The sequence below is a fragment of the Saimiri boliviensis genome, chromosome 12 (genome assembly GCF_048565385.1).
Source record: "Saimiri boliviensis isolate mSaiBol1 chromosome 12, mSaiBol1.pri, whole genome shotgun sequence".
NCBI classification, from domain to species: domain Eukaryota; kingdom Metazoa; phylum Chordata; class Mammalia; order Primates; family Cebidae; genus Saimiri; species Saimiri boliviensis.
The window spans coordinates 2,831,371-3,116,840 of NC_133460.1; the positions used below are offsets into that span (position 1 = coordinate 2,831,371).

At 48.4% G+C, this 285,470-nt stretch overlaps 5 protein-coding genes and 1 non-coding gene across 13 annotated transcripts; 3 read left to right on the forward strand and 3 right to left on the reverse strand.

The window, feature by feature from the left end:
- Window positions 1–33,460: 33,460 nt before the first annotated feature.
- CARHSP1 (calcium regulated heat stable protein 1) lies at window positions 33,461–49,633 on the forward strand. Of its 2 annotated transcripts, none has more exons than XM_039478122.2 (4): window positions 33,461–33,550; window positions 44,539–44,703; window positions 45,298–45,420; window positions 47,160–49,633. In XM_039478122.2, exons 2-4 carry the CDS (start codon window positions 44,546–44,548, stop codon window positions 47,320–47,322), a joined length of 444 nt encoding a protein of 147 aa, XP_039334056.1. In that variant the 5' UTR covers window positions 33,461–33,550; window positions 44,539–44,545; the 3' UTR covers window positions 47,323–49,633. The 2 variants fall into 2 exon arrangements, with proteins under 2 accessions (XP_039334056.1, XP_039334055.1); XM_039478121.2 differs by lacking the exon at window positions 33,461–33,550 and adding an exon at window positions 34,093–34,311.
- Window positions 49,634–53,939: 4,306 nt separating this feature from the next.
- PMM2 (phosphomannomutase 2) lies at window positions 53,940–87,799 on the reverse strand. 2 transcript variants are annotated; one of them, XM_003928508.4, is made up of 8 exons: window positions 87,633–87,799; window positions 82,819–82,930; window positions 79,322–79,398; window positions 77,797–77,888; window positions 72,849–72,948; window positions 72,316–72,391; window positions 70,304–70,419; window positions 53,940–55,848 (listed from the first exon to the last, which is right to left on the reverse strand). In XM_003928508.4, exons 1-8 carry the CDS (start codon window positions 87,696–87,698, stop codon window positions 55,750–55,752), a joined length of 738 nt encoding a protein of 245 aa, XP_003928557.3. In that variant the 5' UTR covers window positions 87,699–87,799; the 3' UTR covers window positions 53,940–55,749. The 2 variants fall into 2 exon arrangements, with proteins under 2 accessions (XP_003928557.3, XP_074237730.1); XM_074381629.1 differs by lacking the exons at window positions 70,304–70,419; window positions 72,316–72,391.
- Window positions 87,800–87,828: 29 nt separating this feature from the next.
- TMEM186 (transmembrane protein 186) lies at window positions 87,829–94,367 on the forward strand. 3 transcript variants are annotated; one of them, XR_012512678.1, is made up of 3 exons: window positions 87,829–87,965; window positions 89,013–89,797; window positions 94,322–94,367. XR_012512678.1 is itself a non-coding variant. In XM_003928507.3 (3 exons), exons 1-3 carry the CDS (start codon window positions 87,963–87,965, stop codon window positions 90,485–90,487), a joined length of 678 nt encoding a protein of 225 aa, XP_003928556.2. In that variant the 5' UTR covers window positions 87,829–87,962; the 3' UTR covers window positions 90,488–90,771. The 3 variants fall into 3 exon arrangements, 1 of the variants encoding a protein (XP_003928556.2); XR_012512677.1 differs by lacking the exon at window positions 94,322–94,367 and adding an exon at window positions 90,451–90,771; XM_003928507.3 differs by lacking the exon at window positions 94,322–94,367 and adding an exon at window positions 90,451–90,771 and having other exon boundaries at window positions 89,013–89,650.
- A 2,560-nt stretch (window positions 94,368–96,927) lies between these two features.
- ABAT (4-aminobutyrate aminotransferase) lies at window positions 96,928–212,816 on the reverse strand. Of its 4 annotated transcripts, XM_074381627.1 has the most exons (17): window positions 211,831–211,916; window positions 185,292–185,398; window positions 148,486–148,596; window positions 140,301–140,398; window positions 138,015–138,044; window positions 136,235–136,352; window positions 128,568–128,617; window positions 119,179–119,259; window positions 118,500–118,592; window positions 116,466–116,528; window positions 111,464–111,527; window positions 110,765–110,913; window positions 108,864–109,001; window positions 106,723–106,890; window positions 105,298–105,444; window positions 102,171–102,282; window positions 96,928–100,130 (listed from the first exon to the last, which is right to left on the reverse strand). In XM_074381627.1, exons 3-17 carry the CDS (start codon window positions 148,553–148,555, stop codon window positions 100,009–100,011), a joined length of 1,503 nt encoding a protein of 500 aa, XP_074237728.1. In that variant the 5' UTR covers window positions 148,556–148,596; window positions 185,292–185,398; window positions 211,831–211,916; the 3' UTR covers window positions 96,928–100,008. The 4 variants fall into 4 exon arrangements, with proteins under 4 accessions (XP_074237728.1, XP_074237729.1, XP_003928553.1 ...); XM_074381628.1 differs by lacking the exons at window positions 185,292–185,398; window positions 211,831–211,916 and adding an exon at window positions 212,794–212,816; XM_003928504.4 differs by lacking the exon at window positions 185,292–185,398 and having other exon boundaries at window positions 211,831–211,964.
- LOC120367450 (U7 small nuclear RNA) lies at window positions 180,764–180,825 on the forward strand. The gene has a single exon (XR_005581834.1). It is a non-coding gene; the product is annotated as a U7 small nuclear RNA (small nuclear RNA).
- A 27,654-nt stretch (window positions 212,817–240,470) lies between the features above and the next one.
- On the reverse strand, window positions 240,471–265,052 carry METTL22 (methyltransferase 22, Kin17 lysine). Its single transcript, XM_003928503.3, has 11 exons — window positions 264,963–265,052; window positions 260,699–261,005; window positions 257,712–258,092; window positions 251,889–251,929; window positions 251,656–251,800; window positions 247,593–247,664; window positions 245,639–245,692; window positions 244,622–244,702; window positions 244,262–244,364; window positions 242,001–242,169; window positions 240,471–240,581 (listed from the first exon to the last, which is right to left on the reverse strand). The coding sequence occupies exons 2-11, from the start codon at window positions 260,829–260,831 to the stop codon at window positions 240,546–240,548; spliced, it is 1,215 nt and encodes a 404-aa protein (XP_003928552.1). The 5' UTR covers window positions 260,832–261,005; window positions 264,963–265,052; the 3' UTR covers window positions 240,471–240,545.
- Window positions 265,053–285,470: the final 20,418 nt, after the last annotated feature.

Consider the following 285,470-nt stretch of genomic DNA (forward strand, 5'->3'; position numbering starts at 1 on the left):
CTGCCTTGTTACCGCTGTGATAGAAAGCAGGGAGGAAGGGCCCCTGGGGACCTGGCCCTTCCCTCCTTCCTCCCCAAGAAAGAGGAGTTAGAGCAGGGGTGGGGGTGGGAGCCCTTCGCTGTGGGTTTGTCTTTGAATGAACATTAAGGTGTCTTGTTTTGTTTTTGTTCTGGGCTGGGGGTTGACTGTAGTCTTAGGTAACTGAAAGTTCCTACTCTCCCTTAAGATATTAAATGACTCTTTTTTCCAAAGAACATGTTGTAATGTTTCCGCTGTGTGCGCGTTCCCTTTTCCACTCACAGTTAGAGTGTCAGGAGTTTGAGTTCGTTAAACTGGATTGGGGGAGACAAATTGAAATTTTAAAGAAAAATGAACTCTACTTCCCTGGTCTCACTGTTGTGTCCTCTACCTCTACGGGGTGTGGATGCCATCTGCTGACAGCTTTTGGAGTCCTCCCAGTGGGGAGTGGGGGAAGCCTTGAAAACCACTGCAGTGACAGTGGCCCTCCGCAAGCCCTCTAACACAGGACAGCAAGCTTTGAAACAGTCTCATTTGAAAATGAAAAGAGCACCCAGGCACGCTGGCTTACATCTGTAATCCCAGCACTTGGGGAGGCTGAGGCGGGAGGGTCTGGAGTTCAAGACCAGCCCTGCCGTCATGGAGGAAACCTGTCTCTGCTAAAAATACAAAAATTAGCTGGGTGTGGTGGTGCATGCCTCTAGTCCCAGCTACTCAGGCTGAGGCAGGAGAACCCAGGATGCGGAGGTGGCAGGGAGCTGAGGTTGCACCTCTGCGCTCCAGCCTGGCAACAGGGCGAGACTGTCTCAAGTGAGAAGAGCATGTGAAGGTATGGGGTTCAGCATTTTCATCTTTAACAGCATTTTTCTGTGTGCAGGCTGTTACCTTTGCAGCATTAAGGCATCCTGACCTCCCAGCGTCACTGCTGTCTTGTCTCTAGAACCAGCTTCTCTGAGAGCTTTGAGCTGACCGTCTTGGGGACCAGCGCATCCAGCAGGAAGAGCTGGCACTGTGTGAAAATAAAAGTGTGATTATGTTCAACGTGTCTGTGTGCTTTGTACTGGAGGAGCAAAGCCCAAAGGTGACACGATGGGATCCTACAGAGTCCATCCTCTGCAATGTGGGTTTCCGTGACAGTGGCAAGAAGCGTATAGACACCATCACTGCCTAATGCAGGCCCTAACCCAGCTTCTCTCTCACGAGGTGGCAAGGACATTTGGAGTCATACATAACGTTACCTATTTGCTGGGTGCCAGGGATGGAAATTGTGAGTAGCTTATACTAAAGCCTCAAGTCTGAAACCACCTTTACAGTTAATGCAAATGCAGTCAAAGCTGTAGCACCTGAGCTGGGCGTGGTGGCTCTCACGCCTGTAATCCCAGCACTTTGGGAGGCTGAGATGGGTGGATCACTTGAGATCAGGAGTTCAAGACCAGCCTGGCCAACTGGTGGCTAATGCCTGTAATCCCAGCACTTTGGGAGGCTGATAAGGATGGAGACTTGAGGTCAGGAGTTCAAGACCAGCCTGGCCAACATGGTGAAACCCCATCTCTACTAAAAACAAAAATTAGCCAATTGTGGTGGTGCATGCCTGTAGTACCAGCTATTCAGGAGGCTGAGGCTGGAGAATCGCTGAAACCCCGGAGGCACAGGTTGCGTTGAGCCGAGATCGTGCTACTGCACTCCAGTCTGGGCAACAGAGTTAGCGACACTCCATCTCAAAAAAAGCCATAGCAGCTGAAGTTTCCTTGAATTACTAAGGTGAGGTGTTTAAGACCAACATCTCTCCTGTGGTTTGAGCTTAAGATGTTGGTGTAAGGGTTGGTAAACTTTGAGACAGGGTTTCTCTGTCACTGAGATTCAACCTCCGCCTCCTAGATTCAAGCAATTCTCCTTTAGCCTCCTGAGTAGCTGGGATTACAGGCGCACAGTACCACACCCAGCCAATTTTTGTGTTTTGGTAGAGATGGGGTTTTGCATGTTGTCCAGGCTGGTCTTGAACTCCTGACCTCAGGTGATCCACCCACCTCGGCCTCTCTAAAGTGCTGGGATTACAGGCGTGAGCCACCACGCTCATCTGGCTGAGGGTTGATAAACTTTCTATAAAAGGCCAGAGAGTAGATATTGCATGATGGTGTCTGTTGGGACCCTCGGCTCTGCCAATGTGGCACAGATGCAGCCACAGAGAACACTTCAGTGGTGAGGCTGTTCCCACAAAGCTTAGGTTTTTTTTTTTGTTTATTTTTGAGGCTGAGTTTTGCTGGTTTCCCCAGACTGGAGTTCATTGACACGATCTCGGCTAATAGCAACCTCTGCCTCCCGGGTCCAAAGAATCATCCTGCTTCAGCCTCCCAAGTAGCTGGGATTATAGGTGGCTGCCACCACACCCTACTAATTTTGTATTTTTAGTAGAGATGGGGTTTCTCCATGTTGGCCGGGCTGGTCCCACACTCCTGACCTCAGGTGATCCACTCATCTCCCAAAGTGGTGGAATTAAGGGCGTGAGCCACCACGCCCCCACCAGCTTCATTTTTAAAAACAGGTCTTTGTAGGTTTGCTAACTGAGTTGCAGGGAAATGAACCTGTCTTCATGGCTTGATACAAGGGCCTCTTGGGCCAAGAGAGCTTCAGATGAGGTAGCTAAGTCACTACCTCCTGGTGGTGTAGGTAGGTGCCCCAGGGGAGGAGGGGAGTCAAGATGACAGAACCAGGACTTGCCCCTTACTAAAGAATGTTTACACACAGGTGTTCCCAACACCATTGGACTACATCCTGAGGCTTTTGTGTGAATAATGGGTAGTGTTTCTGGCCAGCCTTCTTACCACCCTGTTCTCACCCAGTCATGTTCAGCAGAACTCTGTCCTGGCGAAGCTACTGGCCACCCGTGGCTATAAAGCACTTGAAATGTGGCTTAAGTGGCAGAGTGGTTGATTTTTAATTTTATTCTGGTTTGCACATGTGGCTGATGCCTGCCATAGTGGGTATGCCGTTGTAACAAAACATTCTCCACCTTGTGAGTTACAGTGACTAATCTGAGGGCTGTTGAGTGTGATATAAAGTGGGACATGCATTGGAGTGGTCGTTCTTTATGGCCTCCTCCCTAAAGGAAGCTTTTGGGGAGATTGGTTTTCTGGGCGAGAACAGTTGAAAGGACAGTCCCCCATTCCTGCGTCTGGCCGTTGGGGGAGATGGGTGCCTGTGCGTCTTCTGCTGACTTGCCTTTCACAGCCTTTAACTGGTGAGGCCTGGGAGCTGGAGGCCCTGGAGGCCTTGAATGGTCTGAGCAAAACTGTGGAGGTTCCAAAGGGCCAAGGTTCACAGCAGGATGCCTGCAGAGCCTGTAGACCACTTGGGAGAGGGAATAAATTAGAGATTCAGACCACCCATGAAGTCCAGTTCCTGTAGTAAGATTGGCACTGCAGGCAGGGCATGGTGGCTCATGCTTGTGATTCCAGCACTTTGGGAGGCCAAAGTGAGTGGATCATGAGGTCAGGAGTTCGAGACCAGCCTGACCAACATGGAGAAATGCCGTCTACTAAAAATACAAAAATGAGCTGGGCATGGTGGTGCACACCTATAATCCCAGCTCCGTGAGAGGCTGAGGCAGAATTGCCTCGGGAGGCAGAGGTTGCAGTAAGCTGAGATCATGCCACTGCACTCCACCCTGGGCAACAAGAACAAAACTCCCGTCTCTAAAAATAAAGATGACACTGCCTGTCCTTCCCCCATAAGTAGTCAGTGCCACTCAGCCCTTTCAAACTTACTACTGCAAAGCTGGTTTTGCAAGGAATCAGGGAAAGGTGGTTAAGGCCAGCCCGTCTCTGGTGGAGAGGGTTAGTCCAGGAGCTGCTCAAGCTTCTCAGCTTGGTCTTGATGAGTAGTACCTTTTACCCCAAAGGGCATGGTTCGAGGTGAGGTTCACTGGGCACATCTTTGTTCTCTGGCTGAACCGAGAGCTCCAGTTGGGAAGTGGTATGGATGGCCTTGTGAGGAAGGGCGCCAGCAAGTTCTGCCCACAAGCCGGCTCTAGTGCCATGCCTGCCCCTGGGACTCTTGTGAGAAGGTAGGAAGGGGCTGTTCTGACTTGACTCTGGCTAATTAGGAGAGACAGTAGCAAGAAACTCCTTGGTGATAACCATTGTGCACGGTGAGCCAGCCCTGAGGGGTCAGCAGTGAGGTGTCTGGCAGCCCAAAGTAGGCCAGAACCCTGAGTTCACTGGGCCTTGCCCAGTGTGGAGTGGGCGTTCAGATCCCCACTGGCTGCCCACCTCACCTCCCTAGCTCAGCTGTCCATGTGGGGCAGGGTGGGGGCTGTCCCGGTTTCAAATGAGAGCTCAGCAACTTGTCAAGCTCATCTGCCAGTGATGGGCTGCCCTTCTGACAGGCCCCGAAGCTGGGCATGAAGGACCAGGTCAGCAGTCAGGGAAAGGGGAGCAGGAGAACAAAGCCCTGACCCTGTCCCTGCCTGACCCTGCGCCAAGTCTTGGCATAGTAGGTCCTGTTTTCTAAGGCAGTGACTACAGAGACCTTGAGGCTTGGGTCTGGGGGTATTCCAGGGAGGTGGGCCAGGGGACAGATGACGTCCAGCCTCTCAAGACCCCAGGTCCTCTGCACCTACACCTTCAGACAACAGAACCTCAGAAGCCTGGACTTGGAAAAACAATTACAGTTTTGTTTTAGTTTTTTAGAGACAGGGTCTCCCTCCATCGCCCAGGGTGGAGTGCAGTTGTGCAATCATGACTCATTACAACTTTGACCTCCTGGTCTCACGCAATCTTCCTGCTTCAGCATCCCAAATCTGGGACCACAGGTGTCACTGCTATGCCCGGCTGATTTTTTAATTTTTTGTAGAGACAGGGTGTCCCTATGTTGCCCAGGCTGGCCTCAAACTCCTGGGTTCAAGTGATCATCCCGCCTTGACTGTGCAGAATGCTGAGATGATGGGTGTGAGCCACATCGCCAAGCCGAAAATCCTGGATTTTTGATGTGAATTCTACTTCTAAGAGTTGACAAGTGATGTCATTCTAACACAGGCCAGTCTGCATTCAGAAGGCCTGGGAACTCATCCATAGAGTCACGGCAGAAGCTTGCAGCCATGCCAAGGATCTGGCCACCTCTGAAGGCACAGTGGTGACCGACTGAGGCCGGTGAAAGATCTCCTGTGACTGAGGAGGACCTGACCCCAATTAGTCCACACTGAGTGAGCAGAGCCCGGTCATGGTCAGACACTTCCTGGACTGCAGGCTCCAGTCTGTGGAGCCATCTGGCAATCCAAGTCAAAGCAAGCAGGCTGTGTGGAATCAGAACAAGGGGCTCCAGCTGAACTCTGCAGATGGAGGGTTCAGGCTGCAAGGGGCCCCCTGATTGTGGCCTGCCACAGCCTGGATGCTCTGTAGAGCCAGAAAGTTTCTCCCTCTGGATAGTGGAGGCCAGGTGGTTGGGCCCTCGTCCTGGGTGAGACTCTAGCGTCTCGTCTTGAGGTATAGCCTGGATCAATGACCACCCAGCTCGTCCACCAGGGCCTTTTCTGTCTCCATGTGTTGACCTGTGCCCATGTGTCATCATTTATTACAAATGAGAGGTTACTTCCTTTGTCTTCAGGGTCTTACTGGGGTTCCCAAGTACTAGGTGCCCAATTTGTGTCAGAAACTTCACCATCCAACACTGAAAATCTTGCTGAGTGTCTAGATGCGGAAATGGAGGCTCGGGGGCCTGCAGCTGGTATGGACAGGGAAGCTCTTCTCCTGATTTAGCCAGGCCTCTGGGTGGTGGCAGAGGCACAGGCATCGGGCACTTTACTCCAGGGAAACCTGTCCCGGAACTTGACCTTCCCCAGAGCTGATATGACCTGAGGACCTGCCAGCCCTGTCACGCTGGGCTTTGACCAACGTGGGTGTTGACTGACCTCCGGCTTCCAGAACCTCTACCTGCTGAAGAGCACATGATGGAAGACAGGTAATGCTCCCTTTTATTCCTCCAGGGCTTTGGCCACAGACAGGCACACACAAATACACACAAACACGCAGATGCACCCTTTCAGACCTTCAGCCACATACACACACACACCCCTACTCCAGACCTTCAGCCACATGCACGCACGTACACACACACACACACACACACACACACACACACTCTTCCAGGCATTCAGCCACACATACATACACATGCTCCTCCAGGCCTTCAGCCACACATGCATGCACACACACACACACCCTTCCAGACCTTCAGCCACACACACACCCTCCCTCTAGGCCTTCAGCCACACATACATGCATACATACATGCACACACACACACACACACACACCCTTCCAGGCCTTCAGCCACACACACACATGCACCCTCACCTCTGCACCTTCCTCCCTGATGCTGGAGCCTGAGGTGGACAGACTACATGTCCAGCGCTGATCTAGTTACTCACCTCAGCCGCGGCTTCCGCATCTGTAGGGTGGGGCAATAATGGGTCAATATCCCATCGGCGTTAGCCTTACAGTGCCTCGCAGCTGCATTTCAGTGAAGGCTGCTCCACGTGCCCCCAGCTCCCGATCACCCCTCTTCTTCCCCCTAATTCTTCCATCACTTCTTTTCTCCCCTCTGTGAAATTCATCTTATTTGAAAACATGACAAGTAGAACAGTATTTCTACTTAACAAAATTTATTCACTTTTTGAGACCCTGTCACCCAGGCTGGGGTGCAGTGGCATGATTAGGGCTCAGTGCAACCTTGACCTCCCAGGCCGAAGCAATCCTCCCACCTCACCCACCTGGGTACCTGGGACTAAAGGCACATGTCACTATGCCCTGCTAATTTTTTTCTTCCCCCACATTTTAGTAGAAACGAGGTCTTGCTATGTTGCCCAGGCTGGTCTAGAACTCCTGGTCTCAAGCAATCCTTCCACCTCAGCCTCCCAAAGTGCTGGAATTATAGGCATGAGCCACCATGCCAGACTATTTTCCTTCAGTGGTGATACTGGATTTTCCTATGCCCCACCATCCCCCTCCTGACCTTATTTGCAGGCAGACCCTGAAAGGGGTTCGTCAGCTTATTTGGGGCCTGTTAACATCTACCTTCCTCCGCAGCAGCTCTGCCATGCCGTAAGACTGCAGCTGTAAAGGGGTCTTGAGGGTTAGATCTCTTGGTGGGAAGCCAGAAAGATCTGGGTAGACTTGCCCCATGCCAGCTTCTATAACCCGCCTGTCCGCCCAGGCCCTGACCAAGAACCTCCTGGGGAAAGTGACAGAACAGAGAACCAGTGACCAGACTGTGACAGGGCAGGGGCTGACTGGAAGGCGGGGCCCTGCTGGGAGCAGCCTGGGGAGGCCGGGCGGCTGGGGACAGAGTAGCACTCAGACCTGTCTGGCTGGGGTGGGCAGGGGATCAGGAGCCAGCTCACAGATGGCCTCGAGGGGCACCAGGGGGAAGCATGTAGGCTCGGGCTGAGAGAGGCACATCATCGGCAGGTGTCTGGGATAGTCCGAGCCAGACTCGCGGATCCTTGCCCACAAGAATCACCCGATGGGTGCCGGACACCGGCTGCTGGAGAGCAGCGGGAGCAGGTGAGACTCCAGGGAGACTCGGAGCTGCTGCCTCCTTCAATGACGGATAAAGGGGAGGGAAGGAATCACTGCAGGGCAAGAAGGACAGGTCGGAAGGGCTGTCCTGGTGGGGGGGGACCGCCACCCGCTCTTGTCCCAGCCACCAGGCAGGCCCAGGAGAAGAGGGAAGAGGGAGTCACCGTGAGACCTGTTGGTTCTGCAGGGGCCCAGCTAGGGAGAAGGTTGTGGGTGGGATGCTGGAGCTGAGGAACGAGACGTCCGGTGTGACAGGCGAAGCCAAGGCCAGGCCTGAGGAGCACCGGCCAGGAGGGGCTGGAGAACCACTGCCGCCCAGGAGATGGGGTACGTGGGGGAAGGGAGGGTGAGTGCCAAGGGCTGCAGAGAACCCAGGCAGGTAAGCATCGAGGGAGCAAGCGCCTGTTGGATGTTGCACTTAGCAGCAGAGCCACTGGTCAGCCAAGCAGGGGCAGGGCCCAGAGTGAGCCCGGATGTGGGTGGGGGGCGTGCGGTGGGTGAGGATGTGGATAATAGAACAGGTCTCCCTTTCCTCCCAGCTGGGGTTGCAGGGAGATGGTTTTCCCAAAGAGGCAGAGGCTTGGGCTGAGGGGAGGAAGCCCAGAAAGGTGGGCTGAGCTGTGGGCTGCGGCTCTAAGGGGTCAGAAGAGGATGAAGGTGGACAGGACAGTGTGGCTCCTGGAGCAGCGGCAGCTACCCAACCTCCCGGGCTGAGAGGAGGGCAGGAGGTGAGGACATAGATGCAGGCATGCCCAGGTGGTGCCCCTGGCATTTATTTTTCAGGGGCTCACAGACGGCTGTAGTGGTAGAGCTCACGCTGGCACACGGGACACGAGTGCTGCACGTCCATTACAGTCCTTACGCAGAACGGGAGGAGGCAGCAGCCTAGCACACACCTGCAGCCCGGAGTGGAGGCTGGGCATGAGCTGGGGCCACCCCTCTTGCATGCTGGATGACCGTGGGGCCCAGGCAGAGTCTGGGAGGGGCCCGGGCCTGTGTATATGTGTGTGTGTGTGTGTGTGTGTGTGTGTGTGTGTGTGTGTGTATGTCTGGGTTTTCTGTTGTTTGTTTTTGAGACAGTCTTACTCTGTTGCCCAGGCTAGAGTGCAGTGGCACAATCTTGGCTCACCACAACCTCCGCCTCTGGGTTCAAGTGATTCTCCTACCTCAGCCTCCCAGGTAGCTTGGATTACAGGTGTGTGCCACCACCCGGCTAATTTTTGTATTTTTAATAGAGATGGGGTTTCACCACATTGGCCAGGCTAGTCTCGAACTCCTGACCTCTAGTGACCCACCTGCCTCGGCCTCCCAAAGTGCTGTATGTTTTAAAACTCCTCAGCTGAGAGGTGAGAATCATCCTAAACCCACGTGTTCTCACCTGTCAGTGACAGCAGCAGCTGCCATGGGTGCCCTGAGCCAGCTGCTCTTCAGGCATCACTCACCCCTGTGCTCCCCGCTGTTCTCATGGGGGGTTCCTGGGTCACAGGGCTGCAGCCTCCTCTCAAGGAGGTAATGACCACCCAACTGGCCTCCCCTATGCTTGGTCCTGCTCTATTTTCCCTGAAAGCTCCCCATACCTTGCAGGGACCCACCCAGACCAACCCATACCAATGCTCAGGCCTCTGCAGCAGCCGAGGGGCAGCCACTCACCCGAACACGAAGAGGGTGGTACACAGCAGCCAGGAGAGGGTGCCCGGGACAAAGGAGGTCACCGTGATGATGAGGTTCCCACAATAGGGACACACGGCCTGCACTGGCACGGACGTCCCCAACACAGGCATGCCAGCAGACAGTTCTGGGAGTGGGGAGTGGGAAGCAGGTGGGACTCCCTGGGCCAGGCCCCCTGTGGCTTCTCACCTCCCACAGGCTGTTGGTGCTCAACTGAGATGAGGAGAGGCTGAGATCTGGAGAGTGGGGCCCTGATATGCGGGGTGTCGTGTGGATCCCTCAGCCTGGTTTGAGGGAAGCTAGGGAAAGAAGTGTTTATAGCTGGAAGTGGGGTTCCCAGTGGGCCCTAAGGGCATTTTTCTGTTCTTTTTTCTTGAGATGGAGAGGCTGGAGTGCAGTGCTGGGATCTTGGCTTACTGCAACCTCTATCTCCAGGTTCAAGAGATTCTCCTGCCTCAGCTTCTGAGTAGCTGGGATTACAGGCATGCGCCACCATGCCCAGCTAATTTTTTGTATTTTTAGTAGAGATGGGGTTTCACCATGTTGACCGAGATGGTCTCGATCTCTTGACCTCGTGATCCACCCGCCTCAGCCTCCCAAAGTGCTGGGATTACAGGCTTGAGCCACCGCGCCCAGCTTTAATTTTTGTATTTTTAGTAAAGATGGGGTTTCACCATGTTGGCAAGGCTGGTCTTGAACTCTTGACCTCACCAGTCTCAACCTCCCAAAGTACTAGGATTACAGGTGTGAGCCACTGTGCCCGGCTTGAAGGGCGCTTTTCAATGGTAAAGTCATCTTCCCTGTGCCCTCCAGGAATTTATCCAACCCAGCGGTTCTGAATCTGGAGACTGCCTGAGAATTCCTTGGGAAATTAGCTTAAAATCCTGAAGCCTAGGCCCCACCTGGGGACTCCGCCTTTCCCTCCTCTGTGGCCTGGCGGGTGGTGTGTTTGCAGAGTATAGAATGGGAGTCTACTCTATAAACATTTCCTGAGCACCTATTGTATACCACCCCTGTCCACCAGGGAGTTTCCACTGGAGAGAGATGCTTTGGTGGTCTTTGGCAACGCAGCCAGGATGGGAGCAGTGGCAGAGGCAGCTGGCCAGCTGTTCAGGCAGAGTCTTGATCAGTGGTCCAGAAAGGGAATGTTCTGGGCAGCTCCAAGCATGAGACAGCGAGGAGAGAAGGTTGGCAGGGGTACTCACCTGTGTGAACAATTCGGGGCCCTTCAAAGTAAGTCCGGGGAGGAGGACCATAGGTGATTGGAGGGCCAGCAGGATGAGGACCTTTAGGAGAGAGGAAGAAAAACATCCTCAGATTGATGGGCTCACTATATGACAGGAACTTAGCTTAAAACTCAGACTGGACGCAGTGGCTCACACCTGCAATCTCAGCACTTTGGGAGGTCAAGGCAGACAGATCACCTGAGATCAGGAGTTCGAGACCAGCCTGGCCAACATGGTGAAACCCCGTCTTTACTAAAAATACAAAAAATAGCTGGGCATGGTGGCACACGCCTCTCCTCCCAGCTACTCAGGAGGCTGATGCAGAAGAAACACTTGAATCCAGGAGGCAGAGGGGGCAGTGAGCCAAAATGACACCACTGCACTCCAGCCTAGGCAACACAGCCAGACTCCATCTCAAAAAAAAACCTCAGCCAGCTTGAGGTAGGCACCCATACTACAAAATAGAAAACTGAGGCCATTAGCTGGGCATGGTGGTGCATGCCTTTGGTCCCAGCTATGGCTTGAGTCCAGGAGTTTGAGGCTGCAGTGAGCTGTGATTGCACCGCCACACTCCAGCCTGGGTGACAGAATGAGACCCTATCTCTAACAAAAAAGGAAGCAAGCAAACTGAGGCCTACAGAAATGTATAAAATTGCCTATGGTTGTATGGTTAGAGGTGGAAGAACTTGGGATTTGAACCCAGATATGTATGTATGTATGTATGTATGTATGTATGTATGTATTTGAGAGAGTCTCCCTCTGTCGCAGGATGGAGTGCAGCAGTGCAATCTGTGCTCACTGCAGCCTCCCAACTCCTGGGTTCAACCAATTCTCTTGCCTCAGCCTGAGTAGCTGGGACTATAGGCATGTGCCATCACACCCGGGTAATTTTTTTACTTTTAGTAGAGACAGGGTTTCACCATGTTAGCCAGGCTGGTCTCGAACTCCTGACATCGTGATCCACCCACCACAGCCTCCTAAAGTGTTGGGATTACAGGCGTGAGCCACCGTGCCCGGCCAAACCCAGGCATTTCTGACTCCAGTTGTGCCCTCATGTCTTAAGATGTAAGATCCTCACAGAGGTAGCACTAGAAAGTTCAGGATGTGGAGATGGCACGGGGCCTTTTGATCAATATTAAAAAATATATTGAGCTGGGCGCGGTGGCTCAAGCCTGTAATCCCAGCACTTTGGGAGGCCGAGGCGGGTGGATCACAAGGTCAAGAGATCGAGACCATCCTGGTCAACATTGTGAAACCCCGTCTCTACGAAAAATACAAAAAATTAGCTGGGCGTGGTGGCGTGTGCCTGTAATCCCGGCTACTCAGGAGGCTGAGACAGGAGAATTGCCTGAACCCAGGAGGCGGAGGTTGTGGTGAGCCGAGATCGCGCCATTGCACTCCAGCCTGGGTAACAAGAGCGAAACTCCGTCTCAAAAAAAAAACAACAACAACAACAACAAAAACATATATATATATATATATATATAGAACGTTTATTACGTGCTGCACCCTGTACTAAGCACTACACACGTCACTGCATTTACTCTTGCTGAAACATCATTGAGGTGAGTATGTGATATTATTAGAGTTTTGCAGGTGTGGAGACTAGGCTCAGACAGGGTAAGTAACTTGCCCGAGGTCACCCAGGCAATATGCATCAGAGCCAAGGATGGAACTTAAATGTTCCTGACTCCAGAGGCTGCCCTGCAAACTCTGTGCCCTTGCCTCTGGTCAGGAGGACTCCAAACGGGGCTGTGTTCCCTCTCTCCTTCAAAGGAGGACTTTTTGGGTCCCAGTGAACCACAAAGAACCTCTCAACGTGTGGACACCCCAGCTGCATCCCGTCGCTTCCCAACAGCCACTGCTTGGCCGGTCCTGGGGCCCCCAGAAGAGTCCCTGCAGACCTGGAAGCAGGCTTGTGGCTGTTTGGACAAGGACTTCTGAGATCTTGGCTATCCAGAGTGTGTGGTCCTGCAGTGAGGAGGATGGGAGGCTGATCAATTAATGCTGTGTGGGTGATGAATTTCTACTGAGAACCATGTGGCTGCTTTGCTTGAGGACCTGAGCTTTGTCTGGGGACCTAATTCCTGCTGCTCCCTCCTAGGACCTGGGCGCGCTCAAAGAGCAGGAACCAAGCCTCCCCCGCCCCCACTCCGCCCACTGCCACTGCACAACACACAGTCTGGGCCCTGGGGACAGAAGTGGTTTCCTGCCTATCCCGTGCCCCAGCAGCCCTACCCAGGGCTGTTCTGCACGCCCAATCTACAGATGAAGAAACTGAAGGTCAGTGGGGGGGGGTGGCTCACGCCTGTAATCCCACCACTTTAGGAGGCTGTGGTGGGTGGATCACGATGTCAGGAGTTTGAGACCAGCCTGGCCAACATTGTGAGACCCCTGTCTGTATTAAAAATACCAAAATTAGCCAGATGTGGTGGCATGCGCCTGTAATCCCTTCTACTCTGGAGGTTGAAGCAGGAGAATTGCTTGAATCCACGAGGCTGAGGTTGCAGTGAGCTGAGATCATGCCAGTGCACTCCAGCCTGGGCTACACAGCAAGGCTCTGTCTCAAAAGAAACAACAACAACAACAACAAGAAACTGAAAGTCAGAAATGAAGGACTTGGCCCAGGGCTGCCAGCTGGAAAGTCATTTTGATCTCAGGCCTAGTCAGCAACGGCCTTGCTGCCCAGCCCGACATCAACCCTCTTTTTTTTTTTTTGAGACAGGGTCTTGCTCTGTCACCTAGGCTGAAATGCAGTAGCATCATCATGGCTCACTGCAGCCTCAACCTCGGCTCAAGCCATCCTCTGCCTTGGCCTCCTGAGTAGCTGGGACTACAGGAGTGTGCCACCACCCCTGGCTAATAGTTTAAAATGTTTTGTAGAGATGGGTTTTCCCTCTGCAGCCCTTGCTGGTCTGGAATTCCTGGGCTCAAGCCATCCTCCCGCTCAGACTCCCAAAGTGCTAGGATTATAGCTGTCAGCTACCATGCCCGGCCAGCCTTTTTAATCCTCTCGACCACTGCACACGGTCTACACTGTTTTCCAGGTGAGTAAGAAAACAGGTTCCGAAAGATTCGGTAACTTTCCCAAGGCCACGACAACATGGTCAGGGAGCCCCAGGGCCAGGACCACCTCTGCCTCCCACTGCCTTCACGCTCAGCCTGGGTTGTCTCTGGCCACGGGCGGGAGTGTCATACCTGATGTGGGTGAGTCATTAGTCTTATTTGGTGGCTTCCTTGCAACACTTTAAGAGAGAGTACAGGACGTTGAAGGCCCCACTGCCCGATGGTCTCTATTGGGTTCTGTGGTCCCGGGATTCGGTGGGGGCAGTAGGATTGGGGTGAGGGTGGTGAGGAATGAGGGCAGCCCCCAGCTCAGCACAGGGACCCTTGTCTCCTCTCTGCTTCCTGCAGGCTCCAGAGTCGACTTCTCCCCAGTCCCTGCCAGCCCTGGCGCCTGAATGAGGGGAGCCCTCACCCTGGGGACTGTTCCATCCTGGTGCTCTGGTGGGCCTCTGTCCCAGCAATGGTGTCCGGGCAGCACCACGTTCCAAGCTCTGAATGCTTATGCGCTTATTTGGAGGGGTTCTCATGATGAGGCCCGGTTGCCGGGAGGTGCGAGGAGTTGGGGCCACACCCGGCCACATCTTGCTGGGCCTGGCTCCAGTGGAACAGCCATTGTGATGTGTGCCTTCACTGTGGCCTCATCCTTACTTCCTGCAGGAGGAGGTGGGGGAATGGGCATCCTGTGGGCGTGGCTTGAACAGCTTTGGAGATGGCCCCCCTCCACATTTCTGTGGCTGCCACAATTTCCAGGAGATTTCTGATGGCTGGGTGGGGAAACTGATCAAGGGTCTGAAAAATAGGGTCCTGTTAGAGCCCAGGTATTCTGTTTGGAGGAATTTATCCCGAGGGAGCTAACCCTATGTTTTTGAAAATCTGATGCATGTTCATGTCCTCTTAGAAACGTGGCTGGGCCGGCCGGGAACGGTGGCTCACCCCTGTAATCCCAGCACTTTGGAAGGCCAAGGTGGGTGGATCACTTGAGGTCAGGAGTTCGAGACCAATCTGGCTGACATAGTGGAATCCTGTCTCTACTAAAAATACAAAACTTAGCTGGGTGTGGTGTTACGTGCCTGTAATCCCACCTAGTTGGGAGGCTGAGACAGGAGAATCACTTGAACCTGGAGGCAGAGATCACGTCACTGCCCTCCAGCCTGGGCAAGAAGCGTGAAACTCTGTCTCAAAAAAGAAAGAAAGAAATGTACGTATGTATAGGTTCATATGCCCACACATATTCACGTGTGTTGTTTACCTGCTCAAAAGTCCTGTCTGCCTCCTGCTTCTTCAGCTTTATGCGCTTAGGCACGGTCCCACTTTTCTTTTTTTCTTTTTCCCTTGAGACAGGGTCTTGCTCTGTGGCCCAGGCTGGAGTGCAGTGGCATAATCATAGGTCATTGTACCCTCAAACTCCTGGGCTCAAGCAATCCTCCCCATCTCAGCCTCTGGAGTAGCTGGGACTATAGGTGCTTACCACCGTGACTGGCTAATTTTTTCTTATTTTCAGTAGAGATGGGGTCTCACTATATCGCCCAGGTTGGTCTTGAACTCCTGGCTTCATGTGATCCTCCTGTCTCGGCCTCCCAAAGTGCTGGAATCATAGGTGTAAACCACCAGGCCCGCCCCTCACCTATCTTTAAACCTCCAACCTCTCCCTTCCTCATCTATAAAATGGGGATAACAGCAACTCATAGGATTGTTGTGAAATCAAATGACATAATTCAGGTGAAATCATTGCTAGTCCAGATGTTGTGAAATCAGTGATAATCCAGGTGAGGGATCTGCTCTTGATGTGGTCAATGAAGCCAGCATTCTTTTTCTTTTTTTTCTTTTTTCCTTCATAATGAAGCCAGCATTATTACCGTAAAATGCAAATAGCCTGAACGGCTCAGAAGAGGAACTCCCAGTTATAGACCTCATCCTCTGTGCCAAGGGCAGGCTAAGGGCTTTACACAAGGACACAGCCAGGAAGGGCAAAGTTGAATTAGATGCCACAAATTAGATGCAGCCATGGGGCACCAATCTGATGCTATCCTAGATCTTAGCCGTGATTCTGGATGGTGTCGCATCATGCCAGAGTGTATCAGGAACATCCGAAGACAGCACTGCTTGTCTATCAGATTGGCAGAAGCTAAAAGTTATGGCCAGCTGGGGAAACAGGCAGTTCTCATCCTACTACAATCAGGGAGCTGCAATATTTGGGGGATATTGCAACCCAGGAATACCATTTTTTTAATGCCCTGAAAGAAGAGGCTTTGTTGGGGGTGGGAGGAGTGGGGCAGCTGAGGCGGTAACCCCAGCCCTCTTAACAGTCAAGACAGAGGGTAGTTCAGTTTGCAGTTAGGCAGAAAAAGGCTGGACAGTTTTCCAATGGATGACTCTATGTTTTATAGAGAGGGCTGGTCAATTTCACAAAGTCAGAGTTCAAGGATGGCTGGTGGATTTCATCTTCCCCAATCCAGAGGGCCAACCCTTCTCTAGGCCTTCTGCTAGATGCCCTCCGCCCTGGTCCTGTGACGCATATGTTACTTCTGGCTGGGGTTCCAACCTACTCAAACCTCCTGCTGCAGGCAGTTTTCCGAGGCCTTTCTGCCAGGGGGCGGAGTGGTGGCCCAGAGCACCACCAATTTACCATGGCCCCTACTCGCTGTGGGGGAAAGGGCGCTCGGCTCACCAGCTGGAGGCAGCCCGGATGAAAGAGGCCGGCTGCACCCTGGTGAGACTTAGCATAGGCTCCTTGAACTCTGAGGTGCCATAGACGCTGTGCCACCGCACTTGGCCAGCTTTACCCTTTTTTCTGACAAGAGTTGCTGGTTTTCCATTTATGGTAGAGATAGAAATGTTTTGTCTTTAAAGAATATGTTTAGGCCGGGTGTGGTGGCTCAGGCCTGTAATCCCAGCACTTTGGGAGGCCGAGGCGGGTGGATCACGAGGTCAAGAGATCGAGACCATCCTGGTCAACATGGTGAAACCCCGTCTCTACTAAAAATACAAAAAATTAGCTGGGCATGGTGGCGCGTGCCTGTAATCCCAGCTACTCAGGAGGCTGAGGCAGGAGAATTGCCTGAACCCAGGAGGCAGAGGTTGTGGTGAGCTGAGATCGCGCCATTGCACTCCAACCTGGGTAACCAGAGAAAAACTCAGTCTCAAAAAAAAAAAAAAAAAAAAAGAATGTGTTTAATTTTTAAAGAGAGGCTGGGCACGGTGGCTCACATCTGTAATCCCAGCACTTTGGGAGGCTGAGGCAGGCAGGTCACTGGAGGTCAGGAGTTCAAGACCATCCTGGCCAAGCAACATGATGAAACTCCATGTCTACTGAACATACAAAAATTAGCTGGGCGTGGTGGGATGCACCTGTCATCCCAGCTACTCAGGAGGCTGAGGCAGGAGAATTGCCTGAACCCAGGAGGCAGAGGTTGTGGTGAGCCGAGATCGCGCCATTGCACTCCAACCTGGGTAACGAGAGAAAAACTCCGTCTCAAAAAAAAAAAAAAAAAAAAAGAATGTGTTTAATTTTTAAAGAGAGGCTGGGCACGGTGGCTCACATCTGTAATCCCAGCACTTTGGGAGGCTGAGGCAGGCAGGTCACTGGAGGTCAGGAGTTCAAGACCATCCTGGCCAAGCAACATGATGAAACCCCATGTCTACTGAACATACAAAAATTAGCTGGGCGTGGTGGGATGCACCTGTCATCCCAGCTACTCAGGAGGCTGAGGCAGGAGAGTCACTTGAGCCCTGGGAGGTGGAGGCTGCATTGGGCCAAGAGCACAGCATGGCACTCAAGCCTGGGCAATAGAGCGAGACTCTGTCTTAAAAAAAAAAAAAAGAAAAGAAAACCTTTGAAGGGGAACAGCTTTTCAAAAAGGTATCCAGTGAATCAATAATTCAGTCAGTTACCATGTCTGGCAAAATTCTGCACATGGGCCTAGGGTGGAGAAAGGCTGAGAAACAAGGCCTCCCGTGGTCAGCTGGCTCCTGTCTGAAACCTCGTCTCCACCTGCCGCCTTCTCCAACCCTTTCCTCATTCCATGGACTTCATAGACACCCTGCCTTCTGGTGTGGAGGCAGTCTTTACCAGCATCTTGAGTGAATTGGTTGCTCCATCCCCAGGGCCCTTTCACCCTGCCCTGCCACCCTTGGCCACATCCAGCCACCAGTCTTGAAATCTCAGCTTGGCATCCCTGCCTGGGAGACCCACCTCCTTTGCCCCTTACACATCTTCTGGCTCTGTCCTTGGTGCTCCGTTGGCACTGACCTTGGCCGCTCAGCATACAACCATTTCATCTCCCTCACTGTGTGTGCCAGTATCTGAGCTCGGATGATTGTGTCCCTGTGCAGCCCTAGGGACCAGGACCTCACCTACGTGGCTTCCTGCTACATCCCCCACGTCGAATGTGTGACTGAACAAATGAATGAATGAATGAATGAGATGCATGTGCCACTCATCATGGCCCACCCACTGGGCCTGAAATCCCTGGATGTCACAGCCCAGGGCCTGGGCTTTTTTTTTTCTTTTATTTTTTTGAGACAGAGTTTTGCACTACTGCCCAGGCTGGAGTATGGTGGCACAGTCATAGCTCACTGCAGCCTCAACCTCCATGAGTTCAAGCAATTCTTGTGCCTCAGCCACCCAAGTAGCTGGGACTATATGCGTGCACCACCACACCCAGCTAATTTTTGTAGTTTGTAGAAAAGTGGTTTCACCTTGTTGGCCAGGCTGGCCTTGAACTCCTGACCTCATGTGATCTACGTTCCTTGGCCTCCCAAAGTGCTGGAATTACATGCGTAAGGCACTGCTCCAGGCTTAGGCTTCTTGGATAGACTTGAGATTACACATTTTTTGGAATGGCTGGAGACCACCTCCTTCCCTGGGGATTTTTTTCCTTTTTTTTTTTTTTTTTTTTTTTAAGACGGAGTCTCACTGTGTTGCCAGGCTGGCGTGCAATGGTGTGATCTCAGCTCACTGCAACGTCTGCCTCCCAGGTTCAAGCGATTCTCCTATGTTAGCCTTCCAAGTAGCTGGGACTACAGGCGCGCATCACCACGCCCGGCTAATTTTTGTATTTTTAGTGGAGACGGAGTTTCACCGTGTTGGCCAGGATGGTCTTGATTTCTTCATCTCGTGATCTGCCCGCCTCGGCCTCCCAAAGTGCTGGGATTACAGGCGTGAGCCACTGTGCCTGGCCCCCCTGTGGATTTTGAAGTGATGGTCCCCCTAACACAGGTTTGGACCCCAGATGTGGTGTCTGAACTGGGGAAGCCTTGAGGGTGAATGGGTGAGGAAGCTGAGGGGGGAATGCTCTCCAGCTCTGCCCATCCCGGCCATCGCCACAAGGGGGCAGCACCAAACTGCTGTGAGTCCACCTCAATTTCTCCCTCTGCAGGTTCTATACCCCAAACCCTGCCATGGGATGAGGAGTCCTCTCTCCCCCATGCCCAGCCCACTGTGGATGTTAAAGTGATGGTGCCCTCTGACACAGGTTGGTACCCCAGGAGTGGTGGCTGAACTGGGGAAGCCTTGAGAGTGAATGGGTGAGGAAGCGGATGGGGGGATGTGCTCCGGCTCTGCCCATCCCAGCTATTGCCACAAGGGGGCAGCACTGGGCTGCTGTGAATCCTCAAATTTTCCCTCTGAAGGTTCTATGCCCCAAACCCCGCCATGGGGTAAGGAGTCCTCTCCGCACTGCGCCCGGCCCTCTTGTGGAATTTGAAGTGATGGTCCCCCTAACACAGGTTGGGACCCCAGGAGTAAGGTCAGAACTGAGGGGTCTTGAAGGTGAATGGGTGAGGAGTGGATGAGGGGATGCGCTGCAGATCTGCCCATTTCGGCCATTACCACAAGGGGGCAGCACTGGGCTGTTGTGCGTTCGTCTCCGTTTCTTCCTCTGCAGGTTCTTTTATTTTTTATTTTATTTATTTATTTATTTTTGAGACGGAGTTTCGCTCTTGTTACCCAGGCTGGAGTGCAATGGCGCGATCTCGGCTCACCGCAACCTCCGCCTCCTGGGTTCAGGCAATTCTCCTGCCTCAGCCTCCTGAGTAGCTGGGATTACAGGCACGCGCCTCCATGCCCAGCTAATTTTTAGTATTTTTAGTAGAGACGGGGTTTCACCATGTTGACGAGGATGGTCTCCATCTCAACCTTGTGATCCACCCGCCTCGGCCTCCCAAAGTGCTGGGATTACAGGCTTGAGCCACCGCGCCCTGCCCTATTTTTATTTTTAATAAGAAGCAGAGTTTCGCCATGTTGGCCAGTCTGGTCTCAAACTCCTGACCTCAGGTGATCCGCCCTCCTCGGCCTCCCAAAGTGCTGGGATTACAGGTGTGAGCCACGGTGCCCCACCCCCTCTGCAGGTTCTGTGCCCCAAACCCTGCCTTGGGGTGAGGGGTCCTTTCCACCGTGCCCGCCCCCTACTCCCCTGTGGATTTTGAAGGGATTGTTCCTTCTAACACAGGCTGGGTCCCAGGCGTGGTATCTGAACCGAGGACGCCTTGAGGCTGAATGGGTGAGGAAGCTGATGGGGGGGATGCGTTCCGGCTCTGCCCATCCCGGTGATCGCCACAAGGGGGTAGCACTGCGCTTCTGTGAGTCTGCCTCAATTTGTCCCTCTGAAGGTTATATGACCCGAACCCTGCCATGGGGTGAGGAGTCCTCTCTCCACCGCGCCCAGCCCCGCTGTGGAATTTGAAGTGATGGTTCCCCCTAACACTGATTGGGACCCCAGGCGTGGTGTCAGAGCTGGGGAAGCCTTGAGGGTAAATGGGTGAGGAAGCTGATGGAAGGTTGCGCTCCGGCTCTGCCCATCCCGGCCATCGCCACAAGGGGGCAGCACTGAGCTGCTGTGAATCCGCCTCAATTTCTTCACCTGCAGGTTCTATTCTCCAAACCCTGCCTTGGGGTGAGGAGTCCTCATCACCCACAGGCCTCGCTGAAGACATTGCAATGCCAGCCCAGGTCACAGAGCATGGCTGCGGGAGAGCTGAATTAGACCCCAGACCCTCAGCACCCAGGAAGTCGCATGTGCCAACACGCTCGGCTAATTTTTGTATTTTTAGTAGAGACGGGGTTTCTCCATGTTGGTTAGACTAGTCTCAAACTCCCAACCTCACGTGATCCGCCTGCCTCGGCCTCCCAAAATGCTGGGATTACAGGTGTGAGCCACACGCCCGACAATTTTTTGTTTTTTAAAAACCTCTTCATCCCCTAAATAAATCCTGGCACCGAGGAGGATGAAGTTGGTCAGATTGTGGACTCCCACTCCAAGCTGCGTGACTTTGGACAGGTGTCTTCTCCTCTCTGAGCCTCAGTTTCCACCCCTGCAAAATAATACCTTCTGCTGAGAGTGTTATGAGCTGGGCGTGGTGGTTCACAACTGTAATCCCCACACTTTGGGAGGCCGAGGTGGGCGGGTCGCTTGAGCCCAGGCGTTCTAGACCATCCTGGACAACATGGTGAAACCCTGTCTCTAACAAAAACAACAAAAAATTAACTGTGTATTGTGGTGCACAAATATAGTCCCACCTACTTGAGAGGCTGAGGCGAGAGGACTGCTTGAGCCCAGGAGGTCAAGGGTGCAATGAGCCGTGACTGTACCACTGCCTTCCAGCCTGGGCAACAGAGTAAGACCTTGTCTCAAAAAAAAAAAAAAAAAAAAATTAAGAGTGTTGTGAAAATTCAGTGAGACAGACCTTCCCTTCCGCTTTCCCTTCCCTTCCGTTCCACCTTCCCTTCCCTTCCCTTCCGCCTTCCCTTCCGTTCCACCTTCCCTTCCCTTCCACCTTCCCTTCTCTTCCGTTCCACTTTCTCTTCCCTTCCCTTCTGCCTTCCCTTCCTTTCCACCTTCCCTTCCCTTCCGTTCCACCTTCCCTTCCCTTCCTTTCCGCCTTCCCTTCCGTTCCACCTTCCCTTCCCTTCCGCCTTCCCTTCTCTTCCGTTCCACTTTCTCTTCCCTTCCCTTCTGCCTTCCCTTCCGTTCCACCTTCCCTTCCCTTCCGTTCCGCCTTCCCTTCCGTTCCCTTCCGCCTTCCCTTCCCTTCTGTTCCACCTTCCCTTCCGTTCCTCCTTCCCTTCTGTTCCCCCTTCCCTTCCCTTCCGCCTTCCCTTCCCTTCCGTTCCACCTTTCGTTCCCTTCCCTTCCGCCTTCCCTTCCTTTCCCTTCCACCTTCCCTTCCCTTCCGTTCCACCTTCCCTTCCGTTCCTCCTTCCCTTCCCTTCCCTTCCGTTCCACCTTCCCTTCCCTTCCGCCTTCCCTTCCCTTCCGTTCCTCATTCCCTTCCCTTCCATTCCACCTTCCCTTCCCTTCCGCCTTCCCTTCCCTTCCGTTCCACCTTCCCTTCCGTTCCACCTTCCCTTCCGTTCCTCCTTCCCTTCCGTTCCTCCTTCCCTTCCCTTCCGTTCCCCCTTCCCTTCCCTTCCCTTCCGTTCCACCTTCCCTTCCGTTCCTCCTTCCCTTCCGTTCCTCCTTCCCTTCCCTTCCGCCTTCCCTTCCCTTCCGTTCCACCTTCCCTTCCGTTCCTCCTTCCCTTCCGTTCCTCCTTCCCTTCCCTTCCTTTCCGCCTTCCCTTCCCTTCCGTTCCTCCTTCCCTTCCCTTCCGTTCCACCTTCCCTTCCCTTCCCTTCCGTTCCTCCTTCCCTTCCCTTCCGCCTTCCCTTCCCTTGCGTTCCACCTTCCCTTCCCTTCCGCCTTCCCTTCCCTTCCCTTCCTTTCTCCCTTCCCTTCCCCCATTCCTACGGAGTTCACTCTTGTTGCCAAGGTTGGAGTGCAGTTGGGTGATCTCGGCTCGCCGAAACCTTCGCCTCCTAGGTTCAAGCGATTCTCCTGTCTCAGCCTCCCAGGTAGCTGGGATTACAGGCATGCGCCACCACACCTGGCTAATTTTGCATTTTTAATAGAGGCTGGGTTTCTCCATGTTGGTCGGGCTGGTCTTGAACTCCTGACCTCAGGTGATCTCCCAGCTTCGGCCTCCCAAAGTGCTAGGATTACAGGCGTGAGCCACCACACCCGGTCTCTCTCTCTCTCTCTCTCTCTCTCTTCCTTTCTTCTTTCCTTTCCTTTCTTCCTTCCTTCCTCTCCTTCCTTCCTTTTCTTTCTTTCCCTCCCTTCCTCTCTTCCTTCCTCCCTCCTTCACTTTTTCCTTTCTTCCCTTCCTTCCTTCCTTTTTTTTGAGACAGGGTGACCAGGCTGGAGTACAGTGATGCGATCATACGTCACTGCAGCTTCAAGCTCCCAGGCTCAAGCGATCCTCCAGCCTCAGCCTCCTGAGTAGCTGAGACTACAGGCTCGTGACACTAGCCCTGGCTAATTTTTCCTATTTTTTTTTGTAGAGATGAGTGTCTCACCGTGTTGCCCAGGCTGGTCTCAAACTCCTGGGCACAAGTGATCCACTCACCTTGGCCTCCCGAAGCTCTGGGATTACAGGCGAGAGCCACCATGCTCAGCTCATAACACTCTCAGCAGTAAGTATTATTATTTTGCAGGCGAGGAAGCCAAAGCAGCCTCTCAAAATGCTGGGATTACAGGCGAGGGCCACTGTGCCTGGCTTCATTGTCACTTTCTCGTGCAGGGCTGCTGTGGCCCCTTGGATGAAAGAAGCCGACCCTGTATCACCTCTACAACATCACCTGGTTCGGTGCTGACAGCAGTTACCTTCTCAAAGTAGGTAGTTGCTCATGTTTCGTTTAGTTGATTTTTCTTTATTGTCCCTAAAATGTCAGCTTTGTGAGGGTAGGGATGTCAATTTTGTTCATAGCTGTCTTCCCAGTTCCTAGCACACTGCCTGCCCTGTAATAGATGCTCAATAAAGATTATTGAGGCCAGGCGTGGTGGCTCACGCCTGTAATCCTAGCACTTTGGGAGGCTGAGGCAGGTGGATCACCTGAGGTCAGGAGTTCAAGACCAGCCTGGCCAACATGGGGAATCCCTGTATCTATAAAAATTAAAAAATTAGCTGGATGTGGTGGTGCGTGCCTGTAATCCCAGCTACTCAGGAGGCTGAGGTAGGGAGAATTGCTTGAACCTGGGAGGCGGAGGTTGGAGTGATCTGAATCACAGCACTGCACTCCTGCCTGGGTGACAGAGCAAGACTCCGTCTCAAAAAAGAAAAATTGTTCAAATGACTGAAGAATGAAAGAAATCCATGGGTTGGGCACCATGGCTCATGCTTATAATCCTAACACTTTAGGAGGGTTAGGCAGGAGGATCACTTGAGGTCAGGAGTTTGAGACCAGTCTGACCAACATGGTGAAACCCCATTTCTACTAAAAATACAAAAATTAACCAGACGTGGTGGCATGCACTTGTAATCCCAGCTACTTGGGAGGCTGAGGCGGGAGAATCGTTTAAGCCTGTGTGGTGGAGGCTGCAGTGAGCCAAGATCACACCAATGCACTCCTGGGTGACAGAGCAAGACTCTCAAAAAAGAAAAAAAAAAAAAAAAAAAAAAAAGAAAGAAATACAAAACCCAGATAGCCACATGAAGCGGTTAGCTCCATACTTGGCACATGGAAAGCTTGCGGTAAGTTGGCAATTAACATACCAACAAGAACCATGACATAATAAATTCAATTAGCAGCGTCACAAAGGCCAGGGTAGTGGGTAGGCCACCCAGGAATGCAATGAGCTTGGACTTTTGGCAGCCTGGGGACCTGAGGTGGCCCGTGTGGTGCCTTTCCTGCTGTGTGATTCAGGGCCCCGGACTCGCCTTCTCTGGGCTACGCTTTCTTTGCGTGCAATCAGGAATACTCTGTGGCCAGGGTTGTTTATGGGAAAAGGAGATGGGACACTTTTTTCCTTTCTACTTATCCTCCCTTCCCGGAGGGCCCCGCTTGAGCAGAGGTGATGAGATAATGAGGAAGGAGTCGGAGGAATGAGTTGTGCCTGTAATGACTGCACAATCAGTGTGGGGGGCTGGGCGACAGAGGGGCCTGGAGATGGAGCAGGGGCTTGTACCTGCCTGGAGCCCTGCCTTCCTCACTCTGGCTCAGCAGTGGGGTCCCATACACCTCTTGTTTGTGTGGACCCTGGAGCCCCAGGGCGGGGACTTGCTGGGTCCGGGGCCTCCCTTCACCACGCTGGGTTGAATTTCCAGCTCTGCTTATCACCCTGACTGCCTTATCTTCCAGCTTGCGGTGAGGAGTGGATGGGTCGGGGTGGGGGTGAATGAGGTCTAGGGATGCTGCAGGTGCCACCGTCGCCACTCCAGCCACGTTGCTGACTCAGGGAGACAAAAGGAGGAGGTGGAGTTCTCCTTCCCAGGTACTGATGGAGGCCTCCCGATCTGAAGGGATGCGAGTGTCAGGGCCAGTTCTTCCCCAGCAGCTGCCATCTGTCCATCCATCCATCCTTCCGTCCTCTTCCCTCAGATCCTGGAGGCCTGCCTGGTGGAGGAGGAAGGGCCAGCTCGAGACGGAGAAAGCCTACGACGGGTGTGGACGTGAAGGGAGAGTGTGGTTGTGTGTGCTTCCACCTGTGTGTTTGTGTGGGAGATCTGGGTATGTAGAGTGTCTGTGTGTCAAGCAGCTTTTTTTTTTTTTTTTAGAGAGAGTCTTGCTCTTGTCACCCAAGTTGGAGTGCAGTGGGACAGTCTCAGCTCACTACAGCCTCCACCTCGCAGGTTCAAGTGATTTTCCTGCCTCAGCCTCCCAAGTAGCTAGAACTACAGGCATCTGCCACTACACCTGGGTAAATTTGTCTTTTTTTTTTGAGACGGAGTCTCGCTCTGTTGCCCAGGCTAGAGTACAATGGTGCTACCTCGACTCACTGCAACCTCCGCCTCCTGGGTTCAAGCAATTCTCCTGCCGCAGCCTCCCGAGGAGCTGGGACTACAGGTGTGTGCAACCACGTCCAGCTAATTTTTGTATTTTTAATAGAGGTTGGGTTTCACCATGTTGGCCAGGATGATCTCGATCTCTTGACCTCATGATCCACCCATCTTGGCCTCCCCAAGTGCTGGGATTACAGGCGTGAGCCACTGAGCCTTGTGTAAACTTGTATTTTTTTGGTGGAGATGGGGTTTCACTATTTGGCCAGTCTGGTCTCGAACTCCTGACCTCAAGTGATCCTCCTGCCTTGGCCATCCAATGTGCTGTGATTACAGGTGTCAGCCACCATGCCTGGCCTGCACTTGTTTCCTCAACATGCATTTATTGAGCACCTAATACATGCCAGGCACACAAAATTGAGCAAGGCAGATGAGGTGCTTACCCCAAGGAGCCCACATTTTGGTGGAGGAAACAGGTGCCAGACCCCAGATACGTTCCTTTTTTTTTTTTTTTGAGATGGAGTCTCACTCTGTCGCCAGGCTGGAATGCAGTGGTGAGGCGATTCTCCTGCCTCAGTCTCCGGAGTAGCTTGGATTACAGGCGTGTGCCAGCCACCATGCCCAGCTAATTTTGTATTTTTAGTAGAGACCGGGTTTCTGTATGTTGGTCAGACGGGTCTCGAACTTCTGACCTCGTGATCTGTCCACCTCAGCCTCCCAAAGTGCTGGGATTACATGTGTGAGCCACCATGCCAGGCAGAGCCAAAAATTAAAACAATTTAAGTCATGGAGAAAGAAAGTAGATGGTGACCAAAGGCTAAGAAGGGTAGCCGAGAGGGGGGATAAAGTAGAGATGGTTAATGGGAGAAAGTGCAGTCAGAATTAATAAGATCTAGTGTTTGATAGCACAACCAGGTGACCACAGTCAACAATAATTTATTGCACATTTTAGTTTATTTATTGACTCTTGAGACAGGGTCTCCCTCTGTTGCTCAGGCTGGAGTGCAGCGATGCAATCTCAGCTCTGCAAACTCCACCTCCCAGGCTCAAGTGATCCTCCCACTTGAGCCTCCCAAGTAGCTGGGATTACAGATGCAAGCTACCATGCCCAGCTAAAGTTTTGTAGTTTTTGTAGAGATGGGGGGGGGGTTTCACCTAGTTGCCCAGGCTGGTCTCGAACTCTTGGACTGAAGTGATCCACCCACACCTCACCCTCCCAAAGTGCTGGGATTACAGGTGTGAGCCACCAAAGCCCAGCTGTGTATTTAAAAATAACTACAAGAGTGAAATTGGGGCCAGGTGCAGTGGCTCGGTGCCTATAATCCCAGCACTTTGGGACATCAAGGCAAGTGGATCACCTGAGGTCAGGAGCTTGAGAACAGCCTGGCCAACATGGTGAAACCCCGTCTTTACCAACAATATAAAAATGAGCCGGGTGTGGTGGCATGTGCCTGTAGTCCTAGCTACTTGGGAGGCTGAGGAGGAAAGCTGGAGGTTGAGGCTACAGTGAACGGTGATCACTCCACTGCACTCCAGCCTGGGCAGCGAAGCAAGATCTCATCTCAAAAAAAAAAAAGAAGAAACAGGAAATGCTGCAGAATATATGTCTGACCTTATCAGCAGGGTGAGTTGAAAACCCCAGAAGCCACAGAGGGAAAGCAGGTCAGATTTGACCACATGGAAGCAGAGACAGGCAGTGCCCCAGCCCCAGCCCCAGCCCCATCCCACCGCTGCCTATGCCTGCTCCTACCCTCTGCAGCAGGAAGAGCTCCAGCGGAGCCTGGGCCTCTTGGGTGTTTTCTGGCATAAGCCCTGAGCTGTACTTCTCATCCTAGCAGCCACCAGATCCCCGCTCTCAGAGACATTTGCAATGGGCCCTTTGCCATCCCGGGATGAAATCCATAGAAATATGTTTCTTAACACATATGTTAAGAAAAAGTTGAGGCTGGATGCAGCAGTTCACCCCTGTAATCCCAGCACTTTGGGAGGCTGAGGGAGGATCACTTGAGGTGATTACAGGAATTTGAGAGCAGCGTGGCCAGCGTGGTGAAATCCCATCTCTACTAAAAATAAAAAAATTGGCTGAGAATTGTGGCATGTGCCTGTAATCCCAGTTACTTGGGAGGCTGAGGCAGGAGAATCACTTGAACCCAGGAGACAGAGTTTGCAGTGAGCTGAGACGGCATGGCTGTACTCCAGCCTGGGCAACAGAGTGAGACTCTGTCTCCAAAAAAAAAAAGTTCAATGCAATGCCCTAATGGTAACATACAAGAAAAATTAAAAAGCAATTTACAGTAAAATCTTTACACACCACACATGAATATATATTTCACAACTTCGTATGGATTCATGGATTCTTTTGCCTCTAGATGTGATAAATGCCACTCCAATCTTAGTGTTGGCCCAAGATAAATGAAAACATGTCCCTACAAAGACTTGTACACGAGGCCAGGCGTGGGGGCTCAGGCCTGTAATCCCAGCACTTTTGGGAGGCGGAGGCAGGTGGATTGCTTGAAATCAGGAGTTTGACACCAGCTTGGGCAACATAGTGAAACCTGGTTTCTACTAAAAATTAAAAAAAAAAAAATTAGCTGGGTGTAATATCCCACAACTGTGGTCCCAGCTACTGGGCAGGCTGAGGTGGGAGGATGTCTTAAGCCTAGGAGACAGAGGTTGCAGTAAGCCGAGATTGCACCACTGGACTCCAGCCTGGACGACAGAGACTCCGTCACAACAACAACCACAACAGCAAAGACTGTACACTTCAAATGTGTGCATTTTATGGGATGATAGTTGTATCTCATTAAAGCGGTTAAAAAATAGGATTTTTCAGCCAGGTGCGGTGGCTCACACCTGTAATCCCAGCACTTTGGGAGGCCAAGGCGGGTGGATCACAAGGTCAGGAGTTCAAGGCCAGCCTGGCCAACATGGTGAAACCCTGTCTCTTCTAAAAATACAAAAAAATTAGCTGGACACGGTGGTGCACACCTGTAATCCCAGCTACTCGGGAGGCTGAGGCAGGAGAATCACTTGAACCCAGGAGGCGGAGGTTGCAGTGAGCTGAGATCTTGCCATTGCACTCAAGCCCGGGCAGCAGAGTGAGACTCCATCTCCAAAAACAAACAAACAAACAAACAAAAGAAAAACAGGATTTTTCAGGCAGTGAAACCACTCTGTATGAAACTGTAATGGGAGATCCATATTATTACACATTTATTCAAAGAAACAGAATGTACAGCACCAGGAGTGACCCGAATTTAAACCATGGATTCTGGGCAATGACCTGTCAATGTAAGTTGACCCACTGTAACAAATGCACCACTCGGGTGTGCGATGCTGATGGCGGGGGAGGCTGTGCATGTGTGCTGGTCAGGACTGTCTGGGAAATGTGTGTATTTTCTGCTCAGTTTTTGTTTTGAGTCAGGATCTCTCTATTGCCAGATTGGAATGCAGTTGTGCAATCATGGCTCATTGCAGCCTCGACCTACTGGGTTCAATCTGTCCTTCTGCCTCAGCCTCCCAAGTAGTTGGGACCACAGGTGTGTGCTACCACATCCAGCTAATTTTTTCTTTAAGATGGAGTCTCACTCTGCCGCCCAGGCTAGAATGCAGTGGCGTGATCTCGGCTCATTGCAACTTCTGTCTGCTGGATTCAAGCAGTTCTCCAGCCTCAGCTTGCTCCATAGCTGGGATTACAGGTGTCACCACCATGCCCAGCTAATTTGCTTATTTTTAGTAGAGACAGGGTTTCACCAGTTTGGCCAGGCTGGTCTCAAACTCCTGACCTCGGGTGATCCTCTAGCCTCAGCCTCCCAAAGTGCTGAGATTATAGGTGTTAGTCACTAGGCCCAGCCCTTTCTACTCAATTTGGCAGTGAACCTAAACTGCCTTAAAAAAGGAAGTCTGTGTTTGTCTTTTTTACAGACAGGGTCTCGCTCTGTTGCCCAGGAGTGCAGTGTGTGATCAGAGCTCGCTGTAACCTCTGACACCTGTGCTCAAGTGATGTGCCTGCCTCAGCCTCCCCAAGCGTTGGGATTACAGGCACGACCCACCTTGCCCAGCCCTCTTTCTTTCTTTTCTTTTTCTTTCTCTCTCTCGCTCTTCCCTCCCTCCCTTCCTCTTTTCCTCCCTCCCTCCCTCCCTCCCTCCCTCTCTTTCTCTGTTTTTTGATTTTAGAGACAGGATCTTGCTATGCGGCCTAGGCTTGTCTAGAACTCCTGGCTTCTAGCCATGCTCCTGTCTTGGCCTCCCAAGTAGCTGGGATTACAGACGTGAGCCAACGTGCTTGGCCATGGATGAATTTTCATAAAGTGAACCCACCCACGTACCCAGACTCAGGAACAGAAGTTTACCAGATCCTAGAATCCCACCTTGTGCCCCTCCTGGTCATGGCCTTCCCCCTGCCCATCCCAGGGGCCCCACTTGTTTGACTATTTATTTATTTATTGAGATGGAGTCTGGCTCTGTCGTCCAGGCTGCACTGCCGTGGCGCGATCTTGGCTCACTGCAGCCTCCACCTTTCAGGTTCAAGCGATTGTGCTTCGGCCTCCTGAGTAGCTGGGATTACGGGTGTTTAACATCACGCCGAGCTGAGTTTTGTATTTTTAGTAGAGACAGGGTTTCACCATGGCCAGGCTGGTTGTGAACTCCTGACCTCAAGTAACCCGCCCGCCCTAGCCTCCCAAAGTGCTGGGATTACAGACATGAGCCACTGTACCCGGCCTTGACTTTTTAATAAACAGCTTAACTGAGTGAGTCATAATTCAAACACCATAGGGCTCCCCCATTGAAAGCACACAATGCAATGATTTTTAGTATATTTACAGACTTGTGCAACTATGACCACCGTCAATTTCAGCACATTTTCGTCATCTCAAAAAGAAACCAATATTAACTGTCTATCCCTCACCCCCACCCCTGGCAACCCCTAACCTACTTCCTGTGTCTGGGGACTTGCTTATTCAGGACATTTTATACAGATGGCATCACACAACATGTGGCTTTTGCGTCTGGCTTCCTTCTCTTAGCATGTTTTTTTTTTTTTTTTTTTTTTTTTTTTTTTTTTTTTTGAGACGGAGTTTCGCTCTTGTTGCCCAGGCTGGAGTGCAATGGCGCGATCTTGGCTCACCGCAACCTCCGCCTCCTGTATTCAGGCAATTCTCCTGCCTCAGCCTCCTGAGTAGCTGGGATTACAGGCACACGCCACCATGCCCAGCTAATTTTTGGTATTTTTAGTAGAGACAGGGTTTCACCATGTTGACCAGGATGGTCTCGATCTCTTGACCTCGTGATCCACCTGCCTCAGCCTCCCAAAGTGCTGGGATTACAGGCTTGAGCCACCGTGCCCGGCCAGCATGTTTTCAAGGTTCCTCTGTGTTGTGGCAGGCATCAAGATTTCATTCCTGTTGACAACTGAACAGTTGTCAACTGTATAGATACACAACATTTTGTTTATCTTCTCATCACTTGATGGACATCTGAGCTGTTTCTACCTTTTGGTTATTAGGAGTAATACTGCAATAAACCTTACTTTGTCACCCAAGCTGGAGTGCAGTGGCACAATCACGGATCACTGCAGCCTCGATCTCCTGGGCTCAAGGGATCCTCCCACCTCAGCCTCCCCAGGAGCTGGGACTACAGGTGGGTGCTACTACTCCTGGCTAATTAAAAAAAAAATTTTTTTTTTTTTTTGTAGAGAAGAGGTCCTACTCTATTGTCCATGCTGGTCTTGAACTCCTGAACTTAAGAGATCCTCCTACCTCCTGCCAGGTGTGAGCCACCATGCCCAGCCCAACAATTAAATTTTTTTAAAATTAATTTTTAATTTTTTTTTTTTTTTTTTTTTTTGAGACAGGGACTCACTATCATCCAGGTGGGAGTGCAGTGGCATGATCTTGGCTCACCGCAACTTCCACCTCCTGAGTTCAAGCAATTCTCCTGCCTCAGCCTCCCAACTAGCTGGGACTACAGGCATCATGCTCTGCTAATTTTTGTATTTTTAGTAGAGATGGGGTTTCACTATGTTGGCCAAGCTGGTCTTGTAATCCTGACCTCATTATCTGCCTGACTCCGGCTTCCAAAGTGCTGGGATTACAGGCATGAGCCGCCACGCCCTGCCTAGCCTTGACTTTTTAATAAATGGCTTAACTGAGTCATAATTCACACAACATACAATTCGCCCATTGAAATCACACAATTCAATGCTTTTTCGTATATTCACAGACTTGTTAAACTATCACCACCATCAATTGTAGCACATTTCATCATTTCAAGAAAAACCCCTGTACCCTTTAAGTATCAACCGTCGGCCGGGCGCGGTGGCTCAAGCCTGTAATCCCAGCACTTTGGGAGGCCGAGGCGGGTGGATCACGAGGTCGAGAGATCGAGACCATCCTGGTCAACATGGTGAAACCCCGTCTCTACTAAAAATACAAAAAATTAGCTGGGCATGGTGGCACATGCCTGTAATCCCAGCTACTCAGGAGGCTGAGGCAGGAGAATTGCTTGAACCCAGGAGGCGGAGGTTGCGGTGAGCCGAGATCGCGCCATTGCACTCCAGCCTGGGTAACAAGAGCGAAACTCCGTCTCAAAAAAAAAAAAAAAAAAAAGTATCAACCGTCTACCCCCACCCTCTAGAGGCACCCCCAGCCTCTAGCAACCCCTAACCTACTTCCTATCTCTAGGGATTTGCCTATTCAAGACATTTTTTTTTTCTTTGAGACAGAGTTTCCCTCTTGTTGCCTAAGCTGGAGTGCATTGGAGCAATCTTGGCTCACCGCAACCTCTGCCTCTTGGGTTCAAGCGATTCTCCTGCCTCTACCTTCCAGGTAGCTGGGATTGTAGGTACACACCACCATGCCCGGCTAATTTTCTGTATTTTTAGTAGAACGGGAATTTCACCATGTAAGCCAAACTGGTCTCGAATTCCTGGCCTTAGGTGATCCACCCGCCTCGGCCTCCCAAAGTACTGGGATTACAGGTGTGAGCCACCGTGCCAGGCCCTATTCGTGACATTTTATACAGATGGAATCCACAACGTGAGGCCTTTTGTTTCTGATTTCTTAGCATGTTTTTAAGGTTCCTCTGTGTTGTGGTATGCATCAAGATTTCACTCCTGTTGACCACCGAGTATTTGTCTACTGTGTAGATAGATACACAACATTTTGTTTACTCTTTCATCACTTGATGGACTTTTGAGTTGTTTCTACCTTTTGGCTATTATGAGCAATACTGCTATAAAGTTTACTCTGTTGCCCAGGCTGGAGTGCAGTGGCACAATCACAGATCACTGCAGCCTCGATCTCAAGGGCTCAAGGGATCCTCCCACCTCAGCCTCCCCAGGAGCTGGGACTACAAGTGGGTGCTACTACTCCTGGCTAATTTAAAAAATGTATTTTTGTAGAGAAGGGGTCCTACTCTGTTGTCCAGGCTGGTGTTGAACTCCTAGGCTTAAGAGATCCTCCTGCCTGGGCTTCCCAAAGTGTTGGGATTCCAGGTGTGAGCCGCCACGCCCAGCCCAAGTGAATCACGTATTAATTATTATTTATTTTTTTGATACGGAAACTGGCTGTCTCCTCTCTGTGCCTCAGTTTCCTCTCCTGTAAAACAGAAGTAACATCATTTACCGCCAAAAACAGAGGACTCAAGGAAGGCTGGAAATGAAACAAGAAAAGAGAAAAAACCCAACATCCCAACGGGAAAAAACTCGTTTTCCTGGTGTGTGTGTGTGTGTGTGTGTGTGCGCGTGCGCGTGCGCGCATGTTTTCTTTCCTTTTTCTTCCTGTTTTCTGCTTGTTTTCTTCTTTCTTTTCATTCCTTCATCTCCTTTATGCTAAAAGTGACGCACCCCGGGCTTATCCGGCTTCCGAAGCCAGAGGCAGGTGGAGGTTGCACCTGGCTCGCGTAGTGACGGGAAGGAAGTGCACGGGCGGAGGGACCCAATTCCACCAGCTTTCAGGGGCGTTTTCCGCCGGTGGGTGCAGCCCAAACCCGCCCCGCCCGAGACCTGCGCCCTGCGCTCCCGCCAGTCGCCGGCGCGGACACAAAGGTCCCGTCCGCTCCACTCCCGCCCGCCCCGCCCCGCCCCGCCCCTGCTTTCCTGGGTTCCCTCCTGCAGCTCCATTGGCCGGGAGCTCCTGGGGGCGGGGCCTCGGCGCCCCGCCCGGGCCCGCGGGCCCCGCCCCCTTCGCTGCCCCGCGCTCCCAGTCCGAGCGAAGCGGCCGGCGGAGCAGAGCGGTTCTCGAGGTAGGGAGCTCTTCTCGGGGACTCCGGGAGGGGCGTGGTGGGCGCCCCCGGCTCGAGGAGCCGCAGGGCTGGAGTCTCGGCCTCCTCTGTCGTCCCGCAGCCTGCAGGGTCTTCTAGCACGGCAGCGGCGGGCGGCTCCGGGCTGGGTTTCTCTGGGCTTGTTTGGGGAACGCGGCTTGCTCCTCCTCAGGGCGAGGGGTGGGTGTGGCAGCCCCTGGAGGGATTCGCGGCGGACGGCGGGTAGCGCTTCCCGCCGGGCCACCTGTTCTCTGCGCGCTGGGGGGGCTCTCCCCGCCCTCCCCGCCGCTTTTGCCCGCGGGCAGGAGCCGTGGACGGGGGACTCGCGGGGCGGTGGGCGAGGCGTAGGGGCGGGGCGCGGGGGGCGCGGCACGCGGGAAGCGGAGCCAATCCCGCCGGGCCTGGCCGCGCCGCAGCTGTGGCTCGAGGTTGGGACGGCGGCCAGGCCCGGCGGGGGAGGTGGGGAGCCGTCCTGGCGCCGCGCGATTAGCCGCTTCCGCGGGAGGAGGAGCCGCCGGGCGCGCTCGCTCCGGGTGTTTGCGCGCGGGTGGGGGGGGCCTCGGCGCTGGAGAGAAACTTCACCCGCGCCCACATGCCCCCTTTCCGCCCGCGGCCCAGGTTTGCAGGCCGGAAATGTCACGTTCTTTTTTTGATTTTTGAAAAGGAAGCCTCCGGCCCTACGGTTTTTTGGGGTTGGAGTGGATGTGTGTGCTGGGGAGGCGGAGACGTCCCGCTCCGGGCAGGTAGGGAAATCGCACTGCAAAACAGAAGGCGTCTTGGAGCCTCAGTGTCCCAGTCGGCATCCTGGGGCTCTGACTTTTCCTGACGTAAGCGGGTGTGTGAGAATAAAAGGAGGCGGCTAGACAAGGTTTTTTTTTTTTTTTTTTTGAGACGGAGCCTCGCTCTGTCGCCAGGCTGGAGTGCAGTATCTCAGCTCCCTGCAGCCTCCGCCTCCCGGGTTCAAGCGATTCTCTTGCCTCAGCCTCCCGAGTAGCTGGGACTACAGGGGCGCGCAGCCACGCCTGGCTAATTTTTGTGTTTTTTGTAGAGACGGGGTTTCACCCTGTTGGCCAGGATGGTCTCGATTTCTTGACCTCGTGATCCGCCCGCCTCGGCCTGCCAAAATGTTGTGTTGGAATTACAGGCGTGAGCCCTCGCGCCCGGCGCCACTATGTTTTTTTAACTTGCTGTTTTGATATTTCTCAGTCTCTCTGTGTGCCCAGTCTTGTCTGCTTCCCATGCTGAAGCCAGAGGGAACTTGTAAAACCAATCCGCTCAGATCAACCCCCCACCTCCCCCGCCGCCGCTGAAAATTGTCCACTGAAATGCCATTGTCGTCTAAGTCCCGACGTCTCAGCAGGGTTTCCTGTTATCTTCGGCCATTACCTTGTCCAGCCGCTCTCTGCCTCTGTCCTCCCTCTCTCCGGGCCTTTGGCGCTCCTCTGGACTTGCGGTCCTACCGCCCTCCGCACTCCCTGGGTGGCCTCGTTGATGACCGTGGGTTCTCCTTACTGGTCCCTCCAGGGCAAGAAAGAGTCGCAGATCCCGGCTCAGAGTAGATGCTTTGGAATTCGAATGAGCTGAGCTAGGCCGTGCGTGGGGCCCTGGGGTGGGGTTGAGGGTGGTTGACGGCGGGTCCCCTAGGTGGGGGAGCGGTCTTTGTTCCTCGGAGTGGCAAAGTCAGCGCATTTGGTTTCCGTTCCATCAGCAGGGGCAGGATTGGGAGGGAAGGGGATTTCAGATGGTCCAGGTCTGACAGTCCCACCGTCAGCCGCACAACTATTGTTGACTGAGCCCACCGTGGGCCTGGCATTGTCGTGGCACCATCTGCACAACTTCTGCGACGCAGCACCGTTCCTGTCCCCTTTAACAGATGAGGAAACTCAGACGTGGGCCGGTCCAGTTGCTTGGCAGGGGTCGCAGAGGGAGTGGGGAGCAGTTAGGGCTGAATCTCAGGTGTGAGCCCAAGCCCCCCGAGAATGGAGGGAAGGATGGAAAGATTGAATGGGGGAAGAGTGTAGAGTGGGGTTCTTGGTGAGAAGGAGGGCTTGGGCTTCTTCCCTCGGGAGGGGCAGTCCAGGCTGAGAGCTGGGGCAGGAGCAGGGTCCCAGGTGGCTGGTGGCGGTGGGGTGACTGTCTCCCTGCTGGGCGGGGTCGTCCGACCGGTGGAGGCCTTCCAGGGGTGTTAATGAGAGCAGAGGCAGCTGCAGTCTGGGACGTTCCTTTGGGTTCCCGGTATACTCGGCGGGTTTCCGGCCTCTTCCCAGCACTCGGAAGCTCCTGAGGACGGAAGAGCTATTCCCAGCTGGCCTGGGCCTGGGAGGGGGCGCCGGGCTGCACCCTCCCCGCCGGCCTGTTTGCACTTCCCTGTGGCTGGTGCTGCTGGCCTTGGGTCCTTGGCCTGCGGAGGGCTGGCACGGGCCTCGCGGCCCCCTCCCCTTTGCCTCCCGTCCCTCCCCCTGAACTCTCCAACCTCCACCCCTTCCTGTCCCTCCCCCACCTCTCTCTCTGCTCCTCGCTTGCCAGACCCCGGCTCTCCCAGGAACAATAGAGGGGAATGTGGCTAGGCCAGCTCGACGCTGCTGCGTCAATCTCTGGCTCGTTCTTGGTCTCTGTCGCTACTAGGGACCCTTGTATTTGGGCTCAGCTGACACGCTCCGCCTCTCGACCCACGTGCCCGCAGTTCTGCCAGGCAAGGGCTCAGCTGCGCTGGGGACAGGGATGGGTAAAAACTCAGTGTCTGTGCCTGTTTACAGAGGAGGAACCCAGGTGCACTAAGGTAACTTTGTTACTCTTGTAGTGCTTCATCCCGGCTCCTGTCCAATTTCCCTTCCACTTCTTGCACTCATAAGCCTTGGGCTGTGAGATGGGCTAGTACAGCCGGCCTACGGCTGTGTTCCCTGGGCTGGGGACAGCTGCCTTGCTGGGAGCTCCTTAGAAGTGTAGAATCTTGAGCCAGTGATCCCAGTACTTTTAGAGGCTGAAGTGGGAGGATTGCTTGAGCCTGAGAGGTTGAGACCAGCCTGGACAACATAGTGAGACCTTGTCTCTACAAAACATAAAAAAAATTGGGCCGGGCACGCTGGCTCAAGCCTGTAATCCCAGCACTTTGGGAGGCCGAGGCGGGTGGATCACGAGGTCAAGAGATCGAGACCATCCTGGTCAACATGGTGAAACCCCGTCTCTACTAAAAATACAAAAAATTAGCTGGGCATGGTGGCGCATGCCTGTAATCCCAGCTACCCAGGAGGCTGAGGCAGAATTGCCTGAACCCAGGAGGCGGAGGTTGCGGTGAGCCGAGATTGCGCCATTGTACTCCAGCCTGGGTAACAAGAGCGACACTCCGTCTCAAAAAAAAAAAAAAAAAAAAAAAAAAAAATTAACTGGGTATGGCAGTACACTCCTGTAGTCCCAGCTACTTAACTTGGGAGGCCGTTGAGAGGATCCCTTGAGCCAGGAGATTGAGGTATAGTGAGCCATGATTGCACCACCACTGAACTCTAGCCTGGGTGACAAAGCAAGACCCTGTCCCCGCCACCGAAAAAAGAAAAAACGGCCACCGAAAAAAGAAAAAAGGGCCACCGAAAAAAGAAAAAAGGGCCAGGTGTGGTGGCTCACGCCTATAATCCCAGCACTTTGGGAGGCCAAGGTGGGTGGATCACGTGGTCAGGATATTGAGACCATCCTAGCTCACACCGGGAAACCCCATCTCTACTAAAAATACAAAAAATTAGCTGGGCGTATTGGCATATGCCTGTAGTCCCAGCTACTGGGGAGGCTGAGGCAGGGGAATCACTTGGACCTTTGAGGCAGAGGTTGCAGTGAGCTGAGATGACACCACTGCACTCCAGCCTGGTTGACAGAGTGAGACTCCATGTCAAAAAAAAAAAAAGGAGGAATCTTAGGCCCCACCCCACACCTACTGAATTGCAATATGCCTTTGAACAGGATCCCCAGAGATTCCTGACCGCACTAAAGAAGTAGAAGCACTGGCTTAGACTTCTGTGCCTTAGTTTCCTCATCTGGAAAATGGGGATGCTAAAAGTGCCTCCCCTGTTGGGTTGATGTTTAGATGCATGTAGCTGATGTTTGTAAACCCCCAACAGGGTGTGTTGCTGAATCTGCGCACAGTGGCTGTAGGGTGTATGAAAGCACAGCTTGCCTCGTCCCCATATCCACCCCCATATCCAGTATCCACCCCCGACGCCTGCCAGCAGTGGTCTTGTCCTGGGCTGGAAGCTGTCTCAACATGATGCCTGGCCCTGACACTCCCCAGTCAGCATCCCATGGAAGGCTCAAGACACCCTCCTTTTGCAGAGCAGGCTTGGAGAGGTTCTTGCTTTGCCAAGAATGAGGTGTCTGACTTGAACTGAACTCTTACCCCCTGCCTTCTATCGTCCTGTCTTCAATAAAGGGCTGAAGCTGTCAAGAATGGAGTCTCTGGCTGGGTGTGATGGTTCATGCCTGTAATCCCAGCACTTTGGGAGGCTGAAACTGGTGGATTATCTGAGGTCAGGAGTTCCAGACCAGCTTGGCCAACATGGTGAAACCCCGCCTCTACTAAAAATACAAAAATTAGTTGGGTGTGCCTGTAGTCCCAGCTACTGGGAGGCTAAGGCAGGAGAATCGCTTGAACCTGGCGGGGGGTGGGGGTGCATTGAGCCAAGATCGTGCCACTGCACTCCATCCTGGGCAACAGAGTGAGACTGTCTCACAGAAAAATGAATGGAGTCTCCTTCAGTGAGCTCCCTCTCACTAGAGTGTAAGTGGCTGATAGTGCTGTTCCTTGGGGCTCCTTCTCACCAGAGTACAAATGGCTGATGGCACTGCTAAAGCCCTCCTTGCAGTAAGCTCCTGGCTGCTTAATCCCTGTTGATGTGGGTGGTGGGCTTTCAGGCCAGGAGGGCAGGACACTGGGAAGTGGGCAACAGGGGTGCTGCATGATTGAGTCCTAAGTCTCCAGATATGGGGGTAGGCTGAGCATGAGCTGGGAAAGCCAGAGTCTTGGTGCCCAGCTGAGCTCCAGAACCTTCCAGGAGGAGCTGCAGAGCCTATGGAAAATTCCCAGGCTATTTTGGGCCGAGGCCCCCTTCTCCCTGCTGACACACCCGTCCCTGGGGCAGTCAGGGTGGGAGTGGCTTCCTCCTTTGGCTGGGCACTCATCGGAGCCTGGGGGCTGACTGGGGAAGGGGGTGCATGGCCAGCTGGGCACCTCACCCTTCCCCTGCTGGCTTTTTCTCTGTAGCATTTCCGCTGTCTGACATACTGTGTATTTCACCAGTTTTCATTCGCTGGGCGACCCTGGGCAAGTTACTTGACTCTGTGTCTCTGTCTTGTCCTCCCATTAGTGAAATGGGGATGGAATGAGCTGAGCTGTGTGAAGTGTTTTAAGTAGTAAGCAGGCTGGCCCCAGGACACTGGGGTGGTGGTAGTAATGGTCTGTTCCACTCCCCCATCTGTTGGTTGACTAGGATGTGGCAGTGTTCAGGGTCCTCTATGGCAGCACAGTGCCCAGTGTGTGAGGTGAGGGAGGTTCCCCTGGTCCATGGGCCTGTGCGTACAGACAGCAACAAGTTTGTGATGCAGACACGTGTGTGTGCGCTCAGACGCAGGGACAGCCAGGTGTGGGAACATACACATGTAGCTCACATATACACACATGTGCATACACACAGCTATGTACATGTGCACACACAAGCACACATGTACACACAGCTTGGCAGTCATGATGTGCCTTGGACGTGACATTTGGTCCAAGTTAGTTGCAGGCCCGAGTCTCATCCCTGGTCTGGCCCTGAGCTTCCAGCTGGCTTGAGAGGCAGGTCTGTTTGCAGCTTCTTTCCTTCCCCAGCTGTGGGGAGCTGAAGGCTAGTCACAGAGGGTGGGCCCTGCCTTCTCCTGCAGACACTACAAGGCCATGCCTGGTGTTGCTGGGAGAGCAGTCGCTGGCTGGAAGCTGGGATGTGCTGGTGGGCGGGGCTGGGGCTGCTGTGTGTCCCCATCTTCATCTATGTGTGTATTGTGGAGGGGACACAGCAGCGGCCGGCCAGGGCCTCAGAGCTGGCTTCTGGGTGCTTGGCTACCCACCCCCAGCTATTTTTTTTCCAGCTGGACTTTGCCCGGCCCTCCCCTGCACTGAGGCCATTCACTCCTCTTTGCTGGGCCTTCTGGGTAGTTAGGTGGCCCTTGGCCAGGCCTGCTCTGGCCACCCCAGCTGCTCTCCAACCCAGATGGGCCATGAGAGGCTGGATAAAGCTCCTGGGTCTCCCAGGAGGCCCCGCCCCAGTCACATCTGCTCCCTGTGCCTCAGTTTCTTCTACTGTCAGGTGAGGAGGAATATAGCTACCAACTGCTGGGTTGGGCACGGTGCTGAGCACACACCAATGCAGTTGTGGCCAGCTGGGGCTTTGCATCCTAACGTTGGCTAAGAATGAGCGTTGGAGGCTGGGTGTCGTGGTTCACGTCTGTAATTCCAGCTCTTTGGGAGGCTGAGGTAGGCCGATCACTTGAGCCCAGGAGCTCTCGACCAGCCCAGGTAACATGACGAAACCCTGTCTCTGCGAAAAAATACAAAAACAGAGCTGGGTGTGGTGGCACCTGCCTGTAGTCCCACTACCCGGGAGGCTGGGGTGGGCAGATCACCTGAGCCCAGTAGGTTGAGAGGCTTCAGTGAGCCATGATTTCGTCACTGCACTCCAGCCTGGGTGACAGTGAGATCCAGCCTTTTTTTTTCTTTTTTTTTTTTTTTCTGAGACGTAGTCTCTGTTGCCCAGGCTGGAGTGCAGTGGCGTGATCTTGGTTCACTGCAACCTCTGCCTCCTGGGTTCAAAGGATTGTCCTGCCCCAGACTCCCAAGTAGCTGGTACTACAGTTGTGTGCCACCATGCCTGGCTAATTTTTTGTATTTTTAAGAGAGATGGGGTTTCACTGCATTAGCCAGGATGGTCTCCATCACCTGATCTTGTGATCACCCACCTCTGCCTCCCAAAGTGCTGGGCCACCATGCCCAGCCTTTGGGTCATTCCTGGACTGTATCGAGACTGTGCGCTGTGCCAGCGTCTGTGCTGGGCCCTTGGGACTTAGACCCTGCGCTGCCCTCAGACTCCTAATCCCTTCAGGCCATGGGCTTCCATTGGCATCTCTGAAGCATGGGGTGCACCTGGGGTGTTGAGGGTCTGGGGTGGAGAAAGAAGGGTGCCCCCATTTTGGGTCGGTGCCATTCACACAGGGGAAGATGAGCATGATTAGGGGTGTGCAGACAGGCAAATGGGGGTGACAAATGGAAGACAGTAGGAGGATGACGACGGTGACAATGATGATGATGATGCACCATGATTCCTGAGTCGGCCCTGCCTTTTCCACCACCTCTCCTGCCTCCTGTCTCCTGTTCCTAGTCCCCCTCCCACCACGTGGTTTCTCTGCTGGCCTCAATCCCACCCAGGCCCTTGGCAACCTCAGGGCCTTTGCACAGGCTGTTCCCCCATACCTGTGACAGCATCCCTCCATTTTTCAAATGGCTGCGCCTTTCTTGTTCAAAGTCCCGCCGGCACCCTGATTAGCGTGTGTACTCCCACCCTTTTCCCTTGTCCCCTTTTGTTTCTTTACGGCCCTTTTGGGATCTGTAATGATCTGGTTTATGTTTATTTATCTGTTTGTTCTCTGGCTTCAAGTTCAGCTCTTTGTCTCTAGGGCCTTGAACAGGGTGTGGTATTGGGCAAGTGTCTGTTGAGTGACTTTATGATGACAGTGATAACAACAGTCATGGCTGACAATTACTGCTCACTGGACCTGGGCGGATGGTGTGCCCAGTGCTTTTATTATTTTGCTTTCACTTCAGCTTGATGGCATGAAGTGTGGGGACTATTATAACTGCCATTTTACAGATGTGGCAACTGAGGCCCAGAGAGATTAACTAACTTTGCCCAAGACCACACAGCAGGCAAGAGGTAGGATTAGAAGTTAGCTATGCTTTCTTAGCAGGGCATGGTGGCAGTTGCCTGTAACCCTAGCTGCTTGGGAGGCTGAGGCAGGAGAACTGCCTGAACCCAGAAGGCGGAAGCTGCAGTGAGCCAAGATTGTACCATTGCACTCCAGCCTGGGTGACAGAGTGAGACTCCACCTCAAAAACAAAACAAAACAAAAAAAACAACTCAGCTTTGCTTGACTGCAGGAGAGAGGGTGACTTTGGATAGAACAAGGCAGGGCAGTGCCTCTCACCATAAGAGTCACCAGGGCACTGTCCCGTCTGCTGTCCTGGGAGGCCTGGACAGGGCCCTCCCCTCTTCCCGGAACTCTGGGCAGTGAACATTCTAGGACACTATGACCTCTGTTGGTGGGTCATGTGGGGGCCCTGACTCCCAGGTCAGCAGCTGGGGCCTTTTTGCGGTGGGGGCTCCCTGGACTCAGGGTCCTCCCTGGCCACGGCTGCAGCTGAGAGAAGGGACAGGAGGTAGGATGCCACTTCCTCCAGGAGGCCAGCCAGCCATCCCCTTCCCAGCCCTATAGAACTGAGTCTCCACAGGGGAAGGTGGAGAAATGTAGGGGGAGAGCCTTTTATTCTTTCAGGGAGAGGGCAGCCCTTTACCTCTAAGTACTCGGGCCTGGTTCTTGGGTGGCTATGGTTGAAGGTGGCAGTGGGGCATTTCTGGGTGATGTAGCTCGAATACTCCTATAAATGAGGGCACCTGGGTGCCAAATTGAGGTTGAAGGTTACCAGAGCTTCACTTCTTTCCATGAGTAGCTGGAAACCTGGCTTTTGAGGAAAAGTGCTGGGAGGTTTAAAAGATAGTTCAGGCTGGGCATGCCGGTTCATGCCTGTAATCCTAGCAATTGGGGAGGAAGAGGTGGTAGGATCCCTTGAGCCCAGGAGTTTGAGATCAGCCTGGGCAACATAGCTATGCTGTCTCTGTAAATTAAAAAAAAAAAAAAAAAAAAAAAAGGATGGAGGTGGAGGCTACAGTGAATTGTGGTGATGTCACTACACTCCAGCCAGGGTTTGTTTGTTTTTTTTTTTTGAGATGGAGTTTCTGTCACCTCGGCTGGAGTGCAGGGGCATGATCTCAGCTTACTGCAACCCTCGCTCCCAGGTTCTAAGTGATTCTTCAGCTTTAGCCTTTGGAGTAGCTGGGATTACGGGAGTGCACCACCAGGCCTGGGTTATTTTTTTTATTTTTAATAGAGCTGAGTTTTTGCCATGTTGGCCAGGCTGGTTTCAAACTTCTGACCTCAGCCTCCCCAAGTGCTGGGATTACTGAGCCACTGCTCCTGCCCCATACTTCAAATCCAAATTTGAAAACCCTGTGGGACCTGAGTCAAACCCCTCCTGGGCTGCTGTTGTCCCTCCTGGCTTTTGGCTCTGTGGTATTGGGTGGTGTCCTGAGTTAGGCTCCTCCCTAATATATCTTGTGCCCCCATCACCGGCCCTGTGTTGGTGCCCACCCAGCTGCCCCACTTTCTAGATGTGGAGACTGAGTCCAGAAAGGGGAAAGGACTTACCCAAGGGCCTCCAACTGCCGAGCAGTTGCTTTTCTCTGAACCTCAAGCTGAGCCGGAGTTAGAGCCGATACTTTTGTATTCAGTGTTAATGTGTACAGTGAGTGCTCTGCTTTTGAAAAATTGTCAAAAGCACAGCAGCAGCTAAGGAATGCCCTTCCTCTAGTCGGGTCTTACCCCGTGTTTGGGTGCATACTAGGAGTCACAGAGGGATTTGATTTCATTAACAGCGGCGGCGACCTGGGCTGCGTGGAAATTTACTGGGCCTGATGGAGAAGGATGCAGCTTTGGAAATTCTCCCTTTCCCTTTGGGTCGTTTGGGCCCCTCCACCAGGTTCCCCTGTCCTGGGTGCAGGCTTGTGACAGCTCTTCAGGGATTCAGATGTGGCATCTGAGCTCTCTGTGATGTTTTGCCATTTCCTGGAGGTGGATGCTGCCCCTTTGGGTCGTTTGGGCTCCCCTGCCAGGTTCCCCTGTCCTGGGTGCAGGCTTGTGACAGCTCTTCAGGGATCCAAATGTGGCATCTGAGCTCTCTGTGATGTGTTTTGCAGTTTCCTAGAGATGGATGCTGCCTGAGGGTCATGTTTTCGGCCCTGCTTCCCTGTGGTGTCTGGCGCATAGCATCAGGGTGCGTCTGTGAAGTGGCTGAGTTTGGCTCTAGGTGGTTGGCATTAAAGTGTCATGTGCCTGTAATCCCAGCTACTCCGGAGGATGAGGCAAGAGAATCGCTGGAACCGGGAAGTGGAGGTTGCAGTGAGCCGAGATCGCACCACTGCATTCCAACCTGGCAACAGTGGGAGACTCCGTTTAAAAAAAAAAAATCTCCCTGGCTTTTGGTTTTTTCTTTTTGAGACAGAGTCTTGCTCTATTGCCCCGGCTGGAGTGCAGTGGTGCGATCTCAGCTCACTGCAGCCTCTGCCTCCTGAGTGCAAGTGATTCTCATGTCTCAGTCTCCAAGTAGCTGGGATTATAGGTGCCCGCCACCATGCCCAGCTAATTTTTCTATTTGTATTAGACATGAGGTTTCACCATGTTGGCCAGGCTGGTCTCCAACTCCAAGTGATCCTCCCCACTCAGCCCCCCAAAGTGCTGGGATTGCAGCCACTGTGCCTGGCTCCTGGCTTTGGGTTTTCTGCTCATCGTCCTGGCCTGCCTCCGTCCTTCCCACGAATATTCACTATGTGCCCCAAGTGTGCCAGGCTCCATGCCTTGTCCTGGGGACAGATGCCATCCTGGTCATGGGGGAGGATGTGGCATTTTCATGAAGAGCTATGATCGAGGGGGGCTCATGGCTGCTTCAGGAGCCCAGAGGAGGCACCTGACCCCCCCAGGCTTCCTTCCAGACAAGGTGACAGTGGTGCTGAGGTGGCTGAGAGGAACGGGCCTCAGATACTGGACTCTCAGACCTGGACACGGGGGTAAGCACTGGGCCCCTACCTTGCAAGGCAGGAGTCGCTGAGAGCTTCATCTCTTTCCAGGTCAGCCATGTCATCTGAGCCTCCCCCCCCACCACAGCCCCCTACCCATCAGGCTTCAGTTGGGCTGCTGGACACCCCTCGGACCCGCGAGCGCTCACCATCCCCTCTGCGAGGCAACGTGGTCCCGAGCCCACTGCCCACTCGCCGGACAAGGACCTTCTCAGCGTGAGTCTAGAGCTGGCTGGGGATGCTTTCTCAGATGGGTTTCTGGCCATTTTTGGAACTCGGTGTCCCGGGCTGTTAAATAGGCAGACCTGGGGCTGGACTGGTGAGAAACTGGGACGGTGCCTTCCAAATTCAGGGTACTGCCCAGCCCACAAGAACCTGCCACGAGTTGGGAGTGACAATGGGTGGGCAGCTGCTGGGGTCAGAATCACTGGTCTTTAACCATACATGACAGTCTCTTTCCCTGTGAGACTGAATTATGCAGCTGCAAAATGAGCACAGTGCCAGGGCTGCAAAGGACCCACATGATGCCTGGCAGATGCTGGTCTTCGGCCCTTTGAGTGGAGGAGGTTCCTGTTATAAGTAATTAATCATTAGCTTTTGGAGGGATGCTCAGTTATCTTTTAGTTCAACTCCCTCTTTCCAGGTGGGTAACAGGTCTGAGATTGCACAACTCTCAGCCTGTGTGACTGGACAGGGCTTCCTGGGGAACAGCTGCTGGCAGGGGCTGGAATGAGTATCGTGTGTCCAGGGGAGCTGGTGGCTGTCGTGGAGTGCTTTTGGGACCCCTCACCCTACCCTCTTCTCTGTCAGGACCGTGCGGGCTTCACAAGGCCCCGTCTACAAAGGAGTCTGCAAATGTTTCTGCAGATCCAAGGGCCATGGCTTCATTACCCCAGCTGACGGCGGCCCTGACATCTTCCTGCACATCTCTGAGTGAGTTGGCGGTGGGTCTGGGTGGCCTGGCTGGGCGGGGGGGCGCGGCGCTTCCTTGGCTTTGTGGCGGTGGTATGTGACCATGCTGGGTGTGAGGACAGATGGCAGGCCTGTGGGAGACAGGGTGGTGACAGGTGTGCATGAGGCTGTGGGTGACAGAGTACTTGCGATTGTGCCTGGGCGTGTAAGGTTTTGTGTGTGTTCCGTCATGGATCTGGGGGTGCCCAGCCATGCTTGTGGGAGACAGGGTGGTAGCAGCTGTGCATGGTGTGTGTATGCAAGCAGCAAGGACTACTGGGGTGAGTTCGAGTGCCCAGGGTATCTGGCCAATGGGGAACCCTTTTTGGCCTGGGGAGCAGGCCAGCTACCTGCCCTCACTTGGGGAAGTGGACAGGGAAGGAAGTCCGGGGTGGGCCCCTTTTCTCCTGCGGCCCGCTCAGTGATGTCCTTTGTCTTTCCTTCCTATCTGGAAGCCCCTGGAGAGCCTGGGGTGGGACGCGCACATCCTAGGGCTGGGTTGGAAGTCACCCAGCGTCCCCAAGGCTTTTACTTCAGGCAGGGGCAGACAGAGTACTCTGCACAGCAGAGCTGCAAATTGCCCAGTACATATCACATGGGCGGGCAGGCAGGAGAAAAGTGCCAGGCGATGCATTTCACATATGAATGCATGCATTGATGTGTAAATGTATTTCCATACTGCTGCTTCCCAGAAAGGATTTTGAATCAGTAAGGAAAACATAGAGGTCGGGGCAAATAAGAGGGCTGGAAATGCTGTGATGTCTGGGTTCTGCTGCTAAAAGTGCGTTGCTGATTTATTTCTGAGCTCCCTGGTGACTAAATCAGAGGGAAACTCTGTTTACCATATGATTCTTGAATCAAAACAAACCAGTTACTGGGGGAGCTGGCTGGCCCTGGCATTTTCAGTCTGAAGGGGATTTTCCTTCCACACTCCCATTCTTAATCAAGGGGACATCAAGATGCCAGTCTCATGTGAGATGGTGACTCATGTCCCCTAGAAAGTAAGAGAACCTTCCTGGGGGTGGTCAAAGGGAGAGAGGCCCCTTCAGGAACTAGCTTCAAGCACCCAGGGGACCTTCTTGAAGGCTCACTGGGAGGCCGGGTGTCGTGGCTCACGCTTGCAATTGCAGCACTTTAGGAAGCCGCAGTGGGCAGATCACTTGAGGTCAGGAGTTTGAGACCAGCCTGGCCAACATGGTGAAACCCCGTCTCTAGTAAAAATACAAAAATTAGCCAGGCCTGGTGGTGAGCTTCTGTAATCCCAGCTACTCGGGAGACTGAAGCAGGAGAATCCCTTGAACCTGAGAGGTGTAGGTTGCAGTGAGCTGACATCATGCCACTGCACTCCAGCCTGGGCCACAGAGCAAGACTGTCTCAAAAAAAAAAAAAAAAAAAGCCTCACCACCATGGCCTCATTTCTCTCTGGCTTGGACCGGCTGTGTCTACTCTCCATTCACAAGGCCAGGCTCCCTCCCACAGGTGACTGAGCTCTTTCAGTGCCAGTATCCAAAGTCCCAGGGCCTCCTTGGCTAGGACAGAGGCTGGGGACAGTCTGGCAGCTCCCTGTGGTGGAGGGGCAGTTCTTAGGAAAGGGTTTTCCAGTGGTCAGATGATGCCCGCTTTGGTGGCCCTATGACCAGAAGGGTGCTAGTGTCTTGGGTGTGTAGTCCATGAGCCTTTTCCTAGTGTGAGCACTGACTGCTTTTGTTGTGCTATGGTAGTGTGGAAGGGGAGTATGTCCCAGTGGAAGGCGACGAGGTCACCTATAAGATGTGCTCCATCCCACCCAAGAATGAGAAGCTGCAGGCTGTGGAGGTCGTCATCACCCACCTGGCACCGGGCACCAAGCATGAGACTTGGTCCGGACACGTCGTCAGCTCCTAGAAGACGCTGGAAGCACCCCTTCTGTGCCTGTGGGAGACTTTGTGGGGAGGAGGCAGCAGACCCTGGAGATGACATTCTTCCACACGACATGGGGCTTTGCGGGGGCATGGGCCCTTTCAAGTATCTCCTGGAGGAAGGGGTGTGTGGGGCAGGCATGAGGTGCTCCCGGCCACCAGCACAGCCTCTGACCATCGCAACAACCTCTCACCACCTGAAGAGAATTAAAAGCATTTAAAAAGTAGAGGTGCCCCCACTGGTGGCTGCATGGAGGTTCCAACCCCAGCCCAGGGAGTAGTAGGGTGTTTCTCCAGCTGCTCAGACACGTGGGCTCAACCCACAGCATCCCTCTTACTCCTGGAGCTGCAGGCTCCAAATCCCCATATTTGGCCCACTAGGAGCTGACATGGACCCCATGTGACTTCCCCAAGGTGAATTTCCACACAAGTTCCCCTTGCACCAGGCAAAGCAGTCTAATTCTTGGCTTGGTTGGTACTAGGGGAGCTGTCTTTAAGCAGGTGGGAAAATAGGGGGGGCTCTGGATTGGACAGATTTTGCCTTTAGGTGCCTTTGCAGTAGGAGTTGGCGTACATAGCTGGCTGTCTGGGGAAGACAGTTTCCCCCAGCACTCCCACCCCTGGGCACAGCAGGCTGGTACAGGAAAGGTGAACCCGTAACAGTGCCTGACCTTTTCATCTGCCTTCTGGTGACGTGACCATCACTTAACAGCCATTTCACAACCCCTGTCATTACTGTGGCGGGGTGGGGGTGGTGGGAAGGGCTTTTGGAGAGGGCAGGCTCTTTAAAAACTTTCTCCCGATACATGCAGAAAAGACTAGGTAGCTTACCTCCTGACAGAATGGCGAAGCTGAGAAGTTGGTGGGGGCGGGGGGAGAGGGGGGCGGTTCTCTAAAACTGGTGTTAAGAAATGCTTAGGGATTTATTTTGTATTTTTTCATAACTAAAGCTTTTACCCAGAGCCTGCTCTGTTTGCACCTTGCTGCCGACATTGCTAACTTTTTGTGTGTGGGGACAGAGTCCCACTCTGTCGCCCAGGCTGGAGTGCAGTGGTGCGATCTCGGCTCACTATAACCTCTGCCTCCTGGGTTCCAGTGATTCTTCTGCCTCAGCCTCCCGAGTAGCTGGGATTACAGGTGTGTGTGCCACCAAGCCCAGTTAATGTTTCTGTTCTTACCAGAGATGGGGTTTCCCCATGTTGGCCAGGCTGGTCTCCAACTCCTGCTGAGGTGATCTGCCCGTCTCAGCCTCCCAAAGTGCTGGGATTATAGACGGGAGCCACGCACCTGGCCTGCAAACTTCTTTGTAGGTATTTCTGGTAAACAAATCCTTAGATTTTCTCTGCTGTGGTTTTGGTTTGGCTTTAGTCATGATCTGAAAGTAGAAATAGCTAGGCATTACATTTTGAAATACATGGCCTGTATGTCATCAAGAATCCACTTGTCAACACATGGAAGCAAACCTGTTTTAAAGAATGGCTTTTGGGCAGACAGTAACTGTCAGAAAAGAGGGAGGATGGTTTGATGCTGGAAGCAGGAACGGCTTGAGGCACTTAGCAGCTCTGCTGCGGTTTGTCCTTGCAGCCTAGGAACTGCTGCCTTTGAAAGGGGTGGAAAGTTGTTTTAAAACAGGCAAATCTGCATGTTGGTTGTGAGAGTGTGATAAACAGCCAGCTCCCATCGCAGTGAGGTCCTGGGCAGTGTTTTCTTCGCCCGTGGTACCCCTTCTAGGTTCTCACTCTCCTCTCCTGTCTCTGCCTTCTGCTGGGTCAAAGGTGGCCTTTTTCTCTCCAGCCGTGAATTGTTCCCTGGTGGCTTCCTGAGGGCCCATCTGCTGGTACAGCCACACTTCTAAAACCAAGACCCGCAAGGGCTCCTTTACTGCCCCAGGCCTCTCTCCCGCTGCATCCTCACCTTGGCACAGTGGTGGGCGGCACTGTTACCCTGTATGCTGGCGCTCTGGCAGGCTCTGGCCAGCAGTGAGCTGGGGGATTGCGTTCTGCTATTCAGGGGTGACCTTTGGATTCTCTCTTGGCAGAATCCTTTGCCAGCGGCTCTTGCTCTGTTCTTCCTGTATGGCCACAGCTCTTTAAATACTAGGTATTCTAGAACTGCTGGATGTCAGAACTGGAGGGGACGCGACACCAGATTACAGAAGGTGAAGATCCTGGAGGCTCTGGGAGGGATGGAGGGTGTTTCTGCCCGACCAAGAACTAGAATCGAGGATTCCTGAATCCTCATCTTTCCTCCCACTGGCCATCTTTCTCCCAATAAAGTGCAAAGTTGTTTTGTGCAAAGTTGTGCATGTTTCTGTGTGGAGGGTGGCTCACTAAGGAGCTTTTCCTTTAAGTTGTCAGGTAAGGATGTCTCCCTCAGGCAAGGCTGACACACTTGGCAGTCTTTTTTTAGGGGGTGGTGAATAAGAAGATGGGATCATCGGTTTTTCTTTAATCACCATTCTCTAGCATAAGAAAGTTTAACAGGAAGGAGAATGCAGCTTCCTGGCAACAGAAAATGCCACTGATCTGGTCAGCAGCTGTCCAGTGCCCTGTTGAAGCTTTTAGGATGTTGTGTGACTTACACCTCATTCCCACTGCACACCTGTGAGAAATGGGGACCGGTCTTGGGGTGCAGACTGTCCACAGTATCTGGCTCACTCCTGCTATACAGGTGCTTTTTTTTTTTTTTTTTTTTTTTTGAGACAAGGTCTCGATTTGTCACCCTGTAGCCTTTACCTCATGGGCTCCAGTGGTCCTCCTTCAGCCTCTTGAGTAGCTGGGACTACAGGTATATGCCACCATGTCTGGGTAATAGTTAAATTTTTTGCATATAGCATCTTGATACATTCTCCAAGCTGGTCTTGAACTGGACTCGGCCCATCCTTTTGCCTCTGCCTTCCACAATGCTGGGAGTACAGGTGTGAGCCACTGTGCTTGGCCGCTGTTACAGACATTTGATGGATGTTTGCTAGGTTGGGCACAGTGGTTTACGCCTGTAATCCCAGCATTTTGAGAGGCTGAGGCGGTGGATGGCCTGAGCTCAGGAGTTTGAGACCAGCCGGGCATCATGGCAAAACCGGGTCTCTATCAAAAATACACAGTTACCTGGGAATGATGGCTTAGCCTGTGGTCCCAGCTACTTGAGAAAATCACTTGAACCCGAGGCAGCGGGTTGCAGTGAGCTGAGATGGCACCACTCTACTCCAGCCTGGGTGACATCGAGACTACATCTCAAAGGAAAAATGTCCATCTCTACACCACCCAAAATCACCCTTGGGACACACTGGCCAGAACGAAACCTTCCCAGCAGAGCACAATGCCCCCCATAGTGTGGCCCAGGCCAATCTGCTCTGGAAACCAAGAATGGGGGTTCTCACACCTCCCCACCTTCTGACGCTCATTTCCACTGCACCAACCACAAACCATTCTTCCCTGCTATGGACTTGGAAACAAGAGGCTTGAGGTCCCAGGGACAGTCCAAGGCTGGACATTTTTTTTTTTGAGACAGAGTTTCGCTCTTGTTACCCAGGCTGGAGTGCAATGGCGCGATCTCGGCTCACCACAACCTCCGCCTCCTGGGTTCAGGCAATTCCCCTGCCTCAGCCTCCTGAGTAGCTGGGATTACAGGCACGCGCCACCATGCCCAGCTAATTGTTTTTGTATTTTTAGTAGAGACGGAGTTTCACCATGTTGACCAGGATGGTCTCGATCTCTTGACCTTGTGATCCACCCGCCTCGGCCTCCCAAAGTGCTGGGATTACAGGCTTGAGCCACCGCGCCCGGCCCTTGGACATCTTTTCAATCCACTTTGTGCCCGAATCTCCCTTTCTTCTCCTTCCCCTGCCCCTCCCCCTCCCCTTCCGCCTTCCCTTCTGCTTTCCCTCCCCATTCCTTTTGCCTTCACGTCACTTCTCTATCTTCCCTTCTTGCCTTTCCTTCCTTTTCCTTCCAACTTCCCTTCCCTTCCCTTCCGCCTTCCCTCCCCCCCCCACCTCCCTTCCCTTCCGCCTTCCCCCTTCCCTTCCCCCATCCAGTCCTGTCCCATCCCATCTGCAGCATCGATCCTCCTGCCTCAGCCTCCCAAGTAGTTGAAACTATAGGCACCCACCACCATGCCTGGCTAATTTTGTGTAGTTTTAGTAGAAACGGGGTTTCACCATGTAACCAAGATGGTCTTGATCGAATGATCTGCCCACCTCGGCCTCCCAAAGTGCTGGGATCACCCACATGAGCCACCGCAATGAGTAAGATGGACATTTTTCTTGCCAGTATTATACAATGATTTCCAAGGCGCACTGGGAAAAAGTATAAAATTATAACCAGCCCATCAAACCTGTTTAGGGAGAGGCTAAAGTAGGCACTTAGCTCAAAACAGAAACTTGCCAACTTACTATATGGTGTACTACATGGGTGGCACAAGGAAGGGTTTGGCAAAAGCTGAAGGTGGGGGATGGGCACAGTGGCTCTGGCCTGTAATCCCAGCACTTTGTGAGGCCAAGGTGGGTGAATCACTTGAGGTCAGGAGTTCAAGACCAGCCTGGCCAACATGGTAAAACTCCATTTCTACTAAACATACAAAAATTAGCTGGGTGTGGTGGCTGGCATGGGTCTGTATTCCCAGCTACGTGGGAGGCTGAGGCAGGAGAATCACTTTAACCTGGGAAGCAGAGGTTGCAGTGAGCCGAGATCGTACCACACTGCACTGCAGCCTGGGTTACAGAGCAAGACTGTCTCAATCAATCAATCAATAAATAAATAAAAATAAAGGCTGGGCATGGTGGCTCAGCACTTTGGGAGGCCTAGGCAGGTGGATCACCGGAGGTCAGGACTTTGATAGCAGCCTGGCCAATGTGGTGAGACCCCATTTCTACAAAAGACACAAAAATTGGTGGTGGCAGGTGCACATAATCTGAGCTACTCGGGAGGCTGAGGCAGGAGAATTGCTGGAACCCAGAAAGGGAAGGTTGCAGTGGGCCAAGATTGCATCACTGCACTCCAGCCCAGGCGACAACAACGAAACTTCTTTGTCTCTAAAACCAAACAAAACCCCCAAAAACTCAAGGTGGGACTGGGAAGACATTTGAGAAACCAGCCTTGGGTGAAGGTGGTGGTGAACAAAGAGCTCTGATCTTGAATTTCGGGTGTTGTGGAGAGCAGCGTGGAGGTTGCAGGGGAATCTGAAGGCCCAACTGTCTCTGGTTAGGGTTGGAGGAGCCTGTCTGGGCTGAGGTGGCCTGCTGGGGCCCAGACCCAGAACACTTGGGAGGGGTAGAGAGGAAGTGATTCAAAACCACGTATGCCTGGATATGTCCTGATTACGGCAACATCAGCCCAATTGCCCAACCAGTTCCTCTCCTGGCCCCTATGGGCACTCCCCTTCAAGTGGGTGGAGAGACCTTCCAGGATGACAGGTGGACACATCAAGAGCATGCTCTGGGCTCCTCCCTCAGGATCAGGTTCAAGCTCAGCTTCCTGGCTAGCCTCTCCCTCCAGGGAGCCAGAGGCCTGCTCTGCACTCACCCGGCTGCTCAAGTTCAACCCAGGCCTTTCCCCTGAGGCTTCTTCAGCCCTGGGTGACCTTGAGCTCAGGGTCAGCTTCTTCAGTGCTGGGGATGGTAAGTTTCAACAGCGGTAGGCTGGCCTGGGTGCAACCTCTGTGCTTTGCTCTGTCTCAAAACTTGCCTACTGTGTTTAAATTGCTTGTGACAGTGTCTTTATCCTGCCAACCCCTTATAAGGTTCTGGGTTGGAAGGGAGGTACTGAATTAGTAATGGCTCACATTACTATTCGAAGTGCTTCAAATGCCATACGTGATAAGGATTGTCCCATTTGACAGATGAACAAACTTAAGAGAAGATGAACTTACCGTAAGTCATGCAGCAGTGAGTAGCAGCAGATCTAGGCTTGGAGCCTTGGCAGGTGTGCTCTTACTTGCCAGGTGTGGAACCTGCTGCTCTGGAGACACGTGGAAGGCACCAGGAAGCGCTGCACATGCGCCAGTTAGCTGTTATTTAGCAAGCAGACGCCCCTGGAGTAACCCCCAGGAAGCCGGCCTGGGGTGCAACGTGATGACAAGAAAGTGGAAGGAAGGGGTTAGTTCAAAGTCCTTTTGAGGGGGGAGGGGAGTGTCAATTCTGACTGCAGAGGGAGGGGCAGGCAGGGCAGGGGGGGCTTGAGGGGCCTGGGGAGGGTCTGAAGCAGCCACTGTGGGAACAGGGGCAAGACGGTGGCCCACGCCTCTGCCGGGCATCAGCACCCAGCCTGGCAGACTCGGGGTACTCACCTGAGGGCAGCACTGCACAGGCAGGGACACAGCAGCAACCTTCCATGTCCGGTTAAAACAAGTTTGAGTAAGACTCAGCTGTCTTGCTTTGACGCAATACTTGAAGAAAATCTGTAAGGAACGACAGACCCTCACCCAATGGGCAGAAAAGCAGCAGAGGAGTCGTCTCTGTGTCAGTAACAGGAACCTGCAACTCTGCAGACGGAGGGGCCCCCACCGTGACAGAAAACCAGAGCAAAAAGTGGCTCTCAGATCTGGAGGGGCAGCGGTTCCCTTCCAGAATCGGCAAACATCGGAGGAAAACATCATCAGAATGAGAAATAGGAAACAATAAAATCACTTTAATGTGCTGCTATTCATTTTGAAAGGTCATTACAGTATCATTTGCAAAGTTCAACAAGGCAATGCCACTGGATGGCGGTGTCCTGGGCGTTGCCAAGATGAGGAGCTAGCTGCTTTCACCCCACCAAATCTGGGGTGCAGACAGCTACAGGCCCGAGTGGCTGGAAGGTATGGAGGGAACCAGGTTTAGCTGTGATGAAAGTAACTGGCTGTGGGCTGGGGGCGGGCGTGCTCGGCAGCTGTGGAAGCCCTGGCCCCAGACTCACGTTGGCAAGTGCCCAGTGGAGGCCACACAGCCCCAGCACCAAGCAATGGAGTCCCAGGGGTTCCACATCCTGAAAGGTGACACGTGAGCCGATTCCTAGGAAAGTTCTCTTCCGTGTTCTGGATGAGGCCTGGGATCCTTCCAGTTTCACGAAGAAGGTGCAGAAGGTAGAAACAGTGAGGGACGCGGGCATGGCTGCAGCTGCACTCACCCCCTCGGTCATCAAGTCCGGGTGAGGGCCTGGGTGGGCGCAGACAGAAGAGCAGCTCCTCTTCCGGTTCCCTGGCTGGGCTCTCGCTCGATCCCTGGGAAACTAAAGACGAAGGCCTCTAGGAAGCCAGCCAGAGCCAACCAGAAGGTCCTTTTGGTGAAGTCTGACATACCATGTTAGTTTCTCTGGACGTGGGTGAGAACTGGCCCCCTGGGGAAGGACTGTTTTGCCAGTGCCAGTTCTCCAGCGGGGCTGCTGGTTCCCACTGCCTCCCATCTCAGAGACAGAGAAGCAACCTGGCTATTCCAAGTGCAATGAGTACAGAGCCAGCCCAAATCCGGGCCAGCTGAGGTGCAAACTCCCTGGGGTCTGCTGCCACTTGGCCAGCTATCTGACAAGCAGGCCTCAGCCTCAAACATGGGACAAGAAAGTGCACCTAGTCCTTGGGCGTCACCCTGCCCTGCTCACTGCCCCCACCAAGGCAACGCACAGGCGGCAGGTGTTTATAAACTTCATCCTGGGGTGGGTCACTGCAGCTGGCCTGTCCTTGTTTCTCAGTTCCAAATCTCCATTTCCCATGCTGACGCAGGGGTCCATTAAAACCACTTCAGGGCCAGGCACAGTGGCTCACACCTGCAATCCCAGCACTTTGGGAGGCCGAGGTGGGCAGATCATGAGGTCAAGCGATCAAGACCATCCTGGCCAACATGGTAAAACCCTGTCTCTACCAAAAATACAAGAAAATTAGCTGCACGTGGTGGCACACCTGTAATCCCAGCCACTCGGGAGGCTGAGACAGAATCACTTGAACCTGGGAGGCAGAGGCTGCAGTGAGTCAAGATTGTACCACTGCACTCCAGCCTAGGCGACAGAGCGAGACTCTGTCTCAAAAAAACCCAAAAAACCGTTTATGTTTTCAAAAGAACCAAGAGAGGGAGGGTCCAGGCACATTTTTTCTTCCTGTATCGTCCTAGGATGATGGGGAAATTTCCCCAAAACTATGTGATTGCATGTATTAGGTGGGTGTTAGACTAGGGGACTGGGGGTCAGTGGGGAAGACCTTCTGTGGGAGGTATTCTTCTGAGCCATTCTTGACAAATCTTTTCTCCTTCCTTCTGGAAGCTTCTGGCACTGGAGGTGGAGGCATGGCGGGTCAGGGGTGGAGGTCCAGACTGCATGTTCCTGGCACAGGGCACACAGCCTGGCTGGGCTGGCTGTGGGTAGGTGAGAACATGTGGGTGGGCCCTCGGCTCTGGCCACCGAATGCCCCACGCTGCCTTGTCAGCCAGGAACCCCCCACTCCTGCTCCGGCATCAGAAGAGCTGTTCGCAGATCCTGCGTGTGTCCTCAGGCGCTGTCACGGAGTGGCCCGTGGTCCTAGGGTCTGTGAAGATCTCATGGTCATTGCCACCCTGGAAAGACACCAAGTGCAGATGAAGTCTCCCTCTTGTTTGTCCCGGGCCATTGCTGATGTGACCCAGGAGCCCAAAACTACCAGAAAAACAAGACTTAAGTGGGCAGAGAGAATTCCTTCAGCTACCTTCCCCTTAGCTGCTAGGAGAAGAACATGAGTACAGTTGTTATTGAGAAGAGATTTATAACCTTCCCTTGAACTGCAATTTGGCTTGGAACATGTAATTATGCCTATGAAAGACATCACGACGTTCTTGCGAATATCTTTCTAAGGCTTTCTTTTCTATAAAGAAGGCATCAGTGAGTGACAGTATTCTCACCGCCATCAGTTTTTTTAAGCTGTGCCCATACTTTTCTAACAGGTCACCAGGGGGTATCAGGAAGGCAGACAGCTGGGAGCAGGGCTGCCAGGGATCTTCCTGTGATGAGGGACATGGCGACATCAGTGGTGATAGCAGCCTCCGGTCATGTGTGACTTTGCACACTTGAAATACGGCCAATTCGACAGAGGAACTCAGCTGATTTGATTTTAATTTAAATGCCCCACGTGGACTGGGCATGGGGGCTCCTGCCTGTAATCCCAGCACTTTGGGACGCCAAAAAGGGTGGGTCACTTGAGGTCAGGAGTTCGAGACCAGCCTGGGCAACATGGCAAAACTCCAGTTCTACTTAAAATACAAAAATTAGCTGGGTGTGGTGGCCCACGTCAGTAATCCCAGCTGCTCAGGAGGCTGAGGCAGGAGAATTGCTTGAACTCAGGAGGTGGAGGTTGCAGTGAGCTGAGATGGTGCCACTGCACTCCAGCCTAGGCTACAAAGTGAGACTCCATCTTAAAATTAAATAAACAGCCCCACATGACTGGGATCCGAGCTGCTGGCTAAGAGCAGGGTCTCTGGAGCAAGTGGTTTGGGTCGGATGCTGGTTCTCCCACTGACCAGCGGTGTGGCTGTGGCAACTCCCCGTCTCCAGCCTGGGGTCATGGTGGAACTTGGCCAGAGCTTTGTGGTTAGAAGTTCAGGAGATGATGGTGGGGGTCACACCTTGGTAAGATGAGGAAACCGAGGCCTGAGAGTCTGCAAGGGCCCATGTCTAGGAGGACCTGGGCATGCCCTGCCTGAGTCGAGTGCTCCAATCTGTGTCCCCATCGCCCCCACCAATCCTGCTGGGCTCAGGTTAATCAGTCAGGCTACCTGCCGCTCCCACAACCCTAAGCCCTGCAGGTAAGCACCTGCTTTTCTCATCATGGAATTCCTGTATTTTCCTCATCGGAAAATTGGATAAACCCTCTAACTCAAACCTTAAAATAATCTATGACTGGTTTATATATGATCAACACAACCGCAGAGAAAGGGATTTTTTCTCATAAAGCACTGAGCACAAAGCCAACATGGAAACCATGATTTCTGTACAGAAAATCTCACATCCTTTTCAAGAACAACTCTGCAAATTTCATTTGTAAGAATCTATCCCCAGGCAGATGGCTTCCCCAGGTGAAGGTGAAGTTTCAGGCTTCAGGAGGGAATGTCACTGGGCCCAGGGAGCGCTGGGTGGAGTCAGGTTAGGAGGCCATCCACTTGCCATCTCTTCCAGTCCAGCCACTCGGAAGCCTGCCAGGGCCTTGCACTGGCCTCACACACTTTTGTACCATGAAGAGCCTGAGGCCTTCAGACAGCCCTGCATTTCATGGCCACCATCTGTGACCTATGTGAATACATGTGAAATCAGTTCTGCCAATTCGGATTTTGCCTTTTTTTCCTTTGGACATAGGGTCTTGCTATGTTGCCCAGTCTGGGCTCGAGCAGACCTCCTGCTTTGGCCTCTTGAGGAGCTGAGACAAAGACTGTGTGCCACAGTGCCGAGCTAGTTCTAGCCACACCGCCCCCCCCGCTTTTTTTTTGTGAGACAGAGTCTTGCTGGAGTGCAATGGCGCGATCTTGGCTCACGGCAACCTCTGCTTTCCAGGTTCAAGCGATTCTCCTGTCTCAGCACCCCCGTAGCTGGGATTACCGGCACGCGCCACCATGCCCGGCTAATTTTTGTATTTTTAGTAGAGGCGCAGTTTCACCGTGTTGGTCAGACTGGTCTTGAACTCCTGACCTCAGGTGATCTGCTGCCTTGGCCTCCCAAAGTGCTGGGATTACAGGCATGAACCACCATGCCTGGCCGTAATTCTTACAATTAAAAAAATATTTATTTCAAGAACGGCATGATGGATAAAAGTCATGGAAAACCTAACAAAGGCACAACCTAGCTGGGTGTGGTGGCGGGCGCCTGTAGTCCCAGCTACTCAGGAGGCTTAGGCAGGAGAATCACTTGAACCCTGAGGGGCTGAGGTTGCAGTGAGCTGAAAATGCACGGCTGTACTCTGTCTCAAAAGAAAAAAACAAAAAACCAAAGGCACAAGCAACTCTTGCATGCCTCAGAAGAGCCAAACATCCTCCCCCTCACTCAGGGACTTAGGAGGGGGAGTCGGTATTCACATATCAACACGACACACCTTTCTAGAACACCTACTACCTGCCAGGCATTGCTTTAGCAGCTGGAGATACAGTGCAAGCCAAACCCACTCAGCTGTCTTGGGAGCCTGTGGTCTGGTCGGGGAGATCAGCCATGAAAAGACAGCTCTTGGCACCTTCTTGGGCAAAGGCAGGAAAGGGCTGCCAGGACTGGAGGGGGAGGGAACCCTGGCACCTGAGGGAAGTGAGGGGACAGGCCTTGTGGCCATCAGAGAAGAGGCTGAAGAGGGAGGATGGGCAGGGGCTGGGCCAGGCCACAGAGCATCTCCTAGATTGTGACAAGTACCTGGGATTTCACGGAAAGCCACCTGAAGGCTGCAAGCCCAGGCCGTGATAAGATCACTTTACAAGAGGACCTCTCTCGAGAACGGGTGGGGGCTGAGGACGCAACTGAGGGGAGCCGTTAGGAGGCTCCTGCAGCCAGCCAGGGTGGAAAGAAGAGGCCACTACCTGCGAAGACCCCGGAAGCACAGAGGGTTCATGCTAGTCCCCCGACAGCTGCTAGGCCTGCCCTTCCCTGCAGATGTCACATGCAAGGGACATGAGTCTCCTGTGGTCCTGCTAGGGGTTGCCGAGGAGCTGTCTGTGGACTCTGAGTGAGCTGTGTGCATGTAACTTGCTCACACTTAATAAAGCTAGGTCTGGAGAATCAAAGCACGTCCAGGAAGGTGAAATCCTCCCGACTCTAGCTGTGGGAGCCTTGCTGGGTCACCCCCTTTCAGAGAGCGGCAAGGCTGGCAGGAGAATCCGTAGACACAACCTGCCTCAGGCCTTCCTTTTTCTCCTTCCAAGGGTCTGCTTCCTCCTTCATTACTCTCGAGAGTGTGGTGGGCTCCTTCCTTGGGTGCAGCCTTCTAGGGGCTGTGTGGAGCCTGCATACAAGAGTAGGCGCAAGGCAAGTGGAGCGGACCCTAAACAAAATGGAATGAAAGCTGGCTGCCCTCTAGAATAATAAGGCTTCAGAGAACCGGAAATTTCAAATGCTGGATTTGCATATGCAGTAAAGGTCACTTGATTCTGGTTGGGGAACGCAGCCACCCGCCAGCTCCGTGAACAAAAACCCTGCTCCCTGGAGAGGGAGGGAAGGGGGGAGGCCTGAAAGAACGATCCAGTTTCTCATTACACTCTACCTGACTGGCACCAAAGGGAGGCCATGGCTCAGTGAAATCAGCACATTAATATTTAAATTCCTAAAAGGCCCAAAGTCTGCAGATAAAACAGAAGATGTAGTGTTTGCCAGGTTCAGATGCTGGGGAGCTCAAGAGTCTCCCCGCCCCAGCCTATTTCTGTACATACTGTGGATGACCTGTACAGCATGGTAGTGAGCCCCAGTCGTCCAGAAGAAAAATGTCATGGATCACAGCCTGCGTGAACTGCTTAGCTGGCTAGATTGCGGTGGGTGCGTGCTGTGTGTGGATGCCTCCTAGAGCACAGATGGACTCTCTGTAGCTCGTGGTCGGGACTCTTATTTAAATTTATTTTTGAGACAGGTTCCCATTCTTGCTCAGGCTGGAGTGCAGTGGCGGGATCATGTCTTGCTGCAGCCTCCACCTCCTGGCTCAAGCGATCCTCCCACCTCAGCCTCCTGAGTATTGGGACGACTGGTGTGCACCACCATTCCTGACTAATAGTGACTCTTGCTGTGGATGTTTGACTGTTTAACAAGTATTTACTGAATTTGTAGGTATTACAGATGCAGGGGCTGAAACCACATGTGCAAGAATTGTAACTGGGAAAACAATGAAGGTGAAAGAGGTCTGACCGGACTGCATATCGCTTCTAACCTCCAAGCTGTCCTTGTTCATTCCTGGGCATAGGCTGAACTAACCTTGGGAGGAATTTATAGTTCAACTTTGTTTTTTTGTTTTTGGAGACAGAGTCTCTGTTGCCCAGGCTGGAGTACAGTGGCGTGATCTCGGCTCACGGGAATCTCCGCCTCCCAGGTTCAAGCAATTCACCTGCCTCAGCCTCCAAAGTAGCTGGGACTATAGGCGCGCACCACCACACCTGGTTAATTTTTGTATTTTTAGTAGACATGGGGTTTCACCATGTTGGCCAGGCTGGTCTCAAACTCCTGGTCTCAAGTGATCTATCTGCCTGCCTCGGCCTCCCAAAGTATTGGCATTACAGGGGTGAGCCACCACGCCTGGCCTATAGTTCAACTTTGAAACAAAGACTAACAGCTCTTTTCCTCCGAAATAAACCCCCTTCTTGCCTGGGGACCAGTCTGCCTTTGTAGGACTAACACATTTGCTACAAGATTAAAAATTATGGCTTAGGAGCCATACGGTTTGAGGCTACGAGCCTGAACCTCCCCAGACTGCTCCTGGAAATAGTATCACTGTCGTGAAACCAACCTAAGACTGTGCCTGAGATATTCTGCAGACCCTGCATTCTGATGCAGTAGTTGACAACACACAGACAGTTCAATCACTTCTTTGATCAACCACTTCTTTGATCCCACCTAGGAATAGAGATAGCAAGAAAAACTCACTTCCACCCATGATTTCACTTCTGTGCTGACCAATCAGCAATCCCCACCTCCAGAGCCCCTAATCACCAAGTTATCCTTAAAAACTCCGATCCTCAAATTCTTTTTTTTTTTCCCCCAACAGCGTCTCACCCTGTTGCCCAGGCTGGAGTGCAATGGCACGATTTTGGCTCACTGTAACCTCCCCTTCCCGGGTTCAAGCAATTCTCCTGCCTCATTTCCCGGAATAGCTGGAATTGCAGGCATCTGCCACCAGGCCTGGCTTATTTTTTGTATCTATAGTAGAGACAGGGTTTCACCATGTTGGCCAGGCTGGTCTTGAACTCCTGACCTAGTAATCCACTTGGCTTGGCCTCCCAAAGTGCTGGATTTCCAGGTATCCATCGTGCCTGGCCCTGATCCTCTAGTCTCCCGTACAGCCAGTTCTGCATGAATTACTCTTCCTCTATTGCAATTATCCTGTTTTGATAAATTGGCTCTGACTAGGCTGCGGCCAAGGAGAACCTGTCGGTGGGGCGGCAGGTGGTGGTTACAGATTTGTGGGCTCATCTGGGATATCCCTTATGGCTACCTGCCAGCAATTCAGTAGCCTCCCCACCCATCACTGGCGACGGATCCAGAGGCCAGCCCAGGCAGCCACCTAGTTCTCTTGGACTGGGGGCTGACACTGGCACTGTCTCTGCTGGCGGGGTGCTGCCAACCCATGCTGTATGGATTTAACTGCAATAGACAAACAGTCCTGGGGAAACTTCCTGTAACCGTAGCCCCATCACAGGGTGTCTGCAGCCTCATCATGGGATGTCTGCCTGTAGTCCCATGACAGGGCATCTGTAGCCCTATTACGTGATACCTGTTTATAGCCCCAGCATGGGGTATCTACCCTAACTGTATGGAGAATAGGGGACTTGTTTGGAGGAATACTCTTGGTTTGTGATTTGGTCTGGAATCTGTCTGGAAGGCATTTTGCTCGTCTGTTTTGTTGTACGTGTTGGTCTATGTTGCAGAGATGTCCAAAGGAAACGCTGATGGAATCCATCAGGCTCTCTTGGGTTTGTCTGGTTAGTCACATTCGCTGAACCCTGAAGGACTTGTCAGCGGAAGCTCTACAGGCCTGTCTCGAGGGTGATCATCGCTCTTCCATCTAGCTCAGAGATCATCCTCTAAATTCTGGCTGGAAGGCGTCCCTTTCCACCTTGAGTGCAGTGGATCAAAGATGACAGGGACCCAAGGGAGCAAGTTTGAGCCTTGCCAGGCTCACGATGGGCACTGAGCATAGTGACTAGTTTTCTCATGTGTATTCTGCTCTGGCCAGGATGAAAAATGTTAATTCAGTTTCCCATGTAGCTTGTTGGGCAGCATCTTGAACAACAGAGGCTGCCAGGCGTGGTGGCTCACGCCTGTAATCCCAGCACTTCGGGAGGCCTAGGTGGCTGGATTACCTGAGTTCAGAAGTTCGAGACCAGCATGGCCAACATGGTAAAACCCCGGCTGCACTAAAAATACCAAAATTAGCTGGGCGTGGTGGTGCACACCTGTAGTCCCAGCTACTTGGGAGGCTGAGGCAGGAGAACTGCTGGAACCCAGGAGGTGGAGGTTGCGGTGAGCTGAGATTGTACCACTACCCTCTAGTTTATGCAACAAGAGTGAAACTTCATCTCTAAATAAATAAAATGGAGAGGCTTTTGCCTGTGGTTCCATGACACAGAAATGGATGATTTTCTTTTGCAAGGTGGCTTGGCCCCTACAGCGAGGGCGCAGTGAGCAGGGTTATCAAGAGCTGCTCTGTTTTTCTGGAAGTAACAGAGAAAGGGAACCCAGAAACCTGTTATCTGGCAAAAAGGGTAAAGCGTTCTTGCAAGCCAGGCTTCTGGCCCCTCTCACTGTGTGTGAAGGGAACACAACACTGTTTGTCTCCTCTGCCAGGGTTTGATTAATACAAAAAACCTTGTGAGTCTAGTCTTAGGCACTAGTGAATCTGTTGCACTTTGTACTGTGAATATAAATTCCTAGCTACTCGGGAGGCTGAGGCAGGAAAATCACTTGATCCTGGGAGGTGGGGCTGCAGTGAGCTGAGATCACGCCACTGCACTCCAGCTTGGGTGACAGAGTGAGACTCTGTCTCAAAAGAAAACAAAAAAACAAAGGCACAGCCAACTCTCACACGCCTCAGATGAACCAGAGATCTCCCCTCCTCACTCAGTGACTTAGGTGGGGCAGTCAGTATTCACACATTAACACGACACACCTTTCTAGAACACCTACTACTTGCCAGGCATTGCTTTAGCAGCTGGAGACACAGTGCAAAGCAAACCCACTCACAGCGGCTTCCTCTGTCATGGAGAGCAGTACCACAGAACAGAATGTGGACATAGGAGCCCTCTAAGCCCGCTGTCCAAGCCAGCCTGGCAAACCGGCCACTTCCAAACTTTGCTGCAACCCAAACCAGATAAGGTTTCCCTCTTCTCTAGTTTTATGTCCTGAAAAACTTGACTTTGGGACCATGTTGGGGTACCCTCTCTTAGTATCCAGCATCCAGAGGGCATGAATTTTTGGGTTCATGTCAGGTGGCTGGTCTGAGAGGACATGTGACAGTGTCATATCTAGCCTTAAGAATTCTAAGGCCGGGCGCGGTGGCTCAAGCCTGTAATCCCAGCACTTTGGGAGGCCGAGGCGGGTGGATCACAAGGTCGAGAGATCGAGACCAACCTGGTCAACATGGTGAAACCCCGTCTCTACTACAAATACAAAAAATTAGCTGGGCATGGTGGCACATGCCTGTAATCCCAGCTACTCAGGAGGCTGAGGCAGGAGAATTGCCTGAACCCAGGAGGCGGAGGTTGCGGTGAGCCGAGATCGCGCCATTGCACTCCAGCCTGGGTAACAAGAGCGAAACTCTGTCTTAAAAAAAAAAAAAAAAAAAAAAAAAAGGAATTCTCTTGAGTGAAGTCCTTTGCAAGCTTGAAAACGACTGTCCTGGATTTCTGGGAGGAGCAGTGGTAGCAGCCCTCGGCTTCAGCTCCGCAGCTGAAGTTCTGCTACTTCACAGTGGTAGCCTGGGTTTCGTTCTCAGATTAGGGAATGGGTCTTCTCTGGTTTGTCATTTGTGTAACTTTTTTTTTTTTTCCATTTATCAATTCTTTCCCCACCATGGACAGCTTCTAATTTCTTGCACTCAATTTTCCTTTCCCTAAACTACCTTTGGGGAGATTTTAAATCTTGTTAAAAAAGGGAAACCCACAAAAAACTGCTTACTATCTCTTTGAGACATCTTATGCTTCCGTAGTTAAGTCATAATCTTAGATAAGATTATTAAGTTTGCTGGGAAGTTACGTGTGGTCAAGTTCAAAAGCCAGAAATATTGGCTATTATGGCTAGAGGCTGGTAGTACGAAATTCAAAAAGATTTTGTGAAAAAGAGCTCTACAGTTAAAATCAGCTTAACTAAAATGGACATTTAAGTTAAATACATATACATATCACTACATTTAAAAGGCCTTTGTAGGCCAGGTGTAGTGGCTCACGCCTGTAATCCCAGCACTTTGGGAGGCCGAGGCAGGTGAATCACCTGAAGTCGGGAGTTCAAGACCAGCCTGACCAAGATGGAGAAACCCCGTCTCAACTAAAAATGCAAAAATTAGTCACGCGTGGTAGTGTGCACCTGTAATCCCAGCTACTTGGGAGACTGAGGCAGGAGAATCACTTGAGCCTGGGAGGCGGAGGTTGTGGTGAGCCAAGATTGTGCCACTGCACTCCAGTCTGGGTGACAGAGTGAGACCCTGTCTCCAAAAAAAAAAAAAAAAAAAAGAGCAACTGTGTCCTTACTGGGCTGGCAAGTGGTGGGGCCAGATCTAGGTCTACTTGGTCCACACTGATACAAAGTTTTTAAGCTAATTTTATTTTTTATTTGAGACAGAATCTTGCTCTATCGCCCAGGCTACAGTGCAGTGGCACAATCTTGGCTCACTGTAATCTTGAACTCCTGGTCTCAAGTGATCCTCCCGCCTCAGCCTCCCTAGCAGCCAAGGTTACAGGGATTACCCAGCTCCTTTTCTCAATTTGATTTAAAAATTTTATTTTTCAAGGCCGGGCGCGGTGGCTCAAGCCTGTAATCCCAGCACTTTGGGAGGCCGAGGCGGGTGGATCACGAGGTCAAGAGATCGAGACCATCCTGGTCAACATGGTGAAACCCCGTCTCTACTAAAAAATACAAAAAATTAGCTGGGCGTGGTGGCGTGTGCCTGTAATCCCAGCTACTCAGGAGGCTGAGGCAGGAGAATTGCCTTAACCCAGGAGGCGGAGGTTGCGGTGAGCCAAGATTGCGCCATTGCACTCCAGCCTGGGTAACAAGAGCGAAACTCCGTCTCAAAAAAAAAAAAAAAAAAAAAAAAATTTTTTCAATAGGTAGCACATTCATACAGTTCAAACATATTAAGAAAGAATAAGATCTAGGTGGCAATTATCTTTCCGGTCCTTGTCCCCATCCCTATAGTAACCCCTATAATTTTCATCCTTTCAGATTCCTTTTATGCATTTATAAGCTAAGATAAATTCTTTTCCCCTCTTCAGACAAAAATGTAGCACATTACTAATATTGTCCGGCACTTTGCTTTGTTTGCCTAACAAAAAGCCCTACAGATGGGTTCACATGGACTGTTTTTACAGCTACGTGGCATCCCACGGCTGAGACAGACCACTGTTCTGGGGCCAGCCTCCTGAGGAGCAGCGGGGGCTGTCCCCAAACCCAAAACCTCTGCTTGAATCTTTCACACTTACTTGAGTGCACTGATAGCCAAATTACCCAAAATGGAAACGCTCAGTCAAAAACGAACCCAGCTGCTAATGTTTATGAAGTGTTTCAAAGTATTCATGCTGCAACTGTCTTAAAGGCAAGATGACTTTCACGGAAAGCATGGATAAGTAGAGGCTCTCTTGCCTGCGAATTCAGGGTGACTGAAGGGTGATCCAACCGGTGTGATTCCTGCAGAAAGCCATGTGGAACCATGTGTGGTGCTGTCCTCTCTGCCTTTGCCATCTCTCTCTACAGCAAACCAAGGTACTCCATGCCAGGCCCAGGGCCTCCATGTTCAACTCAGAGCCAGGTTTTAAGAAATGCTGGCTTTTGTGGCTCATGGGAAGAATGACAGGGTTTCTGAAGATGGTATTTTGAAAAGCAATGGCCAACACCTCTTTTCTTCACTCTGCTCTCCTGAGTTGCTCCAAGCAGAGGGCATCCTTTATGTAACACCAGACCCTGCCTCCTCGAGCCTGTGCTGCCGGAAGGGGCTGCTGGCAGGCTGCTAAGCCTCAGGGCCTGGCTAAGAAATGGCTTGTTTTACTGACAGCTCTCAGCTCAGGGCCATTTCCCTGCAAGCCAACAAAAGCAGTAAGCTTCATTAGGAAAGGAAAAAGCCCAGCTTTCTATCACTGAAAATGAAAAGTCTAAGGCTAGTATTTGGATTGCTCTGTGCCTAGCATTTCAAGAACTGATATGTTTGAAGGTTTAGATGGTTGGACTGCTAATTTCCATTTCTAGAAAACCGCTGACGAAAAGGATCAGAGAAGGGGGCAAAGAATTGTGCGAGAATGTTCACCACAGCATTAGTTTTAAAAGCAAAAACTCTTAAACCACCCAGTGTGTCTCTATAAGGGGCGTGGATAAACTATGCCTAATGATAGAATCTTATACAGCCATTAAAAATCTTCTCTGCAAAGAATAGTCACTAACATGAGAAAAATAAAATATGCTAAGAGAAAGAAAACTAAAACAAAAATAACAGGTAAGGATCCCACTTTTGGGATCACACAGCTAGAGAGGCTGGGATGTTGTTGGATTATTACAGGTGACCTTCCTTTTCTTCTTCACAGATTTTCTATAAAGAATGCACAATTTAATTTACAATCGGGAAAAAGCCTTCCATTAAATATTCATTTTTTAAAAGTAGGTAAGATTTTAAAAATAGAATCTAAGCATGGTAATGCAATGGTTAAACAGAATAGAAAACTCTCCCTTTCCCAAATGAATTCCCAAAAGAAGTCATTTTCTGATTATCCAAGAACTGCGTTCCATTCTGCAAAGTCCCTACTGAGGCCTCTAGATGGCTATTTACATGAAGCAACAATGTCATCATTACAGAACAATCTGCTGTAGTGTGTCTCAACAGCTCTCCTCTCTGTCTGTAAGAAATGGTACCAAACTAGAGAAGGACTGAGGAAGCTTCTGGGCATTCCTTAGATATGGGGTGTCATTTCATTAGCTTAATTTTTTTAAAGACATGAAGTCAGATAGTGATCTTTTTCAAAGCCTGCATTGAAAGCATTTCTGCATCAAAAGCCATTCAACAAAAGGATGTCGTTATAAAACCATTTCTAACTGTCTGCAAGAAAATACTTGAATACTACACATATTCAAAGTACCCAGTTCATTGGGATTTACAAGATCTTCCTGCCCCACTGAGAGAGAGCTTATTATAGTGGAAGGCACACTCATTTAAACAGCAGGTATCACTGGTTGTGGTAGTGCATGCCTGTAATCACAGCTACTTGGGAGGCTGATGCCGGACGACTGCTTGAATTCAGGAGTTCGAGCACAGCCTGGGCAACACAGCAAGACCCTGTCTTTATTTTTTTTCAAGAGCAGGTATCTCTTTGAGAACCTAGTTTCAGTTATTTTGGATATCTCTCTGCAAGTGGGACCGCCGATCACATGGCAGTGCTATTTTTAATTTGAGGAATGACTACATAGTTTTCCACCATGGCTATGACATTTAACATTTCCCACAATACTGCACAAGAGTTCTAATTTCTCTAGACCCTTGCCAACATTTTTTAAAAAATAGCCATCCTGGGCTGGGCGCAGTGGCTCATGCCTGTAATCCTAGCACTTTGGGAGGTTGAGGTAGGTTGATCACCTGAGGTTGGGAGTTCAAGACCAACCTGACCCACATATAGAAACCCCATCTCTACTAAAAATATAAAAATACACACACACATTAGCTGGGTGTGGTGGCATGTGCCTGTAATCCCAGCTACTTGGGAGGCTGCGGCAGGAGAATTGCTTGAACCCAGGAGGCAGAGGATGCAGTGAGCCGAGATCACGCCATTGCACTCCAGCCTGGGCAACAAGAGTGAAATCCATCTCAAATAAATAAATAAAATTAAAAAATAGTCATCCTGGCTGAGTGTGGTAGCTCATGCCTATGATCCTAGCACTTTGGGAGGTCGAGGTGGGCAGATCACTTGAGGTCATGAGTTTGAGGACAGGCTGGCCAGGCATGGCCCAGTCTCTATTAACAATAAAAAATTAGCTGGGTGCGGTGGTGGGCACCTGTCAGCTACTCAGAAGGCTCATGTAGAAGAATAGCTTGAACCAAGGAGGCAGAAGTTGCAGTGAGCCAAGATCGCACCACTGCACTCCCACCTGGGTGACACAGTGAGACTCCCTCAAGAAAAAAAAAAAAAAAAAAAAGAGAAAATGTAGTATATTCTACAATGCAACATTATTCAGCCTTAAAAAAGAAGGCAATCTTGCCATTTGCGATAGCATGGGTAAACCGAGAAGACATATTGAGTGAAATAAGCCACTCACGGAAGGATGAATACTGCATGATTCCACTTGTATCAGATACCTAAAAGTGCTAAAGTCATAGAAGCAGAGCAAACGATGGTGGTTGCCAGGGACCGGGTGGTGGAAGAGGGAGATGGAGAGCAGTTGTTGAATGGGCGTAAAGTTTCAGTTATGTAAGATGTGTAAGTTCGACAGCTCTGCTGGACAAACAGAAGTGCCTATAGTTCACAATACCGTATTGTGCACTTAGAAAATTGCTAAGAGGGAATATCTCATGTTAAGTGTTCTTATAACAATAGCAACAAAAAAAATCTCAAACCACCCCCAAAACCAAAGGGGCACAATGATTAAACTCATGAAACTGAATGTCAAAAATGTGCAGCTTTTATCAATTTCACTTCAATAAAGCCATTTAACACATACAAAGAACAGGTCGACTTTTGGTGCCACCGGCTCTGTCATTAGCTATGTGACCTTGTGCAAATCCCCTGCCCTTTATGAGTTCCAGTTTTATCATTCTGAAAGCAAGAAACAAGCTTCTACTATCCTCAAGGACCCCTCATGCTGGAAGACTGTGGCATGGGGACCCTGCCGAAAGGCACACTTTGCATGGGCAGATCTTAGCAGAGCAGCAGGGATTTTGGAGTGGACCAGAGATCAGAGGGATGAAAAACTCTGAATACGCAGCATTTAAGATGCACCTGCTGGGTGCAGGACGGCAAGAGAGCCTGAAAGGGGCCTGCTGATGGCAAGGTAATGCACACTCCCAGGCTGCCTGTGGGAGGGAAGCAGAGAGGCCCAGACAATGAGAGGAACTGAAAAGGTGATGGGGCCTGGCGCGGTTGCTCATGCCTGTCACCCTAGAACATCGAGAGGCTGAAACAGGTAGATGGCTTGAGCCCAGGAGTTTGAGATCAGTCTGGCCAACATGGTAAAACGCCATCTCCACCAAAACCACAAAAGTTAGCCAGGTGTGGTGGCGCATGCCTGTAATAATCTACTCAGGAGGCTGAGGCACAAGAATTGCTTAAACCTGGGAGGCAGAGGTTGCAGTGAGCCAAGATTACAACACTGCACACTCCAGCCTGGGTGACAGAGTGAGACACCGTCTCAAAAAAAAAAAAAAAAAAAAAAAAAAGGAGCTGGCCCTAAGCTGGGTGGGTGGTGAGCAACTGCTGCTGGGCCCTTGATGGCAGCAATGCCTCTCTGACCTGCTGGGGATCCACCTTGTCCCAGGGAGAGGACGCCTGGGGACATTTCTTCTATGTATTTCTCCTGCTGGCCCCGGCCTTTAACACTGGGCTCTGCTCTCCCATTTCCAGTTTAGATTTGGTCCTGGACTTGGGATTTCTGACATCCCTTGGGGGCAGCTCCAAGTACCCACTGTGTGTGACGTCTGGGACTCACTCAGCCTTTTCACTGTCGCTAATGCCCTCTCCTGAGTTTCAGGCTCCTGAGATCATTCCCTGTCCTCCCATAGTTCATGGCCCTCCATGTTCAACTTCAAATGAATGCTTCAGGGGCACAAATACAGTAGAAAACTAAGACGGAAGCAGCGAGAGCTTTGAAACGCAGAGGGCTTGACGGCGGCACTGGGGACTTGTGATCTAGAAGGCACATCGGGTGGCCAACGTTTAACTCCAAAGCCAAACTGAAAAGGATCAACTAACACACAGTGTGACCGTCGCCTCCATGGAGGTGTCGCAGGTCTGAGCTCAGAGGGAAAGGAGGCTCAATGCCCCCCAACTCCAGGACGGAAGCCACTGCTCACTTTGAGCAGGGCCAGTGGGTCAAGTGTGGGTGTGGGAAAAACAGCCCATTTGTCAATTTTCCCCGTCAAGCCCAAATAGAACAACGAAGCTGCACAAACAGTTCCCTACGTACTGGCATGGTTTTGTCTCCAAAGAAATGAATGGTCCTATAACCGTCATTTTCCACATGTCGCAGGCAGTATCTCTTGTCCCATCCATCAGGAAAGACATCAAAGCTGATCTGGCCTCCTGCCGGGTGGGGATGAGGGACACAAAAGCAGAAGGTGAAAGAGAGGCTAATGATACGGCACTGAAAGAAACAGTTTACTCTTTGTCAGTCAGTGGATTGCCAAGGCGATTTTGAGTACCCTAGTTTGCCACTTGGACTACTTCATGGACAGGCTCTAGAAATTCATTCTACATTATGTTTTTTTCCAGCATTATTTCACCTCGGTCTAAAATTGAGACACAGGGTGCCAACTCCAAGGGAGAAATGCATTTGCATTTAAGCGCCCTGTCAAGCATGTGGTTTAAATGAAGCATGCTTATGAAAAATCTGATAGCAGCCTCACTCTGCTGTGCTTATCTCAAGCTCTAACACACGCTCAGTGGTAAATGCCTGGAAGCAGGCTGCATGTGGCCTATTTTGCAGGAAAAATGAAAATCTTCACTGAAGGTGATTTATAGGCAGCTGTCATGGGAAACAAAAACCCTTTCAAAGCTTTGTCAGAAAGATGTCCATCTCCCAGTTCACGAGAACAGCCCACCCACTCATCTGTTAAATATAATCCCTTTGCCATTCCAGTGTTCCTACAACCTCTACCTTTATGAAAGCTAGTAAAAGGAGGAGGCTTTGAGCAATGACTCATTTGCACTGACAAGAGACACTGGTGTGTGAAGCATTTGACAGGCATATTCTTTTTTTTTTTTTTTTTTTTTTTTTTTTTTTTTGAGACGGAGTTTCGCTCTCGTTACCCAGGCTGGAGTGCAATGGCGCGATCTCGGCTCACCGCAACCTCCGCCTCCTGGGCTCAGGCAATTCTCCTGCCTCAGCCTCCTAAGTAGCTGGGATTACAGGCACGCACCACCATGCCCAGCTAACTTTTTGTATTTTTAGTAGAGACGGGGTTTCACCTTGTTGACCAGGATGGTCTCGATCTCTCGACCTCGTGATCCACCCGCCTCGGCCTCCCAAAGTGCTGGGATTACAGGCTTGAGCCACCGCGCCCGGCTTGACAGGCATATTCTAACAGAAGACAAGCCCGAGACATCCATGTTACAGGAAGAACTCTGCATTAGACACCAGAAATGTTCACACATGGGCTGTGTAAACAACAGTTTTGTGAACTTGGACAAGTCTCTTCTCCTTTCTGGGCCTCAGTTTCTTGATCTATAAAAGGAACCCAAGTGGCTCCTACGGTTCCTTGCTGTTCAAACATCCTTGCTGTTGAAACGTTACATGATTCCAAAACATCAGTCTAGTTTACCTAAGGGGTTCAATTCCATGTCTCTCTTACAGAGTTCACTACTGTGCTTTTCTTCTGCCCAAAGGTGTGGGAAGTTTCTTTTTTTTTTTGAGACGGAGTCTCGCTCTGTCGCCAGGCTGGAGTGCAGCGGCCCGATCTCAGTTCACTGCAACCTCTGCCTCCCAGGTTCAAACAATTCTCCTGCCTCAGCCTCCTTATTAGCTAAGCTGGGACTGCAGGTGCACACCACCATGCTAATTTTTTTATTTTTAGTGGAGATGAGGTTTCACCAGGGTGGCCTCAAACTCCTGACCTCAGGTGATCCACCCACCTCAGCCTGCCAAAGTGCTGGGATTACAGGTGTGAACCACTGCATCTGACTGAAATTCCTACTCTAGTAATCAAAGTGCTCCTCTTTTGACCAGAGAAGTGCAGGTAGGAAGAATCCTGTTGGGTAAGAATTTAGACCAAAGCCAACAGTCTGGAAGCTGTTTCCTGACTAGGCAAGTCCTATTATGGCAGAAGAGAGTGGCTGGTTTTTGTCTACAGGTTGGACTGCTCATGTAATCTTCCCACCCACCTAAAACTGTGCATACTCCATTATCAATAGCTTACTGGCCCACAACACATTCTGGGAAATGGGTATCCAAGTCTAGAACACAGACAATATATACAATACCTATGGAAAATGTGAGGCCTTTTCCCGCGAACTCTTTCTGTAGATCTGCTACAAACTTTTGTCTTATATTTTCTTTCTGGGAAAAACAAAACGATACCATCTCTTGTATTGCAGTTTAGAAAGCATACTTTAAACTACCGGCCACAAGGTGACTATCTTATTTACTTACTCATTTAGTTTAGTTTTTGAGATGGGGTCTCACTCTGTCACCCAGTCTGGAGTGCAGGGGCATGATCACAGCTCACAGCACCTTCAACCTCCCAGGCTCAAGTGATCCTCTCACCTCAGCCAAATAGCTGGGACCACAGATGCAAGCCACCAGGCTCAGCTATTTTATTATTATTATTATTATTTGTAGAGATGAGGTCTCACTATGTTGCCGAGGCTGGTCTTGAACTCCTGGGCTCAAGTGATCCTCCTGCTTTGGACTCCCAAAGTCTTGGGATTACAGGCATGAACCACCACATCGGGCCATGTCTTGTCTTATTTTCATAAACCCAGCCATTCACCAAAGATATTTCAGAAAGACTTACTTTATCAAGTTCGTAGAACTCAATGCGTTCTTCTTGGCTGCAGCTTCTTCCAATAGGGGACACATTTAACATCCCATTTCGGAATTCAATGAAAGTACCCCTGGGAATGAAAAGGTGACAGAGGTTCCCCAAAACACATTATTCCAGGCAACATCATAAATAGCCTAAAATCTCGGGAAATTCTAAAAAGCAGAGGCTGGTGGGGTCAATGTTTCTCAGCTCTGTGCTGTGCGATACGGTAGCCATGAACCACTGCGACTATTTAGACCTAAAACGTGGCTAATCTGAAATTGAGATTAGATTTGAAAGACTTACTATGAAAAATGAATGCAATCACGTCAGTCATGTTGTATATTGACTTTGTGTTAAAATGGTTACGTTTTGAGGCTGGACAACATGGTGAAACGTTGTCTCTACAAAAAATACAAAATTAGCTGGGCATGGTGATGCGTGCCTACAGTCCCGGCTACTCGGGGGGCTGACACAGGACTGCATTAGCCTTCGAGGCAAAAGTTGCAGTGAGCTGAGATCAAGTCACTGCACTCCAGAGTGAATGACAGAGTGAGAACCTGTCTCAAAAAAGAAAAGAGGTTATGTTTTAGATTTATTGGGCTAAACAAAATATATTATTAAAATTCATTTCACCCCTTTTTGTTCACAATGTGGCTACAGAAAATTGAAAATCATATACAGCTCACTTTCTATTTCTGTTGGACTGTGCTGCTACCGGGCAGATAATTTTATGGTTAATAAAGAGCTATGAAAATGAATTCCAGCACTGGCAACAGCAGTCAGCTCCCTGAGGAGTTTGAAAATACATGTACCAGATACTTATTTTGCTACTGACCTTCTGAATAGACTGACAGTACTAAGCATAGCTACACAGAAAAAAGTTCTAAGAATTGTCCAACGAGCCTCAGTAATAACTAAGGAAATTCAATTTGCCCAGTGGCAGACAGCTCCTAAACGTTTGACTTCATCACAGAAAATGAGACCCTTAGTTTAGACACTTCAAATGAAGATGTCTAAAGATGTTCTTTTGGCTGCATGCGGTGGCTCACACCTGCGACCTCAGCAGTTTGGGGAGGCCAAGGCAGGTGGATGCTTTGAGCTCAAGAGTTTGAGATCAGCCTGGGCAACATGGTGAAACTCCGTTTCTACAAAAAATACAAAAATTAGCTGGGCACAGTGGCGCATGCCTGTAATTCCAGCTACTTGGGAGACTGAGGCAGGAGTATCGTTTCAGCCTGGGCGATGGAGGTTGCAGTGGGCCAAGATCGCATCACGGCACTACAGCCTGGCCAACAGAGGGAGACTCCTGTCTCAAAAAACAAAGTTTTTTTCCTCACTGTTTCCAATTTGAGTCTGGCTCAAGCCTGTAATCCTAGCACTTTGGGAGGCTGAGGTGGGCAGATTCCTTGAGGAACCAGCGTGGCCAACATGATGAAACCCTGTCTCAACCAAAAATACAAAAAATAGCCAGACATGGTGGTGCATGCCTGTAGTCCCAGCTACTTGAGAGGCTGAGGCAGGAGGATTGCTTGAACCTGGGAGTCGGAGGTTGCAGTGAGCTTAAACTGCACCACTGCACTCCAGCCTGGGCGACAGAGACTCTGTCTCAAAAACAAACACCCCACAACCAAAACAAACAAACAAAACCCCACCACCCAGTTTCTTAAAAGTTCATATAACTTGTAAGCTAGGTATCATTCTGACAGATGAAATTTAAGCATTCTCTGACAAACTATGCAGTGAAAAATGTCTTCTAATTCTAAACGCTGATGCCTGGGAACCCTAGGAAATATTTCCCCTGATTTTTTTCTACTATTTTAATCTCACAGACTTGATCTCCAGGCACTGGCCATCTGAAAGGCCACATGCCACAGGCAGGGCTGAGGACCTGATTCCATGTCAGTGTGGCCTCTTAGGAGGCTGTGTGGCTCTGGGCACCTCTCCAAGCTGTCCCTTACTCACTTACAGAAAGGCTGACGGCACTCGCTCTGGTTACCTCCAAAAGGCCTTGTGAAAATCACATGTGCCAGTTATGTAAAAGTACTTTGTAAATTGGGAAGCAATGAATACATATCAAAGCAAAAACAGCAGAATCTCAATCAGCGGGATCCTCTCCCCAGCTGTGCTCAAACTGCAGCGAAAGAGGCAAATGATGTAACAAAAATTGCAAGTCTAAAAATCTCTCTCAATCCCATGTCCAGGTCGTCCTAGAGATGGCAGAGGCCCAGCCTGTCCTCTACCACTTCCGCATGTGCACTAAGGAACTAGAGGACTGGTGACCACGCCCTGGGTGACCCTAGGGCTATGGGCCCTAATGATCAGAAAAAGAGCTCAATTCATTTCCCCCCACTCAAGGACATATTCTTCTCATTTCCAAGGCACAGAGAGATGATACAGTTTAGAAAGCCTTCCCTGGCTGCGCGTGGGAGCTCACACCTGTAATCCCAGCACTTTGGGAGGTCAAGGTAGGGCTATTACTTGAGGCCAGGAGTTTGAGACCAACCTGGCCAAGGTGGAGAGACCCTAACTCTACTAAAAATACAAAAATTAGCCAGGCATCATGGCCAGTGCCTGCAATTCCAGCTAATAGGGAGGCTGAAGCAGGAGAATCGTTTGAACCTCAGGGGTGGAAGTTGCAGTGAACAGAGCTCGTGCCACTGCACTCCAGCATGGGCGAGTGAGTGAGAGTCCATCTCAAAAAAAAAAAAAAAAAAAAAAAGAAAGAAAGAAGGATGAAGGTGGTTTACCAAGCATTCAGTTCCACCCAGAAGACCTGGGGGCTCTCTGAGTCTTAATGCATCTGCCTGGCCAACATGGGCCTTGTGGTTAGTGTTGTCAGGAAAATGTGTAAAGATGTGGGTCAAGGGGGGTCTCAGTTGTGCCTCCTGGATTCACCAGGTCTTTTCTATTCTGGAATTACGGCTCTCCACATTCCTCTTTCTCACTAGATGATACACTCTTTGAAGACAGGATTATACCTTTTTTTTTTTTTTGAATCCTCCCTTAGTGCTCGGCCCAAAGTAAAAATGGAACTGAACCGGGGTATTTGCATATTTTATCTTTTTGCCATGGAAAATTTCTAACACACACAAAAGTAAACAGCATAGGACGAGTCCTCATGTACCCACCACCCAGCTGCAACAATCACCAAGTACAGGTCCAGCCCGTCTCATGCAGGCCTCCTCTTGGGCTAAGGGACGTTCCTGCACTCTGGCTGGAGGTGCTGAGCAGGAGGCACTCGGGTTATGAATATGAATCCTAATAGTGTAAAGCAGCCTCTGAAGTACAGACTGCCCTGAAATTGAATTGCCACTTAAAACATGTTTCCGACCCTGATGATTAAGGTGTTACGTAATCAGCGTTGAAAACTAGGGGGAAAAATGAGAAGTATTTCAAAGAAATCATCTGTAACCTCACCATCAAGAAACAGCCACTGTTAGCATTTGGGTCTATTTCCTGCCAGTCTTTTTACTGCGGGCATTATGTTCATTATTATTATTACTATTATTTTAAAAATGGAATTGAGGTAATAATAGCACCCACGGCAGAAGATAGGTCCCCAAATCAAACACTGATGGAAGCCAGGGGCAGTGGCTAATGACTGTAATCCCAACATTTGGGAGACTGAGGTGGGAGGATGGCTTGAGGCCAGGAGTTTGAGGCAAGTCTGGGCAACATGGCAAGACCCTGTCTCTATAAAGTTAGCCAGGTGTGGTGGCATGAGCCTGTAGTCTCACCTACTCAGTAGGCTGAGGTGGGAGGATCAGCTGAGCCAAGGAGGTTGAGGCTGCAGTAAGCTATGATCATGCCACTGCACTCCAGCCTGAGCAACAGGGCAAGATCCTGTCTCTCTCTCTCCTCGCCCCCCTCAAAAAAGAAAGCAAGCCTATGGAGTCAGAAAATTAGGGAAGCCGTCTGTGAAAGACTGGACCCATGTCCATGGGTCAGGTGGCAGCTGTTCAGGTGACAGCTGCCAGGGGGTAATGGGGACCCAGAGTAGCCAGGTCTTAAATTTGCCAACAGAAGCCAGAAACCCAGATGTCTAAAACATAAAATAGGGCCGGGCACAGTGGCTCACACCTGTAATCCCTGCACTTTGGGAAGCTGAGATGGGTGGATCACTTGAAGTCAGGAGTTTGAGACTAGCCTGGCCAACATGATGAAACCCTGTCTCTACTAAAAATACAAAACAAACTTCGCTGGGCACAGTGGTATGCATCTGTAATCCCAGCTACTCAGGAGGCTGAGGCAGAAGGATTGCTTAAACCTGGTGGAGACTGCAGTGAGCCAGAATCCTGCCATTGCACTCCAGCCTGGGTCATAAAGTGAGATTCTGTCTCAAAAATAAATAATAAAACAAATGTAAAATTCAACTTTTACATGATGGCAATTCATCCAGATTTTCTTTAACATTACAGGCCAACCAGATTTGTGTTTTACATGGATCTGGCCCAAAGGCTTCCTGTCTGAGACATCCAGATCTAGTTTCTGTTGCTTTTTGTACACATGCTGTTTTCACTGCTGTTTCCTCTTGCTGACAGCCTTTGAAAGCATACGGTCTTCAATGGCTGTATAAATTTCCGTCATGTGGACAAGCCATCATTTATGCAATCATTCTTATACTGTTGGCTTTGTGGACTGTTTCCAATTATTCCTTACTAACTGCTGGGCTTTGGATTTAAATTAGCTGGCCCATGGTGGCCACTAAACCCTGCTGTGAACCAGTAGCACCGGAGCAGCCAGAGAAAACGTGGATTTCCAAGCTCGGCTCTCAGGCTTTCTGAATCAGAATTGCCAAGGGGTGGGCTAAATATCAGATTTTGTTTTTAAAACTCTAGGTGATTCTTAGAATCCTATTTGGAGAACGTCCACATTAACCCACCATATGACACTACGCTATATTCCAGCGATACCTCTTGGTTAAAAGCAAACCCACCTCTTCTTTGGGAGTTTAATTTTTGCAATGTAGCTCAGACAGTAGTTGATTAAATCTTGGATTAGGGCCTCACCCAGGTGACTTTGAATATTCTAGACAAAGAAAATACTTGAGTTATTTCATTCAGCAGGAGCATTTTCAAAACAGCTTTATAACAAACCCAGGCTCTTCAGTCACTATTGTTGAAAATCACTAGGCTGATGTAGCAGTGATGGTGACATGCCCCACTGCCTATTTAATTCCTTCTCTTATTTCTCTGGTCAAAAACATTAGGCAAGCCAGATAGGCTTTAGTCAAAAGCATTTTCCGCTTCATTACCCAAGATTTTTTATTCATTATTGTTCAAATGCTTCCTGTAAGGCCCAAAGAGCTTACTGCTGCCACTTTCATTCAATTAAAATATCTCCGGATATTGTTAGGAAATGTATTTGTTCCACTTAGGCATTCTCTTATGTCTGAACAGAATGATCTTACTACTACTAAGAGCTACACACCATCTCTTAAAAATGCTTATAGTGGCCAAGCGTGGCAGCTCACAACTGTAATCCCAGCGCTTTGGGAGGCTAAGGCGGGTGGATCACTTGAGTTAGGACTTCGAGACCAATCTGGCCAAATGGTGAAACCCCGTCTCTATTAAAGATACAAAAATGAGCTGGGCGTGCCAGTGGATGCCTGTAATCCCAGCCACTAGGGAGGCTGAGGCAGAAGAATCGTTTGAACCCAGGAGGCAGAGGTTACAGAGAGCCAAGATTGAGCCACTGCACTCCAGCCTAGGCAACAGAGTGACACTGTCACAAAAAAGAAAAAAAAAAAAAATTCTTAGAGGCAGCCTGCTCTAGTTTTATCATCATAGAAATGTTATTAATAGATTTAAAGCCAGGCAAGGTGGCACGTGCCTTTAGTCCCTGCTACTTGGGAGACTGAGGCAGGAAGATCACCTACGCCCAGGAGTTCTAGCCTACTAGGATTGTACCACTGTACTCCAGCTTGGGTAACACAGCAAGACCCCATCCTTTAAAAAGAAAGAAAAGGCTGGGCACGGTGGCTCATGCCTGTAATCCTAGCACTTTGGAAGCTCGAGGTGAATGGATTACTTGAGGTCAGGAATTAGAGATCAGCCTGGCCAACATGGTAAAACCCAGACACTACTAAAAATACAAAAATTAGTTGGGCATAGTGGCATGTGCCTGTAATCCCAGCTTCTGGGGAGGCCGAGGCACAAGAACTGCTTGAACCAGGGAGGCAGGGGATGCAGTGAGATAAAATTGTGCCACTGCACTCCAGCTCCAGCCTGGGCAACAGAGCGAGACTCCGTCTCAAAAACAAAACAAAAAAAGAAAGACATATTAGATTTTAAAAGTATAAAAATTTACTTATCAATTTAGAATATGTAATAGTCACATAGTTCAACATTCTGAACAAAACAGAATACAGAGTGAGCCCATTCCTCATCTCCCCAGAGGCATTCAATGTGAAATGCCCTTTTAGAATACACTTAATATAACATAGTAACTCAAGTACCTACCTGTTTACACAAGAGTTTCCCATCTTTGTATGCTACCAAGCCATTTTCTGGAAACACATAATCGTATTTTTCAAGCACTACAACCAAAACAACAAAAACACTTAGAATGCAATGAATCAAAACCTGTGTTTCGACTCCTTGATTAACAATGACTACCAACAAAACTGCTCAACTCTAATAAGGACTGTGAAAGACTATCTCATCAAAACAAACAGAGAAGAGTATGGAAAAACGTTCCTTATTATTTTTTAAATGGCTTTTTGGTACACAATTCAATTATAACTGGACAGGAGATAAGAGACTTGGTGACAGATTGTCATGTGTCCCTGACTTCAGCCTGCTCATCTGTAGAGGAAGATGCTGGTCCATGATGCTGACATCAAGCCTCATGGGTCATGAAGCCCTAAGAATCATGTTGAACATGACCCTGTTCAACAGCAGCAACCAGGGCAGTGAGTGAAAATGCAATTTCCAAGCTCTGCTCTCCGGCTCCCTGAATCAGAATCACCAAGGGACAGGCTACATATATTTTTAAAAAGCTATTTGGGCTGGGTGCAGTGGCTCATGCTTGTAATCTCAGTACTTTCGGAGGCTGAGGTGGGCAGATCATGAGGTCAGGAGTTTGAGACCAGCATGGCCAACATAGTGAAATCCTGTCTCTACTAAAAATACAAAAATTAGCTGGGTGTGGTGGTGGGCGCCTCTAATACCAGCTACTCTGGAGGCTGAGGTGGGAGAATCACTGGAAACCGGGCAGCAGAGATTGCAGTGAGTCGAGGTCACAGCATTGCACTCCAGCCCAGGCGATAGTCCATGACTCTGTCACAAACAAAAAACGCTTTGGTGGCCAGGTGCAGTGACTCACGCCCATTATACCAGCACTTTGGGAGGCCGAGGTCAGGAGTTTGACATCAGCCTGCCCAACATGGTGAAACCCCACGTCTACTAAAAATACAAAGATTAGCCAGGCGTGGTGGCAGGCGCCTGCAGTCCCAACTACTTGGGAGGCTGAAGCACAAGAATCACTCGAACCCAGGAGGCAGAGGTTACAGTGAGCCCAGATCACACCACTGCACTCCAGCCTGGGCCAGAGAGCAAGACTCTGTCTTAAAAAAATCTCTTTGGTGATTCTTATAATCAGTCTGGATTGGAAACTATCCATGCTGTCAACCTGAATGAAGGGATTCTCAAACTTTAGGTACCTGTTAAAATGCAGATCCCCCATGTGTTGGGTGGGGTCCCCACACTCGTATTTCAATAAGTTTCCCAGGTGATTCTGATAAAGGTGGGCCTTCAACCATCTCTTAGTTTGTGAATGTTTTGATTCTGTTGTTGCATGTCTCTGAAAGGTGCAGACACTATGTTACGCTGACAAAACTTCCCTGAACAAGTAGTTAAATAGAAAACTAGAAGTAGAAGGAGTGATCCTGAGCAGGGGACAGGATTCTTAGGGCTTCATGATCCCCAGTACATGGTTTACAGCATTTCTAAGTAGGAGACCTACAGGGGAAATGAAGTAGAAGTGTAACAGAGTTTCAAAGGGATTGCAGAGCTAAGTCTTCTAGTAATGGTGATCCAGTAAATACAGTCTACACAGATTTGGACTCTAAGAGATCATATTTACAGGCCAGGCGCAGTGGCTCCCACCTGTAATCTCAGCACTTTGGAAGGCTGAGGTGGGTGGATCATCTGAGGTCAGGAGTTTGAGACCAGCCTGACCAACATGGAGAAACCCCGTCTGTATTAAAAATACAAAATTAGCTGGGCATGTGGCATATGCCTGTAATCCATTACTCGGGAGGCTGAAACAGGAGAATTGCTTGAACCTGGGAGGCAGAGGTTGCAGTGAGCTGAGACTGTGCCATTGAACTCCAGCCTCGGCAACAAGAACAAAACTCTGTCTCCAAAAAAAAAAAGGGTGTATTTACAATAGCAGTTCTCAAATGGGGGTGATTTTACCAGGAGGTCATTTGGCAATGTCTGGAGACATTTTTGGTTGTCATAGCTGTATGTGTGCATGTGTGTATGCTGCGCGGGCATGTAGTGGGTAAAGGCCCGGGATGTTGCTACATACCCTACAAAGCACAGGACAGCCCTAACTGGTCCAAAATATCAATAGTGCGGAGGTTGAGAAATCTTGCTCTAGAGGAGCTGGTTCCAAGATGTGAGAACTCTGGGGACAATGTGGGATAAAAGAACAATCAATTCATCCATCTCTGCACTTACTTTTTTTTGTTCTTTTTAGAGATGGAATCTCGCTTCGTCACCCAGGCTGGAGTGCAGTGGTGGTGCAATCTTGACTCACTGCAACCTCCGCCTCCTGGGTTCACGCGATTCTCCAGCCTCAGCCTCCTGAGTAGCTGGGATTACAGGCTCATGCCACAACACTTGGCTAATTTTTTGTATTTTTAGTAGAGACGGAGTTTCACCATGTTAGTAAAGATGATCTCAATCTCCTGACCTCGTGATCCGCCCGCCTTGGCCTCCCAAAGCGTTGGGATTACAGGCATGAGCCACCATGCCTGACCCACTTACAATTTCTTATAGGCCAAGAGGTCCTGGGGCTATGGAGATAAATAATCCATACTCCTGCTCTTCATAACATATCATCAGATAGTTTGCAATCATTACAGAATGCTACATTAGCAGGGTTGTGCACTAGAATCTCTCAGAGGTACTTGCTAAGATAGGATTCCCAGGCCCCATTGACTTATCAAGTCAGAATCTCCAGTAAAGGGGTCAATTAGCTTCTCCAGTTTTCTAGGGTCCTGTGCTGAAAATTCTGTTCCAGTGGTGGGGAGGTAAGAGAGGCTGTCAGAGGGACAATATGAAGACCGGCCGGACGAGGGCTAGAAGGGCAGTGAATGGGTACAAGTAAGAATTATTCCAGGCCGGGCATGGTGGCTCAAGCCTGTAATCCCAGCACTTCGGGAGGCCGAGGCGGGGTGGATCACGAGGTCAAGTGATCGAGACCATCCTCGTCAACATGGTGAAACCCCGTCTCTACTAAAAATACAAAAAATTAGCAGGGCATGGTGGCGAGTGCCTGTAATCCCAGTTACTCAGGAGGCTGAGGCAGGAGGATTGCCTGAACCCAGGAGAAGGAGGATGCGGTGAGCCGAGATCGCGCCATTGCACTCCAGCCTGGGTACCAAGAGCGAAACTCCGTCTCAAAAAAAAAAAAAAAAGAATTATTCCAGGCAGAGAGATTACCATGTGCAAAGACACAGCAGCTGACCTTCCTAGGTGAATCTACTCACACATCCGAGTACCCAGTTCTCCATCAATAACTCTTGAAATTTACTGGATTAAAAGCTGAGGAAAATGTTTCCAAAAATAAAAAAAATAAAAATAAAAAATGAAAATGTTTCCCAAACAAGGAAGCAGAAAGTCTGTCATATGGGAACAAGAATTCAGGGCAGCCTATGATATTCAGCCACAATATCCTCATAAGAAGTTAATGTTTTAGCAGAGACAATCATCAACCTATCACTTACCATCATTTCCTAGTTGCTCCTGTACTTTCTCAAAGTCCGACCCGCCTACCACTCCGATTTTGATCTTCTGCCTCAATTTTTGCAAGAAGTCATCCATTTCTTTGGTAATTTTCTAAATTTTGAGAAGGAAAATATAACAGTCATTAGCCACAAAATCAGGTGACTAAAACTCTAAGGGTAACACAATTACACAAGTTGCATTTTTTTATTTAAAAATTACAGAAATTTTTTTTTGGTATACGGTCTCACTTGCCACCCAAGCCGGCGTGCAGTGGTAAGGTCATAGCTCACTGCAGCCTCGACCTCCCTGGGCTCCGGTGATCCTCCTACCTCAGTCTCCTGAGTAGCTGGGACCACAGGTATGTGCCACCATACCTGGCTACTTTTTAAATTTTTTGTAGAGATGAAGTTTTGCCATGTTGCCCAGGCCGGTCTGGAACTCCTGGGTTCAGGAGATCTGCCAACCTTGGCCTCCCAAAGTGCTGGGATTACAAGCATGAGCCAGGCCTACAAGCCTTATTTTCATACATGCCAATTCAGTTAGCAGCAATGTACACAGTTCAAATACTTCAGTTGTAATTTGGAGGCATTTTTACCAGAATAAACTTGTGTTATTTTTCACAAAATAAGGTAATAGATTAGGAGCTGTTCTGCAATGTCCCAGTTATTTTTCTATGCATTTATAATACCCATCTATGGGCACGTATAGAACTAGGTCTTATTTTTGAAACATAAATGGAATCATTCTGTGTACTGTGCAGTGACTTGCTTTCTTAGCACTCTGTTGTGGTGATCTTTTCTGCCAACAGATCTACCTCATCCTTCCTTGTAAATGCTACACTATACACCATTTACGAATTTCAATTTTTTTTTTTTTTTTTTTTTTTTTTTTTTTTTTTTTGAGACGGAGTCTTGCTCTGTTACCAGGCTTGAGTACAGTGCCATGATCTCAGCTCAAGGTAACCCCCGCCTCCCAGGTTCAAGCAATTCCTCTGCCTCAGCCTCCAGGGTTGCTGGGACTACACGCATGTGCCGCCACGCCTGGCTAATTTCTTTTGCATTTTAATAGAGACAGGGTTTCACCATGTTGGCCAGGATGGTCTCTATTTCCTGACCTCCTGATCTGTCTGCCTCGGCCTCCCAAAGTGCTGGGATTACAGACATGAGCCACAGTGCCTGGCCCAAGGTGTTGATTTTAAAACAAATAACATAATGAGATTAAAGCGGAAACTCAGAAGTGATTTATTGCCCAAAACAAAAAATGTAAAAGAGTAAGATGACTAGAATTTTTAGTTTCTTCTAAAAGCAAAGCTCCTATCTAGAAAGAGTGATGTTAATGCTATAATCTTACAGTAAATTCCAGACTGTGTGGTAATTTTTTAAAAGTTGTAAACTAAGATGAAAAAATAGCCCTACATTAAGACACTTCACAATTTTTTTTTTTAAACCGTACTTTAGGTTCTGGGGTACATGTGCAGATCATGCAGCACTGTCGCTTAGGTACGTACACGGCGACGCGGTTTGCCGCCTCCATTCCCCCCACCACCTCTATCTGGCATTTCTCCCCGTGTTATCCGTCCACTTCCCCACACCTCGCTGACCCTCCCCTGGATATTTTTTCAAGTCTTATAACTCAGTACTTGAGCAATCTTAGTGGTACATTTACACTCAATGTCTTTTTTTTCTATCACCCAGGCTAGAATGCAGTGGGTGGTCTCAGCTCACTACAACCTCCACCTCCCCAGTTCAAGCAATTCTCCTGCCTCAGCCTCCCAAGTAGGGGGCATTACAGGTGCCCAACACCACACTTGGCTAATTTTTTTGTATTTTTAGTGGAGACCGGGGTTCACCATGTGGCCAGGCTAGTCTCAAACTCCTGACCTCGGCCTCCCAAAATATTACAGGCATCAGCTATGGCACCCGGCTATCTCTTTTAAAAAGTTACTAGAAATTTAGAAAATACAAAAGACCATTTAATTCAATCTCAGTATAAAAACACTTGGAGTCCAATGAGTTTAATTTTTTTTTAAGAGTAATACATGAATTTGATTAAAATAAAATTGTACAGACAGGTTTGTAATAGAGTGCAATCTTTTCTACCTCTCACAGTGGAATCTGGACCTACTGGACAAAATCTAGGAGGAGTCTTTAAGACTCAGAACGCAGTGGCTCATGTCTGTAATCTCAGCACTTTGGGAGGCCAAGGTGGACAGATCGGCTGGGCTTAGGAAACAGAGACCAGCCTGGCCAACATGGTGAAACCTGTCTCCACTAAAAATACAAAAATTAGATGGGCATGGCGGCCCTCACCTGTAGTCCCAGCTACTTGGGAGGCTGAGGCCGGAGGATCACTGGAACCCGGGAGGCAGAGGTTGCAGTGAGCCAAGATTGTGCCACTGCACTCTAGCCTGGGCAACAGACTAGACTACCTTTCAAAAAAAAAGTTAGAACTGTGAAAAATCCGAAAGTCAGAAGCACTTTCCTGAATGGCATACCCACTGACTAGAACAGCTTCCACACCTTAGCACAGACCCAAAATGGCAAACTTGACAAGAACCAATGTCCTGAGGCCCAGGGACTTGTACAAGGTCGGCTGTGTAAAACCAAGGAGGTTAGGTCTTCACTGGGTCTGTTTCCTTATGTTTACAATAGTAATAACAACTATCCCACCTGGGAAGAAAGATGGAGGAAGGCTGAGAGGGTCCAGTGATACCATGAAAAAGAGTTGGCAATGTAAATCCTAGACCAGGAAGGCCCACAGACCCAATTGGGCAGCTGTTGGTTTTTGTAATAAATAAATAAAATTTTATTGCTCCCGCCTCAGCCTCTGAAGTAGCTGGGATTACAGGCACCTGCCGCCACGCCCGGCTAATTTCTGTTTCGCCATGTTGGCCAGATTGGTTTTTATAGGGTTTATGGCTGGTTGTGCACTAAAGCTGAGTGGTTACTATAGATCATATGGTCCGCAAAGACAAAAGGATACGCTATATGACCCTTTACAAAAAATGAATTAGGGCTGCAGTTTTAGACCATTATAGGTTTTTTTTTTTTTTTTTTTTGAGACGGAGTCTCCCTCAGTTTCCCAGCCTGGAGTACAGAGGCATGATCTCGGTTCACTGCAACCTCCACCTCCTAGGTTCAAGCAATTCTCTTGCCTCATCCTCCCAAGTAGCTGGGACTACAGGCACACGCAGCCACACCTAATTTTTTGTAATTTTTTTTTTTTTTTTTTTTAGTAGAAACCGGGTTTCACCTTGTTGCCTAGGGTGGTTATGAACTCCTGAGCTCGGGCAATCTACCCACCTCAGCCATCCAAAGTGCTGAGACTACAGGAGTGAGCCACCATGCCCGACCGGCACTATGTGATTTTAACAACCCACACGTGTGTGACTGCTGAATCTCAGAGTCAGTAAAAGCCTTTGAGAAACTTGGGAGTTGAGCGTCAGCACTAGGTGGATCAAACCTGTGGCTGAGAAGTGCAATTGGTAGGTCTAAGGTCACAGGCATTTGACGTGGACTTCTGGGGCACACCACTGTTACCACAAGCGAAAAACTACAACGGATGAGGGTAGAAGGTGAGGACAGTGGGGCCACGGGGGTCCAGTCTCAAGTTCAAATGGCTGGTGTGCAGTGACCAATTTCTCAAAGGGGACAAAGAGCCTCATCTCAAGGCTGATTGTAACTGAAACTTATCTATGCCTGTAGCAGCAATATCTGGAAGTGGAAAGCAAATTTCCAAGGCCCTAAAGAGGGTCTCAGCAGGCAGCCTTTAATAACCTAGGGGTCCTCCATCTCCCGAGTCCACTGCAGGGGCTGGAGATGGGCGTGGTGGAGGTGGCTGTTTATTGAGGCCTAGTGTGTTATGTGCATAATTTCAAGAATTTATGCAATCTCATCTGAACCTCACAGACGCCATATGGCACAGGGGGAAATATCCCCATTCAAAGCTGAAGATGAGGTCAGGCATGGTGGCTCATGCCTGTAATCCCAGCCCTTTGGGAGGCTGAGGCGAGTGGATCACCTGAGGTCAGGAATTTGAGATCAGTGTGGCCAACATGGCGAAACCGTGTCTCTACTAAAAACATAAAAATTAGCATGGTGTGGTGGCAGGTGCCTGTAATCCCAGCTACTTGGGAGGCTGAGGCAAGACCCGTGCTTGGTGGCAGGTGCGTGTAATCCCAGCTACTTCGGAGGTTGAGGCAGGAGAATTGCTTGAACCTGGCGGGCGGAGGGTGCAGTGAGCCAAGATCGCTCCATTGCACTCCAGCCTGGGGGACAATAACGAAACTGTCTCAAAAAAAAAAAAAAAAAAAAAAAAAAGCTGTAGATGCTGAGGTTAAGAGAAGTTAATGACTTGCTCAAGGTCACACAGCTGTCAAGTGGTGATGACATCTACACTAGGTCTGTTTGACCTGGAAACCTTCTAAAAATATTATTCACGGCACAACTCATTGGTTACTGGACTGAGAATGTCACATAGCTGATAAGGGGGCTTGATCTCGGGTACAAATCCTGGTCCACCAGTCCCGAGAACCAGCGTTGAGTCCAAATTGCATTTTCCAACCCAGCACAAGTTTCTTGCTCTTAAGAGTTCTTCAGCCCCGTCTCATCTCTCCAAGCACCAAGGGCTCTTGAAGAGCTGGTCAGGGCTTCAATCTCATTTCTCCAAGACACCCAGAATACTGATCAGCACCCGTGAACACTTCTGCGGTCCTCAGCTACCCCTTGGCGCCCACCCTGGGTGGTAAATAACTTCAACTGGGAACAGTACGGGCTCCGGGTCGGCTGCTACCAGCCCGCCGGGCGCCACTCACCTGCCGCGGAGCGGTGAGGGTCCCATCCACGTCAAAGAGGCAGAGCGCTGGGCCGGGCGCTGCCATGTCCCCAGTTTCCAGCCGCACCTTACGAGACTCGTTGGCATCAGGAGCTCGACCCGGAACTTCCGGGTTCGGCTCCCGAGCTGCAGGGAACGTCGGGAAGAGGAGACTCTGTTCCCACAATGCCTGGGACTAGCGCCAGCCACGATTCCTGGACTGCAACTCCCAGAGTGCAATGCGGCCACGCCCGCCTTGTACATTCGAGCATGCCCTCTTAGAGGTTCCGGGGGCCGGTGGCATTTACTTCCGGCTGCAGGTGGTAGGACAATGGTAAGGAGGCGGGTGACGAGCCTTGTGGGGGTGATGTTTTTAGGGGATCAGGGTCAGGGCTGGGGCAGGCAGGCAAGACGCCCGACTTTCGGACTCGGAGAATTCCTAGTAGGAGGCTCCAGTGTGGGTTACAGTTCGCCATGCCCCGGCTTTCTCTGACCTCCTTGCGTCACGTGAGCAGCAGTAGTACTCGCCAAAACTGGCCAAGGTCTCACAGTGCATCAGGTACTAAGTTGAGGGCTCCAAAACCATCTTCTCGGTCACTGTGTTCTGAGTCCCCAATTTGAAAGGTGAAGAAACGGAAGCTCAGGGGTGTGAAGGAAGTAATTTGCTCAAAAATCCACAGGTAGTGACTGTTGGAGCCAGAACCGGAACCAGAACTTTTACTGCCTCCCTATTCAGCTAATAATATCCTTGTGCTATGTGTTGGGGCCTCCCTGCCTCACTCCTCCTCCTCCTCTGCTATTTCCGCTTCCCCAGACTAGGCTAAGAAAGCAGCTGTTTCCTCTAACACCCAAGATAACGTATAAATCAAATAGAATTGGAAAGTTATTGGGATAAATATCTCACAGATTTGTTTCTCGAGTTCCCCACTAAGACATTGGTTATTTAGTTTCCTGCTTCGGGAAATGTTCACAACCCTTTGTGGATCCATTGTCCAGCCCAGAGTTGGTCCTGCCTAGATATGTTTTGAATTAATGAAGGCTGTACCTCCTTTCCTGTATTTATTTGGAATTGCCTGGTGAAAGGAGGCCCGGTTTGAGAGTCGGACTCTGCTGCACTCACTGACTGTGTGTTTTGGGTAAATATCTTACCCTCTCTGGGCTTAGTTTCTCTAGTGGTAAAGTGGAAACAGGGATACTATCTTAGGTAACTGTTGTGTTGCTCACATGAGATACCATCTGGCTTTACCCTTCCCTTCTCTGGCAATAATGGTGACCTTGCAGGATTGGCGAAAGCCTTGGAGTGAGATGCTTTGTAGATGTTCACCGTGTGATTAACGTGGTTGAGTTCCATGAGAGAAATGGTCTACTATCTCCCTTTCAGGCTGCGCTTCTCCGAGCTGTGCCTAGGTTTCCCGGAAAAACTGCATGGGGACGGCCTCTCCATGGGCTGTGGTGGTGCTGCAGTGGGCAGGAGGATCCTAAGAGGTGGCTAGGGAGCACGTCACCCATCTCAAAGGAGAAACCACCAGACGCAGAGACGGAGAAATTCCAAATGTTTTACCGTTTTGATGCCATCAGAGCCTTCGGGTACCTGTCTCGACTGAAGTTGGCACAGACTGCCCTGACAGTGATAGCTTTGCCACCAGGCTATTACTGGTACTCCCAGGGCCTCCTGACTCTCAAGTCCCTTTGCATCATGAATGGGATATCATGCTTTGCTCTGGCCATGCTCTGCTGGATGAGCTATTTCCTTCGGAGACTGGTTGGCATCCTGTATCTGAACGAGTCTGGCACCATACTGCGGGTGGCCCACCTGAACTTCTGGGGCTGGCGGCAGGACACATACTGTCCCATGGAAGATGTGATACCCCTGACGGAAACCAAGGACAGGCCTGAGGAGCTGTTCATTCGTATCCAGCAGTACAGTGGGAAACAGACCTTCTACCTCACCCTGCGCTACGGACGCATCCTGGACAAAGAGTGTTTCACACAGGTGTTTGGGGCGCTGCAGACATTCAAGTGAGCTGGACCTCTGGGTAACCCTGGGTTGCCTAGACTGACAGGAAGGCCGAGGGTGTGCGCAAGGTTGAAGAAAGGGGATTGAGTACTTGGAGACTTTGCCTGGACCCCTGGGAACATGTGTTTTATGATGTAGAAATTTACAAGGTGAGATTTGGTGTCCAGGTTTAGGAAAAAGGCTCTAAATGCAAGTTCTTTTTTTTTTTTTTTTTTTCTTTTCATTTTTTGAGATGGAGTTTGCTCTTTCCCCCAGGCTGGAGTGCAGTGGTGTGATCTTGGCTTGCTGCAGTCTCCGCCTTCCAGGTTCAAGCGCTTCTCCCAACTCAGCCTCCCGAGTAGCTGGGACTACAGGTGTTCGCCACCACACCTGGCTATTTTTAGTAGAGATGGGGTTTCATCATGTTGGCCAGGCTGGTCTCAAACTCCTGACCTCGTGATCCGCCTGCCTTGGCCTCCCAAAGTGCTGGGATTACAGGTGTAAGCCACTGCACCCAGCTAAGTGCAAGTTTTCATAGCACTTGTGTGTGACATTCAGTCAGATAATGGCCACAAGTTTCTGTTAGGAGCCAGTTATTAAAGGAACATATGCCAAGCTCACCCAGACAGTCCATTGCTGTGAAATGGGAAGGCAGAGAGGTGTGGTGGGGGAGTGTAGGATTTGGAGCCAGAAGTCTCAGTTCTGTTACTTGTCCTGGGGCAGGTTATTGAGCCTCTTTGAGTCTCCATCTATAAAATGGAAAGTCCTGCTTGTTTCATGGGATGGGTGTGGGAATAAACAATAACTATCAAAATTGTTGCAGACTCAACAGCCCAGAGCAGATACTGAGCTTTGTATAGAAGTTTCAGCATGGAGAAAGGCTTTGAGCAGTCAGTAGGGACTTCCAGAACTCTGTGCTGTGCCCCCTCCCATGTCCAGCGGCAGAAAGGACTGCCAGAAGGGACTGTTAACTACACATCAGCAAGCAGAGATGTCATCCAGGTGAGCACGAGACCCCAACCAGAGTTCTAGAGACTCTTGCTTTGGATGGCCCTGCAGTGTAATAAAGCCAGATGGACCGTCTGCTGGTACACTATTTTATAAACTAAAGCCAATTATATACACTGCTCTGCATAATTAATAACGTGTTCGTTACACAATTTGTAACAGTAAAGTGGAAGGAATGCGTGACCCTTAGGATTTTGCCACTCAAAAGTCAGTAACAATATTTTATGGTGTAGCCTTTCATTTTTCTTAACCATAGCAAGATATACCTAACAAATAGATCTTTTTTGTTATTTTGAAAAGGAGTTTTGTTGTTGTTGCCCAGGCTGGAGTGCAATGGCACAATCTTGGCTTACCGCAACCTCTGCCTCCAGGGTTCAAGCAATTCTCCTGCCTCAGCCTCCCAAGTAGCTGGGATTACAGGCATGCGCCACCACGCCTGGCTAGTTTTGTATTTTGAGTAGAGACAGGATTTCTCCATGTTGGTCAGGTTGGTCTCAAACTTCCCGACCTCAGGTGATCCGCCTGCCTTGACCTCTCAAAGTGCTGGGGTTACAGGTATCAGCCACTGCACCCGGCCTTTCACTTCGATGCTTCTATCCTGGGCTTGCATCCTTGCCTTACTCTAGTCTGTTTTTACAGCAGTCAAAGTGATTCTTAAAAATACAGTCACCTCATTCTGCTGTGAAGGTTGATGGCCTAATCCAACCTCCCCTTTCCTCCCTCATCCCCAACTCTGTGGAGATCATTTTCCCGGGTCACGCTGCCCTTGCTGTTCTCTAGTAATCAAGGATGATCCAGCCTCGAAGTCTTTGCATTGACAGTTCGTTTGCCTGGAAAGCTTTCTCCCTGGATACCTGCAGAGAGAACTAACTGCCTTCCCTTGAGTGTCTTCCCTGTATAACAGGTTGTACTATTTATGGTCAAGTACAGTGAATTATATGGAAGAGACGCGTACACAGCAGTTACACATGGCTCTTCATTCCTTCTCGACTTCACCTTCACCTGCCTGTCAGTTCCTTCAGTGACTGAATCCTTTCCCCAGGAAGACATACAGCCTGTGGCTAAAAAATGTCTTAAGAATTCAGTGACTTCACCTTAACCTTATTGAAAACAGATATTCTCTTTTTGTTGGGCTAGTTGTGAGAAATGACCTGAGTGAGTCCCACCCTGGGATATTCTGATTATGTCTGCGGTAGGTCCCCAGGATTTGTCTTTTTGACCCACTTGAAGCCAATTCTGAGATTTAGGCAGGCTGGGAATTTCTGAAATAAACAACTAGAACAGAAGACACCAGAGTGATACGTGCTTCTGTGGACTTTGTGTTCCTGGGCCAATTTTCTGCCTAAAAAATAGGTTCTTAACACTGGTTTATTTGTAGAATCTCCTGGAGAGTGTTTTTAAAACCCCATTGTCAAAGCTCATGACTAGGCGTCTCCATTTTCACGGTTCCCTGGGTGATTCGAATATGCAGCCAGGATTGACCGTGGCTGCCCCTGAAGTCTCACCATGCTGTTAAGTCGACAAGGGCTTGCCTTGGGAGGTGAGATGCCAGATTCTCACCTGTGCAGGCATTCAATGTGTGGTCTGCTCACGCAGTACCAGCAGAGGGCACACAGAGCAAATGCATTGTTCCAACCGCTTATCCCTGAGCTAAAATCATACATCTCCACCAGAGGACAAGAAATGTGTTAGGGCTTCTGTCACATACCAGTTAGGGTAGTACCTGAGAGCTGCCCCCAAACATCTAAAGTCAACAACATAAGCAGTAAAAATCCAGGCACAATGGCTCACGCCTGTAATCCTAACACAGGCCAAGGCGGGCAGATCGCTTGAGACTAGAAGTTTGAGATCGGCCTGGGCAACATGGTGAAACCCCATCTCTACTAAAAGTGCAAAAAATTAGCTAAGTGTAGGGCACATGCCTGTAGTCCCACCTACTCTGGAGGCTGAGGTGAGAGGATCACTTGAGCCCGAGGGGCAGAGATTGCAGTGAGCTGAAATTGCACCGCGGGTGACAGATCGGGATCCTGTCTGAAAAAACAAAAAGACAAGTGCCCAATCCTTGTTGAATCTGGTAGAAACTGGGTGTCTGTTTAGGCTTCCCAGGTAATTCTAAGGCACCCCAAGTTTTGAGAATCACCCAAAGCCATGGAATAGATGGCAAAGCCGCTTCTTAGAAAATGGGACTTGCATTTAGATTTGGGTGGTGAATATATTGGCAGTTCCGCCTTTAACAACAATTCTAAACATAATTGTCTTAGTTCATTCAGGCTGCCGTAGCCACAGGCTGGATGGCTCAAGCCCCATTTATTTTTCATAGTTCTGGAGGCTGGGAAGTCCAAGATCAATGCGCCAGTGAGTTCATAGTCTAGAAGGGCCTGTTTTCTGGTTCATAGACAGGCTTATTCTTGCTGTGGTCTCACATGGCAAAGGAGGTGAGGGTGCTCTCTGAAATCCCTTTTATAGGGCACTAACCCCATTCATGAGGGATCCACCCTTGCGACCTAATCATTTCCCAAAGTTCCCACCTTCAGATATCATCACATTGGAAATTAGGTTTCAACATAGGACTTTTGGGGTGACACATTCAGAATATAGCAATAATCTAACAGAAATACTAAAGTGTACATATAAGGATGTTCACTGAAATATTGCTAGCATCACAAAAACTAGGCCGGGCATGATAGCTCATACCTGTAAATCCCAGCATTTTGGGAAGCCGAGGTGGAAGGATTGCTTGAGGCCAGCAGTTCGTAACCAGCCTGGTCAACATAGTAAGACCGCATATCTAAAAAGGAAAAATTAAAAAGTTAGCTGGGTACAGTGGCGCAAGCCTGTAGTCCTAGCTACTTGAGAGGCTGAGGCAGGAGGATTGTTTCAGCCCAGAAGTTCAAGGCTGCAGAGCCATTATTGTGCCACTGCTCTCTAGCCTGGGTGATAGAGTGAGAACCTATCTTAAAAAAATAAAAGAAGAAAAGTAAAAACTGGGAATAATCTAAGTTTCTATTACTGGGCCACATGGTTAAGTAAATGTTGGTAGATCCATATTGCGGTATACATGGAACCTTTAAAAAGAATGAGATTGAACTACATCTATGGAAAAGACCATGAGGTAGGTAGGAAAAAAAAAAAAAAAGCAAGTCACAGAATAGTGTAGTTCTGTGTGATCTTATTTGTGTTTTTAAAAAAATACATGTTGGCCAGGTGCATTGGCTCACTCCTGTAATCCCAGCACTTTGGAAGGCTGAGGTAGGTGGATCACTTGAGGTCAGGAGTCGAGACCAGCCTGGTCAACATAGTGAAACCCCATCTCTACTAAAAATACAAAAAGGAGCTGGGCATGGTGGTAGGCACCTGTAATCCCACGTACTTGGGAGGCTAAGGCAGGATAATTGTTTGAACCCAGGAGGCAGAGGTTGCAGTAAGCAGAGATCACGACGTTGCACTCCAGCCTGGGCAACAGAGTAAGACTCCATCTCGTAAATAAATAAAACATGCATTGTAAATCGCGAGCAGTGCTGGGAGAGCACTGGGCTGAGAGGGGCAGATGGGACAGTAAGTACTCCACTTTCAAAATGGCAACCTAATGTTGTTTGAAAAGTTCATAATAAGCACGTCATTCATTCTAACAAATAAAAATGCAATAATAAATAGTCTCTTCTTTTGTTCCCTCCCCCTCCCACCAGCTTTTTAGGCAAAGAAAAGCTTCTCAACCATGACTTCCAATTCTGGACTCAGAAGCTGAGTAGATAGAAGGAAGCATGAAGTTGTTGAAAACTCGGTTAAAGCAACTGGTGATTTAACCATGTTTGTCTCTTGTTGAGTGGCTTTTCTTCCTGTCTGGATTTTGCCCCCCTCTCCCTGCCATGCCTGGAGTTCAAAGAGACTAATTATGTAAATAATTTAGATGCTTGGGTGGTCTGTAGCATGTCAGTTTTCTTTCTTTTTTCCATAATGGAGTCTTGCTCTGTCATCCAGGCTGCAGTGCAATGGTGCAATCTCAGCTCACTGCAACCTCCGCCTCCCAGGTTCAAGCCATTCTCTTGCCTCAGCTTCCTTAGTAGCTGGGATTACAGGTGCCTGCCACCACATCCGTCTAATTTTTGTAGTTTTAGTAGAGACACGGTTTCATCACGTTGGCCATGCTGGTCTCAAACTCCTGACCTCTTAATCTGCCCTCCTTAGCCTCCCAAAGTACTGCGATTACAGGCGTGAGCCACTGTACCCAGGCTGTTTTTTTTTTTGTTTTTTTTTTTTTTTTAGACAGAGCCTTGTTCTGTCGTCCAAGCTGGAGTGCAGTGGTGCAATCTGGGCTCACCGCAACCTCTGCCTCCTGGGTTCAAGTGATTCCCTGCCTTAGCCTCCTGAATAGCTGGGATTACAGATGCCCGCCACCACACTCAGCTAATTTTTGTATTTTTTAGTAGGGACAGGGTTTCACCATGTTGGCCAGGCTGGTCTTGAACTCCTGGCCTCAAGTGATCCTCTCCCCTTCACCCCGGCCTCCCAAAATGCTGGGATTACAGGTGTGAGCCACTGCACCTGGCCACATGTCAGTTTTCATACGGCAACCATCTACACATGAGGTCTGCACAATCTGGGACCTGGGGATGATGATCCCATTGTGCACGTGGAAGCACACAACCCAGTGGTAGCTATTGTCCTCCTTCCTATGCCGGTTACTAAAAATGAGACTTACCTTGTCGTAAGGCCAGATGTCTACGGCATCCCCCACCTCATCATTACATAACCATGTTCAATACACTCCCCAAAACAGATCTGCTGGGCTGAGCAGCTTACAGAGGACAGCCTGGATGAATTGCCCAAATAACTTGAGTTGGGAGCTTGCTTCATATTACTGCTTTATGACTTAAAGACTTAAATGGAAAGCAACAGGGTCCCTCTGAACTCCAGGCAGAGTCCAACTCTTAATGGCCTTGTTTTGATCCTGCACCATTCAGCTGTAAAAGGTTGGCTGGTTGGAGTCCATCAGGCAAGGCCGATACCATCTAGCCATGTTTATACCAACTCTAGGGACAAAAACATTCCTTTTACTGATTAACAGTTGAAATATACACCTAGATTAAGTTGGGCTTGTACCTGTGCTGGGAAGTAGATTTAATATTTACCAGTGGGAAGTTAACTCTACACAAATATAATATTGCCATTCAGAACTATTTATGAGACACATTCAGTTATTCATGGAGAAGAAGCAGTAAGAGACACTAGCATGTATTAAACACCTACTGTGTGCCAGGAAATTCTTACATAATTTCGTTTAATCTGCCAGCAGCAGTTTGAGTTGGAGAACCCCAGAGAGGTGGTGGAGTGTTTGGGTGAAGCACGCAGCTTCTGAAGCAAAACTTCTTGCTTGCTTGAATTCAGCCCTGCCAGTTCCCAGCTGTGTACCCTCTTTCTCTGCCTCAGTTTCTTCATCTGTGAAGTGAAGATAATAACACCACCTACCCAGGATTGCTGGGAGGATTAAATGACTTACTACATGAAAAGCACTTGAAATAGTGCTCAGTCCAGGCAAGCACTCAATAAATGTTAGATAGCAATCCTATATTCATCCTTATTTTGCAGAATAAGGCTCAGAGAACTGGAGAGACTTACCCCCATCACCCATCTAGAAAGCAGCAGAGATGGTCCTTCCACTGCCTCCCCAGAGGAAGGACAGAATATAGAAAACAGGCTGGGCCCTGTGGCTCACGCCTGTAATCCCAGCACTTTGGGAGGCCGAGGCGGGTGAATCATCTGAGCTCAGGAGCTCCAGACCAGCCTGGCCAACATGGCGAAACCCCGTCTCTACTAACAATACAAAAAGTTAGCCAGCGTGGTGGCCAGGTGCCTGTAATCCGATCACTTTGGGAGGCTGAGGCAGGTGCATCCCCTGAGCTCAGGAGGCTGAGGCAAGAGAATTGCTTGAACCTGGGAGGTGGAGGTTGCAGTGAGCTTCGGTTGTGCCATTATACTCCAACCTGGGCAACAAGAGTGAAACTCTGTCCCCGGCCTCAAAAAAAAAAAAAAAAAAAAAAAAAGAAGAAGAGGCTGCAAGCTGCAAGTAGGGACCACACCTTGTCCACCCCATGTCCTTGTCACATAGCATGTCCTTAATTTACTTAATGACATGAATGGCCTCACAGTACTTCCCAATCCCAAGGCAGAGTTATGCACGTAGAGTGTTCCCCAAGACATCCCTAAGAGGTAGGTATATAACAGGCGTTTGATAAGTACTTGTCACATAAATATTTAATGAAACCATTTCCACTAAAAAAGTCCACATTCACTCTGATGTTTCAATTATAAATTTTATTTAAGAATACTGATTAACACAGGAAACATTTAATTTATGGAATTGTGAATATGGTCATCAGTTACATCATGACATGTTAATTTCTTTTTTTCTCATTTATTGGCACTGTCACCAGATTACTTGTAAACAGGATCACTTTGTATGCATAAGTCTGCAATGCTCCTTAGCTATGGTTTTCTACCATGAGCTGATATATAGATATAGACAGGTATAGGAATATAGATACATTAATGCTATGCACAATTTTGCATGGTTACTGAGCATCAGTAAAAATTATTTAAAAAACACCCATTTATAATAGAAGTGAGGATGTGCTAAGACTTGCTATTAGTGGACCTTGTTTTCTGTAAAAGTGACGACACTTGCTGGACAGTTACTAAACTCTACGGCACTAATGTATGATGGATTCACTTCCAGACCACTGGCCACAGAAGTACTTCTTCCTGGCCTCTGCCCTAGACGGCAGAGAGGGAGCCTGCCCTCCAGGCTCCCCATGTTTTTTACCAGCCTCTACTGAGTTTCTATAATCTTGAGCTTTGCTGAGAATTCTTTTCCTTGAAATTCTTTTCCTGGAAATAAACCCGCCACCCCAAAGGAGGATGTCTCAGGAACTCATTATGCCCTGAATCAACAAGAACTTGTTAATAAATGGCTTAAAATTTTTTACAAGAAGTAACTTCCCTTGGTAAGGAGTGAATACTAAATCTGGAAATGACTTTCCAGATAAAACGATTCCCTTTCTCTGTCAATGCCCCATGGGGAGAGAATGAAATACTGGAGCCCCTCTCTCTACCGAAGAGAGCCAATTTTTTGGTTGTGCCCTGCTTAAAACCCTCTGGACTCCGAGAGCCATACTGAATATTTGCACCCCATGCTAAAGTTTTCAGGAGAAAGCCAACTGAAGCCAACAGAGGAATAATGGTTTGGTTTGCATTCTGCTTGCTTGTTAAATAAGGCCTTATTGAACCTTGGGATGCTGCCTGGGGAATCTGGCTCCCCAGTGAAAGATGTGATGTCATGAACTGATACGCCTTTGCATATGCTTTTCCCTCTCTTCAACACCCTTCCTTGCCTTGTCTGCTTGGTGAACTCTTGCTCATTCTGCAAAACACTGCTCCAATGCCACTTTTTCCTTGAAACCTCCTCTGACCCTTAGGTGAATTGTGGTACCCGCTCCGATTTCCTGAGGCTCTTACACCTCTGTCATAGCACATGCCACCTGTTTCCAGTGGGATGTGAGCCCCTGGGGGCAGGGACAATGTCTTATCTTATCTTTGTATTCCTGATGCTCAGCACAGGGCCTGAGATGCTGCAGGTATTTAATGAAAGTTAGATGAATGAACGAATGAATGATAAATAAATGAATATAAAAATGAGTAAAACTCTGTAGAGAGTGGGAGCACAGGTGACCTTAAACATGGCCGAACTCCTGATGAAGAGCGACGGATTAGCCCTGACTGTGGGAATGCGGAATGAACTAGAACTCACGAATTTATATATATTAAACTTGTCATTGCCTTTCGTTCCTCAACAAAAATAGGTCGATGACCAAGTCTGTGTAAGAGCGGAAGCTAAAAAAAACCCCCCTACTTTGAGATCTTTGGACGATTTGTTATTAAAAGAGCAAAGTGCTGAATCAGGAATCTTGATATGCCTGGCTTCTAAAATAGTCAACCAAGGCACCAGGAAATGAAGAGGCTTCATTTTGGACAGATAAAACAACCCAGGCTTCCTCAGTCTCCCCACCAAATAATACTTCATTGCTGTCAAGCTATCAACTCCTCTTTTAGGAGCGTTTGAGGTCAAATCAGTTCTCCGAGTGTCTCACCTCCAGCAGAGATACTACACCCTCAGCGATAGCCCTGTTAAGCATTTCGGGATAATCCGCCTGGTAATCTCCATACTCAGTCATCTCAGGAAAAGCTCTAATTTCAGGAGGATCAAGTACAAGGAAACCACGTTGAACCAACCCGCCACTTTTCCATACGTGGAGCTCTGGCACCTCTGATTCATGGTGCTTCCCTCAAGAAGAAATCCAGTCCAGCAATGATTCACCCTAGTGGAACAGCCTAGCTGTTCCTGGGGATTTACTCAGAAGTGGAGTGAAGGTGGATGAGCAAAAGAGAGAGGAAGCACCTCTCAGGGCGGGGGGCCAAAAGTCGGACCCCAAAGTGCCCTGGGCAACACGATGAAGTGGTTCTGCTGCCACAGACCCTGGGCTTCCCCTCCCGGGGTGACGGGCTTGTGCTTCTAACGCTGGGGCTCACGTGTGTCCCTGTGGACACTCAGGCTAAAGTTTCCTCCCACCAGGTCCAGGTCTAGGTTGACATTTAACAGGGAGGAGAGCGTTTGGGCGATGGAAGATGCCAAGTAAGAACCATGGGTGATGCCACCTGGGGATCCTCCAGGGGCAAAGCCCTGTCCAGGGCAAAATTCACAGTTTAGGGGAATCCCCAGGTGCACTGAGGAGTGATTCTCGTCCTTAGGGGGCGCGAGAACCCCTCCCCTATCTCTGAGCTGAGTCCTGTCCCTGCTTTACAGCCTTCCTCAGATCCGCCCAGTCCCTCCCTGCACCATGTGTGGGGTGTGCTCAGAGCTCTGGGGGCTGGGAGAGGAGGTGGGGGCATGTTTGCTAGCATCCGTCATCACAGAATATGGCACTTGAAATGGACTGGCACCCAGGAGGCCCAGCCGCCAGTCCAGGGAGCAAATGCAACACCCTTGACTGGCTTTCAGAAAAATTGCTGGGGTTGGTCAAGGTTGGGCGGAACTATATCCAGGACCTCCCACGGCCCTTCCCAAGACGAGTCCAGGGCTCAAGCAGGATTTCTGGGCTTAAACCAACATGCACCCTTGGCTCTGCAGGGAGGAAAATCAATACCAGCCCTTCCCTTCCCTCCCCTCCCCCTAGATCACCAAAAATGTTCCCTCCCCACAAATCACCCTTTGCGGTCCATTCACCTCTGATACTTTTAAGTGAAAACATGAATTAGGCAAACTAATCAATTTGACAACTGTTGGGATCGGGGCTTTCTCACTGTAGTGGAAATGGCTTCTTTACTTGAAGTCTGCCAAGATGTCACTGAAAATATTGAGGAATAGGTGAGCGTGGTGATCCCTGAAGACCAACGTGGGACGGAAACGAATGGATTTGTCGCCGCAGCCCCCCAACATCACACCTACAAGAAGAGGCAGGAGGCAGGTTAGGAGCGTGGTTTCTCAAAGTCTCGTGCTGGGAGAGCTGGAAGGAAAGGGATACCCATTGGTGATGCCCATCCATCCATCTATCATCATCCATCACGGAAGCCCAGGCTTCCATCTGTCCTTCCTACCACCCCCCCATCCGGCCTTCATTTCCTTTCTCTCTCCTTTCATATATCTCATCCAGCATTCTCTTCTTCCTCTCCTGCCCTCCGCCCTCCCTTTTCCCGTTCCTCTCTCCCTCTCTCCTTGGAGTGCCTGCTTTGCTGCCCCTCAGCTAGGTCTGGTGATAGAGAAATCCTGAGATAAAAAGTCCTTGCCTTCCAGAAAGTCATGGAGAGGTAGAGAAAGAAAATAGGTAAGCAGATAAGTTACAAAACCACAGGCTGAGCCGGAAGCACGTGCGAGCTGCTGAGCTATCACTGAGGAAGGACAGGCCCTGCTTATTTTAAAGGGTGACTTCACCAGCGACAGCTGGTGTCCTTTCCTTGTCAAGGTTGTTTATGCCTTTTTTTTTTTTTTTTTTTTTTTTTTTTAAGATGGAGTCTCACTCTGTCTCCCAGGCTGGAGTGCAGTGGTGCAATCTTGGCTCACTGCAACCTCTGCCTCCCGGGTTCAAGCCATTCTCCTGCCTCAGCCTCCTCAGTAGCTGGGATTACAGGCACCCACCACCATGCCTAGCTAATTTTTATATTTTTAGTAGAAACAGGGTTTTGCCATGTTGGCCAGGCTGGTCTCGAACTCCTGACTTCAGGTGATCTGCCCACCTAGGCAGGTGATCCGCCCACCTGTTGGAATTACAGTGTGAGCCACTGCACTTGGCCTGTTTATGCCTTTGAGACCATGTTTCTCATTTTAAAAATGGAGGCTGATTATCCCTGGCCTTCTGAGGCTGCTGCAAGGATTCTATGAGATGGCACAAGAGGAAGACCTGGCACTATGCTTGACATAGAGCAGGCGCTCTGATCTCACCACAGCATCTCTCCTTACCCCTGCCACACACATCCTCAGTGGCTTCCCACAGCTCCTAGGAGGAAGTCTGGAGTACTTTTTTTTGAGACGGAGTCTTGCTCTGTCACCAGGCTGGAGTGCAATGGTGTGATCTCGGCTCACTGCAACCTCCGCCTCCTGGGTTCACACGATTCTTCTGCCTTAGCCTCCCCAGTAGCTGGGATTACAGGTGCTCACAACCACACCTGGCTAATTTTTTTGTAATTTTAGTAGAGGTGGGTTTCACTATGTTGGCCAGACTGGTCTTGAGCTCCTGACCTCGTGATGTGTCCACCCTGACCGCCCAAAATGCTGGGATTACAGGTGTGAGCCACCGTGCCCAGCCTGAAGTCCGGAGTACTAAACTTGATCTGCAGGCCCATGTGACCTGGGCCTGGCCGTTCCTCCCCCAGCTTTGTCCCCTCCCATCCGTTCACCATTATGCTCCCTTCTTTCTCTTTTACCACCTCCGTAAGCTGCATCCTTCCTCAGGCCATCGCATGCATCCTTCCCTCTGCCCAGAATGCTCCTCTTTACCTTCTTCACTCAGCCAATTCCTGTTCATGGAGACTAAGGGTAAAATACTACTTCCTCAAGGAAGCCTTCCCTGATTTCCTAGCCTCACCAGTTGCTGCAGCTATTTGCTCTCTTAGCCCCATTTCCTCCTTCCCAGGACTTAAAATTGCAATGGATTGTTTGTGAAATGCCATGCGTAATGTCACGCCTTCCTGCTAGACTGCAAGCTTCCTGAAGGAAGGGGCTCTAACGGTCTTCATCATCACTGTAACTGTCTCCAGTGTCCGCTTACAACTCGCCTTCTTAGTGAACATTTGTTGAGTAAATAAATGGGTAAAGAAATCCCATGCGTCATGTGCTCTTCTTTGGCAAAAGAGCATTCAGGCTATTTTTAGACCTGTGCCCCACCTACCCCTACCCAAAATATTGCTGAGTACCTAGCAACGTTTTTGCAGCTACAGCAGGAAATACTGGACGCAGATGAAACTCAGCATCAGCTCCTGGCCCCTTACCTTTGTTTCTGGCAATTAAAATGAGCTTATTCCGTATGGATTCATCAGGAGTATCGAAGGAGCAAAAGGTGCCTCGTCCTCTCACCCTGCTGATGAATTGGGGGTACCGGGCCTGCAGCAGGGGAGACAAAGCCAGCATCAAAGCCCATCACTGTGTACCAGCTGGGCTTCATCAAAGGCCTCCCATGGTCCAGCCGTGGCCTCTGCATGGACTGGCAGGGCCTCCAGGGGGTTAAGAGCTCTGGTGACATCTGGGCCGGGGTTCAAAGCCCAGCTGTGCACATCTGTCTTGTCTGGAGGGAAAAAGAACACCACTAGCACCACCAGCAAAGTCCAGCTGTCTCTTTCTCACTACATAACCTCGGGTGACTCACTTAAGTGCCGCTATTTACCCTGCTATAAACTGAAGGATATAAATGTTGCTGACCCCAGTGGGCGGTGGTGAGACTTTAGCAAGATAAGCTTCACACGTTGAGGCCTAAGCCCAGGGCTGGGCCCTTGGTGGGTGCTCCAAAGATGTTAGCCATCTCCATTGTCAGCGCTTCTAGAAAGGTGGTGGTTCTTCTAGAAGAAATGCCTGTCCTCCCTCAGGGCTTTGAGACTGGGAGCTATACTGGATTGATTGTATTTGTGGATTTTTTTCCTCCACAAAGAGAAACAAAAAAAACTGTGCATGTAAGTACACAAAAAATCCACAATACTGCCTCCTAAATTCATGTTTACCTGGAACCTATGAATAGGACCTAATCTGGAAATAGAGTCTTTACAGAAATAATTAGGTTAAAATGAGATCTTCCTGCATTAGAGTGGCCCCTAATCCAATGACTGGTATTTTTTCAATTTTTATTTTTTTGAGATGGAGTCTCGCTCTGTCACCCAGGCGGAAGTGAGTGCAGTGGCACAATCTCGGCTCACTGCAACCTCCACCTCCCGGGCTCAAAGACATTCTTGTGCCTCATCCTCCTGAGTAACTGGGATTACAGGCACCCGCCAGCATGCCTGGCTAATTTTTTTGTATTTTTAGTAGAGACGGGGTTTGATGATGTTGGCTAGGCTGGTCTTGAACTCGTGACCTCAAGTGATCCACCTGCCTCAGCCTCCCCAAGCGCTGGGATTACAGGTGTGAGCCACTGTGCCCGGCTCAATGACTGGTATCTTTATAAGAAGAAGACAATTTGGACAGAGAGACACAGACATAGTGGAGAGAATGACAAGTGATGCTGGAAGCAGAGGGAAGCATCCATAGGTCAAGGAACGTGAGGGATTCCCGGCAGCCAGCAGAAGGCGGAGAGAGGCGTGGAACACACTCTCCCGCAGAGCCTCCAGAAGGAGCTAACCCTGCTGAAACCTTGATTATAGACCTTGGCCTTCAAACTGTGAGAGAATAAATTCTTGTTTTAAGCCATGCAGTTTGTAGTGATTTTTTTATAGCAGCCAAGGAGACAAATGCAGGCGTCTGGTCTGGAGGACCTTGATTTCACCTTACTCTCTGCTGTCCATGTGAAGCACTTGGAAAACCTCAGATAATTTTAGGGTACTGGGGGCTGAGTTGGGAGAGCAAGTCTTATTTCACAGCAGCTTCTTGGTAGAAACTAGAGACACGATCCTCTTCTGGTGGTGACAGAACCAGGAACTGTGCTAGACACTTACATGCACAATTTCTTTCTTTTTGTGGAGGATGGGATCTCACTATGCTGCCCAGGCTGGTCTCAAACTCAGTCAGGCTGAAGCAATCCTCCTGCTTCTGCCTCCCTAACTCCTGGGATTATAGGCATAAGCCCTTGTGCCAGGCAGTGGGCACACTCCTCAATCCCCTGTCAGTGAAGAAGGGCCCACTTTAGTCTACACAGTTGAGGAAACTGAGGCTCAGAAGTCCTTCTAGCACTCAGTCTAGCACATTCCTTGCACTTGTCGATTACTGGAGAGCTGGCAGTTTGAACACACCCCTCCCTCTTCCACCACAGTGTGGCCCTGGGGAGGTTCAGAATAAAGTCTCTTCCATTTAAACACCCCTTCAGATCTGTGAGCTACACACACACACACACACACACACATTCACACACCTCCTCCTTATGGTTAGGAGTGACCATGTGACCAGCTGTTAGTCCAGTGTTATGTGAGATTTCTGGGAAGGCTGCTTAACGACAAGAAGGGGGCCACTCTGTCCCTCCCTTCTTTTTCCTTCCTATTGCCTGGAATTGAGGTGCAATGGCTGGAGCTTCAGGAGCCATTTTGGCCCATGATGAAACCTTGAGGACAGAAAGTAATCCAGTCCTAGCAGTGGACAGCAGTGCTGCGGAGTGGTAAGTATGTAACGGGTGGCACAGAGGAGGGAATAATGAACACACCAGAGAGGGTGAGAGAGGAAGTGCTTGCGGGCCTCTTAAAGGAGGCATGTCTGAATTTGGTGTCAAAAGATGACCTGGGCCAGGCGCGGTGGCCCATGCTTGTAATCCCAGCACTTTGGGAGGCTGAGACAAGTGGATCACCTGAGTTCAGGAGTTCGAGACCAGCCTGGCCAACATGGTAAAACCCTGTCTCTACTCAACATACAAAATGAGCAGGGTGTGACGGCACATGCCTGTAGTCCCAGCTACTCAGGAGGCTGAGGCTGGAGAATCCCTTGAACCCAGGAGGCAGCGGTTGCAATGAGCTGAGATTTCACCACTGCACTCCAGCCTAGATGACAAAGCAAGACTTGGTCTCAAATAAATAAACAAATAGATAGATAGGTCTCAGATAGACAGAGAGCTAGCTAGCTAGCTAGATAAGCTACCCACGGCCAGCAGGTGCTGCCCAGTACTTTGGGAGGCTGAGGTGGGAGGATCGCTTGAGGCCCGGAGTTTAAGACCAGCCTGGCTAACATAGCTAGACCGTGTCTCAATATTAAAAAAATCAAAACCAAGAGTTCAGGAACAGGGGTTGGAATGGGATGGAGGGATGGGGAGGCATTCCCTGCAGAGGACACAGCATGTGCAAAGCCCCGGAGGCTAGAAACAGCACGGCTCGTTCCAAATTGCTGGACCAGCAGGTGCAACACCGTGCTGACGAGCTCCAGTGCTGTCCTGGAGGCTGTGGGGAGCCGTAGGGGGTGCGGCTGGGGCAGGGCAGGGCAAGGCAGTGGTACCTGGAGGTCCAGCAGCCCTGTGAGCAGGGCCTTCCCAGCATGGGCTGCGTTATTTAGCAGGTCCTCCCGCTTGATGACGTTGATGACCTCGGCCAGCAGCAGGTTCTTGGACGGGTCCCCCAGCCAGGTGTTGAAGATCCGGTAAGGCTGGAATGAGGAAGCGGTGTCGGTGTCGGAAGGGCTCACACATGCGCACACCCTGTAGGGGTCACGTCCCCCAGACACACCTCCTCCTCTCTTGAAGAGGAGAGAAACTAACCTAGTAAGCAGCTACCAGAGGCTAGGAGAACGCATCCAATCGCACTGAATTCTTCGAACAGCAGCCCTGCAGGAAGGAACTGCTATGGGGAGACCAAATCGTCCCATGCCCTGGGACACCCCTCAGTCCCAGGAAACCAAGGCAGCTGGTTCCTTAACTCCTATAATAACCCTCATTTTGTAGAGGAGGAAGCTGAGGTTCTGGGAGGCTAAGCAATTTGTCTAAGGCCAACGTGGCTTACAGGTAGAGTTGGGACTGGATTGCCGGCAGTGACCCTCAAAGGTCACCCACTTTACCCCTCCATGAACAATTCAGGGTAGCCATGCAGCCAACGAAAACACCCTTCCCAGCCTCCCTTATGGCCAGAAGTGGCCATGTGACTGGGTCTTGGTCGAGTACTGGAAATAGATGTGTTATGTGAGACTTCTAGGAAGGATGCGGAAGACAAGAAGGGTCCACTCTGTCCTTCCCTTCTTTTTCTTTCCCACTGCCTAGAATTGAGATGTGATGGCTGGAGCACCAGAAGCCACTTTGGACCATGAGGCACTGTGAGGGTATAAACTACATGTAGGAATGGTGAAAGGACGTTGGCCCCTGATGGCTGTATGTCTGTGAGTGTGTGTGTGTGTGTGTATGTGTGTGTGTGTGAATCGGTGTATACACATGGCATTACACAGGGTAGTGGATTAGAGCATGGGCTCTGGGTTGGAATCCTGGCTTTTGTCACTTAACAGGCTGTGTGACCTTGGACAAGTTACTTAACCTCTCAGTGCCTCATTAGTAAAATTTTATCCTCATTAGTAAAATCAGGATAAAAATAACACCTACTTGGTTAGATTGTTTGGAGGATTAAAAGTAGGAGAAATACTTAGAACTAGGCACACAGCAAATGCTCAGTCTGCAGCAGCAGCTGTTAATGATATTCTTGTGTGTGCATGCAGAGAGAAATCACGAGAAGGCTGACAGTGGACCGTTCCAGAGTCGGCCTTGCGGAGAGAGCTGGGAGGGCACACCACAGCTAACTGCATTGATAGGAACTGGGTCTTAGAAAACCCGCGACCCAGGAGGTGCCCACCCAGTCCCTTGATGGTTAGAAAGGAACAGACAGGAGATGGGGACCCTCCCCTCTTTGCCCTGGATACAGAGGAAGGCTGGCTGCGACTCACAGCATTGGGCCTGAACTCCTCCTTGTGGAAGAAGCCCCCGGTCATCATCTTCTTGCTGAAGGTCATCACGTCTGCTGGGTCATCCAAGCCCCAGTGCTCATGGGCCCAGAACTTGCCCGTGCAGCCTCCTCCAGTCTGGACCTCGTCCACCAAGAAGGCACAGCCATGCTGGCCAGAGGAGAGAGAGGAGGGAGAAATCAGTACCAGTGGGAGGCCAGAAACTCATAACCCCCCGCAGCCAACCAACTGCCAAACCCCAGGTCCACACACATCATGCTTGTTTTCTGAACAGCGAACCAGCCCCACGTGTTTGAGCTGTGTACAACGAAACTAATCAAAACACTTCAGCTGAGCGGTTCCTACCAGAGCTGTATCTGAATGTTTCCTAAAACTGCTGAGCTGGAACAAAAAAAAAACCCAGAACATCAAATACTCCCTGCACCAACACAGAAAAGTATGTCATCTGGCTTCAGTCTCAGGTCTCAACCCCGTCAGAAGGAGCTGTGTCCAACAGCGAGGCCTTGAATGTGCTTCCCAGACTTCAGCTGCTGTGTTCTGCTTATCACCAGGGCTATTTCTAACTCAGCGTCTGTGTTAAGTCAACTCACGTCTTACAACTTTTATATATGAACTTATCGGTTTGATTGCCAGTTATATAGGCACAACACATGAAAACAAACACACAATGTAAAGAAAGGAAATCAGTATGTCAAAGAGATACCTGGACTTCCGTGTTTATTGCAATACTGTTCACAATAGCCAAGATACAGAATCAATCTAACTGCCCGTGAATGGATAAAGTAAATATGGTAAAGATACACTATTGGCCAGGCACAGTCGCTCATGCTTTTATTCCAGCATTTTGGGAGGCTGAGGCGGGCAGATCACCTGAGGGCGGGAGTGTGAGACCAGCCTGGCCAACAAGGCGAAACCCCATCTCTATTAAAAATACAAAAATTAGCTGAGTGTCGTGGTATGCACCTGTAATCAGCTACTCAAGAGGCTGAGGCAGGAGAATCGGTTGGACCCAGGAGGCAGAGGTTGCCGTGAGCCAAGATTGCGCCACTGCACTCCAGCCTGGGCAACAGAGTGAAACTGTCTCAAAAAAAAGAAAAAAAAAAAAAGAAAAAAAGAAAAAGAGAATGTGGTACATATTCACAAGGGAATACTGCTCAGCCTAAAAAGATTGAAATTATGTCATTAGCAATGCTGTGGATGGAACTACAGGTCATTATGTTAAATGACATAAGCCAGACATTGAAAGACAAATGTTGCACGTTCTCACTGGTGTGGGAACTAAAAACATTGCCCTTATAAAGAAAGAGTAGAATGAATGGTATCAGAGCCTGTAAGGCTAATGGGGAGGTGGAGATAAATAGGGCTTGGTTAACGGATACAAAAGTACAGTTAGATAGAAGAACTAAGATCTACTGTCTAGTAGCACAATAGGGTGATTATAGTTAATCATCCATTGTATATTTCAAAATAACTAGGAGTGGATTTAGAATGTTCCCAATACAAAGAGATGATAAATGTTTGAGGTGATGGATATCCAATTACCCAGATTTGATCATGATGCATTGCATGCTTTTATCAAAATATCTCATGACCCCATAAACATGTACAACTATTACATATTAATAAAGATTTTAAAAAAATATTTTAAGGCCGGGTGTGTTACTCATGCCTGTAATCCCAGCATTTTGGGAGGCTGAGGTGGGCGGATCACCTGATGTCAGGAGTTCTAAAATAGCCCAGCCAACATGGTGGAACTCCGTCACTGCTAGAAATACACAAATTAGCTGGGTGTGGTGGCACCTCTGTAGTCCCAGCTACTCGGGAGGCTGAGGCAGGAGAATCGCTTGAACCTGGGAGGTGGAGGTTGCAGTGAGCCGAGATTGTGCCACTGCACGCCAGTCTGGGCAACAGAGTGAGACTCTGTCTCAAATAAAAAATATGTTTTAGGGAAGACTCTCCCATCCTTCCCTAACCCCAACTTCTCCACCCACGATGCTGAGAGAGCCTCTGCAAGTCTGGAGGTTGACAGGGACTCCAAAGCAGAGATGCTGCTAGCCCTTTACTCTGGGAACTCAACCCAGAAAGCCCCGCGGCTCCATCCGACCTCGACTCCGTCCACTGACCTTCCTGGCGATGTCTCTTAGCTTCCGAAAGAAGTCATCAGACGCGTGGTTGTCTCCACCCTCGGACTGGATGGGCTCCACAATGATCCCGGCCACTGTCTTCTTCTTTTTCCGATATTTCACAATCAGATCCTCCACCTGGATCCCAAAGGAGAAAGTGACCACCGCTGGCAGAGGCTCGTAACCAGTATCGTGGGTGAGAATCTAGGGTTCCGTGAGCCCCATGCAATGTTATTGGAAATGTGTTTGTATATATCTCCTAAGACCAGTGAGGCCTCTGTTGGAAGCCTCATGTGTGCATGGGAATGTATCCTACTTGAGATTGGTGCTAGCACCTCGATGGATACACACTAATAACCTGGGGCAAGTTATTTTGCCTTCAGAAGCCTCACTTTCCTGATGTGTCCTATGGGCATACTGACAGACTGCACCTTCCAGGGTCACGGAGAGGACTGAATGAGAAAATGCAGCACAATGAGTTGGTTGCTGGGCTAGATGTTTCAGCCACGGTTCTGCCTGTTTTACACAGAACATGCACCTGTCACTTAACCTTGTTGTGTGGGAAATAGGTATAACACGGGTATATTGAGAGAAATAAAGGTGAGAACATTCACACACACACACTCACACACACAAAGAGAAAATATAGAACAGTGTCTGTCACACAGAAAGTGGTGGCTGCTATTAAGATCAGCAAGACTGGGCCGGGCGCGGTGGCTCAAGCCTGTAATCCCAGCACTTTGGGAGGCCGAGGCGGATGGATCACAAGGTCAAGAGATCGAGATCATCCTGGTCAACATGGTGAAACCCTGTCTCTACTAAAAAATCCAAAAATTGCCGGGCGCGGTGGCTCAAGCCTGTAATCCTAGCACTTTGGGAGGCCGAGGCGGGTGGATCACGAGGTCGAGAGATCGAGACCATCCTGGTCAACATGGTGAAACCCCGTCTCTACTAAACATACAAAAAATCAGCTGGGCATGGTGGCGTGTGCCTGTAATCCCAGCTACTCAGGAGGCTGAGGCAGGAGAATTGCCTGAACCCAGGAGGCGGAGGTTGCGGTGAGCCGAGATCGCGCCATTGCACTCCAGCCTGGGTAACAAGAGCGAAACTCCATCTCAAAAAAAAAAAAAAAAAAAAAAAAAAATCCAAAAATTTAGCTGGGCATGGTGGTGCGTGCCTGTAATCCCAGCTACTCAGGAGGCTGAGGCAGGAGAATTGCCTGAACCCGGGAGGCGGAGGTTGCGGTGAGCCGAGATCACATTGCACTCCAGCCTGGGTAACAAGAGCGAAACTCCGTCTCAAAAAAAAAAAAAAAAAAAAAAAAAAGATCAGCAAGACTGTATTATTGTTTGTATATATACATACATATTTTTGAAATAGAATCTCACTCTGTTGCCCAGGCTGGAGTGCAGTAGCTTAATAGGTCAGCTCATTGCAACCTTCGCCTCCTGGGTTCATGTGATTCTTGTGCCTCAGCCAACAGAGTAGCTGGGATGACAGGTGTGCGTTACCATGCCAAACTAATTTTTGTATTTTTAGTAGAGATGGGTTTCACCATGTTGACCAGGCTGGACTCAAACTCCTGACCCCATATTCTTTCAACAAATCTATTTTCTCTTATTTTAGAGTCACTGATGCTTGTTTCCCGAGAAACTTAAGTGATACAGAAATTGGTATCAGAGTTGAGTGATGGGTGCTGTGACAAACACACGGTCTCACGACCTCTCCCAATACGGAAGATTTGGGATGCAAGGCCTCTGTTTCCCTACGTCTCTCTGGGGGAGCACTACACGGATCCCCAGATAAACTCTTCATCTCTTTCTCTTTTCCTGGACCACATCTTAGGGCGGCGAGAGCAATGGGACTCATGTTTAAGGAGGACTCGAGGGTAGAAGCATTACCTCTTCCAGACAGCGGGCCTCCTCCTGTTGATTCTCTTTCTCAAACTCCTCCAGAGGGTATCTCAGCCGTGGGAACGGTGCGATGGGCCAGTCAAAGGAAGGGATGTCGATCTTGTGAATGGCTTTGGAGTGTGTGGTTGCTAAGCAACCTGAGTTCAGCAAAACAGAAAAGCAGACGCTTGGCTTGGGGAACGCTTCTTATCTTTGCAAAGGAGATGATGGGCATTTCAGCTTGAGGCTGTCAACGGGCAGGGAGGCCTGTTGCCTGGTTCTTTTTATCACTTAATTTTTCATTTTTCTGAGTGTACAGTAGGTGTAAATACTTGGGGTGTACATGAGATGTTTTGATACTGAACCCCAGTTCTCATCCTGAAGCTGAAGGGGAACGTGCGCACCCTTAATTGGCATGCGTGCATGGGTACGTGTCTGCATTGCGATTAATCACAGATGCAGCCCAGACTTTGAAGATGGAGTCAAGAGTTCAAATCCCAGCTCTGTCACTGAATAGTCTTGGAAATTCTTCCTCTTCTTGAACCCTGACCTGCACATCTGCAAAGCAGGAATAATAATCCCCACTCTGCAGGGGACTGTGTGGAATTGGTGGGACAATATGTGTAAACTGCCAAAGTCAGCCCCTGCAATAGCTGCCGTTATTATTACGCTAAATGCCACCTTGGGAACACACTGGTCCCTCCTTACCCATGGTCCTCCCGTGGAACGCGCCCATGAAGGAGAGGATGCTGTAGTCGGGGCAGCCGGGGGCCTAGAACCAAGACATATCAGTCATTAGTCACGGTGAGGATGGGGGAACTGTATCGTTGCCCCTGCAAGCCCAGAGGGACACAGAAATCTATCAGGAGAACGAGGAATCCTTCTCAGGCAGAAGTTACACATGGGACCATTGGGTCTATATCAAAGACACACGTTTTGTTTTGCATACATACTTTTTTTTTTTTTTTTTTAAAGTTGCAAAATTTAGGCCGGGCATGTTGGCTTACGCCTGTAATCCCAGCACTTTGAGAGGCTGTGGCGGGCAGATCACCTGAGGTCAGGCGTCTGAGATCAGCCTGGCCAACATGGTGAAACCCCACCTCTACTAAAAATATAAAAATTAGCCAGGCATGGTGGCACATGCCTGTAATCCCAGTTACTCGGGAGGCTGAGGCAGAATCGCTTGAAACCGGGAAGCGGAGATTGCAGTGAGCCGAGTTTGTGCCACTGCACTCAGCCTGACTCTGTCTCAAAAAAAAGTTACAAAAGTTAAAATGAAGAAATTTCAGGCTGGATCACAAGGACAAGAGATCAAGACCAGCCTGGCCAACATGGTGAAACCCTGTCTCTACTAAAAACACAAAAATTAGCTGGATGTGGTGGCACATGCCTGTAATTCCAGCTACTTGGGAGGCTGAGGCAGGAGAATTGCTTGAACCCAGGAGGCCGAGGTTGCGGTGAGCCGAGTTACCGCACCTCTGCCTGGTCAACAAGAGTGAGACTGTCTCAAAAACAAGTCACAAAATTTAAAATCAAGAAATTTCATATAAATACCTGAACTTTTGACTTCTCACCAAGACTGCACCGTTTGGACCCATTTTCCTTCTGTGGCATCCATAGGTGGCCAAGCAGCACCCACTGCCCAGCTTCCTCCAGCTGCTGGGGACTCCTGGGTTTTCAGGCCCTGTTCTACAGGCCTTCCACTTCCTCCCCACCTCCTGGCTTCCTACTACTCAGGCCTCTGCAGGTCTCAGCCCGTCAGGTGTTGATGGGTGCACATCTGCTTCCCAGGGTAACCTGAGGCAAGGGGCTGAGCTGGGCACCCTGCAGGAAATGCTCCAGGCCTTTGGAAGAGGTCTGCGGTGCTAGAAAGCAGGCAAGGGGAGGGGCCCACTGGGCGCGTGCCCATGGCAGCTGCACCTCCGATTCAGGAGGGGTACACGGATGCCCTGTCCCTTCCCAGTCCCAAGCAAATGGCCCAGCTGCCACTCCGCACATTGTTTTCTGACTCTTTGCTCAGCAAGGAAATCCAAACATGTTTCCAGCTGACTCAGGCAGAACTGCTGGAGGTGCCTCAGAGGCAACTGCGGGGAACCCCGAGTCTCTGGGAGGTTGGCATTTTATCAGGCTGGCTGAGCACCAGTTCCCTGAGACCTCTGGGTACAACCCTAAGACCTCCTCCTACAAATTCCAGAAACCATCTTATCATTTTCTTTTTTTTTTTTTTGAGGTGACTGGAGCACAGTGGTACGATCTTGGCCCACTGCAACCTCTCCTATCCTTGATTCAAGTGATTCTCCTACCTCAGCCTCCTGAGTAGCGGGGATTACAGGTGCCCACCACCACGCCTGGCTAATTTTTAAATTTTTTTTTTTTTTTTTTTTTTGAGACGGAGTTTCGCTCTTGTTACCCAGGCTGGAGTGCAATGGCGCAATCTCGGCTCACCGCAACCTCCACCTCCTGGGTTCAGGCAATTCTCCTGCCTCAGCCTCTGGAGTAGCTGGGATTACAGGCACGCGCCACCATGCCCAGCTAATTTTTTGCACCTTTAGTAGAGACGGGGTTTCACCATGTTGACCAGGATGGTCTCGATCTCTTGACCTCGTGATCCACCCGCCTCGGCCTCCCAAAGTGCTGGGATTACAGGCTTGAGCCACTGCACCTGGCCTAATTTTAAAATTTTTAGTAGAGACAGGGTTTCGCCATGTTGGTCAGGCTGCTCTTGAACTCCTGACCTCAGGTGATCCACCCACCTTGGCCTCCCAAAGTGCTGGGATCACAGGCATGAGCCACAGCACCTGGCTTCTTCTCATTTTTTGGTTTGTCTGCTGATTGTATATGTAATTAATATATACACATCATTTTGCATATTTGGATTCAGCCACAAATGATAAAGAATGAGATCCAAAAATGTCAATGGTCTACGATGCCCACAGATAGCAAGTAAGCAAAACAGAGTTAGAGAAAGCGGTAGGAGGCTGGGCATGGTGGCTCACACCTCTAATCTCAACACGCTGGGAAGCTGAGGCAGGAGGCTCACTTGAGCTCAAAAGTTCGAAACCAGCCTGGCCAACATAGCTAGACTCTGCCTCTACAAAAAAAAAAAAAAAAAAAATTAGCCGGGTGTGGTGGCATGTGCCTGTAGCCTCAGGTATGCAGGAGGCTGAGGCAGGAGGATCGCTTGAACCTTGGAGGTTGAAGCTTCATTAAGCCATGACTGCACCACAGTACTCCAGCCTGGGGAACAGAGTGAGACCCTGTCTCAGGAAAAAGAGAGAGAGAGAGAGAGAGAGAGAGAGACAGAAAGAGAGAGAGAGAAAGAGACAGAGAGAAAAAGAGAGATAGGATAAGGTCCATAAAAAAGGGCAAGGAAAAAAAAAGAACTTTTTTAAATATAAGTTTATTTGAATATGGAGAAAGGTAGAGCTACATTTTCTAGCAAGAGGTATAGTTAGGAAAAAATATATATTAAGAAAGCATTTACGGCTGGGCGTGGTGGCTCACACCTGTAATCCCAGCACTTTGGGAGGCCAAGGTGGGTGGATCACGAGGTCAAGAGATTGAGACCATCCTGGGCAACGTGGTGAAACCCCGTCTCTACTAAAAAAAAAATACAAAAATTAGCTGGGCATGGTGGAGCATGCCTGTAGTCCCAGCTACTTGGGAGGTTGAGGCAGGAGAACTGCTTGAACCCGGGAGGCGGAGGCTGCAGTGAGTCGAGATCACGATGCTGTACTCCAGCCTGGTGCCTGGCGACAGAGCAAGACTCTGTCTCAAAAAAAAAAAAAAAAAAAAAAAAAAAAAAAGAAAGCATTTAAAAACTACAACAACCCTGTCTCACCACCCAGAGGCAAGCCATTATAAACATTTTGGCAGGATTCCATCTAGTATTTTCCTATATATTTATTTACCTGTTTGAAAGCACGGTGACCATATGATTTACATTCTACTTTTCCAAAATATAGCAAACACGTCCAGACCAAGAGAAACCCTACATAACTATTTTTGCTGCAGAATATTGGAATGTTAGCAGAGGGTAATTAAGTTCAGTGGCTCCTATTTTTTTTTTAAATTAAAAAAACCTTTTTGAGTCAGGGTCTCACTTTGCTGCCCAGGCTGGTCTCGAACTCCTGGGCTCGAGCAATCCTCCTGCCTCGGCCTTCCAAAGTGCTGGGACTACAGGCATAAGCCACTATGCCCGGCCTTGTTTTTTGTTTGTAGATGATCATAAAACAGTATATATATATATATTTAAAGCAGCAGACGCTTCTGTCTAAATCTTAATGGGATCTCATACATAATACAGAGGAGGCCAGGTCTGTTCTGCTTGAAGCTGGGTAGGGAGCTTGGAATCCCACCTGCCTGGTTTTCCCTGCGGCCCCTAGCCACCTCTGATAGCCAGCAGTGGCCTCTGTGGTTCCACTTTGAATCCCTACATCTAATTAATCTTTCCCCTAGTACGGGTGATTTCTAGTCTTTTCTGGTTGTTATTACTATAAACACCAGTGGGGTGAATATTCATGAGTATACATTCCTGCTGACAATTTGGATTATTCTAGAGACTACGTTAATGGCCTTTGGACACCTGTCAAATTCAGGAAGTTGTCCTAAGAAACTGGTGAAGCCTGGTCAGGGAGATCTTCACTTGGCCTTTTTTTTTTTTTTAAACAGGGTCTCATTCTGTCATCCAAGCTGGAGTACAGCGGCTCAATCTCTGCTCACTGTAACCTCTGGCTCCTGGGTTCAAGTGATTCTCCTGCCTCAGCCTCCCAAGTAGCTAGGACCACAGGGCTGGGCCATCACGCCCGGCTAATTTTTATATTTTTAGTAGAGACTGGGTTTCACCACATTGGCCTGGCTGATCTCAAACTCCTGACCTCAAGTGGTCCACCTACTGTGGCCCCCCAAAGTGCTGGGATTACAGGTGTGAGCCACCGTGCCTGGCCTCCATCAGCCTTGATACCCAGGGAACACACTGGAAACTGGGAACGCCTGGGGAGCCCCTCCTTTCTGTTGTTGTTGTTTTGAGATGGAGTCTCGCTCTTTCGCCCAGGCTGGAGTGTAATGGTGTGATTTGGCTCACTGCAACTTTTGCCTCCCGGGTTCATGCGATTCTCTTGCCTCAGCCTCCCGAGTGGCTGGGATTACAGGCCCTTGTCACCACACCTGGATAATTTTTGTATTTTTAGTAGAGATGGGGTTTCACCATGTTGGCCAAGCTGGTCTGGAACTCCTGACCTCATGATCCTTCCACCGTGGCCTCCTAAAGTGCTGGGATTACAGGCATGGGACACAGCAGCTGGCTTTTTGTTTTCATTTGTTTTGAGAAGACTCTCACTTTGTTGCCCAGATTTGAGTGTAGTGGTGTGATCTCGGCTCACTGCAACCTCCACCTCCCGGTTTCAAGCGATTCTCCTACCTCAGCCTCCAGAGTAGCTGGGATTACATGTGTGCACCAGCAATCCGGGCTAATTTTTGTCTTTTTGGTAGAGATGGGGTGTCACCATGTTGGCCAGGCTGGTCTCAAACTCCTGACCTCAGGTGATCCACCCTCCTTGGCCTCCCAAAGTGCTGGGATTACAGGCATGAACCACTGTGCCCAGCCTGGCCCTTCCTCATTGAGAAGGACAGTGCCAGCCAGCCGGCAACAGCCCGAGGGGTGCTGTGCAGCAACCCCAGATACACGCGGTGCAAACCCAGCTGCACTCACCTGGTTAATCATGCATGTCTCCAGTTCCTCCTGGGAGAAGCCTGTCTGCCCTCTTTCCTTGCTCTAAAAAAAATAGAACAGAACATAATTTCAGAGAAGCTCTAGCGTAGTTGGGGCTTCAACTTTCCAACCAAACCGATATTCAGTCCAGACAAGTAGAAAGTGCTTTTTCAGGAGATGATCTCAGGTATTAATTGTTACAGGTCTGTACTGAAACACGAGGCTATTAACCGTGCTTGCAACAAAAGAAACAAACACACAGAATGCATTAAGCACCATCAGCAATGATGAAAATCTGTTGGATTAAGATCTGCTGAGACCGTATATGTTTTGCCAGGAAGAACGGAGGCCAGGTGTGCTGGCTCAAATCTGTAATCCTAGTACTTTGGGTGGCGAAGACAGGGGGATTGCTGGAGACCCAGAGCTTGAGACCAGGCTGGGTGACAAAGTGGGACTCTGACTCTGCAATTTAAAATATTTAAATAAAATTAAATTTAAATATTTAAATAAAATAAAATAGAGTAGTCACACTGCATAGTTGTTTCTTTTTTTAAATTGTACTTTAGGCTCTGGGGTACATGTAGATCATGCAGGATTGTTACATGGGTACACACATGGCAATGTGGTTTGCTGCCTCCACCCCGCCGTCACCTACATCTGGCATTTCTCTTCATGTTATCCCTTTCCACCTCCCTACCCACCTGGCTGTCCTTCCCTTGGCACCCCCCCAACAGACCCATGTGTGATGCTCCCCTCCCTGTGTCCATGTGTTCTCATTGTTCAACACCCACCTATGAGTGAGAACATGAGGTGTTTGATTTTCTGTTCTTGTGTCAGTTTGCTGAGAATGATGGTTTCCAGGTTCATCCATGTCCCTGCAAAGGACTCAAACTCACCATTTTTGATGGCTGCATAGTATTCCACGGTGTATATGTGCCACATTTTCCTTGTCCAGTCTATCGTCGATGGGTATTTGGGTTGGTTCCAGGTCTTTGTTATTGTAAACAGTGCCGCAGTGAACATATGTGTGTGTGTGTCTTTATAATAGAATGATTTATAATCCTTTGGCTATATACCCAGTAATGGGATTGCTGGGTCAAATGGGATTTCTCTTTCTAGATCCTTGAGGAATCGCCACACTGTCTTCCACAACGACTGAACTAATTTACACTCCCACCAACAGTGTAAAAGTGTTCCTATTTCTCCGCATCCTCTCCAGCATCTGTTGTCTCTAGATTTTTTAATGATCGCCATTCTAACTGGCGTGAGGTGGCATCTCAGTGTGGTTTTAATTTGCATTACTCTAATGACCAGTGATGATGAGCATTTTTTCATATGTTTGTTGGCCTCATATATGTCTTCTTTTGAAAAGTGTCTGTTCATATCCTTTGCCCATTTTTGGATGGGTTTGTTTGTTTTTTTCTTGTAAATCTGTTTTAATTCTTTGTAGATTCAGGGTATTAGACTTTTCCTGCCTCAGCCTCCCAAGTAGATGGGACTACAGGCGCATGCCACCATGCCTGGCTAATTTTTTATATTCTTAGTAGAGACGGTGTTTCACTATGTTAGCCAGGATGGTCTCGATCTCCTGACCTTGTGATCCGCCTGCCTCAGCCTTCCAAAGTGCTGGGATTACAGGCATGAGCCACCACACCTGGCCTAATTTATGAACTTTTTAAAGTAGAGATGGGGTTTCATCATGTTGCTCAGGCTGGTCTCAAGCTTTTGGGCTCAAGTGATCCGTCTGCCTTTGCCTCTCAAAGTGCTGGGATTACAGATGTGAGCCATTGCGCTCAGCCCCACTGCATAATTTTGATGCTGAAGCCTCAGCCCTTTGCACCATGCTCCACTGGGCTGTCTGGAAAGTGCCATCCAGCAGTGGCCCTCCCTGGATTTTAACCCTGGTACAGACATCTAATACTCCAGTGCACTGGAATGAACAGTCAGACAAGGGGTGAGCGTGTGGCTGGGTGCTGGGGAGGCTGTGTGTGTGTGTGTGTCTGTGTGTCTGTGGCTGTGTACCCCAAAGCTCACCCGGTACCACATGAAGATGGTCTTGAAGGCGTTTTCATTGGAGCAGGAGCCGCAGGCCATGGTGATGAGCTGGGACATCCCTTTGGGAGCCACCTGCAGGGAGGGAAACAGCCGTGAGCCCAGGCTCATCGTGACTTCTGCACTGCTGCTTCCCCTGGCCGGGGCTGAATCTTCACAGGGCCATGCTGGGGACGGAGGGAACCAGGGCTGTCCTGGAAGCCGCTGGACTGGGAGGATGGACTCAGGCCTTTCCAGGAGTGGAGGAGAAGCCCAGGGAGGCCTTGAGGCTGGTGGAGAGAAAAGAAGGGTGGCAAAGCTCACTGTGTCCCTCCTGACGCACCTGACGCCGCCTAAGACACCTACGTGTTCCAGACGGGATGCTGAGGTTCCCAATGACTTTAATTGTTGGTAACAACTAAAACTGAGCAGCAGGGGCAGGGCCGAAGGACATATGCAAAACTCCTATCTGCGGTACATATTCGTTTCCCAGCTCCCTTTGTCCTGCACAAAGAATCCCTCTGTTCTTTAAAAGAGAAATTGAAAATACTCTGCAGGGAAGAATGGGTGCAGAGAAGGATTTCCGTACAACGCCTTATTCTTCATGGTTTGCATCTCCATTCTTCCCTTTCTCTGCCACTACCGCGTCTGAAGACCGTGGGACTGCCACTCCAGAACTCACTGAGAGCAAGGACTCCCGGAGCTTCTCCACAAAGTTCTCCGGAGGCAGGATTCCTAGTGCGGGTCTGTTGACGAATGTGCTCTGCAAATGGCCAAGAGACAAACAGTGACTTCTGGGGGCCTGACCCAGCTCCCTGCCCACAAGCAGCACTTCCTAGCCCCTGTGTTCAAAAAGCCTCCCAGGGGGGTTGCAGACAGTGATGTTCTGTCAGTGTGGGGCATGGCAGGTTTCCTTAACCTTTTAGAGAAATCCACAAGGATTGCTGTGGATGTTTTATAAAAGGGTCAATTTCCTGGTTGCAATATTGCACTGTTGTTATATAGGATGCTACTGCCGCTGGGGAAAACTGAGCTAAGGGTACTTGGGACTCTTTGTACTGGTTTCTGCAACTTCCTGTGAAACTCTTTCTTTATATATTTAACCATCAGAATGACTGGAAAACAGGCCAGGCGCAGTGCCTCACACCTGTAATCCCAGTATTTTGGGAGGCCGAGGTGGGTGGATTGCTTGAGGCCAGGAGTTTGAGACCAGCCTGGCCAACAAGGTGAAACCTTATCTCTACTAAGAATACAAAAATTAGCTGGGCCTGGTAGTGGGTGCCTGTAATCCCAGCTACTCAGGAGGCTGAGGCAGGAGAATCGCTTGAACCCGGGAGGCGGAGGTTGCGGTGAGCCGAGACTGCACCATTACACTCCAGCCTGGGCAGCAAGAGAGAAACTCAGCCTCAAAAAAAAAAAAAAAAAAAAAAAAAAGGCTAAAACCCAAAAATGGACAATAACAAGTACTATCATGGATGTAGAGCAACTAGAATCCTTGTTCCCAGCTGGTGAGAAGGTAAAATGGTACAGCCGCTTTGAAAAGAAGTTCGGCAGTTCCTTCCTCCCTCCCTCCCTCCCTCCCCAACTCCCTACACCCCCCCCACTTTTTATTGAGATAGGGTCTCGTTCTGTCACCCGGGCTGGAGGGCAGTGGCATATTCTCAGTTCACTGCAACCTCTGCTTCCTGGATTCAAGTGACTCTCGTGCCTCAGCCTCCCGAGTAGCTGGGACTACAGGCGCAGGCCACCATGCCCAGCTAATTTTTGTATTTGTATTAGAGACAGAGTTTCACCATGTTGGCCAGGCTGGTCTTGAACTCCTGACTTCAAGTGATCCACCTGCCTTGGTCTCCTACAGTGCTGGGATTACAGGCGTGAGCCACTGTGCCTGGCCAGAATTTCCTTCCTTTTTAAGGCTGAATACTATTCCACTGTATTAACAGACCACACTGTGTTCATTCATCCGTTGATGGACACTGAGGTTGCTTCTAACTGTTGGCCACTGTGAATCATGTGGCTGTGGACAGGGGTGTGTAAATGTGTCTGGATTTTGATGGTGACTAATGCCTATGCATTTGTCCAAACCTGCAGAACTGTGTACTAAGAAGGCGGGATTTTACTGCATACAAATGGTGCCCTAATTTTTAAAAAATAAAGAAGAAAAAAAGCATTATGAGGCAATGGCAGCTCTAAAATTTCTAAGCAGTAGGGGGGTCGCTCAGGAAATGAGTGTGGTGACTGAGATGAAGTGTTTGTGTAAGAGGCAGGCCAGCCTTGCCCTGTGGCTGCAGAGCAAAAATGCAGCCAGAGGGAGCTCATGCCACCAAATTCCAGTATATATATATACATATTTGGTTAGAGATGGACTCTTGTCATCATGCCCAGGCTGGTCTTGAACTCCTGGACTCAAGCAATCCTCCTCCCAAAGCGCTGGCATTACAGGCGCACGCCACCATGTCATCTTGCCACTGTGACTGACTGACAAGTGCAGATTGTAGTGTGCACTAACCTTAAAACCTTGGCCAAAAATATCTTAAAACTACCCCTGACCAAGGGACAGGACACACTCCTGCAGATGCGTTCTTGAAGAAAACCCTTCACCTCCTGGATCTGAAACAAAGGCATGGTTCTAGGTGCCTCAGCCTCCTGAGTAGCTGAGATTACAGGCGTGCACCACCTTGCCCAGATTTTTTTTTTTTTTTTTTTTTTTTTTTTTGTAGAAATGAGGTCTCACCATGTTGCCCAGGCTGGTCTTAAACTCCTGAGCTTAAGTGATCCTCCCATCTTGGCCCCGCAAGGTGCTGGGATTACAGGCACAAGCTACCTCGCCCTGTCTACTTATCCTTAAAATAACCTTGTCACCCTTTACTGATCAGAACAAGCTATCAATGTGGAGGATACAGCTGTGTTAGATTTAGTGGCAAATGTGTTAAAGCCAGTGAATGCAGAATAGTTCAGCTCTTCAAGAAACAGAGGTGGAGGTTGCAGGGGGGTTGCCCTCAGGCCACAGCGGAGACTGCAAAGACTCGGAGGAGTCTACACTAGGGATAAACAGTGGATTAACAAGGAAGTGGATTTGGGTTATAAAAAGGGATTGTGGTCAGGCGTGGTGGCTCACGCCTCAAAGCCCAACACTTTGGTAGGCTAAGGTGGGCAGAGAACTTGAGGTCAGGAGTTCGAAACCAGCCTTACCAATATGGTGAAACCCCATCTCTACTAAAAATACAAAACAAAAACAAACAAACAAAAAACAGCCAGGTGTGGTGGCACGTGCCTGTAACCTCAGCTACTCAGGAGGCTGAGGTAGGAGAATTGCTTGAACTTGGGAGATGGAGGTTTCACTGAGCTGAAATCGTACCACTGCACTCCAGTGTGGGTGACAGAGCAAGACTCTGTCTGAAAAAAAAAAAAAGGGATTGTACTAAATGCAATGTGGCATCCTGGATTGGATCCTAGAACAACAGAAAAAAGGACGTAAGTGGAAAAACTGAAGAAATACAAATAAAGTCTGTGATGTGTCAGGTATCGATGCTAATTTGTACAAATTGTTTTGACAAATGTACCTGGTGAGGTAAGATGTTAACGTTCAAGGGAGCTAGGCAAAGCTGGATGTGAACTGTCTTTCCAGCTTGTCAGTACATCTAAAATTATTCTAAAATAAAATATTCCAGTTATAAAAATGGCTGCGCGCAGCAGCTCATGCCTGTAATCTCAGCATTTTGGGAGATCGAGGTGGAAGGATCTGGAGCTTTTAAACTCAGTTGCCAAAAAATGGAAACAAACCAAACCTTTCTCCACTGGGAAAAGGATAAGGCAGTCTGGGAAACCAGGTGAGGCCCCATCTCTACAAGAAATACAAAAACTTTAGCCAGGTGCGGTGGCACGGGTCTATAGTCTCAGCTACTAGGGAGGCTGAGCTGGGAGGATAGCTTGAGCCCCGGGAGGTCGAGGCTGCATGAGCCGTGATTGTGCCAATGCACCCTAGCCTGAGTAACACAGTGAAGTGAGGCGGTCTCAAAAATAATAATAATAAAGAAAATAAAAATGGGAGGATTATACTGGGATTTGGGGACTCTTGGGCAATATCAGTGTAATACACCAGTGCAAATCCAAATAGCAGCATCACTGTAGAGGATGGGAAGCAAGTGTAGAGGGGTCCCCAGGGGTGATTCTCCCAGTGGCTTTCGGACTTGGCTTGAGCTGCTAGAAACTGGCAGATTCTTGCATCTTGCATTCTCTGCTTTGCAATCACTCAGTGGGGTCTAGGATAAATAGTGAGGGAAGTTAACCCTCCTCATTATAGAGTTGGGGAGACTGAGGACCAGAGAGTTCTAGCAACTTGCCCCAAGTCACACAGCCAAGAAGATGCAGAACTACAACTTAAATCTAGGTTTGCTGACTTCAGATGCCATGCTCTGTCAGACACTCTAGGCAGCCTCCACCTAAAGATGCTCACACTTGGCACAGCCCAGAGACCTTGGCTTGCCTTGAAGGGGCTTTTTTTTTTTTTTTTTTTTTTTTTTATGAAACAGAGTCTTACTCTGTCTCCCAGGTTGTTGGCGTGCAATAGCGTGATATCAGCTCACTGCAGCCTTGACCTCCCAGGTTAAAGCAATCCTCCCACCTCTGCCTCCCAAATAACTGGGACTACAGGCATGCCCACCATATCCAGCTAATTTTTTTGTATTTTTTATAGAGATGGGGTTTCACCATTGTTTCCCAGGCTGGTCTCAAATTCTTGGACTCAAGTGATCTGCCTGCTTCAGCCTCCCAAGGTGCTGGGATTACAAGGGTGAGCCACTGTGCCCAATCTTGGAGGGGACTTTGAGGAGCATTTCCTTCTCGCTCTGACCTGTCAGTGGGGCTCCTAAAAAAATCACATCCTGAGATTAGGGTAGAAGCAGGCTGGTCCTCACTGGCAGCAGGGAAGTGGCTCCCAGAAGGGGACAGCGGGGCTGGCTGGCAGCTTGACAGCCTATCTGGGTCTAGTAACAATGTGGGGGTGATGTTCTCGTTCAAGAGAGCGTGACAGTAAGAACAGAAGTTATCTAGGACATCGGGTATCAGGATCAGATGAGGATAGGTTTCTAAATCCTTGCAGTCAGCTCGGCAGTCTTAGGGTACAGCAAGAAGAGACTCAACTTTGGCTTTAGTGGCTGTGCAACCTTGGGCAACTCACTTAACCTCTCTGAGCTATGGGTTTCTCATCTGCCAAACTGGAGACTGTTCACTAGGTGCTTGTAAGGAACCAGTGAGACGATATGGCATACAGAGGATGCAGGAGTTCAGTCTCAAAGGAAGAGTCATGCAGAGAGAAAGGCCCAGAGGGCACAGGATGGCAGGTGTCTTACTTGGTCAGGCCTGCTGTGCTATGTGCATTTGCTGCAATGTGACTGTGCACATGCGATCTTCATGATTATTTTATAACTTGTGCGCAATGGAACGAGATGGTCCTGGTGACATAAGAAACAGTAACCGGAGGTTGGGCACTGTGGCTCACGCCTCCAATCCTCTTCACTTAGGAGGCTGAGGTGAAAGGATCTTATGAGTCTAGGCGTTTGAGGCTGCAGTGAGCCCGGATCAAGCCGCTCCACTCCAGCTTGGGTGACAGAGAGACCCTGCTAGAAGAAAGAAGAAGGAGGAGGAGGAGAAGAAGAAGAAGGAAGAAGAAGGAACAAGGAGGAGGAAGGAGAAAGAAAATGGAGGAAAGAAGAAAAGAGCAGCGGCTCACACGTGCAGTCCTAGCGCTCTGGGAGGCTGAGGTGGGCAGATCACGAGGTCAGGACTTTGAGACCAGCCTGGTGACCAACACGGTGAAACCCCGTCTCTACTAAAAGTACAAAAATTAGCCGGGTGTGGTGGTGCACACCTGTAATCTCAGCTACTCAAGAAGCTGAAGCAGGGGAATCACTTGAATCCAGGAGGCGGAGGTTGTGATAAGCCAAGATTGCGCCATTGCACTCCAGCCTGGGCAACAAGAGTGAAACTCTGTCTTCAAAAAAATATATCATAATTGGAACCCAGACATTAGATCCAGGGGACATGGTTTCATTTTTAGGAAGTCACATGAAATAACTATATGGCAGAGTTTGAGGTTTTGGTTTAGGGTGCAAAAGGGTTGATAAACCCCTTCTCAAGACTTTGGTGAGCTGGCAGGAACCTGCCCTGTACAGGTGGAATACCATTGCTGTCACCTGAGTTATCTTCAGCCAAAAACCTGGAAGACCCAAGATGTCAGCCAAAGGCGCCCAGCCTGCTGCCCTGGGCGTGTCCCGCTGAAAACCCTTTAGCCCCTGGACGTCAGCTACCACCTCTCTAAGACTGCAGCAGGGTGCTCATTTCATTAAGCCTCAAACTCAGTTCCTCTGCAGAACAACTCGGCCCAGACTGGGATGGAGACCGCGGATTCACCATCAAATCCCAGCACCGAAAACAGTGCGTGTCACACTGAAGCGTTCAGTCAATAACCAATGAATGAGCAAATGTCAAGCAATAAGGCTAAAGAAGAAAGGGGGAGGCAGCTCTCCAAGGGCTTGGTATTTGAGGTAGAGGAGATTGGGACACATCCCTAAGGCCGTGAGTACCGGGGAAGGGTTCCATGCATGGTGCAGTTTGGAGGATGGTTTGGAGGAGGTGAGAAGGGAAGTGGGAGGGATCGATGGGAAGAGGTCGTTGACAGAAATCCATGTGGGAGATGTGACGGTTAGGACTAGTCCCCAACCAGGTGAGGGGTGAGAGAGAGAGGTGAGGCGGGGTAGGGAAAGTTGGGGAAATTCCTGGCAGGGACAGGGTAGCACTGTTCCCTGAAATCAGAATCCCTGGGCCTTTGTTTTTTGAAATATGTTTTTGTTTTGTTTTGTTTTAGAGGCAAGGTCTCAGTCTGTTGCCCAGGCTAGAGTGCAGCGGTGAGATTACGGTTCACTACAGCTTTACCTTCCTGGGCTAAAGTGATCCTCCCACCTCAGCCTCCTGAGTAGCTGCAGGTATGCACCGTCACGCCTGGCTAATTTTTTTTTTAAAAACAGTTTTCCTACAGACAGGGTCTCGCTATGTTGCCCAGGCTGGTCTCCAACTCCTGGCCTCAAGGATCCTTCTGCCTCAGCCTCCCAGAGTGCTAAGATTACAGGCATGAGCCACTACACCCAGCCAGAATCTCTGGGTAATGACGTCACAGGTTGTTGGGGACGATTCTGCCTCCGGAGGCGGTTCTGACATGTTTGTTGACACATTCTTTTTAAAGCACCAACTGCCAAGGCATCTGGGATCTGTACAACATTTCAAAACAAAGCCAGGCTCTGGATGTAAACACATCCGGGAGCCTACGGCCGCAGTGGGCCTCGTCAGACACCTTCAGGAGGACACCTGTCCCCTCTACTGCAGGCCCCAAACCTGTCAACGAATTAAAGGCAAGAGTGTCCCTGGCCCCTCCCAGGCAGGGTACACCCATTCAGAAAGAAGGAAATGTGGTTCTTTCCTATTAGCTCAAACTCTGTTCATTTAAAGGGAGGAAAGTTTCAGGGCTAGGGATCGTGCTTCTGACCATGATTGGGCCTTTGCTCCTCCTGCCTTTCTTAGATTTCTTTTTGGGATCAAGTTCCTTGTTGTGTGTGGATAAGTACGTCACTCTCTGAGTCAAAGAAAAACCCTCCAGTGATGACTGGAACTCTCTGCGGCTGTGGGAGTGGAGTTGGTACGATCGGCGTGGAGGCTGTCTGGCCAGCGGTTCCACTCCGAGCTTCACATCTAACATAAATACACACACGTGTACAGCAAAAGACACACTCCACCACCCACAGCAGCGGTCTTCATAAGAGCCCTGAACTGAAGCTCTGTGCAAATACCCATGGACAGACAGTAAGATTGCAGGATATCCACAGAGGGGAACACTCTAAAGCTGTGAGGATAGATGGTCTGCGATTACATGCGTCAGGAGCTATCACCCCAGACATAATTTTGAATGAAATAAGCCAGAGAAGATAAAGATACACACTGCAAAGCTCCACTGACGTGGTGATAAAGAACTGGAGAAATACAACTGGGTGTGGTGGCTCATGCCTGTAATCCCAGGACTTTGAAAGACGGAGGCAGGAGGATCACTTGAGCCCAGGAGTTGGAGACCAGTCTGGGCAACATGGTGAAACCCCATCTCCTACCAAAAAAACAAAACAAAACAAAACAAAACAAAAAACCCCACAAAAATTAGCCAGACATGGTGGTGGGCATCTGTAGTCCCAGCTACTTAGGAGGCTGAGGTGGGAGGATTGCTTGAGCCCAGGAGGTTGAGGTTGCAGTGAGCCATGATTATACCACTGCACTCCAGCCTGGGCAGCAGAGCAAGATTCTGTCTCAAGAAAAACAAATAAACAAAACTGGAGAAATGCAGCAGTCTGTTAAAAGTAAGGGGAGTGGTCTACTTAATTTAGCTGGAAGGAATAATAACTGGGTGGGGACATGTTCTGATTTCCCATTACAATTCGTGCATTCTCAAAAGGAGTGAAAAAAAATCCTACTCTGTTCCATATAAAGCACAGACATAAATATAACACACAGATACACTCCATATGTACTGCATTTATGTATTACAATTTCAGGATAGGGAACAATTAGGAAAATACTGTCGAAAAATGCTCCTTAAGGGGATGTTCCAATAACAAAAAAAAGTTGTGAAATGCTGAGTGACACAGGAATATTCATTGAGTGGTGCATTTAGGCTCTATGCATGTCTGCATGGGTTACACTTTTTTTGTTTTGTTTGTTTTGAGATGGAGTCTCCCTCTGTTGCCCAGGCTGGAGGCCAGTGGCACCATCTCAGCTCACTGCAACCTCCTCCTCTTGGGTTCAAGCGATTCTCCTGCCTCAGCCTCCCAAGTGGCTGGGATTCACAGGCTTGCACCACCATACCTGGCTAATTTTGTATTTTTAATACAGACGGTGTTTCACCATGCTGGCCAGGTTGGTCTCGAACTCCTGACCTCAAGTGTTCTGCCTGCCTCAACCGCCCAAAGTGCTGGGATTACAGGCTTGAGCCACCACACCCTGCCATATACTTTAGTATAAATGTGCAATGGCTTTCAACCTCTCTCAGGAGAGAGATGGAAGTCTTCTACTGCAGGGGTTCTCACCTGGGGTGACTGTGTCCACCAGGGGACATCTGGGTATGTCTGCAGACATTTCTGGTTGTGACAACCTCAGGAGAGAGGTGCTCCTGGCATTTAGTGGGTAGAGTCCAGGAATGCCGCTCAGTGTCTCAATATACAGGACGGCCCCCACAAAACACAGAATTCTCTGGCTATGGATGTCCATGGTGCGAGCGTTCAGAACCCCTGGTCTAGGCAGCATCTGAAAACGCTGTGCCCCTGCTGCTACTCCAGTCCTCCTGGGGTCCCTACTCACTCTCTCTGCTCCAGCCATGCTGCTGCCTTCCCAGGTGCCCTCTTCTCCCTGCTGGGACCAGGATTGGGTTTTCATTCATCCCTGCTAGGCCTCTTCCTGACTCAGGACTCATGACCTGCCAGACCTTCCTCTGATCTCAGCTGAAATATCATTTCCCTGGGAAGCCTCCCCGACACCCACCCGCTCCATCCCCAAATAGCTCAGCTTCTGTGGGTTTATTCTCAGTGCCTCCACTAGCTGTGTGACCTTGGGCAAATACTTAACCACTCTGTGCTTCAGTTTCTGCATCTGTAAAATGGGGATAACAAGAGTACCTGCTTCACAGACTTTTCAACACTATAGCTGTAAAGTGCTGATTATAGCATTTGGTACAAATTATGCTCTCCATAAACATTAACTATTAGTGTCATTCTTTTACGCCCACAAAGCACTGCCGACCTTACTCTGTAGCACTTAGTATGGCTGCAATTCTCTATTCATGTGTGTGGTTAATTGACTGCCTGCGTTTTTGTTTACCAAGGTATTCTATATATCTGGCACATAGTATGGGCTCAGTAAATATTTTTGAAATGAATAAATGAATGAATGAATGAGTGGACTATTGCCAAAGTCTGCCCAGTAAGTCTGTGAATGGCCATGAACACATTGTGCCTTTTTCTGTGTAACCCCAAGACCTACCGCATTTTGAGGCTGTTGGATGAGTTTCAGCAGGGCAGGGTGGCTGTAACCTGAGGGCAGGAGAGTACTGTTAGAGATGTCACTGCAGCTTCCCTGTGCCCCTCCCGACTCTCCCTCCTCCCTTCCTTTCCAACCCCCACAACTCTCTTTTTTTTTTTTTTTTTTTTTTTTTTTGAGACGGAGTTTCGTTCTTGTTACCCAGGCTGGAGTGCAATGGCGCGATCTCGGCTCACCGCAACCTCTGCCTCCTGGGTTCAAGCAATTCTCCTGCCTCAGTCTCCCTAGTAGCTGGGACTACAGGCATGTGCCACCAAGCCCAGCTAATTTTTGTATTTTTAGTAGAGACGGGGTTTCACCATGTTGGCCTGGATGGTCTCGATCTCTTGACCTCGTGATCCACCTGCCTCGGCCTCCCAAAGAGTTGGGATTACAGGCGTGAGCCACCGCGCCCGGCCCCCACAACTCTCTTTAAACATGTCTTTTATCCTTTGTTGACAAAAAGAGATTCCTGGGGCCCCACCTAGCACTCTTGACTCAGAAGCTCTCAGGGGGCAGCCCAGAAATCCAACAAATTCTCTAGGAGATTCTGATCCTTGTTCAGGTTTGAGACCTACTGGACTACATAAACATAAGGGGAGAAAAGTGTGTTGAACACTGTGGCTCACGCCTGTAATCCCAGCACTTGGGGAGGCTGAGTCGGGCAGATCACTTGAGGTCAGGAGTTCAAGACCAGCTTGGCCAACATGGTGAAACCCTGTCTCTACTAAAAATGTAAAAATTAGCCAGGGGTGGTAGCACGTGCCTGTAATCCCAGCTATTTAGAGACAGAGGCAGGAGAATTGCTTGAACCCGGGAGGCAGAGGTTGCAGTGAGCTGAGATCGCATCACTGCACTCCAGCCTGGGAGACAGCGAGACTCCGTTTCAAAAAAAAGAGAAAAAAGGGTGGTTGATAAATGCAAGGTCAAAGAAAATTTCAAGCCTGGGGCCGGGTAGTGTGGTTCAATAGGCCTGTGCGCTGAATTGCAGATATGATCCTCACCTTCCTTCCCAGAGCCGGTTGGCTGAGTCAGATTCGACAAATGTTTGCTCAAGGACTTAGTGAGTAGTGATGCCACCTGCAATCTGTGACCCTCATGCCTCGTCCTGCCTTTATACATCCGCTTATTCCCAGAGTCCCATGGCATTTACCATCCAGGCTGGGCCTGACATTGCACGACAAAGCTTAGCACACTCAGATTCAGCTGTTGCTCTTCTATGAATTTATCCTACAAGTGTGTATAAAGATCTATGAACATGGATCTTAATTGTGACACTCTCATATCTCAAGACTTGAAAGCAACCCAACATCCATCAATAGTGGGTCAGGGAAATAAGCCTTCTAATGTAACAAATCAGCTGTAGAAAAGGATGAGAGAGATTGATTTGTGCTGTTAGAATAATCTCTGAGATATCTGCTAAGTGAAGAAGGAGAGACGCAGGATACGTGTGTGCTTACGCAGGCACTGAGTATCTCTCTAGAAGAAGCCGATAATAACTTTGCTTTTGGGAGAGGAATTGTAAAGAGGCTCAGGCTTAGGAAAGACACTGGTCCCCACTCTATTAAAATTAAAATAATGAGACAATAGATGCAGCAAACCACCATGGCACACGTACACCGATGTAACAAACCTGCACATTCTGTACGTGTCGCCTATGTTTTTGTTTTTTTTTTTGTTTTTTTTTTGAAATATAAGAACCTTCAATTTTTTTTTTAATTGCATTTTAGGTTTTGGGGTACATGTGAAGAACATGCAAGATTGTTGCATAGATACACTCGTGGCAGTGCATGTCTCCTATTTTTTAAAGAAGGAATAAAAAAAGAAAAAAATTAAAATAAAAATGTTTGAAGTTAATTAATAATGATTACTCTGTAGTCATGTCAGACTCAAGCAAGATTGTTGTAATCTTCCAGGGCTTCTTCAAAGACATTCTCAATGATTCTATCGCAGGTTGGCTTCCCCTAGGAAATCAAGCCCTTCCCTTCTCCCTCCCTCCCTCCCTCCCTTCCTCCCTCTTCCTCCTCTCCCCGCTCTCTTCTTTCCTTCCCCTTCCCTTCCCTTCCTTTCCCCTCCCTGCTCCCTCTCTTCCATCCTCCTCCCCATTTTTTCTTTCTTTTTCTTTTCTTTTTGACAGAGTCTTGCCTTGTTGCCCAAGCTGGAGTGCAGTGGCACAATCTTGGCTCACTGCAACCGCCGCCTCTTGTGTACAAGCGATTCTCATGCCTCAGCCTCCGGAGTAGCTGAGATTACAGGTGTGCACCACCATGCCTGGCTAATTTTTTGTATTTTTAATAGAGATGGGTTTTTGCCATGTTTCCAGGCTGGTCTTGAACTCCTGTCCTCAGGTGATCCACCTGCCTCGGTCTTCCAAAGTGCTAGGATTATAGGTGTGAGCCGCCAAACCCGGCCTGAAGTCAAGCCATTTCCTGTCTCCTGGTAACGCACCTGCCTGCAGGTCATCTCTTACTCAGTACTGGGAGACAATCACACATAAGGTCGGAGAACAAGAGGGTGGCAGGGTCTCTCTCAGAAAAGAACTCAGCATCTGACCTCATTTGTTTGACTTGAGTTTCCAAAAATCGCAGCTCTCACCCTGATGAATGCATCCTCACTTTTGTTTTTGAGACATAGTCTCATTCGGTCACGCAGGCTGGAGTGCAGTGGTGCAATCTCTGCTCACTGTAACCTCTGCCTCCCCAGTTTAAGCAATTCTCTGCCTCAGCCTCCTGAGTAGCTCAGTTTATAGGCACCCGTCACCATGCTGGCTAATTTTTTGTATTTTTAGTAGAGATGAGGTTTCACCATCTTGGCCAGGCTGGTCTTGAACTCTTGACCTCGTGATCCACCTTCCTCAGCCTCCCAGCTGCTGGGATTACAGGCATGAACCACCGTGCCCAGCTGCCTCATCACTTTCATGTGTCTGGAAGCCCTGGAAAGTGGCCATGCGATGGTGGATGAAGCCCATTCCCACTTCTGCTGCATACACAGAGTCCCCTGTCCATGGCGATGCTGCTCCACAGGTCCAGGACACTTTGTGGTGGCGCCTGGCCCTCCCTGGCCAGAGGACCAGAGGGAGGGAGTCTTAGGAGACCTGCCTCGGGATTAGCATACCCATGGTGGCCACCAACCAGGACTTGACACCATGCCTCAAAGAGTTAAAGAAACCGGTGACTACATTCTTGGGCTTACAGGACAGCAGAGAGAAGAAAGGAAACAACTTACCAAAAAGCTGAAGCTGTGCCCCAGCCAGTAAGGAACAGAAATTCTTAAGTTTGCAGGAGAACAGGTAAGAAAGGAATCTCACCTTAGCCTTGGAAGGCTAAGGTGGGGGGATCACTTGAGGTCAGGAGTTTAATAACAGCCTGGCCAACACGGTGAAACCCCATCTCCGCTAAAAACAGAAAAAAATTAGCCCAGTGTGGTGGTGTGTGCCTGTAATCTCAGCGACTTGGAAGGCTGAGGCAGGAGAATTGCTTGAACCAGGGAGGTGGAGATTGCAGTGAGCTGAGATGGCACCACTGCCCTCCAGCCTGGGTGACAGAGTGAGAATCCGTCTCAAAGAAAAGAAAGAAAGAAAGAAAAAGGAATCAACTTGCTGAAAATGCAGAAACTCTCTCTGCTTATGAGATCAAGGAGAAACAGGCTGAAATCTATTGGGACCAAGATGGTCAACTGGAGTTTGTGCAAAACGAGTGTGCTGACGTCACAGCCCGAATTTCTAGCCCAAGGTTCATGCTGACTCCTACAGAATTTGAACATGCAATCCCTGCAGCAGCGTGGAGACAACTGTCCATGCCCGAGGACTCCAGACTTCCCCTTTCCCTTCACCAGTCAGTCACCTGCTAATCTCAGAATTCATCCCTTCAACCTTTTGTGTTTTGCTGAGACCAGGTCTCACTCTGTTGCCCAGGCTGAAGTGCAGTGGCGTGATCACGGCTCACTGCAGCCTCAACCTCTCCAGCTTAAGCAATCCTCCCTTTTCAGCCTCCTGAATAGCCAGGCTTCCAGGTGTGCAGCACCATGCCCGGCTAATTTTGGTAGTTTTTATAGAGGCAGGGTTTCGCCATGTTGGCCAGGCTGGTCCCACATTCCTGAGCTCAAGTTACCTTCCTGTCTTGGCCTCCCAAAGTGTTGGGATTAAGGCGTGAGCCACTGTGCCCAGCCAAATACATTTACTTTGAAAGGAGAGTTTATATCAATGTGGCCAGAGGCTGAAATCAGTAGGAGCAATCTGTTGCCTGCCCAAGCCTCTGAGCCCGGGGCACGCACTCCTCCACAGTTAGAGATCAGGTGTTAAAGACCTGGCATCACCCAGGGGAGACTTTCTCTTCAATAGAACAAAACAGTGAAAGTGATCTGAAACGCCTTGGGGGTCCACTCTGCTTTGTCAAGAAGATGGATGGGAGAGGCAAGGAGGGGCCCCGGTAGGGAAGACTGTTAACATTCATCCCTGCCACTCCCCGATCCTACTCCAACGCACACCGGGCCTAAGGCTGCAAAGTGAGCCTTACTCAAGAAAGGAACACTCCGGGTTTCTCCAACTATTTTTGGGCCAAATGTCTCTAAGCTCTGGGTCCTTATCAACATTGCCTGTGTCGGGACTTTTCTGCCTCTGGAGATAAACCTGTTCCAGGTAAACCTCATTAAGCCTTAGAGGGGGTGTGCCTTATGGGCTTCTGAAGAAGAGATGAAAGCAGAGCTGGTCCCTCTGATCAGGGAAATTCTGCCTTGGGCTTTTGATACTGTGGGACTCCCACATTTCAGGGCAGGGCAGGGGCAGGAGTCTGCAAGGCGGCTACCACAGAAATGAGCGTGGGAGCCAGAGAGTTGTTTATTTACAACCTGGCTTAACCTTGGACTCCCTGTGTATACCAGGCAAACCCTGCAAACTCTTGAGACTTGGGCCAGTCAGTCAACTGGAGGTGATGTTAAAAGACCCAACTTTAATGAGGTAACATATAAGGCACTTAGCAATATGCCAGATGTATAGTAAATTCGCAGTAAGTATTAACGTAAAAAAAATCTTTTCAAAGACTACAGACATGGGAGAACAGGTGGCCAGAGAAAGAACTTTTAGAATTTCTAGATTTTTTTTTTTTTTTTTTTTGCTGAGACAGTCTTGCTCAGTCATCCAGGCCAGAGTGCAATGGCATGATCTTGGCTCACTGCAACCTTTGCCTCCCGGGTTCAAGCAATTCTCCTGCCTCCGCCTCTCCAGTAGCTGGGATTACAGGCATGCATCACCATGCCTGGATAATTTTTTTTGTATTTTTAGTAGACATGGGGTTTCACCGTGTTGGCCAGGCTGGTCTCGAACTTCTAATCTCCTGATCCACCTGCCTTGGCCTCCCAAAGCACTAGGATTACAGGCGTGAGCCACCGTGTCTGGGCTAGTTTTTGTTTTGTTTTTATTAAAACAGGGTTTTGCACTGTTGCCTAGGCTGGAGTGCAGTGGTATGATCATAGCCCACTGCAGCCTCCATCTCCTGGGCTCCACTGATCCTCCTGACCGAGCCTTCAGAGTAGCTGGGACTAAAGGCATTAAAAAACCCTTTTTTTTTGTAGAGATGGGGTTGGGTCTCACTCTATTGCCCAGACTGGTCTTCAACTCCTGGCCTCAAGCAATCTTCTTCCCTTGGCCTCCAAAAATATTGAGATTACCAGTGTGAGCCTCTGTGCTGGACCAAACTTCTAGTTTTTAAAACAAATGCTGCTAATCTGATTTCCTGACCTTCACGCCCATAGTGGTAGCTGGACATTCAGATTGAGGGAGTCCTAGGGGTTGGGTCACTATCCCACAGCTAATATACAGCGGAGCCAGAATTCGAACCCAGGACAAGTCAAGAGCCCATCCCTTCTACTCCAACACAAAGGGGAGATGGGGTTTTATAAATCTTTGTCTCCAAAATGCCTTCTGTGGCTGAGGCATCCCTGAATAACGGACTTCCCCAAAAGAATGAGTCATCCGCTTACTGTCTAATAGCATATTAATGGGAAATAAATAGGTAATGAGGAAATGGGCAAGGGAAGAAGAGGAGGAGTGGACACCCACGGCTGGGTCTCAGGGAAAAAGGCTCCAGGCTGCTGACCAGGGCGCTGTGGGAGGTGCTGATGGGGAGCAGAGGATGCCCTGGGCTCCTCTGCAGCAGAAGAACCAGCGTCATCTGTGAAGGGACAGGCTTCAGCAGACACAGCCCACAGACTTACTGAAGGCAACCAGGAATCCAGCAGCCAAAGGAACATTAACCATCCAAGCTGCAAATAGCAGCTACCTGCATTTCCAAATTAGGCCTGTCAATCCTGTCTGTGTGCCCTTTTCCACAGCGAGTCACGCTCTATATGGCTGGGAGGTGAGCCTGGGGAGGCAGAGGCTGTGGGCCTCCCACTGAGGTCACTTTCACCGGGGAGGTCACCGTTTCCCAGCTGCTGTGTGTGTTGGTTGATAATAACTCCAGCTGCCTCCTTGCCTGGAAAATTGCCCATGGCAAATGGAAGCCACTTTGCAGAGGAGATTACACAAGTTCTCCCCTCTGGCAGCTGACGGGCAATGCCTAGCTGGCACAGTAGCATAAAAAGCTGGGCCCTCTGCTTCAGTCCAAGACCAACTCTGGGGTGTGGTGCGTGCTCCAGAGCCCCAAGTGGGGTCAGGCTGTGGATAGTTCGAGCTGAGACCTCATTCTTCTTAGCTTCTTCCCTCTGCCCCCGGCTGTTTCCCTTCTTCCCCTTTCTCCTGAGAGCTCTCCCTCAATCAATAACCTGCCCAGGAATCCCCTGCTCTGTCTGGGTTCAGTGGCTCACGTCTATAATCCCAGCACTTTGGGAGGCTGAGGTGGGAGGATCACTTGAGTCCAGGAGTTTGAGACCAGCCTGGGCAGCAGAGTGAGACCCCATCTCTACAAAAAATAAAAAAAATTAGGCCAGGTATAGTGGCTCACACCTGTAATCCCAGCACTGTGGGAGGCTGAGAGAGGCAGATCACTTGAGGGCAGGAGTTCTAGACTACCCTGGCCAACACGGTGAAACCTCGTCTCTACTAAAAATCCAAAAATTATATGGGCATGGTGGCGCATGCCTGTAATCCCAGCTACTTGGGAGTCTGAGGCATGAAAATCGCTTGAATCCAGGAGGTAGAGGTTGCAGTGAGCTGAGATTGCGCCACTGAACTCCAGCCTGGTGCACAGAGCAAGACTCCGACGACGACGACAACAACAACAACAACAACGACAACAAACAACAAACAAACAAAAACCAGGGAAAACAGAAATCCCCACCTCAGACTCTTCTGGGAAACTCAACCTAAGACACCTGCATGGTGGCCACGGCGGTCACACAGAGGGGTTTGCATTCTAGCTGTAATTCCTATGCAACCTACCAAACCCCTCTATGCTTTGTTAATTAATACATACTTACCTTGTAGGGTTTGGGGAGGAGTAGATGAGAGAGGACATATAATATGTCTAATAATATACCCTTTATGAATTACTTATTTTTTTTCCTACCCTTGAGTGAAGTGTCAGGCAACACCTTGGGATGTGCCTGCTGGGAGCCACATCCTACAACCTGGACAGCCACAATTAGCAGAGAGAGAAACAGAGGTGATATCCAAGGAGTGATTTCCCAGCTCTTACCTATGGGGACAGAGGAGATTTGGGAATAAAGATCCAGCATTCGGTTGCCATCAACATCAACAAGGTAATTGCCTCGGCTCTCTTCGTAATTGCAGAAAAAATGCACAGCCTCTGCGTTCTTGGAGAAAGAAGAGACCAACTCAGGCTCACTGCCATTCCCTAGATTCTTGGTCTTTCAGGATCAAGCTTGAATCACTGAAGTACATCATATCATGACCATTCTATGAACACATAGGGGCATCTGTGGGTGCTGGCAATGTATTTCTTGCTTTGGCTAAGTGCACACGTGGTCTGCTTTATAATAGTTCAATAAACTGTGATTTTATATTTTATGAATTTTTCTGTATGTGGTTTATACATCAGAACAAAAAAAGAGATACAAATCTGAAGTCGATTCTGTTAAGATCTGTTTGGTAAACCTTGGTGCAATCTCAATGAAAACTAAAAATATATAGTAATCATCAAAGAAACAAAAATATCACACTGGAAAGTACTCACTTAGTGCAAAATAATAAAACATGACAAGAGGGCCAGGTGAGGTGACTCGAACCTGTAATCCCAGTACTTTGGGAGGCTGAGGCAGGTGGATCATTTGAAGTCAGGAGTTTGAGACCAGCTCAGCAACATGGTAAAAACGCCCTATCTTTAAAATTAGCCAGGCATGCATGCCTGTGATCCCAGCTACTTGGGGAGCTGAGGCAGGAGAATCACTTGTACCCAGAAGGCGGAGGTTTCAGTGAGCTGAGATTGTGTGGCACTGCACTCCAGTCTGGGGTGACAAAGTGAGACTCCATCTCAAATTAAAAAAACCCCAAAACATTAAAAGGGGAATAAAAGAACAAAAAAGACAGAAGACATGTAGACAACAACAATAAATGGCAGCTGTAAATACAACTATATGAATACTAACATTAACTGTGAATGGATTAAACAATCCAATCAAAAGGCAGAGACTGTCAGACTGAATAAAAAGAACCAACTCCATGCAGTTTACAGGAGACACTTTATATTCAAGAACACAAATACACTGAAAGTAAAAAGATGGAGAAAGTTATCTGATGCACACAGCAACCATAAGAAAGCTAGAAGGGGTTATATTCGTATCAGAAAAAATAGACTATAAAAATGTTACCAAAGAGAGAATATTATAATATTAATATTATAAAGGGTGAATCCACTAAGAAGTTATGACAATTATAAACATATTTGCACCTAACAACAGAGCCCTGAATAGATAAAGCAAAAACAGAATTAAAGGGAAAAATAGTTTTATAATAATAGTTGAAGAGGTCAACATCTGGCACTCCATAATGGATAGGGCAACTAGGCAGAAGGTTAGCAAGGAAACAGAAGGCTTGAACAATATTCTAAAAGCAAACAGACCTGACAAACATCTATAGAACACTCTGTCCAACAACAGCAGACTACAGAATACATATGGAATATTCTCCAAGTGAGACCATATGCTAGGCCATAAAAAAAGGCTCAATAAATTTAACAGGATTGAAATCACAAAAATATGTTTCCCAACCATAATGGAATGAAACTAGAAATCAATAACAGAAATAAATTTGGGAAATTTACCAAAGCATAGAGATTCAACACCATGTAAATAACCAATGGGTCAAAGAAGAAATCACAGAGGAAATGAGAAAAAAACGTTTAGAACAAAAGTCAACTACATTTTTTAAAAAAAGAGTCAGAACAGATTAAGCATCTGTCTTTTAGCTCAATTGTGATAAAGAAGCAACAGAAGGAATGTGACCTCATCCTCACTTACCTGAATTATATTCAGCTGTTTCATTAACTCCTGCAGGCAAGAAGAACAAAATCATTACAGCAAGTACACACTTTTGCCAAAATAGCTTCAAGTTTTTCATGTTTTCCCAAGTCTTGGCATTTTTTTCTCTTTGGCCAATAACTTAATAGTTTATTAGTCAACAATATTACTTTAAAAATTAGTTGATATAAATAGTTGGCAGGAAACAATTCCATTACACAGTTAAATTACCAGTACAATAGATGGGCTAGCAACTCAGACACCTGAAAGATAAGTTAAAACATTTAGCAAGAAAATCTTAAACTGAAGGTGTTTATCTAGTGCCATTAAAAACATAGATTCTCTGTTATTTAGGGAAAAAAAAGGTGTTAACGTCTCATTAAGAATATAAATAAAACAACTGAAAATATTAACTTGCACATCAAAGAACCATTTACAATTATAATCCAAATGTTCCATAAAGCACTTGGACTTTATTCTATACAGAAACAGGGAATTAGAAACTAGTTGCTTTGATATTACAAAGATGTCAACTCCAAAAGTAATTCAACATAAATTACTTATTTATGTCGAAGTGTCAAAAAATTATATATGTCCACGTAAAAACACAGGTTAATATTCATGACAAGAATATGAAAAGTTATTACAAGAACTTTACTACTACTAGATTAAAATCTGTACCCCCAACAGAAATATGCATTTAAAGTGTCTCCCATTTTGTTAGCAAAACACTACCCAAAATAACGATAATCACTTACATTAATACAAAGATTTCTGGATTTATAAAATAGTTGCAATGACAAAAGAAGTACGTTTTGACAGAAAAAAAAAAGACACTATGGATAAAATATGCAAAGAAAAAATAAATTTGCATTAGAAAGATTTCAAGATCAAGTTCAAGGGTATTTGATCTCTGAGCACTGTGCCACGTAACATTGCCAGGTTCTTCCACTGTTGGCTGGACACTGTACCCCATTCCTTGATTCTGGGCTTAAGAGAAGGTATAACTTGCTTTGACCAGCAGAAGGAGGCAGCAGTGATGGCGGACCCATGCAGAGTCCAGGCCTCAACAGAACTATAGCATGGGCTAAGCGCAGTGGCTCACACCTGTAATCCCAGCACTTTGGGAGGCTGAGGCAAGCGGATCACAAGGTCAAGAGATTGAGACCATCTAGCCAACATGATGAAACCCCGTCTCTACTAAAATTACAAAAATTAGCTGGGTGTGGTGGTGCATGTCTGTAATATCAGCTACTTGGGAGGCTGAGGAAGGAGAATTGCTTGAACCTGGGAGGTGGATGTTGCAGTGAGCTGAGATCGCACCTCTGCCTGGCGACAGAGGGAGACTCTGTCTCAAAAACAAACAAACAAACAAACAAACAAACAAACAAACAAACACTACAGCATGTTCTCCTCTTGCTTTGGTACACCTTCGCCATTGCCATGAGGAGAAGCCCTGTCTAGCCTACCGGAGGATGACAGACCCAGGGAGCAGAACCAAATCACTGCAATGATTCAAGCCATGCCTAACCTAGATCAACCGACAGCCAGCCATCCCCTAGGCATGGAAGTGAGCCCAACAAAGCTGCCTACCCAACTCCCAATTAATCTTAAATGCACGAGCAATGGGCATGCTCTATGATACTGAGGTTTTTGCAGCTGTTTGTTATGCAGCGTTACTGTGGTAACAGACAACTGATACATCCTCCTCTGTGATGCTTCTTTTTTGGCTCCTTTGTTGGCTTCTCTTTTTTTTTTTTTTTTTTTTTTTCTGACATAGAGTCTTGATCCATGGCTGTATATTGTACCGTAGCCCTTGACTCTGGACTTCAGGCACCGCAAGGACCTTTGTCACCCAGGTTGGAGTGCAGTGGCACCATCTTGGTTCACTGCAACTTCTGCCTCCTGGATTCAAGCAATTCTCTTGCCTCAGCCTCTGGAGTAGCTGGGACTACAGGTGCCCACCACCACTCCCAGCTAATTTTTGCATTTTGAGTAAGGACAGGGTTTTACCATGTTGGCCAGGCTGGTCTTGAACTCCTGACTTCAAGTGATCCACCTGCCTCGACCTCCCAGAGTGCTGGGATCACTGGCGTGAGCCAAGGTGCCCAGTCCTTCTTTGGCTTCTTATGGCAAAATGGCCTAATTGAGTATCTCGGCTCTCTGGTGGTGAACTCTCTGAAAGCAGCTGACAGTCAATACACATCCCTGAGCTTAGCTGTCTTCTTACTTCTTAGCCCCTTTCTCCCTTTTCCAAAATACCCCACACAGGTGTGCTCAACTCACCCGAGATCTAGGCCCTGGGACTTCAGTTTTCATCAGAGGCCCATCATAATCAAATTCAACGTCGACTTTGGCTGCGGCTTGGCTAATGGGTCTGGATGCTGCAGTAAACAAAGACAATGAGAAGGTGACAACAGAGATCATGAGGATTCTGCCCTGACACATGCCCCATGTACTTAACAGAGTTAGTGCCACGACATTAACCCTATCCCAGCCAGACCACCCCAGAACACTGTGGGGCACAGTGGACAGACCAACTGGGGCACCACAAGAACCCTGCAGATTTTACAAATGGAAAAACCCAGTGTCAACAAAGTCGTAGGCAAATAGGTATGTCCCTGTTTTCCTAGCATGAGTACAAGCTGATGCCAGCTTTCTTTTTATTTATTTTTTTATTGAGACAGGGTCTTCTCCATTGCCCAGGCTGGAGTGCAGTGGCCCCATCACTGGCCTCCCAAGGATCAGGTGATCCTCCTGCCTTAGACTTCTGAGTAGCTGGGATTATAGGCATGCAACCACCATGCCTGGCTAATTTTTATAATTTTAGCAGAGATGGGGTTTCGCCATGTTGCCCAGCCTGGGCTCAAACTCCGGGGCTCAAGCGATCCACCTGCCATCACCTCCCAAATAGCTGGGATTACAGGTGTGAGCCATCATGCCTGACTTGATGCCAGCTTTCTGTTGCTTTCAACTGAGGAATCTTTTTTTACGATTCCACCTAAGAAAATAATGGGACCAGTACAAAGACAGAGGTAAAGAGTATTCATCATAGTATTGTCTATAAGAACAGCAAAGAGGGCCCAATGTGGTCGCCCAGGCCTGTAATCCCAGCATTCTGGGGGGCCAAGGTGGGTGGATCCCTTGAGCTCAGAAGTTCACAACCAGCTGGGTAACATGGTGAAACCCCATCTCTTAAAAAAAAAAAAAATAGCTGGGCATGGTGGTAGCTTTACTTCCAGCTACTTGGGAGGCTGAGGCTGCAGTGAGCCATGATTGCAGCACTGCACTTCAGGCTGGGCAACAGAGTGAGACCCTGTCTCAACAAACAGACAAAAACAAACAACCTAAATGTCAGTCAGCTAAGCAGAATGTGGCATAGTCAACCATTTCATGGAATCTTATGCACCCATTGTTTTGACGTTGACATTTTGAATATTCATGAACATGGAAAGATGTCCATGGTATTAGCATGGGAAAGGTAAGACTCTAAAAATTATCCAAATTTTGTAAAAATGTAATCTACATCCAAATATATATAGCCCAACGTTTCTCAAGCTTGACAAAATTAACATTTTGGGCTGGATAATCCTCTGTTGTTGGGGGCTGTCCTGTGTATTACAGAATGCTTAGCACTATCCCCGGCCTTCCCCACCAGAGGCCAGGAACACCCACACCTGGTTATGCCAGTCAAAATTACGTAGGAAGGAATCATCACATTTCTAAATTCATTTGGTCCCATTTAATAAATGGTTTTTATTCCAAAAATAAAGTTTTGGTCTGACATGGTTGGGACTTCTGTCCCCGCCCGAATCTCATGTTGAAATGTAATCCCTAATGCTGGAGGTGGGGCCTTGGGGAGGTGACTGGATTATGGGGACAGGCTCTCATGGCGTAACACCATCCATCCCCCTCTGTGCTATTGTGGAGGAAGTGAGTTCTCGTGAGATCTAGTTGTTTATTTTTAATTTTAACTTTTTTTTTTTTGAGATGGAATGTCACTCTGTTGCCCAGGCTGGAGTACAGTGACATGATCTCAGCTCACTGCAACCTCCGCCTCCCAGGGTCAAGTGATTCTTGCACCTCAGCCTCCCAAGTAGCTGGGATTACAGGTGCCCGCCACCACACCCGGCTAATTTTTATATTTTTAGTAGAGATAGGGTTTCACCATGTTGGCCAGGCTGGTTTTGAACTCCTGACCTCAAATGATCTGTCCACCTCAGCCTCCCAAAGTGCTGGGATTACAGTTGTGAGCCACTGCGCCTAGCTGAGATCTGGTTGTTTAAAAGTGTGTGGCTGGCTGGGTGCAGTGGCTCACGCCTGTAATTCCAGCACTTTGAGAGGTCGAGGCAGGTGGATCAAGTTCAAGACCAGTCTGGCCAACTAGTGAAATCCCACCTCTACCAAAAATACAAAAATTAGTCGGGGGCCGGGTGCGGTGGCTCAAGCCTGTAATCCCAGCACTTTGGGAGGCTGAGGCAGGCGGATCACGAGGTCAAGAGATCGAGACCATCCTGGTCAACATGGTGAAACCCCGCCTCTACTAAAAATACCAAAAATTAGCTGGGCATGGTGGCGTGTGCCTGTAATCCCAGCTACTCAGGAGGCTGAGGCAGGAGAATTGCCTGAACCCAGGAGGCAGAGGTTGTGGTGAGCTGAGAATGCACCATTGCACTCCAGCCTGGGTAACAAGGGTGAAACTCTGTCTCAAAAAAAAAAAAAAAAAAAAAAAAAGCTGGGCATGGTAGTGCACACCTGTAGTCCCAGTTACTTGGGAGGCTGAGGCATGTGAATCACTTGAACCTGGGAGGCAGAGGTTGCAGTGAGCTGAGATTGCGCCATTGTACTTCACACTGGGTGACAAAGTGAGACTCCGTCTCAAAATAAATAAATAAATAAATGTGTGGCTCCTCCCCGCTTGCTCTCTTGCTCCTATTCCCACCATGTGAGACACCTTGCTCTCTCTTTGCCTTCCACCATGATTGGAAGTTTCCTGAGGCCTCCCCAGAAGCTGAGCAGATGCCAGCATCATGTTTCCTGTACAGCTTGCAGGACCATGAGCCAATTGAACCCTTTTTTTCTTTAAAAATTACCCAATCCTAGGTATTTTTTTTTTCGTAGCAATGCAAGGACAGACTAATACATGGTCATGCATCATTTGTTTGAAACCCATTTCACATTTTCCGCATAATGTATGAATAATTGACAGAGGGTGTTTGGGTTCCTGTCCCACAAATCTTTTTAGCACCACCTGTTGCTGAAACACAAAGGGTAGCTCAAGCCCAGGGCTTGCTGATCCCTGAGTGAAAGACAGGTGTGGCGACTCCAAGACAAGTGTGTAGGGGTTTCCTATCAGTAACCCCTAGAAATCCCTCTAGTATTACTGTTGATCTTTCACCTTCCTGGTACTATTCGGTGTTAGGGAAATGTCAGTTCCTCTTAATGGGGGTTGCCATAATTGTACCAAACTAGGGAATCAGTGGACACTTCATACAAATTACATAATATATATAAATTTATACATATATTTATATATATATTATATATATACATATATAAAACTGTTTCCATTAAACAAGAAACTGTAAAGCTCAGAGAAGTGAAGAATTATGTGCCAAAATCTCCTCTAACACACACACACACACACACACACACACACACACACACACACGTGCTCATATAGCCTGTCGAACTATACAAAGCTATGAGATTTGGAAACATATTTAAATTCACTCTTAATTTTCCATAATTGCTTTGGTTATCAAAGCAGGTTTCTGAATTAATTACTTAACATCATGCTGTCTTTTGAACAAAAGTACAGTTAAAATACAGCACTACACTTATATAAAGATGAAAAAACAAGCCTTTATTTTCTTCTCTTTGATCTGAAAAAGGGAATTCCTAAAGAGTATTCTATTAGAAGACAGTTAAAGGTCATAGAACATATGATATAACTATAATTTTATAATTAAATTTTATAATTATAAAAATATGTTTTTTTTTTTTTTTTTTTTAAGAAATGAGGTCTTGCTATATTGCCCAGCCTGGCTCTGAACTCCTGGGATCAAAGGATCCTCCTGCCTCAGCCTACCACATGGCTAGGACTATAGGCACATACCACTTTGCCTGGTTACTTTTTTTGTTGTTTTTTTGAGACAGGTTCTCACTCTGTTGCCCAGGCTGGAGTGCAGTGGTGCGATCTCCGCTCTGCAACCTCTGCATCCTGGTTTTGAGCAATCCTCTTACCTTAGCCCCCGGAGTAGCCGGGACCACAGGCATGCACCACCATGCCTGGCTAATTGTTTGCATTTTTGGCAAAGAATTGATCCTTCAGTATTAATTCAAACTGGGTTTTGCCACCCACCTTGGCCACCCAAAGTGCTGGGATTACAGGCGTGAACCACCACGCCCAGTCCTACTTTTTTACACTAAGCTGTTTATTTTTCCTTGGCCAGAACTGAGGATTACTGGACGGCACTGATTCCAGTTAGCTCTTCGGGGATGCGTATTTTGATAAAAATAGGTCTTCACCGGTGCAGATCTTGCTTTGTTTCCAGCAAAGGGGGAAAATGAAAAATTAGAAATTAGCAAGCTGTTCTTAAATGAGGACACACACGTCCTCCTTTCTTTTCTCCAGAAAACGTCTTGACATTGCATTGTAGCAATCAGATTTCTTGGGAACTGGAGTGTGGAGATACTGGGAATGGGAGCAGTTCACAGGGGGAGCCGCAGCTGAATGGATCCAGAGAGAAATAACCAGAGAGTGTGGGATCAAGTGGAGCTGCAATAATGAGACTGTCAAGGCCATGGGGAAATAGGAGCTGGGAGGCAGGGAGAGGCGGTAAAGAAAGGGCAAGAGCTGGTCAACTGGGAGCGCTGAGAACCAGATGCAAGGTAGATGGGTCTGTTCCTATATCAGTTCCTATTATGTTTTCCATAAGTTTGCTTGCAACTGTGCTATCAGAAAGGGGGGAAATGGGGAAATTAACACATGTTCAGCCTTTACTAAAAGGCTAGGCTGGCCCTACCTAGGCAAACTGCCACCTATTGCTTTAAATAATCCACAAATAAATACAACAATATAGATAGGTATTGTTGTTCACAGTTTACAGATGAGGACTGTCTCAGTGTCACACAGCTAATGAGTTGCAGAGTCAGGATTGGAACCCAGGTTGTTACAATCTCAATACGTTTGCTTTTCCTTCTAATCTAAATGTTGGCTTTTTCGAAAGAGGAAAATAAATACTATTACAATGAATACTCTCTTAATGATGACATATAACACCATGCACCACAAGAGAACAGAACAAAAATGGAAGGGACAAGTAAGGCTTTTCTTGGATCTCGTCTGTGAAGACACACAAGCAGATTCAAGTGTGTATTCAGCACTTAGGGTGAACAAACCAGGAATTATCCTAAGCAATTTACATGGCTTACCTCATCTAATTCTCAAAAACTCCTATGAGGTAAATGTTATTATCTTACATTATAGAATAAAACACTGAGGGCTCAGAGAGGTTAATTAATTTGCCCAAGATCACACAGCTATCAAATGGTTAGCAGGAAATTTGCCCATCTGACCTCTTTCCTAGAAGCTGTGAATGGAGCTGAGGCCATCTTTGATTTCATCTAGTGCTAACCTTTGAATGAAACATTTGCAGCAAAACAACACACTTCTCTCAAAGACAAATGATCATAAAGATGCAAAAAAATACCCAGTTTGAATTAATACTGAAGGATCAAGCATTTTCATTCATGAATAAAATAACATCCAGAAAGCAAGAGTGTGCTATTGACATACAAGACTGAATGTAGCGGACGAATGGTCCATCCAGCCCAGCCCTCTAGGGCTCACAGCTCTCAACGGTGATGCCAAGCCAGAGTCCATTATTAGCTCCAAACTATACAGCAGCCAGCAAACAGACTGAGAGTAATAAATGAATGCCATGTTCTCAAATGGCGAAAGCTCTGTGCGTGAGCCTGGCTGGAATGAAGGTCAAGACCAGCTGGAGTTGTTTGCTCTGCTTTTCCGTTTAAAAAAAAAAAAAAAAAAAAAAAAAAAAAAAAAAAAAAAGGCCGGGCACGGTGGCTCATGCCTGTAATCCCAGCACTTTGGGAGGCCGAGGCGGGTGGATCACGAGGTCAAGAGATCGAGACCATCCTGGTCAACATGGTGAAACCCCGTCTCTACTAAAAATACAAAAAATCAGCTGGGCATGGTGGTGCGTGCCTGTAATCCCAGCTACTCAGGAGGCTGAGGCAGGAGAATTGTCTGAACCCAGGAGGCGGAGGTTGCGGTGAGCCGAGATCGCGCCATTGCACTCCAGCCTGGGTAACAAGAGCGAAACTCCGTCTCAAAAAAAAAAAAAAAAGTATCTGCCCCTGCAAATCTCTACCCTGCTTATTTTATGATAACATGCTCACTGAGGAAGACACCACCAAGCAACATGGAAAAAAGCAAATTTAATTTTCTACCCAGTGATAATGATTTTGATGTCATCTCTCACTCCCTGCATCCTGTTTATTGACATAAGATGATTAATTTTGGGGGGTGGCATAAAATGATGCCATTGGGAACGTCATCTCAGATCGTTAGCTATCATCACGTTTAATCGCTTCACAGTGACCTGATGGGTGGAGACGCCATGGAGAAGCATGAAAACGCTGTGGGTGTGGCAGCTAATACTCCCTGGGGAGGGGCACACACACCCAGCACGTTTACACCAGCATTCAACATGCAGACCAAGGACACGGCTAGCAGTTTGTCTGCAGAAGGCAGCAAGGCCTGACTGTTGGGATCCAGCCCAGGCACAACCTAGAAAGTAATGAGGGTCAGCAGAGACAAAGAAATTAAGAGATAAGAGGAAGAGTGCATAAAGGTGGGCTCCCAGGGGGCCAAGTGAGTAGGAGGATGCAAAGGCCCCGAGCACTGGAGACCCCCACACACTACTGATTGAGTGTTTCAACAAAGAAGCATGTGCTCAGGGATGTGGGGGGTGAGAAGGGAGAAGCATGAAGCAGGTGATTTATAGCTGTGGTGGTCTGGCATTTCCTTTGAAGGTATAGAGCATGTTCTACTTGAGATACAATCAGTAAACGGGGAAAAGGCTGTGGCTAGAACCAGCAAGTCTAGCCACATTCTGGTGCTTCACTGGACATGGAGCATGGTCTTCCATTAACTCCCATCCTGTGCCAGATAAGCAGGTCATGCGTCAGCCTTTTCCCCAGCACCTGACAACAAGGGACACCGTGATGACAAGCACAGGGGCTCTGAGAGAGCTGGGAACAGACTGGAGGTTCATTGGTCTTTGTGAACCTATGTCATGGCCAGGCCCGAGCCAGGCAGTTTATATCTCTGTGGGAGGCCAATCTGGGGGCATCTGAAGGGAGGCTGTTGCTGGGACTATCTCCCAGAGCCACACAGAGGCACATGGAGGAATACTCAGCACTGGAGCCAGACAGAGGTGCATGCAAGTGGCTGTGCAACTTTGGGCAAATGGCTTTGCTTCTCTGAGCCTTAGTTCTCTTACCTGTAAGATGGGATTCACTTGAGCCTTCCTCATGGGACTATTGGGAGGGAGGAGGATCTCAAAGAGGTCAAACAGAAGGAAGAAGAAGCCAGTGCAGGTGGCCATGGGTATGGGGTGGAGTGGGGGTGAGACATTCCTAAGATGGTGTCTCCTGTCCAGTGATCCAGTGACCTTGAAGCACAGTTGGCCTTTAGGTCAATTTCAGAGATGTTTACCGCTTTCTTGTTCCTTAGCAGCAACCCCAGATGTGTGTTTTCCCCAGTGGTCCCTGCAGAGATGGCCTGGGACCATCTGGCTGTGGAGGCCATCACCTACCTGCAGGCAGAGTAGCTCCAGGGTGGATCCAGTCCCATCCCACTGAGGCACCTGGGACAGGATCATATGCATGGCAGAGATGGGAGAGGGAAAGGAGGTGGTGATGGTGACAGTTTTATGGATAGTGGGTGATATGGTCTGGCTGTGTCCTCGCTCAAGTCTCATCTGGAATTGTAGCTCCCATAATTCCCACATGTCGTGAGAGGGATCCAGCAGGAGGTAACTGAATCATGGGGGTGGGTCTTTTCCATGCTGCTGTCATGACAGTCAATTGAATAAGACTCACAAGATCTGATGATTTTATAAAGAGCAGTTCCCCTGCACAGGCTCTCTTGCCTGCTGCCATGTAAGACGTGCCTTTGCTCCTCCTCACCTTCCGCCATGATTGTGAGGCCTACCCAGTCAGGTGAAACTGTGAGACCATTAAACCTCTTTTTCTTTATAAATTACCCAGTCTTGCGTATGTCTTTATTAGCAGCATGAGAACAGATTAATACAGTGGGACAGTACCAGAAACACTCACTGGCTGGTCCCTTTATCCTTAAGGGCTCTTCCAGCCCAGGAATCCCTAGTCTGCATGGTGTCTTCCATTAGGATCAGTTCTTGTCAAGACCCCCAGGGCTTACCAGGCACCAGCAGGCGGTAGCTGTGCTGGAAGCTGCAGGCCAGGCGCCGGGCGAGCAACATGAAGGCCATGACCCCGTGAGGGACAGGGACACCCTTTGTGGGCTGCCACCCTGAAAGAAACCAGAAATGCAGGTTTAGGCTCATGAAGACTACTCCCCTCCAGGTCAAAGATCCCATCCCCACCACTTCCCACCTATTGGAGAAGGTTCTTCTAACATTGTCAAATCCTTGGCTTTTATACTGAACATGTGCTTTATATATTAGGCCAGGCAAGGTGGCTCACACCTGTCATCTCAGCACATTAGGAGACTGAGGATCTCTTGAGGCCAGGAGTTCCAGACCAGCCTGGGCAGCATAGCAAGATCCCATCTTCACAAAAACTTTAAAAATGAGTAGGGTGTGGTGGTGCACACCTATAGTCCCAGCTACTCAGGAGGCTGAGGCAGGATGATCGCTTGAGCCCAGGAATTTGAGACTGCAGTGAGCCACAATCATGCCACTGCACTCCTGCCTGGGTGACAGAGTGAGATCCTATCTCACAAAACAAAACAAAACAAAACAAAACAAAACAAACCCCCAAAACTTATACTTAATACATACTTTAATTCACTTTTTTTTTTTTTTTTGAGCTGGAGTCTTATTCTGTTGCCCAGACTAGAGGGCAATGGCTCGATCTTGGCTCACTGCAACCTCAGCCTCCTGAGTAGCTGGGACTACAGGTGTGTGCCACCACGCCCGGCTAGTTTTTGTATTTTTGTATTTCTATGTTTTTGGTAGAGACCAGGTTTCACTATGTTGGCCAGGCTGGTCTTGAACTTTTGACCTAAGATGATCTGCCTGCCTCGGCCTCCCAAAGTGCTGGGATTGCACGTGTGAACCACCAGGCCTGGCCCTTACAGGTGTGAGCCACTGCACCCCGCCCTGGCTGCTATTCTTACCGGGAGCCTGGAGCACCCCCTATTCTTCAGTTTGTTTGTTACCCTTTATCAGTTTGTTTGTTACCCTTTATCATCTCCCTGTTCTCTCTCCCCAGAACACCATTCATTTGCGTTTTCTGTGCGTCTCTCTGTAGATCTTTCTGCTAAAAACCTCTTTTGTTATTTGGCATGCATATTTTTTACATAAATGGTATTTTATCTCAGAACAAATATTGTATCTCAGAACAACGAGAGCACCATTCACGTGTCATTCCTCTTCACAGACCCTGTTTCCCAGTCCTTTCTGTGTGATGCATGCTGCACAAAACGCCTTATCTACAGTATGATTAATATTTGCTACCATTATTAACATGCACAACCACGTTCCATGGTCTTTTTAGAGGAAACTGAGGCACAGAGAGATTAAGTGGTAGATCTGAAAGCAGAATTCAGATGTGTGTGATCCCAGAGTCAGCAAACCTCACTTAGCTCAAGCACTCCATCAAAATCCATCTATTTATTTCACAACAAATACTCCATTGAGTACTGACTTTGTACCAAGTACTGTTTCTCAGGCTAGACATACAGAGATGAATGAGGCAAGCATGGAGCTTACATCCTCAAGAGGAACAAAGAAAGTGAAATGAATCACAACATGAACAAAGGCATCATTATGGTGGGGAGAAGTGCCTTAAAGGAAAAGTGAAAGATGCTAGGGGCAGGATTTATCAGGCTTCCTTCATGTGCCAGCAACAATGGGGCAAGCATGATTATCCCCATTTTACAGATAAGGAAACCGAGGCTCAGAAGTGATGTATTTTAACCCATGTTCACTGTAGCATTATTCCCAATAGTCAAGAGGTGGAAGCAACCTAGATGTCCATTGACAGATAAGTAGAAAAAAACATGGCATATCCACACAGTGGAATATTATGCAGCCTTAAAAAAGGAGGACATCCTGTCATATGCTGCAACATGGATGACCCTGGAGGACATCACGCTAAGTGAAATAAGCCAGTCTCAAAAGGTCAGATACTGCATGATTCCTGTTACATGAAGCATCTAACGTAGTCGACCTCTTAGAAATGGAAAGAGGGGCTGGGCACAGTGGCTCATGCCTGTAATCCCAGCACTTTGGGAGGCCAAGGTGCATGGATCACTTGAGGTCAGGAGTTCAAGACCAGCCTGGCCAACATGGTGAAACCTGTCTCTACCAAAAATATAAAAATTACCCAGGCATGGTGGTGCATGCCTGTAATCCCAGCTACTCGAGAGGCTAAGGTAGGAGAATCACTTGAACCCTGGAGGTGAAGGTTGCAGTGAGCCGAGATCATACCACTGTACTCCAGCCAGGGCAACAGAACAAGACTCCACCCCCGCCCCCCGCCCAAAACAAAAGAGGACTTTCTTTACTATGTTTAGAGTTTCAGTTTGCAGGATGAAGAAGTTCTGGAGCTTCATTATACAAAAAAAGTGCTTATACTACCGTACTGTATACTTAAAAATGGTGAAGAAGGTACATTTTACATTAAGTGGATGATTTTAAAAATCACAATTAAAAAAAATAGGGGCCGGGCGCGGTGGCTCAAGCCTGTAATCCCAGCACTTTGGGAGGCCGAGGCGGGTGGATCACGAGGTCAAGAGATCGAGACCATCCTGGTCAAGATGGTGAAACCCCGTCTCTACTAAAAACACAAAAATTAGCTGGGCGTGGTGGCGCGTGCCTGTAATCCCAGCTACTCAGGAGGCTGAGGCAGGAGAATTGCCTGAACCCAGGAGGCGGAGGTTGCGGTGAGCCGATATCGCGCCATTGCACTCCAGCCTGGGTAACAAGAGCGAAACTCCGTCTCAAAAAAAAAAAAAAAAAAAAAAAAATAGGGCTGGGCGCGGTGGCTCAAGCCTGTAATCCCAGCACTTTGGGAGGTTGAGGTGGGTGGATCACGAGGTCAAGAGATCGAGACCATCCTGGTCAACATGGTGAAACCCCGTCTCTACTAAAAATACAAAAAATTAGCTGGGCATGGTGGCGCGTGCCTGTAATCCCAGCTGCTCAGGAGGCTGAGGCAGGAGAATTGCCTGAACCCAGGAGGTGGAGGTTGCGGTGAGCCGAGATCGCGCCATCGCACTCCAGCCTGGGTAACAAGAGCGAAACTCCGTCACAAACAAAAAAATAAATAAATAAAAATAAGTGATCCAGGAAAGACATTGTTGTTGAGGTTGACAAATCTATCAAGGACAGCTATCACAGCTTCCAGTGCTTTGACAAAACTCAGGTGTGTGGCCTTCTGGTCCAACGTCTGTGATTTTACATTGCTGGAGCGGGCATTGTATCCCTGAGTGTTGCAGCTCTCTGTAAGTTTGCTGTGGCTGAACCGTGAAAGAAGGCATATGTAGAGGCGATGCGGATATGGGGTATTGTTCAGAGTGCAAAGTGATTTTGGAATATAAAGAATTTCTTTGGGTTGAATTACCTAGAAGTTTATCACTGACCTGTGTTCCTGAACTATGAAATACGAAATTGTGGGCTAAGAAATAGTTGGTTTTTTTTGGGTCAGGTGCAGTGACTTACTCCTGTAATCCCAGAATTTTGGGAGGCCAAGGCAGGTGGATCACTGGAGGTCAGGAATTTGAGGTCAGCCTGGCCAACATGGCAAAACCCCGTCTCTACTAAAAATACAAAAGTTAGCTGGCTGTGGTGGCACAGACCTGTAATCCCAGCTATTCAGGAGGCTGAGGCACAAGAATCACTTGAACCTGGAAGGTGGAGGTGGCAGTGAGCTGAGATCACACCACTGCACTCCAACCTGGGCGACAGAGTGAGGCTCTGTCTCAAAAGAAACAAATTAGAAATAGTTTCTTTGCTAACGCCCTTTTCGGCCTTAGGCCACCTGCACCAAGGTGAATAAACAGCCACATTGCTCACACAAAGCCTGTTTGGAAAATCTCTTTGTTAAGTGTGTTTAATATTTGGTACTATTGGACGTTTTAACAACAAAACTATGAAAGAACTGGGTGGGTAATTCCTCAGTTTCTCGATACATTGCGAAATGCCTCCATAGGGTTGGAGCTCTGTGTGTTACGCTGTCTGTGCGTGTTAATTTATCTATCAATGGCAGGATGACATGCCAGGGCTGTTCTGGCATGTCATACCTCCAATCTATTCCGATCTTCCTTTTTAGTCAGCCCTCCTTCAGTTGCAAGTGCGGAACCTAATTCAAACTTGCTTGTGCATAACAGGGAAGTTATTGGGACATTTAACTAGGAAGTTCCTCCGTATATCTGGCTTATGGCCAACAGTTTAAGCGGTACCATCCTCCTGGTCCTTTCCTTTCCTCCATTCCTCCACAGTCTGCACAGCTTTCTTCTCTGGCGGACATTCCTCGTGCCATGGCCAACGATGCCCCAGGCTTACATCCCACAGCCCAGCAACCTCACTGGAAAGAGAGGGCCTCTTCCGTGGTAGTTCCTCTAAGTGTCTTGCATGCCCAACCTCACCGGCCAGGTGCAGACCATGTGCTCATCTCTGAAACAGTCACCATGGCTGGGGGTATTTGGAACCTTAATTGGCCATCTTCAGCTGCCTAAGCCATATGGGGCAGGAGGATTCCTCAAGAAACATTGAGGTGCTAATATCAAAAGAATGCAAAATATTCTCAAAAGATGAACACTCGGCCAGGTGCGGTGGCTCACGCCTGTAATCCCAGGACTTTGGGAGGCCAAGGCGGGTGGATCACAAGGTCACTAGTTTGAGACCAGCCTGGCCAACATGGTGAAACCCAGTCTCTACTAAAGACACAGAAAATTAGCTGGGCATGGTGGTGTGTGCCTGTAATCCCAGCTACTCAGGAGGCTAAGGCAGGAGAATTGCTTGAACCCGGGAGGCAGAGGTTGCGGTGAGCTGAGATTGTGCCATTGCACTCCAGCCTGAGAGACAGGGTGAGACTCTGTCTCAAAAAAAATTAATAATAATGAACACTCTACTTAAAGTGACAACGTAACTCATCATCCAGACTAGAATAGTTTAGAGCAGGCGTCCCCAAACTTTTTACACAGGGGGCCAGTTCACTGTCCCTCAGACCATTAGAGGCCACCACATACTGTGCTCCTCTCACTGACCACCAATGAAACAGGTGCCCCTTCCTGAAGTGCGGCGGAGGTGGTGGCGGATAAATGGTCTCAGGGGGCCACATGCGGCCCACGGGCCGTAGTTTGGGCACGCCTGGTTTAGAGAGCAAAAAGGGGCGCCATTAACCATCACAGCGGGACAAACACATGTAAACTAGTCAACTGTTCTGGGCAACCTGGAGCATGTCATCACCTTAACTATTGCCCTCAGAGAAGCTACATGACTTTTCCCAGGTTCCCAAGCTAATGAGTGAGAGAAATGGGTATAGAACCCCTTCCAGCACTTTCTATCAAAAAGTCATTGTCAGCCATGAGAAACTTGTTTCTGCAGTAGACTTAGCGTGGAATAGGGTATGAGAGTAGGTTTTATGGAAAAATCAGAGCTCTGATGAAATTAGGCTAAGTGAGGGATCCTTTGTAGGGTCATGTCAGTGGCCACCCGCAATAATGTTCCGTCATTGACATGTCCGGATTCCCTGGGTTAAAGTATTTTGGGTGCATAGACATATTTTCCCCCAAATGGTATGTCATCATCATACCATTGTATGTATATGTGTATATACTTTGTATACGATACAAAGAAGCCATATAACTTTCTCAGGACACAGCAAGTTGCTGGTGGAGCCAGCGCTGGGGTTGAGAGATACCTGGCTCAGGACTCCTGGCTTGTGCCTAATGCATGGATTTACTGTTGAGTTGTGACACCTGAAACTTATTCTGTGACAGACCCTGGGAACACAGCCCTCTCCTTATGTGGCCCTGGCTTGGGCTGCCTGACTCTACCCAGCCCCACAGTGCATAGAAATTCCATCCTGGACCTGGGTGAAGACCAGGAGGGTTCTCTCACCCCTCTGCTCCTGTGAGGACAGCATGTAGGAAGTGCCAACCAGAGGTGAGGACTACAGACCTAGACAGATTCCACAGCTGGAGGGGAGGCCTGAATCCAAGGAGGCAAACAGGGCAAGGGTGAATGACAGGCTGGGCTCAGAATACAGGTGCTGGGACACGCACGGGCTCAGCAGCATGGGGCAGAAACGGTGTGGAGAATCAGGCACCGAGCCCGGGACGCCAAGTTGGCAGCACGCTGTGGCTGCCCGCAGAGCTAACAGAATGTTGGCTGTGTTTTTAGAAGGAAAGAGTCAATAGTCTACGGCCATACCACCCTGAACGCGCCCGATCTCGTCTGATCTCGGAAGCTAAGCAGGGTCGGACCTCGTTAGTACTTGGATGGGAGAAGGAAAGAGTAAATAAAGGAGGGAGGTGGTTGCCACTGATACATTTGTTCTACAAACATTCATAGTATACCTACTGTGTGCTGGACGCAAGGGCACACAAAGATCAGTCAGAGGCCATTCTCGCCCTCCAAGCATTACTGAGTACGGGGCACCTGTTATGTGCACGTCTCAGCTGGTGCTGCAGGACCACCTCATTTCATCCCCAGAGCCCTAGGAGGTAGCTCCCGGAAGATAGAGGCAGCAACCGAGGTACTATCACGGGTGGGGTGGGGTGGGCGCAGGAAATATCTTCTGGGGTGTCTGCTCCGCAGACCAATCCTCACCATTCTCAGACACTTCCCTGTGGAAAGTAAAAAGTTCCTCTTCAAAGTTTCCTTTCTTGTTAAAGAGTAAATCGTAAGTGTGCTAGTAACTCTTTGCTAAGCCCTATCCTATGTAGCTGTTAGACATGCTCATAGGCATGTAGTATATTCTATGTCCTTGAACTTTAACCAAGACATCTGTGTTGGATGCGCTCACAGGCATGTCCCAGCTCACAGCCTATGCCCCTTACCTGTTTAAAGAAGTTTTAAGTTGTTAGCCAATAGGGTTTTAGTTTAAATGGCGAGGTCTGGTTCCGGCCAACGGAGATCAGACACAGCAGTAAGGACAACCCCACATGTGCAAGGGATAAATATGTCTGCTCTTCCTTTATTCATTGTACTCTCATGGCAAGATGCCTACCAAGGGTACTCTTCCTACAGGAAGTCAAACTTGCTTGCTGAGAGATTGTCTCAGTGCTAATTTTTCTTTGCGGCACCAAGCATCCGTTTCCAACATTCTCCATTCCTCTACAGGGGTGCAGACCTGCCTCTACTGGCTGTGGTTGACTAGGCGGGGCTAGGCCAGCGTCCTGACACTCTCTACCTACTGAGATGAGCTGGCATTCAAACAGGGAGAAAGACTAGAGTACCGTGGTATGAACATGGCTCACTGTAGCCTTGAACTTCTGGGCTCAAGCGATCTTACCACCTCAGTGCCCCTCAAGTAGCTGGGACTACAGGCATGCACCACCACGCACAGCTAATTTTTAAATAAATAAATTTATTTATTTATTTATTTTAGAGACAGGGGTCTCACTACGTTGCCCAGGCTGGTCTCAAACTCCTGGGCTCAAATGATCCTCCCACCTTGGCCTCGCCTCCTAAAGTGCTGGGATTATAGGCAAGAGCCATGGTGCCCAGTTGGTGAGACATTCTGAAGGGTACATTGCTCCCCTCACTTTGCTTAATCATCCTTAGAAGTAGGGTATCTCCCTGTTCAGAGATGATAAAAGGGAGGATCAGAAAGCTTATGATATTTGGCCTCAGTCATAGGCTTACCTGAGACTGTCTGATCCCCAAAGCCCCTGCTCTACTCACTGTAACATCAGTTAATCCAGCTAATAAAACACCTAGCTGTTTTTGTTTTTGTTTTTGAGACAGGTTCTGGCTCTGTCACCAGGCTGGAGTGCAGTGGTTAAATCTTGGCTCACTGCAACCTCCGCCTCCCTGGCCTGAGACCATCCTCCCACCTCCCAAGCAGCTGGAACTACAGGTGAACGCCACCACGTCCAGCTAATTTTTGTATTTTCAGTAGAGCCAGGTTTTTACCATGTTGTGTAGGCTGGTTTTAAACTCCTGAGCTCAAGTGATCCTCCTGCTTTGGTCTCCCAAGGTGCTGGGATTATAGGCGTGAGCCACTGTGCCTGGCCCCTAGCTGTTGTTGATATGAGGCTTCAGGAATAAAAATGATCTAGTTCAGAGAATAAATTTTATTGCTTTTCACCAGAGGAAACTTTCTGAGAAAGTATGGGCTTGGAAAGTGTGGTCATGAGTTAACTGAGAAACCACATTCTCTTTTTTTTTTTTTTTTTGGAGATGGAGTCTGCATCTGTCACCCAGGCTGGAGTACAGTGGCACAATCTTGGCTCACTGCAACCTCCGCCTCCCAGGTTCAAACACTTCTGCTGCCTCCACCTCCCAATTAGCTGGGATCACAGGCACGTGCCACCATGCCTGGTTAAGTTTTGTATTTTTAGTAGAGACAGGGTTTCACCATGTTAGCCAGGATGATCTCTCTCTCTCTTTTTTTTTTTTTAAAGATGGGGTTTCACCATGTTGGCCAGGGTGGTCTCGATCTTCTGATCTGGTGATCTACCTGCCTCGACCCCCTAAAGTGCCAGGATTACAGGAGTGAGCCACTATGCCTGGCCAGCCAGGACAATTTTTTTTTTTTTGAGACGGAGTTTCGCTCTTGTTACCCAGGCCAGAGTGCAATGGTGCGATCTCGGCTCACAGCAACCTCTGCCTCCTGGGTTCAGGCAATTCTCCTGCCTCAGCCTCCCGAGTAGTTGAGATTACAGGCATGCACCACCATGCCCAACTAATTTTTGTATTTTTTTAGTAGAGACGAGGTTTCACCATGTTGACCAGGATGGTCTCGATCTCTTGACCTCGTGATCCACCCGCCCCGGCCTCCCAAAGTGCTGGGATTACAGGCGTGAGCCACCGTGCCCGGCCCAGCCAGGACAATCTTAATCTTCTGACTGCATGATCTGCTCACCTCCCCCTCCCAAAGTGCTGGGATTACAAGCATGAGCCATGTGCCCAGTCCCAAACTCCTTTCTTAATAACTCAGCGGATTTTTTTTTTCTATTCTAGTATATCCAACTCTATGCAAGCCTATTAAGTTAGCAACACAGCAGCTATGTAGAAAGTGCAGGTGATGTCTTTCCCTTAAAACTACTTGTCTCAAACACGGAGCACTGAGGCTTCACACAGTGAACCCATTATTGTTTTTGAAAATCCGAGGATCTCAGAGAACTCAACATTTGAACACACTGCAAAAGGGAGAGCCAAACCCACACACTTTCAATGACAAAATGACACACTGGAAAATATACCGTGGTGACATTTTGGTGGCCTGCAGTTGAAAATTGACCTTATAACAAAATTTGATCTGTTAGACATTAATTTTTAGCACAATATATTTCAAGTAATTGGAAGAGTTAATGTCATTCATCCACCCCCTCTCACCCACTAATTCAGTCAACAAAAGTTCATTAGGCACCTGTTACCAGCAAGGCACTGTATTGCTTAGGTATCATTTCTCTCTCTCTCTCTCTCTCTCTCTCTCTCTCTCTCGACAGGGTCTTACTCTGTGGCTCAGGCTGGAGTGCAGTGTGGGGATCATGGCTCACTGCAGCCTCTACCTCCCAAGCTCTAGCAATCTCCCACCTTGGCCTCCCAAGTAGCTGGGACTACAGGGATATACCACCATGCCTGGCTAATTTAAAAATTTTTTTAGTAGAGATGAGGTCTTGCTCTGTTGCCCAGGCTGGTCTCAAAATCCTGAGCTCAAGTGATCCTCCCATCTTGGACTCCCAAAGAGTTGGGATTATAGGCATGAGCTACTGCTCCTGGCTAAGGCATCACTTCTCTTAGGAGAAACTAAGATGCGCAAAATGCTTTCTTTCTGAAGCTCATAATTTAGTGGCAGAGAACTATGAATGGAAAAAAAAATGGAAGAATTTGATGTATAAGGCTGCTTTACCCATCATGTGAATAATTTCTTAAAATAACCCAGCATGATACGTACATAAAAATTTTCCAGTTCACTATCAACAACAAATTCTGCATAAGATAGAACAGAATCATGACTATTTTGCTGGTGTGAGTGAGGTGCTAAGGGAACAAGGAGAGCTTAATTCTGGCTGGGGTGACAATGCCAGGGAGGTGTTACCAAGCTGCACCTTCAAAAGTTAGGAGGTTTCAGAAGGCGAAGAAGAAAGCGGGGGTAAGGCAAGAGCTCAGAGGTGTATGATGACACGGTGGGTCTAAGAATCCTCGTGCACAGTGTTAAGGCACAGTGAACCCCAAATTTCTCTTCAAGGAATCAGTGTGTCAGTATGTTCAGCTCTCTTATTCTTTAATTCTCTATTTTAAAGTCTAACTTCCTTGTAGTTCCCATAGACGACCTTCTCCACCGGTTCTAATCAGTGGTGCACATCTGTTCCCCTGGCCTGCGGCTCTGTCCTGACCCATCAGGGTCACCGGCTCCAGTCACCTGCTCTAGTCACCTTCTTTGACCTAGGTCACCCCTGGCTTCCTGCTCTGACCCTCCCATAACAGTCCTTCCCACCAAACCACCCACCCTGCCACTCCAGCTCGGACCCCTGCTCTCTTTAAAACAGCCAGTCAGGATTAGTCTAGCTTGTGCGGTCTATCCCTAGCCAATAGGGGAACGACACAGCAGTAGGGGCAACCCCCATCAGGCATAAATACCCCTTTTCCTCCCTTGTCCAAACGTGGGGTCACCATTGGTCCATCTGTGAGCCACACCCTTCTAAAGAAGTAAACTGCCTTGCTGAGAGGATTTATCCTCCAGTGCTATTTCTTTTGCAGCACTGGAATTTTACCTGTAACAACAGTGAGGGTGGCTGTGGCATGAAATCATAGAGCAATGGGAGGGAAGGAGAGGGTGTGATCATCTGCAGCCAATCCCCGGCAATAATTCCTAGGCCGATCTTGATTGACAGGGCCCGCTGGAGACCCCCTCAAAGGGAGGAGGGAGCCCAGCTGCTCTAGTCTCATCCAGAACAGTCTGTGCTCCAGCAAGGGATACAATCAACAAAGTGAAGAGGCAGCCCACAGAACAAGAGAAAATATTTACAAACTACCCCCCTGACAGGGGATTAATAACCTGAATATACAAAGGAGCTCCAATAACTCTACAGAAAAAAATCTCATAATTTGATTAAAAAAATGGACAAAAGATTTGAATAGACATTTCTCAAAAGAAGACACACAAATGGCAAATAAGCATAAGAAAAGGTGCTCAACATCACTGATTGTCAGAGGAGGCAAATCAAAACTACAAAGAACTATCATCTCACCCCAGTGAAAATGGCTTACATCCCACAACCAGGAAATAACAAACGCTGGCAAGGATGTGGAGCAAAGGAAACTCTTGTAAATTGTTAGTGGGAATATAAATGAGCACAATCACTATGGAGAACAGTTAGAGGTTCCTCAAAAAACTAAAAACTGAGCTACTGTATGATCCAGCAATCCCACTGCTGGGCAAATGCACAAAAGAAAGGAAATCAGTACCTGTATATGGAAGAGATAACTGCATTTCTGTGTTTGTTGCAGCACTGTTTACAAGACCTAAGATTTGGAAGCAACCTGAATGTCCAACAACAGATGAATGAAGAAAATGTAGTTCATACACACAATGGAGTACTATTCAGCCACGAAAAAATGAGATCCAGACTGAATGTGGTACCTCACACCTGTAATCCCAGCACTTTGGGAGGCTGATGCAGGTGGATCACCTGAGGCCAGGAGTTCGAGACCAGCCTGGCCAACATGGTGGAACCCCGTCTCCACAAAAATACAAAAATCAGCTGGGCATGGTGCTGCACCCCTGTAGTTTCAGCTACTTGGAAGGCTAAGGCAGAAGAATCTCTTGAACCCAGGAGGTGGAGGTTGCAAGGAGCTGAGATCAAGCCACTACACTCCAGCCTGGGTGACGGAGCGAGACTCCGTCTCAAAACTGGGGTCACTGAGTTGGGGAGAGGGTTCTCAGGCAGGTATGTCAGAGGGCACCCACTGGGGTGGGAGCTGATGAAGAGTGAGAAGGCAGGGATTAGCTCCTAAACCCTCAGTCCTAGAGTTGGCATGGCCTTTTAAGAATTACAAGTTCCTCAAAAAGTTAAGCATAGAATTACTGCTATATGACCCAGCAATTCCACTCTCAGGTATTAGGTTGGTGCAAAAGTAAATGACTTTTGCATCAACCCAAAGAATTGAAAACAGAGACTCAAACAAATACACATATGAGCAATTTCAGAGCCGCATTATTCATAACTGCCAAAAGGTGGAAACAACCCAGATGCCCATCAACAGATGAATGGATAAACAAACTGTGGTCTACCCTTACAATGCTGTATTATTCAGTCATAAAAAGGAATGAAGTTCTGACACACGTTACAACATGGGTAACTCCCAAAATATTTTTTGTGCTATATGAGTAAATGCAGCCGTAAAAGGCCCCATATTCTATGAATCCATTTACAGAAACCTTCAAGAGTAGGTAAATCCATAAAGATAGACAAAAATTAGTGGTTGCCAGGAGCCTGGGGGGAATAAGAGGTGACTGGTTAATGGGTATGGGGGTCTCTTGGGTGATGAAAAAGATCTGGAATTAGATAGTGGTGGTGGCTGCATAGCATTGTGAGTATTCTAAAAGGCTCCAAATTGTTCACTTAAAAAGGTTATATGTTATGCTTACCTTAAAAATGAAAAAGAGATTATGGAGTTGGCTCTCTTTTGTACATGGGAAGAGAGAGGACCAAAGGAGTGTGTGTAGAGTAATGGCACTCTCTGATCACACAGACTTATTCTTTTTTTTTTTTTTTTTTTTTTGAGACAGAGTTTCGCTCTTGTTACCCAGGCTGGAGTGCAATGGCGCGATCTCGGCTCACCGCAACCTCCGCCTCCTGGGTTCAGGCAATTCTCCTGCCTCAGCGTCCTGAGTAGCTGGGACTACAGGCACGCGCCACCATGCCCAGCTAATTTTTTGTATTTTTAGTAAAGACGGGGTTTCACCATGTTGACCAGGATGGTCTCGATCTCTTGACCTCGTGATCCACCCGCCTCGGCCTCCCAAAGTGCTGGGATTACAGGCTTGAGCCACCGCGCCCGGCCCAGACTTATTCTTAAATTTCCACCTGCTACAGGCTGTGTGACCCCAAGCTTGTCACTTTTTTTTCCCCTGAGACAAGGTCTGGCTCTATCACCCAAGCTGGAGTGCAGTGGTGCTATCTCAGCAACCTCTGCCTCCCAGGCTCAAGTAATCCTTCTGCCTCAGCCTACCGAGTAGCTGGGACTATAGGCACATGCCACCACACCTCGCTAATTTTTATATTGCTTTTTTGGAGAGGTGGGGGTTTCACCTGTTGCCCAGGCTGATCTCGAACTCCTGGCAATCCTCCCACCTTGGCCTCCCAAAGTGCTGGGATTACAGGTGTGAACCACGGTGCCTGGCCAAGAGAAACTAATTTTCTGTGCAGTACTGAAATGGCAAATAAATGTTAGGACATGCGGCAGTGCTGGTCAATGAGAATTGCCTATTTGGAGTAGGGAACAAAAAGATTTTACAGCCTCTTTAAGGTTTACTTAATTTATTTTTTATTTTTCATTATTTTTTTTGACCTGTTAGTAGGAAGCACTCTTTTAGGTTTTCAGGGGGAAAAAAATGTCACAGGTTAGTGATGTCTGTTATGTGCACCATAATAGATAATTAGGATTATCTATTATCTAGTACATAATAGATAATTATGTGCATTGTACATGGAGGTGGCATCTGAGCCTGGCCGTCAGAACATAAAGCTTGGGGCTAAGCGCGGTGGCTCAGGCCTATAATCTCAGCACTCTGGGAGGCTGAGGCAGGTGGATCACCTGACGTCAGGAGTTCACGACCAGGCTGGCCAAAATGGCGAAACCCTGTCTCTACTAAAAATACAAAACTTCACTGGGTGTGGTGGCGTGCACCTATAATCCCAGCTACTGGGAAGGCTGAGACAGGAAAATCACTTGAATCCCAACCCCCCCTCCAAAAGAAAAAGAAAAGAATATAAAGCTTGGATACAAACCACTACCCTATTTTACGTACTTGCATAACACAGTGAAACTTACAAAAGCACTCTGAGCCTCAGTTTCTCGATCTGTAGCTGGGAGATAGTGAAGCTCTCTCACTGCAGGGTTGCACTGGGAATTAGGGATAATGGATGAACACATCCTGGAAAATCACAGGCACACAAGTCATTTGCGTTTACTCTGTCTCTGACTTGCTCCTGTCTTATACTTTCTGCTGAAGATGTAGAATCCTATGGTCTGAGATTCCTGGAGATTTTTAAAGTCACCAAGGAAAGAGGCTCCAGAGATAGGCAGACTTTCCCTGCAGACTTGCACTGGAAACCCCAGATACAGGCTGGCCACAAGGGAAGGCTCTCTTTCTCGGTACAGATGCCCGAAGCATCAGTGGTGACAGAAGAGAGCTGGGTGCCCAGTTCTACTGTATTCTTGCTTGAGGGCAAGTATCCAACACGCTCTGGTCCAACTTGCCATCATCTTTCTCCTGGATGAAGGCAATGATATCCTAAATGGACTCTCGGCTTCCTCTCTTGCTCTTATTCTTTTTTTCCTTTTGTGAGAGATAGGGTCTCACTCTGTTGCCCAGGCTGGAGTGCAGTTGTGTGATCTTGGCTCACTGCAACCTCTCCCTCCCGGGTTCAAGGGATTCTCCTGCCTCAGCTTCCTGAGTAGCTGGCATTACAGGTGTGTGCCACCACACGTGGCTAATTTTTGTTTGTAGAGATGGGGTTTCACCATGTTGGCCAGGCTGGTCTTGAACTCCTGACCTCAAGTGATCCAGTTGCCTTGGCCTCCCAAAGTGCTGGGATGACAGGCGTGAGCCACCGCCCCGGGCTGGATGAGATTATATCTAAGGCCTGTTAGGACTCTGATAAATCACCTGGAAAGCGTGCTAAGAGTTCCATATTACTGAGAATTTGCCACAAAAATTTCTCCAAGCCTTATGTCTACCTGGAAGTGGCATTAGTATGTCCCTGTTTTATTCTACCAGGCCCTTTGCAATCTGCTGGACCCTGGATGAGCACATCTGGGGAAAGAAGCGGATGAAGGATTCCTGGTTGAGAAGAGAGGTGCTGTCAGAGGACTGGCATGCCCTGAACTTGTGACCAAGGAGGTTGGAGAAATCCGAAAATCTGAAGTGACAGCAGGCTGGGGGCTGGCCCTCCTCGTCTCTGAGACCCCGAATCTCCCCCATGCATTTCCCGAATCTCAGTTCTTAACACAGCACACTACCTTTCCCTTGAGCTCTTAATTCTCATATGACTTGCGTTTACTTAATATTTTTCTTTCTTTTTCTTTTTGAGGACCAGTTTTGCTCTTGTTGCCTAGGATGGAGTGCAATGGCGTGATCTCGGCTCACCGCAACCTCCACCTCCAGGGTTCAAGCGATTCTCCTGCCTTTGTCTCCCGAGTAGCTGGGATACAGGCATGCGCCACCAAGCCCAGCTAATTTGTTGTATTTTTAGCAGAGACGGGTTTCTCCATGTTGGTTAGGCTGTTCTTGAACTCCTGACCTTGTGATCTGCCTGCCTCGGCCTCCCAAAGTGCTGGGATTACAGGCATGAGCCACTGTGCCCAGCCGATATTTTTCTTGAAATCAACTTTCTTTTTCTTTCTTTCTTTTTTTTTTTTGAGATGGAGTTTCGCTCTTGTTACCCAGGCTGGAGTGCAATGGCGTGATCTCGGCTCACCGCAACCTCCGCCTCCTGGGTTCAGGCAATTCTCCTGCCTCAGCCTCCCAAGTAGCTGGGACTACAGGCGTGTGCCACCATGCCCAGCTAATTTTTGTATTTTTAGTAGAGACGGGGTTTCACCATGTTGACCAGGATGGTCTCGATCTCTTGACCTCGTGATCCACCCACCTCGGCCTCCCAAAGTGCTGGGATTATAGGCGTGAGCCACCACGCCTCGCCTCAACTTGCTTTTTCAATTTAAAAAAGTAATTTGGCCAGCTGTGGTGGCTCATGCCTATAATCCCAGCACTTTGGGAGGCTAAGGTGGACGGATCATGTGAGGTTAGGAGTTCGAGACAAGCCCGGCTAACATGGTGAAACCCTCTACTAAAAATACAAAAACTTAGCTGGGCACTGTAATCCCAGCTACCTGGGAGGCTGAGGCAGGAGAATCGCTTAAACCCGGGAGGCGGAGGTTACAGTAAGCTGAGATCGCACCATTGCATTCCGGCTTGGGCAACGAGTGAAACTGTCTCAGAAAAAAAAAAAAAAAGTAATTTTTCTAGAATCCTTTCGAATTGTTACATTCTGGCTGGGTGCGGTGGCTCAAGCCTGTAATCTCAGAATTTTGGAAGGCTGACGCTGGTGGATCAGCTGAGGTCAGGCATAAGAGATCAGCCTGGTCAACATGGTGAAACCCTGTCCTTACAAAGAAAAATATAACAAATTTTAAAAAACCTAATTGCTACCTTCCCCCCTCAAGCTGTATTTGCTACAAAGGCAACTGGGAAAAGAACATAATAAAATCAAAGCAAGTCATTCAATTAAAAGCTGGACAGAGTTGACTGTCCAAGGCTACAGCCCCGGGCCTGGCCCTCTCCTTTCCCTAGAGACTGGCAGAGAGCAGACAGGTGTCAAAGGCAGGCTGGCATCAGATGGGGACCTTCTCCTTGACATGATCAGAAGTGAAAGAGAAATTTAAATCAATCAGGAAATCAAACAGAATAGGAATTGTCACGGTACGTAACAAATGCTGGTAATTTCTGTTTCAGCCGTGCGGTGAGCCTGAAGTAAGTTCTATTCCTTACAGGGCGTCTCAGTCAAAACAAGTCAAAACCCTGGTTTAGCCAGAAAGTGAGCTTGTCAGTCCCACCCCCTCCTCTTCCCCTTTCTTTCGATTAAAATGCTAATTAGCTCTCTCTGCTTCCTTCATCTGCCTGGTGGTGCCTTTGGGGAAGGGGCGAGATGAGCTAAGAGGCTGAGTCCAGTGTTTAAATCCCTCAAGTGAGAGGAATTCAGGGGAAAGTGGAAACAAAGTCTTCCAATTTGCTCTGGAGAAAGAATAATTGTAGCAGAAGTACCAGCTCCTATTTATTTATTTATTGTTCACCTACTACATGCAATAGACCTTCCATATGCCATTTGGGTCATCTGCAGGATTGGCCTTCTATAACCGGTTCAGAAGCCTAAAAGGCTTGTTCAAGGTCTTAGAGTTTAAAAGACAGACATTTCTAGTCTGCACCTGACGCTCGCTTACCGGAAGCTTATACTTGTGTCAAAGCCGCACCCAGACCAAGTAAATCTGAGTCTCACAGGTGTGACCTGGGCACTGGGGGATCTCTGGAGGCTTGGAGGCCGAGAACTATTGTTAATTACCATAAAGGGTAGATGGTGGGCCCTGCATATGATGACAGGTCTGCATGATGCTCAAATCCCTGGAATCGGAGGTCAGACAACCCAGGGATACAGGGACAAAGCAGCCTGTGGTGGCCGCTTGTGGAGACGGAGCACGAGGCGCCAGATGTGAAACCGCTTCTTTCTGGCATCTCCCCAGTCTTGCATCCTTCAAAATGATCTTACTCCCAGACTAGCCATCCCTGGCCCCTCACTGACCTGCCGTATAACCTCAGGCACATTACGTAACCTCTCTGTGCCCCAGTTTCCTGATCTGTAAAATGGGAGTACTAGCAATTGAAACTGTTCTGTGAGCTGGCAGAGGTCCTTGCTGCTTCCCCAGCCCCAGAGCAGTGCCTGGCTGCAAACAATCACTGGATAAGCAGTAAACGCTCAGTCAGCAGCCTGCGAAGATGGTGTCCGACTCACCGTTCCACTCTGCTGCTTTCAGGCCCTGCGAACATAACACCCTTTGCCTGCATCATTGGCTAGAAATGGACCCCCCAGATCGCTCTAGAGAAGGCCCCACCTCTCATTTTCCTATCTGCCCTCGGGACCAAGACAAAAGTGCTGGCAGACGCTAGGGACATTCCTTTCTCGTCTGCAGCCCCAGCAGCTGCCTCTCTGCAGACTCGACGGGACACAAAGACACACTCAGCCAAGTGCACTTCGGTTGTCAAGGCCAGGGGTCGCCATGGCAACCCATAAAGCCGGAGCCCTGGGCCTCTGCAGATGGGGCTGACAGGGCCCCATTCAGGGGCGGTGGCACAGGGACAGAGGCTTTATCTGACATCAGATTTCTCCTCCACCTTCAGCCGCAACAGCCCTGCTGACTTTCCCCTCAGCACAGGCCCCAGCCTGCCCCCGCTGCATAACTTCCTATAAGCTGCCTCTTGGGCATCATAAAATCATCAGTGACTTGTATAGGGAGACAGGCATATTTTCTTGGAAACAGGGGAGTGTCCACCCCTAAGAAAGACTGAGAATGATGCTGGGAAAGTAACATGAGCCAGAAATGGGGTCTAATGTGTGGCTGGGTCATGCATATTATCTAGACAAGTTGCTGAACTCTTTAGGGCCTTCGTTTCTGCATCTGTAAAATGGGAAGAATGAAACTTATCCGTGAGGTCACAAGGCACTCAACTGACTTAGCGTCAACTGAAGAAAGTACACAGGATGTCGAAGAGATGCCAGCTGCAGGCCATTTTCTGTTTCCAAAGAGCTCTTTAAAATTGTGCATTTTGGCTGGGTGCGATGGCTTATGTCTGTAATCCCAGCACTTTGGTAGGCTGAGAAGGGCAGATCACTTGAGGTCGGGAGTTCAAGACCAGTCTGGCCAACATGGTGAAACCTCGACTCTACTAAAAATACAAAAATTAGCTGGGCAGGTACCTGTAGTCCCAGCTACAGGGAGGCTGAGGCAGGAGAATTGCTTGAACCTGGGAGGTGAAGGTTGCAGTGAGCTGAGATTGTGCCACTACACTCCAGCCTGGGCGACAGAGCAAGATTACAGCTCAAAAATAAATAAATGAATAAATACAAATTGTGAACAATGATTTCTTGTTTTCTTCTTTCTTCTGCCCTCCTTCTCCTTTTTCGTCTTCCTCCCCCTCCGTTTCTTCTTCCTCTTCGTCTTTCGTATTCTTTTTTTAGACAGAGACAAGTTCTCACTATGTTTCCCAGGCGGGACTTGAACTTGGTCAAGGCATTTCTTCTATGGCCTGATGAGCTGCAAAAGACTATTGGCACATGCAGTGGTCCTACTACCAGCCTGAACACCTAGGTTTCATGAGACAGAAGCTGGTCTGCTCAACCTCTTTCGATCTCATGCCCTTGTCTCCAACAGAGTCCTCCCTGCCCACCTCAGTCAGGAACGCAGGGAGCATGAACACATCATTGCCAGCAGGCAGGTAGTTACTCAGTGTGTGGAAAAACGGGCGAGAAAGATGAACAGACAGGGCTTCAAATCCAAGCACTCAATGTGAGACAAAGATAGCCTTTGTTCTGAAGGTAGGAAATAACATGGAAACAAACATCTGCAAGAAGATAAGCTCATTTTGGATTTCTGATCCTACAAGGGAGGAGGAGTGAAAGATGGATGCTTGCACCCACACTGAAGTAGGTACCCAGGCCAATGCCACAGAAGGTCCCGCTTGTAAAATCTGTTTGTTCAGTTCAACAAATGCTTTCTGTACACCTGTGCTGAGCCCCGGAGATACCTTGGTAAACAAGGATACATCCTGCTGAGTTCCATGGGACCTTGTGTTCCCATGGGGAGGCCTGACAAGCAACAAACAAATCAGGTCGGCGTGATTGAAGGAAACGCACTTCCTGTTCAGAGAAAACAAACCACTTTCACGGACTCCAGAAACTGCTAAGTACGCAAAAATCAGAGTACAACAAGGGAAACATTTATATCTCCTTCAAGGACCTCGCAGCTCCAGACTTGGAAACACTTTGTTGCTGACTGGAGGCACGCTCTGTGCCTGGCAGCATTCCTACATTTACTTGCAAAGACCATAACTTTTCTGTAATTCCAAATATCTTTCACTTACGCCTGGGTGTGTAGGTATCTGCTCTGATTTTATGAATGAATGCCAACCATGTCCAAGTTTCACATACACCATCTCATCTACTCCTGGGAGGCAAATACGTCTATTCTTATTGTTCAGGGTGACGTGAGGAGGCCTCTAAAACCCTGCCCTCAAACTGAGATCTCTGAAGGCTGCCATTTAGGGGTTACCTTCCCAGAGGCAGAGCTGGTTCAGGGGACCTCAGAGACCAGCACTGGAAAGCATGCACCCAGTGTCTGCCCTCCATTTCCAGGGTCCAGAATGGTGCCTGGCTATCGCAGGTGCTCAAAAACACTTGTTGAATTCAATCATGGAGTTTCAGCCATAAATTCTGACAACCAAAAACTGAACTGAAAAGCAACCTCCGAGTTCCATCCGTCTGAGCAACGCAACGTTTCTCAAAGGTTTTTTCACTGTCATTCTCCTAAAGATTCTTTATTAGCTACGTCCCCCCTGAAATTTTACTTCCACAGATAATATCTGCTTATATATTGTATTTTATATCTGTACTTTATTCATAAACAGTAAGATTTCCTTACTTCCCCATAAATCAATGTTCATCCTCTTGGGAATACTGATCCCACTAAGAATGCAGGGATTAAGGGCACACCTGCCATGTATCAGTTGCTGGGTTGGGCATTTGTTCTGCTTCATTTTTTTTTTTTCCAAGATGGAGTCTTGCTTTGTCACCCAGGCTGGCTCTCCATGGGATCCAATAAAAAGAGAATGCAGACAGGGCTGGCTACATGATTTGTGGGACCCAGTGCATAAAATGACTATTTCAAGCTCCTTGTTGGAAAATGGTTACAAATTGCAAGCCAGTGACATGTGGGTATGTATAACCACATAGGTCACAAACCCACAAAGCAGGCCCTGGGTACAGAAGAAGAAAAACCTTCCAGGTTTGCCCATCACTGGCCAAACCAAGGGTGCTGGGATCACAATTGTAGTAACAAATACAATTAGCAGCAGCAACAGCAGACATTTGCTGATCACCTACTTTAGGCCAAATCCTGTTCTAAGTTCTTTATAAATCATAATCCCTGTAAGCTTCAGAACAACCTGTTGATATTATGATTATCCAGTCTCAGAAAAGAAAAAAAAAAAAAGGAAACAGAGCACAGAGAGGTTAAGTGAATTGCCCAACATCATACAGTCATGTTGTATCTTTAGTACTAAATTTCACAAAACGCGAGGTGGAGGCATAACGTGACTTGGGCTTACATCTGGCTCTGCCTCTGTTTTCTCCACTGGAAATGGGTGTGATAGAGCTCTCCCACCCCCAAGCTGCTCTGAGGATGAAATGAGATAATCCACGCACAAAGCTAAGCAGAGTGTCCAGTTGGACACTGAAAAATCTTCAAACCCACGTAAAAGTTCTGAAGGTAAGTTTCACAACCACCTGTAATCCTAGAAACTGTTAACATTTTGCCACATTCGTACCCACTCTATTATCTGTCTATCTTCTGAAGAACAAGGGCAATCTCCTGGGTAACCTCAGTACAAATGTCGTGAGATACTAAATTACTCTCATGAAGTGTATCATAAACAAAATACAATTATCTTTATTTATTTATTACCGGCATACTCATGACACGAAAATAGTATTATCTAATATCAGATATTTCTACTTATCCCTTAAACATCTTTATAATTTTCTTTTCAGAGACAGGGTCTCTATTACCTAGGCTGGAGTGCAGTGGCATGATCACGGCTTATGGCTCACTGCAGCCTCAAATTCCTGGGCTCAGGTGATCCTCTTGCCTCAGCCTCCTGAGTAGCTGGGGACCACAGGCACACACCACTATGTCCAGCTAGTTTATTTTTATATTTATTTTTTGTAGATAAGGGGTCTCGCTATATTCCTGAGGCTAGTCTCTAACTCTTGACCTCAAGTGATCCTCCTCCCTCGGCCTCCCAAAATACTGGGATTACAGGTAATGAGCCACTGAGCCCAGCCCACAAATGCGTTTTCTTCCCCTGATCCAGGCTTCATCCTAGGATCAAACATTGCATTTGCGCTTATGGTTCTTTAATCTCTTTTAACCTGGAACTATTTCTCAGCCCTTTTGCCTTTTAAGACATTGGCATTTTAAGAAGCCCGGCCTGTCATTTTGCATGTAGTTGCATGAATAGTTTTCTTTATGTCCTTGCAAAATAAAGTGCAGCTCACGGGTAAAGTGGGGAAAGAGGCTGGTTGGTTACGTGATGTCAGAGGCTCAAAGTGATTTCAGCAGGTAGAGGAGGGCATATAGCATTACCTGTTCTTAGGTGGAAGTTAAAGATTTCCAGAAAGCAGTGACAGGGGATGTTTTATGATGATTAGAGCGTGGCAGGTAGACAAGGGTGGCCGTGGCAGACAGAGGCCAGGGAAGGGGAAGGAGGATGGCAGCCTGCAGGAAATGCAGGCAGCAGGAACGTCTCTGAGTGTGAGAGTACCATGTCACTGGGTCTATTCCTACTTGAACTGGAAACTTCCTGAGGCCAGTCCTTTTCTCTGGCTCTGTCCTCTCTACCAGGGTGCCCAGGCCAGTGCCTACTGCAGAGTCAGGGTTCACTTGGAACAACTGGTTGCCAAGTTTCCCAAATACCCCGGGGGCACACAAAGCACAAAGGGCCCCCTTCCTCCGGCAGCGGGCTGGCTGCCAGCCTGCACACAACTGCAGGATCTTCAGCGGCAGCCTGTCAGGATTCCCACATCTTGTCCTGCAAATGAAACTGCATTTTCTATAACTGCTTTCTTCTGGTTGCCTCCTGGGTATAGGCTGTTTCTGAGAAAAAAATTCAAAATAAACTTCTAATCAGCCACAGGATGTGAAGAGAAGCGCTGTCCAGACCTTCCTGACTTCTAGTCTTGGTGTGAGTCGCCCAGGCTGTCAACTGAGATTCTCAATGCAAACTCAGCCTGAAATGCCCAGTGACAGCGCCCCGCCTCCAGCCTTCCATTCTCCTGAGTTTCAAAGAGAAAGGGGTGTTTGTGTTTGTGCTGTTCTTGTCCTTAGAATGAAGAGAAAGGATTTATTTTGGGGCTTGAACACGAATGCCTTTTCAAGGTGACTCTCACTTCATTTCCTAGGACCAGGCACAGGCAGATTGTGCTGTTGCAAGCCTACTGATAAAAGCAATTCCTTATCTATCATTTCTATATTCACATTTCATTATTTTGTCTCCACTTTAAAGAGTCTCATCCTGCTGTGTTCACAAAGCATCCTTGAAAAATCTGTTAGGCACATTTGTGTCCTTCACACAGAGAGTCAGGCACACAGGTACACAGGTGCACAGGGGTGCGTGCACACACACTTGCACACCCCAACAGCACAGATAACAGACACTGGCACCACCTCCCCATGCCAGCAGATACATCCAAATGTAAGGATGCACACGTGTGCACGCACACACACACGTGCACACGCACACACACACATATACATTTGCACTCACGATGCCTGGTGGTCGGCGTCCTGTGGCAAGCTCAGCCCGCCTGCTTAAAATGCCTTCTCTATGTCATTCTGCAGAGGCCAGGAATGCAGCTGGCTGCGATCATCCTAAGAGGAGCCGCTGGGCACCAGCTCCCTCCTCAGGAGAGTGCCCTGGATTTCCAGGCAGTCCCCAAAACATGGGCACAGGTGGAGGAGACCGAAAAGGGCCCCTTGGAAGCAGAGCAGGTTTGGGAAAAGGATGCACTCAGCTGGTACCCAGCAAGTGTGCAAGGGGAGGGACGGAGGGAAGGTGAAGGAGGAGGGGAGAACAGAACGTGATAGACTGAAAGATGGCTTCAGAAAGAGAAGGGTTTTCAGACAGAAACAGGCAGGATACAACTCATACAGCAACGAAGATGAACAGAGGCAGAAAGAGTGAGATAAACAGAGAAAAAAATACAATACACATCTTTTTAAAAGGTGTTTTAAGCCCAGCTCGGATTAAGCCAGACGGATAAGTCACATCATCTCAGACCTTGTAAAACAGGCGATCTCCCTCCCCTTTTCCCTGTCAGGGGCCTCTTCCTAGATTTTTTTTAAAAACAGGCTCAGGATCCCCTGAAGGCACAAAGCAGAGATCCAGGGCGTCAGATTTCTAAATGGCTTCCCCAGGACTCTGCTGTTGCACTATTGCGGATGCAGCCACAACCATGACCGGGTTCCAAGGGGCGCCAAGTCATCTCCAGGACACCCAGGGCAGAAGCGCTGCTCTGGCTCCTGTGGTCTGCCTGATCCCTTCTGGTGGGTGGGGAGGAACCTACGGGGAACAATTACTCAGCTCCCCCATTTTAGCCCAAGCTGGGTCAACGCGGGTCCACAGGGGCCCCAGAAGAGGAAACGGGGATGATCACAAGATGGGGAGAGGGAGTGTGGGGGCGGGGCAGAGAGCTTTCGGTCACATGCTGCTCATCAGTTACCATGACGACGGCAAGGGGGTGGAGGCACCCAGAATGGAGGCTGCAGGAGAGACACAGTGGTCCTACATCACGGTGACAGCGCCTCGGTGGAGCTATTACGCCGTTGCCGAGGCAACCAATGGGATCAAATCGCAGAGGAAATCTATAATTTTACAAGTCAGAAACCGGCATCCTTGGTGCAGGAATCAGCATGTTAGGGCAATTCAACCTGAACTCCGAGAGGAAGAAATGTCAGCCTCCAGCCCCCAAATCGGGGCAGAACAAGGGCCAAAGGGGACCCCACAAAGCAGATCTGTTGATGCTACAGATTGGGAACCTGGAAGGATCTTTTTGGCCAAATAAAAAATAGATGGAGGGAAACTACATGAAATTGACAATATTTGCCAATGAAAATCATTTCCTATGATTTTTGATGAAACTTTCCAATGTACAGGAAACTGAAAGAATTTTACAGTAAATACCTATATACCCACCACCAGCCTCTATCATTAACATGAGTACCACATGTGCTTTATCACATCCTAGTTTTGATGCATTTCAAAGTTAACTGCAGACATCAATATCCTTCTCCCCAAAATATTTACCGCCTGCATAAAATTAAGCACTTGGTAATTTTTTTTTTTTTTTTTTTTGAGATGGGGCCTCACTCTGTCACCAGGCTGGAGTGCAGTGGTGCGATCTCAGCTCACTGCAACCTCCGCCTCCCGGGTTCAAGTGATTCTCCTGCCTCAGCCTCCTGAGTAGCTGGGACTACAGGCGGGTGCCACCATGGCCAGCTAATTTTTGTATTTTTATTACAGACAGGGTTTCACCATGTTGACCAGGATGGTCTCGATTTCCTGACCTCGTGATCCACCCACCTTAGACTCCCTAAGTGCTGGGATTACAGGTGTGAGCCACTGTGCCCAGCCAGCACTTGATAATTTTTAAAACAAAAAATGTAATTTCTTTCTTTTCTTTTTCTTTTGAGAAGGAATCTTGCTCTGTCATCCAGGCTGGAGTTCAGTGGTGCCATCGTGGCTCACTGCAACCTCCACCTCCCAGGTTCAAGCAATTCTCTTGCTTCAGCTTCCGGAGTAGCTGGGGTTACAGGTGCAAGTGACCACGCCTGGCTAATTTTTGTATTTTTAGTAGAAGCAGCGTTTCACCACATTGGCCAGGCTGGTCTCAAACTCTTGACTTCAAGTGATCTGCTCCCCAAACTTGGCCTCCCAAAGTGCTGGGATTACAGGCATGAGCCACTGCAACTGGCCAAAAATAGTAACTTCATATGGTTCGATCTAAAGGCAATAAAGTCTAGGTTTCTGTTTTTGCCAGTTTGTCTATTCATTCATCCATGTATCCTTCTCTCCTTCCATCTCTCCATCCATCTTCTCTTCCTCCCTATCCATTTTCCATCTATCCATCCATCCACCTTCCCATCCACCCATCCATCCATCCATCCATCCATCCATCCATCCATCCATGCATCCAACCATCCACCCACCTACCCATCTCTGGGAAATCTCATGCACATTCATGGTTTCCAAAAATGATTCACTACCCCCAGATCCTCTCCCTGGTTCAGCAGGATGTCCTGCAAATCAAGTGCAATATATTCTCACAGTCGTCAGCTTCTCTTCACTACACCTATTTCCTTTCCCATGTTGAGCATCTCCCTTAACAGACCCATTGCCTACTCATTTGTTCAAGCCAGAAACTCAAGAAATCTGATTCCTCCTTCCTGTCATCCTCCCTCACCGCCACGCCACAGACTTTGACTTTCACGGTAGCTCTGAGCTCCACCCTCTCCCTCTCTTTCCTCTGTCCTTGTTCAGGTACCCACAGTTACCCACGTGGACAGCTGCCCCCACCTCCTGACGGCCTCCCAGCCACCATCTCACTTTTCCTCTGCTTTTTCCACAGACTTTTTATCATGAAATATTTGGCCATGTTCTTGATGCAGGGGAACTGGCACTTCATTCATTGCTGGCAGGAGAGGAAATTCATACAAATGTCTTGAAGAGCGATTTGTCAAAATCTGTAAAATTCTACGTGCACAAACCATTTATTCCTAGCATCATTCTACTCGAAGGAATTTGTCTCATTGATATAAATGGAAAATAACCTAATTGTCCATCAGTGGGAACTGGTTCAAATAAACTCGCGTACATCCATCACGCAAAATAACCTGCATTCAACGAAAAGAATGAGATGGCGTTTTATGTACTGATGTGGGAAAGTGATTAATGTTGGTTGCTGCTTGTAATAAATGTTGGTCTTCTCTCTTGTTTTGAAGACCCCTATAGAAACCAACTAACCAGAGAGTGAGGTAAATACAGCAACACACTTTAGAGGCTTGGAAACTTGAGAGAATCTAAGAGGGTTGGCACAAGAAGGGCTAGTCCTAGTTCCTGCTTAGAGGTGAAGGTGCTCGCTCCTGGGCCTATCTCATTTCTCTCTCTTGTCCTTCTCTCAGGGTCTCACCCTGTCGCCCAGGCTGTAGTGCAGTGGTGCAACCACAGCTCAGTGTGGCCTCAACCTCCTGGGTTCAAGCTCAAGCTTTCCACTTCAGTCTCCTGAGCAGTTGGGAGGCTACAGGCATGCACTGTCATGCCTGGCTAATGTTTTACTTTTTTTTTTTGTAGAGATGAGGTCTTGCTACGTTGCCTAGGTTGGTTATGAACTCCTGGGCTCACGTGATCCTGCCACTTTGCCTCCCAAAGTGCTGGCATTAAAGATGTGAGCCGGCGTGCCCAGCCTCTCACCTCTCTTAGAGCCTGTCCATACCTCCCAAAGTCATTCTGAAGATCAAACGGTGACATGGAGGTAAAAATGGCATGCAAAAGTCCATCTTGCTAAACAAATGAGAGTTATTGTGAGTCATTTGTCTTCAGGGTTTACTTAGGCCCCTTTGAAATACTGAACATCCCTAACACATGTAACAAAAGCTATAACCTTTATTTGTGTTTGAACACCTATTTTGTGCTCAAATTTGTGCGCAAAGAAATTTTAGATAAATTCCTTTGAGCACCTAGGACTAAGCTGAGTACTTTCCATATATTATCTCATTGATCAAAACAGTGCTTTTGTGCTAGGGATTTTTGCTTCCATGTCACAGATACTGGGCACACAAAGGCTGACTGAGTTTGGTGGCTCACGCCTGTAATCCCAGCACTTTGGGAGGCCAACGTGGGCAGATTCTTTGAGCTCAGGAATTCAAAACCCACTGGGGCAACATAGCGAAAGCAGGTCTCTACAAAGAAATACAAACATACAAAAATTAGCTGTGAGTGGCGGTACATGTCTGTAGGCCCAGCTCCTCAGGCGGCGGAGGTGGCGGATGGCTTGAGCTGGGGAGGCAGAGGTTGTAGTGAACGAAGATTGCGCCACTGTGCTCCAGCCTGGGCGACAAAGTGAGACTGTCTCAAAAACAAAAACAAAAACAAAAACTTAACTGACTGATCTAATAGCATACAGGGAGTATTGCTACCCTGAGAAGCCGCTGTATCTTTCTGATTGCCAAGTCCATGCTATTCTCACTCCTTAACTATTCCTGCTTTCTAAATCACGTCTTTAGACCTGTACTACTAAAAATAAAGAGAGGCTGGGCATGGTGGCTCACATCTGTAATCCCAGCACTTTGGGAGGCTGAGGCAGGCAGATCATTTGAGGTGAGGAGTTTGAGATCAGCTTGGCCAATATGGAGAAGCCCCATCTTTACTACAAATACAAAAAGTAGCTGGGCGTGGTGGCATGCACCTGTAATCCTAGCTACTTGGGAGGCTGAGGCAGGAGAATCGCTTGAACTTGGGAGGTGGAGGTTGCAGTGAGCCAATTGCACTGCACTCCAGACTCAGTGACAGAGTGAGACTCCGTCTAAAAAAAAAAAAAAGAAAAGAAAAATAAATAAATATATGCGAGTCACATGTGCCAATTAAAAATTTCTAGTGGTAACATCAAAAAAGAAGCAGATGAACTTCATCTTATAGAACACAGGGAAAAAGACAAAAATAAAAAAAAAGATAAATGCATTTTAAAATAAATAAAAATTAAGAAATTAATGTTAATTCTATTTAACCTGACATGTCCTCAAAATCTCATTTCAACATGTAATAAATTAGCATCAAACTAATTAATAAGAAAACTAATTAGTGAAATGTTAATATTTTGATATCCTTCTTGGCATACCACATCTTCAAAATTGAATGCTTTTTTTTTCCTTTGAGACAGAGTTTTGCTCTTGTTGCCCAGGCTAAAGTGCAATGGTGTGATCTCGGCTCACTGCAACCTCCACCTTCTGGGTTCAAGCTATTCTCCTGCCTCAGCCTCCCGAGTATCCCGAGTAGCTTGGATTACAGGCTCACACCACCATGCCCAGCTAATTTTATATTTTTAGTACAGATGGGGTTTCTCCATGTTGGTCAGACTGGTCTTGAACTCCCGATCTCAGGTGATCCGCCCACCTCAGCCTCCCAAAGTGCTGGGATTTCAGGCGGGAGCCACCACACCTGGCTGTGATGTGTGTTTTACGTGTACAGTGCATCTCTGTTCAGATGAGCCCCATTTCAGGTGCTTGGTAGCCAGGTATGACTCATTGGCGAATGTAGCTTAGGTGGGACTGGCATATACCCAAAATGAGTCTAAATCTTGAATAACAACACTGGCCAGTGTTTATTGAGCACCTGCTGTTTATTTTCCTGGGTTTGTGGAGTAGGTGCTCTTATAAGTTACTGAGGGAAAAAAATAAAGCCCAGGTAGTTTAGGAACATGCCCAAGATTGCAGAGCTACTGACCTGGGGAACCGCAGTTTGAACCAAAGCCCAAAACCCATGCAACAATCTGGCTTCCCCTGTGCCTGCCAATGAATGCTGAATAGTCTATTATCTGTCAGTCACGTGTCTGTAAAATTTAAACCCCTGAGAAAAGAGTTTAACTTGTGGCACTTAATCGTAAAGAAGTTGATTGGTCACATCCACTGGCTCGTACTTTAATTCCAGCATTTTGGGAGGCAGAGGTGGGAAGATTGCTTGAGCCCAGGAGTTCAAAACCAGCCTGGGCAACAAAGTGAGACACCCCTTACCCTGCCATCCCCCCTCTCCCTGCCACCCCATCACTGCCATCCCTGTCTCTGCAGAAACTAATTAGCCAGATGTGGTGGTGTGAACCTGTGGTCCCAGTTACGTGGGAGGCTGAGGCAGGAAGCTTTTGAGTCTGGGAGTTTGAGGCTGCAGTGAACTATGATCATGTCACTGTACTCCAGCCTGGGCAACACAGCAAGTCCCTGTCTCTTTAGTTGAAAAGTATGTAACTAATTCTGAACTTCTTACCAGTGTGAGACCTTAAGAACTGATAATAAACCAAACAATTAATTTCTCTCTCCCAGAGGGGCTCCTTTTGTCTAGATGGAACGACAATTAGAGGGAATGATGGAGTTCAGGTTTCCACTCCCCAGGGCAGCTATCTGTTGGAATACAAGGCAGACTTCATTCTTTCATGGGCTCACATCTCAGTAAGGCCACTGGGGCCAGCATTCTCCTCCTACTCAGGCCGACTCTGACCACTGATTTGAATTATGACATGCAAGTACTGGCTACATTCTCTTGGAGATGGGGATGGTGGTGATGATTTCATGAGTTTTATGACTGGTTCTGGAATGATAACCTGGGGCTGTCAATATCCCTAACTTCCAGTTGGGTGTGGTGGCTCACTCCTGTAATCTCAGCACTTCGGGAGGCCAAGGCTAGAGGTTTGCTTGAGCTGAGGAGTTCAAGATCAGCTGGGGCAACATCGCGAGACTCCCATCTTAACAAAATCAATAAAGTTTTAAAAAAGTTTCCTCATTCCTGGCTAGGATGCACTGGTGTAAGTCCAGTGAGCTTTTTGGTTCCACAGCGTGGCTGCTGTTTTAGAAATGTAAGCTTCTCTCTTGCCTCTTGCAAAGTGGCATCAAGGTAAATCACATTTTAGCTCTCACTTCTTGAACATAACCACAATTACATGGTCATCAGCTTGAGGGTGAAATTAGGGAGGGGAGGAAGAAAAGGGACGAGAATTTGCCCCTAAAATGTCTCTAACTCTGTGCTGGGCACATTGGTTCATGCCTGTAATCCCAGCATTTTGGGAGGCTGAGATGAGAGGATTATTTGAGCCCAGGAGCTGGAGACCTCAGCATAATTGTGAAACCTTGTCTCTGCTAAAAGTAAGAAAAACAAAAATTAGCCTGGCATGGTAGTGTGTGCCTGTAGTCCCAGTTACTAGGGATGCTGAGGTGGGAGGATAGCTTGAGTCTGGGAGGTTGAGGCTGCAGTGAACCGCGACTGCACCACTGTGCTTCATCCAGCCTGGGTGACAGAGGGAGACCTGGTCTCAAAACACAAACAAACGAAAAAGTCATTATTCTGCTAGATCACCATGGGCATTGCTCACTAGCACAAGCAGAGAGCCATCTTCCAGCCTCCACTCCCCTAGCCTGTCACTTCACAGCTCCGTGGTGGCTCCCAGCCTTTCATGAGCATTTGGGACTCTGCCTAACCCACCTCTGCCTGCCTGCCTCTGTTCCCTGAGTCCTGATATGGCACCCCACCCATCCCGTCTTCTGATTCCTGGAGGGCACAGAACTCTGCAGCCTCAGGGCCTTTGCACTGGCCATTCTGGCAGATCGGTCTGCTGCCCTCACTCCTCCGTGACCAAAACCTAGGACTCACTCAGGTTTCAAACATTCCATGTTTTCTCTTCAGAGAAGCATTTATAAACCTTCTTATGGAAATACAATTACCTTGCTGTCATTTCTTATAGCTCCTTGTGTAATTCTTTCCATTCATTACAGTTAGTACTTACACATTTATTTGCATTGAGTATCTTTTTTGCTTTGAGGCAGGGTCCTGCTCTGTCACCCAGGCTGGAGTGCAATGGAGCAATCTCAGCTCACTGCAGCCTCTGCCTCCCAGGTTCAAGTGATTCTAGTGCCTCAGCCTCCTGAGTAGCTGGATTACAAGCACACACCACCACGCCCCGCTAATTTATGCATTTTTAGTAGAGATGGGGTTTCACCATGTTGGCCAGGCTGGTCTTGAACTCATTGCCTCCAGTGGTCCACCCACCTTGGCCTCCCAAAGTGCTGGGATTAAGGCATGAGCCACCATGCCTGGCCTTTTTTTTTTAAACAGGATCTCACACTGTTGCCCAGGCTGGAGTACAGTGGTGCAATCACAGCTCACTGCAGCCTTACCTTCTGGGCTCTGGTGATCCTCCCATCTCAGCCTCTTGGCTCAGCTACAGGTGTGTGCCACTGAGCCTGGCTAATTTTTTGTATTTTTTTTGTAGAGACAGGGTTTTGCCATGTTGCCCAGACTGGTCTCAAGTGGTCCACCTGCCTCAACCTCTTAGGGTTTTGGGATTACAGGCATGAACCACTGCACCCAACATGACTACCTTTTTAACGCATGTCTTCCATGCTAGCCCCAGAGATGGACTGCGCAGGGGCTGGCACACCTGACGGGCACACTGAATAATCCAGTGAATTTTTATTATTTCCATTTTACACACGAGGGAGCTGAGGCCTTGGAAGAAACGTCACTCCTCAAATGACAGAACTATAAAACAAATTATTGCGATTTCACTGTGTGCAAATTCACCATCCAAGGGCACCAAAGCTCTGCTAAGAAACATGGGAAAATGGCTGGTGCACAATCATACTCAAGGAATAGCATCATTTGGGCTATGAAATCTGACTTCCCTCTTCACTACTTTGCGAAACTGAGGATGTGTGTTAGGTGTGGAGTCAATCTGCTCTCTTTGAAATGAGATCCAGAACAAAAAAACAACCAATCAACAAACCAACCACCGACCAACAGACTGCCTGGGAGTTCAGCCATCTGCCTGTCTGACCTCAGGCCTGAAAGCCAGACCATTACCCCTGGCTCTTTCTCTCCCAGCAGACACTGCTGGAGAGTATCTGAATCCAGCGCATTTGGAAAACAACATAAAGAAATATGAAATATTTTGACCTCAAGGAATTCCAACTCAGTGTTACAGCTCTTTTAGAATTTGTCTAGCAGGCTTTCCAGTAAAGTCTGGAAAGCCCCTGATATGGTTTGGCTCTGTGTCCCCACCCAAATCTCATGTTGAATTGTAATCTCCATGTGTCAAAGGAGGGATCTGATGGGAGGTAACTGGATCATAGGGGCAATTTCCCCCATGCTGTTCTCCTGCTAGTTAGTGAGTTCTCATGAGATGTGATGGTTTTAAAGCGGGAGTTTCCCCTGCATGTGCGTGCTCTCTTGCTCCGGCCACGTTGTGAAGAGAGTGCCTGCTTCCCTTCACCTTCTGCCATGATTCCTGAGGCCTTCCCAGCCATGTAGAACTGTGAGTCAATTAAACCTTTTGTTTATAAATTACCCAGTCTCAGGTAGTATCTTTATAGTAGCGTGAAAACAGACTAATACACTCCCCCATCAAAAAAAAAAAAAAATCCCAACTCTAGAAATTTAGCTAATGCAAGCAATACTACATGAAGGAATAGTTTTATGCTCAGAGATGCTCAGAGCAGTGGAATTTAAAGAGCAGGCCAGGCACAGTGGCTCATGCCTGTAATCCCAGCTCTTTTGGAGGCTGAGGTGGGAGGATCACTTGAACCCAGGAGTTTGAGATCAGCTTCAGCAACATAGTGAGACCCCATTTGTATAAAAATTTAAAAAAAAAGCACTCGAACAAACCAACCAACCAACCAACAAACAAAAAACAAAAACAAGGTAAATGACCAACAATAGAGGATTGCTCCAATAAGTTGTGGTACAACAACTTAATTATATGGCAGTTACTGAAAACTTGTAAAAAGACAGGGAAGTGATTTTTGAAGCCATGTATTGAGAGAGAAAAAAAGAACATAAACTTTCATATACAGTCTGGCTATAATTTTTTACAGGCACTAAAAAACAAAATCATAAACTGATACACGATAAAGGAAGGCTGGAAAGAAATGTGTTTTCCGTTTAACACCATTGCATCTTGAATACACAAGGCTATGGAGTGGCCATCTAGTGGTTTCCACCTTTTTGTAGTTTCCGATTCTTCATTAATAACCTGTATTATTAATTTTATCAAATGTTTGGAGAAAAGCGTTCTCTAGCGTTCTCAAATTACATGTACACAGAAATTTCACCAGGGTATGAGAGTAACTTCAGTGGACGGCAGTCCAATGTGTCCAGACATTTAATTATAGGAAAACAGCTATTGAGTAACTTGACATGGCATTAACAGAGAGCCCCAGAGGCACTTGGAAACTGATCTGTGTTCAGTTTGCTTTCCAAAGGTGTGGAAAGAGGAGATGAGCTTCCAAACAGACTATAAAAAAAAGAACACAAGCTTTCTGGCATTAAACCAGGTCAAATTGGATTCCAGTTCCCAGGTGGAAATACTTAAAGTTGAAAGTAGGTCAGCACATTCAGAAAGTTTAGTGTACTTGCAGTTGACACAAAGGAAAGCTTCTCAACTCAACCCAAGGTAGTGGAAGAAAGGAAAGCTCGGGGTTAAGAAGTCTCAAATTTCTGGAAGGCCAGGACAGAGGATGTTCTTGAGGCTCTGTGCCTTGCGATGCAGACTCTAGGCTAAGGATTCACAACTATGGTTGTGGCCTGAATTTTTAAAATAAAGCTTTACTGAAACACAGCCACACCCATTCATTCATGGCTGCTTTGCGCTACCATGGCAGAGTTGAGTAGTGGTGACAGAAACGACATGGACCACATGCCAAAATATTTATCGTCTGGCCCTTTACAGAAACAGTGTGTCCCTCATGTAGACATTCCAAGCCTTCAAACTATAGGTCTTTTCTATCTTCCTAATAACAAACTCGTGATCCGTTTCACTTAATTTCAAGCAGAGTTCAGTTTTTAGAGAACACACACACACCCAAGCTACTTTTGCCCTCAGACACCACCTTCTTTTTCTGCTAACATGTCAGCAACACACAAAGAGCATGCTTTTCCAAAGTCAGCATTTGCTGCCCACCTAAATGTTCTATTATTTACCAACATTTGTAAGACATTTGCTTGAAATTATCTTGCCTTTTTTTTGACCTTCAAAGCTACTGCAAATCAATATCTTGCTTTTTAACAGCAGTAAAAATTTTTTTGAGACAGAGTATTGCTCTGTCACCCAGGCTGGAGATCAATGGCACGATTTTGGCTCACTGCAACCTCTGCCTCCCAGGTTGAAGCAATTCTCCTGCCTCAGCCTCCCAAGTAGCTGGAACTACAGGCGTCCATTGTCATGCCCAGGTAATTTTTTGTATTTTTAGTAGAGACGGAGGTTTCACCATGTTGGCCAGGCTGGTCTTGAACTCCTGACCTCAGGTGATCCACCCGTCTTGGCCTCCCAAAGTGTTGGGATTACAGGCGTGAACCACTATGCCCGGCCCTTAACACCAGTAATTTAAGTGGAAACTTTTATGTCATTATTGTATCTAGAAAGCCAGTATCCCTCCCTATAAATACAAGATACCCATAAAAACAATGCATTGACAACAGAGAGGTGTTCTTTAACTCTGCCTGGGTCCCGGGGCCTGCAAGGGGCTCTCTAAGCCGCTGCATGTTCCTGGCACCCTCTGGTGCATCACACCTAGTCCAGTACATCCTGCTGGCTCCACCTTGAAAACAGATCCGGAGTCTGCCCACTTCTCCTGCCTCTGTCATCTCCCCTGTGATCCAAGCCCCCAGGTTCCGGCCGTGGTGTCTGAAACATCAACCTGCTCCTGTCATTGGCTGCATTCTGTGTGCAATCAACACAGGAGCCAGAGTGGTCTTTTGCCAAAGTTAGGTCAGGTCACACCAGTCCCCGCTCTGGTCAACACCCTGCAACGGCCCCCGGATATGGTTTGGATCCATGTCCCCACACAAATCTCATGTTGAAATGTAATCTCCAATGTTGGAGGAGGGACCTGGTGGGAGGTGACTGGATCATGGGGGCGGGCTTCTCATGAATAGTGCCATCCCTTTAGTGCTGTTCTTGTGATAGAGTTCTCATGAAATCCGGTTGTTTAAAAGAGTGTGGCCAGGTGCGGTGGCTCATGCCTGTAATCCTAGCACTTTGGAAGGTGGAGGCGGGTAGGTCACCTGAGATTGGGAGCTCGAGACCAGCCTGGCCAACAGGGTGAAACCCCATCTCTACTAAAAATACAAAAATTAGCTGGCTGTGGTGGCGCGTGCCTGTAATCCCAGCTACTTGGGAGGCTGAGGCAGGAGAATTGCTTGAACCCAGGAGGTGGAGGTTGCAGTGAGCTGAGATTGCACCACTGCACTCCAGCCTGAGTGACAGACCAAAAACAACAACAACAACAACAACAAGAACAACAACAACCCAGAGTGCAGCTCCTCTCTGCTCTCTTTCTTCCTCCTGCTTTGGTCATGGAAGATGCCTGCTCCCCCTTCACCTCCCGCCATGACTGTAAGTTTCCTGAAGTCTCTCCACAAGCAGAAGCTGCTATGTTTCTGTACAGCCTGCAGAACCATGAGCTAATTAAACCTCTTTTCTTTATAAATGATCCAGTCTCAGGTATTGCTTTACAGCAGTTTGAGAATGAGCCAATATACCTCCATCCGAGTGACAGCCAATGCCACCAGAGTGGCCTCCAGGAGGGCTGCAGGTCCCCCTCCACCTCCACGTCTTTCACCTCCCTGCCACCGACCCTTGCGCTGCCACACGGGTGCCCTCATGCTTGAGCCTGTCCCAAGAGCCTGCTCCTGCCCTTTCCACTGCCCAAAAATCTCCTCCACAGAGACCCCGGGGCTCCTGACCTGCCTTCCTCAGGTCTTGGCTGTCTGATTTGCAATTGCACCCCTGCCTTCCTTCGCCCCTCCTCTCCCCCTCCCTGCCTAACAGGTATTCCCTATTTTACTTCGGTCTCCCCAGCATCGCCGGGATGATGCAGGATCCCTGATTACACAGCTCCATGACTACTAATCATTGAGATTTGTGGAATCATGCAGCGACCATCAGTATTTTAATTACACAAAAGGAAAAACTGAGGCACAGTGCTTTGGGAGGCAGAGGTGGGTGGGTCACTTGAGTCTAGGAGTTTGAGGCCAGCCTGGGCAACATGGTGAAACTCTGTCTCTACAAAAATTACCAAAAAGTATAAAAATTAGCCAGGTGGCACACCCCTATGATCCTAGCTACTTGGAAGGCCGAGGTGGGAGAATCACCTGAGCGCAGGAGGTTGGGGTTGCAGTCAACTGTGATCGTGCCACTGTACTTCAGCCTAGGTGACAGAGTGAGGCCCCATCTCAAGGAAAAAAGAAAACAGGAAAGACAAGAAAGAAAGAAAGAAAGAAAGAAAGAAACAGAAAAAGAAAGGAAGAAAGAGAAAGAAAGAAAGAGAAAGAAAGAAAGAGAAAGAAAGAAAGAGAAAGAAAGAAAGAAAGAAAGAAAGAAAGAAAGAAAGAAAGAAAAAAAAAAGAAAGATTGATTTACTGCACCAGTCTGGGCAACATGGCAAAACCCTGTCTCTACAAAAAATATCAAAAAAAAAATTAGCCAGGCATGTTCATACATACCTGTAGTCCCAGCTACTCAGGAGGATGGCGTGGGAGGATGGTGTAAGCCCAGGAGGCCAAGGTTGCTGAGGAGCCCAGGAGCCAAGATCACATCACTGCATTCCAGCCTGGGTGACAGAATGAGGCCCTGTTTTATTTATTTGTTTGTTTGTTTGTTTGTTTGTTTGTTTTTGAGATGGAGTCTCCCTTAGTTGCCCAGGCTGGAGTGCAATGGCATGATCTCGGCTCACCGCAACCTCTGATTCCCAGGTCCAAGTGATTCTCCTGCCTCAGCCTCCTGAGTAGTTGGGATTACAGGCACCTGCCATCATGCCTGGCTAATTTTTGTATTTTTGTAGAGATGGAGTTTTGCCATGTTGGCCAGGCTGGTCTTGAACTCCTGACTTCAGGTGATCTGCCCGCCTTGGCCTCCCAAAGTGCTGGGATTACAGGGATGAGCCACTGCACCTGGTTAATTGCAGCACTATTCATAAAAGCCAGAAGATGGAAACAAACCCAAGGATCCATGAGCAGATGAGCAGATAAGCAAAATGTGGTCTCTCCATACAACAGAACCAAGCAGTTGCTGAAGGAGGGCCAAGCACTCAGGTACTCTCAACCACTCCTCTGGCAGCAGACAACATTGAGGCCCTAGAACCATCAGAGAGAGTAGGGTCCTGATAATCCCTGGATTTTGGACTTCTGGCCTCTAGAACTGTAAGAAAATAAATTTCCATCATTTTGAGTCACTCAGTTTGTGGCAATTTGTTGCGGCAGCCCCAGGAGGTGAATGTATGATCTCAATGAATATTTTTACCAATCGTGTCAGTTGCTACTAAATCTGCAATTTACAAAAGATCACCTCCTGCAATTTAAAACTTGCACAGGGCCAGGTACGGTGGCTCACATCTGTAATCCCAGCACTTTGGGAGGCTGAGGCAGGGAATCACCTGAGGTCAGGAGTTTGAGACCAGCCCGGCCAACATGGTGAAACTCTGTCTCTCCTAAAACTACAAAAAGGTAGCTGGGCGTGGTGGTGTGTGCCTGTAATCCCAGCTGCTCTGGAGGCTGAGGGGGAGAACTGCTTGAACCCAGGAGGTGGAGGTTGCCAGTGAGCTGGGATCGCGCCACTGCACTCCAGCCTGGGTGACAGAACATGACCCTGTCTCCAAAAACAAATAAAAGAACCAAAAACAAAAACAAAACAAAATGAAAAACTCGCACAGGAGGAAAGGGAGGTTCAAGTTCATACATGGTCACAGAAGCTCAGATCTGAACCTAGGCACTGACTACAACTGCGCGTGTCTGGACTGTCAGCATTTCCAGGTCACCCTCTCTTCCTGTCTCCACCTGAATCCAAGCTACTTCCACTTGTAATTGGCGGTGGCAGCCTCCTAAGTGGTCTCCCTGATGCCATCGAGGTCTTCAATCCACTTTGCACGAAGCAGCCAGAGGGACTGTGTTAAAGTGAAACACATCATGTCACTCCTTAGATAATAACCTACCAAAGGTCTCTAATTGCAGAGACAATAAAACCCAACCTTCTAATGATGACCTCAAGTCCTCCCGATGTGAGACCTGCCATGCATCTGCTGCATCCCTGCCTGGAGTGAGCTTCCCCCCAGGCCTGAAATGGCTGTCTCCTTCCCCGGCCCAAATACCACCTGCTCAGAGCAGCCTTCCTTGACCTCAACTTCAAGTAGTCCCACTGCTTTCAGATCAACACATTTTATTTTTGTCACCGTTATCCACCTCTTTCTCATTCGTTCATGATTCATCAGTCTCTCTCCACCAGCATGCAAGCTCCTCGCCTCTCGTTCCCCTTGATTTCACAGTCGATAGGCGATGTAAGTTACATGTTGAGTGTTAGTAATTCCCTGGGACACAGACGCCTCTGGGGATGGGAACAGTCGGCCAGTTTTCCAGGAGGAAAAATTAAAATCAACAAATGATTGTTCAACCGGAGGAGCTTCCCCCACAGGGCAAGTGGACGGCCTGGGCTGTCCAAGACTAGGCTTCTCCGATCTGCCCCCCAGGGCACCTGGCTGTGGGGAACACTTCCTGCTCACTCCTGGGATGGTCCCATGGGCCCGTCAGCATCTGCAGACCAGAAGGGCTGGCCAGAGCTCAGGGACCACAGTCAGGCTGCTGATACCAAACGTCTCTCTCTCTCTCTCTCTTTCTCTCTCTCTTTTTTGAGACAGAGTCTTGTTCTGTCTCCTAGGCTGGAGTATGACGGCACGATCTCGGCTCACTGCAACCTCCGCCTCCTGGATTCAAGTGATTCTCCTGCCTCTGCCTCCTGAGTAGCTGGGATTACAGGCACGCACCACCACACACAGCTAATTTTTATATTTTTAGTAGAGAAGGGGTTTCACCATGTTGGCCATTCTGGTCTTGAACTCCTGACCTCAAGTGATCTGCCTGCCTCAGCCTCCCAAAGTGATGGGATTACAGGAGTGAGCCACCATGCCTGGCCTGATCCCAAACTTCTTGAGACCTCCTGAGCAGAGGGCAGCCTCCTTCCCAAGGTCCCCCTGCACAGTCACCCTGGTCCTTCTTTAATCCTGCTGTGTTCCCAGTGCCATGCTGAGTCCTGGACAGAATGGAGTGCAACAGTAGGAACCTGAATGACAGAGGTAACGGGGCCTAGGTGTTAGGGTCATGGTCTGTGCACTCAGACCTGGGCTAGAGTCCCAGCTCTGTCCTGTACTAAGGCCGCAATCTTCAATAAGTTATACGATGGAAGGTGGTTGTTGGTTCAATAACTAAGAAGGCTCCTTGGCTTGGGGTGGGACCCACTTTGGAGGCTGGATGCCTTCTTGTCTAAGATGCAGGAGAGAGACTTTAAACACAAAGGGACAATCAGCTCAGAGATCCCTCATGGTCCCACGTTCGAAGGTCCTGTGCAGTGCTTGACTGTCTTCTCCCTCGGGTCAACTACTCCGCCCCAAGAACTGGCATTGAGCTGGTGTCCTGGAATCAAACCATTCAGTTCAGTTACCACTGAAAACTGCTCTGTATCTTTACTGACTTTGAGTGCCATGCATTCTGAGACTTAAAATCACTCCAACGCAAGGAAAATTTCTTCCCACTTAGCAGATGAGAAAACTCAGGCAAAGAAAGGCGAAAGGCCCTTTGGTGGGTCAGGCTTTATCGACATTCACCCTAGGCCAACTGATTTCCCCACATCCCTGACGCTCTGAAGCATCTTGTGAGGTAGTGGAGTAGTGCCAGTTTGTAGACTGAGAAGCTGAGGCTGAGACAAGGTTAAGCAAAAGTCATCCTGTTTTTGCCCTAAGTAAGTGGTGGTTGGAACTGAACCAGGTCTGTCTGGCTGCCTAGTTTTTCTGCAGAATCATGAATGCAGGGCTTAGGGGTGATTCTGCAAAGGTGGAGAAATACCATCTTCACATTCATTTTGCTCCTGCGGAAAATGGAAACGACAGCAAGGCACTGGCCTGTTGTCTCAACCAGTATGAAGCATCTGCTTCTCATTCCAGGCTGTTTGCAGAAATCTCTGCAGAGTTCTCATCTCCCTCCCACAATGCCAACTCCAGTGGGGAGATGTCTGGTAGACTCAGCACTTTCTCCCAAAACCGTGTAACTTTGACACGCTGCTCTTACTTCCACAGGATGTCCCCAAACAAAGCTGGGGCTCTCCAGAACCTGAGACCCAGAACAAAGAACTGAGCTCATGGGGACACAGTCCCTGGCCAGACAAGGCGAACACTGGTGTCCCCAGGTACTAATGACTCATCACTTCTCAGGCTTGCTCGCCCAGTGGTTCCAGCAGAACGCTGCCAGCTGGGCCTGACAATCAAGTGAAATGTCGCAAATGGGGAGGAAGTCGGAGAAGGCAGAGCGTAGGCAGGAGCACAGAGCTCTCTTGTGTGTCCAAAACTGGAACTCAGGTGTTAGGACGTGGCGGCCTGCCTTCCTTTGCCTGTGCTTCCTTCTCTGCCTGGACGCAGCCCAGAATAGACACCTAAAGTTACCCCAGGGATGTCTCAGCCTTGAGAACGCAGGATCGCGGCCAACTCCACACTCCACTGGAACTTTAGCCCCTTTTTTTCAGCCAAGTGGCAATGGAAATCGGGAACGTCAAATCAAAATCTTTCAAAGCTGGCCCTAGGTGCAGTAGCTAATGCCTGTAATACCACAACTTTGGGAGGTTGAGGTAGGAGGGTGGCTTAAGCCCAGGAGGTCCAGACCAGCCTGGGCAACATAGTGAGACCCCATCGCTACAAAAAATAAAAGGTTTAGCCAGGCAAGGTGGTGCATGCCTGTGGTCCCAGCTACTCGGGAGGATTGCTTAAGCCCAGGAGCTCAAGGTTGTTGTGAGCTGTTGATTGTACCACTGCACTGTCTCAAAAACAAAACAAACAAACAAATAAAAGATGTGCAAGGTGAATGCATGTAAAGCTGGGGAACTCTGAATCAAATGGATGGACTGTATCCATGTCAATATCTTGATTGTGATATTGTACTCTACAGGTTAGTAAGACGGTGCTGTTGGGGAAAACAGGGTGAAGGACACATAGGATTTCTCTGTATCATTTCTTAGAACTGTGTGTGAATCTATGCTAATCTCAAAAGAAAAAAAATACTTAAAAGAATGGGCAAGGTGAAACGTAATGAAACTTGCCAACCAAATTCAAAACCTAAAAACAAGCTGGGCATAGTGGCTCATGCCTGTAATCCCAGTACCTTGGGAAGCTGAGGCGGGCAGGTCACTTGAGGTCAGGAGTTTAAGACCAGTCTGGCCAACATGGCAAAACCCCGTCTCTACTAAATATATAAAAATTAGCCCAGTATGGTGGCACATGCTTGTAATCCTAGCTACTTGGGAGGCTGAGACATGAGGTTCACTTGAATCCGGGAGGCAGAGGTTGCAGTGAGCTGACACTGTGCCACTGCCCTCCAGTCTGGGTGACACAGTGACACTCAGAGTCTGCCTCAAAAAAATAAAAATAAAAATGATAAAAATACCTAAAAAGAGTATTCCCTTGGATAACATGGGTTTGAACTGCATGGGTCTACCAACATATGAATTTTTTTCCCACAAATATACTGGAAAAGTTTTGGAGATTTGTGACAATTAGAAAATTCAAAGACAAACTGTGTAGCCTAGGAAACACTGAAAAAATTAAGTAAAGCGAGGTATGTCACAGATGCACAAAATATACATAGAGACTAATCTTAGTTAATTAACTGTTTATGTTACTAGTAGGTTTCAGGCTAGCAGGAGGCTATTAGTAAAGTTTTGGGGGAGTCAAAGTTATAAAGTTATACATAGAGGCTGTGCGTGGTGGCTCACTCCTGTAATCCCAGCACTTTGGGAGGCCGAGGTGGGTGGATCACCTGAGGTCAAGAGTTTGAGACCAGCATGGCCAACATAGTGAAACCCCATTCTCTACTAAAAATACAAAAATTAGCTGGGCCTGGTGGTGAGTGTCTGTAATCCCAGCTACTGGGGAGGCTGAGCAGAAGGAGAGTGGCTTGAACCAGGAGGCAGAGACTGCAGTGAGCCGAGATCGTGCCACTGCACTCCATCCTGGACAATAGAGTGAGACTCAGTCTCAAAAATAAAAAAAAGTTATATGTGGATTTTTGACTGTGCAAGGGTATTGGTGTCTCTAACCCCTGTGTTGTTCAAGAGTCAACTGTGTACACCAAGCCTTCCCAACAATTTCTCTGAAAAAGTTAATTCAAGTAAAATATTTACATATTCATTCAACAAATACGGACCACAGGTTCACTCTATGCCATATCATGGAATGATGCTGGGGGCAGAGAAAGGACACAGACATCCTGCATCCTTAAGGAACTCACGGTCTAGTGCTGGAAGCAGAAATGCATGGGGAATTACAACAGAGAGTGGTAAATTCAAGTGAGAAGGAGGCGTGGGGCAATGACTTCCCCGAAGAGAAGTGGGCAACCCAGCGAGGGGCAGGGGGAAGGCTTCCTTCCTGGAGGATAGGGGACCATCCCCCAAACAGAGGAACTGTCTCTGTGGAATAGACGCCCATGAACAATTTTAATTAATTCAGATGGGAATTTCAGCTGAATATAATCTTTTTTACTTTTTATCTTTTAGAGATAGGGTCTCACTGTGTTGCCCTGGCTAGAGTGCCATAGTGTGATCAAAGCTCAGTGCAACTTCAGCCTCCCAGAGGATCCTCCCAATTTAGCCTCTCAAGTAGCTGGCACTACAGGTGCATGCCAGCACACCCGGCTAACTTTTAATTTTTTGTAGAGAAGGGGTCTCACCATGTTGCCCAGGCTGGTCTCTAACTTCTGGCCTCAAGTGATCCTCCTGCCTCAGCCTCCCAAAGCACTGGGATTATAGGCATGAGCCACTGTGCCCGGCTGCTGCAACATGAGGAAAATGTTGGTTTCCTCATCTGTAAAATGGTGATGAGAATAGGACCTACCTTGAAGGCTGCTGTGAGGGTTAAATGATAATCCATGGCAAGTGCTCAGAACAGTGGAAGGGGTTCTTGTGGCCTTTTCTTCCCTATGAAAAGTAGAGCCCTGAGCAACCTTTGCATTGGCAGCATTGCTATCGTGGTTGGCTCAAGTGTGGTCAGCTCCATGTCTGGGTAGCCCTCAGTGCTGTGGTTCAAGTTGGGGGAAAGCATACAAAGGGTGCCTCTAGCCTCCAGCTGAGACTTTAAAGGGACTTTCCTGGCAACCCTGGAAGAGCATACCCCATTTTATAACCTTCTCCAGGTTAAAGATTACCCATCTTGGTAAAATTCAGTTAACAATTTACTATCTCCTACAAAACACCTTTGGATCCAGTGCAGTGGCTCACACCTTTAATCCCAGCACTTTGGGACGCCAAGGCGGATGGATCACCTGAAGTCAGGAGGTTGAGACCAGCCTGGCCAATGTGGTAAAACCCCGTCTGTACTAAAAATACAAAAATTAACCAGACGTGGTGGTGTGCACTGGTAATCTCAGCTACTTAGGAGGCTGAGGCAGGAGAATCGCTTGAACCTGGGAGGTGGAGGTTGTGATGAGTTAAGACTGTGCCACTGCACTCCAGCCTGGGCAACAGAGTGAGACTCCATCTCAAAACAAACAAACAAATAAACAAACAGAAAGAAATACTTTTGGATCCTTCAAAGGTCTGAGCCAAGCAAAGCTCTCCTTAATTGTAGTGGGGGACGTATTCGTTCAGTCAGCCAGATAGCAAAACCCCCGTACAAAGGACACAAGGTTTGCATGTTTGCTTGCTCTTTCAAGATAGAAATGCAGATAGCAAGCCCAGGCGCAGTGCCCTTTGGCATACTGTGTTCAGCGGCAAAGAAGTGAATTGATGAACACGCTCCATTCCCATCAAGAAGAAAAGAATACAACATGGCAAGTGCTAAGAGCTTCAGGCCCTTGGGCACTTTCCTCTCAATCCCGCAGCAAAAAAGTTATGAGTCTGCAGTATTGAAATGTCCTAGACTGCAGCTTCCAAGAGGCAAACCTCACCTGCTCTACTGCCTCCTTCTTAGCCATGTTGCCAAGAGCATTTTATGGACTCTTCTTATTTACTTATTTATTAGTTACAATGTATTTTTTTAGAGATAGGGTCTTTTTTAGAGATAGGCATGAACCATCATGCCTGGCTAATTTTTAATTTTTTTGTAGAGATGAAGTCTCTCTATGTTGCTCAGGCTGGTCTCTAACTTATGGCCTCAAGTGATCCTCCCACCTTAGACTCCCACAGCACTCGGATTACAGGTGTGTGCCACCACACCTGGCTGATTTTTGCATTTTTAGAAATGGGTTTCACCACGTTGGCCAGGCTAGCCTTGAACTCCTGATCTTGTAGTCTGCCCGCCTTGGCCTCCCAAAGTGTTGGGATTATAGGCAGGGGCCACCGCACCTGGCCTCACTCTATATTTTGAAAAGGAAAAAAGTACCACAAAAATCTAGAAAATTAGAGTTGAAGACTCTTAAATTTGCACTTTGGAAGCTGTGTGCTCTTAGGCAAGTGAGGTAAGTTCTCTAAGCTTCTGTGTTCTTATCCACAGAATGAAAATCATGCCTCCAAAGGTGATGAGTAGAGAGGATGGTGAAAGAGGAGAAGAAGTTCAAGTTCACAGCACTGTGGCTGGCACCAGGCCCATCCTAAGGGACACTCCAGCAGGCAAGACATTCACCAGGTTGGAGAGAAAACCGTTCCAGACCTGAGATGGTGCCAGGCAGATGCTCCTGCTGGCAGAACTCGGGCTGACTGCACAGTAAAACTGTTGGTAGCAAAATGAAATATTCAGTGCCAGGAGTTGGGGAATGAAGGTAAATAAAACTAATGTGTCACTCCAGGGGTTGCCATACACATTCCTCTGCTGCTAAGAAGCAACCCTAGTTGTGCTGAAAAGACTCTTGAAACTCCCCTTAACCTGGAAGATTCAAAGTGACTCTTGTTATTGTTCTTAGGATAGTTGTTCTAGGTATAAAAACCAGCCCTTGAATATCGTTTAAAGGCTTTGAGGTCTGGTCCCCACCACCTCTCCAATTTCCAGGCACACCACCTTCCCCTAACTCTGGGTTTTACCACGATGATCTAGTGTCTGTCCCAGGAATGCTTTGCAGATGCTGTTCCCACTGCCCAAAATACTTTTCCCTTGCTTCTGATTCCTTCATTTCTTTTTTTGTTTGTTTTTTGAGACAGAGTCTTGCTCCGTCACCCAGGCTGGAGCACCGTGGCAGAATCTCAGCTCACTGCAACTTCCACCTTCTGGATTCAAATGGTTCTCCTGCCTCAGCATCCTGAGTAGCTGGGATTATAGGCATGTACCACCATGCCTGGCTAATTTTTCTGTTTTTAGTAGACGAGGTTTTACCATGTTGGTCAGGCTGGTCTTGAACTCCTGATCTTGTGATCTGCCTTCCTCAGCCTCCTAAAGTGCTGAGATTACAGGCATGAGCCACTGTGCCTGGCTGATTCTTTCATTTCTACTCACACTTTTGATATCCCTGAACCTGTCCTACCAGATCAAATCTTTCTCTTAGCACCCTACATAGGTCCCCTTTGGGGCCCCATCACATTCACACATTACCTCTATTTGTGTAATTATTTGGTTCATGTCTTAATCACTTACAAGACTATATACTTCCTTTTTTTTTTTTTTTTTTTGAGATGGAGTTTTGCTCTCGTTACCCAGGCTGGAATGCAATGGCGCGATCTCGGCTCACTGCAACCTCCACCTCCTGGGTTCAGGCAATTCTCCTGCCTCAGCTCCTGAGTAGCTGGGATTACAGGCACATGCCACCATGCCCAGCTAATTTTTGGTATTTTTAGTAGAGATGGGGTTTCACCATATTGACCAGGATGATCTTGATCTCTTGACCTCGTGATCCACCTGCCTCGGCCTCCCAAAGTGCCGGGATTACAGGCTTGAGCCACCGTGCCTGGCCAAGACTATATACTTCTTCAAGGTAGGAGCTAGGTATATGACTAAACTTGCATTCCCATCATGATAGCATCCGGCACTGTATTGGAAGCCCAATATATTTTTGTTGAATTATTAGTAAGTCTTGATTGGTGCAGTCTCTTTAGAGGCCAATGAGGCAGTGACTATCATATTCTAAGGCTACAGCAGTCAAGACATGGTATGGGGGCAAAGATTAAACACATTGATTAACAGAACTGAACAGAGAATAGAAACACATACACAAATATACAGACACTTGATTTTTGACAATGGTGGTAGTGATACTGGGCCAAATGAACTACCCTTATAGAAAAAAATTAATCATGATCCTACATAATAGAATACATAAAAATCAACAGCAGGTGGATGGTAGAGATAAATATGAAAGGCCAAACATGAAAGCTTCCAGAAAATGAAGAAACAATACAAATGACCTTGAACTTTTTAAATAGGACACAAAAAGCATTAATCATGAAAGAAGACCAGGCCCAGTGGCTCATGCCTGTAATCCCAGCAATTTAGGAGGCTGTGGCGGGAAGACTGCTTGAGACCAAGAGTCTGAGACTAGCCTGGGCAACATAGTAAGATCACATCTCTGCAAAAAGTAAAAAAGTTGGCCAAGTGTGGTGGCTCATGCCTGTAATCCCAGCACTTTGGGTGGCCAAGGCAGGAAGATCACTAGAACCCAGAAGTTCAAGACCGGCCCGGGCAACATGGTGAAACCCTGTCTCTACAAAAATTATAAAAATTAGCCCAGCATAATGGCTAGCAGCATTCCAGCTACTCAGGAAGCTGAGGTGGGAGGCTTGCTTGAGCCTAGGAGGCAGAGGTTGCAGTGAGCCGTGACTGTGCCACTGCACCCCAGCCTGGGCAGCAAAGAGAGACTCTATCTCAAAAAGAAAAAAAAAATGGGCCGGGCGCGGTGACTCAAGCCTGTAATCCCAGCACTTTGGGAGGCCGAGGCGGGTGGATCACGAGGTCAAGAGATCGAGACCATCCTGGTCAACATGGTGAAACCCCGTCTCTACTAAAAATACAAAAAATCAGCTGGGCATTGTGGTGCGTGCCTGTAATCCCAGCTACTCAGGAGGTTGAGGCAGGAGAATTGCCTGAACCCAGGAGGCGGAGGTTGCGGTGAGCCGAGATCGCGCCATTGCACTCCAGCCTGGGTAACAAGAGCGAAACTCCGTCTCAAAAAAAAAAAAAAGAAAAAAAAATGAATAAACAAAAGTTACGGATAACAACACAGATAAATCCTACAGATGTTATGGTATACACAAGAAAATGGATGCAAAATAACATGATTAAAAAACCAAGCAAAGCACACGCTAATGGTGAAGGATGCATTGTTCACTGTTCTCTGGTGGTGAAGTCCTTCCTTACAGGCCTTCCTTTTTTTTTTTTTTGAGACAGAGTATTGCTCTTGTGACCCAGGCTGGAGTGCAATGGCGCGATCTCGGCTCACCGCAACCTCTGCCTCCTGGGTTCAGGCAATTCTCCTGCCTCAGCCTCCTGAGTAGCTGGGATTACAGGCACGCGCCACCATGCCCAGCTGATTTTTTGTATTTTTAGTAGAGATGGGGTTCACCATGTTGACCAGGATGATCTCGATCTCTTGACCTCACGATCCACCCGCCTCAGCCTTCCAAAGTGCTGGGATTACAGGCTTGAGCCACTGGGCCCGGCCTCTTACTGGCCTTCTCTAGTGGTCACCAGAGAAGGGCAAGGAAGGATTCTCTCTGAGTGACAGGATGGGGCCACCCCAGGACAGGGTGATAATGAGGAAGGATGTGAGGAAGTCTGATCTTTCTGGCTGGCTGTGGTCTCCTTCTTGACCTGGTTGCTGGTTATAGGACTTTAGCTTCATGAGAATTCACTGAGCTGTTGTTTTTGGTTTTATGTATGTTTCCATATACATGTTATATTTCCTTAGAAAACAGTTTACAAAAAGCATTTAAATAAACACATTCCTTTTGATGTAGGAATTCTACCTCCAAAAATTTCTCCTACAAAAAAATATTTGCACATGTATGAAATGACTACCAACACAGTTGTTTGCGGTGGCTTCCTTTGTAATGACAAAATATCACAAACCACTTAAGAGGCCCTTCAGTAGGGATTGGAGGATAAATCAAGTCCTCTGCCCCGTGGAATACTCCACAGTCATGAGAAGGGATGAGAAATGATCTCTGTGATACATTAATGATTTAAAAAAAAAATACAGGCAAGGAAAAGTGGCTCACGCCTGTAATCCTGGTACTCTGGGAGGCTGAGGTGAGTGGATCACCTGAGGTCAGGAGTTCGAGACCAGCCTGACCAACATGACAAAACCCCTTCTCTACTAAAAATACAAAAATTAGCTGGGTGTGGTAGCACATACTTGTAGTCCCAGCTACTCGAGAGGCTGAGGCAGGAGAATTGCTTGAACTGGGAGGTGGAGGTTGCAGTGAGCCAAGATCATGGCACTACACCCCAACCCGGGGGACAAAATGAGACTGTCTAAAAAAAAACCAAAATAAAAATAAAAAAGCAAAGTGGTGACCATACACACACACACACACACACGCACATGTATATATGTGTATATACATATGTGTGTATGTGTATATATATATATATATATATATACACACACACACATATATATATATTCGACTTTTGGCCAGGTATAGTGGCTCATGCCTGTAATACCAGCACTTCAGAGCCCGAGGTTGGAAGGTTGCTTGAGGCCAGGAGTTTCAGACCATCCTTGGCAACATAGCAAGACCTTGCCTCTACAAAAAAAATAAAAAATAAAAAAAAGAGCGGGGTGGGGAATGTGCCTATAGTTCCAGCTACTGGGGAGGCTGAGGCAGGAGGATCCCTTGAGCCCAGAGGTTGAGGCGGCAGTAAGCCACGATGGTGCCAGTGTACTCCAGCTTGGGAAACAGAGTGAGACCCGTGTCTCTTAAAAAAAAAAAATTCAGCTCTTATCATCCAGTTTTTTTCCAATTTTATAACCATTCATGTAATATTTCAAAAGGTAGTTTTGTTGGTGCCATTTTACAGATGAGAAAACTGAGGTCCAGACAGAAGTCACTGGCCCTAGGGCACTCAGAGCCAGCAGCACAGCTGCAGATGTGGGACCTCCTCCTGACCTTGCAGGTCTAGGACACAGAGTTCACCCCAAGCCCCACTGCAGACCTTTCAGGGGCTGCAGGGTGTGAGAGCTGATGGATGACCCGAGTCGCTGGCAGGCGGCTCCTGCTGGAAGGAGCTCTCAGTCCAAACAGCAGGCTGTTCAGCTTCTGAAGAACCCGGAAAATCAGGACCCAAGACTAGCGCCTGCTCTGCGGGAGGGCAGGTGGCCAGAAGCTCTCGGCAAACACTTGGCATCCAGATGTGCATCCCCACCTCAGGGTCACTGTTCCCCTCTCTCCCCGGGGTACGCACCATCTCTTCCTCTCAAAGGAAAAAAACAACCTGGCTCACCTATGATCTGGGAGCAGCTCAGCAAGCCTCAGCACACCTTCACCTCCACCCGCCTAAGGCCACTCTGCACTTCCAAAGCCCCTGAGAACAAACAAGGTAGGCGTTGCACTCCACACCCTGTCCCTGGGGGCTAAGGAACGCACTTTCAGACCTCCCCCACATACCACCAGTTCATATTCGGCATTTACAACTTTTCAAGCCTTTCTCATTGGCAGTGGAAGTTGGTCTTTTCACACTCTGCTGTGATCGTTAGGTGAAAAGACATTATTGCACCCATTGACAGATGGGTAAACTGAGGTCAGAGACAGCAGTGGGCATATGCAGAGGTGTCCATGTGGGTCAGTCCTAGACACCAGGGCTCCAGAGTCTTAACAGTCCTCAAGCCTTGCTTCTCACTAGAAATGCTCAGGAGACTCCGGGTGAGGCAGTCAGGCTTTTTGAGCTTTCGTTTCCTGTCTCTGAAATCTGGTCAGCCTTTCCTCCTAGGGCTGTTGCGAGCGACAAGGTGAGCAAATACACTCAAGTATACAGCCAATGTGAGTGGCGACAACTCACGGGTCACTGTCACTATCACGGGTAAAGCCGGAGCCAAAACTCTGTCCAGGGTCCTCTGCATGTTTTTTCCCATTCGTCCTGCCAGCCTGCCTCTGAATCCCTCCTGGAACCTGTCCCCAGGTCACAACGTCCACGCTTTCCTGAGTGTGGCTCTTTTTTGAGCCCTGCTTCCAGCCCCTTCCAGGACTGGACGCTGAGGACTGGGGCAAGACGCCAAGCATGCAGATCCGCGTTCAGGCATTCATTTGCACAAATGCTCCTCCGTGTGCACATTTCCAGCCTGTCCCCAGACCGGCGCTCAGCCTGCAAAGCCAGCAGAGCGCTATTTACAGCTCTGGGCAGAGAGGAGGCAGGCTTTGTTCCCATGCACAAAACAGCCCTACCCTGCAGGGACAGTGCCTTGCTCTTTTGGCTGGTGTTTGGCCAACTTTATCCTGAAGGAGCTTCCAGGGTCTAAAAACTTTTGCAGGAAAGTCAGCAGTCTGTCTGCCCCTGGAATCGGCTGTTTCTGTAATGAAACCTGCGCTCAAAGGCAGGTGAGAAAAGGTGTCTGTCTACTCTCCATTCAGCTTCCAGGAGGATCTTTCTCAGGTGCTAATAAAATCACATCACTGCCTTGCTTAAATCTCTTCCCTGGTTCCCCATGGGTCTCTGAGTCAAGTCCAAAATCATGATCATGGGTCACCTGGTCGGACCTGATCCACTCTGTACACCCTCCACTTGCCGCTCCTCATCCACCCATGCCTGTCCGTTTGAACACTGGTTTTATAGAAAAGAGTTATGCATTGCCTATTTACAACACAAAATTTTCAATTATCTGATTCTACCCTTTATTATTATTATTATTATTATTATTATTTTGAGACATGGTCTCTTGCGCAGGCTGGAGTGCAGTGGTGCGATATAGGCTCACTGCAACCTCCACCTTCCAGGCTCAAGTGATTCTTGTGCCTCAGCCTCCTGGGTAGTTCGGACTATAGGCACGTGCCACCACGCCTAATTTTTTGGTATTTTTGTTAAAGTTAGGGTTTCACCATGTTGCCCAAGCTGGTCTTGAACTGAGCTCAAGCCATCTGTCCACCTCAGCCTCCCAAAGTGCTAGGATTGCAGGTGTGAGCCACCGTGCCCGACCTTCCTCATTATTTTCAAACTAGTTTGTTGACACCTTTGTAAGTTGTAGAAAACTGATAGACAAGCAAATTCTGCCTTGTCCAAGCATGTTTGCCTCTGTTTAGAATCTATTTAGACATTCCTCGACGCTACATTTTTGTGCTTTATTTGATTTTCCTTTGAACTGGTTCTAATGTCTGCCTGGTTCCCTCACTGAATGAGCCTAATAAAATTGGTGAGCATTTGTTTTTGCTTTGTATCTGTATGAGATTCATGATTTTACCTCCCAACTTTTTTTTCTCTTTTTGAGACAGGCTCTCACTCTGTTTTCCAGGCTGGAGTGCAGTGGCATGATTATGGCTCAATGCAGCCTCAGCCTCCTCCACTCAAGCGATCCTCCTGCCTCAGCCTCCTGAGCAGCTGGGACTACAGATGTGCATCACCATACCTGGCTAATTTTTAAAATTCTGTGTAGAGAAGGGGCCTTGAGAGGTCTTGCCAGGTTGCCCAGGCTGGTCTCAAACTCCTGGGCTCAAGTAATCCTCCTGCCTCAGCTTCCTGACTAGCTGGGACTATAAGCAAGCATCACCAGGCCTTGCTAATTTTGTATTTTTAGTAGAGGTGGAGTTTTGCCATGTTGGCCAGGCTGGTCTTGAACTCCTGGATTCAAGTGATTGACCTGCCTCAGGCTCCCAGAGCGCTGGAATTGCAGGTGCGAGAGCCACTGTGCTTAGCCTGTTCGTTTTTTCCATGCAATTTTCTTGGAATGGCTTCCTACGAACTCTCTGGGTTTGTGTATGATGCTCTCATGCCCAGAGTCTCTTTCTCTTCTTTTCTGCCTTTTCCTCCTGAAACTGCTTCCCCAGAATCCCCAGGAAAAGGGAGTGGTAACCTCCTTCCACTGTGAGCTTGAGCCCCTAGTAACACCCACACACCTTTGGCACTCTCCTCACTGTGCGGTCCTTGTTTTGAGGCCTGTCTCCGCTTGGCTAATCTAGCAGCGGCACTGCTGCAGTAGCTGAGTCCTTGTCTCCTCCCTCCATCGCTCTGTCTCTGTCTCTCACACACAGACACATAGACACACACATACCCCTACTACTATACACAGCACATGGAAATCATACAATAAATGAACACACTCATTGACGAATGAATGAATGCCAGATGGCTACATCTGTCCACTCCAGATAAGCCACCAAAAGGGAGGCCTGGTTTTCCTCGTTCCATACTACAGATGCCAGACAACCACGCCTGGAGTCTATTAAGTACCCCAATAAACATGGGCTGAATAAATGAAAGAATACAACTGCCGTTCTTATTCTTGCACCACTGTTAAGTCATCTCCCCTTTGTCCACTTTCAGAGGACAGACCTAAGTAGCTTCAGAGTGTTACCCCTCCACCCCACGTTTTCATTATCATTGCAGCATTTCAGTTCCTTTCTCTCCTCCGACCTTTTATTTTTTTTAGAAACAGGGTCTCACTGTGTTGCCCAGGCTGGAGTGCAGTAGCTATTTACAGGCGTGATTCTACTACTGATCAGCACAGGAGTTTTGACCTGCTCCGTTTCTGACCTGGGCTGGTTCACCCCTTCTTAGGCGACCTGGTGGTCCCCACCTTCCAAGAGGTCAGCATACTGATGCTGAACTAGTGCAGATACCCGATTAGCATAGTACACTATGGCCCAGGACTCCTGGGCTCAAGCAATCCTCCTGCCTCAGCCTCCCGAGTTGCTGGGACTACAGGCATGTGCTACCATGCTCAGTGGTTACAGTATTTCAATCCTCTTGATCGCATTCTTTTTTTTTTTTTAAGATGGGGTTTCACCATGATGGCCAGGCTGGTCTTGAACTCCTGACCTGAGGTGATCCACCCACCTCGGCCCCCAAAGTGCTAGGATTACAGGTATGAGCCACCATGCCCGGCCATCCCATTCCCTTTAAGGACTGGATGGTGATCTCCACTCTGCTTCGTGGTCATTGTGTGACCTTGAGGAAGGCACTGCTCCTCTTGGCTTCTGTTTTCCCACAGGCTTCTGTTTTCCCATGGGTAAAGCCAGGCCAGTGTAGACATTTCAACAGATAACATCAGGCAAAGATACAAATGACCAATAATGCCTGCAAGATGTCTCCCTTCAGAAACCAATTACATTGTAACAGATGCTGTCAACGTAACTTATCAGCAAAGCTATCCCTAGCTTAGCACTGAGTGTGGGGTTATAGCTCTGTCCTAAAATAGGCTTCTCAAACTTAAAACTGTACACAATTCACCCTGGGGGATATTGTTGAAATGCAGATTTACATTCTGTAGTTCTGGGTGGGGCCCAAGATTCTGCATTTCTACCTAGCTCCTAGATGATGGAATGCTGCTGGCCACTGGATCACACTTTTAGCAGCAAGGTACTAGAATACAGTGGGTCCCACCTTTGAAGGAATTCTCAGCGCAGCCAAGGGACAGAGGGCTAGCATGTGGCCGATATCCAAGGTAACAGATGTTAGCACCTAAATGGGAGACACTGGCAGTGAAGGTGATGGGACCTCTGAGAATGGACACGGTTGGCAGGGGTTGCAGGGCTGGTCCAGGATTCCTAGAGAACATGGAAATAGAGTTGGGAACATTCTGCCAAGCTGGTGATTCTACTAACTCATAATTCTGGTGGGCAGAGGGCATCAATCTGTTTTAGCAAGCTCTTGAGGGGATTCTGATGCTAAACTTCAAAAACCACTGTGCTAGACAGAGATAAAGGGGTAGGTTATTCTGGAAGAATAGTGTTCTGTTTTCCCATGGTAGAGCTTGTAAATTGCATTCGTTTATTCATCCATTCATTCACGAACGCATCCATCAATCTATCCAACCAACAAAGGGGTCGTGTCTGTCCATCCTTGTATCCATCCACACCCGCAGCCATCTAACATCTAACAAATACATCCTGAATGCCTCCTCTGTGTGTGTGTGTGTGTGTGTGTGTGTGTGTGTGTGTGTATCCTGTTAGGCACAAGCAATCTGATTGAAATTGTAGATACATATGCCTGTCTTAGCCTCTAACCAGTGATTCTCAACCAGGGGCAATCTGGTTCCCCAGGGGACACTTCATAATGCCTGGAGACATTTCCTGGTTGTCACAATTTGGAGGAAGGTATATTGCCAGCATCTCATGGGTGAAGGCCAAAAATGTTGCTAAACACCCAGCACAGGACAGCCTTACTTCCATGTCAATAGTATAGAGGCTGGCCGAAAGTGGTGGCTCACACCTGCAATGCCAGCACTTTGGGAGGCCAAGGTGGGTGGATCACCTGAGGTCAGGAGTTCCAGACCAGCCTGGCCAACATGGTGAAACCCCATCTCTACTAAAAATACAAAAACTAGCCAGGTGTGGTGGTGGGCACCTATAATCCCAGCTACTTGGGAGGCTGAGGCAGGAGAATCACTTGAATCAGTGAGGCAGATGTTGCAGTGAGCTGAGATTGTGCCACTGCACTCCAGTCTGGACAACAGAGTAAGACTCCATCTCCGAAAGAAAAAAAAAAAAAAGATACCAGTCACTGAATTAGGCGCCACTCTAATATAGGAAGACCTCATTTTAACCTAATTATTTCTGCAAAGACCTTATTTCCAAATTAGGTCCTATTCATAGGTTCCAGGTAAACATGATCATGTCACTGCACTCCAGCCTGGGCAACAGAGCAAGACTCCCTCTCCAAAAAAAAAAAAAAAAGTTGTAGAGGCTGAGCAACTTTGCAGACTGTGAGTTCCTTATGGGCAGGAACTGGCATTCTTTTCACCTTGGTATCCCAGGATCACAAGACAGTATCTGACCTACAGGAGCTGAGCAAATATTTAAGCAGATGAAGAAATGGTGACACAAAGAAACATTTATTTATATAAAGAACTCTGGGGCAGATGAGGCAGTTCACACTTGTAATCCTAGCACTTTGTGAGGCCAAGGTGGGAGAATTGCTTGATCTGAGAAGTTCAAAACCAGCCTGGGCTACGTATGGAGAACCCATCTGCACAAAAATGTTTTTAAAAAAATTACCCAGGTGTGGTGGCACCTGTTGTGCCAGCTACTTGAAAGACTGAGGCAGAAGTATTTGAGCTTGTGAAGTCAAGGCTGCCATAAGCTATGATCATGCCACTGCACTCCAGCTTGGGTGAAAAGTGAGACTCCGTGTCAAAAAAAAGAAAAAAATAATAACTCTTACAGCTCAAGAACAAAAAGAACTCAATTCAAAAAGGGGCAAATAACTTGAGTAGACATCTCCCCAAAGATAATATGTGAATAACCAGCAAACACATATGATGCTCAATGTCATCAGTCATTAGGGAAATGCAAATCAAAACCACAATGTGGTACCACTTCACATCCACTAGAGAAATGATAATAATAATAATAATAACAATAATAATAATGGAGGCTGCACACAGTGGCTTACACCTATAATTCCAGTACTTTGGGAGGCCGAGGCGAGTGGATCACTTGAGGCCGGGAGTTCAAGACCAGCCTGGCCAACATGGTGAAACCCTGTCTCTACTAAAAATACAAAAAAGTTAGCCAGGTGTGATGGTGGCCCTCGCCTATAATCCCAGCTACTAGGGAGGCTGAAGCATAAGAATCACTTGAACCTGGGAGGCAGAGGTTGCATTGAGCTAGGATCATGTGATGGCACTCTAGCCAGGGTGACAGAGTGAGACACTGTTCCAATTAAAGAGAGAGAGAGAGAGAGAGAGAGAGAGAGAGAGAGAGAGAGAGAGAGAGAGAGAGAGAAAGGAAACAAGTATTGGTGAGGATGTGGAAAAGTGGGAACTCTTATACATGGCTAGTGGGAATGTAAAATGGTACAGCTGCTGTGAAAAAGAGTTCTCTTTTTCAAACGTTGAAGAGTTACCACATGACCATCAGTTCCCCTCTTGGGCATATACCCAAAATAACTGAAAACAGGTCTTCAAACCAAAACTTATACATACATGTTAATAATAGCCAAAAGGTGGGGCTGGCACACAAGTGTGGATGACAGTGGCTCATGCCTGTAATCCCAACACTTTGGGAGGCCAAGGCGGGAGGACTCTGTGAGGCCAGGAGTTTGACACCAGCCTGAGCAACATACTGAAACCTCATCTCTACAAAAAGTAAAAAACAACAACAACAAATTAGCCAGGCAAGGTAGTTCATGCCTGTAGTCCCAGATACTCCTCAGGAGGCTGAGGTGGGAGGATCACCTGAGCCCAGGAGGTCGAGGCTGCAGTAAGCCACCATCATACCACTATACAGCCTGGGTGACAGAATGAGACCTTGTCTCAACAAAACAAAACAAAACAAAACAAAACAATAGCCAAGAGGTAAAATAACCCATATGCCATCAACTAATGAATGGAAAAACAAATTATGGTATATCCATACAAGAGAATGTTATGCTGCCCTAAAAAGGAATGAAGTACTAAGTTCACGATACATCACAGAGAATCAGACACAATAGGTCACATACTGTATAATCCTACTTATATGAAATATCCGGATTAAACAAGTCTGTAGAAACAGAAAGCCAAAGTGGTTTTCAAGGACTGGGGGAATGGGCAGCAATGGCATAATGGGTAGAATTTCCTTTTAGGATGATGGAAATGGTTTAGAACTTGATAGCAGTGACGACTGCACTCCATTGTGAATGTGCTTAATGTCACCTAAGGTACACTTTAAAATGGTTAAAATTGGCTGGGCAGGTAGCTCATGCCTATAATCCCAGCACTTTGGGAGGCCAAGGTGGGTGGGTCACTTGAAGTCAGGAGTTCAAGACCAGCCTGGCCAACATGGTGAAACCCTGCCTCTACTAAAAATATAAAAATTAGCCAGGCATGGTGGTGCATGCCTGTAGTCCCAGCTATTCAGGAGGCTGAGTCAGAATCACTTGAACCTGGGAGGTGATGGTTGCAGTGAGCTGATATCACACCACTGCACCCCAGCCTGAGTCACAGAGCAAGACTCCCCCTGGCACCAAAAAAATAAATAAAAATAAAATGGTGGAAATGGTCAATTTTATGTTATGAATATTTTACCCCAATTTAAAAAATACATTTCTGCATTCAATCAATGCTCCTTGAGTATCTACTGTGTGCATAGGGAAGTGGGCTACGCATTTGGGACACAGGAATAAATGTGATGGATGTGATAGCTGCTCCCAGGCAATTATGGATTGGGAGGAAACTCAACAAACAGCGACGGACCCTGGAAGTCTAGAACGTGGATGACAGGAGTTGGGAGAAAAAGAAATGGTTTTCCTGGCTGGAGGTGGGGAGAAGTCAGGGAAGACTACCTAGCAAAGATGCAGTGTGAGATAGCTTTTGAAGGAGGAGGAAAACTTGCCCTTGGAGAGTCAATATTATTATTGAAGGGATGTATAATTACAGCCCACATGATACCATCCCATCCCTGCAATGGATAAGACAGTTTAACGAGCGGAGTGTCTAGAGAAAGCAAGGATGGTTAGACCCCAGGGAGGAGGAGCTAGAGCACAAATCCCCTCCGGATGCTCCCCCAGGCTTTCTGCTAAAAGCTCCTGTACTGAAGGGGTCATGGTGGATCCGAGGGCAGAGTGAAGAAGTGGGCACAACTGATTCAGCCTGCTAAGCCTCAGAAGCCCCCAGCCCCGCTCCTGTCCTTTCTGAGGCTTTTGTCTTCTGCCTCCTGGAAGAAGCAGGCAAGCAGAGAAAAAGACAGGGTAGACCAGGGCCTGTTTTAATTAACCACCTACTAAGGACCCGGGGTCTGAACACATGGTTTTATTTAATCCTCACGGCAGCCCAGTAATGGAGGTTCTACTCTTGCCCCCTCCTTCTACCATTTTTTGTTTTTGGCTTCCATGTTTTTTCCTTTGTCTTTCAGCTATTTTAAAGATAGAGAAATGAGACACTCAAGAGATAAAGTGGCTGACCTGAGGTCATCATGTGGTGGAAACCTGATTTAGGTGAGGTCAGTCTGGCACCAAGATTTCTCTAGGTGCTCAGAGAAGGAATTCCCCGATGGTAAGGAAGGAAGTGTGGCCTGCTAAGATGAGCCTCAGATTCCTGTCTCCGGGTCCTAGAACTATCAGCAAACTCAAAGCTGAATTTCGCCACTGGCAACTTCTGGTGTGAGCAAGTCTCTCAACCTCTGTGGGTTGTGCTCTCCTCATTTTAATTTTTATTTTATGATTAATATTTAGAATCTCCCTTTGTTGCCCAGGCTGGAGTGCAGTGGCTCGTTCACGACTCACTGCAGCCTCTAACTCCTGGGCTCAAGCTATTCTCCTGCCTCAGCCTCCCAAAGTGCTGGGATCACAGATGTGAGCCACGCGGCCAGTCCACTTTCCTCATTTTTAATGCATGGGAAGCAGGTAGAGATTTCTCTTCTTCTTCTTCCCCCATGAATATGTCCTTATACAAATATACTACCTAGGTCCTTTTAATTCTCCACTTCCCTAACTATCCATGTTCATACGTATTACATGTATCTCTTTCAATAGGATCATACTGGATATACTGATCCTCTGAGTTCATCTTTTTCAGTAAATAATATGCCTCAGCAACCTTTCCAGGTCAGGAATGTGGATCCGTCTCATTTTTCTCAAGACTGCTCATTCTCTCACATGAATGCTTATACTGTAACCCCTTCCCCGACTGGTAGTGCAAGCTCTGCTGTGGACATTCTTTCCTTTTTTTTTTTTTTGAGAGGGAGTCTTGCTCTGTTGCCAGGCTGGAGGGCAGTGGCACCATCTTGGCTCACTGCAAACTCCACCTCCCGGGTTCAAGCAATTCTCCTGCCTCAGCCTCCTGAGTAGCTGGGACTACAGGTATCTGCCAGCACGCTGGACTGATTTTTGTATTTTTAGTAGAGACGGGGTTTCACCATGTTGGTCAGGTTGGTCTCAAACTCTTGACTTCAGGTGATCCACCCACCTCAGCCTCCCAAAGTGCTGGGATTACAGGCATGAGCCACCGCGCCTGGCTGGACATTCTTATGTTATCTCAGTGCAAGTGTGAGCGTTTCTGTGCAAGATTTTTCAAAATGGGATTCTGGACCAAAGGGCATGCCATTCAAGGTAACTCATCTGAAAAAGACCCAGAACTCAGTTGTTTCTCACACAATTTCTGGCATGAATGTTTCTTTGATTGGTGGTGGAGAAGGAGTTGATGATCTTAGACAAGTCTTTTAACTTCTGTCAGCCTTCGTTTGCTTATCTGTAGAGTGAGAAACAGTGTAATAGACATAACAGTGTTTTGTAGATGATAAGGTCCTGTGTAGAGGGGGCACCGTGGCTAATGCCTGTCACTCACACCTGTAACCCCAGAGCTTTGGGAAGCCAAGGTGGGAGGATCACTTAAGCCCAGGAGTTTGAGACCAGCTGACTCTGTCGCTACTAAAAATTAAAACAGAAAACCAAACAAGAAAGTCCTGTGTAAATGTAAGGAATTCAAATTGTCGTTAACAAGGGGACGCTCTGCAGCTGGACACATCACCTTCTCATCACACAGAAACCAACACAAGGAGCTTATGCAAGAAGTAAGCTGTTTTGGTTTTATTTTGTTTTTTTTTTTTTTTTTTTGGAGACAGGGTCTCACTCTGTCACCCAGGCTGGAGTGCAGCAGTGTGATCACGGCTCACTGCAGCTTCGACCTCCCCAGGCTCAAGCAATCCTCGCACCTCAGCCTCCCAGGTTGCTAGGACCCCAGGCACCTGCCACCATTCCCGGCTAATTTTTTTTAAATTGTATTTTGCAGAGATGGGTGATCCACCCGCCTCAGCCTCCCAAAATGCTGGTTGCCCAGCATGTTGCCCAGGCTGGTCTCACACTGCTGGGCTCAAGTCATCCACCTGCCTCAGCCAGGAAGTTGTTTTATACGAAGTAACAACTATGTTTAAGGCCATGTATTCGACCAGCAGTTCTCAACAGGGAAGGAAAAGGATGATTTAGCTCCCTAGGGCACATTTGGCAATGCCTGCAGACACTTCTGATGGACACGACTCATGCGGTGAGGAGTGTTTCTAGCATCTAGTAGGTAGAGACCAGAGGCACTGCTGAATGTTATACAATACGCAGGATATTCCCACAATAAAGAATCCTCCCACTCAAATGGTAATAGTACCCACGATGAGAACCCCCCATCTAGACCTGTTTCTTATCTGATGTCCAACCCCAGCAAACCTTGTTCAAAAATGAGGAACTGAGGCTCAGAGACATGAATGGCTTGCCTTAGGCTCCACAGACAGCCACTACCAGCGGCCAACTCTGCTCTCTCTGACTTCAGGGTCTATGGACTGTCTCTCTGGGAAGCCATCACCTTATCCCCTAGCACCTTACCCTTGGCAGATTATCTACAGCAAGGGTTACAAGTTTTGCCTTAAAGCATAAGCACCCCCCTCCAACACTTCAAGGTTCGATAACTTTGCACTTGTAATCATTGTTTCTGCTCATTTGCTGTGTGCTAAATATTTTATGAGGATTAACTCATTTTACCTCAAGGATATGTCACAGAGAGGTTAAGATCAGACATTAAGTGGCAGATTTGTGCTCTAGAGCCAGATAAGATGTCTCCAGGGACCCACCTCTTGGCCTCTCTGCCTTGGTTTCCCTCATGCTCTGAACTTCGCCCTGGCAAAGTTGGGTCACAACAACCAATCCTTTTGCTGAGAACTGGGTAGGGGCAGAAAGAGAGAGAGCCCCTACTTCAGACTCTCATTTGGAGGAACTCGGTCCCTGCTGCCCAGCTGGGTGCTCCTAGAGAATCTGCCAGAATTTCAGCTCTTTTCCCCATGCAATGCCCCAGGGGAAAAGACACAGGGCTCCAGAGAGAGATGAGAGAATGTGCAGAGAACTCAAAGCCACAGGGCATGGGCATGGCTAAGAGGGAGGGGACCTTGCAGGGAAGGAACGTGACATCCTCAGGGCCTGTCCAAAGTTCTTGGAGCAAACCCAGCTACGCAACTGAGGTTCCTGCAGCAGCCTCCACTCCAGCATCTGATTCTCATTAGCTGCAACTGATCTTATTAGCTATCCTGGGTCAATTTGGATTTTGGCAAGCCTAGGTCTGGCAATGGCCTCAATACAGAGATCACACAGGGTAAGCAGGGACGCACCGACTCCCAGGAATGGATTCCACGAGGCAGCCTGCTGGACGACGGCGTTGAGTTCCAGCTCTGCCCCTTCCGGGCTTCGTGACCTTCGCAGAGCCTCGGCGCTTTCTCTGACAAGTGGGGACTTGGGGCCCAGCAGTCCCCAGGTCTCCACTGTAAATGTGAGGACTGGGGCTTGTGTCAGGCATCCTAGCACCATAAGGGTCCTGGAGGGGTTGGGGCCAGCTGCCACCCACAGGCTGGGTGACCTTGAGCACGTGTCTTCCCCTTTTGTGCCTCTATGTATTTAACTGTCAAATGAAGGGGCCATGTCTTTAATGCAGAAGCCCTTTCAGGTCTTAGGACTCCAGAATGGGCCACTGACCTCTTCCCAGGACTAACCTCTTCGGGCCTCCAGGAAACACATTTCTTTATAACTCCACGCCGCAGCACAGGCTCAAAAGAGCAAGACACGACTCACTGCCTCCGTCTCTTCTGCCTCCCAACCTGACCCACCAGAGAAGAGCTCCCTCCACCCTCTCCTCACTCTGGGTCCCCAACATCCTGTCCCTTAGTCTAGCTTCATCAAAGCAGTAAAGCTAACACTGTCGCCTGCCCAGTGGATAGGCCCAGCAGCACCCATGTCCCTTGGGTGAGTGCCCAGGGCATTCCATCAGGCAATGCCCACAGGTACTTGTGGGGGTGCACAGGCGTTTACGGGGAAATGGGGGCCCTCTTGGAAGAGGGCTAGCAGTCTTCTCAGACTGCCTCGAGCGAGGATGCAACGAACACAGCCCTTTGTGCGTGTGTTGGGGCGGGGAGCAGGGGAGAGGAGGTGGGTGGTCCCTGCTTGTCCTGCTGCTTCAGAGGCCCTCTCTGCTGTCAGAGTTTGATGACTCCTGGAAGGGTTTCCAGGCCCCGTATCTCAGATTTAAGAGTTCCAGTCTTACTAAATCTCACTGAACCTCCTCCGGTCTTATCTTGGCCAGGGTGGGTGAGGGAAGGTGAGGGGATACAAAACAGGTGGGGCAGCCGGGTGTGGGAGTGGAGTTGGGTGAGGTGGAGAAGGACGGGATTGGGAGCGGTGGGAGGTTGGTGCAGGGTCTCACTAGGATGGGATTTGTGTGAAAGGGCCGGGGAGGAGTGGAGGGAGATGGGCGACTTGGAGGGGCGGCCAGACCTTTGCCCTGCTCCTGAGTATGAAGGTCCCTCATTTCACATCTTTCTGGGTGGGGACGGGGGCGGAGAGGGGAAATCCCCAAAAGCCTTTAGTGGTGGTGTCAGAGGCCACCCTGCCTCTCTAACGGGTAGGGAGGGGTCTCTGGCAGGCTCAGGGTGAATCATCTGTCTCTCCAGAGCCCAGTATCTCGGGTGGGAGGGTGACTTGCAGAGTCTCTGCTCCGGGATTTTCTTGTCTAAGGATGGGGGGAGAGCTCTCATTGGTCATGGAGGTGGAGGTCACTGTAATTTATGAGCTGAGAACACCCCCATTATTCCGAAGGAGAAGGGAGAAGGAAAACACCAGACTTAGTTTTTTAAGGACGGGGAAGGGGCATCAGTCTCCCAAGAGGCGAGGGGGCTCTAGAGACCTAGGAACTACTTTTGGGGGCCACATTCCATCTCAAGGAGTAAAAGGGAGAGGACTTATGCCTAGAACTGGGGCCAGGAGGAAAGGCCTATTTGTGAAGGAAAAACGAAGGCATTTTGCTCTCTGGGGGGTGGGAGCCCCTCTCTTTTCGGGGGAGGGGCCCCGTGTCTTGGGAAGATGAGGGCTCCATTTCTAGGAGAAAATGCCCCGGTTTTGCTCCCTGGGGGCAGGGCAGAAGGACCTCCTCTAGAGACCTCGAGACCTCCTGTCGGCTCCCCTCGGAAGGGCCCGCCCCAAGCCACCGGGCGCCTCGAGCTCACCTCCAGGCCCCGACTCCGATCTGCGGGCTCGGATCCCCCAGGTTCCGACTAGCGAGATGCGCGCTCCGAGTTCCGGCAGCGCAGGGTGTCTGCTCGGCTTCCCCCAGCGACTCGCCGGACTCCCTGGCTCCGTCGAGCGCCCCAGCCAATCAGCGCCGCCGGCCCCGACCCTCGCTCTCGCCGCAGCCAATAGGCGCGCCCGCCACGGGCCACCGCCCCCGGGAGGGAGGGGCAGGCGGGGCGGGGGCAGAGTCCGGCCTCAGTGGGCTGGGTAGACTGGGGCTGGGGCGGGACCGCCTCGGGGGCTGGGAGGAGCGACCGCGAGGGCTGGGAGGGAGTGCTGGGGCTAGGGAGGAGCCGCCTGAGGACCCCCGTCAAGTTGTGGGGAGGGTGGGGGGGCAGCTCCGTAGGTTGATTTAACCTGGATCTTAATGGGTCTTTACACCCTCAGGGCTGCAAGCGAGTACAGCTGCGGAAGGGTTTCCTTTGCTGGAGAGGAAAGGAGCGTCCCACCCTCCTCACCTCACTCCCCATTTCGGGGCTCAGGGTCCTCCCAGCCCTTCTTGCTGCCAGCGACTTTCCTCTGCTTGGCCCCAGCGCCCCGGAAGACAAACAGGGCGCTGGGAGTCAGAGGGGTTTTTTTCTGCATGACCTGGGGCAGGTCACTGCGCCTCCTGATCCTCAATTTCCTGAAATTGGGACAACAGAGATTGTACCTCCGTCGTGGGTATAAACAAGACCCTGGTGATGAAGGTGCCCTTCCACCATTGTAGAAAATGCCTTGTGGAAGCTAGTTAATACTCAGGTGTGACTGATGGATAGCTCCCACAGCTTTTAGAGGTATTTGCAAAGAGGATGCAATCTTTCAGTGACAAAATCAAAGACACAAAGAGGTGCTCATCAAGACAATAGGCAATCGCCAAGTGCTCATAATGGGTGAATGGATGGATGGAGATTACAGACCTTAAAAGGCAGAGAAAGAGTTCTGCTTGGTTCTCCCCACTCAGCCTGATCACTGACAACTTGGTCAGCTGGCGTCTTGAACCCTGAGTTCTCTTCTGCGGCTGTCCAGGAATCCAGGCTGCCCTGTCTCTGATTAGACAGGAGCTATAGTCCTTGAAATTAAGGAATTAACATAAAGTAAACAAACATATAAATAGCAAGCTGCCAAACAAATCATTCACTTCCTAGTGTCACCTCTGGGGACCCTCCCCCCAACAAATACACACAAAGCAGTAAATAAGAATAATTGAGGCCTAGCACAGTGGCTTAGGCCTGTAATCCCAGCACTTTGGGAGGCTGAAACAGGCAGATCATTGACTCCAGGAGTTCAAGACCAGCCTGGCCATCATGGTGAAACCCTGTCTCTACTAAAAGTACAAAAATTAATCGGGCATGGTGGCATGCACCTGTAATCCCAGCTATGTGGGAGGCTGAGGCATGAGAATCACTTGAACCCAGGCAGGCAGAGGTTGCAGTGAGGTGAGATGGCACCACTGCCTCCAGCCTGGGTGACTGTCACCTTACCTGAAGAACCTGATGGGGTCTGTGTTGAAAATCTAGCAATGTTTTTCTTAAAACCAAAGCCATGAAGATCGTCCCCTTTACTATCCTCGACCTGCCCAAAGAAATACAGTGGCCAATAAACATGGGAGATGACATTTTTGTCAAGGAAAGGCAAGTTAAATTCCCAGGTTCAAGTGATTCTCCTGCCTCAGCCTCCTGAGTAGCTGGGATTATAGATGTGTATCATGACGCCCAGCTAATTTTTGTATTTTTAGTAGAGACGGGATTTCACCATGTTGGCCAGGCTGGTCTTGAACTCCTGACCTCCTGATCCACCTGCCTCAACCTCCCAAAGTGCTGGGATTGCATGCAGGTGTGAGCCACTGAGCCCGGCACAACCTTGTTTTTATTATTAGAATTAATATTATTTGCAAAGACTTTAAGGAGTTTCATGTATTGCAGATGGGAGTAGGATCACAGCCTTTCTGGAGGGAAATTGGGTATTTCTATTTTAAAAATCTTAGAAGTAAATTGACCCTTTGATCTATCAATCCAATCCCTATGAACTTATCTGAAAACAATGAAAAAGTAGTTTACTGCCATTTTCTTTATCATAGGGAAAAACTAGGAACAGCTTAAATGCACAACAGCAGTGACTCAGAAGGGAAATTGTTGCATGAAATTCAACAATAAACATAGGTATCAAATATTGAATGGGGCTGGGCATGATGATGCACGCCTGTAATTCCAGCACTCTGGGAAGCCAAGGCAAGGGATTGCTTGAGCCCAAGAATTCAAGTCCAGCTTGGGTAATATATCGAAACCCTGTCTCTACAAAAAATACAAAAATTATCTGGGCAACGTGAGGCATGCCTGTAGCCCCAGCTACTCAAGAGACTGAGGCAGACTTGAATCTGGGAGTTTGAGGCTACTATGGACCAAGATTACACTGCTGTACTCCAGCTGGGTGACATAGTGAGACCCTGTCTCAAAAGCAAAGCAAAATAAATCTCAAAATGTTACGTGAACAAAGATAGTCGCAAAAACAGTATATTTGGTACTATCTTACTTTTTGTTAAATCTATGAAGTTGGCTGGGCGAGGTGGCTCACACTTGTAATCCCAGCCCTTTGGGAGGCCGAGGCGGGCAGATCACGAGGTCAAGAGATTGAGACCATCCTGGCCAACATGGTGAAACCCCATTTCTACTAAAAATACAAAAATTACCTGGGCGTGGTGGTGCGCGCTTGTAGTCCCAGCTACTTGGGAGGCTGAGGCAGGAGAATTGCTTGAACCCAGGAGGCGGAGGTTGCAGTGAGCCAAGATTGCACCACCGTACTCCAGGCTGGTGCCTGGCGAGAATGAGACTCTGTCTCAAAAAAAAAAAAAAAAAAAAAAAAAAAAAAAAAAAAAATCTATGAAGTAGAGCTAGATCAATGCTGTGTAATGTAACTTCCTGTGACGTTCTGTATCTGTATCTGTGCTGTCCCATGTAGCCACTAGCCACATGTAGGTATTGAACACCTGAAATGACTGATCTTGGTATCCAAGATGTTCAAAAAATAAAAATAAAAAAGAAAGAAAGAAAAATAATAATAAAGGAGGGAACAGGAAAACTAAATTTAAATTTTTTAAAAAAGCAATGACTAGGGAACCGAAGAACTGTATTTTAACTGTACATAATTTTATTTTTAGAGCCAAGGTCTTGCTGTTTTCCCCAGGCTGGAGTGCAGTGGCGCGATCTCAGCTCACTGCAACCTCTGCCTCCCAGGTTCAGGCGTTTCTCCTGCTTTGGCCTCCTGAGAAGCTGGGATTACAAGCTTATGCCTGGCTAATTGTTTAATTTTTTGACTTTTAGTAGAGACAGGGTTTCATCATGTTGGCCAGGCTGGTCTCAAATACCTGGCCTCAAGTCATCTGCCTGCCTCGGCCTCCCAAAGTAATGGGATTACAGGTATGAGCCACCGCACCCAGCCTGTCTCTAATTTTAATTTGAGGTCTAATAATAAGAGGTAGTTAGTGGATATCATATCGAAAAGCACCAATATAGCTAGCTAGCAATGCTGAATGAAAAACTACATGTTCAGTAGGAGAAATGGTTCGTATATTGAAATTATGGATTATTCTAATATTACTTTATTTGCATGTCAGTAATTTCTTTTTCCCCCCTTTGGTTTATTTTTAATAGAGGATAATCTCTACAATGTCACCAACTTCTAATTATTCTATAATAAACATATATTACTCTGGTACTAAGAAGAAAATGTTTAAAATGAAAAACAGAAAGCAAAAGTTTAAACCAAAGGACCCAGAGTGGCAGCTCACGCCTGTAATCCCAGTACTCTGGGAGGCCTAGGTGGGTGAATCATTTGAGGTCAGGAGTTTGAGACCAGCCTGGCCAACACAGTGAAACCCCATCTCTATTTATAAATAATTTCTTTAAAGGGTCTAAACCAAAGATTGGCAAACTACAGCCCATAGACCAAATGTAGTTCATCATCTGTTTTCCTATGACCTAAGAATTGGTTTTAAATATTAAATGGTTTTTAAAAAGTCAAAAAAGAATAATGTTGTGTGACACATGTAAATGGTATAAAATTCAAATTTTACTGTGCATAAATAAAGTTTTATCGGAACACATTTATTTATGCATTGCCTATGGCTGTCTTTAAGCTACAACAGCAGAACTGAGTAGTTGTGACAGAGACTGTGTGGCCTGCAAAGCCAACAATATTTACTGTGTGGCCCTTTTCAGAAAAATCTGCCGTGTTCTGGTCTAAGGCAATCAAGGGAAATAAGAGGTGTGTGTAGTCATCTTCATTCATCTGTTCATTCATTCATTCAACTAGGTATTGAGCACCCACTTGTAAGTCGGGCCCTGGAAAAGGGCACTTCTAGGGGATGGGAAGAGTTGCTTTGTCTCTCTTTAAGGAGCAGGGAGAGAGGGCTATTTAGAGCTAGGTGCTTTGCAAGCTGATTCTCAAATAGCTTCACTGTGGTACTTGTGAAGAAAACTGCCAGCAGGTGGAAAAAGCCCTTTCCACACTGGCTTCCCTCGCACTTTTCTGCCATTCTGCAGTTTTCCTATGGAGCTGCTTGGGGTTGCAGATGTCCGCCAGGGAATGCAGAGAGTGTTTTCCAGAGTTTGGCTGAGGCCTGGGATGAGGACTCAACCATGCTCTATGCCTATCCAGGGAGCTCCTTCCAGATAGCAGTTTTAGCTGGGAAGGCCGCCACCACACTCTGGAGAGGAGAAATGAAAATGAAGGCAATGGTGAATGAAGCTCCAAAGGTACCAGTGGTCTGAACAGGAAAGACTCTTAAGAGATCAGCAGCCCATTGTACAGAAGAGGAGACTGAGACCCAGAGAGAAGGAAGAACGTGTCCAGAGGCAGATTAAAGCACATGTTTTATTGGCTAGGCTTGTGCTTTCCACATCCCCTGCTCACAAAATAATAAAGAGACATCATCTATCCGAAATAATTAAGGGTGTTTTGATGTGGTGGAAAGGGGATCAACTTTGGAGTCAGACTTAATTTTGAATTGTAGTTCCATCTCCCAATGGCTATGTGACTCCCTCCCAGTATCTATGCTCTCATCTGTAAATTGAATAAAGTATCTACCACAATTTTCACATGTAAAAGAACAAAGATAGACCCTTACCTCACACCGTATAAAAAAACTAACTCAACAATGGATCAAAGACCTAAACATCAGACCTAACACTATAAAATTCTTAGAAGAAAACATGGGGTGGGAGGACAGGTGCGATGGTTCACACCTGTAATCCTAGCACTTTGGGAGGCCAAGGCAGCCAGATCACTTGAGCTCAGGAATTTAACAGCTGTCTGGGAAACGTGGCAAAACCCCACTGTTACAACAAATACAAAAATCAGCCAGGTTAGGTGTGTGTGGCTGTGGTCTCAGCTACTCGGGAGGCTGAGGTGGGAGGATTGCCTGAGCCTGGGAGGTAGAGGTCGCAGTAAGCTAAGATTGTACTATTGCAGTCCCTGTAGCCTGGGTAACAGAGCAAGACCCTGTCTCAAAAACAGCAGCAACAAAAAGGTATTGTGAATGTGTTTAATTCCATTGAATTGTACACTTTAAATGGTAAAAGTTAGCTAATTTTGTGCAATGTGTACTTTACCATAATAAGGAAAAAAGTACGTACCACAGTGGGTCACTGGGTGGGGGTAAGTAAAGGAAGTTTGCTCCTGGTCCCCGGTGGGCTCTGTGCATTGGCCCTGTAGGTAGTTGTACTAGTTTCACCAACCTACCTGCTTGATTGTGAGAGGTGGACCAGGGCTCATTCATTGATTTAGTCATTTTTCCATCAATCCATTCAGAAACAAAAACACATTTGTGCCAGGTGCTGAGCTGTTCTAGGCATTAGGGATTGTGGTCCTGCCCCAATGGAGCTTCCATTCTGTGGCTGAGACACAGTGTATAAGGTGGTGAACATGTAAATAAGGAAGTTCCTTCCCTTCCTCCCTCCCTCTCTCTTTCTTTCTTTCTCTCTTTTCTTTCTTTTCTTTGTCTTTCTTTCATTCTTTCTTTTTGAGATGGAGTCTTGCTCGTCACCCTGGCTGGAGTGCTATGGCGCTATCTCGGCTCACTGCAACCTCTGTGTCCTGGGTTTAAGTGATTCTCATGCCTCAGCCTCCCAAGAAGTTGGGATTACAGATGTGTGCTACCATACCCGCTAATTTTTGTATTTTAAGTAGAAATGGGGTTTTGCCATGTTGGCCAGGCTGGTCTAGAACTCCTGGTCTCAAGTGATCCTCCCACCTTCGCTTCCTAAATTGCTGGGATTACAGCTGTGAGCCACTATGCCTAGCCTAGGAAGCTAATTTCTGATAATAAGTGCTCTAAGGAAATGCGAAATAACACGATGTGTCTGGGATCAGGGTCGGTACACCAGCCATGATGGTCAGGGAGTTGTCACAAGGCTGTGACATTTAATATGAGGCCTGAATGCTAAGAGGAAGGCTTCTATGGGATTATCTTGTGCTCATTCTCATGCATTTTGGCCCTCGTGCTAGGCTCCTAGTACACCCCAGGGCTGCCTCCAGTTTTCATCCTCTGAACATCTCAGGTAATATGGGGAAAGCATAAGAAAGTGACCGAGACCCAAAGGGCAGCTGCTGCATCTGACATGTCACACCCAAGTCAGGGCTTTGTTCTGCTGTCATTGTGATGCCTAGGACCTTCAGCATTGCCAGCCCAAAAGACGCACTGCAGTGCACTCCCTCTTCTAGCGGAAGACAGTGAAATGATCGGGGAACTGGGTCATCCCCTACTGCCACCCCCATGCTCTGCAGGACTTCCTAAAGGCAGGAAGTGAACAACAAACAATTGTCACGGTCAAGATGTCAGTGGTGCTGAGCTTGAGAGACACTGCCTGAGTTAATGTGGATGTAGTTCCAAGAACGTAGAAGGAGCTTAGTACATCCTGGGTCCCTTCCTCCTGTGGCTAGAGATACCCTGCCTATTCACCCCAATTCTTCTTGACAATACACGCCTGTGGCATCTCCAGGTGTCAGTTGGAGTGTAACTTCCTCACCGAGAATGATGGAGAAAATAGCTAAACGCGTACGTCTTTTCTGAGATCTTTGATAACTACTTCTGACAGCGTTTGGCAGGCTTTAGATGTTCTGCGAATACACATCAATTTCACTTCAGGAAAAGGACAGCAGGATGCCGAGGGAGGACCCTGACACATCACACCCCTCTCTTGGGGAGCTCTTGGCCCTGACACGCTGTCCAGGAACTCTCTGCTGAAACTTCACAGAGGAGGAGAAAACCCCCAAAATGTGGCACATATACACCACGGAGTATTATGCAGCTGTAAAAGAAGAATGAGATAATGTCCTTTGCAGGGCCATGGATGAAGCTGGAAGCCATCGTTCTCAGCAAACTAACACAGGAAAAGAAAACCGAACAACAGATGTTCTCACTCGTAAGTGGGAGTTGAACAATGAGATCACATGGACACAGGCAGGGGAACATCAGACACCAGGGCCTATCGGGGGGCGGGGGGCAAGGGGAGGGAGCGCACTCGGACAAATAACCTAATGCACGCAGGGCTTAAAACTGAGATGACGGCTTGATAGGTGCAGCAGACGACCGTGACACACGTATGCCTATGTAACAAACCTGGATGTTCTACACAGGTATCCCAGAACTTAAAATAAAAATAAAATAAAATTTAAATTAAATCCATAAAACCACCTTATTAATTTTGTTAACATAAAAACAAACAAACAAAACCTGAACGGGGATCGAACTCTTCCCCACTGAGAAAGCAAGCCCAGGCATCCTTTCTCCCCCTCGTCCTCCTCTCCTCCCTGAGGGCAATGGAAGATGAAAATCAGGAGCCAGCATGGAGGAGTGGTTATATCCTCAAACTCTGGGAGTTAAGGAGAGCTGGGCTCATGTTTTGGCTGTGACAATGTAGAATTACGTGCCTTTACATGGATGACTTCAGTTCTGAGCCTCAGCAGCATCTGCAAAACGGGGATAATGATCATAATGGCCGCATCTCAGCGATTGAGTGTGACGGCGGGAGAAATGCCTGAGAGCATGTAGCAGGCAGTGGAGTGGCTGGCATGTAGTAAGCACTCAACAAATACTCGCTATAAACACGATCATCATCATCACTCTTACAGTTTGGGTTCTTACAGAAATAGACCCCAAGACAAAGATTTGAGTGCTTTATTTGGGTGGTGATCTCAGGATAATTCCAGGAGGTACTGGTGGGTTGATTAATAAAGAGTGGGTTATCTAGCAAATAATCACTGTGGGTGTCTGGAGCTTTGTTCCATCGGGGAACGCTGGGAGCCAGCACGGAACAGTCACCTCAGGGTTATCCCACTGTGGGACAGGGAGCTGGGGTATTTATACACCAACTACTCCCTGTCATTGGCCAAGAACTGCTTGCTCAGGATGTCAACTCCCTAGCACTTCTGGCCACCTGTCCCTTTCAGGTTGGGCAGACTCAAGCGACCAAAGAAAACCCTCAGGCTGAGTTTCAGATGATGATAGAAGACAGGTGAACTTGCAAAGAAATTGAAAATGCTGCGCAGGCATTGGCTTCTCCTTACCTTTGGCCATAGATAAGGTTGTAAATGCCCCTCTGCTGAGCTCTCATAGTCTGTGCTCACTTCTGTAATAGCACTTGTCAGCTTCATTAATTCATTCAGTCATTAATTCACTAGCTGATTCACATCCTTATTTGTTCATCTATTTACTCACGTATACCTCTACATTTAACTGCTGACCAAATGCTACACGCAAGCCACAGGCTCTTAAACGGTCTATTCCAGGGGCCAGGCAGCTCCTTGGGAAGAGGTCCTGGGCCCCATTGGTCTGCTGGTGCCAGGTATTCAGCACAGTGTCTGGCACACAGCAGGGCTCAGGATGTGTTTAATGGAGCTGAAGCAAATTAGAACCAAGAGTTGTTGTTTTTTTTTTTTTTTTTTTTTTTCCTTTAACAAACTGAGCATGCTATGAAGATGCTTTGTTCAAGCTGGGTACTTGCTAACCTGATGTTTCAAATACCTGTCCCATGGGAAAAGTCTTTGTGAAATGAATCTTGGGAATCCTGGAAGTTTTCAGACATGAAGTATATGCAAACACTCGCTCTGGCTGAATTCAGAGACAGCAGAGGGAGAGGCTTTGCCTGGAAGGTGCCAGGCTGTATGCTGGGTCCCGGAGGCAGCTCCTGACTCAGAGTCACCAGGGTTCAAGGTCAGACCCACGGTTCCTTCTCAGGCATTTGTCTCTGTGAACCTCAGGTATTTTTGTTTTGTTTTGAGAGAGGGTCTCACTCTTGCCACCCAGGCTGGAGTGCGATCTAGGCTCACTGCAGCATCCGTCTCTTTGATTCAAGTGATTCTCCACTTCAGCCTCTTGAGTAGCTAGGTCTACACATGGGCACCACTCTGCCTGGTTAAATTTTTTTTGGCATTTTTAGTAGAGATGGGATTTCACAATGTTGCCCAGGCTGGTCTCGAACTTCCTAGAGGCTACGGTGGAAATTCCTGCCCTAGAGCCAGGTCCATCAGGGCTCCCACCCAGCTTTCTCCCTCACAGGCTGTGGGACCCCTGGTGGTCCCTTTTCCCCAAGGACCCTCAGTTTCTGTGCCTATAAAACAGGGAGATATCGTGAGCCATGTCGGATGATGGAGCAGGTGAGATGATTTTCATTTTGATTTCCTGAGCACCTGGCTCAGGTCCCCGGCTGCTCTAGGGCCCTGGATGAGGATCCTTGCATGAAAGACCTCGATATCACATGCCCACACATGGATCACGTGAGAAGGGTCCTGGGAAAGAGCTTTAGGGTGGGCCAGACATGGTGGTTCATGCCTGTCATCCCAGCACTTTGGAAAGCTGAAGTGGGAAGAAGATCACTTGGGCCCAGGAGTTTGATACCAGCCCAGGCAACATACGGACACCCATCGTCACAAAAAACAAAATATAGATAAATTAGCCTGGTGTGATGGTGTGTGCCTAGGCCCTAGCTACTTGGGAGGCTGAGGCAGGAGCGCTGCTTGAGCCTGGGTGAGCTGAGACAGCATCACGGCACTCCAGACTGGGTGGCAGAGCAAGATCCCATCTCGAAAACATAAAAATTAAAACAAAATTAGGCCGGGCATGGTGGTTCACGTCTGTAATTCCAGCACTTTGGGAGGCTTAGGCAGGTGGATCACCTGAGGTCAGGGGTTTGAGACCAGCCTGGCCAACATGGTGAAACCCTGTCTCTACTAAAGATGCAAAAATTAGCCGGGTGTGGTAGCGCATGCCTGTGTTCCCAGCTACTTGGGAGGCTGAGGCAGGAGAATTACTTGAGCCCAGCGGAAGACGCAGTGAGCTGAAATTACACGACTGCGCTTCAGCGTCAGAAACAGAGTGAGACTCTGGGAAAAAAAAAATAAAAAGACTTAGAATGTACAAGTGTAAGGAAGGAGAGTAAAAATTATTGGCTAGCCCAGTGCTTATTAACTGGGGCCACCTGGCCACATCTGGAGACAGTTTTGGTTGTCATGACTGTGGTGGGGGTGGGGGATGGGAAGGTGCTCCTGGCGTCCGGTGGGTAGAGACCAGGAGTTCTGCTGAATGCTCCACAATGCACACGACAGTCTCCTATGACATGGGGTTACTGAGCCCAGCACGTCGGCGGAGCTGAAGCTGACAAACCTTGCTCTAGTCTAACTCGTCTAGTCTGACAAATGAAACCCAGAAAGGTCTAAGATGATCCCAAGGCTGACCTTGGGCAAGCTTTAATTTCTCTGAGCCTCAGTTGCTTCATCTGTAAAATGGATGGGAGAATAATAGTACTTACCCTACAGGACTGTGAAGAGGTTTAAAAGGGATACAGAGTCAGGGCTGGGAAAACGCAGCCAGAAAAAGAGGAGCAGTAGGAGGACCTCCCCCAGCCCCCGGGTGGGACCCCCTCTCTTGATATTAGCTCTGAACTCCTCCCCAGCTGGCCTTCCCCCTGGAACATCCAAGTATGTGTTGTCATAGAAACCTTTCAGGGACGGTGCACTTGAGAGCTTGACTGATTTCTTCTCTCCCCAAAATAACCCACCCTGTCAGTCAAGTGACACTTAGGCAAAATGGTTAGGCAAGTGAGAGTGTTTTACCACCATTAACCAGCGAGCAGTCCGCCTACTTAAGGAGTTTCCATTTTCTCAAGACAGCCAGTTAATAGAAATGCAACAGAAATTAACAATAATGGGGAGATGATGATAAGCATGGCTACCACTTTTTTTTTTTTTTTTTTTTTTTTTTAACTGAGTTTCCCTGTTGTTGCCTGGGCTGGACTGCAGTGGTTTGATCTCGGCTCACTGTAACCTCTGCCTCCCAGGTTCAAGTGATTCTCCTGCCTCAGCCTCCCAAGTAGCTGATTATAGGCACCCACCACTACACCCTACTAATTTTTTTATTTTTAGTAGAGGTGGGGTTTCACTATGTTGGCCGGGCTGCTTTCAAACTCCTGACCTCAAGTGATTCCCCTGCCTCAGCCTCCCAAAGTGCAGGGCTTACAGGGGTGGGCCACCGCACCCAGTGATGGCTACCATTTTTTTACCCTTTCCCCCTTGCCTGGTTATATGCTAGGTGCTTGACAGACATTAACAAGTCCAACCTTGAGAAGTAAGTACTAGCAGTGTGCGCTTTTTACAGACCAGGATTCTGAAGCTCAGAGAGGTGAGTGTTGGGGCTGCTTTGAGTTCAGATGCCACGTGCTATGTTCTAACCATCAAGCTTTATGCCTTTGAGGATCCTCAGTGGAAAGGGAAAAGGCTCTGTTCCTTTTGTCCCTGTCCCCAGCACCCAAACCATCAGCTTCACATTCTTTCTTGGTGTGAGCTGAAGCTGGAAACTCCATCATCTGCCCATGGAGCCCAATGTGAAGGTTGTCTTCTTCCTGATCTAGAAGAAACACTTCAAAGAAACACCCCAAAGCAGCGCTCCCACATGGCTCTAATAGCAGTTGGTTCCTGAAGGCTGGGGCTGGCAGAGTAAGACTGTGATCATGTCCCAGCCCTGGCATGTCAAACCCTTCGATCCATCTCAAGACAATGGTACAGCATAAGCTCTAATGCACAAGGCTCCTGGATTCCTTCAGACAAACAATTCTTACCATGGCAGGGGGTCGTGGAAAGAGCTCTGGGTGTCCAATGGAGAGACAGAACCAATGCTAGATGTACTCTTGCTACTTGTTCTCTATTTTTGTTTTTAGAGACATATATCGCTCTATTGCCCAGGCTGCAGTGCAGTGGTACGATTATAGCTCACTGTAACCTCAAACTCCTGGGCTCAAGCGATTCTCTTGCCTTGGCCTCCTGAGTCGCTGGGACTATAGGCATGTGCCACCACACCCAGCGAATTGTTTTTCTTTTGGTAGAGACAGTCTTGCCATGTTGTCCAGGCTGGTCTTGAACTCCTGGACTCGTGATCTTCCCACTTCAGTCTCTCAAAGTGTCGGGATTACAAGCGTGAGCCCCCATGCCCAGCCCATTCTTGCTACTTCTGAGTCCTGTGAGCTTGGACAGCCTCTGTAAAGATTTGAGCCTTATTACCTGTCTCTAAAATGGGTACAGGAGGCTGGGTACAGTGGCTCATGCCTATAATCCCAGCATTTTGAGAGGCCGAAGTGGAAAGATTGCTGAGGCCAGAAGTTCGAAATCATCCTAGTCGAAATAGTGAGACCCCGTCTCTACAAAAATATAATAATAATGATAAAATACAATAGAAAAATAATGATAAAATGAGTACAAGGTTGTTGGGCAGATCAATGAGATCAATGGTAAATGCTTAATAAAGGTGGGTTTTATCTGAATTAGAGTTTGGAGCTAGTTGGGTACTGGTGGCTCTCAGAACTCATGTGCTGCTGTATAATGTACAGCAGGTTAGTTAGGGTCCCCTGAGAGTCCCCCGGGACCCACACTTTGGCACGGCTGCCGGGACTGATGATACCTTGGATTCCTTTCCGGCACATCCGGCCCTGGATTCATGAGGCTGGGATGCCACCTTGTGGTGAGAATCCTGCCGGGGGCCAGCAGGGACACGAGGTGCCTGAGGGCCTTGCTCCCCTCCAGCCGTGGAACCTGGGGGTGGAGAACAGGACCTCCAGATGCTTTGGGAGATCTGAAGCCAAGACCAAACTCCACACCTGTCTTCCCCATTGGCTGGGCCAGACTTAGGAGCCCTGGTCACTCTGGGCTTCCGTTCACTCATCCGCTCACCCAGTCAGCACAGCTACTCTCCTCCTCCAAGACCTGCCCACTTGCCAGCCCAATCGCCCCACCTGAAGCAGCTACCGCCCTCATTCACGCTCTTCCAGCCCCTGATGGCTCTGTTGTTCTTTCTAGGACCTACCAACACTGCCAAGGCTATAATTCTTGAACCATTAAAACATAATTACCTAAAAGTCAATAGTGAGTATGTATTCAAAGTATTACTTACTTTACTAATGAGGGCCTAGGCTGAATGACAAAGCTGGTTCCAATGAGAATTCGAACAACAGGGATTCTTGTAGAAAGTGGGAAAAATGAGGAGATAAAATTGCCATATTAGGCTGGGTGCAGTGGCTCACACCTGTAATCCCAGCATTTTGGGAGGCTGAGGCGGGCACATCACTTTAGATCAGAAGTTCAAGACCAGCCTGGCTAACATGGTGAACACCCATCTCTACTTTAAAAATACAAAAATTAGCCATGTGTGGTGGTGTGTGCTTGTAGTCCCAGCTGGGGAGGGTAAGGCATGAGAACTGCTTGAACCTGGATGGTGGAGGCTGCAGTGAGGCAAGATCACACCACTGCACTCCAGCCTGGGCAACAGAGTGAGACTCCATCTCAGAAAAAAAAAAAAAAAAAAAGGCCACATTACACGTAAAGTTGGTTAATGTCCTATAGGGCAAAACCATTGTATCCCTTGGTGTGATCGTCCTACTGGACTGAAAACAAAAGCATCACATGGTTTCAGTTCAACAGAAATGAAACATGTAGCCAGGTGTGCTGGCTCACACCTGTAACCCTAGCACTTTGGGAGGCTGAGGTGGGACGATGGCTTGTGCTGAGTCGTTCAAGACCAGTCTAGGCAACATAGTGAGACTCCATCTCTATAAAACATACAAAAAAGTTAGCTGGGTATCGTGACATGTGCCTGTAGTCCCAGCTACTTGGTAGAGGGGCTGAGGTGGGAGGATTGCTTAAGCCCAGGAGGTCAAGGCTGCAGTGAGCCAAGGTCACGCCATGGCACTCCAGCCTGGGTAAAAAGGTAAGACAGTATCCGAAAAAAAGCAAAATCCTTGTACCCTGATCAGCTGTGTAAGCAAGTGCTGCACCTTCCCAAAGACCCTAGCATAGTCACCTTTCTGCCTCACTTCTAGCTTCTGGATGATTGTGATCTACACTACCTGATATTATACTTTGCATTTATTTGTTTATTGCAGGTTGCTTCCTATAGAATGTAGGCTCCATGAGGGCGGACAGGTGGAATGCCTGGCTCCCTGATGCCTGCTCAGTACCTCACCAATATCCAGCATGTGGAAAGTGCTTGGTAGATGTTTGCAGACTGGCTGGGAGGGTCAGGCTGCACAATTAACAGGACGCCAGTCCTGTCATTCCAGAGCTCAACTTACGTCTGGTGAGGGTTGCATGATTATCATACCAAGTGTTTTTTTTTTTTTTTTTTTTTTTTCCCCCCACTCTGTTGCTCAGGCTGGAGTGCAATGGTGTGATCTTGGCTCACTGCAACCTCCGCCTCCCAGGTTCAAGCGATTCTCCTGTCTTAGCCTTCCGTGTAGCTGGGACTACAGGTGCACACCACTGTGCCCAGCTAATTTTTGTATTTTTAGTAGAGACGAGGTTTCACCATATTGGCTAGGCTGGTCTTGAACTGCTGACTTCAAGTGATCTTCCCACCTTGGCCTCCCAAAGTGCTGGAATTACAGAGTGAGCCACAGAACCTGGTTGATTATCACATGAAGTTTGAAATGGGTTGTGGATGCCGGGGAATGCTTTGTGGAAGAAGGGGCAGGGGAGAGGGGTGGGTGGGTGGTTTCAGAATGTGGGGAGACGGTGCATTAAGGCACATGGCCAAGGGACTGGGCCATTCCAGGAGTGGAAAGGACTCAATATGACAGGAGATGAGCTGAGGCTGGGAAGGGAGGGAGGGGCTGGGCCTTGGAGGGCATTGTGGGCCCTGCAAAGGGATTTATGCTTTGTGCAATGACCTCTCACAGCAGATGTCTACAGCAAAGCCTCGACTTGCACCCTGGACATATCTGGCCTGAAAAGCCACGTCCCTGCTCTCACAAAGATGCGGTTATGTTCATAGCAGGAAGATCTTCCATTATATTTACATGCTGGAGAGTAAATATTTTCAAAGATCCCTCACAATGGCTCAGGATATCCTTCTGCCCAATGCCAAGTGTTCACCTGGGGATCTGAGGCATGCCGTGTCTACCTGGCTTTTCTAGAGCTGAGGAGCAACCACGGTACTGCCAGGCTGCAGCCGGGACCTTTGAAATTCAGCCTGGGGCCCTCCTGCCCATTCCCTTGTCCTTCAGCTTTGCAGAGGCTTGTAATGTTTCTCTACCACTTGGTGCACATTTCTGAGACTATTTCCCTTGGGTTCTGGATGAGTTTGCTTCTTTAACAAATTACCACAAATGGGGGGGATTAAAACAGCAGAAATGTATTCGCTCAGTTCTGTAAACCAGAAGTCCACAGTCAAGCTGTCAGCAGGGACTCCCTCTTCCAAAGGCTCCAGGGGAGGGTTCTTCCTTGTCTCTTCCGGTTTCTGGGGACCCAGGTGCTCATGTGGCAGCATCACTCTGATCTCTGCCTTCATACACCGTCTTCGCTGTGGTTATCAAATCTCCCTCCTCTCCTTTCTCTTATAAAGACATCAGGGCAGAGCACGGTGGCTCATGCCTGTAATCCCAGCACCTTGGGAGGCCAAGGTAGGAGGACTGCATGAACTTGGGAGTTTGGGACCAGCCTGGGCAACATAGCGAAACCCTGTCTCTACTAAAAAATAAACAAAATGAGCCAGTCATGGCGGAACATGCCTATATCCCAGCTACTCAGGAGACTGAGGTGGGAGGATGGCTTGAGTCCAGGAGGTGGAGGCTGCAGTGAGCTGTGATTGCACCACTGTGCTCCAGCCTGAGCAAAACCCTGGTCTCAAAAAAAAAAAAGGTGGAGGGGGGTGCATCAGTCAGTAGATTTAGGAACCACTGTAAATCCAGGATGACTTTCTGTCAAAACCCTTAACTTCTGCAAAGACCCCTTTCTCACTAAGTTACCAAGTTTCCCATTCATAGGTTCCGGGGTTTGGGACATGGACATAGCTTTTTTAGGGACACCATTCAACCCACTATAGTTTCAAAAAGGTGGGAAAACATCCTTTGTCTTCAGTTTCTCAGGAATGACTGAAATTGTTTTGAACTCCATACTGTAGATAAAAAGGAACTTGGTTTCACTGGGGACATGTCTTCCTGCCTTTAGTTAAACGTGGATGGGACAAAGGCAGAAAGCACAGGCAAAGCTACTGTTGGTGTTTTGCAAACTTCAGCCCCAAGATGACTATCTTCGTGGTATCTGCTCTTCCTGATTCCCATCACATTATTTACTTAATGTTGTATTTACTCACAAATTATTAACTTCGCCTCAACCAAGCAATAATGTCCTTCATATCCCTGGTTTTCCAATGCCAGATACAGTTTTCTCCCAGAATACACAAAACAGGGCATGATGGTGTATTCAACAGCTGGACCAGCTTAGAGGGTGACCTCAAACAGGTTTGGGAGGTCTTGTAATGACATCAATCCTCCCTGAAGTGGCATCTTCTGAAGGGCTCAGCTATGGTTTGGATGTTCGTTCTCTTGAAAGCAACTTATGTTGAAATTTATTCCTATTGTAATAGTATTAAGAAGTGATTAGGGCAAAGGGCTGCGTGGATTAATCCCGTTAGCATCAGAGTGGGTTTGTCATCTTGGGAGCGGGTTCCTTATAAAATGACGAGTTTGGCTCACATGCTTCTCTCTCGTTCTCACCCTCTCTTTCCTGTTCTACCATGTGGTGCCTTCTGCTGTGCCATCATGCAGTCAGAAGGCCCTTGCCAGATGCCGGCCCTCTGCTCTTGGACTTCCTGGCCTCAGAACTGTGAGCCATTCAATTTCTGTCAGCAGTCTGTGTTGTTCTGTTACAGCAGCACAAAATAGAGTAAGACGGCTTCCTGGGTTGTCAGGGAGGGCACTGGAGCCACAGGGCACAGCCGAGCCCAGGCCAGCACTGTGGGAACATCACTCACTGAGGATGAAGTTGGAGTGACAGGGGCTGGGCACTCTCCTGCTGAGGTCTCTGGAGTCTCAAACCTCCTCTCCCATCTCCACGGCCCACACAGCTATTCTCGCAGAAGCAGAGAATCTTACTCTGCAAGTTCACATTAGAATCCCTCTGTCCCAGGTCTTGCCAAGTGGCTGTGCTGGAGCCTAACCTTTGCTTCCCCAATAGTTAATTCTGCAGGTGGTGCCTGGGGTCTACCCATGCAGGTATGGGGGAAGGGGACAAAGGCCCTCAGAGCACAAATAAAAGAATTTAGGGAGCAGGGCTGCAGGGAAGGACTAATCCCTGGAAGTGGCATCCTGCTACCTACATGTAACAAAGGATTCAAAATGCTAAACTTCAAATGCTAAACTCCTAAACTTCAAAATGCTTTTCACTTACAGGCCCTCTGAGCCAGGAACAGTGGTGCACACCCGAGGCCCTAGCTACTTGGGAGGCTGAGGTAGAAGGACTGTTTGAGCCCAGGCAGTTCAAGGCGGTAACGTACTATGCTCATGCCTGTGAAGAGCCACTGCACGCCAGTGGGCAACACAGCAAGACCCGTCTCTAAAACAACAACAAATACCTGCCATGTACCACTGGTGTCATAACTTTGCCACACTTTGGAGAACACTGTTAAAGCAAAGATGTGGTCATCAGGATAATTAACCTTGGTAGAGGGGGTGCTGGTCTTCAAAAACTCTATCTTGTCAGAAGACACAGTCATCCAAACCAGAAAGCTAGGCATCACCCTCAGCTCTCCCCTCTTCCTCAATCCCCCAAATGCCTCAGAGATAAATCTTAGTTCACTCATTTAGGTGGATAAGAGAGTAAACAGCTTTGTTTAGAAGAGCACCTGGATGCAAGCTGCTCCTCAGTGGACGCTGGCTGTAGGTATCAGAACACCATCTCTGCATCACGTTGCTGGTGGGCTTGCCCACTTCTGCCCAGATTCAGTGCCTCTTCAGGGAAAGGGTGTGTCCTTTGCCTCTCTCTGGTGGACAGCCTCTGAGATGGTCCCCAATGATCCTACCTTTGGGTATTCCCTCTCTGTGTAATCTGCTCCCCTTGAGTGTGAGCTGGACTTAGTGACTCACTTCTAAATAACCGAACATGACAAAAGTGATGGAGTGTCATTTTTCAGATTAGGTTACAAAAAGGCTGTGGCTTCTGCCCTTCCAGTAAACTCTCTCTAGGTCTTCTTGTGTGCTTGCTCTATGAAAGCTGCTGTAATGTCCTGGCTTTATCAGAGGCCCCCTAGAGAGGCCCACATGGTAGGGAAACGAGAGAAGTCTGTGGTCAGCATTCAGTGAGGAACTGAGGCCCTCAGACCCACAGCTGGTGAGGAACTGAACCCTGACAACCACCGCAAGACAGAGCCTCAGCATGGAAGGTTCACTCTCAGTTGAACCTTCAGATGAGACCATGGCCCCAGCAACATCCTTGTAGCCTTAGCAGAGGTCTTAAGACAGAGGTACCCAGTTAAACTAAGCCCAGATTTATGAACCACAGGTACTGTAAGATAATAAATGCTTGTTGTCTTAAGCTTCTAAGTTTTGGGGTATTTTTTCATATCGCAAATAGATAATAGAGTTCCTTTCCCCAGTGTCCCGCACAGGACTTGGCTTATTTTAGAATCTTCTAACTATTGGGAAGAGGCCCGGCAGGTCTGAGTTACTCCCTGTTTTTTCTTCCCACATGGTAGCTGGATTTACGTCCACCTTCAGTTTGCTGCTATGTCCATTACTGTCCTTTGTAAAAGAAGTAATGGGCTAGAAACACGGATAAAATTTACGGCGGAACTTCAGCCTTTAGTACAGATCACGGCCACACTTCCCTGGGTCTGGACATGCCAAATTTCAACTAAGGAAAACAGACAACATGGGGTTCAGATGAGCCTGACATAATCTCATTCTACTGGAGGAGCACCAAGCCCTGGGTCTTGTAGCCCCAGACCCACCTGAGGGATGATTTGCCCTCCAAACTTTTCTCTGAATCTTTCTAGAGCCTTTGGGCCAAAATAAAATTTATTTCCCAAAAGCTTGGCTTGACCCAACAATTTTCAAATGCATCTCTTGTTAGAGAGTAGCATTTTGGGTGTGTATGTGTGTGCGTGCATGCATGCACATTTACTTAATTTCTTTTAACTTTCAGGAAAAAAGACACAAAAATAACCCATGCTTGTTGTAAAAACAAAATACGTGTGTATAACATAAAGGGCAAAGTCTAACCAATCCCATTCCCCCGATTCTATGCTCTGGGATTAATCAAAGTTAACCATGTGGTATGAAACTTTCCACCTATAAACACATACCTTAGAGCTGCCATTTATGTTATGTGATGATGAGCAAATTACCAGGAGTGGTGAAGAGCCTGGTGGGTAAATTTATAGACTACAGAGCCAGATTTCCTGGGTTCAAATCCTGGCCCCATCCCTCACAACTTACGTGACCTTGGGAGAGTTACCTGGCCCCCTTGCCTACTCCAACCTTAGTTTACCCATCTATGAAATGGGGCCTCATGCAAGTGGAGGGAAATTTACTGAGCTAATACATCTAAAATGTTTAGGACAGTTGGCTATCACCATCTCCAACCTCTGAGATCTCCCATTTTCCTTGATCCTATTTTTTTTTTTTTTTTCTTTTTGAGGCGGGGTCTTGCTCTGACATCACCGGGACTGCAGAGGTGCAATCACTGCTCACCGCAGTTTCAACTTCCCTCACTGAGCCTGGTTCTGAAGTCAGGGTTTCCCCAACATTCTTCTCTGATATGGGAAGTAGAAAAGTTTCTTTTTAAAGTTTCCTTTCTTGTTAAATAATAAATCGTAAGTGTGCTAATAACTCTTGTTAAGCCTTATCCTATGTAGCTGTTAGACACGCCATGCTTAACATAGTACATTTTATGTCCTTGTACTTTAACCAAGACATCTGTGCTGGACGTGCTCATAGACACGTCCCAGCTTTCCATTGCCTTTACCGATTTAGACAAGTTTTAAGTTGTTAGCCAATCGGGTTTTAGTTTAGATTGTGAGGTCTGGCTCTAGGTAACAGAGATCAGACCCAGCAGTAAGGACGACCCCAAATGCCTAAGGGATAAATTTGTGTGTTTTCCTTTGTTCATTGTACTCTTGTGGCACGATGGCTAGCAAGGCTACCCTTCTTGCAGTCCAGGAAGTAAAAACTGCATTTTTACTTTGTCTCAGTGCTAATTTTTCTTTGCAGCACCGAGCATCTATTTCCAACGTATTACATCATCTTTCTTCCTGGATCCTTAATACCCAGGTGTTTAGATACAGGAGATGGTGCCAATGTTCCTGTCTCTAAGTCCTGGTCATACTGAAACGTTTCAGTAGGTTGAGCCTTGGAAATGATGGGGAAGCAGGTTTAATTAACCGAGTCCTAGTTAATTAAGGCTTTACTTCATATGGTAGCTTTAGAATAAAGTTGGATTTTAATCATCACACCTCAGCCACTTAAAATCTCCAAGTCCCTCCCATGGGAAATCAATTCGAGATTCACTTCAACCAGGCATTTAGTAATCAATAGAGACTGACGTCCCTACTAATTTATTTGCACACTGCACTTTATCTAGGTTTGTTTATTTCCGCTGCCTTTAATCACTGATGGGGGAATAGTTTCTTTTCTCGTGTTTTATACCCTTTCCATTCATCCCATCAATATTTTCCTGTCAACACAAGTCATCACTGAATGCCAGGTAGGTCTGACAAGAGTGGGTGCCCATGTGGGGACAGAGATCAGGGCTGTCCCCAAGAGTCTGAGGCATCTGGCATCACCCAACTCCGTGGGTCTCTTTCAGTCTATGGGGCTGACCCTGTCCCATTAAAGTTCCAGTTTAAATATTAAAACTTAGCATTGGGCCGGGTGTGGTGGCTCACGCCTGTAATCCCAGCACTTTGGGAGGCTGAGGAGGGCGGTTCACAATGTCAGGAGTTCAAGACCAGCCTGGCCAGCATGGTGAAACCCCATCTCTACTAAAAATACACAACATTAGCTGTGCATGGTGGTATGCAACTATAGTCCCAGCTACTTGGGAAGCTGAGGGAGGAGAATTGCTTGAATTCAGCAGGTGGAGCTTGCGGTGAGCAGAGATAGCGCCACTGCACTCCAGTCTTGGCAAGAGAACAAGACTTTGTCTCAAAAACCGAAACCAAAACCAGAACCAAAACCAAAACCAAAACAAACCTTAGCATTGCCCCTTGTGATTTTAACAGGGAGTTAAAATTCACAAAACTGGCAGAGTGATTGATCAGTCTGTTTATCAGTAGTGTTAGAAAAGCAAATTTCTGCTAATACCCGCTTGGGGCCACTGTACCTCATTGCCATGTAAGAAACGGCATCTGGAAGGCCTCCCTGGTTGAAGCTGGGATCTACTGCCTGCTTCCAGTATCAGCATCACCAACATCTGCCCGGCGCATGCAGGGATCGAGCGGTAGAGGTGGGTAGAGCTGGCAGTCACCTGAGATGCAACAGGCTTTCATCTAAGAGCACATTTACTTCGCATCTAGAAAGCTCAGACAGGAAACACAGCATCATGATCCCACTGGGACGACCACCACCCAGGCACATAGCTCCTTTTGCCCTTCCCCACTCAGGGGACACATGGCTGCCGCAGCTGACAGCCAAGATGTGTGTGGGTCACTGATGCACAGACCCATAAGCTTGATTACCTACGAATACTTCCATCACAGTCACATAGGGCCAAGGTATGGCCATCTACTCCCAGCTCTCTTAGTCTAGAAGAGTCCATACATGAAGATTTCTCTCTTTAATTAAAAAAAAAAATTCTTAATAAAATGAGACCGGCTCTATTTTGCCCAGGCTGGTCTCAAACTCCTGGCTCAATAATCCTCCTGCCTAAGCCTCCCAAAGGGCTGGGACTACAGGTGTGAGCCACTGCACCTGGCCACACACGAGGGTTTCACAGAAAGCAAGGGCACACACTACATCCCATTTATTATTTTTTTTAAGACAGTCTCCCTCTGTTGCCCAGGCTGGAGGGCAGTGGCGCAATCTCGGCTCTTTGCAACCTCCACCTCCTGGGTTCAAGTGATCCTGGATAATGTTTGTATTTTTAGTAGAGACGGGGTTTTGCCACGTTGGCTAGGCTGGTCTCAAACTCCTGGCCTCAAGTGATCTTCCCACCTTGGTCTCCCAAAGTGCTGGGATTACAGGCGTGAGCCACCATGCCTGACCTACTTCTCACTTTTGTCGGAACTCTGTACTGAAGAGCATGGACTCTGACGCTGTGTCCCTGGCAGCATTTCCCCCACAACCGGCAGCCCATGCAGTAGAGCTGGGATCAGCAGGATAAAGCATGGTTTTCTGGGTATGTATGTATGTATGTATGTACCTATGTATGTATGTATTTATTCGAGACAGAGTCTTGCTCTGTCACCCAGGCTGGAGTGCAGTGGCACAATCTCAGCTTACTGCAACCTCAGCCTCCTGAGTAGCTGGGATTATAGATGCCCGCCACCACACCTGGCTAATTTTTTAGTTTTAGTAGAGATGGGGTTTCACCATGTTGGCCAGGCTGGTCTGGAACTCCTGATCTCAGGTGATCTGCCCACCTTGGTCTCCCAAAGTGCTGGAATTACAGGCGTGAGTCACTGAGCCCGCCGAATTTTTTGTATTTTTAGTAGAGACGGGGTTTCACCATCTTGGCCAGGCTGGTCTTGAACTCCTGACCTTGTGATCCACCTGCGTCAGCCTCCCAAAGTGCTGGGATTACAGGCGTGAGCCACTGCACCTGGCATTTTTATTTAAGTTCTGCAATACATGTACAGAATGTGCAGGTTTGTTACATAGGTATACATGTAGCATGGTGGTTTGCTGCACCCAACAACGTGTCAATTAGGCTTTAAGCCCCGCCTGCATTAGGTATTTATCCTAATGCTCTCCCTCACCTTGCCCCACATCCCCCGACAGGCCACAGTGTGTGATGTTCCCCTCCCTGCGTCCATGTGTTCTCATTGTTCAACTCCCACTCACGACTGAGAACAAAAGCATGACTTTTCTCTCTCTGAGGGTTGCCAAGGTCTGCCAAAGTGACGCTTGTATACAACACGGAGCCTGGAATTGAAGTTAGGCTTGTTCCATTTGACTTTTCAGATCTGCTTTTTGTCCAGCTATTGCTTCAGGGTAGGGTGGCAAACGAGATTCCTTTTATTTATAGAGAGGGAGAGATTGCTCCCAATTTCTCTGGCGGGCGATGATGTGAGACAATCCAACCTTATAAATCACACAGGCTGCAAGGTGCAAGCTTAAAATGCCCTGCAAGCCAAAAACTCCGCCTTAGGGCTGTGTCTGCAATTTAGTGAAAACTTCACCAGTGCCAGGTGTAACTCTAGGCATCTTTCAAGGATCATTTAGTATGATCTTTACAGTAACTCTGGGAAGAAAGAAGTCTGGCCCTTTTTTCCCCCTCATTCATTCATTTGTCCATTCATTCATTCACTCATTTTTCTTACTTTTTTAGATGGAGTCTTGCTCTGCTGCCCAGGCTGGAGTGCAATGGTGCAATCTCGGCTCACTGCAACCTCCACCTCTCAGGTTCTGATTCTCCTGCCTCAGCCTCCTGAGTAGCTGGATTTATAGGCACGTGGCACCATGCCCAGGTAATTTTTTTGTATTTTTAGTGAGAGACGGGATTTTGTCATATTGGCCAGGCTGGTCTTGAACTCCTGACCTCAGATGATCCATCCATCTCAGCCTCGTAAAGTGCTGGGATTACAGGCATGAGCCATCACATCCGGCCTTTTTCCATTTATTGATGAATAAAATTTTACATATTATGGGGTGCATGTGAATGTGTTTTATATGCACAGAATGTGTAATTATCAAGCCAGGGTATCCGAGGTATCCATCACCTTGATAATTTATCATTTCTATGTGTTGGGAACATTTCAAGTTCTCTCTTCTAGCAACTGTGAAATATACAATATATTGTTGCTAACAGTGGCCACCCTAGTCTGCTATCAAACACTAGAAGTGTTTCTTCTAAGTTTGTACCCATTCACCAACCTGTCAAGTTGTTTTACTATTTTACAGGTGAGGAAACTCGGGCTGGGAGAGGCTAGGTCATGTGTCCAAGGTCACTGCTGATGGTACACAGCAGAGGCAGGATTTCAACCCTGGCTTGCTCAACTCCAGAGTGGTGTTTTTCGTTTTTCTTTGGAAATAGGGTTTCACCCTGTGAGGCAGTGAGGCTGCAGTACAGTGGCACAATCACAGTTCACTGCAGCCTAGAACTGCTTTGCTCAGGCGATCCTCCCACCTCAGCCTCCTGAGTAGCTGGGAGTACAGGTGCATGCCACCACACCTGGCTAATTTTTTTTTTTTTTCTTTAGAGATAGGGTCTCTGTGTTGGCCAGGCTGATCTTGAACTCCTGGCCTCCTGCCTTCACCTCTCAAAGTGCTGGGATCACAGATAAGAGCCACCACACCCAGTCTAGAGTTTGTGCTCTTAACCAGGGATGACATGTTGCAACTTCACTCCTCAGTGTGGCCCGTAGGCCAGCATCAGCAGCATCACCTGGGCGCCTGTCACACTGCAGCATCAGGCCACACCGAGGTCGGAGTCAGAACTGTATTTTCACAAGACCCCAAGTGACTCTTGTGATAGTAGTTTGAGAAGCTTTGGGGACCACAGTGTCACTATTTGTTTTTTTTTTTTAATTATTTTTTTTTTGACAGAGTTTCATTCTTGTTGCCCATGCTGGAGTGCAACGGCGTGGTCTTGGCCCACTGCAATCTCCATCTCCTGGGTTCAAGTGATTCTCCTGCCTCAGCCTCCCATGTAGCTGGGACTACAGGCACTTGCCACCATACCCAGCTGATTTTTTTTTTTTTTTTTTTTTTTTTTTTTTGTATTTTAAGTAGAGATGGGGTTTCACCATATTGGCCAGATTGGTCTTGAATTCCTGACTACAGGTGATCTGCCCGCCTTGGCCTCCCAAACGGCTGGGATTACAGGCATGAGCCCCCGTGCCCAGCCTGGTTGGTTTTAACAATTTTTTCCTATGCAGGCTGCAGCTGAACACCCAAGTCCCCTCCTTGGGCCATATACTTTTCTGAAAATATTAGAATGCGTTAAAAAAAAAAAAATGGAGCCCAGTGCCCTGGGCTAATTACCTAAAAGAACGTCCCATGGTTTGGTGATTCTGAAATATCGCTGCCAAACCAGCACTTGTCGCGGGTCAAACAAGGCCATAAAACATGGCAATATGGGCACGCTTTCACTGTGAGAAATGAAAATCTGATGATACTTTGAATTATAGTGGAATTAATTCCAGGCTCTACTTGAGGAAGCTTTCAGGCCGAGTGGTTTAGACATAAAAGTAGTTTGCCCTAATGTGCCAGGTGAAAGCTGTGACAACTCTATTGCTTGGTGCCAATTACATTTATGGGTTTGTCCCCAGGAGTGCTAGGAAATGGTCACCGTTAGTGCTGATGTACTGCCAGCTGGGGGCTGTGTCTAGTGCGGTTCTGACGTGCAGACTCATTATTAATATTCCCTGTCGTGATCTGCAACTCTGCTCCATTACGGCAAGTCTATCAGGAAGGGGGTTTGTGCAGGAATTTTAGAAAACAGCAATAGGTTGGGGCAATAGGGTTATGTGGTATGCCCCAGAGCTTCCCAAACTACTATTCAAACAGATCACCTGGTGTCTTGTCAAGATGCAGATTCGGAATCAGATAGGTCCTGAGCTAAGGCCTGATGATTTTTTTCTTTTTTGGAGATAGGATCTCTCTCTCTCTTGCTCAGGCCAGAGTGCAACGGTGCAGACATGGCTCACTGTAGCCTCAAATTCTTAGGCTCAAGCAAACCTCTCATCTTGCCTCCTGAGCAGCTGGGAGTACAGGTGTGTGCCACTATGCCTGGCTTTTTTTTTTTTTTTTGGACGGAGTTTTGCTCTTGTTGGCCAGGCTAGAGTGCAATGGCATGATCTCGGCTCACTGCAACCTCTGCCTCCTGGTTCAAGTGATTCTCCTGCCTTAGTCTCTCAAGTAGATGGGATTATAGGCATGCACCAGAACACCCAGCTGATACTGCATTTTTAGTAGAGGCAAGGTTTCACCATATTGGCCAGTCTGGTCTTGAACTCCTGACTTCAGGTGATCCACCTGCTTCGGCCTCCCAAAGTGCTGGGATTACAGGCGTCAGCCACCACGCCCAGACCATTATGTGGCTTTTTAATTTTCTTTTTTTTTTTTAGGCAGAGTCTCACTCTGTCACCCAGGCTAGAGTGCAGTGGCACGATCTTGGCTCACTGCAATGTTCATCTCCCAGCTTCAAGCAATTCTCCTGCCTCAGCCTCCCAAGTAGGTGGATTACAGGCACACACCACCATGCAAAGCTAATTGTCTAATTTTTGGTAGAGATGGGGTCTTGCTGTGTTGTCCAGGCGGGTTGAACTCCTGGCTTCAAATGATCCCCTGCCTTGGCCTCCCAAAGTATTAGGACTGCAGGAGTGAGCCAACACGCCCAGTCTCATGCTGCATTTCCAACCAGTATGAAGGTGCCGCCACAGACGCTGCTCCTGGTCCAGGGACTACACAGTGGGAATGTGGGAAAAGCACAGGCCTAGCAGTCAGATGGACATGGGTGGACATGAGCTTTCAACCTGACTTATCCCTTAGTGGCTGTGTGATGTTGGGCAAGTTGCTTAACCTCTCTGAATTTTGGATTTCTCATACATAAAATAGGGATCACTTCTGCCCTGTAGGTTCTTTGGAAGCTTTATGGTAATGTACACGTGTAGGTTTTCTTCTTGCTCCCAGAGGGGCAGGGTGAGGGTCACCTGCATGCTCTGCACTACAGGTTCAGCTGAGACCCATCTTTCTTCCCTGAAGTAGTTGGCTTTCTTCTTCCAAGTCAGGATTTCTCTGCCATGGCACCAGTCACATTTTGGGCTGGAACATTTTGTGTTGTGGGTGCTGTTCCATGCCTTACCGCATTATAGGGTGTGGAGCAGCATCCCTGGCCTCACCCGCTGGATGCGGGTGGCACCCATCTCCCCTGCTTGTGACCACCAAAAATGTCTCCAGACATTGCCAAGTGTTCCTGGAGGCAACATCACTCACATATAGGAAGTAATGCCCTAATTCGTAACTTTCATTAGTAAATCATTCAGCAATATGTGCTCAGCATCTAATGTTTGCCAAACCATACCCCAGGGATGTCGTGATATTTAAGACAAACAAGGTCTCTGACCTCATGGAGACTGCTTTCTGCATGGACCTCAGTCTTCTCCACTGTAATGTGACCTCCTAAATTTGTTGGGAAGATGAAATCAAGTTAGACTTGCAAGTGCCTGGCCCTTGATGTCAGGAATTCGCGCGTGCCAGGGGTATGATGGGCCCTGGGGACGAAACCTGGGTGCTTGGGAGAGCGTGGGCAGGGACGGTGCATGGAGAAGCCAGGAAACCTGAGCTGCGAGGGAAGGTGGGATGGGGCCGGGCCAGGCCCTGGTGCAGAACGCAGCAGGAGCAAGGCAGGGAAAAGGGGATGCAGGGAAGGCCAAGGGTAGCAGGAACACGGCACCAAAACTGGAGAGAAGGAGAGACACAGCGGGACATAGAGGATGACAGGAAGGGGTGGGGATGGAGAAGACAGTCACAGGTGGAGAAGATTAAAAAAAAAACAGACAGACACATGCACACGTGATTTAAGACGGAAGGGGTAGAGGGAAAATGAGCGCAGGCTGAAGGGAACACCTCTGAGGAAGATCACTGCCCAAACCCCAGTCGGCTGCATGTGACCCCAAAGAGTGGCTCCTAGGCTTATTCTAAACATACCTGATTTGGGCTATAAAGAGTTAAAATGAAATACAAAGGACAATGCCAGTCCACTCCTGGCACCAGCTCCTGCCCCTTCCTCTCCTCCTGGGGCCTTCACTGGAGGAAATGAGGCTTTTGTGCCGAGAGGTGATATGATGGCAACTGTGGAAATGGTAGTTAACCCAGCTGTAAACAGCAATAGAGGGCAGTACAAGAATCCACTTCACAGCCAGGGCCACAACCCCAAGTGAATGGCAGAGATGAAATGACTGAGTTGGGTGGAATTGAGCTGAGAACCAACTTTGCTCAGCCTGACCCTGGAGCCCACATTATGAGCATGAGAAACAGGTAACTAAGGGGACCCCCCATCCCACAGCAACAACCTTCTCTGGCTTCGACTGGGAGGCAGGGACAGACCCTAGAAAACCACCTTGGGTCATCTAAAGTCCATGTAACCATATTTTAAAAATGACAAATCTCAAGCATGTTGCTTTGGTGAGCTTCTGATTTTAATAGAAATCTACTATAAGAACAGTCAAGATGCCGTGCCTTGTGGAAGCAATGGGTCATGTTACTGGTTCTGCAACAATCTTCCAGAGCTCCTGCAGCAAACAGAAAAGAACAGGTTCCTGACATGCACGTAAAAAACCATGACAATTTCATGAAGGAACGTGATCGGCTAAGCAGAGTAGTTAGACAACATGCCAACCACGGAGCAGGTGAGCTAGGGCAGAGTGACCGGGCGGCTTCCTCCTTTCTTTGCTGCTTTGGGCTGTTGCTTGACTGCAGCAGAGAGACTAGATGGATGAAGTTCCGGGATTAACGGAAGGGGCATCAGAGGGCGTCACACAATCAAGAGACCAGAACGGCAGTCAGTCGACACAATCTCTCCATTTTGGGGGAGACCTTTATATACAATTTTACTTTAGAGACAGGAACTCACACTGTTGCCCAGGCTGAAGTGCGGTGGCACACACCATTACCGCTCATTGCAGCCTTGAACTTCTGAACTCCAGAGGAGCTGGGACCACAGGTGTGCACTGCCATGCCTGGCTAATTTTTTTTTATTTATTTTATTTTTTTTATTTTTGAAGAGATGGGATCTATGTTGCCCAGGCTGGTCTTGAACTCCTGGCCTCTAGCAACCCTCCGACCTCCAGCAACCCTCCGACCTCAGCCTCCCAGAGTGCTGGGATTACAGATCGGAACCACCACACCTGGCCTTTTTGGGACGTCCTAGGCATCATGTAGTGGGGCTGCTGATTTGTAAGAAGTGTGTGTTCTTGGTCATGTGATGCTGCTCTTACTGCTGCCCAGAAGTGGCAGAGAAATAAATACAAGATCCCCCTCGCACACAAAACCACACGAATTCCACGCTGCCCGTGCTCAGGACACGAGGTAGGGCACCAGGGTGGCAGCCCCTCACGACTCCCTTCCTCCCCTTTTCCTTAGAACCAGGCCTGAGTTTCTGAAGACACCGACAAAGGGAGGCCACAGAGAAAGGGAGGCCACAAAGGGAGGCCGCAGGCAAAAGGCAAACAGAAAAAAAAGAAGTTAATTCTCTATCTTCGCACTCCAGTAACAGAAAAGCCTGTTCAGACCAAGAGGCCGGTATATATCCACACTGAAGACGTGACGAGAAGCTACCACAGCAGGGTCCCTGCACCAAGCTCTGGAACCCACCAACTTCCCCTCCACTGACTTTCTGTTCCCCAAACAACCTCTGTCTCAGTCTTGCCTTCTCTGGAGTCTGAACTGCCCATGGGGGAAAGTGTGCTACAAAGAAGAAAGTTAAGGTTTGCCCATAGGCTCACCTCCAGACACGGTGGCTGCTCACACAGAACGCAGCTCCTTCAACGGGTCCCACTACAGAGGGTGCCCGGCATGCAGGCTTCATTCACTCCCTGCAGGACCTAGGGTGGGGCCTAAGCTTGGAGGGTTTGCTTCATCACCTCCTTTGCCCAGGAGTACCTGCTTCCCTATAAAGCAACCAACAGCCCTGCTTAGGGGCCCAGACCTACCAGCTGCCGGATGCGCTCGTAAAGCAGGAGCTGCGGGAAGGAGGCCTCGACGGGCTCCACCACGAAACGCAGGTTGCCATCCCTGAGCCGCTCCAGTGCACGCAGGCAGGAGCGGAAGTGATCGTACGCTTCACACGTGACGTCCAAGTGTCTCAGTGTGAAGTTGAGCCTGCAAACCAGCCAGCCAACACACAAACTGCCGTCATCACCAGGAAGGGTTTTGCTGTTTCCGCCCACGTGTCTTTCCTGTCCCTCACTGATCTCATATCCCCTGGATGGACTTTTACTGAGTGCCTGTCTCATGCTGTGTGTTTGAGGGCAATTCCTTCCTACAGCCGCATAATAGCCTGGGAGGTGGAAACGACTCGCCCTTTATAGACGTGGAAACTGAGGCTCACAACGCTGAAGTCATGTATCCACAATGACATCGCGGGAATGATGAAGATAAAGCTCCTCTGAGGAGCTAGGACTGGTGTAAGAGGCAGATGCAGATTCACACTTGAGGATAGCTCTCCATGTCCCGGCTGCACCCAGCACAGAATCCAGTGCCTGGAGCTGTTGTGTAATTATTTGTGAAACGAATGAATGAGAGGCATGGCAGTGGGCGGTGCAGAGGACTCTGTGAGCACAGAGAACAGAGATCAAACTGCCGGGCAGTTGGTGGTCTGAGAGATTTCAGAGACTGAGTACCTTCAGAAACAGGCCTCCCAACCCTGCCATCTGCCTTTCAAAACCTCAGTCTACAAGATGACTTAACTTCAAATTCAAGCACTTTTCCTTTTTCTTTACAAAATTTTTTATTAAGATAAATTTCAGACATGTAAAAGGAGTAAGAACAGTCTATGCCGGGCGCAGTGGCTCCTGCCTGTAATCCCAGCACCGAGGGAGGCTGAGGCAGGCGGATCACCTGAGGTCAGGAGTTTGAGTCCAGCCTGGCCAACATGGTGAAACCCCATCTCTACTTAAAATACAAAAATTAGCCAGGCATGGCAGCACACAGCTGTAATCCCAGCTACTAGGGAGGCTGAGGCAGGAGAGTTGCTTGAACCTGGTAGGCACAGCTTGCAGTGAGCTGAGATTGCACCACTGCACTCCAGCCTGGGCAACAAAGTGAGACTCCGTATCCGAAAAGAAAAAAGGAACAGTCTAATGAACCCCATTCCCAGCTTCAGCCACTGTCCACTTTCAGCCACTCTGCCACCGTGGCTCTTCCCGGGGCCCCCTCCCTCCACTGAATTATTAAACAGCAAAGGCCAGACATCATCCCATTTCCTCTATGAAGTTGCAAATGTCAGTGTGTGTCTCAAAAAGATGGAGACCTTTTCAACTAAAGTTTAACAATAATCCTTTTACATCAAATATTCAGTATCCAACTTTACCCAACTGTCCGCTTTTTTTCCTTTACAGTTTATAAAATCAGGATCCAAATGAGGTCTGTACATTGCTATTACTCAACGTGCCTCAAAGCAAGCCCTCGGTATTACTGGTATAAACAATACTGCAGTAAATGGGCTAGTACATACAGCTTTGTACATAACCATGAGCATTTCCACAGGGTGAATTTCCACATGCTGCACTGCTGGGTGAAGAAGTCTCTTTAGTTTTACAGCTTTTGCTATGGATTCCAAACTATCTTCAGAAAAGCTGTGGACTACTCTTAAATATTAGAGGAAAATGTGTGTAGCTATCACACGGTGGGCACTCAATAAACGGAACCAAACATTTTAGGATATTCAAGTGGAAATGTCTTGGAGAGGCTGTTGGGTGAAGAGCTGTCTGCATCAGTAAGACAAAGAGACCTGAGGGAGCTGAAGAGACAGACGGCACCACAGAGAGCGAGAACATTCAGGAAGAGAAGCTCTAGACAGTGTGCTGGCCAGCTCTAGACAGTGTGCTGGCCACGCGCTGAGGCTCAGTGCAGTCGGCATTCAAGTCGTGGTCTATCGCTAACTACCTGTGCCCTGAGCAAGGGCCCTGATGTTTCCCAGCCTTCCTCTCTTCATCTGTAAAGGGACAGCAGCGCGTGCACGCAGGGCTAGCATGCGGATTCAGTGCGGTAACGGACACAGAGGCGGAGCACAGGCCTGGCACACAGTAGGTGCTCAAGAAGTAGCGCTGAGTAACAGGCCTGGCACACGGTAGGTGCTCAAAAAGCGGCAATGAGTAACAATCATGAGGACGCTGAGAAGGACGCAATTAGGAGGTGAGAGTTCCGCTGACACGTGGGACGCCCGGTGCGGTCCCGATGGCGCAAAGCTCACCTCTTCTCCACCGACAGGATGGCCGTGCAGGCATTTTTCAATCTATGGGCAAGTCGGGAGAGTGTTTTAAACACAGCATCAGTCAAGTCATCGTCGTAAAACACTGTGGGAAGCAAAAAGGCCAACATTAGGGGAAAACATGCAAATATTAGAGAAATCGACTTTTCAGGGACATACACACAGAGAAAATGCTTCTCACCACCCAACAGCAGCAGCTCCGAGAATGAAAACCACACACAGACATGGTGGCATCTCCTGGAAAGTCTCTTAGAAAATGGAACTCCGGGGGGAGGTGAGGAGACTGTACTTGACTTCATGCTGTGACAAAGGACATGTAAGGAGAAGGAGAAATTTTCTTACCTTCGGCTGCAAACAGGATGGTGGCGTGATCGTACAAGTCAGAAATTTCCTCTTGTGACCAACTGAAGGGGACCTCAGGATCTGACAAAGAAGAAAAGCACATTTTGTGTTCGCTGCTTTCTCTCCTGGCCACCAACTCTCACTGGGACTGACAAAAAGTCGCTTCAGAAGAAGAAACAGGGCTGGGGGTAGCTCAGTGCAGTGGGCACCGTCAGGCAGACAAGATTCCCTGCTTCAGGCCAGTGCTGCCTGGCTGCAGAGTAATGGTGGAAGAGATGCCTTTTCTGCTGAGTGTCCGCTCTGGCCAGTGAGCAGCGGGTGGATTTCAGCCTCACCTGCTGCCTTGGCCTGTTGCCCAGTGCAGGACCGAATCTGCCCCATCTGCCTGCTGGATGGCCGAGGAAAACAGCTTCAGTTTCACACTTACAGAAAGAGCTCAGTACTACTTCCCTCACAGGACTATTGGGAGGGCCCAAGGGCCTGCGATGGGCAAAGTGCTAGGCAGGTGACCCGTACTCAAGAAATGATTTTCCCCATCTGCCATCTGACAGGGGAAAAAAAGACATTTTTATATAAAGAAAGAGCAAGCACCCAGGTCTGAAGTATTCTGTGTAACAAATACGGGCAAGTCTTTTACCCTGGGGGCTTCCTGGAACTGCCGTTTGTTGGGAAATGGTCCATGCCCCAGAGTCTGACAGACTCGGGTCCACGCCCCTACCCTGCTGCATACCAGCTGTGCCCGTGGGTAGTCTGCATTTACGATTCAGGGACTATCATGCTATCACACAGAGAAACCACAAGACCTGAAGATCAAAGTGAGTATGAGGTTCCCAGCATGCAGCAGGCACGCAGAGAATGACAGCTAATGCCATCGGCCAGTGGAGAGAACCTGCCACACACTGGTGGGACTGCAGTAGCAGCTGGGGCTACAGCTCCATCAAGGCCACAGAGCCAGGGCACTGAGGTATTACAAAGGAACCACTGAATCATACTGGGGGACGTCAGAGGGAAACACACCTGTGCAGAGGTCGTCCTTCAGCCAGTCCAGTTCTTTGACCTTAACTACACCACCTATAAAAACAACACAAAGAGAACCCTCCAAACTCTAAACATAATTAGGAAAAAAGACAAACTTTTACACTATATACCGAGATCCATCTATCCACCCACCTACCTTCTCTCTCAACCATCCATCTTCTCACCTATCCATTCACCCACCCGCCCATCTTCCTGCCCTTCCATCTATCCATCCGACCATCCATCCATCTTCCTGCCCTTCCATCTATCCATCTAACCATCCATCCATCCATCTTCCTGCCCTTCCATCTATCTGTCCGTCCATCTTCCTGCCCTTTTGTCTATCCATCCATCCATCCATTCATCCATCGTCCATCTTCCTGCCCTTCCATCTATCCATCCACCCACCCACCCACCCGTCCATCCATCCATCCGTCTGCCCATCTTCCTGTCCTTCCATGTATTCATCCATACACCCACCCACCTTCCTTCCCTCTTTCCTTCCTTCCCATTCATCGTCCCACCCACCTACCCACCCTCTTATCTACCTATCTATCTGGCCTTTACCTTCTCACCCATCCACCTGCCCATCCTTGTTATCCTCCCTCCTTCTTTCTCATCCATCATCTACCCTCTGTCCCTTCCCTCCATTCATCTGTCCACCCTTCCGGCATTTTTTGAGTGCTAAGTGTCAAGGACTCTGCCAGACACAGAAAAAATAAAGATTGAAGAGCCATGCTCCCCATCCTTATGGACCAGCTCCCTTAGCGAGGACTGGAGGGCTAACTGACAATGGCAAGACTGTGTGGCTGGGTGATGTCTGCAGGATGAGGCCAATGCACAGGAGGACAGAGAGGAAACTGTGTCAGACAGTGGGTGTCAGGGAAGGCGTCCACCAGCACGCTCCCTCCCTCCTTCCAATCTCTGCTGACTGCCTACTGTAGCCTGAGCACTAACAAATATTGTGACAGTGGAGAGCAAACACAGATGGGGTACCTGCACCAATATGTAGTCTGGTGGGAATGGAAAACACCATCAGTCACACAAGCAGAAGTTAAAATGCAATTGTGCAAGGTGTTCCTGGAGTCTGCTGGGGGCCCTGGCCTCAAATCTGAAGGTCTGGAGCCCTGAGCATGATGAGGACTTGCCAGGAGGAGCAGGGAGGGCAGAGCACTCATAGGGAGGGAAGAGCAAGGGCAGAGGACTTGAAGCAAAGTGATCTGAAAGATGGTGAAGACAGCTGGGCGGGGGAGGCTACAGACAGGCAGGGGTCAGATCCCCCAGAAGACAACACGAGCAACGGGAAACCACTTGAGGCTGCTCGGAGGAAGAAAGGCTGGATGGACAGCCCAGTTAGGATGTAACTGTCGTCACCCATCACATACACTCATTCCTGCAGGCTGTGCAGGGAGCAGATGACCAGGCAGATGGGGGTGGGGGTCCATCCGGGCAGAGGGATGAGCCTGTGAAATGAGTCACTCCTGGCCGTGCTGGATGCAGGGCTGGACAGGAGACAGGAAGAGGCAGCGAAAGCAGGCGGGGGCTGGGCCAGGGAGGCCTGGGAATTCCATGGATGATGATGCCCCGGAAGGTTTTCAGCAGGAAGAGGAGACAGGCTTGCATCTGAGAAAGGTCACTATGGATGTTACATGAGGAAGGCTTGCCCAGGTCCAAGAAGCAGCTGGGGAAACTAGCTGGGGGGCCACTTCCAGTGTCTGGGAGAGAAAGAGCTGGAACAGGATGATGTGGTGAATGTGGGAATGAGGAGGTGACCCAAGGAGAGCCTTCGATGCTCTGAAGCTCTGTGAAGGCCAGATGATGTCTGCTCCCTTTACTCACCTGGTACAAGGGACACAGGTGGAGCCCTGCCTCCCAATGTCATGGTCTTGGGTGTCTGTCCCACCTGCCAAACAGAGAAACCTCCCTCCCCGGCAGAAGACCCTGTGGGCCTCACCTCCAGCGGCAGCCAGGTGGCTGTTGAGGGCAATGTTTCGCTGGCACATGGCCAAGAGATCTGCACCGACATCTGGAATGACAGAGGGCAAGCCATAAAGCGCCGGCTGTTACGATGCTTTCATCTCCATGTTTTTGCCTGGAGAGAACTGTTATCAATAGCACAACTGCAGAAATTAGAGAAACGTTTCTCCTGTGTGTCTTACTGCCAAAATTAAATACACTCACCTTAAGGCTCTTTTCATTGGCTTGTTCCCTAAATAAGAGATTCTCATCCTGATGGGGAGAGACAGTGTGTATTCCAGAGGGAAGGAGTGCGAGCTCCCAACACCGTCCCAGCGTATAAACCACGCATGCATTTTCCCTGCTTCATCCTTTCCACGTTTATAACCACGCAGGAGCCAGGATCATGAATCCCATTTCACAGATTAAGTGACTTGAGCGAAGTCATATAGCTAGTAAGAGCAAGAGTTGGGATTTGAATCCAGGTTTCTCTAACTTCAAATTTAGGCTCGTTCGTGGACACCCTAGGAAAACTGACTGGACCAGTTTTGGGGTCAGAAGGATGTTTTCTTATGATTCATCAGGACACAGGGCAGATTCGAAGAGGCTGAGCCCACACTCGAGTGTGACTCTGCTGCTGCCCAGATCTCCGTCCCAGCTGCGTGCTTCTCTGAGTGGGACTTCTCATCATTTCAAGAACTGACTTATAGTACGGTGAATCCTCACTAGGGGAAGCAGTGCTTTACCAAAAATCAATTTCTAATTAGAAAAATGTGTGTGTAGGAAGTACAGGATATCTTGTTAATGACATGTGCTCCGTCCACTGTCAGCGTGGACTCCCCCATCGACTGCAAACTCGCTGGGACTAAAGTCTGCACCCCAGGGGTCACACAGAGCCGTGTAGGGAGGAGCTCCCTGCTCGCAGAAGGGAGGGATCTACCCTGACCCTTGGTTGAGAGAATATTGATGGTGTGTGCCTGACAGTACACGATGGGCTCGGCAGTTTTTTTTTTTCTTTGATTCTTTTTTTTGAAATGGAGTTTTGCTCTTGTTGCCAAGGCTGGAGTGGAGTGGTGGGATCTCGGCTCTCTGCAACCTCCACCTTCCAGGTTCAGGCAATTCTCCTGCCTCAGCCTCCTAAGTAGCATGGTGCACCACCATGCTGCCTTTTTTTTTTTTTTTTTAAAGTACAGATAGAGTTTCACTATGTTGGCCAAGCTGGTCTTGAACTTCTGACCTCAGGTGACCCACCAGCCTCAGCTTCCCAAACTGCTGGGATTACAGGTGTGAGCCACCGTGCCTGGCCAGGCTCAGCAGTTTTTTTTTTTTTTTTTTTTTTTTTGAGACGGAGTTTCACTCTTGTTACCCAGGCTGGAGTGCAATGGCGCGATCTCGGCTCACCGCAACCTCCGTCTCCTGGGTTCAGGCAATTCTCCCGCCTCAGCCTCCTGAGTAGCTGGGATTACAGGCACGTGCCACCATGCCCAGCTAATTTTTTTTGTATTTTAGTAGAGATGGGGTTTCACCATGTTGACCAGGATGGTCTCGATCTCTTGACCTCGTGATCCACCCGCCTCGGCCTCCCAAAGTGCTGGGATTACAGGCTTGAGCCACCGCATCCGGCCATTCGGCTCAGCAGTTTTTAAACCTTTATGATAGTTTCTGTCAAAAGCTTCTAACACATAAAACAGATAAGAGAGGAGCAGCTCTGGCTGAGTGGGGTAGGAGCCCCAGTGTCCTGAGTGCAGTTTCCCCAGCAACACTTGGCCAGTTGATGGGAGCTCTGTTCCACGAAACACAATCTGAAATCCCACCACCTGAAAAGGACACTGCCCTGTGAGCCCGCAGGTCCACATCGAGAGCCTCAGTCTCGTCAGCAACTGCGGATGACCTCGGGCCAGCTGTTTAACCTTAGCCTCAGTCTGCCCATTTGGACAACATAGATAGGAACAGGCTCCCTGGCTCTGTCCAGGGTCACTGTGAAGTGACAGCCAGGCACTGATGTGTCTGAAAGGACTTGTCCAACTGGAACATGGCAACTAAATGCAAGCTTTCTTCCCCATGCTGCTAAATCTCTCTCAGGGATAAGAGTTCTTTATACCCTGCTATTAGGCACCAGGCATGAAGCAAAGCTCTCGGATGGCTTGGCGCTGAGAAGTGCTCACTGATAATTTACACGACATTGTCAAGAAGCAGCCAATAGCGTGGCTGCACTGCGGACTCCTGACCAGTGGTTAATTCGGTATATCTGAAAACTGCCTCAGGGACTGGTGAGCTCTAGCTTCTTCCTTCCTATCTCAGAAACAACAGTCTGTGCCAGAAACATTCACTAGGAAGCAACGAGGTATAAACCACATCAGCTGGTACCTCTTTCTGTCCAGCAGATATTAAAGATTTAAAATAGATGGCATAGTACAGATCACTGTACCATGGTTGTGTGTGATGTCACTCTTCGGGAGCCAGAGGAAGGGGACATGGCACTTGCTGGATTACTTAAACGACTCTCTATAAGTCTGAAATTATTTCAAAATTAAGTACTAAAAAAGAAATTAGTTGGTAATGTGTATCAAAACCTTTAATAGTCTGACCCACTTTTAGAAACCTAGGCAACAGGTTATTAGACAATATACAAAGATGTTCACTGCAGTGTTAACTAACACCACCCACTTCTATGAACCTACTTGACAGATTATTAGACAATATACAAAGATGTTCAGTGCAGTGTAACTGACAAACACAAAAAGAAACCCTATAGGAATGGCCAAAATGTTCAGCAATAGAAGGGTTACAAAAAAGATGAGATATTACCTGGTCATTAAAAGAACACACACACACACACACACACACACACGCTCTCTTTTTTCCTTTTGAGACAGAGTCTTGCTCTGTTGACCGGGCTGCAGTGCAGTAGTACAGGCTCAGCTCACTGCAACCTCTGCTTCTGGGTTCAAGCCTCCCAGCAGCTGGGATTACAGGCGCCTGCCACCACCATAACGGACTAATTTTTGGATTTTTAGTAGGGACAGGGTTTCACCATGTTGGCCAGGGTGTCTCGAACTCCTGACCTCAGGTGATCCACCCGCCCCAACCTCCCAAAGTGCTGGGGTTACAGATATGAGCCACTGCACCCGGCCCATATAACAATTTTTTAATGGCATGAGAAAATGCTCTGAAAATGTTCTCACATATGAGTGGAAGCTTAACAATGAGTATACAAAGACATACTGAGTGGACTCACAGACACTGGGGACTCTAGAAGGTGGCATGGTGGGAGGCATGGGGGGTTAAAACTTCCCTGTTGGGTACAAAGTTCAGTATGTGAGTGATGAGTCCACTAAAAGCCCGGATGTCATCACTGTAATACAGCTGCACATAAGAAATCTGCACTTGTACCCCCTAAATACATAAAAATTTAAAAAAGAAAATGCTTGCAAAAAATATTTCTCAACATTTTCAGCAGGATACAGCGCTGCTGTAGTTTGATTCTGGCTATTATTTGCAGGAGATTCTTACAACACAACTGCCCTGAGGGCAGTGCCTGGTCAGCTCCATTCGCTGCCGGGCCTCCTGCATCTAGAATTGCGTGGCACATAGGAGGTGCCCAATAAATTTCATGTTGACTCAATCTAGGGATTGTAAAATTATGACTAATTTTTATTTGCTGTTTTGAAAATCGACAAAGAACAGGCAAGCCTTCTGTAATCAGGAAAAAAAAATAATAAACTTGTTTTCAAAGCCTTCTAAAAGGGTGTCTTCCTCCGGTTTTTAGAGATATTTGCTCTTTCTCAGGAGCGGGGAAAGAGGTACCAGTAGGGGTGCGAGGCACCTCCTGAAGCTCAATGGCCTTAGAGTGGTTGGGTGATGCTGCTGCCACTGACTCAAGATTGGTGGGTCATTCTGATGTCACTGAGAAGAAGTGGTGAGTGAAGATGGCCAGGGGACCAGGATGGCAAAATCAACAGCAGCTAACATCCAATCTCCTGTACCTCTGCCTTTTCATAGTCAATGCACACTTTGCAAAGGTGACTAATTCCCCGCAGCCTGAGATGTCACCTCGTTACCTGTACAATAAACGGTCCGTGCCATAGTGGCTGCGATGATGCTAGCGAGTCCGGTGCCTGCCCCGAGCTCCAGCGCCGTGCATCCTCTGAAGAGGTCCTGTCGGAACAGGATGTAGTCCGCCAGGAGGAGGGCGCCCCGCCACACCTGGAGGGAGGAGGACAAGGAGTGACAAGCAGCGTGAGGCTCTGCAGAGACCTGTCAGGGCCACGGGAAGTAGACGGGACCTACCCACCTGCTTGCCAACATCCTCCAGGGGCGTGGCCATGGTGTGCTCTGGATGGGACAGAAACCAAGAGAGATGCCCACTGTGAAATGGGGAGGGACAGACAAACCACAAGGGAGGGCTGTGCGGCAACCCGCCAACATGGTCAGATGGGTGTCAGAGGTTGGAATCAGGGGGTCTAGAGAGCAGCAGAAGGCTGTGCTACCAGTTGGGAGGTGACCTTCGAGCACCACTCAGAGGCCAGGAGCTGAGGCTCACATTCTTTCATGTACCTGGGTATCTGCCCACAGCCCAAGTCTAGGGAGGGTCTCAGTTAGGTTTTCACCCAATTTAATTACACACACATGCAGTGCACTCTACTTTTTCAATGGCCAAGAACTGCAAATTTATAATCATTATGTTTATTTATATACTACTAACAATCACAACTCATTCAAAAGTATTTTCTTAGAAGCATACTTAATGTCATTATTGTCTTAGAAATATACTTAACTTCTACATTAGAAGTTAACAAAATAAGTTTAAATTTACATCTTTTTTTAAAAAGTTGAAAGTAGTATAAGTTAGCATTGTAAGTATTCTCAAGTGTAAAATACATTAGGATCAAATTCTGGTGGTTGGGAGAAGAGAATGGAAACAGATCAAGAAGAAAAGGAATGAAGCAGAACTTTTGCTGTTAAATAAGAACCTGCTCATCTAAGAGCTCCTGGTGGGGGGAAAAATAACTTGCCCAAGTATTTTTAAGTGAGACAGTAATGGCTATAGCCAAGTGCTCTGTCTGTCACCAAACCAAGAGAGAAAATGACTGTGTGGGGTCCTCTTGGGCACCTGGGCCAATGTTCTCTGGGGACTCCTCCTGGGAAAATTGGGCCAAAGATTTCAGCCCTATGGGCAGAGTTAGAATCTTATCTCTGAAAAAGTGACTAATGCATCATCCACCAGCATCTTGGCTAGATGTGACACGGTGGCTTCGAAGGTACTTTCAATAAAACATGTTTTCAGAAGGGCTTCAGGTTGCTATGGCCTAACACGTAGTCACCTGGTTTGAATCTGGAACAGAACCATACCCGCCGAGCCATGTGACGCCAAGTTTCTTCACTGAACCAGCATTCACTAGATAGACACATTCTGTGAGGCAGGCCTGCGTGCCACTGGGATTCTACTTGACTGGCTCACATGTATTTTACAGATGAAGACACTGACTGAAGCTCAGCAGTACTGTTTGTAAAGTTAATAGAAACAAAAAGCACCTTCTCTATGTGAGACATTGTGCTAAATACTTTCTCATTTAATCCACGAAATTGCCCAATGACAGGCTGGGGTGTTGGGTTAAAGACGAGGAAAATGTGGCAGCGAAGGTTGGCAGGTCGTGTGGGTCACAGAGGGGGTGAGTGGCAGATGCGGGGTTCCAAGTCAGGTTGCCTGCAGGTTTCTGGCTCTTTTTGACAGGGTCTTACTCTGTCACCTAGGCTGGAGTGTGGTGGCATGGCCAAGGCTCAGTGTAGCCTCCACCTCCCAGGTTCAAGTGATCCTGTCACCTGAGCCTCCCGAGTAGCTGGGGCTACAGGTGTGTGCCTCCAGGCCAGGCTAAATTTTTTTTAGTTTTATAGTTCTTGTAGAGATAGGGTCTCAGGATGTGGCCAGGGCTGGTCACAAACCCCTGGGCTCGAGTGATCCACTGTTTTGGTCCCCCAAAGTGGGATCACAGGTGTGTGCCACTGTGCACGGCCTTTTCTGGCTCTTCAGCCCACTCACGGGAGAGAGATGCAGAATCTGAACCAGGGTAGGGACATGGTTTAAAAAGCTTGGGGTAGAGCCTCCCAGGATGAAAGGCAGGGGGACTCACTTGGCAGGCTGAAGGCTTGCGTGCTTGTGCATGGAGGGAAAGGGGTGTCTGTGGTGTACAGCCCCATTACGGGTCCCTGCTCATTTCCTCTTCCCCAGTCCTGCCCACGCCATCTCCTGGGTGTGGCTCATAGCCTCTTCTCCTCTCATCTCCCTCCATCTTCCTAGAAAAGCTCCCTCCTCACCATCTGCTCCCTAACCCCAGCTGCCCTGAGGGCTCCTGCTGCCAGGGGACCCTTTCTATAGTGATTTTAGTCCCATGTGATTGATCACTTCCTTCCAGGGGTCTCATGGATGTAAGTTCTGCCTCACAGCTGTTCTCAAGGGGTGGCCAGCTTCCCTAAAGAGAGAATGAGGACCCTGAGGTCAGAGACCTGCATGAGAACCCAGTTTTGTCATTTCCTAGTTGGGTGATGAGTCACTTCACTTCTGGAAGACAGAGCCAGTTTCCTCTTCTGCAAAATGCACAAGCAGCACCATCCTTCATTTGTGAGGCTGTAACTGGGTTTAACCAGACAGTGCTTCTGAGAGAGCACAGGCTTGGCAAACGTCTAAACCCCACTGATGGTCAAAGCCCCCGACACTTGCACAGGTGGAGGTCAGTGAAGCCCAGAGGGGGCACATGACCAGCACAAGGTTTTAGTCTGAGAAAAAAACATCTAATTAGATCAAAATGTGTCAAGATGGCCAGGTACAGTGGCTCACACCTATCATCCCAACACTTTGGGAGGCTGAGGTGGGAGAATCGCCTGAAGCCAGGAGTTGGAGACCAGCCTGGGGAACAAAGTGAGACTCATGTTTTTCCAAAGCCAAACGGAAACAAAAGAGGATTTAAAATGAAGTCATTTGGGAGTCTGACCAAAAACTGACCGAAGGCAAATGGGCACGGGAGAGAACGAGAGGCTCAGGGAAGCATCAAAGGAAGCAGCAGGTGCCGTGCAGCTCTCTGGGACCAGATGGAAAAAGCCAGAACGAATTCCCCAGGAAGCCGAGTGTGGCCAACCTCAAGGGCACTCTCCTTTCCTGTGTCTGATACCCTCGAGTCTGGAGTGCAGACATTCTGAGATCCACCCCACCCCTGCCCTGTTTCAGGCTCTCGATAGTGTTTGAATGGGGAAATATGCTTCTTCATGACTCAGCATAATCAGAGAGCACAACAAATGCCCAGTACGTCTGCCCTGGGCCAGGCATGGTCCAGGTGGCTGAGTAGGGATGAGGGAGGATTCACAGTCTAGGGTTAGAGGCCTAGGTGACTTAGGGACCTCCCTCTCCAGGGCCATCTTGTGGTTCCCACTCCTGTGAAAAGTCAGAGTTTATATGTAAATAATTCCAAAGATATCTTGAGAACATAAAAGGCCAGGCTGAGGAACTATACCCATGAGAAACTCCAGGGCTAGCAATGGGATAAGAAAGTGTTAGAATCTCACCTGTCCTTATCAGATTCTAGAATTATGCCTTACCTCATTTGCAAATTGTGTCTCTAGACCTGCAGGAACCCAGACTCTTCCTCAGCCAGTCTCCCTTCTCCCAGCTTGGGCCGGTCCCCACGTCAGACTCACATTTATGGAACACTGAATCTGTGCTGGGCACTATGCTAAGAGCTTTGTATGTACCCTCCCTCTTAATTCTTCAAAACTGGAGGAGATTGTACCCATTGTACAGACAAAGAAACTGAGCTGACAGGCTAAGCGACTTGCCCGACTCTCCAGCAGGAAGGCACGGGATTCAGAATCTGACAGCCTGAGTTCTAGCCCTGCCTCTCTTGAGTTCTCTGAAGGGGTCTCAGTTTATCCCTACAATGGGGAAATCGAACATAATTTACTTTGAATCCTGGGTCTGTGGATTCCTAGCAGATTCCTGGATAAACCTTTTAAGGTTTTGTCAAACCCCTGGAATAGTTAAGAAAATACGTATTTTTCTTTTTCTTTAGAAAAAGCAGTTTCTGAAATGGGTCTATAACTTGAAATAAATGGGATGGTTTATGGGTCAGAGGAAAAGAGTGGTGAGGAGAGTGACGTCTGCTTACCATCCACTCTGCACCAGGCCCTGCTCCTCGCACTCACCGGGCACTAAAACCCAGGGAGAGTAGTCCCCCTGGCCCTATAGGGTTCTGAGTGGGTAAGACACTTGTCTCTGGTCATGGCTTGTGAAGGTGGACTGGCCTCAAAATCCAGCCCTGCAGGATTAAATCAAGTTTTGCGGACGAAAGTGCTCTAGTCGGTTTGAAATAATCATGAGTTACCTAGGTTCATGCATTAGCTACCTTTCCACCCTCCTGCCTTAGGGCAGGTGGGGAGCAAATGAGAGCTGAAAAAGTGAACTTCCAGGTCTATAGACGAAGGGCCTCACGGTGATGTCAGCGGAACAGGGCAGGTGGAGAAGATGGTCACAGGCTGGCCCCTTCCAGAGGGACTTTCTTCTTAACTCATAGGATGGTAGATACCCGGAACATTCAACATACACACACTAGAGACAACATTTACTGTGGAGTAACTGACAGAGTTGCTCCCGTGCTCGAGGAGGCTAATACAGTGAGGGCTCAGAGGGAAATGAGCCATCATCAGCTCCCCTGAGAAACAACAGGACTTTCCAAGCCTCTTTTGAATGCTCTGCTCCCATGATGTGGAATGACAACACAGGGTGTGGCATCAGACAGACCTGGGTACGAGTCTCAGTTCTCTCCCTGACTAGCTGTGTCACCTCAGGCAAGTTCCTCAATCTGGCTGAGCCTCGGTCTGTTCCTCTGTGAAATGTATACTCATCCCTTCCTGCAGAGGCCAGGAGGGCAGAGGTCACCCACAGGAAACATGGAGCGGGGTTCTGGTGTAAGTTCCACGTTGCCCTCTCTGGGACAGTCTAGAAGAGAGGCTGCCTGGTAGCACTGTACAGTCGCTCAGTAACTGTTTGCTGAGCAGGTAGATACTGAGCTGCTGTTTTGTCTATGTTTTTCAGAGTGGCCCACTGACCCCCATTCTCTGAGCAAGGCCAGTGCCTGGGGAGGCCTTTCCCCAGTAACTCAGACACTACCAGGGACCCTGGATCTCAATGAACAGCCCCAAATCACAGCTCTGCTCCCTAAACGAGCAGCGCTGGGGGAGGCAAGAGCCCTGGTGTGGACACTGACTGCATGGATTCGAACCCCACTCACCACCACCAAGCTGCACGGCACTAGGCACTTCGTCATCCGAGCACCCCTAGAAAGGGCTGTGCAGACTACGCAACGTGATACTGGTGAAGACATCCACAACACAGTGTGTGCTGAGCTACCACCAATCAGTTCCTGGCCCAGCTCCCTACTGCTCACAGTGTTTCTAGGATGCCAGGTCCCTAGATTTCAAATCCTAGAGTCAGCAAATGCCTCTCCTCTGCCCCCATACCTGGGTGGCAGTTCCTCTTTGATCTCACCTCTGAGTATCTGTCCAAACCTCTCTCCTGTCCCCGTTCCTGCCACTTCATCACCTCCCCTGTCTCACCTGGCTTCTAGTTCCCAGTTCCCAGTCCATCCGACTGGCCCACACCCCATTCACTGTGACCTGCACCCCTCTCCCTGTGCCACACTGCAGCACCAGGACCTCCCATGGCACCCTGCTGCCAGCCCAGCCAGGCCAAGCCTATCCTACACCCCTGACATGCTGAGTCAGAGCAGAGCACACATGTAGGAGGCAGCAGGAGGGAGGCTTCCTGGAGGAGTGTGGCTGAGCTGGGAACTGTAAGGCAATGGGGAACTTGTTAAGGGAGCAGAGGCTGGGGGCAGGCACTCTAGCAAGGAGGCACAGCACAGACAAGAAAGCATACAGGAGGGTGACGCTGTGGTGTGAGCCGGGCAGGAGTGACCGGGGTGGTGGAGAGCTTCCCCAGCCTCACCCAAGCTGGTTCTGACAACTTGTGCTGCCCGGGCCTGCAGAGTCCACACTCAGACCATACCGAGCCCTGAGCAGCGATACTGTGGAGCTGCCTTAAGGACACGTGAGCCAGACCTCTATTTACCTATTCTGATGATATCGTGGGGGCTGCCTTGTGCTTCCTCTCCCACGACGTCGTCTTCTTCCTGCGCTAGAATCATGGGATGTACCTTGTCTCTCAGAGGCCCTGCTGGGCTGGAATCAGAGGCAGCTCGTGGTCTCCTCACCACGTCCAAATCCCCATCCTCGTCTAGCTGAGCTTCCGCCACTTCCTGGCCAGTGGTGTCAGCCCCGGCCTGGAGGGAGAAACCCTCGTTACCGTGGTCACTTCCTGGAGGGGACCCTGTGCTGCTCGTCTCAGCAGGAGGAGGCTCCTTTGTGTGAATCTCTCTGTGATCACCACTCTTGGCCCCTGAGTCTGTCCAAGAATCTTGGCTCCAGAGAAGCTTGAACTGGGAGAGGAAAACTGAAAGGCAAGACACAAACACAATGAGAACTCCAAGGTGTTTTCTTTTTTCTTCCTCTTCTGTTTTGAGACTATCTGATTACCAACACGGAAGCTTTTTAAAGGCCGGGTAGGGATATATTAATGTCAGCAGAAAAGGCCCGGATGATTCAGCTGTGACCGCCATTAACAGCAGCCACCATTTCATGAGAATCTATGAGGCACTTGGCTCACGTCATCTCATTCACTTTTCACAACTGCTGTGAAGACAGAGTCATCTTACAGACCCACAAACTGATCTTAGAGAAACGAGCTGATCAAGGCAACACAACTTTCAGGACTGAGCTTAGGGGGCTCTCCTCTAACCTCCCACAGCATCCCGGGCTTACGCCATTTTTGGATCTGTCCAGTCATCCATCCACCCGTCCACATTCATCCACTCATCTGTTCATCTGAACACTGACTTCGTGCCAAGTACCATGCTATGTGCTGGGGGTACAAGGCAGAATCTGATTCTGTTAGGGGCTTACATTTTAAGAGTGAAGTTGGGGAACAAACATTAAACGAGATCATTACACCACACGGTGTTAGCTGCCAGGAATAGAGGAAAACTGCATTCTGTGTGACACAGATATGGCAACCATGGAAGGCAGGGGTAAGCAAACTGTTCCTGTAACAGATTAGATGAAGAACTTTGTGGCTGGGCACGATGGCTCACACCTGTAATTCCAGCATTTTGGGAGGCCAAGACAGGTGGATTTCTTGAACCCAGGAATTTGAGACCAGCCTGGGCAACATGGTGAAACCCCTTGTCTACAACAAAATTATCTGGGTGTGGTAGTATGTGCTTGTAGTCCCAGCTACTCAGGAGGCTGAGGTGGGAGAATCACCTGAGCCTGGGGACGTTGAGGCTGTAGTGAGTCAAGACTGCACCACTGCACTCCAGCTTGGGTGACAGAATAAGACGCTGTCTCATAAACTATATCCAATTTTAAGCTTTGCGGGCCCTGTGATCTTTGTTGTGACTCCTCAACTCTGTTGTTATAGCACAAAAGCAGCTGTAAAAACACGGAAATGAATGGGCATGGCTGTGGCGTCATAAAACTTTATAAAAATAGCTGTAGGCCAGATTTGGCCCACAGGCTGTAGTTTGCAGACCCCAGGTATAATGTACCATCCAAATTAGGGCAGGAGGGCAATGATTAATCATCAGACCGTTAACAAGCTAATACAGGGTAACTGGAGCTAGGCAGGGTGGCCAGGGAGGGGCTGTCTGTGCAGATGATACTTGAGGAGCCAGGGAGGGGAGGAAAGTAGGTGCTTCCTCCCTGACCTTGTATCTTATGGTTGCTTCCCTCTTCTTCCTGTGTTCGAGGGACAGAAAAAAGCTGAGTGGCCAAGAAGAGCAAGGGAGAGTGACATAAGGGTAAGCACACAGGCAGAGGCTTGTCAGGCTGGCCTCACAGAGCAAGTTGAGGAACCTGGATGTTATTGTGAGAGCAATGGAAAGCCACTAGAGGTCTAACTCAGGAAGTGCTGTGACTTGATCTGCATTTTCAAAAGATGCCCTGGGCTGCTGCAGAGGTATGCAGCAGTGAACTCAATGGGGGAAGACAGGCAGCCAGGCCAGGAACGGAGGTGGCTGGACTAGGGTAAAGGGAGTGGGGATAAAGAATAGATGAGAGGGCCAGGTGCCGTGGCTCACGTCTGTAATCCCAGCACTTTGAGAGGCTGGGGTGGGTGGATCACCCGAGGTCAAAAGTTCAAGACCAGCCTGACCAACATGATGAAACCCTATCTCTACTAAAAACACAAAAATTAGCTGGGTGTGGTGGCTGATGCCTGTAATCCCAGCTACTCAGGAGCTGAGCCAGGAGAGTCGCTTGAACCCAGGAGGCAAAGGTTGCAGTGAGCCGAGATTTGGCCACTGCACTCCAGCCTGGGTGACAGTGAGATTCTGTCTCAAAAAAAAAGGCAGAGGACAGATGGAGCCCCAGCACTCTGTCTCCCCACTGAACCCTGGGCTTGCTCAGGGCAAAGCTTGGCTCATTCACGTCTGTATTCCCAGCATCAAGTCCTAGGCTGGGCACACAGTAGGTGCTAAGGAAAGCACAGGTTTGCTTAACAAAAGTGGGGCCCGCAGCAGTTCGCCTGTAATCCCAGGGACTCAAGAGGCTAAGGTGGGAGGGTTGCTTCAGGCCAGGAATTCAAAACCAGCCCGGCCAACACAGTAAGACTCCATCTCTACTAAATAAAAACCAGCCAGGTGTGGCGATGCAAGACTGTAGTCCCAGCTAATCTGGAGGCAGGAGAAGGAGGATCACTCCAGTCCAGGAGTTTGAGGCTGCAGTGAGCCATGACTGTGCCACTGCACTCCAGACTGGGTGACAAGTGAGACTCTTGTCTTTTAAAAAAAAGCAAACAAAACAAAAGCAAAACAAACCCACACATACAAAAATTGCAGAGTACAAGGTTTTTAAAAAATAATAGAGGAAAAAGCACTTCAGAAGCGGTCTGAGGATAACAGTTACATAATCCAGTCTTCCCAATACTTTCCCGAAAAAGATGGGTATGAGAAAACAGAAAACAAAATAGGATCTGCAGGGCACCTGGGCCCAGGACCTTACCTGGCTGCCCCACACTGTTCAGCCGCACCATGAGGTGTCTATGATTTGGGGTGTAGAGGTGGACGTCCGACAGCACAGTATCGCTTCTAAAGGTGACTTCGTCCATGGCTGCAGCAGGAGCCAGCTGCACCATGGCCCAGGCTCCACCTGAGTCCTGGGACAGGAGCCCCTCAGAGGCGAAAACAGGTTCTCAGTCTGGCAGGTCCCAGAGGAGACAGTGCAGACAGGCCCAAGCTGGTAGACAGCCAGTAGCTTTGCATCACCCTGGGAGGAAGTCTCAGAGACTTGGCCAGGGAAGAGAATCCAGCTAGAATTGAATTGCGTTGTTTATAATATATTCACTTTCACAGTAACCTTTTATTTATAGCAAGAAATATTAAATTTCCAGTTGTAGGGATCAAGTTTCTCATCTTTTTTTCAACTTCTTTATTACAAAAATATTTCAAACAGGAAGAATATAGGGGAATATCATAACCATATAAGCACTGCTTAGATTCAATGATCGTCACCATTTTGCCACATGTGCCTGCCCTCTCTGTGTTTTTCTCGAGCTAAGAGTACATTGCAGACTCATGACATTTTGCCCCTAAATTCTTCAGTGTCTGTCCCCTAAGAGCATTTCCCTATATAACCGTAAGACCATTAGCAAATGTAAGATAATTAGTAATTCCCTAATAGCATTTAAAGTCAATTTCCTCCGTCTGGCTCCCAAAGGTCCTTGAGGTTATTCCCCTCAAACCAGTATCCAATCACAATTTACACTTTGCATTTACTTGTTAAGGCACTTTACTCTTTCTTTTTAATTCTAGAAGCTGCTATAAACTGCTCCTGTATCATTTGTTGTTATAAAGCTTTCCTATTTTAAACAATGTTTTATTTTTAACAATTTCTTTGGCCAGGTGAGGTGGCTCACACCTGTAATCCCAGCACTTTGAGAGGCCAAGGTGGGCAGATCATGAGGTCAGGAGATCAAGACCATCCTGGCTAACATGGTGAAACCTTGTCTCTATCAAAAATACAAAAAAAATTAGCCAGGTGTGGTGGCATGTGCCTGTAGTCCCAGCTACTCGGGAGGCTGCGGCAGGAGAATAGCTTGAACCCACGAGGCAGAGGTTGCAGTGAGCCAAGATTGCACCTCTACACTCTAGCCTGGGTGACATAGTGAGTCTCCATCCCCAAAATAAAACATTCTTTTTAGAGACAGGATTTTGCTCTGTTGCCTAGGCTGTAGTGCAGTGGTAAACGCATGGCTCACTACAGCCTCAAACTCCTGGACTCATGAGAGCCTCCTGCCTCAACCTCCCTAGTAGTTAGGACTACAGCTATGCCACCATGCTTGGCATTAAAAATTTCTTCTTGTAGAGATGAGGGTCTCAAATTCCTGGGCTCAAGCGATCCTCCCACCTCAGCTTCCCAAAGTGCTGGGATTATAGGCATGAGCCACCATGCCTGGCCTAAAGCTTTGCTACTGAATTTAAAAAGGTGAGTGGAATTAGCCAGGTATGGTGGCGCACGCCTGTACTCCCAGCTACTTGGAGGACTGAGGTGGGTGGATTGCTTGAGCTCTAAAGGCGGAGGCTGCAGTGAGCCAAGAATGCCCCACTGCACTCTGTACTCCAGCCTGAATGACAAAGCAAGACCCTGTCTAAAAAATAAAATTAAAATAAAATAAAATAAAATAAATTGAAAAAAAAAAAGGTGAATGGATTTAAAGGAAAAGTAATTAAGGGAATCACTACACAGATGATAGGCAGATATGGAAAAATTATGCAGGTGATACAGCAATAACTAAAACTTGGAAAACCATGGCTGAGGCAAAGTGGTCAAAACAGGGAGGATCTCCTTCCAACCAAATGTTTCACCTCATTGAAAAGCATCATCAAATAGCAGTATTCTGATGGGCTTTGAAGCTGGACAGCCCACATGGGGATCCCTGGTCTCTCGCCTTCTAGCTATGTGATCTCAGGAAAATCACATCACCTTTCTGCATCTGTTTCTTCAGCCACACTCTCATGCAGTGGTACTACTGGGTGGGAGAGTCCTTGGTCTACAGTAGGTGTTAATAAAACACCAGAAACCTTCTTGTCCTGGGGTTGGTTTCAGGTATTTGACCCAAACCTGCCCAAAACCCCTGACTGCCTGCAGGAACTGTTCCTATCAGGGTAGGTATATCCCCTAGGCATGTCACGAAATCTTGCAGGGTCTCCATTTCTTCAACTGCAAAAGGAGGTCATCATGACTCAGGCTGTCCCAATGATCCCAGTACACAGCTGGAATTCCTACATTTAAGTGTTTGCCATGGGGCAGCAGAAGTTGTTCCAATACAAAAGTTTTAGGAAAAAGATGATTCCTAATGCTGGCTTTCCTACTCAACACTATAAAGCCATCAAAATGCAAGTGGGTTGTAAAGAAAGTCTGTGAAGCTGGCAAATAAACGCAGAATTTCATGGTGTCATTGAAAGTGGAAAAAGGCTCGACCTTCAGGCAAACACTATTAATCAATGGGACTGGCAAAACCACACCAGATTCTGGAAGAGAAAATACAGCTTATACCTACCACTCATTTCAAAGGCAGATCAAGCTTTCTCAGGACTTAGAGATATCCTGGGGGAAAACTGGGGACCTTCACACATAGTTTTGGGGGAAAAAAAGATCCTCTCTAACATTGCTGTGAAAATCAAAACAAACAAAGGATGCCATTTCTTTTTTCACTATAGTGCATTTTCTTTCTTTCTTTTTTTGAGATACAGTCTCACTCTGTTGCCCAGGCTGCAGTGCAGTGGTGCCACCTTGGCTCACTCCAACCTCTGCCTCCTGGGTTTAAGGGATCCTACCTCAGTGTCCTGAGTAGTTGGGACTGCAAGCACATGCCACCCTGCCCAGCTAATTTTGTATTATTAGTAGAGACAGGATTTTGCCACGTTGGCCAGGCTAGTCTCAAACTCCTGACCTCAAGGTGATCCGCCCACTTTGGCTTCCCAAAGTACTGAGATTACAGGTGTGAACCACTGTGGGTAGCCTACAGTGCAATCTTGTTGGAAAACTTACATCCCAGAAAAATCAATGTTCTTTGCTTTTTCCAAAAGTGAGCATAATATTACACACCAAATTTTCTTAACTATAGACAAAAAGGAAACTCAAATTCTTAATCTCTAGTCGAATTTTCCATTGTTAAATTCAATCCAACCAGGCTTCCCAAGAAATGTATGCTGCAGGTAAGTCCCAGGTGAAGGAGATTCCCTTTGAGGGACTTACCGCAGAATCAGCAATCTGGGAATAAGGAGGCCCTATTGAACCTATCTCAGGGCCTGTATGAGGAGTAAATGAGACAATGATCACTTTTAGGGCTCACGACAGCTAGTAAACGTTTAATAAGCAACGATAGCAATTATAGAAATATAATAATTATTAAAGTGAATGCCAGGAAGAAAGAAAAAAGTTAACAGTTTCTCTAGTCAGGAAGCCTCCCACCGGGAATACAGGGTATATATGGGCTTCGGGCTCCTCTCTTCACTGGGTAGAGCTGAGAAAGGAGAATCAGGTTGCGGATGGCGACCCGCCCCGCCACCCTCCATGGGGCTGCAGGCTCATCCCCGCAGCAGGAGCTAACGTGTTCTTGGCTCTTCTAAGACTGTGAGGGCTAGACTGAGACGCTGCCAGCACTCCCCTCCTATAGGTCCCCAGTCAGTTGTCCCAAATAAGCAGTTTGCTGGGATCACGGTGTTAAAATAACTTCCCTCCTCATCTTTCTTTCTGCTAAGGGCAACTCACCCAACAATCTGGAATTTGGCGCGACCCCATGACGATTTAGGGCCAAAAGCAGGGTAACGGAGGGCAGGGTGTGAAGGCCCGGGGTCGGGGTGGTAATGAGGGGGCCCGGCCACGGCGCGCAGAGTCGCAGTGAGGGGCTCCGGGACGTCCCCCGTGGGGCTTCTCGTCCTCATTCCCTTGTCGCCTTCCTAACGCCACCCTTGTGGGTTAACTACTGCCCTCTCAAAAGGCAGTCACAGGTCGGACATTGTCCTCCCTTCTTAATTCGTAACCGAAGGAGAGCTGCCTGGACCCAGGACGGGGAAACCCAGGTGAGGACGTGGACTTCTCCCCCCAACACCTGTGCTTAGAAGGGGAAACTGAGGCCAAGCGTGGGGTCGGGCCTTAGGGATCTGGACCTCGGATCCGTGGGAGCTCGGGTTTCAAAGTCAGGCTCGGCGCCCAGAGGTTCCCTGCACCCTACCCTATCCCGCTGCCCCTTCCAGGGACTTACCCGCCACAGAGCCCAGCCTGGAGTCCCACCCGACCACCCTCTCGGTGGGACCTAGGCGGCCGCCATAACAGCGGGTCTGCGCAGGCGCGGCCCCGCCCCCGCGCGCGTCAGTCCGACCGCGGCGCACCGTGGCTCCACCTACTTGCCCGGGCCGCGTAAGCGTGCGGGCGCTCACCTGCAACCTACGCTGTGGTCGCCGGCTAGGCGTGGTGTGTGGCGGGTGGGGGTGGCGGGCGGGGCAACCTTCTGCACGTGCGTTGCCGATTCATTCGTCTAACGGAGTTAAACATGAATTAAATAACTCGCCCAGCTGCTAAGTGGTAAAGCCTGGATTCGAACCGGGGGTATAGGATGCAGAGCCGGTACTGTTTAACCAGCATGCCAGCGACTGCATTTATTATCACTGGTGTTATCGTTATCCATGTTCTTAGTACTCGTTTATTATTTTTTCTTGTGTGTGTGTGTGTGTGTGTGTGTGTGTGTGTGACGGCCTTTCTCTGTTGTCTAGGCTGGAGTGCGGCTGTGTCATCATAGCTCAGTGCAGCCTTGAACTCCTGGGCTGAAGCGATCCTCCTGTTTCAGCCTCCCTAGTAGCTGGGACTACAGCTGCGTGCCACCATTTAAAAAAAATTCTGTAGAGACTGTGCCTTGCTATGCTGTCCAGGCTGCCTTCAAACTCCTGGCTTCAAGCAGTCCTCCAGCATTGGCCTCCCAAAGCTCTTAAATTACAGGCATGAGCCACCAAGCCCAGCCAGTACTCCTTATTCTTAAAAAGTGGTAGTGATTTCATTAAATTATATGCTCATCAAGTTTCCAACACCAGGGAGGTGAGACAAAATAGCAAACATAAGAATCCATGTTTGCTCCTATTGGCCTTGCCTGCAGAATTTCACAAAGCCTCTGAGTCGGTGACTGAGCACAGCCCTCAGGAGGATGCCCTGAAGAGGATGAACAGGATAGACCGCAGGTTCTCATGTCTCTTGTCTGAGTCACTGCATTTTTAGAAAAAGTAAAGTCAACGATCCTGGCCCTTTTTTCAGCTTGTGTGTCCTAGTGACAACATGGAAGTCAGCCTGGCCACAATGGAGTAACGCAGGGGACGGGCTTCAGAAAACGAGAATACAGATGTAGCCAGGGTTAGAACTTTCGCGACATTGTAAGAACTTTGGATTTTATGACGCATGAGATGGGGAGCTGCCAGGAATATACACCACACTGATGTGTTCACAGACGTTCCCAGACACACACAGTGGTGTCTACTCTCAGACCTGTCAACATCGACACACAAATATAAACACAGGCACATATGCAAAGTCCACGTATATAAAATCCATATGCCCGTCTGCTCACGTATACACATACACGCACGGCCTCAGCTGACACCGTTTTTCTAAATTATTTTTTCTCTTTTCAAAACAGAAGTAAATCAACATCAATTTCATGGTTACTGATGATAAAATGTGGAGAGTTGATAGGGTGACTAAGCGACACAAATAAGCAGTTTTTTTTTTTTTTTTTTTTTTTTTTTTAAGAAACAGATTGTGTTTCCTGAAATCCCCCGGGACAGTACACAGAGAGCCAATTAGGTGTCTTGGCATCGGATTCTATTCCTAGTTTTCTCTCTAGTTCACTGAGGGTTCTCTCAGATATCCCCAGAGGATGTTGGGAGGTGGTGAGGGCACTAGGAAGGCATTGTTCACACCCTTGGGAGTTTTGTCTTCCAATTTAAAGCAGGGAAAAGGATCCTTTAAAGTCAAAAGTCAGATCACATCTCTCCTCTCATCAAACCTATAATCTTTTATAGGGGATTAATGCCTCTACAAAAAGGCCCCAAAGAGCTGCCTCACCACTTCTGTCATATGAGGACACAGCAAAAAGCCATCTATGACCAAATATTGGACATGAAATCTGCCAGTGCCTTGATCTTGGATTTTGCAGCCCCTAGAACCATGAGAAATGAATGCGTTTTATCAGCCACCCCATGTATGATATTCTGTTATAGCAGCCCAGATGGCCTCTGAGACTGACCCACAGAATTTAGGAACACAGAAAAGAGTTATTATTAGTGCCACAAATTTTGAGGTGATTTCCAACACAGTAATAGGTCACCAGATAAGGGGAAAGAAAGCCAGCCCTTCTTGGTAGGCCTGTGAAGAGATGGTAGCTGGGGGAGTTGGGGAGAGCACCCTCTGTTCCTGAGCCTCCGTTATGAACAAGGCACACTGCTGGCCTCTTTCGTCTTGTGGTTTTCTTCATTCTCGCGCCCACTCAGAAGCTCAGAGAGGCGAAGTGCCTTGCTCAAAGTTACATGAACAGTGAGATGCAGACCCACTTTTTCTGTTCTTTTCTTTTTTCTTCCTCCCTCCCTCCCTCCCTCCCTCCCTCCCCTCTCTCTTTCTTTGATGGAGTCTCCCTCTGTCACTCAGGCTGGAGTACAGTGACGCAATCTCAGGTCACTGCAACCTTTGCCTCTTGGGATCAAGCGATTCTCCTGTCTCAGCCTCCTGAGTAGCTGCGATTGCAGGCGCTCGCTACCACACCCGGCCAATTTTTGTATTTTTAGTAGAGACAGGGTTTCACCACGTTGGCCAGGCTGCTCTCAAACTCCTGACCTCACATGATCCACCCCCTCGGTTTCCTGAAGCGCTGAATTACAGGCGTGAGCCACTGCACCGGATCTCAGACTCACATATTCAAAATGTCCCAGTGAGTCTGTTGGGTGGAGCGTTAGGGTTCAATGTCCTTCCTAGTGTCCCAGGCAGGTCTCCCCCAGACTTGGCGAAGCAAGGGTTAAGGCGCACACTCTCACACACTGCAGTGTCCATCACTTCCACCACCTGGACTGGTGACAAACTGCGTCTGCAGTAGAGGGAAGGCAGATGAACTGCCAGATGTGTTTTAAGAAACCAGCTTGCAGGAAATTGCTGTCAGGTGATTATTATTAGCCTGGTTATTCAGAACAGCCCTTTCTCCAAAGGTCGTGCATTTGCCAAATGCTTGATGTGTTTTCCCTGTCAGCCCTAGAAACTTTTGTCCTCCTGGAGAGAGGGCTTATCCCCCAGGACTGCAGAAAGCAGGTGATTATAATTCTGCCCCTGCCTCCCATCAGCTTATAACAGCAGTTGCTTTAAATCCACAGCGGTCCCTGCTCTGGTTTCTGGTTCTGCGTGCAGAGGCAGGAGATGGACCTTCAGGTGCACAGAGCTGAGTTCAAATCCCCACCTCGGCCACTGATTCATTTTATTCATCTATTCAATACCTAATTTTGAAGAGCTTTTCATATGGTTGGTACTTGGGCAACTGCTTTATTTCTATGAAACTTAATTTCTTAATGTCTTGAATATTGATAACACCTTTCTTGATGTGTTGTGAGAATGAGTGGCATGTCACCCGTGGAGAGTTCCAGGCAATAACTCTCTTCCATATCTTGAGATAATCTGACAGTGTCTCTTATACTTTAAAGAACCCACCAATATTACTCACTTCACCAAGTCACATTGGTAGATGGAAAAAAAAAAGTAACAGTGCCATTCATGCTGTATAACATCAATTATGTAAAATGAAAAACTCACAAAACATATGTTTCCTCAAGCTAGACAGAAGGTGCTCTATCCATACAATGGATTATTATTCAGCCATAAAAATGAATAAAGCAAAATAAAAAAGTTTTTAAAAAATTAGCTGGGCATGATGGTACATGCCTGTGTTCCCAGTTACTTGTGAGGCGGAGGTGGACGGATCACTAGAGCCCAGGAGGTTGAGGCTACAGTGAGTGGAGTTTGTGTCATTGCACTCCAGCCTGGGCGACGGAGAGAGATCCTGTCTTAGAAAACCAAACCAAACCAAACCAAACCAAACCAAAACAAGGAAATATGGTCATTTTAGATGCAGGTAGTGAAGGATCTTGCAATGAAGTCATCCTGGATTCAGGGTGAGCCCTAAGTCCAGTGACTGGTGTCCTCATCAAAAGAGGAGAATACACAGAGAGAAGAGGACAATGTGGAGATAGACGCGGAGATTGGGATGAGGCAGGTATGAGCCAAAGATCGTCCAGGATTGCTGGAAGCCTCCAGGTGGCAGGACAGAAACACCGAATGGATTCTCCCTCGGAGCCTTTACAAGGACCCAGCCTTGCTGATACTTTGATTTTGGATTTCTGGCCCCCAGAACTGTGCTAGAGGCCAGGTGCAATGGTTCACGCCTGTAATCCTGGCACTTTGGGAGGCCGAGGCAGGCAGATCACGAGTTCAGGAGTTCGAGACCAGCCTGGCCAACGTGGTGAAACACCGTCTCTACTAAAAATAGAAAAATTAGCTGGGTGTGATGGCACGTGCCTGTAATTCCAGTTACTCAGAAGGCTGAGGCAGGGGAATGGCTAAATCTGGGAGGCAGAGGTTACGGTGAGCTGAGATCATGCCACTGCACTTCAGCCTGGGCGGCAGAGCAAGACTCTTTCTCGGAACAAAACCAAAGCATTTAAAAACAGAAACGAAACATTGGAAAACAGAACCATGTGGGAATACAATTCTGTTGTTTGAAGTCACCCAGTTTGTATTTAGTTAGGAGACTAATACAGGTTTTAGCTAATTTCTGCCTCAAGATTTTTTCATTTGCATTCTTCTTGGCTCCGAAAGCCCTCTCACCCATTTCCACCTTCACAACTGGCTCCTTCTCTTCCAACATAGCTTAAATTATTTATATTTTATATTTTATTTTATTTTTTTGAGAAAATCTCACTCTGTTGCCCAGGATGGAGTACAGTGGTGCGATCTTGGCTCTACCTGCAGCCTCTACCTCCCAGGTTCTAGCAATTCTTCAGCCTCAGCCTCCTGAGTAGCTGGGATTACAGGTGCCCGCCACCATGCCCGGCCAGTGTTTGCATTTTTAATAGAAACAGGGTTTTGCCATTTTGATGATGCTGGTCTTAGACTCCCGACCTCAGGTGATCTGCCTGCCTCAGCCTCCCAGAGGCTGGGATTGCAGGCATGTGAGCCACTGCACTTGACTCACAGCTTAATAATTATCTGCTCAATTTGCCCGTCTCTGCTCATTCCTCATGTGTTGCCCCTACCATCTACCCAAGTAGCTCTCCTTTACACATGCTTTACTTTTCTTTCTTATCTCATTTTTTTAAAAAGTAAAAATGGGATCTTGCTGTGGTGCCCAAGCTGGTCTCAAACTTGTGGGCTCAGTCAGTCCTCCCACGTCAGCCTCCCAAATTTCGGGGATGACAGGCATGAGCCACTGCGCCTAGCCACTTATATTTTCTTTTTAGATCTGTCACTCTCTGGAATGACTTATTTTTTTTTTTTTATTTGAGCTACAATGTAAGCTGCCTGAGAGCAGAGCCTTGCCTGGCTCCTATAAAGACAGCACCTGGCTCCTCGCAGGGGCTGGAGCTGGCGGTGGGGCTATTTGCAGAATGAATCAGAGACTGAAGACATTTGGAACGTGGCTGAGGGCACTGCTGCTCTGGGCTGTTGACATTCCACCCACTCAGCGGGGAGAAGAGATTTTAGTGATCATTTAGACCTGGATCAAAGTGTCCTCTTTGAGATGAGCCGAAGAAGTCATCCTGTTCCTTCTTGTTTCTGGCTTGGGAAGAAAAATAGATGTTTTCAATTGTTACAAGCCTGCTCTATTTATCTTCTTTCTAGATGATTCCCATACAGCGGGGATGCCACAAATGTGGTGGTGGATCATCGGAAGCTTCTCTTCCTGGCCAGCCTCCCTCCTCCTCCCTGAACCCTAGCACTGATTGTAGGACCCCAGCAGACTTCAGTCCTCAGCCTCAGATACACAGAGGAGCCACAGTGGGAGATGAGGGGTGGGGAGGCTAAGGTGCAGTCAGTGCCAGGGAAGGATTAGCCACGTTTCAACTTGTCACTGTCCAACCGCCGTTGGCTTTTTCATTTGATTTGTTTCAATTTTATTTATTTATTTATTTATTATTTATCCTATTTTATTTAAACTACATCTTGGCCAGGTGCAGTGGCCCATTCCCGCCATTCCAGCACCTTGGCAGGCCAAGGTGGGAGGATCGCTTGAGGCCAGGAGTTTGAGACCAGCCTGGGCAACATAGTGAGATCCTTTCTCTACAAAAACTTAAAAAATTAGCTGGGTGTGGTGGCATGCACCTGTAGTCCCAGCTACTGGGGAGGCTGAAGTGGGAGGATCACTTGAGCCTGGGCGATCAATGCTGCAGTGAGCTGTAATTATACCACTGCACTCCAACCTGGATGACAGAGTAAGACCCTGTTTCAAAAACAAACAAACTACCTCTGTTTCTTTCAAGTTAGTGGGCTTTTTTTCCCCCTCCCAGTTAGAGCCTATGGAGTGCATGGCATAATCATAGCTCACTGCAGCCTGGATCTCCCGGGCTCAAGCAATCCTCCCGCCTCAGCCTCCCAAGTAGCTGGATTAAAGGCATGTGCCACTGAAATGAGGTCTCACTAACATTGCCAAGGTTGGTCTCAAATTCCTGGGCTTAAGCAATCCTCCTGCCATGGCCTTCCAAAATGCTGAGGTTATAGGCCTGAGCTCCCAGCCAGTTGGTTTTTTTCTAGCTGGTAAGGGGGCAGTGCCTCTGGAATATTAACTCATATCCTGGTCAGTAACTCCCAGATGAATGGAAGATACACTGGACATCTTGTACATTTTCTCACTTTCTTTTTCTTTTTTTTTTTTTTTTGAGACGGAGTTTCGCTCTTGTTACCCAGGCTGGAGTGCAATGGCGCGATCTCGGCTCACCGCAACCTCCGCCTCCTGGGTTCAGGCAATTCTCCTGCCTCAGCCTCCTGAGTAGCTGGGATTACAGGCACGCGCCACCATGCCCAGCTAATTTTTTTTGTAGTTTTAGTAGAGACGGGGTTTCACCATGTTGACGAGGATGGTCTCGATCTCTCGACCTCGTGATCCACCCACCTCAGCCTCCCAAAGTGCTGGGATTACAGGCTTGAGCCACCACGCCCGGCCCATTTTCTCACTTTTTGTCCTCACAATTCTATGAGTGAAATATTGTTGTTCCTATTTTACAGATGAGGTGCAGAGAGTAAGTTTTGTGACTAAGATCCCTTTTTCTTTTCTTTTCTTCACCTTTTATTTCTTAATAATAATAATACATTTTATTTTTTAGAGCAGTTTTAAGTCCACAGCAAAACCGTGTGGAAAATACAGAGATTTCCCTGTGTCTGGACCATATTCTCCCTGACCCCTGCCCATAACCTCCCTCGCTAGCAACATCTTCCCTCCCTACCCCCGAGAATGGTGCTTGGGTTACAATTGACACATCATCATTGTAGTAGTCTGTTCTCACACTGCTAATAAAGACATACGTGAGACTGGATAATTTATAAAGGAAAGAGGTTTAGTTGACTCTGTTCCACATGGCTGGGGAGGCCTCACGATCATGGCAGAAGGCAAATGAGGAGCATAGTCACGGCCCACACGGAAGCAGGCAAGAGAGTTTGTGCAGGGGAACTTCCCTTCATAAAACCATCAGATCTCGTGAGACTTATTCACTACCATGAGAACAGTATGGGACAAACTGCCCCCATGATTCAGTTATCTCCACCTGGCCCACCCTTGACACGTGGGGATGATTACAGTTCAAGGTAAGAGCTGACTGGGGACACAGCCAAACCCTATCAATCATTTATCACCCAAGTCCATGGTTTACATTAGGTGTTCTACCTTCTGTAGGTTTGGACCAATGTGTATCCACAAGCACCCATTATTAAAGTATCATAAAAAAGAGTTTCACTGCTTTACAAATCCTCTGCTCTGCCTGTTCATCCCTTCTTCCTCCCCAACCCCCTTCAGACTGGCTTCTTTTATTGGGTAATACACATTTAAAGTTCATCCATATCTTTTCATGGCTTGATAGCTCATTTCTTTTTAGCACTGAATAATTTCCCCGTGTCGGATGTACTTCAGTTTTTATCCATTCACCTGCTGAAGAACATTTTGGTTGTTCCCAAGTTCTGGCAGTTATGAATAAAGCTGCTATAACCATCTGTGTGCAGGTTTTCATGTGGACAGAAATTTTTACTTCATTTGGGTAAATACCAAGTAGTGTAATTGCTGAATCGTATAATAAGAGTATGTTTAGCTTTGTAAGAAACTCCCAAACTGTATCCCAAAGTGGCTGTACCGTTTTGCATTCCCAGAGCAATGGCTGAGAGTTCCTGTTTCTTCACGTGCTTGTCAGCATTTGGTGTTGTCAGTATTCTGGATTTTGGCCATGCTAATAGGTGTGTAATGATATCCCATTCTTTTTTTTTTTTTTTTTTTTGAAACAGGGTCTTGTGCTGTCACCCAGGCCGGAGTGCAGTGGTGCAATCATAGCTCACTGCAGGCTCAAACTCTAGGGCTCAAGCAATCCTCTCATCTCTTTATCCTGAATAGGTAGGACTACAGGTGCATGCCATCATGCCCGGCTAATGTTTTAAATTTTATTTCCAGTAGAGTCAAGGTCTTGTTGTGTTGCCCAGGCTGATCTCAAGCTCCTGGGTTCAAGTGATTCTCCTGCCTTGGCCTCCCAAAGTACTGGGATTACAGGTGTGAGCCTCCTTGCCTGGCTCCTAATGACATTGTTAAAACATTTTTATTGTGACAAATAGCATTCATGTAACACATCTATGCAACATGCACAGTATATACAGTATAACAAAAAGTTATAAAGGAAACATCCATGTAATTACCAACCAGTTCAAGATATAGATATTGCTAGAACCCCAAGAAGCCCCTGCTTATTTTAATTAATTAATTAATTAGTTTTTGAGATGGAGTTTCACTCTTGTTGCCCAGGATGGAGTGCAATGGTGCAATCTTGGCTCAACGCAACCTCCACCTCCCAGGTTCAAGCGATTCTCCTGCCTCAGCCTCCCTAGTAGCTGGGACTAAAGACGTGTGCCACCATGCTCAGCTAATTTTTGTGTTTTTAGTAGAGACAGGGGTTTCACCATGTTGGCCAGGATGGTCTCGATCTCTTGATTTTGTGATCCTCCCGCCTTAGCCTCCCAAAGTGCTGGGATTACAGGTGTGAGCCACTGCGCCCGGTGAATCCCCTGTTTATTTCCCCTTCACTCTCTTAGAAATACACACCATTCTTTCTTCCGTGGTACTCAGCTGTTTGCTTGCTTTTATAGTTTACACTATAGTTTAGCTTTCCTTGCTTTGAACTTTAAATAGAATCACACTGTGTTGTATTTTTTTGTGTTTGATTTTTTGTTTCCTCAATATTGTAAGATGAATTGGCTGGGCATCAGGGCTCACGCCTGTAATCTCATCACTTTGGGAGGCCAAGATGGGCGGATCATCCAGATCAGGAGTTTGAGATCAGCCTGGCTAAAATGGTGAAACGTGGTCTGTACTAAAAGTAAAAAAAAATTAGCCAGCCATGGAGGCTCACACCTGTAATCTCAGTAATCTCAGCTACTTGGGACGCTGAGGCAGGAGAATCGTTTGAACCCGGAAGGCAGAGGTTGCAGTGACCTGAGATCGTGTCACTGCACTCCAGCCTGGGTTGCAGACTGAGACTCCACCTCAAAAAAATTATAAGATGAATCTATGCTGTGTCCCGTATGGTTTGTTCATTTTCATAGCAGTATATTTCAAGGAATGAATGTAATATGATGATTTATTCAAACCACTGAAATGTACATTGGGTTGATTCCATTTTAGCTGTTTCATCTCTGTTTTTGCCACAGTATTAAGCTGGTGTCAACCCACATGCAGTAAAACTGACACAGTTAATGTGCTCAAGCAGCTTCCACTCCCTTTCAGCGGTATAGTAGCATGCAGAGCCAGTAACATTCTAAACTGTCCAGTCCTATGTGAGTGAAAATGACTCATATAATCAAAAGCATTGAGGCATCTCAGCTTATCCCACCAGGTCTCTTCTTTACAAAAAATGTCCAAACTAGCTCCAGAGAACATTTTGTGCTGAGTGCTACCTATTTCTTAGTGGCATCTTGAAATCTCCAGTGCAGGTGTGCAGGTGTGGTCTTGACATTTGGTGACATGGTGCCGTGATAGATGACTATGGATCCATGACGTGATGCAGTGAGTGACTGAGGTTCTGCTCATAGAGATGCTTTCTTGTTTGTTTCTGGGACTCCTCTGGGTGTCATAGATACACTGAGTAAAAACCTCCAAGAACACACTGTGGCTTGAAATGCTGGACTTGGTGGATGGGAACTAGGCTGGAGGGTGAAGGGAAGATTGGAATCAGGTCAGGAGAGACCTCAGGCAGCTTAAGGGAGTCTAGGGTTGAGAGTCTGGGCTTTGTACTTGAGCAGACCTGGATTCAACCCCACCAGTGAGACCTTGGGCCACCTCTCTGAGGGTCAGCTTTCTCATGAGTGAAATGAGACAGGCCTAGTCAATGTCTCCATACCTGAAATGCCTCCCCTATCAGCACCATTCCCTGGGAACAAGCGTGGGGCTGTTGTTAGAGATTCAGAACACAGACTGCCCTTCTCATTGTGTTCCTGGCCTTTGTGATTTTTTTCCTTCCCCCTTCAACTCTCATTTTTCTCTTTTTCAGCTGATGATACACCACGAGCCTTCAGATCTAACAAATATGCTTTGATAAGATGACTCAACAGCAGCTCCTGTCATTTCGGGAACATTATGAAAACCAAATCTAATCAATACAGGGCATCGAGGGCTCATGGAGGCTCCACGTCTTCCAGAGCACTGCCTGGGGTTGAGATTGCATCACACCTGGCTGGATGTATCTGCCCCTGACCTACCCAGTGGTGCAGAATACAGTGCCCAAGGCTTGAGCTCCTGCATCCTTACATACGCCATCTCTAATTATCCTGGCTGCCCTAAGGGGGAGATAGCAAGACTGGCCCCATTTTGCAGATCAGAAAACTGAGGCTCAGAGATGCTAAGCCACTTACCTATGGTCACTCAGCTCCTAGGGGGCTGGCCTAGGTAGGTCTGATTCTGAAATAAATGACATGACTCTTCTAACTTTCTGGGGTTACATAGCCTCGGTGCAAATCCCGGCCCTTATTTCCTGTCTTAAGTCAGATTCCCCCAGAACCGGCTGAAAATGGGAATTATATGCAAATGATTTATTGAGGAACGGCTCCCAGGAGAAACTAACTGGAAGTGGAGTGCGGAAAGTAGACTAGGGAAGGGGAAGAAAACCAGCAGAGGGCAAGTTCAAGTGAGATTCCAGCCTCAGCCTGATTCTGTGGGTTTATGGAGCAGAAATTATATTTCAGCATTTGTCCTGCCTTGAAGAAAGTGTGGTAGTTTCCTAGACATGTTTTAAGAAATTACCACGGCCGGGTGCGGTGGCTCAAGCCTGTAATCCCAGCACTTTGGGAGGCCGAGGCGGGTGGATCACGAGGTCAAGAGATCGAGACCATCCTGGTCAACATGGTGAAACCCCGTCTCTACTAAAATACAAAAAAAATTAGCTGGGCATAGTGGCGTGTGCCTGTAATCCCAACTACTCAGGAGGCTGAGGCAGGAGAATTGCCTGAACCCAGGAGGCGGAGGTTGCAGTGAGCCGAGATCGCGCCATTGCACTCCAGCCTGGGTAACAAGAGCGAAACTCCGTCTCAAAAAAAAAAAAAAAAAGAAAAAAAAAAAAGAAATTACCACAACTATGTGACTTAAAACAACAGGATTTGGCCTGGCGCGGTGGCTTATGCCTGTAATTTTAGCACTTTGAGAGGCTGAGGCGTGGGGATTACCTGAGGTCAGAAGTTTGAGACCAGCATGGTCAACATGGTGAAACTCTGTCTCTACTAAAAATGCAAAAATTAGCCAGATGTGGTGGCGGGCACCTGTAATCTCAGCTACTTGGGAGGGTGGGGCATGAGAATCACTTGAACCCAGGAGATGGAGGTTGCAGTAAGTCAAGATCACATCACTGCATACTAGCCTGGGCAACAGAGCAAGACTCAGTCTCAAAAGAAAAAGAAAAAAAGGGAAAAAAACTATTCTAGAATGTAGTGTCTTAATGCAACTGTTTTATTTTGCTTCTAGATCTATGAGGCAGAAGTTTAGGAAGGGTTTGGCTGGGCTGTTTTTCTCTGATACATGTGGTGTGGGCCAGAGTAGTTAGGGCTACAGGATCCACTTCCGGGCTGGAATCTTGACTCATGTGTCTGCTATACTGATGGCCCCTGGCCTTTTTCTCCACATGGCTGCTCATGCTCCAAGCCCTTTCCTAGAGGTGGTGTTCTTTTTACCACTCCTTGGCAGCAATCAGAAACTTGCCAGCCATATGAGGGAGCCACCTTGGCAGCAAATCCTCCAGCCCCAGTCAAGCCTTCCAGTGATGGCAGCCCCGGCTGACATCTTGACTGCAACCTCATGAGACCACCCAAGACTCTCTTGAATTCTTGAACCACAGAAGACAATGGACCTTCATGATAGTTACGGTTTTATGCTAGTAAGTTTTGCGGTAATATATTACATAGCGATAGGTAGCTGATCCAGGATGCAAGTGGCAGATGACAAAGAAACAGGCAGGTGGTCACGAAGATGGGCAAAAGTTGGTCACATTTTAGGTGCTTGAGAAATGCTTGCGATTGAATGAGTGATACATGTGTCTAGTTTTTGGGTTGGGCCGTGAGCCCTTCTCTGTATTTCAAAGGTCATTGTCACAGTTCAGGCCACCTTGTTGCTCACCTGTGTATCTGCTGTAGCCTTTTACCTGGCATTTCTGACTCCAAACTCACTCCTTACAATGTCTAATCCATTCGCCACTCCCCTCATGGCCATTTGACATTACACATTTCTGCATCTGTTTGTTTGGCTTGATTGGAAGCCTCTACAACCAGCTCTGAAACCAGCAATGGCTAACTTATGCTAAAAAAAAAAAAATGTAAGGATGCGTATCTCACACCAAATGGAAAGAAAGGCTGGAAAACCCAAGTCTTGAAAAAGACAGAGTCTAGAAAGGCTCAGGAAATTTAGGACAAAAGCAGGGACCTTCTTCAAGGCATTATCTCAGAAACGAGTGAGCCTTATGCCCTAGATACTTTCCATCATTATATTTTCTATTTATGATTCAAATTCCAGGGTTAGAGAGCTCTGGTTTACCTTGGCTGTAGGTGGGTGGGTCAACTTGATTGGCAGTCCCACTAAGACTGTGCAGTGGGAAGAGATGGTTCCCCTAAGGAAAATTGGGGTACTATGACCCGAAGAAGGAAGAAAAGGTGCTGGGTAGCCGTAATCCTTGATGCCCACCACACAGCCCCTGCTCTCTCCTGGTATGACAGCCACACTGGGCTGTTGGTTGCTTTTCAGAGACCATGCTCTCCCTCTGGATCTTTGTACCTGAATTGCTCTCCCTTCTGATTTGCCCCCTGATTAATTTCTTCAAGCTCTCTGTTAGAAACAGATGCTTAGTGCCACAAAGAAAAATTACCACTGAGAAAACGGATCTCTTAGCAAAGCAATTTTTACTTTTTTACTTCCTACACTGCGGAAGGGTACCCTTGCTAGCCATTTTGCCATGCTAGTGCAATGAAGAAAGGAAAAGCAGACGTATTTATCCCTTATGCATTTGAGGTTGTTCTTACTGCTGTGTCTGATTTCCATTGGTTGGAGCCAGACCTCACAATTTAAACTAAAACCCGATTGGCTAACAACTTAAAACTTTTTAAACAGGTAAGGGGCATAGGCTGTGAGCTGGGACAGGCCTATGAGCACGTCCAACACAGATGTCTTGGTTGAAGTTCAAGGACATAGAATATACTATGTGCCTGTAAGCATGACATGTTTAACAGCTACATAGGATAGGGCTTAACAAGGAGTTATTAGCAAATTTATTATTTAACAAGAAAGGAAACCTTTAAGAGGAACTTTTTTACTTTCCACACTCTCCATCCTTTGGAGATTTAGCCCATTGCCTGAGCAGGCTGAATTAAGGGGCCTCTGTTCTAAGAGGGACATGTGCTTGTTTCAATCAGCTCCCCAGGAGGCTTGATTTTCTTCCTCCTCATCTCTCCAGCCCCCAGGCAGCTGCTGGACACGGTGCAAGCTCAATGAATATTCCTGAAGGAGGCCCACGTTTCCGGCTTCCCTTTTGTGTGATTGGTTGTTATTCCTGTTCTGTGGGGGGAGTTTTAGCCACAGGTGAAAAGGGCAGCTTGTATGAAAACAAAATTTCAACTTTTTCCTTCTCACCTGGGAAAATGTGTGCAGACAGAGCAAAGCGGCTGAGCTCTGTGGAGAAGAGAGCAAAAGAGGCAGCATGAGCTGGGAGGGAGGGAGCATGGGGGAGCTGGATGGGGAAGGCTGGAATGCCCGGGGGCACACAGGCACTGAAGGACCTATGATGGGATATCCAGGGGAGGCAGCATGATGTAAGCACGAAAGCCCGGGCTCTGGAGTCTTAGATTCAAGTTCTGCCCCTTCCCTAACGAGCTACATGACTTTGGACAAGTTATTAGTATCTGGGAGCCTCATTTTCCTTCATCTGTGCATGAGGGTAAGAGTGCCCACCTGACAGAGTTGTTTTAAGGATTAAATGAAACAGCCCAGCTTGGTACCAATAGATAATTGTTGTTCAATTAACACATTTTCCTTTATTTTATTTTATTTAGAGATGGGGTCTTGCACTGTCCCTCAGGCTGGAGGACAGTGGCAACACCATAGCTCACTGCAGCCTCAACCTCCTGGGCCCAAGTGATCCTCCAGCCTCCTGGGCTCAAGGGAGCCCTCCCAGGTAGCTGGGATCATGGGCATGCATCACCGTGCCTGGCTAATTTCTTTTATCTTTCTTGCAGAGACAGGATCTTGCTGTGTTGACTGGGCTGATCTAGAACTCCTGGTCTCAAGCAATCCTCCCACCTTGGCCTCCCAAAGTGCTGGGATTACAGGCGTGAGCCACCATGCCTGGTCACATCTTCCTGTCTTCCGCTGTCCTTCAGCGACCGTCCCTGAAGTGTTCCTGGAGAACAAGAGTTGGCAAACCGCAGCCCATAGGCCAAATCCACCCCTGATGCCTGCTTTTTAAAAAAAAAAAATTTCTTTTTTTCAGACAGGGTCTCGATCTTTCACCCAGGCTGGAGTGCAGTGGCATGATCAGGGGTCACTGCACCCTCCACCTCCTGGGATCAGGCAATCCTACCCCCATCAGCCTCCTGAGTAGCTGAAACTATAGGCAAATGCCGCCATGCTCAGCTAAGTTCTTTCTTTCTTTCTTTCTTTTTTTTTTTTAGAGACAAAGTCTCACTATATTTACCAGGCTGGTCTCAAATTTCTGGGCTCAAGTGATCCTCCCACTTCAGTCTCTGAAAGCACTGGGATTACAGGCATGAGCCAACAGACCTGGCCACCTGCTTTTGTTAATAAAGCTTTATTGAAACACAACCAAGTCCCTTTATTTACACTTGTTTATGGCTGCCTTTGTGCTACAGTGTCGAGCTGAGCAGCTGGGATAGAGATGCTGTGACCTCGAAAGCCTCAGGTAGTTACTGTCTGGCACTTAAGAAAAAGACTGAGCACAGTTGCTCACGCCTGTAATCCCAGCACTTCGGGAGGCCAAGGCAGGTGGATCACCTGAGGTCAGGAATTCGAGACCAGCCTGGCCAACAGGGCAAAACCCCATCTCTACTAAAAATATACAAATTAGCTGGGTGTGGTGGCGCACACCTGTCCCAGCTACTCAGGAGGCTGAGGTGGGAGAATCACTTGAACCTGGAAGATGGAGGTTGCAGTGAGCCGAGACTGCACCACTGCACTTTAGCCTGGGTGACACAATGAGACTCCATCTCGGGGAAAAAAAAAAAAAAAAGATGGCCAACCCCTTGTATAGATAACATATGTATCTTTTAGATAGAGCCTCACCTCTCTCTAGATCTCACTGATAGTCTCTGTAGACTAGGGGATCCAAACTGAAATACTCATAGGGGGCTCTCTGGTTATGCCAATATGTCCTTTGCTTCTATAAACACATCTGTAGGTGAATATGCTGTCACCTATTTTTTCTTGAAATGAGAAGGTCCTCCATGTCTTTCTTCTTGTGTATTTGTTTTTCATGTTTGATGGATATTTCATGCTAAGAAATGTGTTTATTCAAACAACAAGTACGTATCGGAGTGCATGCTATATACCGCATATATACTATGAACCACACTTCAAGCCCTGAAAATTCTAATTAGTTTAAAATTAAATAGTCATGTGTGACTAGAGGTTATCATTTTGGACGGCACAGCTGTAATATATATGCTTTATAACATCTGCCCCCAAATACCTGCTTCACGATTTTGGCCAAAATCTAGATGTCCCATTACTTACTTAATATTTTCCTTTAAATTGACATATCCCGGTAAAATAATTTTTAAAACAATTCTGTGTGCTGCTACTGAAATGAAAAAGTGTCATTTCTTGCCATGAAGAGAAACCAGCTGTGAAAATGAGTATCCTGGAAATGAGACAGGGATACGAGTTTCTAGCCAGGAACTGTCCCATGCGCACGTGTGGCATCCATTTATAGTTAATTTTTCTATATGATACAAGGTAAGAATAGAGGTTTATTTTTACTTTTGCAAATGATAGCGAATGGAGTGACATAATTTTAGCTAAAAAGAACCAAATGGAAAAGTCTACATGCAGAATGATTAAAATTCCAATAATAATATCTTATATGTGAGCACTTACTATGTAACAAGCTCTGGGTAAGTGTTTTACCTGCATTATTTTATTTGCTTCTCACAATGACCTAAATAGAGGTGGAACTAGTTAAATATCCTCTTAAGACCATGCAACTGATAAATTAGAAGCCACTCTTGAATGACATGTAATGACCTGTGAAATGTTTGTTATATTAACAAAGCAAAGCATAGAATATACTGTCACCTGTGTGAAGAGAAATGCACGCACAGATACACACACACACACACACACACACACACACACACACACCCCTCTCTAAAGCTATATTTGCCTGCATAAAACAACTCTGGAAAGATACAAAGAAATTGCTAAATGTGGTTGCCTCTGAGTAGCTGGGCTCAGGAGAGGGAAGGAGATTTTTCACAGTATGGTATTCTGTACCTTTTGAATTTTAAAACACACGCATTTTACAACTTCTGTCAATACTACCTGTATAAGGAATCTACAAAATTAGAGAAAAATAGGAAGTGGTCTTCCTCCAAAGACTCTTCTACACCATCCTGGCTTCCGTTTTCATTCATATATATTTCCATCTATTCATCCTTTTATAGTTTCATCTCTCTTTGCCTCCATATTTTCACCTGTCAACTAAGATGATAATAACCCCTGCCTCGAAGGATGGCATTGAGGATTCGGATCATGCATATAAACACTTAAAACAGGTCCCTTCACACAGAATAAGTTCAGTAGATGCTATTATCATTATTTTATTAATTGAAAAAGCATCATGAAAGAAACGCTCCTGACATGTTAATAGAATTTTTTCTGGTTGTGAGATCATAGGTGACTTTTATTTTCTTATTTTTCCTAAAGTTTAAAAAGTTACATATGATTTTTATCATAAGCATATTTACTCCTTCCCAGCCTGGATGACCCCAGGAGTCTCTGCTTGCAAGTCTTCTGGGGGATTCTATTCAGACTTTAAATAATGGCTGAGGTTGGAAAAGGCCAGGCTAGTCTGGCCTGTGTCTAGACAGCTTATTTCCCTCGCCTGCTGTAGAAACAAGATGCTCCTTAATACTAGAAGATGGTTTTGAACAAAACCCCAGCCTCTGGGAGATCATAATATATCAGGATGCTGATAATGGGGGAGGCTATGCAGACACAGAGAAGGGGAACACAGGAAGTCTGGGTATCTTTTGCTCAGTTTTTCTCTGGAACTAAGATTTCTCTAAAAAAAAGTTTATGTATTGATTTAATTTTGAGATGGGGCCACACTATGTTTCCCAGTCTGGTTTTGAACTACGAGGCTCAAGTGATCCTCTTGAGTAGCTGGGGTTATAGGAGGCCATTATTTTAAGTGAAACAAAATTCAGAAACAGAACGTCAAATAGTGCATGATCTCACTTATAAGTGGGAGCTAACTAATGTATACACATGGACATAGAGTGTGGAATGACTGACATTGGAGGCTTGGAAGATTGGAGGCAGAAGGGGAGTGGCTGATGGCAAATTGCTTAATAGGTACAATGTACATTATCCGGGTGATGAATATACTAAAAGCCAAGACTTCGCCACTAGGCAATACATGCATGTAATAAAATTGCACTTGGATCTGCTACATTTACACACATTTTAAAAAGTCTACTAAAAAACAAACAAGTGATGGGCGCCATGGCTCATGCCTGTAATCCCCGCACTGTGGGAGGCTAAGGCAGGGAGATCACCTGAGATCAGGAGTTCGAGACCAGCCTGGCAATTATGGTGATACTCCATCTCTACTAAAATACAAAAATTAGGGGGCATGGTGGCACATGCCTGTAGTCCCAGCTACTCAGGAGACTGAGGCAGGAGAATTGCTTGAACACAAGAGGTGAGGGTTGCAGTGAGCCAAGACTGCACCACTGCCCTCCAGCCTGGGCGACAGAGCAGGACTCCATCTCCAATCAAAACAAAACAAAACAAAACAAAACAAAACAAAACAAAACAAAACAAAACAAAACAAAACAAAACAAAACAAAACAAAACAAAACAAAACCAAACCAAACCAAACCAAACCAAACCAAACCAAAACAAAACAAACAAAGGAAAAGGCCAGGCAAGACAGTTCACACCTGTAATCCCAGCAGTTTGGGAGGCCAAAGTGGAAGGATAGCTTGAGCCCAGCATGGGCAACGTAGTGAGACCCTGTCTCTACAAAAGTACAAAAATTAGCTGGGTATGGTAGCATGCCTGTAGTCCCAGCTACACAGGGGGCCTGAAATGGGAGTGTTGCTTGAGCCCCGGAGGCAGAAGTTGTAGTGAGCTGAGATTGCACCACTGCATTCCAACCTGGCTAACAGAGAAAAACCTTGCCTCAAACATCAACAACAACAAGAAGAAAAAACTCTCCAGGGTCAGAAAGAAGAAAAAAAAAGCAGGTAGAAGAGAATGGCTAGTGTGCTTGCATTAACGGGCATTAATAATGCCCATTTTTCAGACAGAAGACTGATCTTCAAGAAAGGTCCCAGACATTCACCTGAGTTCTGGAATGGAGATCACCAGCTGAACTGTGGAAGCCCTTACTCAAGCGACTATTTTTGCCTTGACGTTATGGAATTGTAGGGGAACCTGGCCTGGTGTGTTTTGGGGACATGGCATGCACAGATGTCACTCTGGAGAGCCACAGCATAGTGCTGCCACACTGGCATGCCCTATTTATCTTGCATCACTTGCCTCGGGACCCCTCTTCCCGGAAGCCGTCCTCTCCGGCCTGCTCTTTACTGCTGCACTGCCTTTTGGAGCACAGTGAAAACCAGACCCTGGTCTCATGGAGGAGATAAACCTGGGGTCCAACCCCAGCTGCTTTTGTGACTTTGCATGCTACATTACCTCCCTAAGCCTCAGCTTTCTTACCTCTAGTGCAGGAGTGATCATGAGTCCCACCTTATTAAGGTTTGTGGAAGGCACAATCATGGCCTTCCAAAGATGTCCGCATTTTAATCCCCCGAACCTGTGACTATGGCAAAGGTGACTTTACAGGTGCGACTTCGTTAAGGATCTCGATATAGTGAAATTATTCTCCACTATCTGGGTGGGCCTGGTGTGAACACAAGGTGCCTTATAAGACACAGGCAAGAGGGTCAGAAAGAGAAGATGGAAGGGTGGAAGCAGAGGTCAACTTGCAGATGAGGGAGAAGCCACAAGCCAAGGAATGCAGGTGGCCTCTAAAAGCCAGAAATGGCAAGGAAATGATTTCTCCCCTAGAGCCTCCAGAAGGGGCAGAGCGCTACCGACACCTTTATTTTAGACCAGAGAGACTGATTTCAGACTTCCACGCGCCAGAATTCTAAGAATACATTTGTGTTTTAAGCCACAAAACGTGTGATAATCTGACACAGCCACCATGAGAAACTAATACAGGGCTGCTGTGAAGATAAAATCTCACTGCCACAATGAGGTTAGGGGAGAGTCAGTGTGGTGAAGGCAGGTGTAAGGGTTATGTGAAGCGCCTTTTAATTTCAGCACTCATTAAATAGTATTATTTCTACTTATTTTTAGGACTACAGGTGCGACATGTTGTTACCTGTATTTCTTTCCTTTTCTGTTCTCCCCAGGACACTGCAAGCTCCCTGGAGGAGGCAGAGGATCTTGTCCTATTCCTATTGTATCCTTAGTGCCTGGCATACAGTAGTTGCTCAATAAATGAGTGCTTTAAATACATGCACAGATTTTTAAAAGTCTATATCTGACTTACCTAGGCCTGAACAAGAGGAAACAGGATGAGACGAACTCAGGAATGAGGATGAGGATGATGATGGTGCAATGACAGTGTTGGGGTTGACAACAGTGTTAGTCATCACGACAGCACCACTCGCTAGATGTGAACTCCTGCTATGTGTCAGACACTGATCGCCTCCATCATCTTTCATT

Excerpts from the sequence above, each read along its gene's own strand:
- TMEM186 (XM_003928507.3), top strand. Across the intron at positions 89,651-90,450 it reads GGGGCGCTGCAGACATTCAA|ACTCAACAGCCCAGAGCAGA; the intron begins GTGAGCTGGACC and ends AAATTGTTGCAG.
- PMM2 (XM_003928508.4), bottom strand. The coding sequence starts at position 87,698 with ATGGCAGCGCCCGGCCCAGCGCTCTGCCTCTTTGACGTGGATGGGACC. Across the intron at positions 79,399-82,818 it reads GGAGCAACTAGGAAATGATG|TGCTTGAAAAATACGATTAT; the intron begins GTAAGTGATAGG and ends TTTTGGTTGTAG. Across the intron at positions 72,392-72,848 it reads AGTTCTACGAACTTGATAAA|AAAGAAAATATAAGACAAAA; the intron begins GTAAGTCTTTCT and ends TGTTTTTCCCAG.
- CARHSP1 (XM_039478121.2), top strand. The coding sequence starts at position 34,271 with ATGTGTGTGCTGGGGAGGCGGAGACGTCCCGCTCCGGGCAG. Across the intron at positions 44,704-45,297 it reads CGGACAAGGACCTTCTCAGC|GACCGTGCGGGCTTCACAAG; the intron begins GTGAGTCTAGAG and ends CTTCTCTGTCAG. Across the intron at positions 45,421-47,159 it reads ATCTTCCTGCACATCTCTGA|TGTGGAAGGGGAGTATGTCC; the intron begins GTGAGTTGGCGG and ends GTGCTATGGTAG.
- ABAT (XM_074381628.1), bottom strand. The coding sequence starts at position 148,555 with ATGGCCTTCATGTTGCTCGCCCGGCGCCTGGCCTGCAGCTTCCAGCAC. Across the intron at positions 110,914-111,463 it reads GTTCCACGGGAGGACCATGG|GTTGCTTAGCAACCACACAC; the intron begins GTAAGGAGGGAC and ends TGCTGAACTCAG. Across the intron at positions 102,283-105,297 it reads CAGGGCTGCTGGACCTCCAG|GCCCGGTACCCCCAATTCAT; the intron begins GTACCACTGCCT and ends CCCCTGCTGCAG.
- METTL22 (XM_003928503.3), bottom strand. The coding sequence starts at position 260,831 with ATGGTGCAGCTGGCTCCTGCTGCAGCCATGGACGAAGTCACCTTTAGA. Across the intron at positions 245,693-247,592 it reads CCACCTGGCTGCCGCTGGAG|GTGGTGTAGTTAAGGTCAAA; the intron begins GTGAGGCCCACA and ends TTGTTTTTATAG. Across the intron at positions 244,365-244,621 it reads CATCCTGTTTGCAGCCGAAG|TGTTTTACGACGATGACTTG; the intron begins GTAAGAAAATTT and ends TGCTTCCCACAG.